The 288358-nt window shown below is 38.8% G+C and overlaps 1 protein-coding gene and 2 pseudogenes across 2 annotated transcripts; 1 reads left to right on the top strand and 2 right to left on the bottom strand.

Annotated features, from left to right (window-relative positions):
• The first annotated feature begins 13884 nt into the window (after nt 1-13884).
• LOC121478019 lies at nt 13885-27414 on the top strand (annotated as a pseudogene).
• A 5603-nt stretch (nt 27415-33017) lies between these two features.
• MAN1A1 (mannosidase alpha class 1A member 1) lies at nt 33018-202423 on the bottom strand. Of its 2 annotated transcripts, none has more exons than XM_041745529.1 (13): nt 202310-202423; nt 200554-201390; nt 160909-161005; nt 158275-158390; nt 138087-138167; nt 99915-100009; nt 59609-59732; nt 57585-57678; nt 50570-50685; nt 45389-45608; nt 44497-44669; nt 35268-35383; nt 33018-34866 (listed from the first exon to the last, which is right to left on the bottom strand). In XM_041745529.1, exons 1-13 carry the CDS (start codon nt 202406-202408, stop codon nt 34740-34742), a joined length of 2295 nt encoding a protein of 764 aa, XP_041601463.1. In that variant the 5' UTR covers nt 202409-202423; the 3' UTR covers nt 33018-34739. The 2 variants fall into 2 exon arrangements, with proteins under 2 accessions (XP_041601463.1, XP_041601462.1); XM_041745528.1 differs by lacking the exon at nt 202310-202423 and adding an exon at nt 201537-201862.
• A 6087-nt stretch (nt 202424-208510) lies between these two features.
• Nucleotides 208511-220030, bottom strand: LOC121478024 (annotated as a pseudogene).
• Nucleotides 220031-288358: the final 68328 nt, after the last annotated feature.

Genomic DNA, 288358 nt, shown 5'->3' on the forward strand with positions numbered 1-288358 from the left:
ACACAAGAGAATAGTGTGCCGTCTGCCCGCGACCTGCCCCCAGTGGAGGCATTCAGAGAAGGGAGGTCACCTGCCTTCCTGCGGCGGGTCTGGAAGCCCACGCTCTGACGGTGGCCGCCTTTGGCCTTCACACCAGCACGCACTCCGGCCGGCACTGTTACTCCAAGCTGTTCGAGGCGGCTTGGCTCAGGTAGTTAGCATCTGCCCCTGAGACTTGGAGAGCCACGTGCTTCTCTCAAAAGACTTGAGGAAGACAAGTTAGTCTTACTTGTTAGTAGAAGAGCGATTTTAACTGCCTCACTTCCTGAGTTTGCTGGCTTGTGGTGAAGACGAGAGCCACGAGGGGCCCTCTCAGGGCCTATTCCTTTCACCTCCGATCCCCTGCTCCTTGGTAGCAGAGCTCTGGCCCACAGGGTAAGAGACAGCTTCGGCTCCCTGCTTCCTGGACGGGAGCTGAGCACTGAGCTGCTCCGGGCTCTGGGCCGTGGGCCCTGGCCTGCAGGGGTGCGTCCTCAGCACTCTGGGCGAGGGGTACGTGGCCATTTTATTTGCATCTTCCCTTGTTTTTGTGTTGCTGACACACAGGTATAGTCTCACTTGATGTTTACAACCCATTCTACTGAGATTTTCAGGGGTGCAAAACTGAACTGAGAGTTTCAGGAGTGCAAAGGGGCTCCACAGATACATAGCATCATACTGTTATATGAGTGTGCTGTTTACTCTCCATCTGGTCCTTTAGATCAACTCTGTCTTTCTCTGCTGACCTCTAAAAATGACACACATGCCCAGTGCTCCCCGTGCTTTCTGGCCTCCATTTGGGTTCAGCCCCTGGGAGACCCTGGCAGGGGACAGGAGGTGCCCATGGTAGTATGGCCTCTCCTCCCTCCCTGTAGCTTATGGCTGCATTCTGCTGGTGAGGCCACAGTTTCTGTGGGCATACAGTGGGGTGGCCCCTCGTGGCTTTGGCTTTCCCAGAGTTCCAGCAGTGCCTCCTCCTGCCAAATGACAAAATGAAAACAATTTAGTAATGAGTCTGAGGTCCTTTATTCAAGGAAAAACAGCTCATGGACTAGGGGAGCAATCTTCCAAAGGATTCTGGGCCAGGGTGAGTTTTATAGGGTGTTAGAAGTGGCAGCATAGAAATAGGGCAGGATTGACTGGGGCTGCATATCTGACCTTATTTAGAAAGATCAAGGAACAAGGAAATAAATGTAGAGTCCAGAGTTGGCTTGGAGTTGGGGATTGGCTGACTGGATAGACTGGGTTTCTGGTCCAGTGGAACATTTACAGCAACACTAAAGTTCCATTTGCTGACAGAGCACCCTGGGCAGGAGTGGCTCCATCTTGGGCCTAGAAATTTACTTCCACACTCCTTTTGCCCTTTAGGCTTTGAGGTGTAACAACTAACTGCTGGTGTTAGGCCCTGGGTGTTTCCTTATCTTTTGGTGACTCTTTAATTCTTATCCACACCTCTGTCAGTAGCTCTACTACTAAACTCTTCAATTACTCTTGTGAGCGCCATCGGAGTCCTGCTGAGACGCTGACTGATATATAGTGAATGCCAGGAGAAAAAAAAATATTATCACAGAGATCCAAGGGGCTGGGATAGGATAGGTAATATAAAAAAAAAATACAAATCAAGAGTTGATTGATATACTGAGGTTCTGTGACTCACTGACTGGAATTTTTAATGTGAAAGGCCCAACGGTTCTACCGACTTGATTCTGCGGCTTTTTATTTTTGGTAGTCTTAGCATCTTTTCAGAGTTCTGCCCTCTGTATATTCTGACCATGATTCCTGCCCATGATTCTTGACCATAAGTGTGAATGTTTTGGGGACCAGCTACTAGGAGGAGCTACACACAGGTGACCTAGTCCAAAAAGATAATATTAATAGCAAATAATGATGACAGCGAGAGAGACAGCTAACATTTATTGTGTATTATCATATGCTGGGAATTGTGTTCAGTCTTTTATGGAGCATCTCATGGAATCGCCACAACAGCTCCATGAAGCAAACACCCACATTTACAGATGAGGAAACCAAACTTAGAGAAGCTAAACACCTGCTTTAGATTTTATGTTTACATTGCAAACCCAGGCAACCTGATACAAGAGCCAGGGCTGTTACTGGATGGTTTTCCCCAAATGCGGCTCTTGTACAGGTGACACAGGAGACAATTTGGGGGCAGTGTATGGGTTACGAGTTTGATTTGATTAATTATGTACTTACATTTAGGATTACCTTCTATTTATGACAAGTGATACTGGTTTCCCCTTTTCAAAACTGGTGTAGTTTCCCTTTCCAAATAATGAAAAGAGAAAAACTACATAAATTCAAATAAAAAATATTAAGGAATTATGTAGGCTGAGGTTGAGTAGGGCCAAGATTCTGACTCAAGCTTGGGGAACACTGTATCGCTCCACACCAGGCCCTCGGTGAGGTCCAAGCGTCGACATAGAAGTAGACTCTGCTAGACGCTAAAAAATTAAACATCTATTCATCTGCTCCCAAATGCCTTTCCTGATTAACGTACCCACATTTTGCCTATTTCTAGAGACTGAATACAGCTTTGGTTTTAAGGTTTCTATGCCACCAATTGGCGCATGTAGAGTTGACAATGAAGGCAATGAGAGCATAACATGGGAGTTGTGTTGGTTCGTGTGTAACTTCTTAGCTGAGGGAGGCTGTACAAGTGGGAGTAGCGTTATGATCAGTAACAGGAGAAGAATAGTCCTCAGCTCCCCTGTTGCATAGATGGAGCTCTTCTTGCTCCACTTGAATTACATGAGTGCCTATGATTGGGCTCCCCGGCCTTGCATTCGCAGGACCCCAGCCCTCTCCAAGTCACGGCCACTGCATTTCTTGGAAATCAAATACAGTTTCTCACCAGATAGGGTAAAGTCCCCAAACCTTAATTAGAGGCACTAAGACACCTTGTAAGACGATGGCAGTCTCAGATTCATGTTTCTTACCTCCCCCGGATGCCCCCCAAATGTGCCACCTTACTGCTATCACCACCATCGCCACCACTACTACCACTGCCTCTACTGCGACTGCTGCCACCATTACCCCCCGCCCCTCCAATCACTACCACTACTTCCCCTTCCTCCTGAAGCTCAAGTCTCATCCAAGTTCCTCATCCAATCCTGACTCAGACCACATATTAGTGGCTACATAATAGTGGCAGGAGGGAGGTATTCAGCATGAGCCCATCTGTACTGTTGGTCTGAGCCATTATATACCCCAGTACCCACCGCTAGGCTTCAACTAGTTTTATCCCCTGGAAGACTTGATTCTGACGGGGGGCAGGGTAGGGTGAGGTTTTGGGTTTTTTTTTTTTTTTTTTCCCTTCCAATTCCAAGTCCTCATTACCTGGCTCTAGAGGAGGCCTCCAGCATGGATTTTTTCCTCCTTGGCTGATTGTTGGGTCATAGCCCTTCAGAGCTGAGAGACTGAATTATAGGAACAGGCCAGACTGCATATAAAAATCTGCAACAACCTGCCCAGGAAACCAATCCCCGTATCTACAATAAACAATGCAGAAAGCCAGTCTGCTCTAAGTCAGACTTCCAGAAAGCCAGGCTGCTATCTCTAGTGACAATCCAGGAAGCTGCACAATACCTTCTGGAACCATTGGCCCCAGACAGTCAGGACTTGATTGATAACTGAGAGCTTCCCTAATTTTTGTCCTTGTTTTTAACTTACAACCAACCATAGGAAGCCAAATATGTGCCCCTAAGCAGTCATATAGGATGTTCCACTTCTAGTTAGCCTCCCTACAGCTTCCCTGGACCAACAGCTTCCAATCGGGGCACTCCTGAAGTCCTCACTTTTTTTCCACTCTAAAACCTTGCGCCCTCTGTCTGGAGTCTCTACCAGAAGGAAGTCATGATGGCTGACTCCCTTGCTATAGCCAGCTCAGAACACATGGCCTTTGCTTTTCTTATTTAGTTGGTCTTTATTTCCACAGAGCCCAATACGCTTACCCTGTAGTGCTCTGACTGATGATGAGGCTCCAGACCCTAGACAAGATTCCCATCTTGTGGACAAGATTCCTATCCTTTTCTGTGGAGAAGAGTGTGGCCAGGGAAGTGCGTCAGCATTAGTACTTTTGTGCGGAAGGGCCCAGGCAGGGCTTGGCTGGACTCCTTATAACATATGTGGGGTGCTGGCTTCTTTTAAGAGCAAGACTATACCTGGGGTTTAGCTCTGGTTCTTTATGTCCCAGGTCTACCCACTCCCTGAGGGTTGGGGCCTAGCCTCACTCTTACCAATTCCTCCTTCTTAAGGATTAAAGCCTGTCTTAGGAACCCACGATCACTAGAGTGGTCCTAAGCCCCAATGATTGCATTTACTCTCTGCCAGCTGTCTGTCTTTAGGGCCGAGTTGGGCTGCTCAGATTCTCCTTGTCCCTCTCCTGCTCTGCCCCCCAGGGATCCTCAAAGCCCTTACTTTCACCCTCTGCCACCGCGCACACTTACCGCTGCCTGTATCAGATGTGGGGCTAGCCAGCTCTATTCTCACAAGCTGCCCAACACAATCCTATCTGAATCATTCAGTCTCCCTGCCAGGCTTAGCTCTGGCCAAATTTTGTAACAGGTTGAGAAGTGACCACAGGATGGCACTCTGAAGCTGCTCTCAGCTAGCCAGCAAACTACAAAGTCTCCAGGGAAGCCGGATCTGTATTTTTCTGTTTTTGTGAATGTCAGAAAAACTGAAAAATGATAATGATCAACAACCTCCAGAAATCTTAATATGATTTTGCCGGGAAATCTTCCTAATCAATGGCCACTGGTGTTTGACACTTGCCAAACATGAGTCAACTAGCCTTCTTCTGCACGCATCCCCACCGCCCAGGGTACCCACACCTTCTATCCTAAATAACTTGCCAGTTGCTATGAACCCAAAAATACACACACACAGATTTAAGAAAGATTAAAATGTCTTACCTAAGCATGAGTGAAATGATTTCTCCTTTTGTTTGGGTCTATCATTATGCTAAGTAAATAGAAGCCTTTTCCCTTTCCCATATACATAGCTGGGCAAATCACATGCACGAATGAAAACTGCCCACATCTAGAAAAATCCCTCAGCTGCCCTGGCTGATTAGTCATTACACATTTACATAGCACAGACAAGGTTGCCCAGGTAATCACACAAACATTTGGTATTTTCCTACACCTTCCCAGATGATTCAAATTCTTAGGAATTGAGGTTTGTTTTGTGCATGCTTTTAAAAACAGCAGTGGTGAGGTTTTCTTGGACTTCTTTTTTCATGTGACAAATGATAGCCTGATACTCTCTGAGCTCCGTGTGAAAGACAACAAAGCACAGTGGGGAGACAGACATCTTTAGGGTCAAGGTGGGGAGGAAGGGGGAGCTGAATCCTGGCTCAACCCTTACTTTATCTGTGACCTTGGCCAAACGTTCTCAATTTCTTTTGCCTTTAATACCTTTAATATGCTTATCTATGAACTGAAGGAAGGAGTTTTTGACTTCTAAAGTTGTTTGGAGGGATTAAATAACGTGAGTGTGCACAGTAGGTGCTCACATTGGTAGCCGGTATTCCTCTGTGTAGACTGGATGATCACAGAGTATAACCTATGGTGGAACAACGGAAAGGTTAGGAAAGTTCCTGGTGCTTCTTCGGAAACCCCATGTGGTGATTAAGAGCATGGTCTTTTGAGTCAAACTGTCTGGATTCAAACCCTTGTTTTGCCACTTTTGTAGCAGACGAATTCAGGAAAGGTAAGATAAGCTTTCCAAGCCTCAGCATCCTAGTTCGTGATGGTGATAACCGTATTCCCTGCCTCAACACTGAGAAAACGCAGGTGTTAAGGGTGAGATTTTGTCCCCCCCCTCAAAAAGATGTTGAGGTCCTGATCACCAGTACCCAACCAAGGCACTTTAGTTAGTTAGCAACAGGCTCTTTGCAGATGGTCAAGTTAGCATGAGGTCCTGGGGGGCGGGGGGTGGCTAAGCCCATGCAACACGTGTCCTCGTAGAAGAGGAGATTTGGACACAGAGAGACACTTACACAGGGAGCACACGATACGGAGGTGAAGGCAGAGATTGGGTTGTGCATGTACAAGCCAAGGGATGCCAAGATTGCCAACAAGGCAGCAGGAGCTACAAAACAGATTCCCCTCAAAGACCTCTGAAGCAACCAATCCTGCCCACACCTTGATTTCAGACTTCTGGCCTCCCCAACTGGGAGACAATACATTGTTTTCGTTAAGCCCCCCAGTTCGTGGCACATATGGCAGCCCCAAGAAACTAGCACCTGGAAGCCCGAACCCAGCATGTGGCACCTGGGAGGCGCCCACACATGGGAGATATTACTGTTGCTGTTGGCCAGTGAGACCTCTCCCCCTTACTTACTAACATCAGGTCCTTTGCACACGAATAGTCCCAGCTGGTTTCTCCTGCCTGGTTACTAGAACCTACATCTTATTGTGATGCATAAATACAGCAGCAAGGAATACACACAAAGGCAGATTTCAATCAAGCTGTTGTGTAGAGTTTTAAAAAATTTGAACACTTGGAGCCGAGCATCACTAAGCAGAAAGCCCGCTGTATGAAGAAGGGTTGTGCTAGGTAAGGGTGCGACCAAACAACTTCTGTAATTAAATTGCAAGGTGTACCGGCAGGTGTCATGCCTGTGGCTAGCAAGGGACAGCTAGCAGTACGGAGGGAAGGAGGTGCCACCCCATCTTCAGGGAGCCAAGGTTCACCTCATGAAAAACACAAGATTCCTAGCATGGCTCCTTGGTGGCAGCTTTATTTTACACTTGTCCTGTGACAGCACAAAGAAGGCAGTTTTATTCTCTCATTTCTTGATAGGACCTGTCGCACTGGTGACAGGTGGGCAGAAATATTGACCCATCTGGCCTGTGACTTGATTTTGGATCTTGGCATCCGGACCGGCTCTAAAACCAGCTACAGCTCAGAGAAGCTCACGCAGCTTCTGACTCCCAGAAGGTGTTCAGTAATCACTATGTGTTGTCAGACTAAAAATGAATGGCAAAAATTAAATATGTATTCTCTGAACACTTGATTCTGGGCCTTAAAGATCATTCCGGGCCTTTGGACAGCCCCACAGGAAAATATGCTTTAGAAGTTTGAGGTAGAAAGCACTGGTGGTCTTACTTTCTGGAGAAATTAAAATGGCAAGCATTCCCTTCCTCTCATACATGCTGTGTACAAACAATCCCTAGAAATGAACTGTCTGGAGTATTTTATTTCTTAATTAATCCAGTTTTGCTATTTGGTATAAATAGAATGATGTTCAGGCTGAATGAAAGAACAGGAAAGTTTAGGGGATACAATCCAAGAAGGAGTTTCAACTCCCTCCACATCTGCTGCTCTATTTTGCTTTAAATTAGATTTTAAAATTAATTTAATTTTTCATTTGAAGTGGCTCAGCTTTATCTCACCCCTCTCTCTTTTCTTCCAGCAGCTGGTTCTCCTGTCTGTGTCCCTGGTACCTCTCTTGGAGACCAAATACTACTTTCTACATTACCTGATAATTCTTTTTCCATTATATATATAGAAATATAATTATATATAATATATAATTTATATATTATTATTCTATTTCCATTATATATATAACATCTATATATATAATTATAATATATATATATATATATTTTTTTTTTTTTTACCTAGCTAGACAGGTAATGTTTCGGCAAGAAGAGCATGACATCGGTTGACAGGACTAGGCTTATTGGTATATGAAAAAGATAAGCTTTCCTCCATTGATTTAGAAATTCTACTCTGTGATTCACGTCCTTCTGAAAGCACCACCCTTTTTCTACATGCAAATACTTAAGTTACACAATACACAGCCCAGCATAGTAGGGCTTCATTCTACCTTCATTCTTCATCTGCAAAACTGAGACACAGCTTGGGGCTAACTGTTGCACAAGGCCATTGTTGAGAATCAAATTTTCATGTATTTATTAATAGTCAGTGACCCGCCACACAAGATTTTTATCTGCTGACCACAGAAGCCATATACGAAAATAATGATTAAATAAAATTAGGGAATCAGGAACAAGAAAATTATACACAATAGCAGAACATAAAGAGTAAGTCAGGAAAAACGTGTAGGTGCTGGGGCTGGGTGGGTGGACTATATGGTTTCTGTAATTAAGCTTTGAATATGACTCTGAGATTCTTAAAAGTTCAAGGGTTGAAGGTCAGTTACATATTTTTTGTTTCTTTTTTTTTTTTCATGATCAGAGAGAAGAATGAGGCCTCTAAGAGATGACGTGTAGAACCTGAATGTCCTTGGCTCCCCCAGCATGTGGGTACAATGAACTGACATTTTCATTCATATACTTTCCTCTGCCTTCTGACCCCCACTTGTCAATCTTAGCACCTTATCTTTCACCCACTACTCTCCTCCATTTCCCTATCTCTCCATATTTCCTGCAGCCCTCCTCCCAAACAGCAACATCAGCAACCTGCCTATAGACACTCATTTGTGCAAACAGACCTGGGTGGGGGTGGTCACCCATCTCCCACTAATTAGATGAAGCGAGATTTGGGAATACCATTTAGGCTCTCCTCTGGAGAGTGTAGGATTGCATCCGTGGGTCCCTACTACATTTAGAAGCCGTTTAAAAGGTGGAAAGGATAGAGACTGAAGACAAATGTGGCCTCTTTTCCCCAGCTTTGCCTTGGCTCTAAGCTTTTTTGTCATTGTGAAACCAAGGTTTCCTTAGTGTTCTTAACAAATACAGGTGGCTGTCCTGGTCCACTCAGGCTGCTAACAGATTGGGCGCCTTGTAAGTGACTCGCATTTATTTCTCATGGTCCTAGAGGCTGGGAAGTCCAAGGTCCAGGCGCTGGCAGATCTGGTGTCTGGTGCGGACCCGTTTCCTGGGTCACAGACTGCCGTCCTGCTGTGTCCTCCTGTGGCAGAAGGAACGAGGAAGCTCTCTGGGGTCTCTTAAAAGGGCACTAGTCCCATTCAGGAAGTGTCGACCGTCAAGAGCTAAGCACCCCTCAAAGCCCCACCTCCAAACACCATCACAGAGATTTCAACACACGAATCTGGGGGGACACACTCAGTCTACAGCTGTTGCAGACTCCTCTGCTAAGCAGCCGGGTGGATGTACACCTGGATGACTCAGACATTTTTTGTTTTCAATTAGAAATGGAGGGGATGCCTGGGTGGCTCAGTGGTTGAGCATCTGCGTTCAGCTCAGGGCGTGATCTTGGAGACCCGGGATCGAGTCCCATGTCGGGCTCCCTGCGAGAAGCCTGCTTCTCCCTCTGCCTGTGTCTCTGCCTCTCTCTCTGTGTCTCTCATGAATAAATAAATAAAATCTTTTTTTTTAAACTATTCTTTTTTTTAAATTTTTATTTATTTATTTTTGATAGTCACACACACACAGAGAGAGAGAGAGAGAGAGAGAGAGAGAAGCAGAGACATAGGCAGAGGGAGAAGCAGGCTCCATGCACCGGGAGCCTGACGTGGGATTCGATCCTGGGTCTCCAGGATCACACCCTGGGCCAAAGGCAGGCGCCAAACCGCTGTGCCACCCAGGGATCCCAAATAAATAAAATCTTTAAAAAAATGGACTTTTTAAAAGTTGCCTATTTTGAATACAGCTTAAATTCCTTGAGTAGGAAGGATAATGCAATTAGGGAGCCAACCCAAGACAAGAGAAAGAAACTGTGAGTTTACCTGCTTTTGGGCTGAGGACTGGGCTCCTGCCCAATAGCCTGCTACGGTTTCCTCCCTCCTTCCTTCGCAGACCTCCTCAGCTGCCCCTCCCACCCCATGTCAGCAGAGTATTAACCCTCATCTAGGCATCACCATCTTTTATTAACTTGTCCCTCCCTCTTTCGGGGTTCTGCAGCTGCTTGAGGGAAGGGATTTTTGTCTTTTATCTCAGTATCACCACCAATTCCTAGCAGATTCTTGTTCTGAAAGGGCAGAAAATCCAATTTGTTATTTTCTGCACCTCCTGCTCCATCTCTAATAAATATTGGTTTTAGGAATAAATAAGTTAACCAGCAAATTGTAGGCACCGGATACGTATTTGTTCAATTAGTGAACTGTACGTGGAAATTAAATTTTATTTTTATACAATTGGAGAATTAACAATCTTGAGAAACATTAAATATATACCGTGTGAAGTGATTGCCTTAGCACTTAAAATCTCTAGTTCTGCCTTTAGATTTTTCTGATTATACAAGTGATGCATGTCCTTTGAAGAAAATCTGGAAAACACAGTAGAAAATAAAAACGAAATTATGTACTGGTAATGCAGTCCTACTCCTACCGCACATGCAATTTTTATCTGCTTTTTACTTAATCACGAATATTTTCCCACATCATTAAATCTTTTGGGTTAACATCCTTTTTAATAGCAATGCAATATTCTGACTTATTGATGTGCCTTAATTTTATTAGCGATTTCTCTTATTAGTTCTAATGTAGGTTGGTTTTGATTCTTCACTATTATAAGTAATACTGCAGTGAAAACTGAATATACATTTCCGCCCATGTTTCTGATCGTGTGCTTAGAAGAGATTTCCAAAAACTTTTGTTTTCTCCCAAGCTGTTCAGGGCAGCATACTGGTACATTTTGCCTTTCATCGGTGACCCTGGGTAAAGGTAAACATGGTTACCAGGTATTAGTTTGTCAATTGTCCTTTTTGGAAGATAGGGACTCAATCATTTCTACTACTCTAGCTGTGACCTCTTGGGTGGCACTGTTTTCTCAGCCAGGCTTGCAATGCGTCCCCCCCACCCCCTGTCCCGCAGGATGGTCTGGGTGCTCTGGACATTTCTTTGACAACCAAAAAAGGGTTTTGAGAAGGGAGATTGATGAGGTCCATTCAGGAGTGTGCTCTTTAGGTGGAAAGAATAAAAGGTAAGTGCATTTTTATGATAGCTTTTAGTCATCCCGAACACCCATCGACCTAACCAACCCCCGAGTTTATGCCCCTGGTAACCCTCTGAAGAGTCCTCCGAACTCACACAAACTCAAGGACATGCTGAGTCTATAAACACAGCCGCCGGCAGTGGATCATCCTTTCCTCTTTCTGCCTAAAATAGCTCATTAGAGGAGGAGATGTGTATACTGTAGCCCAGGACCTTACCTAATGAATGCCAGCTTCCGTGGCAGGAGGGACAGCTTATCTGGACTTTCCAGAGGCAGTTCTTTCCTGGCTGGGACCTAAGTGGCTACAGTAGATTTTAAATCAGGCCGAATGGAAATTATAAGGCCAAAGACACAGAACTGCTGCTGGTCCCGAGTCTCCACCAGGGAGGCTCCTGTGTAAATCCCTGCTGCTCCTGTCCCATGACCTCCAGCTGCAACGGGGGTGGCGGCTCAGTGGTCTGCGTCACAAGCTGTGGCTAATGGCTCAGGATGGCCCCCATCACGGTCATGTGGCTCAGAAGAGGGTCAACAGGGTCAGGATGCCAAGGGCACACTCTGCCTTTAGAGGTTTAGTGAGTTCAGTTCTCTGAGAGGTTGGCTGGTCCAGAAGAAAGGAATTTTTTTTTTTCTGGTTGAGGAGGTTTCTTTCTTTTCTTTCTTTCTCTCTCTCTCTCTCTTTCTTTCTTTCTCTTTCTTTTTCTTTCATTCTTTCTTTCTTTCTTTCTTCCTTTCTTTCTTTTTTTCTTTCTTTTTTAATCTATAAATTTATTTTTTATTGGTGTTCAATTTGCCAACATACAGAATAACACCCAGTGCTCATCCCGTCAAGTGCCCCCCTCACTGTCCATCACCCAGTCACCCCCACCCCCCGCCCTCCTCCCCTTCCACCACCCCTAGTTCGTTTCCCAGCGTTAGGAGTCTCTCATGTTCTGTCTCCCTTTCTGATATTTCCCACTCATTTTTTCTCCTTTCCCCTTTATTCCCTTTCACTATTTTTTATGTTCTCCAAATGAATGAGACCATATAATGTTTGTCCTTCTGCGATTGACTTACTTCACTCAGCATAATACCTTCCAATTCTAAGCAAATGGTGGGTATTTGTCGTTTCTAATGGCTGAGGAATATTCCATTGTATACATAAACCACATCTTCTTTATCCATTCATCTTTCAATGGACACCGAGGCTCCTTCCACAGTTTGGCTTTTGTGGACATTGCTGCTAGAAACATCGGGGTGCAGGTGTCCCAGCGTTTCACTGCATCTGTACCTTTGGGGTAAATCCCCAGCAGTGCAATTGCTGGGTCGTAGGGCAGATCTATTTTTAACTCTTTGAGGAACCTCCACACAGTTTTCCAGAGTGGCTGCACCAGTTCACATTCCCACCAACAGTGTAAGAGGGTTCCCTTTTCTCCGCATCCTCTCCAACATTTGTGGTTTCCTGCCTTGTTAATTTTCCCCATTCTCACTGGTGTGAGGTGGGATCTCATCGTGGTTTTGATTTGTATTTCCCTGATGGCAAGTGATGCAGAGCATTTTCTCATGTGCTTGTTGGCCATGTCTATGTCTTCCTCTGTGAGATTTCTCTTCATGTCTTTTGCCCATTTCATGATTGGATTGTTTGTTTCTTTGCTGTTGAGTTTAATAAGTTCTTTATAGATCTTGGAAACTAGCCCTTTATCTGATAGGTCATTTGCAAATATCTTCTCCCATTCTGTAGGTTGTCTTTGAGTTTTGTTGACTGTATCCTTTGCTGTGCAAAAGCTTCTTATCTTGATGAAGTCCCAATAGTTCATTTTAGCTTTTGTTTCTTTTGCCTTCGTGGATGTATCTTGCAAGAAGTTACTGTGGCTGAGTTCAAAAAGGGTGTTGCCTGTGTTCTCCTCTAGGATTTTGATGGAATCTTGTCTCACATTAAGATCTGAAGAAAGGAAATCTTTAGGAAGTCAAAGGAACTGGAGCCGTGGGCTGGGAAGCTGCATATCCCAGGCTGAGATGAGCCGGGAGCCAAGGTCAGGGTAGGAAGGGCGCGCGGGGGTGGGGAGGTGGGGGGGTGGGGGGCGCTGCTCACCGCCCCCCTTCACAGCCAACTCGTGGTTCATTCTGCTACTCGGAGATTTTTTTCGTTTTAAAGCAAACAACAACATCCCCCTCCCCCTTTTCTGGAAGCAAATGACGGGCAGGGTTAAAGCAGACATTTGCTAATTAATAGCATGAACTTTAAATAAATGATACACACACTTAACTGTAGCCCAAACACCGCGGTTTAAAAAATCATCACATCACAGGGCCAAGAGCCCTCGCCACTGGATTGTGACAAGGCTGCTCCGTGCGGCCAACACCGCGGGGCGGCGCCAGGTGACCTCGCAGCATCGCGGCGCGGCGCGAGGCCCACGCTCCTGTGCGGGGCGGAGGGGCCAGGGTGGCGCTGCCCCACCCGCGGCCGCCCCGGCCTCCCTCCCGGGCTGGCGCCAAGGGGGCGGGGCTGGGACCCGGGGGGGGGGGGGCGGGGGCTGGGGCTGGGACCCCGCTGCCCTTCCCCTCCCCAGATGGGAGCTCAGCCTGGGGGGGCTGCAGGTCCAGGTCTCCCGAGGCCTCAGCGCCCCCCCACCCCGCCCCGCGGCCCTCAGTCAGCTCCGCGCAGGGGCCCCGAGCCGCCTCCACCAGGGCGGGAGCCCAGGCCGCTCTTCCAGAGCCTCAGTCCCTGCGCCAGGCGGACATGCGCAGGTGCGGGGTGGGGGGGGGGTAGGGGGGATGGAAGTGTGGATGGGGGGTGAGGTGGAGGTGTGGATGGGGGCTGGAGGTGTGGATGGGGGGTGGAGGTGTGGATGGGGGTGGAGGTGTGGATGAGGATGGAGGTGTGGATGGGGGGTGGAGGTGTGGATGGGGGGTGGAGGTGTGGATGGGGGGTGGAGGTGTGGATGGGGGGTGGAGGTGTGGATGAGGATGGAGGTGTGGATGGGGGGTGGAGGTGTGGATGGGGGGTGGAGGTGTGGATGGGGCTGGCGGTGTGGATGGGGGTGGAGGTGTGGATGAGGATGGAGGTGTGGATGGGGGTGGAGGTGTGGATGAGGGTGAGGGTGTGGATGGGGTGGAGGTGGGAGGTGGGGGATGGAGGTGTGGATGGGGGTGGAGGTGTGGATGAGGATGGAGGTGTGGATGGGGGTGGAGGTGTGGATGGGGGTGGAGGTGTGGATGGGGGTGGAGGTGTGGATGAGGGTGGAGGTGTGGATGGGGGTGGAGGTGGGAGGTGGGGGATGGGGGTGTGGAGGTGGGGATGGGGTGTGTGGGGGTGGGATGTGGGGGTGGAGGTGGGGGATGGGGGCGTGGAGGTGGGGTGGAGGGGGTGGAGGTGGGGATGGGGTGTGTGGGGGTGGGGGAGTGGACGTGGGGTGGGGGGTGGAGGTGGAGATGGGGGGATGGAGGGGGGCAGCTCCACGGACCACCCCCCGGGAGAAGGACAGAAGGACAGAAGGAGGGAGATCCCTGGGTGGCTCAGTGGTGTAGCGCCCCCTTCAGCCCAGGACGTGATCCAGGAGGCCCGGGACCGAGTCCTACGTCGGGCTCCCGGCATGGAGCCTGCTTCTCCCTCTGCCTGTGTCTCTGCCTCTCTCTCTCTCTCTCTCTCTCATTCTCTCTGTGTCTCTCATGAATGAATAAATACAATCTTTTTTTTAAAAAAAGGAGAGCCTCCTCCCTGGTGCCCGCCGGCTGGGCCCTGGAGCGTGGGACCCGCTGGCTGGGGGAGGCCTGCAGCTCTCTGCCACCAGAGCAGCCCAGCTCGGGACATCTGCAATGACCCTGGGCTTCTTCCTGGAAAATTCTAAACTTTTCCCCTCGCTCTCAACAGCCTGGCTGAGTCTCGCCCCACCCAGCTTATGCAACTTGTTTTTGACTTGTCTTCAACCTCCCGTCTTGGGGCCGGTTGCCCTGTTGGCCTTAGTCTTGAATTTCTCATCTTCCCTAGAATCTTCCAGGCCCCTGGCGCCCTCCCTTTCTGGCCACTGGGGGCGCCTTTCGTGCCTTCATTCCCTGTCTCCCAAGGCTCACCCTGCTCTCCAGGGCAGTTTTCTTTCCCCCAACTCGTTCAAAAATGCACTGAGCTCAGAGTCGCTGTCTAGGCCTTCCCTTGAAGCCTCTCTTGATAAAGATAGGCAAGGGTGGCGCTTTCCCTGGGGTTTAGGAATTGGGCCTTCTCCCTGGGACCCAACACTTTAAGCTGCAACCTGCTGTAGAACAGAGAGGGACCAGGCAGCTGGTTCTGGGATGGGGAAGAGGAATGGGGGGGTGGGGGGTGGGCTGCTGGGTGACAACCTGGAGGAACAACTCCGGGAACTCATTTACATGCAAGTGGAACAGATCCCGGGATGGCCACTAGGGCTCTTGCTCCTTCTTGTCATCCCTCGTTTTCTCTTCTCCATCCAGGTGGAGGGTAGGCCTGGAAAGGAAAGCACAGTATATGGCCTGAGGGGAAGGGATCCACCCCACCTTACTGTGCGGGGCTCCCCCCTTGGGTGGGGAGGTCTGTGCGAATGAGTGAGATCCAGCTTTTGGAAATCTGGCTGCTGTAGACGCCCATCGAAGCATCTGCACCTCTAGAGTAGGAGGAGACTTCTTCCTCTTGGTGTCAGCATCTCACTTCCTCACTGCCCATAAGAGAGGTAGGAGAAGCCCTAGCCAAGGTGCCTGCAACTTGCTGCTCCTCCCCCCGAGGACCCCCAGAGAGAGGTAGCACTCCAGCTTCCCTGGTGCTAAGCATCCTCTCCTGGGAGGGCCTCCAGCTGCTCTCTGTCCCCTCTCCAGTGTGCCTCCCCCCTTCCCAAGAACCTGCTGGTCCACGTGCACCTCAGGCCCCCTCTGGTTTCTCACTCATGCCCTCCCACACTTCACTCTTGCCCTGTCTCCTTATTGTTTCTTGACCTTCCATGGCCCATCCTCTTGCCCTGCTATATCTTTATTTCTTTGAAGATTTACTTATTTATTAGAGAAAGAGAGGGAGAGGGAGAGGCAGAGAGAGAGAATTTTCAAGCCCTGATTCAGGGCTCTACTCCCACAACCCTGGGATCACGACCTGAGCTGAAATCAAGAGTCAGATGCTTAGCCACCTGAGGCACCCAGGCATCTGGCCCATCGTACCATAAGTCCTTTGCTCTAGCCAGTCCCTCTGCCCGGGTCACCCTTTCCCTGGATAACCCAAAAAGCTCCTTGGCTAATTCTTCATATACTTCACCCCTTTGTTTCAATCTCTGGTTTTCAGTGAGGTCCACCCTGACCACCTGATCTTCATACTGTAACACGTACAGCCATGTACTACCCCCACACTCCTGTTTGTGTTACCCTGTTCCACTTTTACACTTAGAAATAGAAGTTCTCATCTTCTAATGTTCAATAGTTACCTTGTTTATGAAGTTTATTGTCTCCTGCTGGAATGTAAGCTTCCCAGGAACAAGAAGCTTCATCTGTTCGTCTACTGATGTCTACAAAGCACCTGGAATAATGACTGGCACGTGGTAGGCACTCAACCAACAGCTGAAGAATCAACCAAAGAAAGGCCACCCCAGCCTCGATCTAGCAAGAGGCAGTCCTGGATCTGAACTTCAAAACTGGTCATCTTGCTTTCCTATCTTAGGACCCGTGGCCTGTGCTGGTGGAGAGCACATTACTGGCTGCTCAAGAGATGCCTGTTAATTAGATTTTCCCATCAGACTGCGCCCACAGACCTGTCTGTGAACACAGGGCTTTGCTTTGTCTTTCCTGGGTGACAGGTTTGCTGGCAGCACACGTGTTCTGATGAAGTGGCATGCTCCTGGTCACAGGGCACCGAGCTCTGTGGTCCTTGGCAGTGTCCTGAATGGGCTTTCTGGAAACAACACAAGCTGTTGGGCCCACGCTGAGTGCTCAAGAAACATGCTTGAGATCTCTCCAAGTCAGACACCTGTCAAATCCCGAATTGGCTTCTGGCCTTGCTTGACGGATTTGCTCTCTAGGAAATGATGGAGGGAAACAGCTGGAGCTTGTAAGGCACGAGCTGGAGGTGCCAGGGCAGGACAGAACTGGAGAGGGTGTCAGGAACAGCCAGGGGAGCAGGGGCACCAGGCTTTATCTGGTTGGCTGTTCTCTGGGCAGAAATGCAGCTGAGCCCCTGAGGATTGGGTTGCTTTGGGGGCTTTGTCTTTTTTGCTTTTAATTAGGCTCTAGGGATCTAGGGATGGCTTTACTATGAACAAACTGTAATGGGACGGCAGCACTGGGCCAATCCTTCACCAGTTGCCTTACAACAGATCCTCTCCTGAACTTGCATTCACCTGATACCTTGACTTGTTATGCTTGTGGTTCTGGTTTCTGTTTTTTTTTTTTTTTCTTTTTGTTCCTGTTATTATTATGTTGGTATTAAGGACAACTTTTATCATAATCTCAATAGCTTGGTAATAGAAAGTTACACATTGTATGGATTCTGGGTGAAAGGAAACATTTATATTTATTCTCATACTTAGTGGCTCAGTATTAGTGTTTCCAGGAGAGCCTGCAATTAATGTTTTAATGAACACCCCTACTGCTCGGGAATCCCATTCTGGAACATATTATTCCAGTCAGAGAGCAGCCAGTTAGGCTGGTATTTGGTCAACAATAAGCATTTCTTTCCCACAAAAGAGAGTAATGGGATTAATTTAGCATTTCCTAGCTTGTGGCATCTATTTTGACATAAATCTCTATATAGAGATCGATTGCACATATAACCATAAAACAGAGTAGTTGGGGAAATATTATGATGAAGAAAATTGGAACACAAGCACAAATCAGGCCTCGGCCTGTGACGTACAGGAAACCAATGCATGTTCTCGGGAACAGCACTTAGAAAATGGACTTAATGAAAATAAATCACTTCTATATAATTTCCTATTGCAAGAAGTTGACATCTGCAGCTATCTCAGTATTTGGAATGACCACGGCATTGTTTTAATTAATTCTGGGTGCTTCTGGCTGATTCAGTTTTGTCCCCAGTGGATATACATTTTCTTCTCAGGATTTGCTTTGCAACAGACCTTTTCAAAGTATGTTTCAGGATCCAGATTGTCATTTTTTGATCACCTAACAAATGAAGAAAGCACTTCTTCTATCGCACCCTGGTGACTTGAGAGACTATACTTGGTTTTCCGAAGTTTATCAGGATGCACTTTGCCCCTGGCTGAACTTACCTGGTCTAGCAGAAAATACCTAGAGCACCACACATAGTAGCAACTTCCTTTCTCACATGTGCATTTTTTCCTCGGTATTCTAATCACAGCTCCCAAATGGATTAAAAAAAACCCCAAATAAACCACTCACCTTCTTCATCATATGTTAACAGGGATCATGGAAGAAAAATGAGCAATGTTAGCAGAATTCTCCAGATACAAAGAGTTCAAAGAACCTACATTTGGAGAGCGCTTGGATTAACTGGCCCGACTATGTTTACTTGGTGACTCCAGCATCTATCTAGAATAGTGGTTTCCAACATTTTTCATTTTCTTTCCCCTTTGAGGGTCTGATTAAAATTTTGGATCCTCATCTCCGAAAAATGAGCATAAACTCACAGGCCCTATCCATGGACCCCTAGGTCAACAATTGCTCATCTCACACCATACCAGCAGCTTCTTGTGGTTATGCTCTTTGATGTGCACTCTGGAAATGTGCCAAAATGTGCTGTTTACATTGAAACATGTATACATACTATATATATATATATATATGAATGACATTTTCTCCTTTAGAATGATTAAATAAAATAATGTATGTGAAAGTATGCCATAAAAAGCCAAATAGGAGAATGTTGATATTATTATTATTTTTTGCATTGGGTATTTAAAAATTCAGGACTAAAGCTGTTGGTTGATGTTGCAGCAAATAATTTATTTTATGGAAACTATTCTAAAATACGACCTTTCCATTCTCATAATCCAAATGCCTCATTATTCTTATTTCATTTTAGCGCTCCATTTAAAAAACTGCAGCATGCCTACTTTCCATCATTTGTGGGATGGGTACTTTTGGGTGCATACCATATGTAAGGCCCTTTGTATTCTGTAAAAACACTACTTCTCTGCAGTACTCTGATGGGCCTGCAACTTACTGTAAGTCCAATAAAAGTCTTGCCAAAAGCAATTAAATCCTGACCTGAATTAGTAATTTTATTAATTACATCTTTAAGCAAGCTAATTACTTCTTTGTTTAACTGATTTCTTATTATAAACTGATTATAGACTATTAATGTTCATTAACATACCACATTAGATTTCACATCTCCTGTACCGTAAACTGGAAATAAAACCAAAGTCGACACTTTGCTAGGATCGGTTTTAAGGATGTCTGTTGCAATCACCTTCTCATTCAGCCTTTGGAAGCAGATAAGCACTCAATAACAGTTTATGAGTATGCGAATTCTTTTCTCTCTCTCTGCCTTTAGCAGTAATATACAACTCTGATATAGAGAGCCCTCAGGAGTGTTGTCTAAATGAAATCCTTAGTGTTGGGCAGAAAATAACTTATGAAAGGAATAACTTTGTCCCAGCATATGGTTTATGGATAGTGAGACTTTTGCTTAACATTTGGGGAGGAGGAGTAAGGAATGGAGAAACTGGGAATTAGAGAAACAGACTGTCTGAGGGAAGAGTAGGGAGAGAAACAATGTCTCTTCCCAATTTTGAAAAAATAGCATCTTAACTCAGTAGAATCACATTTGAACTAGTGCATTCATGCAAAATCTTTGATAAAGAAAGACCTTTGAGTATACACACATTTGTTGAAGGCCTGAAAGAATGAGTGCCATCTATTGATATGGATTGAATTCAGAGAAAAAAATAACAAAAATTATATTCATGCTATTTTAGTCCATTCAGGCTGCTGTAACAAAGTACCATAGACTGGGTGGCTGATAAGCACTTATTTCTCACAGTTTTGGAGACTGAGAGACATTATTATTATTATTATTATTATTATTATTAATTATTATTATTAATTTATTGTGCCAGAAGATTTGGAATCGTGTGAGGACCTGATTCCTGGTTCATAGTTTATTTGCTGTGTCCTAATGTGGTGGAAGGAGTGAGGGAGCTCTCTGGGTTCTCTTCCATATGGGAACTAGTCCCATTTATGATGACTCCATGCTCGTGACCTATCCCTCCAAATACCATCACACTGAGAATTTGTTTTCAACATGTGAATCTTGGAGGAACACATTTAGTCTACAACACATACTCATTTGTTAGGTACTTATTGTATCCTATGAGCTAGTGTCAAGGATGAGTAGGTATCATTATAATATTTTTCTATAAAAAGGAAAACATTACTTACACATTGTCTTCCAGCCAATGAATTTTGGACTTTGAAATTGTTCCAATTTGCCTCCTAATACTGCAAATTTGTTTCAACCAATCTCCTAAATTGGATATTTTGGTTGTTTCAACTTTTACAAATAACACAGAGTAGCAACAATTGGCTGAAAATACATTAGCAAAATAATAATAATAATAATAATAATAATAATAATAATAAAATAAAAAGAAAAGCTCCAGTCCTGATTCTGGGGGAAAAAAAAAGCTTAATTCGCAACTCACAGACCATTGCAAAACAACCCCATTCTGCAACAAAATAATCAGATTTGACAACAGAGACTGGAGTTACTAATTTTTGACCAAATTATAGTGCAAACTAGACTTATATTTGCCCAATTTGTAAAGTTAAATTGCTTTCGACAGGTTGTTTTGATCTAAATCACTAGTTGAGAGAGTTAGACTGGCAACAAATACTTCCAATATAATATAATATAATAAATACAACCATTTAGACTTGTACAAGGTTCTATCAGAACAAAAAGGAGCAAGACAGAAAAAGGTTCAGAGGTAACACTTGAACTGGGCTTGGAAAAGAAGGCATTGCCATCTAAACCAAGTGAAGAATGCAGAACAGAATGCTCCAAAATGTCTTTTAAGTACTTTTTTTCTTTAATTACAGGATTCTATACTGGTGAGAATTATTAAACTAATAGAGTCAGTGTCTTAAAAAAAATCTAAGTTCTCTCTCTTGCACGATCATTTAGCTTTCATCATTTTTATGCTCCACTAAGTAGGATATAAAACTAGCCTGATGTATTTGGGTTGGCAGATAAAGGCTTAAAAAAGTGCTACTATCAGTCATATGAAAATTTGGAGTTAAGATCAATTGTGATCCAGAGCAGGGTGGCCAAAGTTTAATCACTGACTTCTTAGACAATCATTTTGATGGCCATGCTTTCTGCAGGTTTTATTTTAAGTCAATCTGCCCTTCTATTATTCTCTGGGAACAAATGCTTCATGGATTCCTTCCCTGGGTCTATTCTTTGGCTGAAAGTGCTTGTTAAACTTTTTTTGAACTTTCATGGATGGGCAGATGTGGCTTCTAGCTAGCAAATTGACTACTGAGATACGAAGACTCAAAAATACGTCCAATATTTTCGCTGTGTAGCTCAGGGAGGGTAGCTGGGTGCATAGATCATTGCAATCAAAGCTCTCAATCTATTAGTTTCTAGCAGCTGGTAGTCTTGTTTTGTTTTTGTTTTTGTTTAGAGAGGCCAGGGGAGAGAGAGTGAGAGAGGGAATTTTAAGCAGGTTCCACGCCCAGCATGGAGCCTGACACAGGGCTCTCCATCTCACAACCCTGAGATGATGACCCGAGCCAAAATCAAGAATTGGAGGCTTAACCCACTGAGCCACCCAGGTGTCTTATCTATAAGCTGGTAGTCTTAAGGCTTGTTTTTTCTATGAAGACCCCTTAATCTAAGCAGAGATCCCAAATGGTGAGTCTAGTTCTAGTCACCTTTGTCAGACATTTACTTGTTTCTCTCAACCATCCTCAGCTTGGCTTCACATTTCAGCGAACTACATTTCCCAGATTCTCTTGACCAGTGAAGGCATTGGTAGAGACTGGAAGGTAGGAGGCGGGGAGAAGCCAGGGTATCTCTTCCATTCACTGTGTTTCTAGTGGTGCCTCTAAGCAGTTGCTAAATCACCTTCATGATTCTAACTCCTGTTTCCTTTTACAGTTTCAGGTCCTGCTAGAAACTCCTCCATTGTGGATCTAGCTCTTGTTTTGACCATTTCTGATCTTTGATGACATCACCTCCACCTTGCGCCTTTCTATTTCCTGCCCAAGATAGTGGCATCCTGCCATTGCTAATTCCTGACTTGAAATCACAATTCACCATCCCATTTGGCTTCTCAGCTCTCCTATTACTTATGCAAGTAATTCCCTGTGTTAAATTTCTTCTTTTTTGAGACAAGAGTGGTTTCTGTTTTCCTAGCTGATTCACCACTTGTAATGATTATAAAGATAACAACCATAAAAGAACACTGGAGGAACTCTCACTTTACACTCATCTCTTGACAATGTCATGCGGGCTCCTGAGGCTTCTACCTAGGAATTTTGGTATCTTAACCATCAGAATCACAGAAAATGGAAGGTCTCCCTCCCCCCTTTGGAGGTGTGGGGCACATTAGTAATTTAACCTCAAGCCTTAGGGCAGTTCCTAGTGTGAAGTGGGGAGTGGTGAGAGCCACTCACCAAGTGACTTCTGCCCTATTTTGGCACTTGATCTTGGATTTTTCTCATTGTCAAATGGATTTTTTTTTCCTTCTGCTTCTAGCTTTTTACAGAAATATCATGGGCAAAAATGTAACATATATTTGCAGGGTGGGGGAGGGGCACACATGTCTCATTTTCCCCTTCACACCTTTTACTCCAAAATAGAATGAAACACTTATTTTAGAGAGTATTCAAGATTCATTTTAAACAGAATATCCTCTACAGTTAATCAATAGATAAAGACTCTGGAGAAGTCTTTGCTCCTGCCTGGACGTGCTGAAACTCCTATTTAAAGATTGAGCTGTGTACAGGAGCCAAGAATGCTTTTTGGTTTGGCAGCTTTTATCTGATCTTTGGGAGAGGTTAAAAGCCCAGCTATACAATGTGGAAATTTTGAAACTTCTCCTTAATGTAATCATCATTGTATGAAGGAGGCCAGAGGAAAAAAACAATCTATCCTATACCTTTTTAAAGTGGCAAAATAAATCCAAAGTTCTGTTAAAGTCATTTTACTTATTTACCTTCTAATCATGGTTTTGACATATGGTTTTTATCCAGCGTTTAAAGAGATCCTGCATATTGATTTATGATAGTGACAACAGTCACGTTCAGATTTTCAGGGATCAGTTAATCTCTCTAAGATCCTTTGTTTTTCTCCCTCTCTGTTATTTGCTCATTTATATTAACACCTCCCCTAGAAGTGAGAGACAAGAAGATAAGGTGAATGAGGGTGATAATTCTAATCAGTTAGTCACTGTTAGAATGGTTGATGAAAGACCAGCTTGGGAAAAGGAAGCTGAACTTGTTAGAAAAAAAAATAATCATATAATTATTAACGGATGTACTTCAGACTTAGAATCCTTCATCCTATTATTAGAGAGGGCTACAAAAAGGCTGTAGACACTAGAGAGGGAGATCTTTATCATTGACCTCACTGCTAGTGCCCTTCGAGTGTTTCACTGACCTGAGGAAGCCAGCCCCAGGTGTGTGGGCATGCCATGGAGCAGCCTTTACCTATGATGACTGAAACGACAAACAGCCCCTTACCTCCAAAACAAACTAAACAAGCCAAACCCTAATGGAGTTGAGACTATGTGATGTGTCTGTTCATTTTAATGATGGTGAGTATTTCAGAAGCAATTAGAATGGAGGAACACAGCTTGGACTCTTATGGATTTTGCCTGAGACAACTGGTATAATATGAACATACTAAAAGATGAGAAAGTGTCCTATTTTGGGTGAGTTTGCTTTTGCAAGTACAATGATGCAAATTTTCTAATGACAGCTTATAATTAGGTATCTCACAGTTAAGGTAAACACTAGATTATCCACTAAAAATAGGGTCTGCATTCAACTTTGAGTTAGTAGGGCCCAGCAGGAGCTGTGTTCTGTTGGAGGCAAAACTTAAGATGAAAAATTACGTTGATATATTTTTTAACAGAAGTTAAAAAAACTTTTATCCATTTTTTAACAATTTTTTCACTCTTTATCAAACGCTTTCTTAGTGTTTCCTACGTGCAGGATGGATGGTGGCAGTTGGGTTAGAAACAAATATATGCCAAATGCCATATTAAGTCCTGCATTTGTATTAATGAATAACGCCTGTTATCTTCCTTTTTTAAGCTTCATTAATTTTTTGTGCATATTTGACTTTTTTTTTTTCTAGTCTTTAGCTCCATGAAAACAAGAAGCAACTCTAACTTGCTCCCTGCTGAATCCCTAGGACCTAGGATAGTGTCTGAAACATTCTTGGTGCTTACTATTTGTGGAATGAATAAGTGAAAACATAGAATGCCACTATAGTATGATGCACGTGAATAGAAGTGTGGCAAGAGTGTGGCATGCCAGGAGAGGCAAAGGGAACTTTGAGTACTTTCTTAAGCAGAATCTGGATGCCTCTATTTAAAAGCTAACAGTCTTGGGGCACCTGGGTGGCTCATTTGGCTAGGTGTTCCCCTCTTGATTTTCGGCTCAGGTTGTGATCTCTGGGTTGTGAGACTGAGCCTTGTGTTGGGCCTGGTGCTGGGTGTGGAGCCTGTTTAAAATTCTCTCTCTCTTTCTTAAAAAAAGCCGAGGGGCCTGGGTGGCTCCGTCAGTTAAGTATCTGACACTTGGTTTTGGCTTAGGTCATGATCTCAGGGTTGTGGGATCAAGCTTGGAGGGGGGGCAGGGAGGTCTGCTTGAAGATTCTCTCCCTCTGTCCCTTCCCTGATATGCTCTGTTTCTCTCTAAAATAAATAAATAAATCTTAAAAAAAAAAAAAGAAAGTTAACAGTCTTATGTTCTTGTGGTGGGGAGTACCAGAAGAAGAGGGGAGGGTACTCACATAATGTCCCCAGTGCTGTAGAAACTAAGGCCTACGTTTCTTAGAAACTAAGTCCTTTCTTTCTCTTTCTTTCTTCCTTCTCCTTCTTCTCTCACTCCTTCTCTCTTTTTTGGGGTAGGGTGAGCAGAAAAATCAATTCTTAATCAAAACCAGTATGCATTTTTCTTTGGATGTGATTAATTTGAAGTCACTATAAGTGATTTTCAAACATATAAGCTGATTTTGGGAGCAATACTGGTTCTTTCAGAAGAATTATTTCAGCAATCCTTCCTAGTTCATAAAATTGAGTTTGCTGGTTTTCAAAGCCTCTCTGGAATGAAAATAAAACTATAGTTCTGTTTAAAACGAGTTCTTAAGTTGTAGCCACTGTTTTATTTTTTAGGGATTATTGAATACATCAATGACACAATTGATATGATGTTTTTACCAGTGCAACAATCATGCAGGGTGATCTCTATTTCTTTTCTTCTATAAATGCTAAAAGAACACCTCTTGTTCTTCAATAAGAAAATAAGTGGAAAAGTCTTCAATTAGTGCATGATACGGGTGAAGAAAGAGCTGGATATTTATCTTCTCATGTCAGAAAGTAAGTGCTAAACTCTGACTTTGGAAAATGAGCAAAAACATGTGTTTGACACAGTCTGATTGAAGAATGGCATCCAAAAAAAGCTAGGGTAGTTGGAAACAACAGGCAAAATAATAGCAAATGTGTTGTCATAACAAAACAAGCTGGAGGCTTCCCAAGGGAGAAGAGAGATGATTCTTTCATAGGATGTAAGAGCTGAAAACGGGCTGAAACTTACGAAGGCATAATCCTGCCAAGCATAGAGCCAAAAACTGTACACATATTAGCTGTTTTAATTCTTAGGAGGTAGGTACTGTTACTCCCATTTTGTAGATGAAGAAACTGACGTTTGGAAGCTTGTATTTGGGTGCAGTGGTCTCCAGTCTATACATGGAAGGTTCCTACTGTTTCCTGTTCCAGCATTCACAACAGACATCATTCAGGGCATAACCTAGTTGCAACACATGGGCGAATCACTCCTCTTACTTTATAGATGAGGAACTTGAGTTGTAAAGACTTTGATGCTTGTTCCAAATCACACAGGAAGTTAATAGCAGAGCTAAGTTTGGAATTCAGTGGTCTTGATTCCTAGTGAAGTCAACTTCCTATTGCATCTACTTTCTTTCTTTTTAAAAGATTTTACTTATTTGACAGAGAGAGAGAGAGAGAGAGAAAGACAGAAAACAAGCTGGGAGAGCAACAGGCAGAGGGAGAAGCAGGCTCCCCACCGAGCAAGGACCCCAATGCAGGGCTCGATCCCAGGATCCCGGGATCATGCCCTGAGCCAAAGGCACACGCCCAACTGACTTAGCCACCCGGACGCCTCTCTGCCCTTTCTGTACTGCATTGCATAAAGAAAAGAGACTAGAAGGACCTAATTTGTTAAATGGCAGAAATTAAAATGTGTATAATTTTGCAGCTCTGGTTAAGACCATGTAAGACACAAAGTTATCAGTTTGGCAATAACAAGACAGAAGAGTAACGTGAATAGGGGTAAAATTTTCTTAGGGCGATTTACTCAGGGGGTTCAAGTGCGGAGTGGCACATAGCAGGAGGGTAGACGGCCTGGCGAAGGCCAGGGCTGAGGGCGGCAGTGGGGGAAAGGGGGGCCCAACCTCTGAAATCGGCTGCCTTTCCCCCAGGCTCCAGCATTTCAGAAATTCAGAACAAGCAACAGACACTTAATGTTCATGCAGTGGAAGCAGCAGCATAAGGAAAAGGTGGCGATTAAGAAAAAGCTTTAAAAAAAGAAGCTCTTGGTGATAAGGCTCCACCGAAGCCTACCCCAAAGGCCACGGGCAACCAGCGAGTGTACGATGAGACCATGGTAGATCCCAATGCTGAAGGCGTTGCTTCTGATGAAGCCACAGAAGAATTTGCATCTTCCTCCAACAAACTCCTCCCAAGATTCTCATGACAACATCAGATAGACCTCCTGGGAGAACAGTACGACTGTGAACAGCTCTCCACAGTTCACCAAACTCACACGTTTATTACCCAAGAGGACTGGCTTTGAAAAAAATTACTCCACAGTGCATTTCAAGAGATTTCACAGATCTGATAGCTATTAATGAAGATCGTAAAACACCAAATGGGTTAATTTGAGTCACTTGCCAAGTGGCCCAACTGCTCATTTGGCCCAAACTGCTCGTTTGCGTAAAGAAATTAAGAGAAGAGGCAAGGACCCTACAGAACCCATGCCTGAAATAATTTTGAATGACTTTACGACAAGGCTGGGTCATTCTATTGGACGTATGTTTGCATCACTCTTTCCCCATAATCCTCAATGTATTGGGAGGCAAGTTGCCACATTCCATAATCAATGGGACTATATATTCTTCAGATTTCATAGGTGCATATTCAAGAGTGAAAAGAAAGTGGGAATTCAGGAACTTGGACCCTGTTTTACCTTAAAATTAAGATCTCTTCAGAAAGGAACCTTTGATTCTAAATATGGAGAATATGAATGGGTCCATAAGCCCTGGGAAATGGATACCAGTAGAAGAAAATGCCATTTATAAAATACTGGAGGAATAGTATTGAATTGTGCTAAACAGGTCTACTTTGGATGTATGACAATGACAGAAGAACCTTTTCAAAATGTCATTTACTGGCTCCATAAACCTTTTCATGTCTGGACCAAGTAACAAGTGCCATGAATTACCATTCACTGTTTATGTAGCACATACAAATAAAAGTCATTTTGGTGAGTTTAGAAAAAAAAAATAGCAGAATGGTGATGAGATTGTGCACAAAGAAGGAAGAGCATTGTTTTTCTGTTGCCAAATAGAGGCCTTGGGTTACAACAAGCCAAAATGGTCATGTCCATGAATTGGGACCAAGAGCACTGTACTGTGCCTGCCTAAAGTTGTTACAGTGGTCTCCCATCCTGCTTCTAAGAGGGGATTCCAAGCCATGAGCCTCTACTATCCACAAAGAACTCCAAAAGAGTTGCAAAGTCAGGAACAAAGTTCCAATGATTCTGTGAAGGAGGATCATTCACTTGTTCCTCCTGAGAGAGTTAAAAAAGCAAAGCAAAACAGAACTCTCCGGTGCCAGTCGTTTTGGAAAACGGTGTTTGAAAGCAGTACATTTTATAGCCCTATTTGCAGAATTATGAATTAATATGTGCTCATAGCCTAAGGCCAAAATACTCCAGTATGTGGAGTTTTTTAAAAAAACTATACATCTATTACGGTTTTCTAAGGTTTCATGGTAATTTGCATTCTCTGGGGAATTAAATGGATCTGTGACACAAATTTACATTAATTTATTCAGCAAGTAATGGCATGTTTTAGGAGGTTCAAAGTGATCATAGTAATGGTGAGCCAACAAATCTGGTGATTAGCATTGCAACGAATGCAAAAACACTAGGGACCAGGGGGATAGAAACGAAGGTGCTCTTTGGAGGTCGTTTCCAAGAACATCTTGTATGTTTACTTGACACACAGCCAAACTAGGAGTTCTGTGTATTTTGTGCAAGTGACAGTTGTGTTCAAACTCAACCAGATCAGAAGAAACCATTTGAAATGACTTTAGAAGCAGCTTTTGGGGAAGAGGCAAAGGAAACAGTCACTGAATGAAACAGCAGGGAATGAAGTGAATACTTTTTGAGAGTCCCTCAGTAGGAAGAATTAGGTTTGAAAATCCAATGTGAATCTGTTTCTCAAACCTTAGGTGTATGGCTTCTTGTTCAGAAATGCTTTTGGAAAAGGACATGTCTCTGTTTCCAAAGTGATCCAAAATATGTTTCTTTCAAGTTGTTGTGCTTAAATCTTGAAGTAGAAACCAAATACGCTTGTCATGACTTGCTAATTTATTCATGATTTCTTCTGCTAGTTTTGGGACTTCCACCTACCTATAACTTACAATTGTGGTTTCCAACTTTAGCACGCATGGGAAGAACAAAAAGAGCTAGCCCAACATGGATCTTCCGGGGTCCCACCACAATTCTGACTTACTAAATTTGGGTAAGGCTGGAAAATCTGCATTTCAATAGGACTTGCAAGAGCCTCTGATATAGGTGGATAGCTATGCCTGGAGAAAGAGCCTTACACCAATTTTCAAGGGTGAGCTCTGAATTTACACGTTTATTTTGGAGTGGCTGGATGGAAACAATGTATGCTCTCATATATTGTTCTTTTTTTTTTTTATTAGCATAAATCTTACCAAATCCCTGTCTGGAAGCACAGGGCAGGACAGAAAATAGTTTTTGTCCTTGGAAAAAATCCCCCAGTTTTCTCATATTTAAAATAAGAGAGTTAGACTAAATGCTGTCTAGACTCCTATGTAGTTCTGATATTTTATATGCATATCTGATGCTTAGCAAATATTTCCTGAAGATTATGACTCATGTGTTGGCCAGTATAGAATGAATGAGCCAGGAAAAAAAAATCAGTCTTTGGGCCATTAAATCAGTTAAAAGATTAAGTAAGATACCCCTTCCCATCCTCACATTTCAGCCACAAGTTAGGGAGCTGGAATAGTCATTAGATACATGAATTCTATGCTCAAATGAGAAAAGATTTATCTACTTTTCATAAAATTTTTAGCAGTTGTCTACATATAATTATCAGAAATTAGATGTATTGACTGCCAAGCTGCCATTTCTGTGTGGATGGTTGATGATTAGTATAAATAAGAATCATGTTTAGAATATCTTTTAATAATTCTGTCAGCAATGAGTAGACATTATTTATGTTGCAAATAACTAAATTCAGAAGGTTCCCATTTGAGTAGCTATATGTTAAGTGAAAAGCCAACTCCTTTACTTGATGCTGCAGAAATAGTTTTCTCAGGAGACAGGGACTATGAGATTAAATCATAGAAACAATAGTAGGCTATTCAAATCCTAACACTGAAAAACTCTGTATTAGAAAACTGGCTTACATTTTTCTGGTAGGTTACACAGGGCCTTACATGATACACGTGGTTTAAAAAACTCTGTTGGTTTAGAGTTGAATCTAGCCACGAACACAAAGTTGCTCCATATTTCCTTAAAACGACTATAGGTAGCAATAAAAAAAATGCCCATCCTTATAGTTATTAAAAACAACAGCAAGTTATATAATACTGATACCTAATATTTTTTAAAAAATTACTGCTTATTAAAAAATATTTGCAAATAGCCACAGCAAAACTTATGAATATAAGGTTCATTCATTCAGTCACCCATTCACCAGATACTTTGCTATGTGCCACCAAGTGGCTACTCGAGACACTGTGGTGAGGAGCAGAGCCAAAGTAACTTTCTGTTCTCGGGGGAGAGGGGGTTGGTTTTAAGGGGGTAGGCAGACAATAAGCAAATCAGGAAATAAATATGTAACCCACACCTTGAGAAAGAGCCTGAGACCAATTTTTGAGGGTGACCTCTTAAATGCTAAGTAGAAAATAAAAAGAGCAAGGAAGGTGATGGGGAATTTTATATTAATTTGCCAAGGAAGCCACTCTGATAAGGTGATAACTGAGCAGAGACCTGAATGAAGTGAAGAATGTGGCACAAAAACATTGGGGAAAGAGATGGACCCGGGGGGGTGTTTGCTAAGTGAAGTCAGACAGATAAAGACAAACACCATCTGATTACACTTCTACGTGGAATCTAAAAAATAAAGCAAATGAACAGAGACAGAGCAGGGACAGATCCCTAAACCCAGAACAAACTGGTGGTTGCTAGAGGGGAGGAGGGTAGAGGGCTGACGGGTGACGGGAGTGGGAGCCACAGGCTTGCATTATGGAAGGAGTAAGTCACAGGGATGAAAGGTACAGCTTGGGGACTATGGTCAGTCAGGGGTATCGTACTAGCGTGACACGGTGACGGATGGTGGCTACGGTTGCGGCGAGCACAGTGTAAGTACACACTTGTCCAATCACTGTGTGATACACCTGAAACTTGTGCAACACTGTGTTAACTGTACTTCAATTTCAAATTAAAAACAAAGAAACCAAAAAACACGGGGGAAAGAGGTCTAGGCAGAGAGAACAGCAACCAGAATGTCTGAAACAGTCTAAAAAGTTCCAACATGAATTTGAAAAACCTAGGCTTTTACAGAAATATTGGAGGTTCTCCTGTAGCTGAAGTTCTGTCTTTTCTAAGCTTCTTTGATCACTCAGATCCTAGTGACCTCCTGCTCCCCTGGACTCTTTTTTTTTTTTTTTAAGATTTTATTTATTCATGAGAGACACAGAGAGAGGGAGAGAGACAGAGAGAGAGAGAGAGAGAGAGAGAGAGAGAGAGGCAGAGACACAGGCAGGGGGAGAAGCAGGCTCCGTGCAGGGAGCCCGATGTGGGACTCGATCCCGGGACTCCAGGGTCATGCCCTGGGCAGAAGGCAGGTGCTTAACTGCTAAGCCACCCAGGCGTCCCTCCGCTGGACTTCTATAGCAGAATTTTTTTTTTTTCTATAGCAGAATTTAACTGGTAACTAAACACTGTTTTGGTGGTGTGGTGAGTCTGATCTCCTTGACTGGACTGGGAACTTAAGAACATGGGAACTTAATACTTTATGCATTTCTGCCATCAACTCCCTGTTTCTAACCCATATGCCCTGGTGTTGAATATATATTGGACTCCTTTAAAAAAAAAAACAGATTTATTTATTTATTTGAGAGAGGGGGAGAGAGAATGGGGGGGAGGGGCAGAGGAGAGGGAGAGAATCTCCAGCAGACTGCCTGCTGAGGGCAGAGCCTGATGTGGGGCTCGATCCCAGGACCCTGAGATCATGACCTGAGCCGAAAACAAGAGTTGCACGCTTAATCAACTGAGCCACCCAGGTGCCCCTATGTTGGAATCTTAATAAGATATTTAATTAATCAGAAATGTATATGCAATTTTTTTTGCAATTTAAAGTTTTTAATGAGAAATGTATCTTTGTCCAGATCATCTGGGTGTGGTATGGAATCACTATTAGATTATTATTATTATGTTTTAAAAGATTTTATTTATTTACTCATGAGAGACACACAGAGAGAGAAAGAGAGGCAGACACACAGGCAGAGGGAGAAGCAGGCTTCCTGCAAGGAGTCTGACATGGGATTTGATCCCGGATCCCAGGATCATGCCCTGAGCCAAAGGCAGATGCTCAACTGCTGAGCCACCTAGGAGTCCCCACTATTAGGATTAATAATAATCACTATTATCTCAATTTGCAATTGTACGTTTTCACCCCTATATATGCAAAAGCTTATTTAAAAGGAGAAACAATAACAAATGAGGAGATATATTAAAAGGCTTTATTCACAATAGAGAAATTTTACAAATATAGTTTTTAAAAATTATGTGTCAATCTATTATGTTTCCCATAACATTAGAGATTTATATAAAGTTGGAAATGACAGAATAATTTATGTACAAATTAAAAACAACCAATGAGAAGAATGGGCGCTACACATGAAAGAGTCATGACAAACATCGAGTTCTGTAAATTTCATACAACTTATAGGTGTAATAGTAATTGTGCGCAGTATACCAAAAATATATGCAGAAACACAAAATGAAGTGCTATTTTAATTATCTGCCTTTCAGGATGTGAATACATATGTAAACTTAACTGCACAGTTTTGCTGAAAATGAATGAAAATGCCTACCTAAGGACTTCAGTCGTTTGAAATAATTAACACAAAATATAACTTTAATTAAATTACATCACCATAATAATAATAATCTCTTAATCATGTTTACATTTTTGGTGTTTTGGGATTTAGGTTAAAAACTCCAAGTTCTAGAATTGAAAAACTTTGTCCTTGCCATTGGCAGAGCAAAACACAGTACAATCATCTTGCCTATTTATATCAGGATACAAAAGGTACGTTATAGTGCAGTGTGTACACATAACCTGATTTCAAAGTATCTGCTGCAGAAATACATATCAGCTTTGTGCTCTTTCAAATCAAACTGAAAATTTAAAGAAAATAAATTAAATTGCCAGTCCAAGGACATTCACGTGAAAATTATCATTTAAATACATATGGCCCAATTTTTGCAATAATCTCACACACTGCTTTTAAGTTCTGGAAGAAAGGACTCTCAACAAACCATTTCATAAGGTGAGCTGAAGATATGAGTGGAAGGAGTTATTCTGGGTCACAGGAACTCATTAACATGGCAATAATGATGCACTAAAGGATCTTTTTCATTTACTAATTTTATTAATTTATTCTTTGACATAAAACAATGTACAGTATTGAAAAAAGAGCAGGTCACACAGGTGGTCCTTTCAGACAAAGGAAATCTTTTGAAACACTTTCAAAAGCTGAAACAGCTGAAAACAATGGAGTCTACTGAGATCTAAGAAAATAATTAAAAAACATTATGTTGAAGCATATGAAATTGCTGATACTGGGTAGTTTCTCTATTACAAGTGCAGCAATTTCATATACTTCAGCCCAGTTCATGGGGTTGCACTGAACCATCCGACCACTCTCGGTTGAAAATGCAGGTGCTCAAAGTCTCTGCTCCTCAGTATATGCATCATCATATTAGCCCTTTCCAGAAATATATATAAAATATGAACTAATATGAGAAAGCACAAGCTGCCACCAAACGTGTTGTAGGGAAAGCCACTCATATCTCAAAATGATGCTTATTCTTAATGAAGAATCATGTAATTATTTTGATCTGCTATATGACTGTGGGGGGATTAGGAATGTCCATTCCTGTATATTGCTTTTAAGCTGGGATCTCTGTGTTGAATTTAACCTGACAAAATGTACTATATTCTTACTTAGCCTAAAAGTTTATTAGATTTTCTTCAGTTGACCATGAATAGACACATTAGCAGAGCTTCTTTCAGAGTTAAATCCTGCTGTCATAAATTGAAATGAAATAGTTTACTACATTTGAGAAAGGGCTCTTTTCAAATCTGAAAAATCTGAACCAAATGTAATGCTTTTTTTTGAGAACAAGAAAAAAAACCTTAAAGGTGAAATACAAACTAAAAACCATGTTAAATACTCACCCTTTCTTTGGAGAGACTCAATTTCTTCATATACTCAGTTAAAAGCAAAAGCTAACACACTAAAAGTTATACTGTTGTCTTTCAAAAAATGTAATTCAGTAATAGCAGAGCTCTGCAGAACTCGAAAGCTCTACTCGTGTGGTAGGGGATGGAAGAAATTAACCAGGACATGATCCAGAAATGACACAGGGCATTTAAAGTAAAATTTGAGAACTAATTCACAAATTAGGAAACACTAATATAATTAACCAACAAAAATATACTGTGGTTCCAATGAAATGAGGTCAACACGAGATGATCCTTTTGGGATGACATTCTAATTTGAATTACAATGTGAGTGAAGATTTTAGAAGACATTCTATCAAATAATGATAGACCCGCATAAAGAGGCTGTCTGTCACAGTTATAAGATCTGTCTCTGGTGGATAGACAAACCAGATTAACATGAAATTGAAAAGGAAAAAGCTTTTTTTAATATTTAATTTATTATTATGGCTTTTTGCAACATGGCAAAACATTACAGCTTAAAGCAGACGTCATCTCCTCATAGAGGAGGAAAAAGTTTTGCAGTCAAATCAAAATTGTAACTAAGAGGTCACTGGTATACCATTCTGTTCAATTTAATAAAAATGATATACCTTCATGAACTCCAGAGATTACTTAAAAAAAGTAAAAACCTATGATCCACTGACTGAATAATAAAAGATATGATAAGGAATTTAGGTCCTTCTACGCCTATGATAATAAACATAAAAGACTGCAAAACAATTTTAGAACTTAGAATAATCACAGACCTATTGATAAAAATTCATCATGTGCCTGAATACCAGAAAAGGAATTATTAAGGTATGCAGTGAAGGGAATGGAGCACAGTAAAATATAAAAGATCTTTTTTATTTTGCATTGACTTCGACTTCCTTTTTATTCGTACAGAGTACAGGGAGAAGATGTGCCTCGGTATTGAAGATCCAGTGTTCCAGTGGAAGCAGATCATCATCAGAAAATATTAAGTACAAATATCTGGAGAGAAAAACATGAGTATATGAGGCCTGAGAGGCTGTGTCAGGCAGGGAAAGCATAAAGACACAGCAAAAACCGCATCAATGTCTCTGCACGTCTTACGGAGAATCACGGACGACAGTCAAGTATTGCAAAACCCCGAGGCGATATACTCACTAATGTGGAGTAAAGCAGCTGCTCTGTGCTTAGGGATGAGTGTGTGAAACCCCACAATGTAGCGCTAAGGCATCAGACTTGGGTAACGACTGGAAACCTACCCACAGTCACTGCCACACAGGTAGAGGGGGCATTCGGAAGGCGTCATACTTGCTACCGTTTGAATGTGTTCATGATAAAGACATCAACAAAGAAGATCGGACCAGGTGCCTCAGCCACGTACTTTTGGAATACGTTTTACTTACTTCAGTGTCTCTGCCAGGAAGAAACTCTGCTGTACATCGTCATAACTCTCGTGTCGGAGGTAAACATCCCTTAGGCCTGAATAGCCTCCGTTCACGCGGCAGTGATTTTCCAGGGCCTACCAAGGAAGAGGGGAGAAACGGTCACGTTGCAACAAACTGCTTGTCACCAGTTTTTATTATGAAATTGCCAGATGCAAATAAAATAAGGATTCAAATTGAATACATGTGGAAGGGTTTTAGGCGAACATTAAAAAAAAAAAAAAACCCCACAAAATGCAAAGGCATATAAAGTATAAAAAGTTAAAGGGTATATAGACTAGATATCTAATTAGAAACACTTCTACATTTAATTTTGAAATAATTTTTCAGTGATTTATTTTTTTTAAGCATTTCCTCTTGTGGTCCATAGTCGGGTTCATCATACTATGGATCACAGGCTTAACCCAGTTTGCTGTTAATTTTGTACATAAAGTGTTACTGAACCATAGCCATGCTCATCTGTTGACATATTGTCTGTGGCTAGTTTTTTTTTTTCCCATTACAACGGCAGAGAGGAGTACAGGCAAACCTCGAAGACATTGTGGGTTTGGCTCCAGGCCACTACACTAAGTGAATATTGTGATAAAGTGAGTCAAGTGTTTTTTTTTTCATTTCCCAGTGCATATGAAAGTTATGTTTCCACTGTACTAGAGTCTATTAAGTGTGTGGTAGCATCATTTCTGAAAAACAATGTACATACCTTAATTAAAAAACACTGTCGCTAAAAAAACGCTAAGCATCATCTGAGGGTTCAGTGGGCTTGTCCTCTTTTTGCTGGTGGAGGGTCTTTCTTTGATATTGGTGGCTGCTGCCCTTCTCAGGCTGCTGAAAGTTGGGGTGGCTGCGCAAATTCTCGAAATAAGGCAACAATGAAGTTTGCCAAGTCGGGATCGTATCTTTTACAAATGATTTCTCTGCAGCACACGGTGCTGAGTTGATGGAGGCTCTATCTGCAGTAGAGCCTCTTTCAAAATGGGAGCCCATCCTCCAAACCATGCTGCTGCGTTATCAACTAAGTTTATATAATGTTCTAAACTCTTGGCGGTCAACGATCTTCATCAGGAGTAGATTCCGTCCCAAGAAACTACTTTCTTTGCTCATCCATGAGAAGCAACTCTTCATCTGTTTGAGTTTTATCATGGGATTTGGCGATTCAGTCACATCTTTAGCTTCTGCTTCTAATTCTAGTTCCCTTGCTATTTTCCACTACCTCTGTGGGTACTTCCTCCCCTGAGGTCTTGAACCCCTCAAGTCACCCGTGAGGGTAGATAACTTCTTTCAAAGTCCTGTTTATGTTGATACTGTGACCTCTTCCAAAAATGATGAATATTCTTTTTTTTTTTTTTAAGATTTATTTATTTATTCATAAGAGACACAGGCAGAGGGAGAAGCAGGTTCCCCGCAGGGAGCCCGATGCAGGACTTGATCCTGGGTCCTGGGTTCGTGACCTGAGCTGAAGGCAGGTACCCAACTGCTGAGCCACCCAGGCATCCCAATGATGAATATTCTTAATAGTATCCAGAATGGTGAATTCTTACCAGGAGGTTTTCAATGGACTTTGCCCAGATCCATCAGAGGAATTACTAGCTGTGGCAGTTATAGCCTTAGGAAATGTATTTCTTAAATGCTTAAAGTCAAAATACTCCTTGATCTATGGGCTGCAGAATGGATGCTATCTTAGCAGGCATGAAAACAGAAATCTCATTGTATATCTCTGTCCGAGCTCTTGGGCTACCAGGTACACTGTCAAGGAGCGATAATATTGTGAAAGGGATCTTTTTTCCTGAGCAGTAGGTCTCAACAGCAGGCTTAAAATATTCAGTAAACCATGCTGGAGACACATGAGCTTTGTTGTTCCATTTATAGAGTATAGACAGAGTAGATTTAACATAATTATTAGAGCCCCTAGGATTTCTGAAATGGTAAGTGGGCACTGGCTTCAACTTCAAGTCACCAGCTGCATCAGCCCCTAACAAGGGAGTAAGCCTGTCCTTTGAAGCTTTGAAGCCAGGCACTTACTTCTCCTCTTCAGTTTTGAAAGTCCTAGACGGCATCTTCTTCCAATAGGAGGCCATTTCAACCACAATGAAAATCTGTTGTGTAGTGCAGCCACCTTCATTAACGATCTTGGCTAGGTCTTCTGGGTAACTTCCGGCAGCTTCTCCATCAGCACTTGCTGCTTCCCCTTGCCCTTTGATGTTACAGAGATGGCTTCTTTCTTAAGCCTCATGAAACATCTTTTGTTCTGCAGCTTCCTCACCTCTCCCAGCCTTTACGGAATTGAAGAGAGTTAGGGCCTTGCTCGGGGTTAGGCTGTGGCTTAAGGGAATGTTGTGCTTGGGCTGATCTTCTATCCAGGTCACTCAACTTTCTCCCTATCAGCATATTGCTTTCTTATCATTCCTGTGTTCACTGAGGTAGCACTTTTAATTTCCCTCAAGAAGTTTTTCCTTTGCACTTACAATGTGACTGTTTGGCAAAAGAGGCCTACCTCTTGGCCTTTCTTGGCTTCTGACCCGCCTTCCTCACTAAATTTAACCGTGTCTAGTTTTTGCTTTAAATTGGAAGATGTAGGACTCTTCCTTTCACCTGAACACTTAGAGGCCACTGTAGGGCTATTAACTGGCCTACTGCCAGTATTGTCATATCTCAGGAAATAGGAAGGCCCGAAGAGAGGGAGAGAGAGGAGTAGAGCCATCAGAACACACAACATTTATTGATAAAGTTCTCTGTCTTATAAAGGTGCAGTTTGTGGCACATCAAAACCGTTACAATAATAGCATCAAAGATCACTGATCATACATCACTGTAACAAATATAATAAGAATGAAAAACTCTTAAATATTGTGAGAATTACCAAAATGTGACACAGAGATAGGAAACAAGCTAATGCTGTTGGAAAAATGGTACCGATTAGACTTGCTAGGCACAGGGTTGTTACAAACCTTCAATTTGTAAAAAGCACAGTATTTGCAGAACATGATAAAATGCATGCTTGTGCTTGCATATGGCCTCCAAGCCTAGTTCTCTCTGGCTCTTATGGAAAAGTTTGCTGACCCCTGATTGATAGAGACTGTGAATGTCAACTGGGATTAAAAACCCAAGAACTTAGAAAGGGTACTGGATCAAAAACAGCTGCAACTGGACCCAGGTCATCTTATTTTGTAAACACCGATGGTGGAGTATTAATTAGTGATATTGGTGACAGGTAGCAAAGAAGAAAATGGATAGCAGTGAAAAAAAAAATGTGGCTCATATCTATTTCTAAAACATATTTTTCTTTTCTCTAGTTTGGGATGGAAGAAAATGGGAGGAATTCATTTCTTAACTGTCTGGAGAGAAATGATCCTACATTCCTGAAGTTCTCTGGCTCTAATGAGTATTTGAGAAAGAGATGGGTTGGGCAGTATGGGAATGAAAATTTGGGTAATAACCTATCAACTTGCAGGCTCCATGAACAAAGAAAATATCTCCTGATTTGGTATTTTTAAAAAGCCACTGGGAAAATAAGATCAACTGAAAAAAACTGCTTTGATTATAGTCTCTGCTGCATACAACAAACCAAGCAGGGGGAAAGCCTGCAGAAAGGAACTTTCAGGTTGTATTATTTTTTTCCTTCCTTCCTCTTTTGTAAGTTCTTTTTGATTAAAAAGTCAAATACCAGATACATTGGAGTAGGCCCAAGATTATTTGTAGAAAAAAAAAAAAACCAAACAGGATTTAGAAGAAATGGACAAGTTTGTTGTTATGGAACGTAATTAAATTCTACTTCCAGACAGTTCCTAAAGAAGATTTTAACAACAAAACTTTTAGATGTTTTTTTTTCCCCACCCTTGAAGTTCTTTGGTGATAAGTTAATGAGAGGACCAGTCATGATAAACTGCCACTCCTCTCTCCCACAGAAATTTCTACAAGCTCCTTCTTTCATTATAGGGAAAGAGTTGTTTTGTGGGGTGGACAGTGCCCAAACATTTTTCTTCTTTTCAGTTCATCCTCATTCTTCTCTTCCTAATGTGGTGAGCCACAGTTGTCCGGAACACATTCTAAAATCTCAGAAGAGGGGGCTGGATCCTGGCCCTGGACTCCCTAAGTGAGCCCATAGACGTTCCTGGACCCAGGCAGTGTCCCTTTGTTCAACATGGGGTTGTCGTGAGAATAAAAGAAGAAGAAGATACACTTCGCATAGTGACAGGGACCTTTTGGGGGTTTAGAGAAGCCTAGCTATTTTCATTTTATGAGGCTTTTGGCAAATTAAAAAAAAAAAAGGGAAATGCCAAAGAGGCTTTGTTTTTTTACTTTTTTTTTTTGTTTTGTTTTTTTTGTTTTTTTACTTTTTAAAAATTATTTATTTTATTTTTATTTTTTATTTTTTTTTTTACTTTTAAAAAATGAAAAACCTTCATGTTAAATCTAAATTTTAAAACTTTAGGGATATGAAGCTGGGGATAAGCAGCCCTCCTGGGCACCCATAACAGACCCTGACATTACTGATATTATAGTATCTCAACAGTGGAAGCAGCTATGTATTTATGTTGCATAGTCGGATCAGAACATCATTTTACTATACTCTGTTCTTGGGGTTCTCAGACTCTAGGCATCGGGACCACCTCAATTTTATGTAAATTCTTAAATTATTAGTGACCATGTGTGTCTGGGATGTACAAATAGCAGAGAAAAGAAAAATAGGAAAATATTTAGTTATCAGAGCTCCAAATAAAGGATGAAGGACAACCCAGATCCTAAGTGACTATATCTTTTTAGGGGAAAGAAAGGTAAGAGAATAGCAAGCAGCATGAGTTAAATCTTAAGTCCAAAAGGGATAGAAAAGCATTCTCTTATCTTTAGGTTAAACAGGTTAGATAAACAGCTGATCCATGGGGATTTCCAAGAGTGGATTCTAGGGAATAGTGCTAATAAGGCTGAATGGTTGAGTCTGATCTGAGCTCAAAGGTAGAACCTAGCAAAACAGACATATCAAAGAGCCTGGAGGGGGATCAAGCCTGGGGAGGGAGAAGCAGGGACTGGGAAGACAAATCACTTTTTTCAGGGCCAGAATGTCCATATGGAAAAGGTTAGATTTAGGAGATCAGAAAAAAAATGTCTGTGCAAAAGAAGGAAAAAAAAAATCCCTATATAAGACTTATCTGTGAACCAGGGGAGACATCATATAATCTATACACACAGATTTATAGACATTGTAAAATCTATATTTACCAACACATATAAATACATAAGCATAACTTATAGCAGAACCTCATCAGAATATTATACATAATTGGGAGGAATTCAATGAAGTTTTTATGACATCACTGAGAATAAGTAAAAGAACGGAGGTAAATGTTATTTCTGCTATGTAGATTCACAATCGCGTGAACATCTGTGATTAATGGACTATTGGTAACCTGTGGAGAAGCTTCTAGTACTGTATGCTGGATTGTATAGTTTGCTATCTTGTTCGACATTATTATTGTGTTCAGTGTTACTATTCAGAAATCTGGCTAAGACATGGAGAGCAGGTTTATCTAGTGTGTCGCTGGAAGAAGGCTGCAAAGGGAGTGCTTCAAGAGAAGATAGGAGGATGGCCGACAAATACTTTAGAAATAGCAAGCGTGGGTGAAAACAAGCATGGAAAAAAAGAGATGTCTTGATAAGAACTAATATAGTAGCTAGTATCATTTGACCACAATTTCAACATAAGCCAGGGGTTTTACAATCTACTAAGAAAACAAGAAACAAGTGGGACCACAGGCTGTGGGAAATAACACTCAGAAGACAGGTTATTGGGTCACACCACTCAGTCCTGGGAGACCACACATGTCACAAAGAGGTGGAGGGAAGTGATGGAGGAGGATGGAGCTGTGGACAGAACGTGCTGTCTTCAGATAACTGAGGAGCTGCAGTGTGAAAAGAGAAGGCATTCCCACCGCCCCCCCGTCCCCGACCCAGACCTCCAGAATGCAAAACACCCTAAATTCTGGTTTCTAAAGGGGTAACTTTCTAATTTCCAGCCAGTAAAAAATGGAATTACTTTATGTGTAGTATGTTCTTGTTAACTACAAAGTCCTTGACTCGATGAGGAATAGCCATGTGGCAAAGACCACAAGATCTGGGGCACCTGGGTGATTCAGCGGTTGAGCATCTGCTTTGGCTCAGGGCATGATCCTGAGGTCCTGGGATCGAGTCCCACATCAGGCTCTCCGAGGGGAGCCTGCTTCTCCCTCTGCCCGTGTCTCTGCCTCTATTTTGATGTCTCTCATGAATAAATAAATAAAATCTTAAAAAAAAAAAGATGACAAAATCTTTTCTATGAGTGGAAGGCTAGTCTATGTGATTTTTAAGATATACTCCTATGTTTTAGTTTGTGTTCCCCTAAAAACGGAGCATGACACAAGGGTCGGATGCAGGAACTTTTGAGGGGAGGTGATATCAGGAAGGGAATGAGTGGGCCAAGTGAAACAGGGAGGGGAGAAGAGCCAGGGAAATGCGCTGAGCCGTGGGCCACGAGGGCTCCCTCCCGCTGGAAACCCTCTGAGGAACCATGTAGAATGCATCTCAGAACTCTTCTTCAAAGGGGGAAGACTGAGAGGGTTGTTTATCAACTCTGAAATCTCGTTGGTTCAGGGTGGTCCCCTGGGGGCTTTAACCCTCCCACTTCCCAGAGCACAGCCAGCTTCCTGGGGAGAGGCTCAGAGCCAGGGCGGCTGTGAGACGCGGGGGAACTTGTGGGAGCTTTTGGGGAGCTTGCAGGGATGCTGCCCCTGCAGGCGGGGCTCAAACAAAGGAGGGCTGACTGGATGTCACACGAGGGAAAGAGCGCCACCACACTCTCTGTGTCTATGATTTTGCACTTTAAGAAAGGCAAGCGTGCCAGCACTCCTCCCTCCCCTAGACCTCAAGTTCTAGCAGAAATGCTAGTGGCAAAAAGTGAGGGCGGGGGGGGGGGGGGGGCAGGGGGTGCCTATGTTGTGCGCAGGGAGACCATCTTACATCATAGACGTTAACAATGGACAAAAATCCCAACCCCTAAAACCAAATTACCCCACGAACACGCTCCCCTGGAGAACCAAGCAAACCAAAGCTTCCCATCCACATGGCAATAGAGGTTTACTCATTTCCATGTTTTGTCAGTTCTCTGCCATTCATTTTTCACATTTTAACATCTTCAAAATTGGCGTGTCATAATTTACCCAGTAGTGTTGTATTTTCTTAGTGGGATATAAAATAATAATGTTTCTTATCAAGTACGTTGTTTCACATTGGATGAAATACATTATTCCTGATATTTTCAATTTAAACTGGTATTTCCAAAGTGACTATTAGCCTGAATTCTTTTGCTGGCCTATTGAAAAACAAAATAATTTCCTATTGCCAAAGCTTAGATGAACCTCAATTTTTATACATTTTTTTTCAGAGAAAAAAAACCCCTAAATTTAAAGAAATTGGAATTACCACTGACTAAACATAATTAGAAAACTTTGCAAGAAAAAAAAAGACAAAAAGGGGCCTACAGAATCGTTATTACTTAAAATGACTAATGACTGGTGATAAGACACACACTACGCGAAGGGAGTAATAAGCAAGATTCAACAACGGCTTCTAAGAGATTAGTTATAACTTAAACAAAGGCAATATGTTTGTTTTAGATTTCCCGAGAAAAGGTATTTCTAACGGTCAGGTTTTAAAGATGGCTAACTCTCTAACAGTGAGTGTAATTAAAGCGTTAGCTTCTTCTTATCCCCTCAATGCTCCACCACAACTCCTTCCAGAACGATAGCTCCTCAAATTATCATTGTTTGATGCATTTTGGAGGGCATGGCCCCTGGCACCAGCACAGAGAATTCACCAGATTAGTTTAGGAAGATGATAGGCCATGTTTTGTACATAGAGACCCAAGGGGTGACAAAGACAATTCAGACAGCACATTGGACAGACGGAAAGCGTAGAGATATCCAGGGAAAGCTGAGATCAGTGAATGAATATTGTTGCACAAAGTAGTTCTTCTATAGGTTCTTTCTAAAAGTTAGATCTAAGCTAATTTACTCTGTGGACGAATTTCATTCTAAAATGGAAATGGAAGTAGAAGACAGAAAACAGAAAATCTTACTCATGTGCCCTCAGGAAACCAAAACTTAAGGACTGATTTCCTGTACACGCTGGATTTATGGAAACCTAATAATACTGGGATGGTAAGGAGTTGGCTGGGGGTTGCCTTATATCAACCACTTGGGAAGTTTTACTTATGGTTTTCAGAGAAATGAATTAGAAATGACCTCGGTCGGGCTGTCTCACAAAGTAGTTCAACTGAGCTTTATTTGTATGACCGGACTTTGCTCAGGGAATTCCCAAAGCTGGTCTCCATTCGTTTTTTATTATAACAGACTCTAACTGAATTCTCTCTTCTTTACATTCCCTGTCCATAAGTACAGCCTACCTTGAATCCTCAACTGACTCACCTGAATTGCAATTCTTCTGCTGTTCCTGAATAAACCTTTTTTTTTTTTTTTTGGACAGTTTTGAGTTTGCCTCAGTTTGCCTTTTAATTTAGGTTGAAACTCTAAGTAGAAGCATATATTTTCTTTCTTTTTTTTTTTTTAGAAGCATATATTTTCATTTCAATGCCCAAAGACTATAACCCCCCACTCTGCCAAACAAAAACAAAACCACAGTGGCTTCTTGAAACAGACAACAGGCAGGGGTGATTATCCCCAAGTTGTCAGTAACTGTGGACTTAAGTGATCATCACTTCTATGGCTATGAGGATTTAATTTTATAATATGCCTTTCTAGATACCCCCTTCTTTATCAAAGTATTAATATTAATATCACTGTTACATAAAGCAAAGCTGAAGCCAGGGATATAGGATGACAACGGAAAGCACTCAGTCTTGAATTGGGAAGAAGTCTGATTAAAGCTTTAAGAACCAGGTGCCTGGGTGGCTCAGTCATTTGAGCAGCTGACTCTTGATTTCGGCTCCGGTCATGGTTGGAGTTGTGAGACTGAGCCCCTGCTGGACTCTGCAATGGGTGTGGAGCATGCTTAAGATTTTCTGTCCTTATCCTCACCCCCCTGCCACCCTCCAAAAAAGCTATAAAAATCATAGAAAGGTTGATATGCTGTATTTATAGAAATTACTGAACATTTTTTCCTACAACATTTATATATAAGAAATATAAGCAGATTAAAACATCACCTCTACGGCTTCCCAGGCCCATTTCCTGTACTTTGGATCATGAGTCAGTCGCCACATGTACATGTACGTCTCAACAACCTCTGGCCGTAGGATGTAGTATTTTTCATTTTGCCTTGTTGCAATGGCTTCAACACCACCATCGAATCTGAAAGCTTCTGGTCCCAGTTTCATATCTAAAGGGCATGCAAGGATGACAAAGGTTATTGTCTTGGACACCCCTCAGTTCTACAACTCAAATTAAACTAGAAAGTACTTTACAACATTCAAGAGAGATGCCAAAACAATCATTTTAAGGAACAGTTATAAACATCATATAATAACTAATATTCAATATCCTTTTAAAATTCAGTCATCTGAGAGTCCTTTTTGGAAAATCACAATGATCTTTTATTTTCTTTCATTTAACCATTTACTGAGTGCCCCCCAGGTCGGTACCAGGCACAACACCTCTCATCAGTTAGCTGGAAAACCAGTTAGCTGGTTGAGAATTGTTAATCATTATGTCATGAAAGGTTATTTAAATTTCAACTCCTATTTTATGAGAAGGGAGCCAGACTCTTCATGGAGATACTGAAAAGCTTAATAATGCAATATTAAGTTTCTTTTGCACCTGGGACAGGCATTCTTACCCAATGTGATTTACCTAAAGCAGGATCAACAAATTCGACTGGCTTAATGCTTTATGGCTTCCATTTTTGTTGCTTGGTAAACCAAGGGTAGATATTTTTATGTAGAAAAACAGTGCTTCTTAAAGTAAAAAACAGACATTCATTTAACATATTTATCATGAGCTTCCAGTCTCATGAGGCACAGTGAACATTCTTCTGGTGGCAGAAGAACAGAATAAAAGGATATGGGAATAGATTGAAAATGAAGAATAATATGGACTCACATGTGCGATTGTAAGATTCGTAACAGGTCCGGGCAATTTCAGCCCCGAGCTGAAGGTAGTGTTGGGTTAGGCCTGCGGGAGCGTCATCGGCCCCTAGTGCAAACATGCCTCCAGCAAAGCAGGTCAGGTGGCCCATCTTGTGTTCCAAGAGGCCCCCCTTCCACTCCGCGATGTAAGTCAGGCCCGTACTAGACTTGCGGATCAAGTGAGTCTCGATTGCCTGTAAATAATACTTATTTTCAACATTTTTAAATCCACTTCCAAATTTATACTAAAAACATTCTCAACACTAAGAGAGGAAAAGGATAAAACCTCACTCCCAGTTTTGGGTTTGGCGTCATAAATCCCACTCACCTGCAATGTTATGTTACTGCTTTCTGTATTCTTCCTCTAGTCTATGCCTTATTAGTTTGGTTAGTTAGGACTATTGCTATCACGCCAGCCCAGTTGGTTTTGCCTGATTCCATGACCAAACATAGTCCTCATACCTCAAAAGCTGTCCCCTTCTCAAAGGTAGGCCACTGGTGTAGAGGTAACAGTTAATGCATTCTCATGTTCACAATGGACAACACAAAGCACAAGCTCTTCTGGGGATGAGGAATAGAGCATACTGGAGTATAAAATCCAGGCTGGTGGTATTACCCTTCCTTTGGTTCTCTTAGGCTCAGAGGGTAGTAAACTGAGTAGGAAAGATGTGCTGTTCTTGAAACAGATTGCTTGGCCTCAAATTCCAACTCCAATTCCAACTCAACTTGCTATCTATGGACTTAGTGGGTAATTTGCTTGCTGTATCCCTAAATCTCAGAATCCTCATCTATAAAATGGGAATAATAGTATTTATGGAGAAAACTCTGCAATATTTATTTTATGAAGCAGTCAGTAGTGTGCCTAGCACTTGATAAGGTTTATTTATCATCCCTCACATCTCCAGTGTGATAACATTTGAATTAAATTCTTCCCTAGGAGGGGCATCTGGGTGACTCAGTGGTTGAGCGTCTCCCTTTGGCTCAGGTCATGATGCCAGGGTCCTGGGATCCAGCCTGCTTCTCCCTCTGCCTATGTCTCTCCCCCTCTCTCTCTTTCTCTGTCTCTCTCATGAATAAATAAATATAATCTTAAAAAAAATTTCTCCCTAGGAATTCTAGTAAAAAGCACATTAGCATACAATGAAAAAAATTTTAAAAAGACACATGAAAAGATGCTAATCATCACTTATCATCAGGGAAATGCACAAAAAAACCTATAATGAGATATCACCTCACACCTGTCAGAATGCCTAAAAATAACACAAGAGACAACAGGGGGTGGTGAGGATGTGGAGAAAAAGGAACCCTCTTGCACTGTCAGTAGGAATGCAAACCAGTGCAGCGGTAGAAAACAATATGGAGGTTCCTCAAAAAGTTAAAAATAGAACTGCCTTAGGATCCAGCAAGCACACTACTGCATGTTTATCTGAAGAATACAAGAACACTAATTCAAAGGGATACGTGCACCCCTAACGTTTATAGCAGCATTATTTACAATAGCCAAGACATGGAAGCAGCCCTGGTGTCCACTGATTCATCAATAGATAAAGAAGATGTGGCAATAACGGAATATTATCCAGCCATAAAAAGGAATGAAATCTTGCCATTGCAATAACATGGATGGAAGTATAGAGAGTATAATGCCAAGCAAAATAAGTCAGAGAAAGACAAATAACATATGATTTCACTCATACGTAGAATTTAAAAGACAAAACAAATGAGGTACAGGGGTAAAAATGGGAGAGAGACAAATCAACAAACAAGCTCTTACTTATAGAGAACAAACTGATGTTTACCTGAGGGGAAGTAGGTGGATGAAATAGGTGATGGGGATGAAGGAGGGCACTTGTGATGAGCACCAGATGATGTGTGCACACTGTATGTTAACTAACTGGAGTTAAAATTAAAACTTAAAAAAAAAAGAATAAAGGTCTGAAAATTGGGGAGAAGTGATGTTTACAAAAATGAGTTGTAAAATATCTTTTGTTTTTGCCCTAGGACTGTTAATACTCTTTTACAATAGCTAGAAAACATAAAATAAGCCTTATATTTAAAAAGCAAAAATGAAGTGTAACTGTTTGGAATTATTAACTTCTAGTTACTGTCAGAGGAAAGGTTTTTTCCCTCCCAATGACTTCCTAGAAGAAAAAGAGCTATGTCTATACCTGTTACGCTATTATAAAAAAAAAAACTGAGTTTTTTTAGGATGCACATTTGGGACTCGTAGACACAGACAAAACTTGTGATAGAGAAGAATGAATGAAAATGAATATACAGATAATACCTTTACTACCTTTACTGGAAATAAACAAATGAAACAAGGTGGTAAGAAATAAATGAACACACTGCTGTGCTCAGTAACTGTGGTTAGCTAATTTTGTTGATGGACTTATTTTATTAATATTTCATTCTTATTTAATGCAACTGAACACCTTAACTATTTACACTTCTCATAGCACAAACTACAATAAAGTTCTTCAAGCAGATACCTGTTCACCACCCAAGAAATTATTCTTTCTACATGGCAAAAGTTACAGCTTTTGAGCATGGACTAGAGATGGATCCTGAATAAAGAACTGTATTATTTTTGGCATGATTCTGACCAAGCTGCTACCTCTTAAAATAAACTACAATGAAGTTCCAAGACCTTCAAAGTAATGTTTGTGTAACCGTGGGAAAATGTAAATAAATATAAAGGAGGAAAAAACAGTTGTTAGTGGTTCTAAAAAGAGGTGTTAAATCTACTGAGAATTGATTAGGTAAAAAGAATATCATGTATTTTGTGATTTTAGCCTTTCATATTTGAAAAAGAAAATTAGTTTGATGAAACTTTTAGAAACCTAAATGTCTAATACATCATGTACCCATTCACTCCGGTGGATTCTTTGTGTGGTCTCTAGAGAACACAAGAGCCAGTTGAAAGTTCAAAGTATTTTGTTATTAAAACAATCAAAGAAAATAGACCATGCTGGAATTAAATGCTTTCCAAAATCGACTTGAAGCTAAAACTGAAGAGCCATATCCCCAGTAACTCAACTGTCCAGGACAATAATATACAGTATCTTCTCTTATTAGTAAGAATTTTTTTTTTTTAAAGCAGAAAGAAACTTTGCTCTAAGACATGGTTACTTCTCAAATCAGAAATTTAATTGTTCTAGCTTTGCTTTCTAAGTTGAAAACACAATGGCTTGAAAATGTTTTCACTATTAAGAGAAGCAGGAAACATTTTCCTTCATTTATTCTTAATGGATTTTCCTGTCCATGGTTTGTCTAAATACAGTATGTGTGGGTATAGTTCTAGAAACTGGAGGAAAATATTTCATGGAACATTTTAAAGTTGCCTTTCCTAGAACATCAAGATCTTAGGGAGCCACTTTATGATTAGAATAATTGAAAGATCTGCCAGAATAGCAATGAAAAAAACGACACAGCAGAAACCATACTGTATGGAGAATTCCCTAGCTTCAAACTTGACACCTCATAGGAATGAAGAAAAAACAGACCTGGAAGAGGCCATGTGGACCATATTCTAGTTTGCTTTTTATGTTCATCGTGTGCCTTAATTAAGGCTGTGCTAAGTGAAAGCCAGCATACTAACTAAGGTGTCCTGGTTCCTATAGGTGGAGTAGTTAAGAGTCATACCTGTTGTGCTTAGTGATGCTTCTAATTGACCTTGGGAGGGAACCACAGTAATATTCAATCTGGCCAACCAGAACAAAGCAAGTTGCATTTGTATTTATTTAATTATTTATTTTAAAGATTTTATTTATTTGAGAGAGAGAGGCAGACTCTCTGCTGAGCAGGGGGCCGAATGTGGGGCTCGATCCCAGGACTCTGTGATCATGACTTGAGCTGAAGGCAGATGTTTAACCAACTGAGCCACCGAGGCGCCCCATATATTTAAATGAATAAACTGGACTATGTCTAAATTACTTTGACCGCCTCTCATGAAGACTAATTTTAGAACAGTGGCTACATTATTAGAGTTGCAAATTTCCACCCCGCCCCCCGTAAATTAATACTCTCGATTATAAAAAAATTCTAAATAGTCAATAAAAAGTCATTTTCCTGATTATTTAGCCACAATTTTAAAACATTATTTGTGATAATGTGGTTTATTGTGATGCCTTGTTAATAATTTTTAAGAAATATGAGTTCCCGTATAAAATGCTTAACAATCACAAAGGTTCTGCTACAAAAATTTGTTTCTGAAAAGTTGGGTGTGAGATCAAGTATTTTACATAAAATAACCTTCTTTTACTTTATTTACTTTCAAATTTTATTTTCATTTTTGATGGGGCTTACATTTGCTTGAGGCTTAGTTTACTCTTACACTGGTCACCTCATATATACTTTGCTAAACAGTTTCTAACTTATTTTTACTAACTTAATGAATGCAAAGAACATTTAAGTGTAATATGGAAATTGTTATTCACAAATAAATCCATAGTGATGAGGTAAAAAGAGACTAGTGTTGACACAAATTTTAGTTTGAATTTTGGTTCCATATTCAACCTTTCTGAGGTTCTGTTCTCTTATCTGTAAAACTAGGTAAATAGTATCTAAGCTATTGTGAGGAGACAAACACTTCATTTAAAGTATCTGCCTAACATACTTAGCTCACAGTAGACAATGCAACAAATATTTGTTCCCTCTCATTCTTCCTCCATTATAAAGGATCACAGGAAACTATTAGTTCAGATTTTTATTTGAGAGCATTGTCTATCTCTGGAGATAAGTTTACTTCAAATGGAGAGATAGCCATTAGGAATGTCTGTAATCTAGGACAGTGTTAACTTTGTCACTTTTCAGAATATAAATTTAGGGTTTTTTTTTTCCTCCCTATGGTTATAATTGTGACTCTAAGCATGGAATTCCTACTCCTTCAAAGAAAAATACCTCTTTTTCAGGTATGTGAATCATTACTGAGATGTGAACCACATAAAACACTTCAACTGCCCTGTTAGAACTAAACACATCAAGTGGGATTACTATTGTTATAATTATATTAGCAGACACTGAACTCAGCCTAACTGGAAATATTTTGTAACTCACTTATATAGTACTTTGTTTCCCAGAGTACTGATTAATATTGATTAATATTGCAAGTTGTATGTTAGTTTAATGGCAAAGATGATTTAAATATTGGGTTTACCTGAACAGCATCAAAATACATCTTCTTAGCTTCTAGATCTGTCTTGTCAGACATTAACCACGCCTTTAGCAAATATTCATAAAAGCTGTCTCCGAGCCCTCCAACTGATACATGATCTGCAAAGAGAGGAAAATGAATTTCAGAGTGATTGAGGCTTTAATTCAGATAATGCAGCAAAATCACATTAGCAACTAGGATGCAAAACCCTATGTCAACTGCAACTCAACATTACATTTAAATTCCAACAAATCTCTTGTTTTCAGAAAGATATTCTGAAATGAGCAGATGTGCTATTAAATAATGTGTTATACTCTAAATAATTACCAGGGTAGTTTTGTCACCACGGAGATAAAAAATATATAATCAACTGTAATTCCAAAAATCAGTTCTCTAGTTAAAACCACCAAATTAAAATGTTTCACAGTATATATTTATACAAGTTTTTAATTGCTTTAGCTCTCAATAACACAAACTACGTCAAATACTGTAAGTCTTAACAAACCTTAAAAAGAATTGGCTTGCAATAAAACAAGAAGCTCCTCAGCTTTTTATGATTACTATTATTATTTGATGAGTTTTCTAGTGTTATCAATCTGTAGGGTCAAGATCCTTTCAGGAGAGGCCAGGAAGAAAGAAGATGGGGCGGGACATATCCTTCCTAATACTCTATTCCTACAATCCTCCTCCACTGTTATTTATTATACCAGATCCATGACATATAGTGCCAACAACCTTAGAGTTTATAGGGTAGGCATCCTCATTAAAAGTGAAAAAAAAAAAAGAATGATGAGGGAGGCTAAAGGAGATCACAACACTGATAAGGGCCACCTGACACCATAGCCCACTCGGGATCTCACACTTGTAACTGCTTGCTCTCTACCATGTAACACTAAATGTATTCTTTTGCCTACTGCTTGAATCAATACTTCAATTTTTAAAGCACATCTACCTACGAAAGCAGAGACATAATCTATTTGAAATATCATCCCTAGAATTCATGGAGAATTTGAGCACTAATAAGACAGCTTGATTCTGGAAATCCGTATTTTAAGTTTCATAATTCAAAGTGAATTTCATGTATTTTTTTTTTTTTTTTTACAAATAAGGCTTTTGTTGACTCTGCCACATAAAAGTAAATCTGTTTTTATACAGCCATCAAGACAATTTTCTCCTGACACTTGCCCAACAACTCCACTCGGAGCTTTATGTGGGGCCTCTACATTGAACAAGTTAAAACTGAATTCATTCTCTTTTCCTTCTCAATCTTACCTTCTGCCGTTGGTCCCTGTCTCACTCACTAAGTGGCACCACCATCCTCCCAATTGTGCAAGTTAGACACTAGAGAGTTATTTTTTACTACTTTTCTCCCTGGCCCCCATATCCAATGAGCTACTGAACCCTACTAATTGTACCTCCTATACATCTCTTGAATCTATCCACTCCTGCGTCCTCACCAATCCAATCCTGGTGGAAGTTACTGTATCTCCTGTTTCTGAGTCTGCAGTGGCCAATTATCTGGCCTTCTGTACTCTGATATTGTGTAGCTATTTACATTTAATTAATTAAAATAAAATAAACACAATTCAGTTCCTTGGCCATACTAATGCTCAGGAGCTACAAGTGGCCCTTGGTTACTGCACTGACAGGGAAGATCTAGAACATTTCCATCATCACACAAAGTTCTAATGGCAATGCCACTGCAATCTATTCCCTCATTTATGCCAGAGCAACTCTTTTAACATGTGAACTGGATCCTCTGGAATTGGAAGCCTTTAATGGCAGAGACTCAAATCTTGGGTCTTTGGAGAGTGGGAGGCCCTGCGTGGTCTCCACCTTCCCTGTATCACTATCGGTTCTGATCTATTTGCTCTCTGTTCCCTTGTCATATGGCTCTTCTTTTGGTCCCTCAAAACCAGTAGGCTCCTTTCCACCACAGGAATTCTAAAGGCCTTGTTCTCTCTGCATGATATACATTCCCTGCCTCCTTTCCCTTTCATTTAGTAATTCTTACTCATACTTTATATCTAGGATTAAATGTTGCTTCCTCAAAGATGCTTTTCCTGACCCCCACTCACTGGGTTCCCTCATTATACACTTTGGGATAGCCCATGTCTACTATACTCTGCAATTTCCTAAAATGATAGAATTTTTTCTCTGTCTTCTCCAGAGGATTTGTCTGATCCTCTCCAGAGGATCACAATCTGGAAGGATCACAATCCAGGAGACCCATCATGTTTCCTGGTCCACATCAGCTCTTCCAAGTAGCCTGCATATAAGTAGGTACTCAGCAAATAATTGATGAACAAAGAAAAATCTCGTAAGTCAACCTTAAAAAGGACTATTCCCATTCAAGCGAGAAGGGCTATATTTTTAAGTAGTGAAATATGTGACTTTTATTATTGCAGAAAGTCCAGATGTACGGTTTTAATTTTAATGTAAAATTAGTGTTTTATAATTTTGATTCTTAAAACAGCAGTGCTTGAAGTGACCTTTGCAATTTCCTCAAGAAATTACCACAGAAACCTCTGACATTTACAAACTAAATACACTAAGTACTATCTCATCAATAACAAGCCCTGTTGTTATAAACATGATTGCAGGAGACAAATGCAAGTGAGCATGGTAAAGCAAATCACTGTCCGGTTACTGTCAAAACAACAAGGACTAAATGAAGTAATAGGAAATGATGGCCGTGATCCAGACATGCCCTTCAGAGTTAAGCAATGAGAATTGAACGCTAACAGCCAGAAGCAGCTTCATTTTCTTTCCCCTTGGGTTATGATTCTATAATGGATGGAAGAAGCAAGTTTGGGCATTTCCTTTAAAAAAGGAAAAGGGTTACATAATAATACATTTGGTTTAATTTATTTTGGTGAATGCAGGTTAATATTCTACATTTTTATTTCTTGCCTATAATTTTTCATATTTGGAAAGAATCAAAATAAAGGAACATGGAGGAGGAACAGGAGCAAGCCTTTTTGATAACTTAGCATATCACTCACTATGCTTCCTTATGGCTGAAGGACTATTTGTGTTGGCAACAGAATCCTGTGTAAATATTTAGTGGGTGTGGGAGAGAACATGCCTGATTTTATCAGCAGGAAGGGACCTCCTACTTCTACAAAGAACATATATGGTATTTTTATTCCCAAAGGTTCCAAAGGTAATGTGTATTGCAGTCACTCAAATATTATGCTCTTCTTTATAGAAGGCAGTTTACTCTTTCCTTCCCGAGAGGAATTCCTAATACTTAAGAGAGAAAACAAATAGCAAAAGAATCAAGACAAAAAGGATTAAAAACTCAGTATCTTTATTTTTTATTATTTTGTATATTTCATCTGAACCTAAACCTCTCAAAGCATTCCCCCAATGATGCTAGTGACACTATATGTATATTAATGTTGTTATATTAATCAAGGAAGAATGATAATTGTTCTGTCTATAGACACGGAGTCCCACATCTGGCTTCCACAGTTGCAAGATCTCTTTATATCATCAGTTACCAGGATCTGATGCTGCCTCTCAGCCACAACTGAGGAGCAGAGAATAAACAGAACCATTATTAAAAGCAGAGGAGGAAAGATAGATTGGATACAGAGTGCATGAATACTCACAAAATTCAAGTAAGTAAACACCTACTAGTGCAAGATACAGTGAGTAAGGTTAACAAATGTCACTAAGACAAATTCACTGGCCTCAAACATTCTGGATCCCTAGAAGATGGGGATGTATATGAATCATTTTGAAAAAGGTAAGGATAGGAAAGCACCCAAAGTATTGGGGCAAGGGAGGACGAGGGTGAGGAGAGGATGAATGGGTGCCAACCACCGTCTTGAAGAAGAGAGTCTTCCTAGAAGAAAGAGCAATTCAGCTGGACCTTGGCAGAGTCAGAAGAGAGGTAAAAGGGCTGAGGAAACAGCACAAACTAAGACCTAGATATGATCAATGGGCCTTAACTAAAGAATGAAAAAATAAGTGTCTCCCTTGTGGCTGGAACATAGGGTGGTGGTGGGGTTGAGGGTGGAGGAGCAGACATCATGATGAGAGTCATCAACCCTATTTGTTGGCCATCATAAAATTGGCCCATGTGCAATCCAAATAGAAAGGGCCCTCTGCACCAGGAAACATGGCCAAATACACAACATATTGGTAATCCAGAAGGCGAAACTGGATTTCCAGTTCCAGTATAATTGATACTTTTTTGTCCCTCTTCACAGTGACTTCTAAATCCTAAGTCACAAGAAGAAAACAGTCAATCACAGAGAATATTTTTCAATTTTTAAAGTCATTCATGAGAAGGAAAATGCTAAAAATGCCTGTCCTTTCAGAGAATCTTATCTGGTCCTTGTACTCAGAAAGCTACTATTTTCTCTCAAATACCCTAATAGTTCTCAAACTTTTAGTCTGAGCACCTTCTACACTCTTAAAAATGAATAAATGCCCCCAAATAACTTGTTTATGTAATATCTATAAGTATTTACCATATTGAAAATTAAATTTAAAATATTTAAATTGAATTAAAATATCTTATTAATTAAAAAAATAATACAAGCATTACGTTAACACATTTTTCATATAAACATGTTATATTTTATAAACTAAAAAGATTAGCTAAAAGACTGACACTGATTTACAGTTTTGCAAATCTTACATTTTTGCTGTACTCGAAGATACCTGGGTTTTCATATCTGTATATTCAATCCATTGATATATATCATTTTGGTGGAAATACATGAAGAAAATTCAGCCTCACACTGTTACACAGTTGGAAAGGCAAGTATTTAAAGAGCCTTTTCAGATAATTGTGGATGTTTTTTTCTGATACTAAAACAAAACTTGACAAATAGTTTTTTAAAGGTTACAATTTCTTAAAGGTTGGTTGTAATGTGGAATTAGAAATCACATCAATGAATTTGTTGTTACATTAGAATGAATACTGTTACATTAGAATCCATTGGTCCATCTTGCACTTTGCATGGATCTTTTTCCTCACATGATTTTGTAATAGCATGAAGTGGTCATTTGGAAAATACTGGTTCACTGAATTATACAGATCTTCCAAACGGTGACATAGTTCAGTACATAATATAAAAAACTGCATTTTTAAAAAGATTTTTATTTATTCATGAGAGAGAGAGAGAGAGAGAGAGAGGCAGAGAATAGATAGGAGGAGAAGCAGGCTCCCTGCAGAGAGCTCGATGTGGGACTCGATCCCGGGACTCCAGATCACGCCCTGAGCCGAAGGCAGACGCTCAACTGCTGAGCCACCCAGGGGTTCCTATAAATTGCATTTGTTAATATCACACTAATCTCAACAGAAAAGTTTTTCTAGAGAGGGTGGGAAGGGCAGAGGAAGAAGGAGAGAGACAGAGAAAGAGAAAGAGAGAGAGAGAGAGAGAGAGTCTTGAGTAGGCTCCATGACCAGTGTGGAGCTCGACATGGGACTCCACCTCATGCCCCAGAGATCATGACCTGAGCTGAAATCAAGAGTCAGATGCTTTAACCAACTGAGCTACTCAGGTGCCCTAGAAAAGTCTTTAAGTATTAGTTAAAGGCATTAAGGTCATGGTAGCATATATACATTTCTCAAAATTCTAATTTTCATTTAGAAATTAAAATTCTATCATTGGCAAAGATACTGTCAGTTTTCTTTGAATTGGCAGGCTTGTTTTTGAGAACATGTACCAATTACCCAAGTCTGAATCACCAAAGATGGTGTTCAGTTGTTCTTTCAAGCAAAAATGCTAATCCATGAAGCAGTATGTGAGTGGCTCAGCTTTTGACTCAATCACACAAGTGCTTTTCTATGAGGTAGACACTATTTCCTATTATACAGCAAAGAAGCATAATCAATGGTTGAGATCTACTAGACTCAATAAGTTTTTTCATTAAAAATATTCATAAGTGAAACTGGCATCTTTTTATTTCTTATTGTCAACGAAGAATACAATTATTAGTACTATCTGGCTCCCCTGCCACGGTTCTCACTGTGGCTTCAGTAGTTTTACCCACCACTGCTTTTGCAACAGAAGTGCAAACATCAACACAGCAAAAAGGCAGAAGTAAAAATAGCTTTGACCTTGTGGACTCCCTGAATGGTCTCAGGGTTATCCAGCGACCTGTAGACCACACTTGGCTAAATGGCAACAAACATAGATTTTAGCACAATTTTTTTCTATTAAATTATTCTTTACGAAAAGTACTTCTTCTAAAGCAACAGGGAGGCATGTTCATCTAAGAATGTAATGTTACATATAAAGAAAATACTCAAATTAGAATAAAATTGCAAGGCATTGCTAATATCCCCAGCACAGACAGGCACCTCACTTAATATTCTGGACTTGACTCTCCGTTGCTGGGTTAATCTACCACTGTTTTTCCAATCAACTTGAGAACATTTATTTCAACTACTCTGGATCTTCATATCCCTAAGGTCCCTAAGGGATCTGAAGTGAGGGCTCCTTGTATAATACTTTCTCCTAATCTGAAGATAATTCTCCTGGGAGGCAACCTTTATCTGGTGGCTTAAAATTAAGTCAAGAAAACATCCTGTTTGCTCTTTCAATTTCCTAACCCTTAAAGATTCAGGTTCCTCTCTCATCTTGGAGCCAAGAAGAGAAAATGCTATGAAGTAGAATGATCTAGTTACTCCGTGCAAAACTATGATAGCCAATAGCATAAAGGAACAATTTTCCCTTCTATCCACATGACCAGCTTGTTATGGGCTAACATCCCCAAACAACCTGACCAGATCTTCCCCTCTTGATTAAAAATTTAAATGTGCTTACATGTCATCATGCTCACAGTTATGCACGAAAAATAAACAATCAAGACCCATGGTAACATTTATAGTCTCTCTCACGACAGGCCTGTTTATTAAAGGAACCATGCCCACTTTCCTCTTCCTGAAACATTCCCCAAAACAATTTGTGCTTTTTTTGTGTTCCTTCTCTCTGTTACTAGAACAGTGCTGGGTACCATAAAGAGCTAAAACCATACTAATCTTTTGACTTACATTGACCCCACTGTCCACTACTGGGATTCAGATAGTTAGGATAAAGGCCTTGTGGTTTTTCCAGGTTGTTCAGTACTGTTCGAATATTCATTACCTACAACAGAAAATGAAATGTTACTATGAAAATCTACAAAACAATTTTGGTGCCATTCTCCACTCTTTCTCCATTACATTTCTCCATGTTAGGGAAGAAGATTGATTTAAAAGAATTAGAACTACGAGGGTTGCCACCAGCTTACAAGAATATTCGCAGTAAGTGAATATAGGTCACACGGATCTGCCACATGCTGCAGAAGGAAGTGGGGATCTATCAGTGGATAAACAAAGTCATTATCCTCTTGGAATTTACTTTCTAGTGGGAGGAGACAGATAATAAGCACATAAATATATCAGATGGTGATAAATGCTATGAAAAGGTTATAGAGAACAGTGGGACAAGTGATGTGAGGTTGTGAGGTTACATTCTTAGGGAGGTCAGGGGAGCCTGATGGGAGAGGTTTGAGCAGAAACTTAAAGAGGCAAAGGAATAACCATGTGGAAAGCTGGAGGAAGAGCAACCGGGGCAGAGGGAGGTGCAAGCAGAGGTGCCCTGAGAGAAGGTTTTGGCAAGACTGCTGCTGAGGCTAGAGGTAAGGAAGAAAAGGAGAAAATGTCAGAGAGGAGACAGATAGCCAGGGCCCACATCATGAAAGCCTCATGGGCCAAAATGAGGGCTTATTTTATTCCATATGTGATGGGAAGTCACTGAAGTTTTGTGTTTTTGCGGGATCGGTGTGACTTAAGGGGACAGGAGAGGAAGCAGGATTCAGGTGGGTACAGCAGAGTCCAGGCAAGAGACGGTGGGTCCCGGGAAAGGGTGGCAGCAGGGTAACAGGATAGAGCCAAAGCATTTCCTGATGGAGTCAACCTCAGGTTTACCAAAAAGAGAGGAACCAGGATGACCTCAAGATCTGTGGTCTGAGCTACTGGGTAAACTGAGGTGGAATTTATCAATATAGTGAAGACTACAGTAGAAAAAGGTCTGGGGGTTGAGTCTGAGGCATTTTGAGCAGCAGCTGTCATCAGACCTCTTAGTGGAAAGGTTGGATACAGAATGGGGGACAGGTTGGGACTGGAACGATAAATTTGGAGTCAACAGCACATAAATAGTATGTGGAACCATGACACTGAATGAAATCATGTCGAGACTGACCACAAAAAGAAGAGGCTCAAGTTTGAGTCCTGAGGCTTTGTGATATTTAGAGCTTGGGGCACTGGGGAAGAACCAACAAAGAAGGCTGCGAAGGAGCACTCCACTGAGGAAGGAGGCAAACCAGGGTAGTACCGTACGCCTGCAGCCCTGTGCAGCATCTCATGGAGAAGGAAGTGACCACATGCTTCAGATGCTGAGAGGGTGAGGACAATGAGAGCTGAGAATGATCACCGGACCTGGCAACACAAAGCTCACTGGTCACCGAGACAGGTGTGGTGGGCAGAAAAGCCTGGCTGGAAAGTGTTCAAGAGTGGGGGACACAAGAAGAGGGGGTAACAGAGACAATTCTCTCAGGGAATTTTGCTATGAAGAGGAACTGCAAGTGGGACAAAAGCTGAGAGCAGAGTGGTGGGCGGAATATAGATTTACTCACATATCTATGGGTTGTTTCTTGAAAATTAGAAACAGATTCAATTTGTATTATACTCGAATTTGTATGATACTTTGAGTTTAAAAAGTCTTTCACATGGTCCATACAACACTATATATTTTTAGATCAGGAAAAAAAATATCAGAGAGGGAAAGTGACTTGCTCGAGGTCTAGAGAATCAGATGTGTACGCCACACTGTCTCATGCTGAGTTAGACGGAGCCATGGAAAGACTGTGGGGTTACAGTTTGGTAAAATGAAATGCATGTAACAAAACTTCCTGAAGAACTCTATTAAACTTGGTTATTCTTTTCCATATCTAATATTACTAAATCTTCCAGGAGAGGATATTGTTTCTCATTAAGTACAGCATTGCAGTGCAAGGTGTATTGGGGGATCTCACCTTTTCGGCAAAGATGGGGTTTCCTGATAAGTGGCTCAGGTGGAGAAACTCCAAATGCAGAGTTCCAAATTCTGCCAAAATACTGCTGCCTCCTGAGGCCCAGGGCCAGTTCCTTCCAATTCCACTAAAGAAGAGAAGAGAGTGAAGAGTTATGGGTCAGAACAATTCCGATTTTTGCAGGTTTAAATAGAAGTGAAAGAGACCGGTTCCAAATAATGGCATCTCAGCTAATAGTCTACTCTGGTTATTAAAAAATGTCCAGCATTGTTGTCTTTGGCTACCGGTTTCAGGCTTTGACTCTTACCTATAAACTGAAAATCAGTGTTGACATAAGTCAGAAAAAAGTTTCTATGTGCTTGATGTTGATGAACAAATACTTTGGAAAGTACAGGTGCCATATAGAGAGGCACACCCATTCTAAATAGAATATAAAACACACATCTCCCCTGCCCCAAATCCCCCATAAAGCCCTCCAATATTTTAATTAATTTCAGCCTGAGAGTCCATGCACTGTTATAGACATTCATATTATATTTACAATTTTTCTTTGATATAAGATAAATTTCAAAGATTCCTTGGTTATATACTCATTCTCTCTGTCAAGCCTTCTCTCCACTTACTAGGCTTTCTTTTGTTTTCCTTCACACAATTTTCTAAGTATATTATCCAGGGCACTCACTTATCCTGTGACCCATTTAATCTATGTTCAAGAATTTTAACAGAACTATATGATTCAAATATGAAAGGGATCAAAAGGCATGAGTTGCAAAAATTATTGCCTCATCACAGAGAAATGGTTTTTAAAGAGTTGGTCTTACACGTCCACACACACAACTACACATAAAGTGGCTTTTGAGCCACGGTCATACTCTTGGGTTCAGTTTACTTTTGGAGAGCCATTTAAAACGTCAGGAATTAACGTGATAACTGAAATAAAGAATAAAGTCAAGGATCTGACTGGTAAGTTCCCTTGCAGAAAGCTGAAAACCAACATTTTGGTTTTATTTCAGATGCACATTTATTGCATTCCTCTCATTTGCCAGGGACCCTGCATGGCTCTGGGTTCCAAGGATGATTACAATGAACAAATCACTCTTTTCTTAAAGACTTATAGTGCAGTGTGAGAGAGTACCCTAAGCAGCGATAATTCCAATTAAATATGGTTAAGTGCCAAGATAAGTAAACATGTGAAAGGGTCTCTGAGCACCTAGGGCCAGGACATGTAATCCTACACGGTGGAGGGCACAGAAGGCTTCTGCAAGGAGCAGACTCCTGAGTTGATTGTTGAAGAATGAATATGAATTAGTGAGGGAAGAATGATGAGAGGGAGCATCTGGATATTGAGAGTACACAGAAGGGACAGCCAGGATCTAGAAGAACCTCCTGATACTGCTGAGTGGAGGGAAGCAGGGTGGCTGGAGAGAAGACTCTAAGGATCAATTGGGGGCAGGTCTTGGAGGCTTGTGGATTTCTCACTTTCTTCCCTTTCCAAGTTGGCTCTCTTTGAACACTGCTCTTGGTGTCCCTAGATTTTCTTCCCTGTTTGTTTTTTGCATTAGATCATTCACATCTCTTTTTAGCTGTCCTAACTTCTGCTCAGGAATGTGTAAGAAAAGGAAAACAACGAGGACAACTGGTCTCTAAAAATCTAGATTGGCCTCACTCTTCTTCTGTTGCTTTTGAGAGTAAAACCTAGATGTTTATCTTCAAACATAGATTTGTAGTAAATATAATAAAAAAGTAAACAGAAATAAAGGAGATTTGAAAATCACATATTCATTTGTCTTTAAAAATGTCTTATATTTCTTCCATTCTGGGAAGGTTAATCAGGATTTATTTTCATGGTTGGCTTAGATGAAAGGAATAGCCAATCATCCAAATAGGATGAACAACTACTTTCAAATTTTATTAACATATGGCAAGTGCACATGGTAATTGGTCATCAATTTGTTGTCAAGACACATTTCTTTTTGTTCCAACCATTCTCTCACTGACCAAAGTCAATAAACCTAATTAGGCAAAACTAAAAATTTCTATGTTCTAGAGAAGCTACTAAAATCAAAGTCACAATACCAAAGTAAGAGGGAATGACTTTGTCCTGGAAAAGGAAGAGGATGGTGTGCTAAGAACCCACCTAGTTTCCAGATCTTCAAAGACCAGTTCTTTTCAATTCAGGGTATGAGAGTGTGGTGGTACACTGAGATGAGAAACTCAAGTAATATAATGTACCAAAATAAAATTCAAATTACTTTTGTATTCATGCATTTGTTCCTTGCTATTAATGTGGTTAATTAAGAGAAAACCAGAGATACACTGGAAAAAATTTCAATATATTAAAAAATTAAGATTTAAAAGGGTTATATATGTATTCTTTCTTTCTCCTTTGGACCCATTCATATCAGAAGGAAAACAGCATACTTTTCTATCACTGTTTAATTACATAGGGAGCAAGAACAGTAAATGCACTAGCAAAGGATATATCCTGCTAACAGAAAGCTGAGTTGAGAATGCATGGTATGTTTATATGAAAGAACGGCTTTGGTTACCATTTTTGCAACCTACAGAATTAATGTATTTCAGTAAAAGTGTAAGATCGATAGTTGTGCTAGCTCTCAAACAGAAATGAGAGAAGGGTTCCAAGAAGTCAGAGAGGCCACTGTTATATCTAGATATTTAATAAGGTCATTATCCTTTTCTTAGGCAAAGCTGCAATGACTAGAGGTTAGTCTGGGGGAGGGCTTGGGGCACACGCCATAGGCCATGCCAGCTAAATTACGTGTGTATTAGGGGGAAATGGCTACCTGTTTGCATGGCACATGTGCAGTGAATCAGAACCAGTTTTGGACACTCATAGAATGATTCCTACAGTCTTTTTGTCTCTAAATTCTAAAAGTCTATTGAGGAACCCATATATTTGTGTCGCTCTAATTTCTAAACTGATACATTCAGACACTGGGCATCTGACATCAAAATGATGGTAAGTGAGTACAGAACAGAGTTCTGTTCCTTTGGTCTGGGGGTCAGGATGCCCTTGGCATCCCATGATACCAAATGCTAAAGGTTTCTAGACCTCTGGGTCAAGATCAATCTCATTTGAGAGAGTAGGGGATTTAAATCGTTTTCAACTTCAGTTCTGTTATCATGATATTTTAAAGGTAGTCATGGTGTTCTTTATTTTTTCTTTACCTATTTTACAAACACTAATACTTTAGAAAAATATTTTAAAAATAACAGTTCGTGTTCAGAAACCATTAGTTCCATCAGGCAGGCATAAAAGGGAAGAATATTTAAATATTCCCAATCTTGTTACAATGATTGCTTTTTAAGCCAAAATGATGAGTCAGCATATGGAAATGTATACACAAAAAGGCAATTAACGTGATTTGGGAAACTGCCAAGTGTGTGGTTCAAAGGATCCTGAAGCAGAACTTCAAACTTTTGTATCACTCTAATTTCACTTATTTCTGTTTCCTCCAATCCTCAGTTCTTCCATTTTAAATTGGAGTATTATTTAATACATATCTTTCAACTTTTAATTTAAATTTTCAGTATTCTACAAAGGTAATAATTCTTTGAAGATAAAACATCACAACAAAAAATAACTGATTTTGGCAAGTGCAACTAGAAACATGTCTTTAAAAGACTGAGTCACTATGATTCTTTTGAAAATGAAAAATACTATTTGGTTGCTTTAGAGAATATAACTTGAACGTAGTTCTTTAGCAGTAGTAATATACTTTCACATCCTACTACACTCAAAAACAAGAAGATATAATTATTTACTGACCTCATAGCTCTGATTAGCAATGGGCATTATGCTTTTTTTTTTTTTTTTTTTTTAAATTTATTTATGATAGTCACAGAGAGAGAGAGAGAGAGAGAGGCAGAGACACAGGCGGAGGGAGAAGCAGGCTCCATGCACGGGGAGCCTGATGTGGGATTCGATCCCGGGTCTCCAGGATCGCGCCCTGAGCCAAAGGCAGGCGCCAAACCGCTGCGCCACCCAGGGATCCCTGCTTTTTTTTTTCTTTTCCTAGGAATGGTTAGTAACACCAGAGAAAGGAATTACCTTACTAACATTGCTATTCTACTCATGTTTAAATCTCATGGGAGAGCTGCTACCTCCTCCTAGAGCTTCTAATAATCAAGTAGCTGGAAAGTTATTCAGGATTGATGGTATATTCCTTCAAAATAATCTTAAACCAAGGTACCCACAATGAAAGGTTATAGACGCTGTCCAGATACAATTTGGATCATTAAGAAATACGTCTGGCCAGTTAGCATAATCAAACACAACAAATAAAGAATTTACAGAACTGAAACAATTCTAAAAAATTGTCAGATGAATATATAAACAAAGCATTAAACAGTTATATAGTCTTGATTCGCTATGATTTTCAGTTTATTCTTTTTTGCTGCTTGCTTCTTTATGCAAAATGGGAAATGGGCCAATAAACAATTTTCTTGAGGATTCTTGTCTGAGTAATTTCTGAAGAGCTGATCAGTAAACAAACGCCTTTCAAGTTCAAAGTTCAAAACACAGGCTACTCCTTGGGGCTATGGAATTAACAAGTTTTGGGAGAAAAAAATTCCCCACATCCTGTATATTATGGTAAAACCTTACTGACATATGCAAATTAGGGGGCGCATAGGGATATTTAATTCAAAAGAGCAGATAATCCAATATTATTCCTTTTGGATTTTAGCACAAATTAGGAAAGAATAATTACAAAGTTCATGAACGACTGTTTCATTTTAACTGTATTTCCCAAGTGAGTTGATTTTGAGATTAAGCAATTTCAGCTTCACTTACTACCAATGCCTCCTTCCTGAACAGATTCACACAATGCTGATCTTTCAAGTTTGTAGTCTGAGACTTCAGTGAGAGTGGGACTAATAATTTCAGGGGCTGGCATTCTAGGACGAGTCAAGATTCTATTATAGCTCAACTATAGAAGATTCCATTGGGGAGGACTACTTCCCCAAGAGCCATCTACAGGGAAATGGTACTGAGGGGAGCCATTTGACTAATTCACAACCCATGGTTTACTGCTTCTGAACAGCAGCATGTGGGTTAAATCTCTAAAGAATTTCCACACTTAATTTTTTGAACCAATGGCTAAAATAATATTTTAAAATTAGCTACCTTGCTTCGCCTTATGGGTAGTTATTTTAGACAGAATTGAAACTAAATACTCATTATTTTAGTTATTCTGACAATACTGCAGTCCCTGTACTTAACTATCTACTAGGATTAGAGGAGAAGTTGGGGTTTGCAAAAATATAAATGGTGAGAAGCCCTCTCTAATTCCATAAATAATCTGCTCCACAGGTCCAAAGATGCTAAAATTCTGTTTTCCATCTGTCCTTTGGGTAAGATTTCCTTGCTAGCCATTATCAACAGACTGCAAATAAGTTGAGTGCAGTTTCTGCCTAGTTATTGGGCAAACTGGGATATCCTATTATTAAGTTTGGGGAACACTCTGAAGAGGCTAGTAGTACTGATTAGAAAGCATTAGAATGCATTTAAAATTTGTGGGCATGCACACACATTTACTCTATTGTATTAAGAAAAAAAAAAGGAATTATATTCTACATCTTCTTTTAAGCGTATATCATATTTTTCATGGACATTTCCCATACTGATCAATGTACATTGTTGTTGAGTGAAGATACTTGACTGAATGGATATTGAGGTGACCCTTGAACAATATAGGGGTTAAGGGTGTTGACTATGCTGTTGAAAATCCATGTATAACTTTTGATTCCTGTAACTTAAATACTAATAGTGTACTATTGACTGGAAGCCTTATCAATAACATAAACAACTAATACATATTTTGTGTGTTATATGTATTATATACTGTATTCTTATGATAAAGTAAGCTAGAGAAAAGAAAATGTCAAGAAAACCATTAGGAGGAGAAAATACATTTATAGTACTATACTGTATATACTGGAAAAAGCTCCACACATAATAGACCCACACAGTTCAAACCTATGTTGTTCAAGAGTCAACTGTATTCTATTTATTTAAATGTACATTTATTGATAGACATTGAAACCAATTTATTTTTCATTTACTCTTTGCCACTGTAAACAATTTGGGGGTAAGTCTACCTTTTTTTTTTTTTAAAGCTAACTAATTTTCATGCAAACATGTCTATATAGATTTCAACTGGAAGATGTTAATTTAATTGTCTAAACTGATAATGAGGATGGATTTGGGAATGTGTATTGGAGGCATAAATGTCTACTGTTTATAGAGCTATTTCTTAATGGTGTGGACCTATTATATCTTGCCACATTTGGTAGCCTCTAGAATCTTAGGATATCTGCATTTCATCTGCTATAAATCATTGCATTAAGTCCTTTAAAACTGAGGAAGGAGGAACCACAAACAAGCATTTATATCCAGACACTTTTCTAATAAACCTTAGGATGGAATAGGAGCATACTGTATTCCATCTTCAGAAATGGTAACTCATTGATATTAATTTGTCAGACATTTTAGACACAATTGTTTCATTACTTTAACATATATCATCACTCTAAGACATGACTTTAGACCTGAGATTACAGTGAAATTTGGCTATGTTTATCCATCTGACTTTCATTCTATGGGTCTATGGGTCCATGGGTCATCTATGGATCAAGATAAATGAAATCAGCACAGATTCCAGGCTTTTAATTCTTCAAATTCTGTTCTTCAGTCTCTTTCTGTAACCAGAATGGCCAGGATTGTTCCCTTCTAGATTCTAAGATCCTCACGGACAAAGATTCTGCTTTATACACTAAAAGTCTAATCCCAAAGTCTAAGTTGGTACTAAGAAACAAAAAGTGTTTAACACATGCTTCACTTAATAAAATTAAAAAAATAATGAAAGGTCTATGTCATTGGCTCCTACCCTTAAATTTATAGCTCAATAATATAATCCTTATATTTAGCATTACCATACACAAGCCTTTTTATAGCCAATCTAAGAAAAACTTCCTTTCTAGGCTGATAGTTTTCTATCACAAACTTGAATTATTCTGAAGTTGTGATTTCTAGTTGAGATATGGTGAAATGAGGAAAAGAAGAACAGGGTGGTTAACAATTACGAAGGCTAAATTTTATTCTATTTAAATGATCATCTTTGATTCCAATTTACTTCCTTCCTAGTTTTGTGATGTTAAGGTTTTCCTTTTTAAATAAAGTAATGATGCTAATAGGTAGGGTACTGTTTTGTTTTGCTTTTTTGATAAAATGAAAACATTGGTAATCTAAAGCCAGCCTCATAATAATTAGGGCAATTTTATGTGGCCCGTGAAAGCTAAAAGCCTGGCACCATTGGTCTTAAGACACAGCTGAAGCTATACAACAATTACTATTGGAAAGAGCAGTTCACTATCAATTATGCCAAAACTAATGTTAGTTTTTGGCAGAAATTCTGCGATATAAGAGGATAATATTAAATGATTTTGTTCAACAGGTTAAAACATAAGTACTCTGGGGGTACAACTTGCCAAAGTCCAGTAAGATTGAGCCAGTTAACCATAATTTATTCAGCGCTTTCCATGTGCCAGATACTGTGCAATGCAAACATCAAACACTATAGGAAACACACTAAAGTTTTTTTAGATGTCAAATATTTTATTGAACTCAATTAAGAAAGGAACTAGTAAGATAATAAAACAAAGAGCATTTGAGAAATTAGTTGTTTTAGGCAATGCTAGGAATACCTTTCTAGCCAGCTATAACACTAAATCATGTCCAACAGCATCACAAATTGTAACTTTTGGATTATCTTTTCCACCAGACAAATTATTCGCAACTCTATAAAATCTATATTTCATCAAAATTCCACAATTTAACATGTAACCTCACTAGTTCTAGGACCTTTAATCAACAGTATATAAGGATTTGAATTAAATCCAATTCCCTAGATAATCTTTTACTGTAACATGACTTGATAGCATACCCACCTTTTTGCCTTATTATCAAATTTCAGATAACTTTTCTCTGAAGGCATAGTATATATAAATAAGAGTTCTGGGGGTGATAATGATTTCATCTGGAATACAGGTTTAGAAAAGGAACATTGAAATAAAAATTCTGGGGCAGCCTGGGTGGCTCAGCGGTTTAGCGCCGCCTTCAGCCCAGGGCCTGATCCTGGAAACTGGGATCTAGTCCCACGTCGGGCTCCCTGCATGGAGCTGCTTCTCCCTCTGCCTGTGTCTCTGCCTCTCTCTCTCTCTCTCTCTCTCTCTCTCTCTGTCTCTCTCTCTGTATGTGTCTCTCATGAATAAATAAATAAAATAAAAAAAAAGAAACAAAAATCCTCAACTTACTAAAGAACCACCTGACTTTGGAGTTGAAATAATCAACGGGATTTTTCAGTGAGTATGTGTGGAGTACCTAGAGATTGCTGAAATCTTATCCTTGCAGCATCATACTGGTCAGGATGGCTTGCTCTGAAATTTTGGAGGGTTGGGATATCAACTGCAACTCAGTTAAATTTTTGTTTACACACCTGAGTAGAAGCAAAACAATTTTTGGAGAACCATTTCTGTTTTTCCTTTGGGCATTATTCAGAAGTCTTCAGCAAAGAAATCAAGTGGGTCTAATTAAATTTTTATGAAAGAATGTGGATTCATTCTGACTGGTATATGAAGTACATTGATATTTCATTACCAAGCTCCACAGATCCTCACTGTAGGTCTTTTCCAGATATTAAATTACTGGGGAGTAACTGGGAAAGATTCATTCCCTGATGCTTACTTCATAAATTAGTTATCACTACAGAGTGGGCAATAGATTGTTTTTAAAGTAAAAAAAAAAATTGCTTAATTAAGGAACCTGCAGTGGGAAAATGCAGCTAAATGCTGCAAATGCTATTCAAATTCCCAATGATGAATTAACAGGGAGAAAGTTCAAGAAAATAGATGATGTTCAGGTGATCAGGGCCAATAATTAGTGTGTTCTTTTAGGCTCCATTATGTAAATTCAGATGTTTCTTTGAACATGTAATGCAACTCTAACCAACCAAAAGAAATTCTGGTTGAGTAAACCACCTTATAATTTAAAATGGTAGTTTTTCTTGGTTTTGAATTTTTACGTAAGAAGTATCACACAAACAAAGATATGTGCATAGCTTGTAAGAACAAATAGATTCAGGGATTACTCTGAATGGATGCTGGAGAATAAAGCTATCCAACTACTTCATTCTCATTTTCCTGCCTTCTGCCTGCAACTTATGGTTTAGAGGCTGTGGAATACGGTGTTATGAAACAGTTTGGCAACTAAAGTCTTAAGAATATAAAGAAGAAAAAGTCATGACAAGGGAATGAAGAGGTCAGTGAGAATAGAGAGGAAGAGTACCAATGTTGAGGAAGACCCAGCAGTAGAGATAGGTATCCTTCTCAACAGAGCATGGGCCACTGCAGTTGAAATCAGCAACTCTTCTGTTTGGTCTTCGGTGACATCTTTACATAAATATAGTCAATGCTAAAGGATTGTCTGTGTATAATTAGCTATCTGTTGCCTTGTGACATCTTCTCTGTTATTTAACTTTTTATATGCTTTAGCTTATTTCCTTAACTGGAGAATAAGATGTAAAGGCAGAGATATAATTCTGTTTCTTTATTGCCACCCCCACTCCCAAGATAGTTACACAGGTATTATAATTTGATGATTGTTGCATTTATATGGCTCAGCAACAAATCCATTTCTAACATTACTGTAATCCATATGTTTTCTATAAAATTTGGTTATTACTCTAAGCAAGGTTTATAACTCATAAATTATTTTATATGTAGTCATACTTTTATGTTTAACTTTAACTTGCATGTTTATATGTTTGAGCAATTAAGATTCTTTATACTATAGAAAAAAGATACTGAAAAATATAACTGAACTAATTTTTATGAAGTGAGAATAATCAAAATGGACAGTTTACATAATCTGAACTTTGGGGTAGCCTTCTATTGTTGATATTAACATTTAGCAACGTTTTAAAATATTAAGTAAATGGTTCGAGGAACTTCAGTAGTAAAACTACCTATTATCTGGAAGAAATATTCAAAATGTAGGAGTATTGGCAGATATTAACTATAGCTTTTTAAAAATCTTTATTTAATGTGTTAGCTAGGTAAAATGCAAAAATGAAAATGTCAAAATAGTACTTTGAAATTGGAAGTGATAATCATCCATTTTACCTGTAAGAAAAAGGAAGAGAAAAAAAAAAAAAAAACCCTTTCTTTACCTCTGGCTAATGGACTCTGGTTTTACACTGCAGTGGGTCTGGTGCTGGCCCAGAAAATTTTGTGTAGTAATTCGGCCCCAAACACTGGTGTTCTTAAACTTATTGAAGATGGGGTTTGGTGATGTCATTAAAAGAATCTCTGAGAGCAGAGGAATCTGGGATGGAAAGGGAGAGGCTTCACTTAGGACAAATTAGTCTAAGCCTAAGCACGACCAAGTAAGACCAGACTTTCCAGATAGATCTGGTCTGAAATGAATTGTTGTGAAATAAAGCAATGAACTAGAAAGAGGATTCCAAGGTTTTATGGACTGAGGCCACTCTTGGTGCAAAATAAATCTCACAGCTTTGATCAGTGCTGTCTTGTTCCTTGAATGCCAATATAAGAACAATAACAACGTTCCTGGGCTCTGCCCACCCTCCATTCAAAATGAAAATGTTCCCTTGGGGAAAATGAACATTCTTGGAATTTAAGATTACCTACTTCAGTTAATAGTAGAATGCCAGTGTGAAAAATGGCATGATTATCCTGTAATGTGAAGCGCTAAGAAGAAAATAAAACAGTATGATGTGATGAATCTGACACAGAATTTCTTAAGATGGGCTCATTGGAAAGGCTAAGAGAAGATTTTCAAGCTGACAACAGCAAGATAAAATGAGCCCATCCATAAAGACCTGGGAGTGGCCCCTGAAAGTGCCCTAAGTTAGGCAGGACTCTGCAAGATATGCACACAGGAGGCTGGCTGTGTGGCTGAGGGACAGTCAGTGAGGGGACTCTAGTCGGGGACACTAGCAAGCTGATAAAGGCATCTGTAAGGCCAGGGCAAACGTTTGGATTTAAGTACAATGGAAAGTTCTCTAGGGTTTTACAGTAGAAGATGATGATATCTGATTTGCATTTTTAGAGTTCACACTGGACACCATGGGAAGAACAAATATGAGATGAGATCAAGACTGGAAGTAAGCAAGCAAACAGGTATTCAGACAAGAAACAGATGATTGTGGCCTGGACTAGGTGCTAATAGACGGGCAGATGAGGAGGGATTTGGGCTCTGTCTGGAGGTAAGAATTATCAGAAGAACTGATTTGGGGATGAGGGAAGACAGGAATCAAGGATGATTTTTAGTTTTCTTGGCTTTCGCAGCTGGGTGGGTACTGGTGCCATTTAAGAAGATGGGAAAGAGGCAGGAAAAGGCATGACAAAGAAAAGCAGGGGTTCTGTTTTTCTGATTTGGCTAGAGTAGCCATCGTTCATGATTACAAGGAAAAAGACAGATCTGATCATTTTAATTTTCCTTTTCCATAGCTTTTTAGAAAGATCAGTTTATTCTCTATGAGAAACTTTTCTTTTGCAATGGCTTTTCTGAAATTATTTTAAGGTTATGAAAATAACGCGAATTGCAAAAATGTGAAAAAAATACAAAAGATCATGCGATGTAAATGAATCTCTCTTCCTCCAGATCCTACTATTATTTCTGAATAAACATCATCAATAATTTACTGGACTCTCTCCTGAAACTTCCTAGTGCATGATTGCTAGATGAAATTTTTAAAAACATAAGCAGAAGTATACTCTACATGGTACTGTATCCTGTGTTTCATGAAAAAAGTAAAGTATTTAGTTGTTTTGCCTCATTCTAGTTGCACAGTATCCCAGTGTGTGTGTGGGGTACAGTGACTTAATCATTTTTTGGGTTTCAAGTTTTACTATTAAAAACAATGGTGCACATTCATGAGTTGGTTTCCAGAGTAAATCCTACAAGAGGAATTTCCAGGTGATAAAGTATGCATTTAAATTGAATAAACATCTCTCAATTACCTTCTAAAGGGTTTGCCTCAATTCATATTCCTTCCAATTATGTGTGAGAATATCCTAGCTGCTAACTCTGGGTATTTATCAAATTTTAAAACTTGGGGGCAGGGTGATGAGTGAAATAACTGAAGGGGATTAAGAGATACAAAGTCCCACTTACAAAATAAATAAGTCATAGAGACGAGAAGTACAGCCTAGGGAATGCAGTCAATAGGACTGTAAAAACATCGTTTGGTGACAGATAACTACATAGGCCAAGATGAGCACTGAGAAATGTATAGAATTGTTGAGTCATTATATTATACACCTAAAAGTAATATAACATTGCATGTTAGTTATACTTCAATAAACAAATAATATGTAACACATAAGTTTTTTAAAAACTTGGTAATCTGCTAGGTAAAAAATAACATCTCAATGCTATTTTAATTTGCATTTTTCTTTGTGAGCTTCTGATGTTCAATGGCCAATGCAGATCTTTTCTGGGAAGCATGTTTATGAACTTGTCTCATTTATGTATTGGTGTTATTGTCTCTCCCACTCTATTATTTTTCTATAAATTAAAAAAATACATGAAATTTGTACAAATTTAAAAATGAATTTTAAAAAGTGCATACTATTATGAGGGAAAATGAGTGGGAAAAATTAGAGAGGGTGACAAAACACGAGACTCCTAACTCTGGGAAACGAACAAGGGGTAGTGGAAGGGGAGGTGGGCGGGGTTTGGGGTGACTGGGTGACGGGTACTGAGGAGGGCACTTGATGGGATGAGCTCTGGGTGTTATACTATATGCTGGCAAACAGAACTTCAATAAAAAAAAAAGAAACAATGGAAACAGGCAGTGAGAAAAAGCTAATTTTATATTCCTACTCCCCTATAAGGTCTCCCACTTGCCAATCCTAGTTAGCCACTGTTCTCAATTACATGCATACAAACAAACATATAGGTATGTGCATATATCGAGGATTTGTTCTTTTCAGTAAGACAGGATTGCATTATGTACCTTACTTTGCAAGGCACTTGCCTCAATTAGTAGCTCATCACAGACATCTTTCTAGGATAATAATTTTTAACAGCTGCATAATAATATTCCATAAAATGGATAATCACATTTAATTAAATCAGTCCTCTATTGACAAACAGGTAGACCTCTCTAATTTTTAAATACTATAATCATGCTACATTAACCATACTTATAAGTAAAGCTCTTAGAAAGAGGTTTTTATACATTAAGAAAACTTGCCACCTTTTATCTATCATGTGTTTTGCAATTTTTTCCAAGTTACTGTCTTTTAATTTTAGCCATTTTTTTCTTTTTTTTTTCTTCTTTTTTTTTTTTGTGTGTGTGTCTACTAATTTTTATTTGGTAGGAATTTCCATTTTTTCCCCTATATATGTCCTGGGTTTCGTGCTCTATTTGGAAAGTATTCTCCCTTTACCCAAGAGTATGTTTTAAAAATTGTGAAAATCTGAGCAGTATCTTCTTTAAATGGATTTAACAGTGAAAATCACAGTATTATTTTATTTTAGTATTTTGTATTTCTAAACTATAAATATTTTTGTTTCAAATATCATTTATCACTTTAAAAAATTATATAGGCTCTCCTATTTAGTAGCTCAGTTCATTACAGCTAATGAATACCTGAGTATTCTAAACTTAAGTTCTCTCTTAGTATTTCTTTTTCTTTTTTTTTTTAAAGCTCTTATTTTCAAGTAACCTCTACACCCAGTATGGGAATTGAACTCTTAACCCTGAGATCTAGAGTTGCACGTTACTGACTCAGCCAGCCAGGCATTCCATTAGGATTTCTCTCTCTCTCTCTCTCTCTGTCTCTTTTTGATCTTACTGCAAAACTTTACTGATTTATTTCTTCCCTATAGAGATTTAGTAGTTTCATTAACATCTCCTAATTAAAAGAGGAGAAAAAAGATTGCATTTAGTCAACAATTGACAACACTTTGAAGAATTCTGACAACAGAGAGGCTATAGGTAAATGAAAGAATGGGCAAGATCATCTTTAAACATTATTTACGCATTTAGAGAATTTTGAGGTGTGACCTTGGGCAAGTCCCTTAAACTCTCTAAGGCAGCAATCTTTTGATCTTTAAAACAAAGTAATACTTGTACAACGAACCTCATGGGATTTTCACAGGATCAAATGGGATAATACACATGAAAATGCTTTGAAACTATAAAGAGGTTAGCCGAAGAAAGTATTTTTATCTTTGCATTAAGCAACTGACATTTAGCTAACCAAAAGAAATCTGGTTTGGGGTTTTTCTCTTCAATTTTAGAGATGTCTATTCAATAAAAATAAATTCACCAAATGTTCACTTGGAGATAGAAATTATAACACAAGTAATAATGAAACAACGTAAGGCTTTCCCAAGAGTTAAAAATATAACAAATTGCTACTGTTAACAGCCAACTTTCTTATAGCAATTTAATTGCTGTTCAACTATCAAATATGTAGCACTTCAAGAATCTCTTACATGTCTTACAAGTAGTCTAGAAAAAGGTAGTTTAAAAAATATTTCTAGTAGTAAGAGACAGCTGCACAGACCAATGACATTTAATATGCATTAATTAGGAAGAGTATAAAAATCCTGTCCAGTGACTTTTTTTTCCTGTCCACAGGTACAAAATCTTAATCTGTTCTGGACAGGTGCAGTATACCCTTTCTGCAAGGTAGCTAAATAATTAATTATGAGTCCTTAATGAATCATCATTTAAAAAATCCATCTACTTATGAATATTCATATGCATAGGAAATTAGCAAAGATTATTCTCTCAAATTATCTTCTTCCAAAACAGGACTTTTGCCACAAAACTCATTTAGGATGATTTTTAAAAGCCTACTACAGGAATCTTTCTTGGGCCAGACTTGCTCATAATGCAATTACCTTACTATAGATAATATGTAATGCTTATAAAGGATATTGTGATTTCCTTAGCTGCTGATCCAATCAACTGTGCATCAATGGGTTGTTAAACCCAAAGAAAGTTTAAAGCTTTATTCTAAAGGGTAAAGATTTGATAACTCAGGAAGTTTGAAGAGATGTGTAATATACATTTTAAAAAATTAATCTAAACTTTGGGTGCCTGGGTGGTTCAGTTGGTTAAGTGATTAATTGACTCTTGGTTTGGGCTCAGGTCATGATTTCTCAGTCATGAGATCCAGCCTGTGATGGGTTCCATCTCCCTGAGCATGAAGCCTATTTAAGATTCTCTCCTCTCCCACCACCCCGAGTACACTTGTGCAAAGACACATGTGTGTGCTCTCTCTCTCAGAAAAAAAACAAAAACAAAAACAAAAACTAATCTGAACTTTAATTAAAATTAGTTTCACATAATGTCTTGTTTGCAGGCAAAAAGGTTTAAATTTCATTTTTGTTAGAATTACCTATAAATAAATGAAGCAATGTAACCAATGTCAAAAATAATAGTTCTTCATAGACTTATTAGTATTTCATACTTTAAAAATACTCATGAGGGGGTGCCTGGGTGGCTCAGTCAGTTGGGTAACCAATTCTTGGTTTCAGCTCAGGTTGTGGTCTCATAGGTTATGAGCCCCACGTCAGGCTCTTGCTCAGTGAGGAGTCTGCTTGAGATTCTCTTTCTCTGCCCCTCTCCCTGTACATTCTGTCATAAACCAATCAATCAATCAATAATCAATCAATCATTAAAAAAATACCCTTTTGGTACCTCCTTTAAATGAGGCATGGCAGATAGGCAGTGTTTATATATAATGCACTTAATCCTTACAATAACCATGTGGGTAGTATTATCTGTTTACCAAAAGAAACTGAGATTCAGCAAGGGTCAGTGACTTGCCTAAGGTTTTCAGTTAAGGGACAGGGACAGGATAATTCCATAGGGTCTGATTATTTTTATAGTGTATGGGTCACTCATTTCATATACTATATCACGTTATTTTTCATGCTCCTATATATGTTAGGGGTTAACTAATTTCTGGATTCTAGGAGGCTAGGAGAGCAAAAAGAATTTATTAGCAGTGCACCTGAGATATTACCAGTCTTATTTGAAACAACATATTTTTTAAAAGAATAATATATATAGAATAAATTCAAAATATACTTTTTTCTTTAAGATAAAAATCCCCAGGGCAAACATGATACAAAGGGATAAAAAGAAAAATAATTCTGATATGTTGTAACTAAAACAAGTTCTGTTTTTTAATGCCCCAACAATAAACTCTAAATGTCCAGGTCAGTAGTAGTTACTAGAGCCACAAGCCCAACACTTTATCAAAATCAGAGTCTTCTGAACATAAAAAAAATTTCTAATTTTTAAGGATCAAATTCTTAAAGGCCATATTTTCTCTTTCTCAACATATATATTTTTATTGTACATAAAATATCTCAAAATATTAAAAAGCATAAAAATCAAGTTTACTCCAATTCCTGTCCTATCCTTTTTTTTCCTATTCTTTCTTTTTCACAGGTAACCACTATCATTTGTTTATTCTCATTCCAAAGATAATTTTTTATGTATACTACAAATATGAATAAATATCAAATAAACTCTTTTTACATAAATAGCAGACTAAACAGTGTTAAAACTATATTCTTGTTTCAGGTCTAGAATGTTCAGACTCATCTTTTAAAACCTTATTTCTAATAGAAAAATTAAAACATGTAAGATACAGCAAAAGTTCAGTAAGCATCTAGATTTACTCATATATTCACCACCTAGATTTAACTACTATTAATATTTATATTGCCATATTTACTTCACCTCTCTACTTGTAAGCATATTAGTATTCTTTTGGGGAATTATTATAATAAAATCATAGACATTAAGCTATTAAATATTTCAGCATTCATTTCTAAAAAGTAGAGATACTTTCTTATATGACCATAATATCCTATGATGCCAAAGGAAATTAATAATTTCTTCAAATCATCTACTGTCTACTGCTCAAGTTTCGCCAACTAACCTCAAAATGTGAAGAACCATTACTTTTTACAGAGCTCTTTTGGCTACAGTACTGCCAGCATAAGAGAAATATTATAGCTTTTATCTAATATGGAAAGTTTACAGTATTTATTTTTAAATTGTGGTGGTGTTGTCATCTTATTTGTATTAGTGCCTTTCACCTCTATCCAAAAGCAAAAACAAAGAAGAAATAACAACTGCCTAAATAAGCTTCATTTTGACATTTGCCTAGGAACCCCCCCCCTTTTTTTTTTTTTACCATGACTTGCCCTCCACAGTTTTACATGCACAGAATCGCCAGGATTCTCCCCTCATCTTATTATTCAAAAGGAAGGGAAATCAGTTGTGGTGATGGTTGCACAACTCTGTGAATACACTAAAACCACTGAGTTTTACACTGTAAGTGGGTAAATGGTATGGTATGTGAATTATATCTTAATAAAGCAGTTTTTTAAAAAAGAGGAGGGAGGGAACAAAAACTCATTCTAAAATGTGATCTAACGAAATTAGTTTCCTAAAGTAGAATTTAAAAGTTTTCTTTGTATTCTTGCTAATAAAATAAAAGCCCAATAATTAAATTAAATAAATGAAAGCTCCTACTCATTCTACTCTTTTGATTATGTAACCATACTACAATTCTGACTTTTGCTAATACAAGCACAGTATATGGAGACAAAAGGATAAATCAGAAATAACCTCTTTCTGCTTTATAAAAACCAGATAACTCTTTTAAGAAGCAAAAAGAAAAGTTACGTGACTTGAAGGGAAGTAAGTAATCTCATTTTACAGGTAGCACTGACAGCTAGTACAAGCATTCTGTAGGGAAGTTTGGCAAAATGGATCAAAAATATTAATAATAGTCACATAAGGTAATTTAAAAATTCCAATTCCAGAAATTCATCCTAAAGAAGTAATTATAAGTTTATCCCCAAGTATAAATATTTACATCCCCAAGTAAATACCTGGCTTGTGCATTCAAGTCCTATATATACTAGTCTAAGACTATAAAAACTACTTGGCTCTCTCTCTCTCTCTCTTTTTTTTTTAAAGATTTATTTATTTATGAGAGATACAGAGAGAGAGAGAGGCAGAGAAAGAAGCAGAGGGAGAAGCAGGCTCCCTGCAAGGAGCCCGATGTGGGACTCGATCCTGGATCCTAGAGGTAGATGTCCTGAGCCGAAGTAGATGTTCAACCGCTGAGCCACCTAGGCATCCCATTACTTGGCTCTCTAATAAGAGAAAGGGTGAAACCTTATGCCCACTTAGAAGATCCAATAGTATGCGGCCATTAAAAATCATATTGTAAGAAAGTGCTTAATAACATGAATAATTCTTTATAATATTTTTGTAAAAGTGGAGGGATTTGTGGCTTCCAGGAACGATGAAGGGTCTTGGTTGGCAAGCACTCCAGTAAGTTACATTTATAAAATCTGACTGCTCCCCACTTCTCTGTGATATGTATATTTAATGCAAGTGTTTTAAAGGCACTAGAGAGTGACCAAGAGCATGCACAAATTAAGCAGTGTTAAGCCCTGAAAGGCAGCAGTTGCAATGGGTTAGATTTGAGTTAGTCTCCGTTTTTCCTGATCTCACAAAATTGCAGGCTTACTTCAGACAGTTAAAGATTGGCAGAGCAGCTGACAATTTAGTGAGGGGAGGGAGATGGAGTGGGAGGAGTGGGAGAGGTCCTGGAAACTTCTGAGCCATAGAGGGATAGGACCAAAAATCTGGGTATAAGCTCTGTCCAAATCCTGGAGGATCACTAAATAAGGTACCGGTGGATCACCAGGAAACCAGCTGGCAGAAACCAGAAGAACCCTATGGGTGTACTGCTTTTTCTGATTCAGGTAGTCCTATATCCACGCCTAACTCATGAGGCAGAAAGCAAAAACCTAAATGATTTCATGTTGGAGAACAGAGCCCGATGATGGTTTACCATAAACTTTGCCTTGACTGAATGCTAAATTGCACAGGTATAGGGAAGGTCCCCAGAAGGCCAGATTAAAAAGCCAGCAACAGCTGGAAACTGAAAAACTGAACAGAAATCTCAGCTGTTGCACACTGCAGGGGAGACAGTTTATGGTTTGAATTAAGAGAGCTCATAGCTTGCTAAGCAACAACAAAATAATTTTCAGAACATAACACATCAAGGTTGCTAAACATATCCACAGTATCTAGTTTTTAGTAAAAAATTACTAGATATGCAAAGAAACAGGAAAATGTGACCCTTACTCAGGAAGGGCAGTTAAAAGAAACTGACTCTAAGTGGGTCTAGATGCTGGATTTAGTAATGTCTTCAAAGCAACTATTCAAATACATTCAAAAAATTAAAGGGAAACTTGCCAAAGAAATGGGCTGAAGGAACAGCACATTTGAAGATACCAATAAAATGATCATATCTGAAGAACAGAGCAAAAATGGACTGAATATAAAAGAACAGAGCTTTGGAGACCAGTAGAGTAACATTTGGAAGTCAAAAATAATGTAACTGTAGTCCTAGAAAGAGAGAAGGAGAAAGGCAGAAAAAAATCTGAAGAAATAATAGCTGAAAACTTCCCAAATTTTGTGAAAAAATAGGAAGGTACTAGTCTTAAAAACTCAGTTAACCCAAGGAGGATAAATACAAGGAAAACTATTCCTCACTAGGTACATCAGAGTGAAACTTCTGCTAGCCAAAGACAATGAGAAAATTTTGAAAGCAGGCAGGAAATAAACAGCAAATTACATGCAAGGAAACAATGATAACACAAGGGCTGACTTCCTACAGAAACAATCAAGGCCACAATTTACAGGAATTACATATTCAAAATGCTGATAAAAAAAATCTGAAAATTAAAAATTCCACATCTGATTAAACCTTCCTCCAAAGATGAAAGGGAAACATATTTTTGGATGAGCAAAAAACTGACTTCAGTTGCTGTCAGAAGACCTGCAGTAAAAGAAATACTAGAAGAATCTACTCAGGTTGAAGGGAATGACTGTGGGTGGAAACTCAGATCTAGAGGAAAGAATTAAGGGCACTAGAAATGGCAAACTATGGGGGTAAATATAAAGCCTGTCTATGTCTGTCTATTTAGCTGTTTGCCTATTTATCTGAATTTTTTCTTTTCCAAAGGATAGGGAGGTCAAAGGAATGATACTTTTGAAAAGTACCTGTATTTTATCTGAAATGCAATATAAATTCTAAGTAGACTATAATCCCTAGAGCAAATCTATATGCATATCTAAATACATAAAATATATAGATATATATGTAACACCGTGTTGTATGCACACCTGAATCTAATATAACACTTCATGTTAACTAGATTAAAATTAAAAAGAAAATTCTGTAATAATACAGAAAAGGAGAAAAAGAGGACAGTAGGCAACATCAGCTCCGTATTTGCATCAGTTCCCCTTATCCTGATATCACACAGGGGTGAGGTACAGTGGCCTATGTAGACACTGCACAGGTAGCTGGTTTGCATTATAGTTGAGGAAACCTTAATCTTTTAAAGGAACTGCTGACAAAGTTGCCCAACTATTGCTCCAGAAGGGGATATTATCTTTATTACCCTGAACAGCAACAAGACAAAACAAAATACAAAACAAAGACATGTTAGATACTTTACCTTCTGATACTGTATAAAACATCTTTGAAAAGATAGGAAAAAAGTTGGTGAGTTTCAACAATTCTACCTCTAAGTATTAATCTAAGAGAAAGGAATACATAAGATGTTCACAGAAAGACTTGAACATGAACTTTCATAAGCAGCTTTATTCATGATCACCAAAAATCGAAAATAACACAAATGTTCATAAACAAGAGAATGGAAAAGTGATGGTACATCCATATGATGAAATACTACTCAGCAATAAAAAGAATAAACTAGGGATGCCTGGGTGGCTCAGCAGTTGAACATCTGCCTTTGGCTCAGGTGGTGATCCTGGAGTCCTGGGATCGAGACCTGCATCAGGGTCCCTGCATGGAGCCTGCTTGTCCCTCTGCCTATGTCTCTGCCTCTCTCACTCTCTCTCTCTGTGTCTCTTATGAATAAATAAATAAATATTTTTTAAAAGAATGAACTATTATACACAGGATAACATTAATGAGCCTCAAGCACCATGCTGTACAAAAGAAACCAGTCAGATAAAACCACATACTGTATGATTCCCTTTGAATAAAATTCTAGTAAGGGCCAAACTCACTTATAGTGACAGCAACATATCAGTGATTGCCTGGGGTCAGATGAAGGGGGGTGAATGATTGCAAGGGTCACATGGAAGTTTTGTGAGTGATGAAATGTTGCAGATCTTGATTATTTAACCACTGCTAAAATAATAGGTCTATGGTTAAATGGTCTATGTTTGTCAAAATTCGCTGAAATTTAACTTGAAAATTGATATATTTTTGCATGTAAATTATACCTCAATAAACTCAATGAAAGTAAAAAATGGCACAAAAGTGTATTTCATTGGTGTCTCTTTAAAAATGAGAATTAAGTCTTTACACTAGATTAAAATTCTATAATCAGAAAAAACTAAAACTTGTTTAAAATAATATTTACTAAAATGTATTCATTAAAATTATAAGAAAATTTGTCCTTATAGAGAAATACACCTGTAGTATTCATTGCTGTACACTTTTAAATCCTTAGAAAACCAAAATTTTTCTAGATATTGAAAATATGTATTGGAGTGAAAAAGGAGACTAGAAAAAGTGCTTGATTTTCTAGCGCTTCATTTAACATATTCAATAGAAATTTAGAAATTTAAGCAATGTTGGAATATCAAACTTATCAGACTTGTGAAAGTGACATAGTTTAGAGAGACCCTTGCAATACAGCTTTCTGGTAATTACTGATTCTTTCCCAGCATATTTCCTCCTTGATAACTTCATTGAAGAAAGTTTTATCTTTAGTTCAAGAGTGAAGAATTTGATTAATTTCATTTTAACCCTATAGCTGTTTCATGTGTTTACAATGAATACAAAGCTTTGGTCAAAAAAAAAAAGGTCACACTCCAAAAATATGATATTGTGATATTGACTTATGGTTTTCTTTATTATATAGCTGACCCTTGAACAACGTAGTGGTTAGGCATGCCAACCTCTCGTCACAGTTGAAAATCCTCATATAACTTTTGACTCCTCAAAAACTTAAACTGCTGACTGGAAGCCTTACTGATAACACAAAGAATTGGTTAACACATATTTTGTATATTTTTGTATTATATACTGTATTCTTACAATAAGGCAAAGCTAGAGAAAATGTTATAAAGAAACTCATAGAAAACATACTTACAGTACTGTATTTATCAAAAAAAGTCTACATAGAAGTGGACTTGCACAATTCTAATCTGTGTTGTTCAAGGGTCAACTGTATATTAATAGTTCTTAAACATTTTTAAATGATTCCTAGAACATATTTTTTTAATGAGAAAAGCCAACTAGTCTTGACATTCCAATATGCATCTTTGCCTTACCCTCACCCTTCTCTTTTCGGACACAGAATTTCCCATATGCCCTACTGCTTGGATGGGCCACTCTCTCCTCTAGATCTCATCTATACATCTGCTTGGTCTCAGTCTGAAATCCCTTTTTCAGGAGAGTTTTCTCTGACTCCCCTGAAATTTGGTATATTTTTGTGATCAATTAATGTCTGTTCCCATAGACTATAAATTCCACGAGAGTAAAATATTTGTTGATTTGTCTGTTTTTTACCAGTTTATCCTTTGCCCCTGGCACAGGGAGGTGTTTAGGAGGACGGTGGCTATCTGATGTTTGCTGACTAAATGAACAGGTTCCTTTAATAAATGAGCCGGTTTCCTCAGCTTCTCCTAATCAGAGCACTGGTCTAGCTTACCAACTAACCAACTACTTTCCCTGAACAGCTTCTCTGTGCCAGGGCTCATCTCAGTTTAATATAACTGTAGCAACTACAGTTATAGACATAAAATGTAAAACTGGACCTCAGGTAATAATTGCAAGAATGTATCTTGGACTACATGGTCTTTCCACTGATTATACCATCCCATGCTTGCTCTATACCTGAGCATGCTGTTTTTTTGTCTTGCCAAAGAATTACTGAAACTTTTTTCACCCTGTCATTAACCCTTGAAATTGCTTATCAAAATGCTAAGGAAAATATATTATGATTGGATAAAGTTCCCCAAGTGTTAGAACCATAATCCTGAATCTTTAAAAATCTTCACACAAAGGTATTTACCTAGATTTTAAAAGGCAAAGAGAAGAGCACTGCCCTGCTGGGCCACTGTCTGGGCAGCAGGTCAGGGATTAATGGCACATTAAGATTTGCCACATGGCACTGTGATAGTCCACTTTCAACATTCCAGAAACACTGGACTATAAAGATCATGTGTATATACTCTTAATCGGACTTACTTTCCCCCTCATCCTCTAATTACAATGCTTTCATATGAGAAAATTATGAAGAATGTTTCCCCAAATGCTATCTCTACTTTGAAAATCAGCCTACCTGAACAGAACATCCTCTTCCATCCCTTAGAGTATTGAAATGTAATTTAAATCTTTCTTACGATTCATATGTTTATAAGTCTTGTTTTCTTATCATGCCAGAATAAGAGACTCTAGACAGTATTTAGATAAATCACAGGACTTGGAACATCAGATTTTAAGGTTTAGGTTATGGGGAAGCCTTAGTCTCTTATCTAGCTATGTAAAACAGAAAAGAAAGCAAATAGTGAAATACCGATTTATAAAAAGACACATTATTTTCACTAAATAATTAACACATATTTACAGAATAGAGATTTACCAACAAAGTACTTTTTCCAGTTATACTGCAATGCACAGTTTTTTTTTGTTGTAGGGGAAAATAATTGATATACTTTTTTTTTTTTTAATATTTTCTTTATTCATTTGAGAGAGAGAGAGAGAGAGAGAGAGAGCACGCGCACAAGCAGGGGAAAGGGCAGAGGCAGAGGGAGAAGCAGACTCCCTGCTGAGCAGTGAGCCCGATTCAGGGCTCGATCCCAGGACCCTGTGATCATGACCTGAGCTGAAGGCAGATGCTTAGCCAACTGAGCCACCCAGGTGCCCTGATCATATTACTTTTTAATTCACTCAGAAGTTTTTATCTCCATGGATTCAACACTCAGTTACACAGAACTTTTTGAAATCCCACAACTTAATGGAATAGGTCTTATCTGTAGGAGTAAACAAAGTGCCAGAAGAACAAGGAAAGGAAGATGATTAAACTTGTCCAGGGTGGGGAAGGAACAAGGTAGAGTGAAAGAGATTGAAGAAATCTTTGAGAATAAGTAGTATAATTGGACCTTCAAAAGTAGCAGGTATTTTTTGGCAGTTAAAGGGTCTGCCTAGGCCAAGGGGCTCTATATACCTGAACACGGGGGTTTGAATGCACAGAGCCGATTTGAAGAAAACCACTAGAGCTTTGGTAAAGCTATTAAAGATTTGAGACTGGGGCACCTGGGTGACTCAGGCAGTTAAGTGTCTGCCTTCGGCTCACGTCATGATCCCAGAGTCCTGGGATCGAGTCCCACATCAGGCCTGCTCAGTAGGGAGTCTGCTTTTCTCTCTGACCCACCCCCCCCGCCCCACCATTCTCTTTCTCAAAAATAAATAAATGAAATCTTAAAAAAAAAAAAAAAGATTCTAGACTAAAGGGAGAATGTGTGGAGAGCAGAAGGATGATATGTTTTGAGATAACTCTCTCTATAAATCTCACAACTATATATCTATATAAATATAGTGGAATTGGAGGGGAGAGAAATTGGCAGCAGGGAGACTATTTCCAAAGCTACTGTTCTAGCTCAGAACAGAACCAAAGGGGGATCTAGGACTGGGTGATAAATGAGAATGGGAAAGAAGCTTGGCTGTGAGAGGTGTCAAAAATACTATGGAGATGAAATAGATAGGATCTGATGACAGACTAGCTGTCAGGGAGAAGTATTTAAAGACCTCAGGATGTTTGAATTGAGGTTACTGGTATAACAAAAGGTCTGGAAGGGAAACTCAATTGGGGATTAAAAATACTGCACATGACTTTTGACAAATGAAGTTGAGGAGCTATCTGGCACTCAGTAGGATTTTGGGATTAAATTCTGTAGTGAGGGCTGGGCTGGAGATCTGGATTAAAGGGTGGCTACTGCCTTTTAAAGTCTAGGAGGATTTTGGATGTGCTTGCATGTAAAGGGTTTGAAAGAGAGCCTCAGTTGTTGATTCACTCATATAGACCTACGCCTACCTTTGTGCAGACAGTGAAGACTAGAAGGCAGAAATGAAACAGCTCCTCCTTGTATAACTCTGTCATGGCGTCAGGATCACACCAAAATGTGTGCCTAGCACCCTTGCCTTGCTTTGTAGCCACAGCCTTTACAGATGGCTAAAGGTAACTATGTTTTTCAGCATTTTGGGGAGGCCTCTTCATCTATGCCCTAAAGAAGGACCTGGACACTTGCCGCTCATTTGTCCCTGCAAGAGCATTCCCAGCCTGGGAGGATTGAGATAAGGGAGGCCCCTCGATGAGCAACCAGGGAAGGACCGCAGATGCAGGGGAAGTAGGAAAGTTTCCTGGGAGTGGTGCTGGCTATGCCATGTCTTGAAGGGGATGGGAGAGAGGGGATCTTGTTCCAGCCAGAAATAATATAAATGCAAGGAGGAAAGAGAAACCATGACATAACTGAGAAATTATACAGCTTTGTACAACAGAAATACAGAGCATCTTTTTGCCTAAGTTTGATTTTTTTTTTTAAAGGTAATGAGTCACCATGAAAGAAGAAGACACAAGGAAGTGAGATGATAAAGTTTCCATGTAAAAAACACTTCCACAGTGCAGAACTTTGAAAGATGTCTTGGGAAACTGGCAGTAGGAAGATCCATTAAAGGTTATTGCAATGGTTGAAATGAGTGATGATAAGGGCCTGAGTGGAAGAGAAGGAAGACAGGACCAGAAATAAATTGAGAACAGAATTGAAGCGAAACATTATAGATGAAGAATTGGCAAGAAAGAAAAATGATGGAGGGGCCAGGGAGGAGAAGGGGCCCCAAAAGCAGCTCCTAGAAGAAGGACAGGGGGTACATTCAGGAGTATAAGTGATGTATGAAGGGGTGGGTATTGCCTTTTAAAATCTAGGGGGACTCTGGACCTGCCTGCATGAAAAGGGTTTCAAAGAGAGCCTCATATAGACCTACTAAGACTCTTATTGGGTCCAGTCTCCAATTTCGGCCATGTTATCACAAAGATGGGGAGAAAGGACAGAAGTAGAAGAAGAATCACTAAGGTGGCAGGAAGGAAGAAAAATTGGTTCTATCAAAAAAGGTTTTAAAGAATTCAGGTTCTTTATTCTAGAAGAGAAGATGAAGGGGAGATTTCCATAATCCCACCTTTTATACCCAGATAACAAAGATGCTATGCATATAATTTCCCATTGTTCACTCTTTAGAAAGGATTCTATTTCCTTATATTTCTTTTTATCTTTAGTGGAAGCGAGCTTAACATAAAATTCTTGTAGATATATCAAACCCTAGAATTACTGGTGAAATTCAGTTCTGGAAGGTATGGAGAATTCAATCAGACTCACTGAAAACTTTTTTAATAACCTGGAGGTGCTCGATGTTTATAGCAGCGATGTCCACAATAGCCAAACTGTGGAAGGAGCCTCGGTGTCCATCGAAAGATGAATTGATAAAGAAGATGTGGTCTATGTACATAATGGAATATTACTCAGCCATTAGAAATGACAAATTACCCGCCCCCATTTGCTTCGACATGTATGGAACTGGAGGGTATTATGCTGAGTGAAGTAAGTCAATCGGAGAAGGACAAACTCTATATGGTCTCATTCATTTGGGGAATATAAAAATTAGTGAAAGGGAATAAAGGAAAAGGAGAGAAAATGAGTGAAAATATCAGTGAGGGTGACAAAACATGAGAGACACCTAACTCTGGGAAATGAACAAGGGGTAGTAGAACAGGAGGTGGGTGGGGGGTTGGGGTGACTGGGTGACGGGCACTGAGGGGGGCACTTGGCAGGATAAGCACTGGGTGTTATGCTAAATGTTGGCAAATTGGACTCCAATAAAAAAATTAATCCCTTAAAAAAAAAACAACTTGGAGTTGTTTCATCATCATCAATAGAGTACAAACAGACAAGCACCATACTAGCCTATAGGGGCAGTAAAATACCTAGACATCTCCCTCTGTCTTTCTAGCAGGTACAAAGTAGATATATATGCTTTTTTTTTGATATATATGCTTTTAAATAAAAAAATATATATATATAGTTCAAATAGTTCCAAATGATTTCAAAAGGGAATTCAAATTACAGAATTGGATATTTATGTCTGCGCCAGATTAGATTCAATCAAATTAATGAAACTTTAAAAATACACATATATTTGGAACTTCATAGACTACAGAGAATGGCAGACACATAAGGCATTAATATGAGCTGTCTGGCTGCCTATAGCTTATACACTCATAATTCCTCTTGCTTCCCATCTCCTTCCCTTTACACCCTTTTCCTTTAGGATAAACATAAGAATAAATACATTTTGCAGCACCTTTTGTTTGAAAAGAGACCTAGGTTTTACTGTCTTTAGAAAAACTCAAAAAGTAAATCTATTATCTTTATAAATTCTATATAGAGCCAACACTTACTCTACAAATTCCAGTTTTTGAAATCTCATTTTCAAATATGAATATGAAATAATTACTCTTAGTCATAGGCCTCAGAAACTCAGATTAGCCAATTCTGTAACTTGAAACCCTTCGAATCTAGCAAAAACTTTGCATACTTGCACGAAATATGCTGTTCATTTAAAAAAATATCACACTTCCAGGATAGATGGATACCTGCAGCCATTTTAGTGTTTACCCAATCAATATTAAATATTAATGTCTTCAAGCACTTTCTGATATATTTCATATTAAAACCAATAATTCACCTTAGAAAATTTCTTGATCTAATTGATGATCTTTTCAGGCATGCCTCCGCAGCTGACCCATTTTAAAGTGGAGAAAATTAATACAAATAACAGAGAGTGTGCCACAAGATTATTTAGTCTTATAATATTTAGAGCTGGTTAAAAGTAATTTAGAACTTCCCTTGAAACCAATTTAAAAAATATTCTCAAGAGTAATCTAAACAGGATCAAAGTCCACTTAATATAACGAGACAATATGCCCATTATAAACTGCCAAGTGATAAGACATTGGTCTGGGCTTGACAAAGGTAAATGACATTTGGATATTTATTGTTTATGGCAGCAGCCTTTGAAGCAGAATGCAAGACTCTTAATTAGAGTGCAGGAAGAAACTATCAAAGCTGCTATTCCTAAATTTTTTATCTGGAAGGAAAAAAAGAAAGCTTTATCAAATTAAATATTCAGATATTCACGCTCCCCTCCCCTGGTGCTTATGTAAAAGGCTTCATACAAGATACTCCCACGATGCTCCTGTAGAGATTACACAGTGAGCAGAGGTCAGCAGGGGACCTCACATGTTCTACAGCTGTCAGTGACTTTTGATATGTTGTGGTTTATGAGCTATAGAATGTCATTGATACAGTTAATTTTAAAACCCAAGACCTTTCTCAGTAGAGTAATTGTGGTATTACAGTATTTTGTAAAGAGATGGACAGTGACCATGAAAATATTTTGCAACAGAGATTTTCTCATTGTCTTGAGGCAAAGTATTTAGTCAAGAGTTGCTATTTCAGAAAAAGAAAAGTGTCTTTATTTGCTGAATTTTTCTGGGACAAGTGGTTGTCTGTAGTATGCTACCCTACAAGTTAGGAGGAGAGAGAGGAGGAAGAGAAGAAACAGGAAGAAAACAACACACTTAATCTACAACTTGAAAAAAAATGTAACAGTTTAACATGGAAAAAGAATCTGAATTTGTAAAGAACTCTAAGGAAAGATCATTTAGAAACTGGACATTTATAAAAATATTTATGAAAGTGGATCATATTACAACTCATATCTGTATCGTGAGAATGAAAGTTTCTATTCTGCTTTAAAATCTAAAGGAAGAGTTCCAGAGGTTTTTCTATCTTTCTATTCGTTTGCAAGAACAAAGGATGGTATCAGGAAAGACTGACATTTTCTGATAGAATTACAAGAATATTCTTTGCATAATCAAAGGATGGGATTTAAAACAAACATCATGTTTAGGAAGGTCAGCCAGTACCACTCTTCTCTCACTAACACAACTTCGTAATCTTTTCTGGGCAGCATCAGAATCAAATTTTGAAATACGTAGTAACGCAGAATAAGACCTTTGACTACTACTTATTGTATCACAAGCCTTACACTAAAAAAAAAAAAAAAAAAAAAAAAGACCATACTGCTCTGATTAAAATTATTATTTATTCCTAATAAAATATTTCCTTTCCTCATCTGTTTCTTGTCCTTTACAAATATACTTTTGAGTGTTTTTAAATGCATAGCACGTATTAATACAGTGGTATATGTATATATAATTTACAAATAAAAGTGCATGTTCTAGAGTAAGTCCTCAAAAATACTTTACTGATAAGAGGGCAAAAAAACTTAAAAACCATGAGCTTATGGTCCTGATAGAATAGTGGGGTGCAAATTCCTTCGTGTGGCTAGCTACAGTAATTACATGTAAATCAGTGGCTAAAAGTGCTGCCTTTGTACAGTGTTAACATAAAATTTTCAAGACCCACAATTTTAATGCCTCACAATTAATGAAATCACCACAATTTTAGTCCTTATTGCATTTAGTTTATTCCAATAGTTTAAAAATAACCCTTCTTCAGCTGGGCAGTTCAATTGTGTACTTTTTTTCCCTTTGTCTTTCCAGATAAGGAAAATTGTTATGAAGATCCGACAATGCTTCCCTTGAGGAAGCCTATGAGTTATAAACTGAGCACATGGGAGGCTTGTTAGAATCACAGGTGTGTGTATACCTATCACACACATATACACATACATGCGTGCGTGTGTGCACACTTCTTTACATGAAAATCCCCTCTTTTGTGAAGTCTAATTTTAACACAGGTGGTAGGGATGGACGGTATGGAGAGCTGCCATGATGATTTCAGGATCCTGAAATTCCAGTGTCTTTTGGATCTAAAAGACCGCAGGCTTTTTGAATTTCAGGGTTCTGTCACAGACATTACCCCAATAAAATGGATACAATTTATTAGTCCCACTTCAACAAATGAGAAAACCAAAGAAGAGAAAGAAGAGATGTGATCATGTTAATTTTTAATAGAATTATATCTGTAAAACACAGCATCTTAAACGCATGGTTTGATGTGTTTTGAGAAATATTTATGTTTGTCATACTGTTTTTAAGGTAGTGAAAGCAGGACTTATATTCTTGTTCTTCCTGCTGCCATTTTCTTTAACATAATCAGCAAAGTGATAGAAATTGGCACTGTCAGATATTAAAAAATTATGGCAAATCTGTAATTCATAATTCATTTATTTCCCAAAGCCCATTTGCAGAGTGTCTATGAGGTATAAAAAGGCACTATGCTGACAGCTCTTTGGGACCAAGAGTGGGACAGGACATTCTGTAGTCTGAGGAGAGAGGGCACCAACCTCCAGGTCACAGGCATAGAAAAACAGAGATGAGAGAACCCAAAATGTGTTTGAATCATTTTGTCCATGGCATACAGAAGATCTCTTATAAAATATGTTTTAAGAGTTTAGCAAGTAGATTCACTGACCTTTGAAATAAATGTAGTCATACTTAAAAAGAAAGAAACACACAACAAATCCAAGGGATTTGTACGATGTACTCACACACAGTTATTAAGAATGATACCCACCTTTAAAATGGTTTATGTAACTTTTATTGTACTTCCAGAGGGTAGGATAGATTTATGTTCAAATTTTGCAAAAGTTTTCACTGATAGGACCATTATAGTAATTGCACTGGATCTGTTTATTAATTTGTCACAATTAAGTCAATAAGAGCTTTACTAATGTCCTATTACTTGATTAGTTTTGAAAGTGATTATCTTAAGAACTCGACTTAATTGGAAGCCTCTCAATTTACAAGGTACATTAAACTCTCAGTAGCATCTTAAGATTATTCAACATATGCAGGTCAATTACCAGTAATCACTGTTTTGTACAAATGTTCCATAAAAACTATAGCATGACATGACAAAGAGGGGAGGTAAGATCTAATTAATAATGCTAAACTTCAATTGACATTTCCAGGATAAAAGGGCAACATGAGCATTCATATAAAGTCTTCCCAAAACTAGGTCTGTTACTAAAAATCAAATGAAGGAAAGCCAGCAGATCTCTACCTTAGAGATGAAGATAGTTTGTCATGATTGCTAAATCACCAAATTGCATTGCCTGTACTCATGCCCAGCTGCACATTAATTTCCAAATTAGTAAATTACAATTAATTCTTATTATTGCTCCATCACTTTTCTTTTTCTAGTTAATAAAAGACTGTAATCAATTATTGTTCATCCCATTTTTAGAACAGATCAACTACAACTATTACTGCATGAGCAGGAAACATGGAGTGGTTAATGTACTCACAGAGATTATAAAGCCTTTAAAAACTATTGGCTGTAGTATAAATACTTTATATTGATCTTCCAATTCCCAAAGATTCAAAGTAGTTCATTGAATATTTATAGTGATTAACAATAATAAGGGCTGAGAAAGTGCTTTGATACCTAGGCTGATTTCCAAACATCTAATCAAACGATTTCATAAACTTTTAGATTAAACTTTATTAATCAGATATTTGAAAGGTTTGCCCCACACTAAAAACATGAGCCTGGTCTTGAGATTAATCACAGGAAAAATTGATTGCTGCTTCATTAAAAACCCAGGATAGCAAGCTCCTTGAAAAGATTATTCCACTGCTGACCTGTAAAGTCATTGTATGAATTATGTGTTCTGACTTGTTCCTAATTTAAGTCCTGGACACCGAATACATTTCAAATTGCCAAGTCTGATTTGCCACCGATTGTGTGAATATAGCAAACAAAGCCGAATCTGTAAAATACTAGTTCTGCGCCTTTGAAAAACTTGAGATGAAAGCCACTGAGTTTGTTGCATTCAAATAACTATAATTGTCCTTAAAATTGCCCTGGTGAGTTAACTGCTTAAACAGTGGGAATGCTGTGGGGAAAGCAGTGGTCATATTTAACAACTAGTCTCATGGATTTTGTATTAAGGATCTATCTGCCAAAAACTGAAAAGTGAGGAAGGCCTCTTAACAGACTTCCCACATACCACAAGTCATTTTTAAAGAGATTTAAGGAGCCCTCTTGGGATAGATTGTCTTTCAATTGCCTACACATCACCTTTGATAAATTTCTGCACTTTAATTACTCATATGCTGTAATTTAACCTTAACTGTAGGTCCTTAAGGAAATACAGAAAAAAAAATTTTCAGCATCTAATCCATGGTTGAATAGAACATTAGCCGCTTTACTCCATTCACATGTCAATTTTCTCCCATTCCCTACCAGAAGCACAACTGAAGTGATCTGTGGCAGATGGGCATTCATGAAGCAAGAGGGTGGGGTGGTGTAGAGAAGTAATGAGGACTGTGAAAGCCTGTGTTCAAAGACAGATGTAGATGTGGTCTGCTTCCTCCTCCAGGGAATAAAAGACATGGAAAATCTCATTTACCTGGGTATTAACTTCAATTACAGCCAGGGGAGTGGGAAGAAATGGAACAGTTCAGGCACCTTTAGGTTCTTCAAATTCTTACTGCCTCACAATGACTAAGAAATAGCAAAGCATCCTTTGTTCAGAACTGCTTGTCTCTTAAGTCTCAAAAAAGGAGGATATACACAAAGGACATTTAAATTAAGCACTGCTACCTTTATTGTCCACTTGGAATAAATAAAAGCCTTTAGTTTGGTCAAGCTACTGAGTGCCTGGTATAGATGTAGTGATATGAAGCTTGGTGAGAGAATTAAATGATTCAGAAGAAGCCTAGGTTCCCGCCCCCCCCCCCCCCCCCTCCTCTGGGAAGATGATCACAGCCTCTTTGGCTCTGGAACGCCCTCAGGTACAGGGGCAGGTCACCAGCTGCTTAAAATAAAGTTGCTTTGCCTGAGCCATGGCATGACTTTACAGAAATGATTCTCCTTTCTAAATTACCCCGAAGTCCTTAATTAAAAATGCCTTTTTTCCTCCCTCTATGCTAAAATGCACCAACATTTGCTTTCTAGTCTTATAGGTTTAAAAAAAAATTAAGAGTACATGGGAAAAAGGAACATGTAAATTCTTTTTGGGTAATTGTCTGGAATTAGCGGCTTTTCAGAAGCAGCAACAAACTGCTTAGAGTTAAGTGAAAGTGTTGGGTAATAACAAAAGTAAACTAGTCATAGAAACAGAAACCCCCACACTCCTCACCGCCCCCCCCAAAAGATGTTTGGAATTGGGGGCTTCACTGAGCAGCTCTGAGATTTAAGAATCTAAATAGCTCTGATGGCTCATTTCTTATATTATAATGGTTCTTAAAGTGTGGTTGAAGCATTCGCTTCTGCATTGGCTGGGATCCCATGAGGAATGCAAATTATTGAGCCTTTACCAAAAACCTGTCCACAGAAACTCTGTGGGTGGAGTCCAGCTATATGTGTTTTTAAGAAACCCTCTAGGCAATTCTTACATACTCTAAAATTTGAGAACTATTGTTCTATTAACGCTGGATATTTTCAAACCAATTTTCTAATATTTCTATATTTCAATGTTAAATTGACCATCAATGGACAGAGAAGTGTTTTCAAAGTTAAGTGAGAAGAGGAATGAAGCTGGAATCCTCAGGATATACATACACACTAGACTTAAAGCAGTGATTCTCAACCCCAGCGGAATATTGGAATGGCTGAGGAAGGCTTGAAAAATGCCAGGACCTCATTCCAAGCCAAATGAAACAGACTGGTAGAGAGGGAGGCAGCAATAATATATACTTTTAAATGCCCTAGTTATTCTCAAGCACTGGAAAGGCTGAGAATCATTGATAGAAGGTAACCACAGCAGTTGGGCTCTCAACACAAGTTGGGCAGCTTAAGAATTAGGAAAGAGGGCTGTGTGGATGTTTACAGCCAGAATACATATATATATTTTCACAGACAAGGTTTGTGCCATATTAATAGAATACTAATTAATATGTGGGACTTGTGAAAAGAACATTGCATTTTATTGCCTCACACTCTTCTTAAATCTTATGGATGGAGCAGTTCTTATTTCTAGAGGAGATAATTCACCAATAAGTACAATTTTAGAAAAATGAGTTTTGGTCCTACAGGCGAATTCCAAAATTATCTAAAAAAATAGTAAGTCCTTAAGGAAATACAGTATGGAGCTACCAGAATCCTGTATGTACTACATGGAGACATTCTCTCCATACTCCCAGCTGGTTCTACCAATACCATCTCTCTTCCTGACCTGGAAAATGGGACTTGAGAATGGGTTAGAAAGATTGAATGGCTATCATACTGTCTTAAAGAGGCATCAAAACCAAATTAGTTTTAGCTATATATTATCATATGTGTGTGTGTGTGAGTGTGTATATAATGATATATAATTTTATAATGAAATAATTTTATAATGAAAACTGAGAACAAGACCATAAATTAATAATAATTTCAATTTACCTTTATTTCTTATCACTTTAAAATGATAAATCTCTTCTTGCAATTAATTCATTAGATTTTCACGAAAGCTTTATGAGGTCATCAGAATAAGTATGATTATTGCCATTATTTTAATTTAATTTATGAGAAGACAAACTCAGTTTAATGAATAATCCAAGACCAAGAGCTATATCGACAATATTAATAAATAGCAGCTTTGACTATGGTACTAATATTCTAATGTCTCCTATTAATAACTTTGTACATGTCAGTATTAAAACCTTAAGATATGGTTACTACTATTTCCAAAAAAGTACAAATGGCCAAAAGAATTAAAATAGATAAAAGAGGGAAGTCCAATTTAATAAAACATTCATTCAGAAAAAATAAAGACACAGAGGAGGTTAGCTTAAGATGCTTAGAAAGACCAGAATTCTTTCTTTCCTAAAGTTGGCTGGACTCCTCTTTGAATTCTTAACAGATCCGTAAAACATATAAATAAAAGAGAATAAGACACAACTCTGATTTTACACTCAGGCTGTATCACTTCTGCAGAACCTTTTTTAGCATAATTGCTATTTTGCTTCAGAATATTAGCAAATCCTTAAATATAAGTTTGTCATACTCATGCTAAAAATGTGTTTCTTGATTTTTTAAAAAATATTATTCTTATGATGTTAAAGTATGAAACCGTATTCTGCTTTTATAAATTTAGTAATGTGGACATCCATGTTTCAACTGTCCAAAATAAAACACAGGGAGATGTATAGAAAATATTTTAAAAGATATTTGGTCTAGTTAGACCGTCTTTCATAGTCTGTGTCGATTAAAACCAACTACAATCAATATTTAAGCACTTTACACCACCAAAATAGAATGCAATAAAGGGGCTACCACCTTTTGTTACAATATACATGGTACACGTGCATCACACAGGATAATCTCTTTCACTATTAGAAAACATTAAGCTATGTACTATTCTTAATTAAGGTCCCATTTCAGTTAAAGTAAAGCAATTTGCAATTTAATTATAATAATAATACAAATTGCAATGTAACTAATGATAGAGTATGCATTTGTGTTGGTAATTAGAGTAGTCAGTAAATAAGGCTTTACAAAGCAGGAAATAAAAACAGGTGAGAGACTTCTGTTCATTCATCACCTTGCTGCCTAATGAGAGCTGGAAAGGAGATCAGTCATTTCCCAGCACATTCCTTGATGTGCGCCACAAAAGCGCACACTGTAGACATTCCACCAACCTAATATAACCACCAGGCAAGTGTTGCGAGTGTCAGTTTTTAGAAAAATCCACCAAGAGAGAAACAAGTGATAAAATAGTATATAGCTAAAACTAACTCATTTATCAAGAAAGACAGAATAATTATTAGGAATGCCTAGACTGCATGCCCTGTGATAGAAATGAATAATGGGAACATTAGCTATATTATTTTAAATTAAGAACACACTGGAGAAAACCCCCAAATTTAATAAGTTTACTCTACCTACACTTGACTTACACCTAGGAATATGGAAATGGTGGAATGCCTGATTTCACAAACCACAGAGGCGATTTTTCTTCTGTAGGGTAGAGGAAAAGAATGCAGAGGGCCTCCTGTTCACAGTAATAATAAAATCAGACGTCAAATTTTGACATTTTTCACATTAGAGAAATTGAGTTCTACCAAAAATCTAATCTACTGAAAAGGCAACGCTTTCCTTTTAGCAGAGGTGCGATATAACTCCTGTATCTTCATTCTACTATCGTACTGGTAAAGCCAGTATGTTGGTCCAAACAGGTCCTGTGTATAATAACACTAGGTATCTGTTCAAATTACCACTAAGTCACAATTCCGATTAACTTTACAACTTAAATATAGCAGCTCTGAAACTAAGAATTATTACAGATGTAGCAAAAGAGATAATTACTTTTTTTTTTTTTCTGAACAGATTTTGGGACAGAATTCCTAAGGTAGAATATGAGTAAATAATTTAGAAGTTCTGCTCTTCTCAGTTTGTACAAATGCTGAAATTCAATTTGGCTTATTGGTGTTTTGGCTCCAAATGCATCAACCTCCCCAATTCAAACTAACTGCTTGCTTTAAATTCAACTCAGTGAGGACTTAGTATCTCTCCTTGGCACAATCTTACGTTTGTCAATTACATGAGTGTATAATATAGTAACATATAAAATATATATTGTGCTTTACCAACCAGGCTCTGAATACCCTGAGGGAAAGACTATGTCTGTTATCTTTTTAAATAAAGCGAAGAGAAACAGGAAAATCTTCCCAGGACCTAGCATGGAAACTTCATCACAGCAGCGACTAAAATAAATGTTTATTTCTTACAAAGAGAAGGTAAAGACACCAATTATCTTCAGGCAATGATGTGAATACTAGAGGGATGAGAATGGATAACACCAACATGTTCACATTTTTTTTGTTAACATATAGGTGTTGGCAAAGGGCAGCATCTGTATTTTCAGAATTGAGAGGGAAGACGACTATGATATTACAGACAGTATATTCTATACCTCTCCCATTTTAATTATTGCCCAAATTCTCAAAGCCAGTCAACAGTGAGTATGTAGCTCTTCTAAAAAGCATCCTCAAGCACTTTTTTCTTGTGGGCATCATTCCACAGACACTCCCTTATTCTGAGAAGATAATTAAGAAAATCTGCTTTTGCCAGACATATTTTTTTCTCCTCTCTTTTGAAAATTCTACTGGTGACAGTCTTTAAAAAACTAGAAAAGAAGTTCCCTGCCAGCTGTCCTTTATCCTCTAGCCCATACTGTAAAAATATAGATATTCAGAGGAAACAGCATATATGTACAGGCTGACAGGAACAGCACATCCTGAAATGTAGTTATTGCAGATAAATATGAAACTCTGTCTTCTTCTCCTAGAGGATATTCTCTAAGATGATAAATAAACCTCACAGCTGGAAGGAGAATGGATTCAATGAGTACACTTGATTGGGCAAAGGGATACAAGGCATTTTAGTGTATTAATCGTACTATTAATTTTGCCATGGCTTATTCTCTGCATTTGGGTAAGTTACCGCTATTTCATAAATGGGATTGAGAATAGATAAAATGTATGATCAAAAAATTCATACAGATCGCCAGGAGAATTTAAGTGTTCCCATCAACTGTCAAAGGGTCACCTAATTTCCTCTTGTTTGACATGAAAATATTAGAGAATACATAAATAAAATGGCACATTCATTTTTACCATATATAATTATCCTGTAATCTCCGAAATTAAAAAAATCTAATGTAAGATACTGTAAATTCAAAATAACCTTTTATTAAAAAAGCATAATGCCCCAGTTAATGAATTTCTAAGAGGTATAGATATGAAAGTCAACAGAGGATTAATAGTTTTTAGAAGTATTTCTTCATGTACTGAAAAATGTCTCCATATTTTTCTACACTGAGGATAGATTTAACTGAAGTAAAATCATCTTGGCTATTAGAAATAAACACTAAGTAAAATTAAATAGGCTTTAAAATAATCTAATTTCTTATGCTTTTTTTTAAAAGAGGCTAGAACTAACTGAATGATATCAGCACCCTACAATAATTGGCTGAACTTCTGCAAAGATGTAGATGCACACCTCTCTCTGCTAGTTTTAGTTGGGACTTACTTAATTTCAATACTTTCCAGGAAGCATTATGAACTAGCTCCACAGAATCTTAGAGTAGAAGGTTGGAGTGATCATTCACTCCAGAATTTTAAGCTTGGGGTTCTTAGGTTCTAGGTGGGCTCCAATGGTACTGTTTGCTTTTGGAAATTATGTAAAAATATGTGTACTCAGGAATGTGCATTTTATGAGGAGAGAGCCATGTTTCATCTGAATTTCAAAGGGGCCTATAAGCCTGTAAAGGTTCACAAAACAACTACCGAAGTAGGCCTAACTTCCGTTTACAAATAATCCTGGAGGGTTGAAATGACTGCTCAAAAGACACCTGGACCTAGAACCAGGTCTCCTGATAACCATTGAAATCAACGTATTATTATTCTCATATCATTTTTTTCAGAGGGTAAATAGGACAAAAAAAGTGTTAAATGTGCAGTGTTTTTGTAACCAGGTCTTATTTCAGGGAGCAGATTAGTTTCTAGGTCAGAATACTATCTATAAATACAAAGTCCAAAGATATGGAAGGTTATTATAGGTGATCTATATGAGCTAAATAAAAAACTCATGGTCCTCCAAACAAACACCATCCTGCCTCCAGGCCAAGCATATACCCCTTCTTGCTTTAAGTCCCTGTAGCAGATGCTATGATCTTAAGGTGACAGAGAAAACCGTAAGACCCCTAAAGGGATAAATGGATCCTGAGACATCACAATATATAATAGAGTACATGGCCTAGCTGTGTGTTCTCTCCCTGTCTCACTGCTCTACAATACCCCAGCCCCAAACACACACACACTTACACACACAGGCGAGAGCACACACACACTTATACACAGGTACAGGGTGATTTCAAGGCACAGATACATAACACACAAATGAAAACAAAGCATGACATTTAACTGATTTATTAACCAAATAATTAATTTCATGATTTTTTAAGATTAATTTTAGGAAAGTCACTAAAAGAAATAATTAAGAATAAACGTGCATTAATCCTGCCAAACCACCCTGTATATCCTCTTGGTGTTTCTAAACCAAGGAAGCCCTTTCGTTTGTGCCTATGCATCAATGTGTGTATAAACGTCTAAGCACATATTTTATCTCTACCATTAACAGACAGTATGATGTTGGGCAAGTTACTTAATTTCTCTGCAACACAAGTTCCTTATTAGTTTCCGTTAGTAAAATGGAGATAACAACAGTATGGACCTTATTGGGTTATTGTGGGATTGAATGTCGCAATACATGCCCAGAGCCTAAAACAAAGCTTCATATTTCATGATGATAAAATAGCTATAGTTATCATCATTATCACCATCACCACAAAGAGTTACATAAGCAATTAATTACTTATGGGGAAGAAGGAGTTAAGAAGGAAGTTTAAGATAAAACTGTTGATTGTCAAAATGTTGAAGCTATTGTGAAAATTCAAACTACTCCTTGGGAAAGTACCAGAAAGTCCGTTTAATCCCGGTTTTCTCAGAGCAAAATTCCCATGGACTTAGCATAACAAGATTCTCCACCCAAGCATGAGCAGGTCTGGCTAATCTGGGTCGGCAGGGCAGTTCCCTTCTCTCCTTTACAGATGTGGGCAGGGTAGCCCCAGGTGCTCCCCTTTTGTCACCCCTTACAGGGGAGATCTGATCAGTCCAAGGCTCTAAGCTCTGCAATTACTCTGCCAGAGGCCTAACTGAAGTAAGTGCTCTTAGGAACTGGATGGACTCTTTGGAAGTGAAATGCTTTGGTGACAATTTTAAAGATAAAGGGATGCTCTTCATATCTATAGAGAAACGAAATGTACTATCACCATGAAATAACGAAGATCTCAAATCATGTTTGGCTTGGATGACCCTGTTAGGGTCATGCCATCTCGTGACAGGGACCCCCGTAAGGCCAAGGAGCACTGGAAAACTAATAGCTTCCACTCACAGATGGATGCCAAGACTGCCAGTGGTATCAGTCATTGACATCATACAAGTAATTATCCATTCAGTTAAATCACGGTATTGCATGTTCCAAATTAAAAAAATATATGTTGTTAAAATGAAGAGTTTTACCTTTTTATATTCAGCAATGCCCAAGGTATTCCAGATGGAGTATGAAATGCAGGTAACAATTTCACCCCAAGTTCCACTGCTTTCTTTCGAAATATCTGAAAAGTTAAACAATTACATAAGCTACTGTTGTAAGCAAAACAAAAAGTGCTCTACTATCACCGCACATTTAGCACTTTTCTACTTTAAAATTTTCTTTATGTGAAAAAATACAAGTTTCTCAAATTAACAGAATTACCTAGCAAAGCAAGAATGGTCCAAGGGCCATCATGCTGTGGGGAATTTATTACTAATCTTGGTTGTACAATTAGAATCATGTTGGGAGACCTGAATAATGCTGATGTCTGGGCTGCACTCCTGAGGTTCTAAATTCTATAGTTTGAGGCTTCCAGATCAGAATTATTTCTAAAAGCACCATGGGTGATGTCCCGTGATTCTAAAACACAAGCCAGGGGGAGAACCACTGCTGTTGGAGGGTAAGTCCTGGGCTGAAAATTGGGAGACCTGGACCTGTTCTAGCTTCACTTATTTACCAGGGCACGGAGAAAGGAGAAGTTTTTTAAAAAAGACATATTATTGCAAGTGACCTTTATGTTTTAACTTCCTCTGATGTTAAGAGTAGGTGAAATGGATGATACAAAGTTAAATTAGGTACAAATTCTGCCCAGAATGTATAAGGAAGATAATATATGCACACAAATATCTAGAATATAGATAAAATGAGAACTGGTGATAAAATAATCTGGGAGTTCAGATGAGCTCAGTAAGGCTGCACGGTGGAGATAGTATTTGGATGAACACTGTCTGCAGCACGTAAGGGGGGGCAGTGATACTAGAGATTAGAAAGTGGAGGAGGCACCCCCGTAGGCATCAGGATAAACATAGCCACAGGCAAGTGGGGGCATGGAGTAGAAATGGAATAGGTCAGCTTGCCCAACCCAAAAAGGGAGCATACAGGTAACAAGGTTGGACATACACTGCATGGGCCCAAATCATGGAGGGTCCTAAATACAAGGCTAAGAATTTTACTCTGTTAAAATGGGAAAATATTGAAAGTTTTTAAGCAGCCACTTCACTTGAGCAGATTGTGCTTCAAGAAGAGTAATTAGATGACATCCATTCACAGTCTCATTAAAGGAAGACCTGCTCCAGCTTTCCCCAGGACAGCTGAGGCAGCTAGCAGGTGCCTTACCCTTCTTATACTGGAGGGCTGGGAACTATTTTCTTCTGCCTTTTCCTTAAACAATGGAGATGTCAGAAAGGCTGGGGGAACCCGGAAAAGCATGGAAAATGGGAACAAAGTCCTCTCCCAGGCAATGGGAAAGCATTCTTTAAACCCAGTGTCAAAGAAGTCTTGTGTATCTTCTCCAGAGGGAAGGGTTCCAGTCCATAACTCCTGCTCTAAGACCTGAATCTCTCCAGAGAGAAATGCAGGCCCTTGGGCTCCCGGACTGAATATACTCTAGTAATGCCCATGTTGATGCTATTTCAGAAACCCTACTCTTTTGCAATCTCTCATTTATTAATGAAAATTAAGAAAGCAATGATTTTTAATACAAATTTTTGATTGACAATTCGGATAAACTATCTTTCCTGGTATAAAAATAAGGACACAGACATTTACAGTATAGAGAAAGCACTAGAAAATTCCCCCACTCTCTTTAAAGTGGACAATTTTCCCATTTCAACAGCTAACAGTATATGGAGAGAGAGGAGAAAGAAAAAATAGACCAGAAGCTCTATTCTTCCTTTTCTCTGCCTTACCCTAGAGAATTCCATGTTCTTGTGTGCTGAAAGGGATTATCCAATCACTGTCCAGCCATCTGTTGACTTCCTAGTTTCCACTTTTTAAACTGTTAATTAATTAACTCCTTTTCAAGAAACTTACATAAGATGGAAGTCAAACGATGCAATTAAAACACCATCGTGGATATTATAACCATATGGCGTGGGAGGTTAAGGATGCAGGCTTTGAAAACACAATGCTTGTGTTTGAATTTCAGTTCCAACTTCTTCAAATTGTGTAATCTTGGATAAATTGCTTAACCCTCCGTGCCAAGCTTTCTCATCTATAAAGTAGGGATAACAATAGCGTTTGCTATTTTAAAGGTTCTGGGGAGGAACGTGTTTTTATGTTGAAAGACCTTAGGACACGCAGTAATCACATTAAAAGGTTCCTTATATCATTATCGCGATAATGATAATGGCATTTCCCTAAGAACTTTCCCTATTTTGCTGCCTGAAATTCTTGCGTTGGCTTTTATCCCACTGCTGTTTGGTACCTTCTACTCAGGCTGTTTGTGTACTGTGACCCCATAACGCATACCCTTATCATAAGCACTCATTCTCAAGAGTTAAGTCCTCAGTTCTCATCACCTGTTTGCATTTCTTAATTTGACTTTCCACATTAGCTCTAGTTCTGTACTTCTACTTGTGATGTGTGCTCACATCACAATCTGGGTATCTTGCTGTCTTCTGAAACTTAACATGTCCAAAGTGACACTTAACATTCCAGGCAAACTTCTCCAGTTCCATCAATGACACTGGTCAGCCAGTCCCTGGGGCTCAGGAGAGCAGGCATATTGACTATTGATTTATCGCTCTTTAGGCATCATGTGTCAGTGTTCATTTCCCCAAAAAGTCTCATATATAGCTCATTCCCTTTCTATGATATGAGCATGGTCCACATTTTCATCACTGGGTACCATGAAATGGCAGGATAAAAAAAGAAGGTCCTCTTCCTACCTAGTCTCCCATCCTCCAGGATTTTCCCTCCTGTCCCTATTAACCTGTATCTATATCACCAAATTTCTCTTTTTATGATTTTTTTTGTTCAAGAAACAATCATTATTATTCCCTCTTGTCTAAAACATCAGGATAAAATAGGTTCACTAACTTTTCAATGACTTCTATGAATCAGACCAATCTATTATCTTTTATTCTCTCAACTACCACTCTGGCTCCAGCTTGAGTCTTCATGGTCTCAAGCTCATTGAAGTTCAGTCCTGTTTAGTTATCTTTTTTGAAAAAAAATGATTTTCCTCCCAGCTTTATTGGGATATAACTGACATGTAACATTATGATCTGATTCATGTATATACTATGAAATGATTACCACATTAAGCTTAGTTAACATCTCTTTCTGGGGATCCCTGGGTGGCGCAGCGGTTTGGTGCCTGCCTTTGGCCCAGGGCGCGATCCTGGAGACCCGGGATCGAATCCCACATCGGGCTCCCGGTGCATGGAGCCTGCTTCTCCCTCTGCCTGTGTCTCTGCCTCTCTCTCTCTCTCTCTGTGACTATCATGAATAAATAAATTTAAAAAAAAACACAAACAAAAAAAAACACATCTCTTTCTGCATACTTTTTAAAAAAATTTTTGGTGGCGCCACCTTAGTACACTTATATGTATAGTTCTCAGCCTGAAACACCCTCTTCTGCCTCCTGTTGGCCAATCCAAATTCACCCATACCTCAAGGCCCAGGCCAACTCCCAACTCCAGGCCAAAATCTTTGCCTTCTGTGATCTCCTTACATTGACAACTGGCATCACACAATGTAGCCTCTAATTACAGAAAGCAAGATACAGATCTCTAAATGCTTGTGTGACTGCCTGTACACCCAGGTAATTTTCTTTTCTTTCTAGAAGTAGAGAAAAAGACTTCCATTTCTCCTTCATTGCCTATTATACATATCCAACTCAGGTTAGGCCTCCCCTCCACACCCCATGAGGCCATTTTGTATTTAAATTTATTGCTGTCACCACAGTATTCCGAGTAGTGTATAGTAGGATCTTTATATTTTCAGTTAATAGATAGGGAACAGTGACCCTTCTATCTTGAGGCTCCCTAGACTGCCTTTGCAGGTTCCCTAGCTCTCTGAATGCCTAGTTCAATCTTAGCCTCAGGAATCTGCTTTTGTGTCCCCTTTTATGAGAGGTCTTCTTAACCCCACATAAAATTAGCCATTCTCATTGCCTATTCATCATACCATCTTATATATTTCTGTTCCTCTATTTATCATATCCCTAATTAGCTTACTGTTTATTGTTTGGCAATCCCACTAGATGTAAGCTTCACGAGGGCATTGACTGTCTTCTTTGTTGCTATATACATATATCGAGTATCTAGGAAAGTAGCTGGTACTCATTAAATGTTCATTTAATAAATGAATGAATCAATCCAATATTAATAAATATACAGGGCACTGTAATGAGAAACCACTGATATTTTAGTGCTTGCAAAAGACTGCATCCTATTCTATTAGTTTCTAATGCAGGCAAGTAATTAATTATGTCAAATACTGTGGAGTCGCAACCTTGGGCACAACAGCAAAAGAGTTTTGGGTGAAATCATTAACATGATGATACTTTAAATGAAATCATATGTGAGCCTGAGTCGATCCCAATTCTTAATGTTTGATATCTCCTCCTGAGACATGAAGAGAGGAGACAGGAATCTAGATTCTCAAAGAGAACATCCTTCTACGTAATAAAATTCCTAATTAGCTTGTAAAGTTAATCCTGTTAAAAGAAAAGGAGGAGAGTCACAAATCATTCTAAAGAACAGTGAAGTTTTAACTAGCACATTCTAGACAATGTGCTGAAAGGCAAATCATCACAAAAAGCACACTTCAATGGTACTTCAGTGCTCCTTCCAATGGCACCGGCAAGATGAAGGTAATACTAGACCTGAGTAATACTTGGATACTAGGATTGGATCTGCTATTGTTTCAAAGTGAGACCTGGGGGCATCACTTAACTTTTCTGGTTCTCAGTTTCCCCAGTGAAATGGAAGATGGGGGCTGGTAATTTTTATTTTTGATTTATAGACAAACTAGTACGCAGAAGTCACAAAGCTAGTACTAAAATGGAACTGGCAAAACCCCCAAAACTATTATCCTTTTTATAAAGATAGGAAATGTTAATTTGCAACTAAATTCTTTTTTTTTAATTTTTATTTATTTATTTATGATAGTCACACAGAGAGAGAGAGAGGCAGAGACACAGGCAGAGGGAGAAGCAGGCTCCATGCACCGGGAGCCCGACGTGGGGTTCGATCCTGGGTCTCCAGGATCGCGCCCTGGGCCAAAGGCAGGCGCTAAACCGCTGTGCCACCCAGGGATCCCTGCCACTAAATTCTTAGTCAATCTTGGTTTCCAGGGTTTACTAGTGTTTATGTTTGGTGGGGAGGATTTTATAATGAGAGCAAGAAGAAAAATGACAGTTAATAAAATGCAATCCATGCTGATAACAGAAGATATTTTTTTTAAATGACCATTAAAATTAAAGTTTTCATGCAACTTGCACCAATCAATTTGATATGAGCAGACATCTTATGACCCAAAAGAAATCTTCAAAAAGATCCTGCATCATAGAGATTCTGATTATATCCATAGCAAAAAAATCAAAAATAATATGATTTGCTGAAAGAAGGGTGGTAAAATATGAGGTGGTAAAATATGATGACATAGCTTCTAAAATAATCTCTCAAGCACGTAGCTAACAAATAGGTTTAAATAATAATAAAAAAAAACTTTTATGGTCTCAACTTAAGAATTTCAAGATAACAGCACCAAAACTATATCTTTTCATTATATTTAAGGAACATCATCACAGCCTTATTGCTGTTTTTGATCAATGTTTAAAAAACTTCAGCTTTTAGAATCTATCAAATAAGAACATTTCTCTTTTTTCTTTACCCTCACAGATAGGATTAGACAAGGCTGTAAACAAGATGTATGGCTTTTTTTTTTTTTTTTTTTTGCCTTTCTAGTTTGCAGATCCCTGAAGAACTGTACAGAAATATTTACATGCCAAAGAGTAAGGAAAGAGGAAATGGATAAGAACAGACGGCTCTGGCTCTGGAAGAACTCGTTTCAGTTCAGACATGCTTCAGTTTGAAGCACACAATCAATATCAAAGCCTTTCTTCAAATGCTTATGCTGAAAACTTCACTGTTAAAAGATCAAATAATAATTCCCCATTAGTATAAGCAGCATTTACCTATTACTCATTTTCACTACATAAAGCTTTCAGCACAAGATGCCATAGATATGATAAAATATCTTTGGCTGAAAATAACTGAAATAACCTATATTGTTAGCTGAGTTGATTAACACACATTATATGGGCCAGATTTAATCATTCAACCAATAAGTACTTATTGAGCTACTACTCTGGCTTTTTAATTTAGAGTGGAACTACTAAAGGTTTAAATATTTGAATAAAGATACATAAGAATGGTTAATTCAGCAGAAATTTAGAGCTGGCAGGGAAATCAGAAGTCATCTAGTTCGATAATCTTGAACTGACGCTTACAGAGGCCCTAGTCCCCTAATTAAATGCTCTGATGTGGGATACTTCCATAATAGCTGTAGACAAGGGAATGTCAGCTTCATGCTACCCCAGAGACGAGTAATTCTTCTGATCCAGAAAAACTCTCCTCTGTGAGTCTCTTGTATGTATGTGTGCACGCCTCTTTCACTGCCTTTTTCTAATCTTTGCATTCTCACTGTAACGAATGAAAACCCCAAACTGAAGTTTTTCTAAATAATAAGAATTTTGTTTTATTTGTTGAATTGAATTATGAACTTCATTTTTTGAATTTATAAATTAGATGAATGCTTTTGTCAATTGTTTTGTTTTTCTTCTCTATGACTCAGTATAATTCAATTTTTAGTCTTTAGGCAATTAGATGAAGAGAGTAATCTTCATTTTCCTGAAAAATAAAGCACCAAGAGCTCTCAACTGGATTATTCAAAATAAAAAGGTTATGCATGCTAATCTGCTAGTAACCATGAGTTACAATGAAGAAGCATCAATGTAACTGTACCTTAGACTGGATTTTCTACTGTATGGAAGCACAGAGTTTAAGTGAAAGGAAAAAAAACTTCCAGTAAGTATAATTTTAAAATATGGATATAGAATACCCTTGTGAAGAGGCATTTTTGGCTTAGCCAGCTTGTCAAAAATATTTATTCTTATGAAAAAATTAACAGTGAATTTTTTTTTAAAGTTTGCTTTTATAGTATCCCCTAGTCAAAATGAATAAATGTTGATAAATGAATTAATAAAATCGCATCTTGTTACTGATTTTTTTCCTGAGGGCTCCAATTTCATTCCCTAGCTCCTGAAGAGGAAAGATATTATAAAGTTCAGACAGCAAGAGGAAAACTGAGGAGGAATACAAGGGAGAATTTTAGGCTGTTGTTTAAAGTAGACATTGCCAGTATCCATGTGGGCAGAAACCACTGCCACCTACCTACTCCTGGAATTGGTTCTGTGTTTTCCCTGAACATATGGCAGAGTCAAGTGGCCCGGTAAGAGGTAAGAGGCCCACTGAAGAGGCAATCAGGAGACCTGGGTTTTAGTTCAGGATCTGCTACTTTTCAGTTTTGTCACAGTGAAGATGAATCATTTCACTTCTCTAATTTTCTGTTATGCACAACGAGGGCAGTAGACAAGATACTCTCTGAGGTACTTTTCTGCTCCACAGAAACGGATTTTAAGACTTAAGAAGCACTTACTACATGTTTCCCAATGTAATAAAGGCTATAAGAGAGACACACAAGAAAAGAAAAGATTCTTGGTCTCAAGGAACTTACAACCAGGAAGGCAAGCCAGGTGTATGAAACTATAGACACATAAAATGCACACCATAAAACAATAATATGAACATCTAGGTAGAGGCTACACTGATACAGGCTGTAACTATGGGAATAAAACATAGCAAGAAATTGAGTTAGGTCCCGCAGGTGAGGTAAGATTGGAGACGTGGCACTTATGTGGGTGCAGGTGGGTGTGTATTGGGGGTAGGTAAGTACCTGTTTGTACACAGCCTGTGTCATTGTGGTGGACAGATCAAGCAGAAGGGGAGAGGAAGGAACCTGACAGAGAACAGGGTAGAGAGCTAGATGAAGGGGACCTAGAAAATGGTGGATGAAGTCACAGAGGTTCATTACTCTTGCAGGGACAAGAAGTTAAAGTGTTGGTTAGAAGAGCATATCACTGGGTCAAGGAAGTCCCAACGCTCATCACTTCAGTGCCTCCCATTTACAAGTGGAAGAATTTCTGAATCAGGGTCCTGAGGAATGCGGCAGGGAGAAAGGCAGGAATTCTCACTGGTTATGGAAAAAAATTTTCTGAGTTGTAAGGGGCAAAGATACATAAATGACAACACCAAGAAACATTATGCTGGCAGTGTGATAGAGGAAAGATCCTGAGAAATAATTCAGGTCCTTTACAAAACTGTTTTTCAAAAACAAAACAAAACCAAACAAAAACAAAACACAAACACAAAACAAACCCAACCCAAAACCCCCAAAAAACCTGCTTCTCAAGAAGAAAGTATATTTAGTGTGCAGGTAAGGGGGACAGTACAGGGGCTGGAGAAAGTAAACAGGATGACGACAGAAAGTGTCCCTCTCATAACATTCATTCAACATGGAAGTTCTAACAACTGTGGCACGTAAGTATACCAGCACCCTGTTACCTTAGATGTTCTAACTTATGAAACATCGATGAATAATAAGTGACAGCATAATAGTTCAAGCCTTGACAGTGCTCAAAGATGGGCTGTTGAGCTGCTCGTTCTATCTCAATTTAGGTTTAAAAAATGGGCAATTCACCAACATGAAGTGTTGAAAAACGTGCAGTATATTGCTAATAATATTTCATATTAGTTAAGTGTGCCACATACTGCCTGAACACACATTTCACATCAAAAAGAAAATACTCTTTTTGAGAAAACATAGTGCCTGCTAAGGAGACAGGAAATGAGAAAAGTATTGTACCCTATCTAGCTGTGATTTCTAACAGAATTTGTGGAATCCATAACGGGTGTTAATATGTGCTACCATAGTGTTCAAACAGGGACTGTTCTTTCCCAAACCATTTGAATATCACAAACCATTAGAAATATACAAAATCTCGGTTTGGTAACCTTTGCCCAATAGAAAGATAAGAAAATGACAGCCTTGTCTCTCCAAATATATTGTAATTCCTTGGCATTTTTTAGTTCTGAGACATTCTACGATAGGAATTTTTCCAGATACCAAATCTCACTTCTAAAACACATCAAAATATTTATAGTTTATAACCTTTGTATTTGTACTGGTTTTAAACACATGTTTATCTGTTCTTTTGATTTAGCGAAATGTGCAGGGAGATCCTGTCTTGCTGACTCAGCATCTGCATCACATGCAGACACGGGGTTGGGATGAAGAGATCCAGGTCCCTGCCATCTGCTGACAGAGCAGTAGATCTTGAGCACTCACTTAACCCACTCTGTGCCTCAGTTTCTAAATATGTGAACAGGGAATAATTTTCCCAAATCACAAGATGATTAAGTGTGATTAAATGCACACATGCTTCTTAAAAAGCAATGATAGTTACTATCATCATTGCTCTTTGCGATAAGACGGTGGTTCCCTTAGGAATAATTGAAGGATATTAGGCTTCTTTTGTCCATACACTAAATGGTCCAAAAACTGCTGAGCTTTTATGTCTGCTTTCTATAGCCATACTGCTTCCTTCTGTGATTGGCTATCCGTGCATTACAGTGAACACTCCTCAACGTTGCAGTATATTTGTTCTCCTTCTAAACTGCCGACTAATTTTGTAAACAGTTGTCTGTACCAGAGCCCGAGGATAAGTCAAATGTCTCTTCCATGCTTATCTTACGGTGAAGGGTATGAGCTTCAGGAAATGTGCCCTTTTTTGTGTCAGGTGATTGAATTTGTACTATTATCTCTATAGGTATGAAAAAGCAGTGATTTAGGACATTATTTAGTAGTAATAGTTTACAAATTTGCAAAGTGAACTAAATACCTACATCTACAAAGGTTTTGTTTGCTTATTATTATTTTTTTTTTAATGCAGAGTGTAAGCTACTCCTTTTTCCTTCTAAGTAAATGTAAACCCATCTGGTTCTACATCTAATCCCATTAATCTGGTGGTTTTGATTTCTGTATAACCCTCTTTTATCCTATAAAGGACACTTCTAAATTGCTTTCGGGCACATAGTTCAAAATTAACTATGTCAGCTGATGGATGAACATTTTAAGTTACCAAATGGTGATGGTGAACAAAAAATTCAGCAGCAGTGCTACTTTTGTTTTACGTTTGTGCCTCCCTGAGCAAGTGGATTTAACTTCTGAGCCTCAGCTGCCTCATCTGCAAAATGGGAAACTGTATCTTTGCATCTGAGAAGTTCCTGCTCATCTCCCATTCTTTTAAACCAAACATCCAAATTAAATTTTTCTTTTTTATTATACAGTGAATATATTCTCATTATTGAAAAATCATAGACAAACAGAAAAAAGAGAGTCCCATTAATCCTACCTACCTACGTATAATGATGGTTAACATCTTAAGTGTCTATCCTTCTAAATGGGATTGTTTTTGAAAACTGGCATTTTTCCATATATAATATTTTGTAATGTTTTAAATCCATCCACAGCAGCTTAATCTACATCAAACACTGCATCAGAAGTCAGCAAACATTTTCTGTAGAGGGTCAGATAGTTAAGTGTCAGATATATATTCTCTTGCTCTCTCTCTTGGGTTTTGATTTTTCTTCTTTTCTAATCCTTTAAAATGTAAAAACCATTCTTAGCTCTGGTAGTAAAAAAAAGGTCTCAGATGAATTTGGCCAGAGTGCTGTAATTTGCTGATCCCTGTTTTATATAAATGCATACATTCTTGTAACATTTTTCTTTAAAAAAGCTACATAGTATTCCAGTGTATAGATACACGAGAACTTAGCCAGACTCCTGTTACTTGACACTTAGGTTTCCATTGTCTTGATATTATAAACAGCAGTAGCATGAACATCTCTGTACATGTTTATTTGTATAAATAACAACTTTGTTTATTTGTATAAATAACTGTACATGTCTAGTTCCTCAGGGTTTAAGTGACTGAAAGCAGTATTTCTGCTCAGAAGGCATTCACTTATTCATTCACTCACTAACAAGAGAGGTAGAATCAGATCAGCCACAGACAAAACATAAATGAATGGGTGTGTCTGCAGTTTGCCATCCCTGTATTATGTTCACTTTACATATTTTTCATTTACAGTAAGACGTCTTAAAATATTTTCGTATCTCCTATTTCATGACAACACTACATATTTTAATAGACCAGTGTTCTATTCTTATACTACCATCAATAATTCAATTCTTGTATTAATAACAATCATTATCAGGATATCAAAATGTTATACTATTCATTATTTTCCTACTAGAAGAGCTTAAAAAATAACAAACTGAAATGATCTTGGAAGCATTTCCTCTTTACAACACAAACATAATAACTAATAGGAAACATAATTTATCTTGTCCATTGTGGCCACTCTTGTACTATCCAAAGCTATTTAAAAGCTATTACATACACACACGCAAACACACACACACACACACACTTCAACACAGTGGAAACTTTCCAAGTTAGGAACGTTCAGAAAGAGACCTCTTCTATAATTCTGACCTTTAAAAAATGTCAATTCATTTATTCAACAAATATTTATTGAGTACCTATGTAGTACACGCGGAGTTGCACGAGGCACTTGGAATACATAAGTAAATAAGACAGCTGTGGTCAATGACTCATAATAACACTTGTTTTTGAAGTGTGACTCTGGAAAAATGTCCAGAGTAGAGTGATATTTGGTGATACAGAGTAGTATTTGATGAAGGATCAAGTAATAACTTCCATTTCTTCTCCAAAAAGAAAATAAAGAAGAAACAAATATTGCTGTGAGTACTGCACAAGACAGTAGACAAATTCTTGCCATCAGCCTAACCACATAAAATCAGTAAAAGCATCAGAGTTATGTAGAAAGACAACTGTATACTTTCTGCTGAGAAAGTTCTCATTTACGTGTTTTTGAAGACTTTTAATTCAGGTGGTTTTTTTTTTTTTATATCTATGTACATATATACATCTTTTCTTCTGTGCCTGGTCAACATCTTGAAGGTTATCATTCAAATGGGAATCACCCTTAGTAAGCTAAGGAACTGATTAGATCTGTTCAGAAGAACTAGCTTTAATGGAAAGATTGAGATAGTAGCACTGTGTGTTTAAAAAAATAAAACCCACAAGGAAAGACAAGTTCTATATGATACCATTGTATGTGGAATCTATAAAGGCTGAACTCATAGAAACAGCAGAATGGAGGTTGATCTGGGGGCTACGAGGGAAAAGGGGTGCGGAAAATGAGATGCTGGTCAAAGGGTACATGCATACTTTCAGTTATAAGATGAATAAGTTCTGGCTACCTAACATACAGCACGGTGACTCTAGTTAACAACAGTGTATTATATACTTGAAAGCTGCTAAGAGTAGATCTCAAATGTTCTCCCCACAACAAAGAAATGGAAACTATGTGAGGTGATGGAGGTGCTAACTAATGCTACTGCAGTACTCATTTCACAATAAATAGGTACATTGAATCATCATGCTGTAAATCTTACTTACACACTATTGTAAGTCAGTTATACCTCAGTAAAGCTGAGGGGGAGGCAGACAGTAGGACTCACAGTTCTGAGGTGAAGCAAAGTGGAGAAAACATGGCATTTAAGGATAAAAAAGGAGTCCAACAGAAGTGATAGAAGATGCCTGGCAGTCCTAAGTCCAGTCTAAGGACCAAGCAGCAGACCCACAGAATCAAGGTGAAAAAGAAATGGAGTCAAGCTCTTCTAATATAAAACAAGGGTGATGCCCTGGATAAAAACTTGGTACGAATGCTGAAAATTTCATCTGTTAACAAAATAGAGAGTGGAGTACTGTAACTTTGACCCTAATTTAAAGGACTACAAGGCACTACTGTTGAGGATAAATAACAGAGATCCATGGGAAGTAGCAACTATCTTGTTTTTAGGGACTGTGACAGAAGAATAAAAACAAAAATTCTGACAAATTCCAACCTGGATCTTGGACTTCTGATGAAATAAGATTTCAAAAGGCTTTAAAAATCTTCATTAAATATTAGAGAGTAATGACAGAAATTCGTGCACACATTCTTCTGGGATTATGAGAGGGCTCTTCTATTTGCTTTATTTAACTATAGAGTTTTACTTCATATAAATGAAACCCCAAATAACTTATGCTCCATTTGATACGTTTGTTAGATTTTAGGAAAGGAGCTTCATCAGGATTCCCAAAAGAGGAAATGTTTCCCTCAATATACTTGATGTCATAAATTAGGACAGGCTTTCCTAAACAATGGTGACAGCCAAATCTGGATGTCTATTTTCTTAGTTATTTTATTACTTTATTTTTTTAAAGAATCCTCTTGATTGCAAGCGATTTCATGGTATGAGGTCAGTGGTTCTCAAAGTGTGGATGGATTTCAGGCAAGCAGCATCAGCATCACTTGGGGACTTGCAGGAAGTGCAAATACCAGATTCCCATCCAGAATACAGAATCAGAAACACTCAGAGGGGGGTCCATAAATCTGTATTTAATAAGCCTTCCTGGGGCTTTGGATATACGCTAGTTTGAAAAGCACTGAATGTAAGTGGACTCAGGTAATTCAATAAGAATGAGAAATAAATTGATTGGAAACAAAACTTTCATCCAAATATTTATATAACACCACAGGTATTACACGGTTTCTGCAATGAACCAAGCGAAAATCTTTAATAATCTTTAAGTTTAGCAAATTGCACAAGAGATATTAAGCCACATGACCCTGAATTCACAGTTTAACAGCTAACTCTCCATTTGCTGTTTGCCTGATATTAAGAGCAAATGGGACAGCCAATTCCTAAATGAATGGCAGTCATCACTGCATAATTTCAGTATATGCACTTGCCGCAGTGGTTTAGGAGCTTACTTTAGTGTTAGTCATGTCTCTAAGTCACTTAATAGCATTAGAATGGAAAGATATGGTCAAATTTATGAGGCTGAGAACAAACCTCCTGTGAGTACTTTATACCACATTGAGAATCTAATTACTGGTTCACAACACAGCATTTATCAGTTTTTCTCCCTTCATACAGACTCGGTTGCAAATCAGCACACAATAGTATTCAGTTTTGAAGGGACATTTATATGTAAAGTAGCTCTTGTATCTATTTGTGGTAGTTCACAGGTAAAATAACCCTGTTTTAGCAGAGGACTGATCACACAAGGTTGAAAACCTAAAAGAACCACAATTATTTTTGACAGTGAGAGCTATGGCAATGTTAGATCAGGAATAATGTAATTGAGAAACATTTGTAAAATGAGGCGTGTCTTATGTTAATGGTGGGAAGAAGATGTATGTACAGCTTTCTTAAGATGTATTTTGGACTTCTTTTCATTAAAGTTCTTAACAAGGAAATCAGCAGGAAAGAAGTGGAAACTAGTGGATGTTTGTAAATATTTCTTGATGTCTAGATCCCTCAGGAAACTTGAAAAATTTAAATACATAAACCTTTAAAAAAGTTTCCCGGGCCTTTCCAAACTCTTTGGGCAGGATAACCTTCATTTATCAATGACTGATTAGAATTCCAAATTGGGAGGGGAGGTGGTAAAATTAACATATTAGTTTTGTGCTCATTGAATAAGTTTTACACTTAAAAAAATCCCGAAGAAGACTTTCCACTAAGGAATGCAAATGTATTTAAATAAAGTAATCACACAACTAATTACAATCACAGTACATATATGCATTTCCGGAAAGTGAACCACAAATCAAGTATTTTGAGGCAACTCCTTTTCTCCCCGTGAGTTTCCTTTTTTCCTTCCCTCCTTTCTTTTCTTTTTTTTTTTTTTTTTTTCCAGAAGACCAATTTTACTTTTACCCATTTATAGTAATATTTGCAGTGTTAGAATGTACTTAATATATAATTAAGTAAATCAAACAAGGAACCCAAAAGAAACTGGTCTTGAGTTATTCACAGCACACATTAGAAAATTTGAGAACACACATTAACAAAAAAAAAACCACTGGCAAGCTCAAACGCAAGTTTATATGCTGAGTATTTTTAAAGGGTTTAAAAAGCATGCTCAGTTAGCATACAGCCTTTTCTCACTTATGTAACAGATGCATTTCTATCTGCTTGTGTACAGCAAAAGGTTAGAACCTTAATCAACTTACTTTTGATATTAGAAATGTGCTATTTCAGAAATGTATTCCTTGGAATTTTCTTCACTGCTCCTACCACTGACTCTTCAAATAGGCAAAGTACAGAGGGTCTCATCCCTTGAAACCGTTTTTAAACATGGTTAAAATGAAAGATAGGTAGAAACCCAGCAATTCCTGTACAGCGCCTGGACTTAGTCTTAAATGTAGGAGTTGAATGTACAACGGAAAACTATTTCTTCCTTCTTTGCTTTCTTGCCTTCCTCCCTCTTTACTCAACATCTTTCTCTTTTATAGGTCTTGCAATAATGCACCCTTTTACCGTGAACTGATAAAATTTCAAGACATAAAGAATATAAAGAGATTTCACTCCAAGTTATCTCTAACATGCTAACTATGCTAAACGTGAATAATCATACATAAACCATAAGATCTGAACATCCTTTGTTTCTATTACTGTCCACACTAGGATGATGACCTCTGTGAAAACTGCATAAATGATTTGAGCCAACTAGTAATAGCTGATGCTTATATAGGATTCAATATATTCCAGTGACTTTTCTGCATGTCTACATCTAAGTCATTTAAACCTTTAAACAAACGTCTTAGGTAGGAAAGGTTATCATCCCTCAATACGTTCACACAAAGCTAGAAAAAGGTAGAGCTGGGATTTGAATGCCCAAATCTGGTGCCAGAGTCCATGGTCTTGACCATCATTACTAGATGTTACTGAAACCAAGTTTCAGAATAACTGACCAAATGTAACATGTGTTATGACAATGAATTAATGAAAAGACTGCTTAGTGTTCTCTATACATGTTAGTCATAGTGCATACTATTGAGTAGACAGTTGCTTGAAATGACTTGGACATTTACTACTATCACACCCAAAAGTGGTAAATAAAAAACTGTTTCAAGTTCCTTGGGTGACTCGTTTTAAAGAGTAAAAAAATGAATGCTGTTTATCAAAACACTGCTTCAACCAGCACTTTAAGACATGTAGAATATTTACATACACTTTATCTTTGAACTCTGCTTGTTTTATGTCTGAAATATAACCTATAATTTATATGGGTCAAGTTAATTCAAATATATTAAACATTCTTTTAGAGAGAGAAAGAGACCCAAAATAGATCTCAAGATCTCAAATTGATTCCACCAAGCATAAATATCTTTCTGGGCAATTGTTTGTTATTAATTTATTTAAAAACTTAAATTCTAGAGACACACAGAGATTCAGACACCCCCTACATACATACAAACATACAAAATGTATAGTCTAGTGTAATATCCTAAGACATATATCCTAGTAATTACCATCCAGGTCAAGAGACAGGATTTTTCCAGCCCTACTAGAGGCCTTCCATGTGTTCTATCTCAGTCACTGCTCCTTCCTTCTCTCCAAAAATAACCACATCCTGGTATGTACTCTCTTCTATTTCTTTATCAACCAAGTGGTTCATCCTTAGACTTAAAAAAACTACAATTTTTAAACCTTAACTTTTATTTTTATTTATACATTTTTAAAGATTTATTTATTTGAGGGAGGGAGGGAGGGAGGGAGGAGAGAGAGAGAGAGAGAGAGAGAGAGAGAGAGAAAGAGAGCATGCAAGTGAGAGCAAGCATGATGGGAATGGTACAGAGGGAGAGAGAATCCCCAAGCAGATGCCCCACGGAACATGGAGGGCTCAAACCCAGGACCCCAAGATCATGACCTGAGCCAAAATCCAGAGCTGGCAGCCCAACCAACTGAGCTACCCAGGTGTTCCTTAAGCCTCTTTTAAAGCACAGACTCTCCCTTTTCCCCTTTCTTTTCCTTCAAATTTATCTGGACAAATTTGAGTTATTTGAACAATAGGAACCACATTATGCACACACATGTGTAGTATAGTTCAACATTCTTTTCTTCATATTTTTGACAAATTAAAAGCTGGATCCAGAGACCTGATCCCTTTGGTAAGACTCAAGGTGATATATTCTTTTATCAGGAGGCACATATGTGGTTTGCTCTCCTTTTGAGAACTTAGAAGCTATTGATCATCATGGCCTACATCCATTAATCCTCAGGGGTTGTAAAAAAATGGGTGATTTTCTACTTTGATCATTTTATTTTCATTTAACAGAAATAATTTTATTAAGAGACACTGTTTATCTACTACTTGGTTACCAGTAACACAGTTCATACAGAAAGGGGAAGATAAACGCTTTCTTTTCCTTTATCGATTTTCAAGGTCAAAAGTTGTCTCTGTCATTGTTTTGAAGGTGACCAGCTATTTTTGTTTTTTAATATCATTATGAACTTATCCATTTAAACATACTAAATGGGTTTTAATCTGTTACATTTCTAATTTTTACTAAAATAAAATTCTCATATTTGCTGGTGGAAGCCTCTTTTAAGTTGGCTGCTGAGTCCTTTTGACATTACTTTGTAGTCCTCGCTATCTGGTTTAATGAGATGTTTCAAGCTAGTCTTGCACATTTTCTATTTTAGCCATTTCTGCAAGAAGCACTGGCTAGTAAGAAATAGGAATTTAAGACCTAGTCTGGGTGCTGGGAATGCTCATGACCACTGAATTCATCATTGTTTTTAGGCTTCTTCATGCCTAAAAGATGTGGTTATACAGATAGACATATACCCACATAAATGCATATTTATGTATGCTTAAGACAAAATAGCTCATAGGTTCATACTAATATTTCCAATTAAAATTCAGAACTACAATGTTTTTAACACTTTTATCATACAATCTGCCCATTTAGAGTGTACGTTTCAGTGGTTTTAGTATAGTCACACTAAATTGATTCCCCACAATAAATTTTAGAACATTTTTATCACCCCTAATAAAGAAACACCATATCCATTAGCAGTCACTCCCCATTTCCCCCCAGCCTCTTCAGTCCTAGGCAATCTCTAATCTACTTTCTGTCTCTACAGATTTGCCTATTTAGGACATTTCATAAAAATGGAATCATACGATGTGGTATTTTGGTTGACTCAAGCTTGTTCTTCAGTGAATTTATTAGGAAAGACTCCTGGAAACAATATTCTCTAATTTCTTGCATGCTGATAAGAGTTTGCCTGTATCCTCTGCACCTGAAAGTCCGTTTTACAAAATATAAAAGCCTCGTTTCTCATTTTTGTTACAGCTGCCAGAGTTCCCTTTGAGTTTCTATCTGTTAATAATGGAAAGCAATCTGCATTCAAATTTCGGGTTGGGAAGGAGTTAAGACTGTAACTATTCCATAAGAATCTGTGCGTGCTCCTAATTGTCTGTGTTGATAGCAGTTTATTGTTTTCTTTGTAGTGCTTCTCTGCTTTTTAGCATTTCTTTTCCACAGAACACAAGGTTTTTCCAGGGCATGAAGATGTCCAACTTTGCTGCTGCTTTTTCATTCCCAGGGATTTACATACTTGGGCTGCCTAAGCATTGTACAACACAAAGCCTAAGTACATTACACCAGAAGCAGTCACTGTACACTCGAGAATGAGTTAAGAAGATCTGAGATATGGGGAGAAAATTTCTCCCACCACAGCCCTCTTTCAACTTACAACATTCTGTAAACTTGAAAATAAATGTATCATAGTTTTAGAACACTGGATTTACAGGATGCTTAAAAGACATTATACATTTATTTGAAATCAATGAAAAAATTTGAAAGTCATAAAAGGGCTTGCTCAAGGTAAAGTCAACATGCAAACAAGATTCCAGATTCTAAAAACAAGGTTCTTTCCATTCCTAAGAGCTACTTCTTAAGTTTATTAGATGGACAACTCCATACAATGAATATTTCAAGTAGCCCATTTACAAATTGTTTAATCAAAATTTGGCAATTTCTCTTACAAATACACTTTTAAGTAGTGAGAGGCTCAGGATCGCTATAGAAAAGTCTACTTCCATTATAGCATCTTAGACAAGTAAATAGCCCATAACTGGAAGGAAAGGCAGAGTTTTCAGGTGAGTAGAGAATCCAGAAAGAAAAGACATTGTTGGCTTTTTATCACATCTATAGATACCTCAAATATTTTTAAAAGTCATATTTCAAAAATTTAGAAACTTCTAATACTTGTACGCCCATAATTAAGCTCTATCAATTCATATCATATAGTCATAAAATCACAATTGTTTTAGACTTTAAAAAATAAAGCAAAATAGTTCAAGTCTTAAAAATATGGTTGCTAATTACCTTGGGTTTCCATCATAAAGTGAATCTAGATTTTGATTTGAGAAGCCTCTGAGTGTCTGGTAGACTGCTCCCCTCTTTATAGTCACCTCCTTTATCTCTCAGACAAGGTTTTCTTTTTTTCCCTGGCTTATTACTCAACAGCTTTTCTCTTTCTTCTTCCTCAAACAAGCATGCACTGCTTTTGAAGTTTCTTAAGGGATATTTACTGCTATAACAACAGGAGAAAGGCTTTCTGCTATGTCTTCCCTAATACCTTTTTGCAATTAGATCCTGTAGAGAAAAAGTCACAGACTGTGCCAAGTGCCTCAGTGTTTCTAGATTTCTATGTTAGTAATGAATATAAACTTTATTACTCTATACACTTAACAAAAATAATTCTACTCTTTTGCTTTTTAAATGGTTGATGGAAAATGCAGAGAAATTTCTCATTCACATATATTTTTTTAGAATATGAGATACTCTATATAGTATTTTGTATCACACATTAGGTTGATTTATGTGTGTGTGTATGTAACAAAAAAGTCTTGTTACTGTAATTAGCCCTTGTCTTTTTAAACTGCTCTTGGTAATTCAAAGATGAGGGAGCTGGATCTGAGACTGCAAGAGTTTATGACCAATCTGTTTACTTAAGCTTTGTGTCACCTCTATCTCTGTGTGAACTGAGGACAATATTAACATTGAATTGATGTTGTTGTAAATAAACCACCATCTGAAATGGAAATCTATAAATTGACTATAAAGAGCGAAATTCAATTATCACTGAGTAAAGTCATTTTCTTTATGAAACAGATGTCAGAAAGAGAAAAAGGTGACTTTCAAGACTCTACAGGCTAGATTCTTGTAAAAAAAAAAGTCAAAAAAATTTAAATTTTAAAAGAGTCTAGAACAACTGAATCCTGAGTATGTTTAGGAGCAAAAATTTGGTAATGAGTTTATTTTCCCAACTCTATTGTAATTTTTCTTTAATGCTTTTCTGATTGTAAGATTATTACTAACTAGTTTCTCATCAGAAATCTGATAAGTATAGAAAAACAAAAGGGCAGAGGAAAAATCATATACCAATCAGAAGAAAATCCTATTTATATTTAAGAAGTTTCTTACGTAATTATTGTTTTCCATAGCTGAAATCATATTATACATTAAATTTTATATTTTGCTTTATTGATATCAATAACTGTCCATGTCACTAAAAAAGTGAGCAAGAATAAATCTTAATGGCTGCACAGTATGCAGTTGTGTGGGCATTTCACGATCTATTCCATCATTCTCTTTTTAAAGATGTCTCCTCCTATTCAATGAGTACATAAAACATATCTCTTAGCTGCTTTAGACATAATAAGATTATGTTTTGGATTATTTCCTTTGGATAGATTCCCCAATGTGGAATAACTGAAGCTAAATAAATATCTTTATTAAGGATCTCCTTATATGCATATACTTGATAGCTTTTCAGAGCAATTATATCAAATTACATTCGTTTCAGCCTGAGTGAATTGTTGCTCTACTCTCACCAAACTGGGTATTAACAGAGTCTTTCGTTTTTTGTTAATCTGATAGTAAGGGGTGGGGGCAGGGGAGTTGATGTGTTGGTATTTTACATTGAGTATTTATAAATTAAGTTATTATTCTGTATCTGTCTGAACATGGAAGAAAAACCTGAAGTAAAACTAGCGGGAAGGGCAACACCAGACAGCAGAGAAGTGAGACTGGCATTACCTAGAAGTGTGAGGACTGCTCATTTATCTGCATGCTAATTAAACTCTATTATTTGAGAGGTGGCACCAGGAAATCCCTAAACACCTAGGAAAAACTAGCAGAATGCTAGGTCATGGGATGTAAACTTAGTTAATCCTTAGGGGCCTCCAGTTTTGAGTCCTGTCTTTTGATCATAGTTAATAGAATTAAAGGAAAACATTCCATTAAATGCTGGTTCACTGCAAATCTTTAACGATTATGATAAGTAGGTATGTTAATCATTTTTGGCAGTCACTTTTCTGATATATGACAATAAATCTGAGTTTTCCTTCCTCTCTTTGTTTAGTGAATACAATAGAAAAAGCAAATAGGCAATAGAATTCCAAATTTTTATTCATAGTCAGGAGAAATTTATTCAAGTGCTGTCAACATATGGCAGATTTACCAGCTATTTTTAAATCCTTTTTGGAATTCTCTAATTACATAAAAGCATTCCAATTGTATTGGTAAACCTTCACAATTTATGTCTGTTAATAAAACCAAAATATTTTAGTTTCATTTGAAAAGATAAGGTACTATTTTTCTCCTTTTTCAGAAAGGTTTTTTCAGAAAATAGGATTCAAACATTGAAAATACTATTCCTTTTTCTAAATTATGTATATCTACATTATTCAGTGTTCTCAAATAAATACTAACATCCTCAGTATGTGCCTTACTTATAAAGAAAAAGTGAATGTATACCTTACTCATTACAGTGTCACAATGAAATATAAATTTTATCATCATTCTGAATTGTATCTGATACTAATTCAGAGTAAAAAGAGATTGATGCTAAAATCACATAGATATTTTTTATATATTAAGATATATATATTTTTATATATTATAAATTTTACTTAAAAATATGTTTTTATATATTACATATTTTATATTTATATATTAAGGTATATATAATAATATATATTATTATATATTATATATGAAGGTTTCTGCTTCATGTATTCACTGGACAATGAGAAGCATTTTACTCTACTAATGAGGAAGGTGAGGGAATGTAAACATGGAGATGGAAAATAAGAATGTGATTAAAGAACTATTTGGAAAAAAATTCAAGAACGTTGTCTCTAGGAAAATGACATGAATGCAATGAATAAATCATTTCAAACACAATTTGAATAAAAATCTGTTATAGTCTCACAGGTGTTATGAATGTAACAAGTGCTATAAATCTATCACATGATTTAGTTTTCATACTTCAATTTTTTTTTGTTGTTCAGGAAGTGAAAGATTTCACAGGTAATAGAAGATGGTTGCTAGCTCATTATATGAAGTTTAGATGTTGAGAAGATGAGCCAAGTGAATAAGGAAAAAAGATTGTGGTACTAACTCTGGTAACTCTGGTTTGGGAATACTATGTGGGCAGAATCATGGAGCAGACAGTAGGATCTAATCCCAGTTCCAACAGCTCCTGTGGGACTCAGGAATCAGGTGCTCACAGCTTCAGTGTATCCGCAACACAGAGATTATGTAATTTCTCCGGTATTGATACTGGCACATGATAATCAGTCAAAAAACAGTCTTATTACCACCATTATCATCACCACCACTGCCGCCCTCCTCCTCTTCCTCTTCATCCCAAAGTTAAGAGAAGAATCTATTATCACTCAACTCTCATGTTCCTCTGGAATGTTCTTTTCTCCAAATCTTCAGTGGTGTCACTTAGGTCCTGGTTCTAATTCAACCTAAGGGACATCTCATCTTCCCACTCCTCTATCACTTTTTACCCCACAATTGTCTTGTATTTTCTTCATAGTACTTATTGCTATCTGAAATTATCCTGTGAACTGACTTATCATATTATCTCACTATCATGTACATTTCATGCAAGCTGAGACTCTGTTGAATTTGCTCATTGCTGAATCCTCCAGAGACAGGAACATGACCTGGCACATAAAAGATGCTCAAAATAATCATAGATGGCATGTAATATTTGCTGAATAAAGGTGTGAATCATAAATGTGTCAATAGTTGCGTGCCTGATGAGATGATAGAGCTTTAAGGTCCACTACAACCCAGGTAATTCTGGGTTAGTATTCTTCTAAGCCTAGTCAGAAAGCATTAGATGGTCATAAAGTTTAGATAGCAGAAATGCAAAATGAATGCTACAGTTATCTGAAATAGTTAAACCTAAACTGAGTAATAAGCATACTTTCTAGTTAAACAAAGGAAGTCTGTGATAGAAGACTAAAGTAAGAAGTCCCTATTTAATAATTAATACAACATGTTAGCTGTAAGAATTGAGACACAGAAGTTAACAGTGATTACAAATTAGAACTGTGACTATCAAAAACTTAAAAAAAATCTATTAAAATAAGATCAAACAAGTAAATGCCTCAACCATATGGAACTTAAGAGACAAACGTGACAATCCACTGTGCTTATCTGGTCTAGCCCTAACCTTCCACCTAATTGTTGACAAATCGAATTTAAATAAAAAATAAATAAATAAAATTAAAAAAAAGAAAAAAAGTGCTTAGAATAGTGAGCTGTGAAAAAATTCTTGTGGTCTATTCCTTTACCATTAAAGCTCTTGGATTTCCACATTTTGCAGGACCCTGGAATTAACCACTATTTGTACTGCTTTAGAGGAATTGTATACCTCAAATTAAAATAAAGATCAATTATTAAGTTAAATACATTACCCTCAAGCCTTACATTTATTTTATCATCAATGTAAAATAATTTACATTATTTTATAAGATGTACTTTTTTTTTTTTTTTTTTTTATGATAGTCACAGAGAGAGAGAGAGAGAGGCAGAGACACAGGCTGAGGAAGAAGCAGGCTCCATGCACTGGGAGCCTGATGTGGGATTCGATCCCGGGTCTCCAGGATCGCGCCCTGGGCCAAAGGCAGGCGCCAAACCGTTGCGCCACCCAGGGATCCCTATAAGATGTACTTATAAGATGAACTGTTTGCTTTCAAACGTACAATTAATGGTAGCATATTCAGGTATATCAGCAAATCTCTTAGAAGCACTTCATAATGTATTAGAAATGGATTCAGTTACTACAATGGTTAACCCTAGGATTTGCCAACATTTCTAAACTGTTTTAAAGGGAAAAATTAAAAAAAAATATGTAAACTGTAAATCTACATCATAAGAAGGTAACATAAGAAAGCTTTATACATGAAATCTTTAGAGGACTTAAAGGTGGCACATGGAAAATATGGCCATCCACGAACCTGAAAATTGGTTCTAACCAGACAGTAAATATTCTAGGACCTTGGCCTGGACTTTCCAGTCTCCAGAATTTGGAGAAATAAATGTTTGTTGTTTGTAAGCCATCTGTCTATGCTATTCAGTTGTAGCAGCCCAAATGGACTAGAATAATAATACCTAAATCCTAAAGCATAACAATTTTGCCAAAGCAAATTTTTGGAAATCAAACAGTTTCATACAGTAGGTAAGACATAATTCTTAAAGAAAATCCAAAATAAATTCACATCAGCATGATCAAATTTACTACATTTATCACAGATAAAATCTAGTTGTAGTTTAAAAGAAACTGCTCTGCCATAGGTATAGAGATGCATTAAATCTAATTAGCTAATATGTGTTGTTGACATGTCTAATGTCAACTGTAATCATCTGTACTAACTTCTAGAGTCATGAATGTTTGTCCAACAATCTTATATGTAAATTTCATATTATGTGAATAATTCCTTTTTGTTTAAACAGCAACCTGTGTTCAGTACATATTTTCACACACATTTATGAATAGAATGTAAACATTATACCTAATCAAATTTAAAAATAAGTTCACTGATACTTGGCACTTTTCTTAAAAAGACTAATTTTTACATTGTAGTTTTTTTTCAATTAAAATATATTACACAGTCAGCCATGCAGACAGATTCTGGTAAATCCCTCCTTAACTACTTAGTCGCCTGATGTTATCCTGATCATGACATCATTCAAAGCTCTTGTTTTTAAAATATCTTATCCATGAATAGACATTCTCCAAAGACCTACACATGGCCAACAGACACATGAAAAAATGCTCAACATCACTCAGCATCAGGGAAACACAAATCAAAACCACAATGAGATACCACCTCACACCAGTCAGAATGGCTAAAATTAATAACTCAGCACATGACAGATGTTGGCAAGGATTCAGAGAAAGGGGAACCCCCTTACACTGTTGGTGGGAATGCAGACAGGTACAGCTACTCTGGAAAACAGTACGGAGGATCCTCACAAAGTTAAAAATAGAGCTACCTTACAACTCACCAATTGCACTACTAGGTATTTACCCAAAGGATACAAACACAGTGATCCAAAGGGGCACCTGCAACCCCAATGTTTGCAGCAGCAATGTCCACAAGAGCCAAACTATGGAAAAAGCCCAGATGTCCTTTGACAGATGGATGGATAAAGAAGATGTGGTGCATATATACAATGGGATATTATTCAGCCATCAAAAAAATGAAATCTTACCTTTTTCCATGACATGGATGGAACTATTGTGCTAAGTGAAATAAGCCCATTAGAGAAAGACAATTATCATATGATTTCACTCATATGTAGAAGAAACAAGACAGAGGATCATAGGGGAAGGGAGGGAAGAATAAAATCAGACAAAATCAGAGAGGGAGCCAAACCACAAGACTCTTCACTATGGAAAACAAACTGAGGGTCACTGGAGGGGAGGTAGGCAGGGGGATGGGGTAGTTAGTTGGGTGATGAGCATTAGAGAGGGCACTTGATGTAACGAGCATGGGGCGTTATATACAACTGATGAATCACTAAACTCTATCTCTGAAACTAATAATACACTATATGTTAATCAAATTTAAATAATTAAAAAAATCAGAAAGTCCAACCTTTTATTCATATATCCCACTGTACAGCCTTTATTTCCAGAGTTTTCAGCCACCTGTAAATGAATGCTACCACTCTTGTGCTACTTTAACTAAACTTTAGGCCATTTAACCAGTCCCATTTTCTCTCCATACTCATCTGCTGTTCTTCACACTTACACTCGTTTTGGACATCATGGCCTGTAATTCCAACAATATTTTTGCCAGTATCTCCAATTCCATGCATTCCTTTGTCTCTGTCACATCTAGCTAGCAAAACACAACTACCACCAACCACCTACCTTCTCCATACTTGCATATGAACTCCTGAGCAATATACACCTAGGAGGACCGATACCACCATATCACGGTCACCAACCTAGATCTGGCCAGAAACTCTACCATGTTTCTCCAGTCAACCTTTTCTAGAATGATAATTCTATATTATACACACTCATCTCAATGTCTGTTTGCTCTCTGAGTCCTGGCAGATGTCCTTGTCTTCTACTTCTTCATACAGCTAACAGGGGTCATCAGATGATAATTATTTCACATCTCCACCACCAAATCTACCAAGTCAGTGACGTGCCAATTTTCTCCTCCACTCTCATTCTGCAATGGAGGAAGGATCCCTTCCTGAGGCCATCTGTCTTCTGAATCCCATCTTCCTCCACCTTTTATTTTTTTTATTTTTTTATTTTTTATGATAGACACAGACAGAGAGGCAGAGACACAGGAGGAGGGAGAAGCAGGCTCCATGCCGGGAGCCTGATGTGGGACTCGATCCCGGGTCTCCAGGATTGCACCCTGGGCCAAAGGCAGGCGCCAAACCGCTGAGCCACCCAGGGATCCCCCTTTCTCCACCTTCTTAAAGACCTTCTTGTCAATCAAAAACAATTTACATTCTCTGCTATTACTCAAATCAAAAGTATTCTTGGTAAAGTCACCTGACCTCTGTTTTGCAATGTCCCGAAGATACTTTTCAGTCTTTCTAACAACTTGCCTTAGCAGAAGCCCTTGACACAGCTGAATACTTCTTAGTTTTTCAAAATGTTGTTTTCTTTCGGCTAATCACATTCTATTGGTTTTCCTCTAACTTCTGGGACCACCACATCTCGGTCTTCTTTTCTAGTCCCCTCTTCTCCCTAATGCTGACATGTTAAGGCTCTCTTTTCTCTGTATGTTATATACTCTGGGGAACCCCTTTCCCTTCCACTCCTTCAATTATCATTTAGCTATTGATGACTCATGAGTTCAGGCTATAGCCTACTACATCTATGTTGTATGTCTGACATCCCTAATTTCTAGCTGTTTAGCCAGAATGCCTGAATTTGAAGCCCAGCTCCGCCACTCTGCATGCCCTTGGTGAAGTTCCCTAATAATCTGCTGTTTCTTCCTCCATCAAATAAGGATAAAAATACCTATTCTTATTTTATAGGGTTGTTGTGAAATCTAAATGAATTATGGTTTGTCAGCGGAGACTGTCTTCCTTTTGTTTGTTGTTTCTGCAGCATCAAGTGCAGTGGCTCAAAGCAGGTATTCCATAAACATCTGCTGATTCACTAAATAAGTGAACTTAGCAGATGGCAAATTATCACAATTCTGAGGAATTTTCTACTAGCCCTATCAAATTTTAAATTCCTTGCGATAGCTACCGCTTGGTATCCTTCTGGTGGACACCACAATTTCAAAGAAAAAGAACACATAGGAATATTCCTGGAAAAATACAGCTTGTTTAAAACAGACACACCTAGCATTAGAAATCCATGTCAATAGGATTCAGGCAGTAAAAAATGATTTTGGAGTATTGGTTTTAACAGACATTGTAAATTATGAAATGATTCAACGTAAATCTAAATCTATTACCTCATCTCTTTCATTAGACTTTTGTAAAATGAGAAATGACTGGCCTGGGGAAGCACTTAAATCAAAGAGAAAGTGGTTGAAAGAGAAGCACTAGGTCCTCAATATCTGATCAACACAATTGGGTGCTGCCAAGAAAGCAGCGATTAACTCCCACATCAGACAACAGCAATGGTGGTAACAGTCATTACTTTTGTACAGGGTAGTTTATGTCTGTCAACTTTACTGTTTAAAATTTGGAAAGTTATGGGAGAAGTCTAGAATAGAAAGTATTTCTTGTCTATTTTTTTAAAATTGTATTATTTATTCATGAGAGACACAGAAAAAGAGGCAGAGACACAGGGAGAGGGAGAAGCAGGTTCCTCACACAGAGTCTGATGTGGGATTTGTTCCCAGGACCCCGGGATCACTCCCTGAGCCAAAGGCAGATGCTCAACCACTCAGCCATCTAGGTGTCCCTAGAATAGAAGGTATTTCTTGGAGAAGCAGATGTTAGCAGACAAGTGCTAGAGGAGTAGCCTTTTACTTGAAAAGTTACTGAAAACGATTATACCAAGGCACAACACTCCACTTACTATCTTGGTGCCATAGGAAGAAAGTCTTTTCCTAATGCTATAGATGGATTCCAGTTTGGAGATCCTTGGAAAATTTTGTCTCGTTTCACAAATTCCTATCTACTGCAATTCCTGGTGGTTGGGAAGGCTATACATTTTAATCCAAGTCAGTGGCCACGGTGGCAGTCATTAACATTGTCCACTAAATTTTTCTCTCAGGGATAGGGTGGTACAATGAATCCCCTCCCCCAACTTTTAAATTATAGCAGCCATGTGTCTTGCTCTAGCCAGTGAGATGTGGGTTCAAGTAATAGGTGTCTTTGTGACATAGGCATTATAAGCCAGTGTGCATTTTCTAGATTCTCTTTTACTACCTCCACCCTCCAACTCTCTGACTCCCATCTTGACAAATGGAAATGGTTCAGATGGCAGCCACTCCATCAGTCTGGGCCCTGGATGGACGATCATGAGAAGCAGTCATGGGCAGAGCACATAGAATGTACAGAGCATATTGTCCTAAATCACCGAGATTTTGAAGTTGTCACTTCATCACCTAGGTCAACACTTACCGATGTGAATCTGTTGTTTGCTTACTATGTGCAAGGCACTGTGCTAAACTAAAAGGGACACAAATATTTCATTAGGAAACAAGTTAGGGGTGCCTGGCTGGCTCAGTTGGTAGAACATGCAACTTTTGATCGCGGGGTTGTGAGTTCAAGCCCCCCACTGGAGGTAGAGTTTACTTAAAAAAAAAAAAAGAAAGAAATGAAAAAGTTACTTTTCTGACTTTCCTTTTCTTTTGCGTGCCAAGCACTCTTATTTGGTTTATAATCAGATAGAAATCAGAACAGCTTCTGCTATTATACATTAGCATGAAAAAGTTTTAGAAATAGAATTATTAGCAAACTGTAGAACTGCTTTTGTGAATTGTAGAGATAAAGTTCTTACAGCTGATAAAACTTCCGTGTCTTTGAAAACAATTATAAATACAGGATAGATTTTTATAAACAGAGAAACACATATTGCAAACTTGGATTAAGGAGCAGATACGATTTAGTAATTCACTCTAGGACAAAAAAATGTAGTCATTTCATTTGACTAAAATATATATTATTTATAATCAATTCCATATATTCCTAGATCTTTTAAAGTACAAATTAAACTTCTAATGGCACATTCAATGAGAGGCAGTTGGAACTCATTAACCATGGAAATCTAATAAGCAAAATTACTATAATCTAGTATCACTTTGAACCTTTCAAATGAAAATATTTATTCTGTATATCATATTTCTTTCTTTTATAAAAATTTAAATGATAAATGCTAAATAGTAAATTTAATACCTAAGGTATACGGAAGGATCAATCTAAATTTCTAAGAAATCAGGGTCAAACACATTAGTAGAAAACAACATAAGGAGACAATCAATACCAGTTAGTAAATATGATTAAAATTGCTCTGTATGGCATAAGTGTATCATTAAATGGCTAATAAAGTTTTAGCTGAATAGTTTCCTCATATTGAAGCAAATATACATTGAATATTCCCTTTCCCATTTACCTTTTATAATTTCATCTTAGGTTTACAATTTCACAAAGTGCTCTAATGTCAATTCTATTTAAAAGTCCACTACAGGGGCACCTCGGTGGCTCAGTCTGTTGAGCAGCCAACTCTTGATTTTGGCTCAGGTCATGATCTTAGGGTCCTGAGATCAGAGCCCAGTACTGGATGTGGAGCCTGAATAAGATTCTCTCTCTCCCTCTCCCTTGGGCCCTCCTATCCTCTAAAAAAACAAAACAAAACAAAACAAAACCCTCCCCAAACATCAACAAAAAACCACTATAAATGACCAATAATATTTGGTAATTAATTAAATTTTGATGTAGTCTCTAGCTCACTGGCTTTCAAAACTTTCACAGAACCAGCATTTTTAGAATAGATTCTAAAAAGTAAGATGTGGGGCACCTGGTGGCTCAGTGGTTAAGCGTCTGCCTTTGCCTCAGATTATGATCCTGGGGTCCTGGGATCGAGTCCTACATCAGTTTTCCTTCAGGGAGCCTGCTTCCCCCTCTGCCTGTGTCTCTGCCCACCCCCTCTGTCTCATGAATAAATAAATAAAATCTTAAAAAAAATAAAAAGGAAGAAGTTTTGCCAGTTAGTGGGAGGGGTTAAGGCAGGGAGTGGGGTGGAGGTTTAAAAAGTTTACACAGGATCTTCCAGGCCATTTGCTTGTTTGTGTTATCAATGTTACAGATTTTGCTTTAAAGGAAGAATTTTCTGTTGGGGTCTTAAAAAACTAAGGTCACAGAAAGCCTAATAAAGGTTTAGTCACAAACACTAAATATTTCTAGTGTTAGGCATACAGTGCTAACTAAGCAAAGGGCTCTAAAAACAGTAGAGGCTGAATCCTTATTTTTGAGTTGTACAGATTCTACTGGGGAAAGAAGTATGAAGAAGGCCGTCAACAATGCAGAGTGACAGCATATGCAGAGAATGCAGGGAAGGAAGTCCCTGACTGCCTCCTCATAGGACTGGAGCCAGGCTTAGCTCTGGAAGGCCTCACTGCAGGGTGCTACCTAGGTGGGGGCAGGGAGGAGCAGCATGAAAGCCACTCTAGGGGAAGTGAATGTGGCTATAGAATCCACACATATGTGCTTGCAGTATTTTAGGGGAAAAAAGGCACACTGTAGTTAGAGAGGAAGGTGTGTGAGAGGCACGGTGAACAAATCCAGAAAGAAGAAGCAAGAGTCTGGACTAAAATGGCCTTCTCCATGGGTCAAATCCAGAAGACTCAATCTAGAAAGGCACAGGGACCAGTGGCGGTTTGCAAGAAGGGCTGTGTGGCCCAATTACAAGCTTCCTTTGTGTTCAGGTGCTGAACTCGCTGAAGGGCTGAGACACTGGAGATAGGGTTGGGTCAGCTGTGCTCTGAGCCAGTTTGCTGCCCTATTATCCTATTGCAGCAAAAGCAAAACTTACAAACCAAAACGCAAACCAAACCTTTTTTTCTTATGGGTCCCTTCACGTTTCCCAGTTTGGGTTGATGAGAATTACCTTTCCTCACTAGAAGCTAAAATCCACAGGGCAGGGATTTGAGGGGCTCTGGTTCTCAGGTATGTCTCAAGGCAAAGAACGGTGTCCAGCATGTGGCAGGAGTGTAACCAGCATCACTGAAGAGCTCTGTGACTTCTCTGAGGTTGTGACTCACTGTTGTGTGTGCACGGCTGCCCAATCTCACCTCCAGGACAACGTGCTGCTCTGCCCGAGGGCACACCCCCCCGAGGGGGTTTCCTGCTCACTGAGCCCCTCTAACTCACTTCAGCTGATACATTCTTCCCGTTACCATGTCCTTTCCCAGACAAATATCAGTAAGAATATTGATGAGGGGCGCCTGGACGGCCCAGTTGGTGAAGCATTAGACTCTTGATCTTGGATCAGTGGGAAGTCTGTTTGAGGTTCCCTCTCTCCTTCTCCCTTTTCTCCTCCCCTTCCCTCTCTCTCTCTCTTAAAAAAAATGAGAGAGAGAGAGAATATTGATGAAAAGGAGGGACAAAAAGCTTTGTAAACCTAGCCCTTTCCTCATTTTACAATGTATTTAATGCTTATTTTTATTATTTCCCTTTCTTCTTGAATCTTTTCTTCTAATTAATATAGATTTAGTTAACCATATAGTATTTTCATAATATAGACATTTAAAATGATGTATTTCTCTAATAACTTTGGCTACTTTCTATAGAGTTTTTTAAAAGATTTATTTATTTATTCATGGAGGGGGGGCGCACAGACATAGGCAGAGGAAGAAGCAGGCTCCATGCAGGGAGCTTGATGTGGGACTTGATCCTAGCACCCCAGGATCACGACCTGAGCCAAATGCAGATGCTCAATCCCTGAGCCACCCAGGTGCCCCTTTCCACAGATTTTAAATATAAATAAATGCTTATATTTTAGTTGTTTGTTGAATATCCTATTTTAATATTATAGATTCACTCCCTGATACAATTATTTAAGAGGTTATTTTAAAAATTTCATGTGGTCTCACCATTTAAAATATGTGTATCTTTTATATCCAATGTTATATTTTGATTGTGGCATTATACATAAATTTTACTAAAAAAAATTTCATTGTCTGTAACATATAATAAATATTGGTCAAGAATTTGGTTACCTAATTTTTCTATTATGCCATTATTTCAAGCCTCCATTTTAACTGCATTACTCAAAAAAAAAAAAAAAAATGAGTGGGGGCATGGGTGTATGGACAGAGAGAGAATCTTAAGCAGATTCCATGCTGAGCTTGACATGGGGCTTGATTCCATGACCCTGAGATCATGACCGGAGCTGAAATCAGGAGTTAGCTGCTTAGCCAGATGAGCCACCCAGATGCCCCAAATGTTTTTGTTGTTGTTTTTTTTTCTGAGACAGTACTTGCACACCACAGTGAGGGGGTTTGGGGGAAGAGTAAAAGGAGAGGGAGGGAAAGAATCTTAAGCAGGTTCCATGCCCAGCGTGGAACCAGAAGAGGGCTCAATCTCACAACCCTGAGATCATGACCTGAGCTGAAGTCAAGAGTCCTACGCTTAACCAACTGAGCCACTCAGGTGCCCCTGGGCTTAATAATATATTGCTCTTAGGGTATTATGATCACACTTTTTTTCAATTTTTTTTTCTTGTGTGTTTTGCAATTATGCCCTCTATTGATATCTTTGCTTCCTAGACTCAAATCAACTTTATTAGAGACCATAATTAAACTACTATCCAGAGAAGAGGAGAAATCTAAGCCTGATTTTTACAATTTAGGCAGGATTTGGGGACAGGGGTATTAATCTATTTCTGGTGGATCTTTTTTTTTTCCTATTTATAATAGTTATACATTTTATGGAAAATTTAGTATGTATAGAGTGGTATTATATGTGGGTCATTTTATGTTATTCACTTTTTAGCGTTTGTAAAAAAGGAAAACCAAATTACCATTAATTCTCTACCCTTTTTTGGTCTGGCTGCTAGGAAACCCATAGACAAATTTCTGCCCAGAGCCTAGTATACCAGCTGTTTGTTAATTTTACCTGTGATTTTAATATTCTCTATCAATCAGAGAAAGACAAATACCATATGATTTCACTCATATGTGGAATTTAAAAAAAAAAAAGAAAAGGAAAAAAATAAGAGAGAGACAAAGCAAGAAACAGACTCTAAATTCTAAGGAACAAAGTGATAGTTATCAGAGGAGAGATGGTGTTTCATCCATGATGAAGTAGGTGATGGGGAATTAAGGAGTGCACTTATGATGAGCACTGAGGGATGCTATATTGTACACCTGAAACTAATATAACGCTGTATGTTAACTACATGGAATTAAAAATTAAAAACATATAGTCTGACTTTATTCTCTGTTTTTAACAGCTCTGTGTATATTATGCACATTTCTTGTAAGAAACCCCAAATATCTGGATCCTATTATGAGAAAATGGTAGATCTTTCCACCAGTAAACTCATATTTCTAATCTTATTTCTCTCTTCCCTACTCCACAATCCTATCCCCTCCCTATACATTTTCTTCCTTGACGTTCCTAAACTTAGTGGCATTAGCTACTTCTCTTTGCAGGAAGTCCTTTAGCGATCTTTTGTATTGGTGTTTGGAGCAGTGGATTTCTTTTGGTGAATTTGGGGAGAAATATTTTTTGCTCCCTTTGCAATGAAGGATGTCCTGGTGGAGTAAACTGATCTAATATAAGAATCCACTATGTGTGTTTCCCCAGTGTTAGATCAGATGTCTTGATACCTTTTTTCATTGAAAGCTAGTTCTTCCATCATTTTAGCATTCAGGAGTTGATGTTTTGTTTTTCTAGTTCACATACATAAAACACACTAAGTCAAATATCTCCTCTGAGGAGTAAATATCTTAGTAGTTCCAAATGTTCTCTCTTAATTTACAGAATAAAGTAGTTTTGCAAATCAGGAAAAGTTTTGTCAAGCATATCATTAAATTATCAATTTCCATATGGCTTGTCTATTTCCTCTGATACCTTTACTCACCATAGTGACATTGTATTGTTGGTTTTGTTTGTTTTTTGGCTTCCAAACATTTATTCTTCTCACCCTTCTAATAAGGCCTCAATTTCCTGTTCAGGAATTATCTATACTTGGTCCTCAAAGGATACTGAATTCAAATCCTATAGAAGACTTCTATCATATCCTCTCTTTCATTCCTCACATGTAAATAAAACTGCCAACTGATCTCTATCTTCTGGGCCTTTGTGTCCTGACAAGGGTAGGAAAAAAATAGGGCATGTTTATTAATTCTAGGATGTCCCAGTGTGACTGTTGAGCCACCTCTGTGGCCACTCAAAACTTACTTCCAACTTGTTTTTCAGCTCTCACTATGAGTCTGTGGCACCATTAAATCCTGTTCAATTCACTTTCTGCTCAATAAAGCCATTGGTTACTACTGTACAACAAATAATATGTAGTATATTCATACATGCTCCTTTCCACATATATCTTCCCTTGCAATGTCTTGTTTTTCATTTGCCAATTTTTTTTCTTTTTTTTTTCATTTGCCAATTTTCAATATCATTTTTGCTTAGGTTACTCCCATTGTACAGTGAGGTTTCTCAAAATTTGTTCTAGGAAACAGTATTGTAACTCAAAGTTAGCAAATGTTATATTAAGGAAAAGGAAGGAAGGTTACAGTTAAGGAAATATGGAAAACCCAGGGATAAATAAAATTCAATTAGTTTCTTTTTCTGTACATTGTGAATTTCTAAGAATATAAGATGTAGCTTTTTCTGAACTTATTTTTAGTATGCATACAGAACCAGACTTATCCTGACATATCTAAAGAAACTAGTGCTCTGTAGAACATATTTTGGGTAATAATATCCTAGATGCTGCTATTTACTGTCTCCAATGAGGACTTTAGTTTCCCTTGAGTTTATAATAGAGCAATACTATCTCTTTTATCTATATTTAATACTAATTCCTATTTAGTATGCATCTTATCTCTATCCTAAACGTTTGTAATTCTTGTGATTGTTTGCATTTCTTATACGAACTGAAAATCTTGTAGTTTGACTGTTTTTAATGGCACTACAAAACGTTTTAAGTGAGCTAGGGTGTGTTAGAATTTTTTGAATATGTCCCTATAGTCAAAGTACTTATCAATGGGTATGCCATGTTCCCATCATAATTTTGGTAGGTTTTAGAGTTCTGCTGGCATTCTTGATTACTATCTAATTGTAATTTAGAAGCATGTAACATAAGCCAGTGGTACTTCCTCTTCTGTTTTTGCAATATAAATTTAAGAATTTTGAGCTTATATCAATGTGGGGCTATATGGTTCTGATGGTGATTTATATGATGTTCTCAAATTACTCCTGAGCCTCAGCAATGAAATGAGCATCTCAAATTATGGTGATTTAGTAGGCCCTCTATGAGATACTTTAGGAAGACAAACTTGCCTAGACTATCTTAGTAAATACCTTGATTTACATAAAAATGTATGATATAGAACTTTACCAACAATCTGAAACCAACTAACTCATAATTTGGCCATGTTGATTTCTTTCTATTAAGAAATAACATGTTCAATTTTTTTCATTTAGATATGGAGACAAGTAGCTCAAGTACAGACTTAGGGGTAAAATGTTTTTTCTTGACCACATTCCTGATAGCCAACTCCCCCAAGTACATAGGTCAAATGAAATTGTCAGTGATGAGGTGGCTAAGAAAGGAAATGATGTTAAAGCAGTCATCTACTAATCACTTCTCAGCCAGCAATCCCACTTTAGAGAATAAATATTTATCAGCTGATTATGGCTACATTATCCAAAATACAGGAACACTGGAAATAACTACTCAACATTTAGGGACTGGCTATACAAATATTATGCTGAGATGATGAACCCTTATGAACCAAAAGTGTATTTTACAGAAACAGAAAAGTATGTAAGAAGGGAACTACCATAAGTAATTTTTATAAAATTACAATATAGAAAATCTAGATGTAATAAAAACAATGTTTTGAATGGGGGTGAGGACAAAGCAAATACACGAAAAGAAAACTTTCAGTGGAGGTTTTCTTTGTAGTACTTTGTTTACTAAAGTTAGCTAAGTATGGAGTAAAAAAGTACCTTTACAAGATCTGTGGCAAATGATTTTATCTGTGGGCAAAATATCTATGGATATCATATTTATATAACATATTTAACTATAGATTTATAATAAGCATGCACACACATAAAACACATGTGTATATAAATAAGACATTACTACAAGTGAAAAAAATCCTAATTAAATATGATGCATATTTAAAAGAAATGTGTTGTTTATCTTTGTATATTTGACTATCCTAATTGAGCCCAGATATAAAAGGATGAAGATTTTTTTTTTAAAGATTTTATTTATTTATTCATGAGAGACACAGAGAGAGGCAGAGACACAGGCAGAGGGAGGAGCAGGCTCCCTCTGGGGAGCTTGATGTGGGACTCGATCCCAGGACCTCAGGATCAACACCTGAACCAAAGGCAGACGCTCAACTACTGAGCCACTCAGGTGCCCAAAAGGATGCAGTTCTTATTTTCTTCAAATTGTCTCACCTTCATATAAATGATGAAAAAAGTTAAAAACCAAGTTCATCCTAAGTATTCACGTCAAAAACAATGAGAACACCAGGCACTGGATACTCCAAGACAAATATTCTAAAAGCAGGAACTTGCTAACTAAAACAACATTAATTTTCCGTAAGACTTTTTCAAAATATGTATGCCCTGGCTTAAAGCTTGGAACATCCTAAAGCAAACTGAACAAATGAAGTTATGCGGGCCTGGAGAAAGGGAAGAAGAGGACTGATGCTGAGAAGGTGACAGAGTCCATAATGAGGAAAAGAATTTAACACTTAAGCAGGACGGATAGAGGGGAATACAGAGCCATTTATATACTTTAAAAATATCTATGGTGGAATAAAATCTAAAGACAGAACGTGAAGATTGTGCAGGCTGTTTTGTTATGGCTCAGATAGTGCCCGGGAGACAGCAACCAAGTAAAGCAGCTTTTCTCATTAAACATTTATTGCTCTGCTTAAATCTGTTTTGAAGGAGCATAGAAATACATGAAATACTACCCTAGGTAAGATCCGCTCCTCCCCAGCCAGAATGCTGAGGCTCACACAAATCTGACTGACATGCAATTGAAATATGTGACTGTTTTTCCTTGACGTCAGCTTTTAATACTGTCAACATTAAAGGCAAAGTCCATTCCAACAACTCTTAGTGGACACTTAGGATATTTATAAAGTTGTCCAAAACCTTTCAAGAAAATAGCATCTGTGCTCTTTAGAAGCATGATACAAAAATCTTTTCTTAATCTATCAATAAAAGGCAGCTGAATTAAAAATTCCTGCTTTCCTCAGAGCAGATAATGAACTAAGCCTCACTCTAGGAAGAGCTCCAAAGTACTTTACACAGGGACACCGGCCTATAGGACTTCTCACTGGAAGGCTGAGTACCTCAGTTACCCCTTCAATTTCTTAAATATTGTAATTTTTAGATCTTACCTGTCAGGTAAGGTCACATCTTACCTGTCAAACTTTCTTCACCTTCAAAAAAGTTTTTGTTAAGCTAACATTATGCAAACGTTAACATAATTTTTAAAGAAAAACAATTCATCCACAAGCCTGCCACTGCACTAAACCTCTTTAATTTGTCCACAGGCATATCCCATTTATAGGTATAGTCACATCACACCTAACAGAATGGAGCCAGGCTTTTTAAAACACATTGCTTACCATATCCTCAGAACATGTTGTGCCCACCTTTCCCAGCATGCTCGTTTAATTAGTATATATTAAATGAGATTCAGTGTATGCTAGAGGACCATCAAAATATGAAAACAGATACCACAAAAAGCACATTTTACCCCCAAAATGTAATTTTATAGTTTCACCTTACCTCTTCTCCAGATAGATAGTAGGCTGAGAGTAGTCCACCCACAAAGCGTATGTTTACTTCAAAGACAGAAACTTCAGCATTCTGTGGAAACAAAGGAGATTCATACATAAATGATAGTACACAATTGAGAAAAATGCCATCACGATGAAGTCCAATAAATATTTAAATTTTGCTCTATCTTATATGCTTGCCCAGAGCAATTTATATACAAGAGGAAAAAGTTCTGTCTTTTAACAGTGTCAAAATATATGTAAACAGATGAAATAATTTTGACTTTCTTAAAGTAACAATTATAAAATATTTATAAAATTATTTCCTCCCTCTGTACAACAACAGATCCTGGATTTAGCATTCTCTATTTGTGCAGACACCAACAAGGCTAGGACATTTTATTTTTCTATTCTGTGTTTTGCTTTTATTTTATTCTTTTGCCTGCTTTTCCTTCCTGAAAGGCCATGCAGACTCTTTGTACTTTGGTTGGTAGTTGAACATTCTAGCATTCTTCTCACATCATGTTAAAGTAGCATACAGCTAGAATGCAAATATAATTTGAAGTTAGAGAGACCTGGGTTCCAGGTGCTGGCTCCCACATTCCTGCCTGTGGCCTAAGATGGTCACATCTTTCTGAGAAGAAATTTCATCTTCATAAAGGAGTTTGCTTTTATTATTCACCGTGTGCCAGATCCTGTACTAATGTTTACATGGACTATGTCCTTCAATCCTCACATCAACTCTGTGAAATAATTCCTGGTTTAATGTCTATTGTACAAATAGAGACACTGAGACTTATGGTAGTTACTGTGAGTAGTTGAATCAGAATTTGACCAGAGTGCTCTGATTCCTGACCCATGGCTCTGTTATCCTGACTCCTATATCACCTCACAGAAAAATGCATCATCTCTTTATTAATGGTCATATCATTGTGGCATATAATTAGTAGTTACTACCAGTACTTGTGTCATCTTATACTTGACTACTAAATGGATCTGTCTGTCCCACGTGCTGTTACTAGACAATTTAACAGAGCCAACCTACAATAGGTGTAAGATACAAGTTAGTGTCTTTTCATGTTGAATAGCCTCCTGAGTAGATGTTCACTTTTGCATAAGGTCATATCATTCACAGATAACCATGGGCACTAACAGCAAACTATACTCTATGGAGTCAATATCTGGCAGATGAGCTTAGTTAAAATTACTCATGATATTATTTCCTTTACCAAATATTTAACACATAACTACTATGTGCCAGGCACTGGCGTAGGCTCTAGGCTGATGGTAATGAAGACTGACATGGTCCTCAAACTCATGGAATCTATACTTCAGTGAGAGGAAATAATTCCAGAGAATTATTCCTTCCATATATTTTCATTAATTCCCACTCTCTCTAAACAAGTTATAAGGATCTAACAAAGCTAGGCAACTGCTTAAGTTAAAAATTTTTTCAAAAGCTTTCCTGCAAGGGAAGATTATAAAACAACTTAGAAGAGAGAATTACAGGGTGGCTGGGTGGCTCAGTTGGTTAAAGTGGGCAGTTCATTTTCAGCTTAGGTCATGATCTTAGGATCTTTGGATTGAGCCCCATGTAAGGCTATGTGCTTAGCAGGGAGTCTGCTTGAGGATTCTCTCCCTCTCCCTCCCCCTCTGTCTCTCTGCACTCTGCTCATACACATCCTCTCTTCTCAAGTAAATAAATCTGTTTTTTAATTTAATTTAATTTAATTTTTTTAAGGAGAGAATTACTGAGCCAGAGCTACACAAAAGCATAATATAAGACTCCTTGGTGAGTTTAACAGTATTTTATAATCTGCAATATGCATCTGATATAATTTGACTAAAATCACTCTATATAGGTGGAATTTATCAATGAGGTGTACCATTCTGAATGAGCACTGTATAAATATTGGTAAAAGCTTTTTTATTCCACAAAATTGCTCATAAGGAAAAGGAAAAAGGAAGGTAATTCATTAATTTATTTTGGTTCACATAGCTGTATTTCTTATGTCTAAAGGTAGCAATGTCTTATAATAAAATCTAATGGATTTAAACCCTCAAATCATATCACTCTATTTTTACTTGTATTTTTCAGTTTTAAAAACTGAGAACAGTCCTCTATATTTCTGCCTACTAAAGCCTGTTAAGGTGATTTTTATATTCTTATTCTGGCCATGGGCACACTAGATATGCATTCTCTTCCTCCTATGAAAATTTTTGATAATCAGGACCTTTATATAGACATCTGATAAAAATTATTGCAAGGCAGAAGACTGAGTCATGTCAGATATCATCAGAACTGTATCTTCAGCTAGATATCAATCACCTATTGGGTACAGCTGTTCAATCAGCTGTCGATCTAACAATGTATTCTAGAACCTAAATTCTGTTTATCCTTCTCTGTCTGTAAAATATTGAGAGATGACCTTGCCAAGTACCATGCTCCAGGTCAGTTGCTTTGCTTTTTGAATTTCATGGATGTAGCAGTCTGGTGAGCCTGTCCACGAAGCAAATCTGGCTTGCTGGTGAACTCATACAGCTATCCAGTGTTTGCTATGTCCTTGTCTTCTAAAATCTTGCTCTGGAATGTCATATCACCATTAGTAATACTCAAGAGTCATCACATTTTCCTCCTTTTGAAAACTGGAATGATATTAGAATTCTCAACATATTATTTTTTCTATGTCTTTTTATCAAAGTTAAATCTAAATTATTTATAAACCTTAGCTTGAGAGATCTTTCAACATTCCTGGCTGTTTTATGTTATAGGGCAGAAGACTGAGGTTTAGACACTTTTGGTCACTCTTTACAGATCCTTAAATGAAAAGGACCAAAAAAATGAAAATTATCCCACCGGAGCAAATTGGTATTCTACATTGGCAACAGACCATAAAAACACTACCCTAGAGTCAGAAAGACCTGGGATTGAAGGCTGCTTCTGGAACTAGCTGAGTGTGAGATCCCAGACAAGTCACTTACTCTCTTCGAGTCTCTGTTTTCTCATTTGTAAAAAGGGACAAGGCATTCTTTACAAGGCACTATGAGTCTGCGAATGTAAAGCACTGCGCATGGCACTCGGCACAGTATGCTCAGTTGACAGCAGCCACCATTACCCACTGCACAGTAACTCAGCTTAGTTACTTTATTTCCTCAGGGGTTACTGGAAAATCAGAAACTCTAGAATCCTAATATTCTAAATTTCAGAATGCAAACTGACACATCTTCTCTAACCCTCATGGGAGTACTATTTCTCAATGGCTAAAACTCTTCTTTTGAAATATAACCAAACTTCCTTTTGGGTTTGATATACTTTATAGGATACCTGGATTTTCAAAAGGGAATTTCTATAATCATGGTCTTAGGCTATTTTTATAAATTTCTGATTATGATTTCCATTAAAATAATTTTGTTAAATTTAAGTGAATATATTCATGTCATTAATATTCATGCAGTGGCTTTTAAGATTTTCAACAACTTTTCCTGTGACTTAACCTAAAGACAGAGGGGTTAGGGCAGGGAAAGGATAGTATGTCATGAAGGGGAGCCCCAAACAGCCTTTAACACTAAAATATTTTGTGATTTTTTTCTAACAATTAATGTGAATTTTGAAGTTTTCTTAATCTGTGTTTATTTTAAAACAAAATTTAATTCCTTAAATCTTTAAGTAAGTTTATATTACAAGAATATGCTCCATGTATTCTATAGCTGCTAGTGCACTGTCAATATGTGAGTCCCAGTTTGAGAAGATTCAGGCTTCTGGCTAAATTGCATACACCTATTAGTTAAAATCACAAGTGATAAACAAGTGGAAGCTGAAAATTTGCCTGAAGGCCTAACCACAAAAAATCTGGACTGGAGAAACTGTTCTTTCATTTTGACTTTCCACCACCAACAGCCTTGAATCAAAGGATACACTTAACCGCATTCATGTGTAAATTTAATAAAATATATGGTATAAATAAGGACACATCTAGACTCAAGGAGTAACAAATCATGGAAAAATTAGGCCTCAGTACTCTAATCTCTTATATTGTCTTGGGTGTCTTAGACTTATAATAATAACTTTATTCTTGAATATTTCTGGCCTTTGGTTCACTACATATATATGAACTGTGAGATGAACTGTCAGCCTGTCTTCTTTCTTTCTCTCTCTCTCTCTTTTTCTTTTTTAAAGATTTGAGAGAGTGACAGACTGCGAGAAGGAGGGAGGGGAGAGAGAATCTGAAGCAGACTCCAAGCTGAGCCCAGAGCCCAATGCAGGGCTTGATCCCACGACTCTGAGATCATGACCTGAGTAGAAACCAGGAGTCATCAGATGCTTAACTGACTAAGCCACCCAGGCACCCCAGGGTAAGACTTTTCAAAGCCATTGATTGATTAAAGATCAGTTAGCTGCCTATACAACTTGTCTATTTTCAAGCTTAGAAGGTATCTTTATAAATAGTATTTCAAAGTACATGCTGTATTAATATTTTGGGGATTAAAAGTATAAACTCCTGCGAGGAGGGGCAAGATGGCGGAAGAGTAGGGTCCCCAAATCACCTGTCCCCACCAAATTACCTAGAAAACCTTCAAATTATCCTGAAAATCTATGAATTCGGCCTGAGATTTAAAGAGAGACCAGCTGGAACGCTACAGTGAGAAGAGTTCGCGCTTCTATCAAGGTAGGAAGACGGGGAAAAAGAAATAAAGAAACAGAAGGCCTCCAAGGGGGAGGGGCCCCCGAGGAGCCGGGCTGAGGCCGGGGCGAGTGTCCCCAGGACAGGAGAGCCCCGTCCCGGAGGAGCAGGAGCTGCACCAATCTTCCCGGGCGGAAAGGCCTTGCAGGGAGTTGGAGCAGGTCCCAGGAGGGCGGGGAGGCCCTCGGGCTCCCTGGGACACTAACAGGCACCTGCGCCCCGGGGAGAGCGCGCCGAGCTCCCTAAGGGCTGCAGCGCGCAAGGCGGGACCGGGAGCAGCTCAGAGGGGCTCGGGCAGAGGAAGAGGCTCCGTGCGGAGGGGGCTGCGTGGCCGGGAGCGGATCGGAGGTGGCTCCGGCAGAGGAAGAGGCTCCGGGAGCGTGAATCCAACAGCGCAGGCCCGGGAGGGCCCAGGAGAGCAAAGATGCTCCTACCCCAAGCTAAGCAGATCAGCGGCCCCGCCCCGGAGCCTCCAGGCCCTGCAGACTGAGAGCTCCGGAGTTACTGCTGGGGCTGACTCCAGGGCTCCAGAGCTGGCCCCGCAACTGGGGTTGTTCCTCCTGGGGCCTCACAGGGGTAAACAACCCCCACTGAGCCCTGTACCAGGCAGGAGGCAGAGCAGCTCCCCCAAGTGCTAACACCTGAAAATCAGCACAGCAGGCCCCTCCCCCAGAAGACCAGCTAGACGGACAAGTTCCAGAGGAAGTCAAGGGACTTAAAGTATACAGAATCAGAAGATACTCCCCCGTGTTTTTGTTTTGTTTTGTTTTGCTTTTTGATTTCTGCTTGCTTCCCCCACCCTTTTTGTTCCTTTCTTTCTTTTTCTTTCTTTTTCTCTTCCTCTTTTCTTTTTTCTTTTTCTCTTTTCTTTCTTTCACTCTCTCCTCTCTTTTTCTCCTTATCCCAATACAACTTGCTTTTGGCCACTCTGCACTGAGCAAAATGACTAGAAGGAAAACCTCACTCAAAAGAAAGAATCAGAAACAGTCCTCTCTCCCACAGAGTTACAAAATCTGGATTACAATTCAATGTCAGAAAGCCAATTCAGAAGCACTATTATACAGCTACTGGTGGCTCTAGAAAAAAGCATAAAGGACTCAAGAAACTTCATGACTGCAGAATTTAGAACTAATCAGGCAGAAATTAAAAATCAATCGAATGAGATGCAATCCAAAACTAGAAGTCCTAACGAGGGTTAACGAGGTGGAAGAACGAGTGAGTGACACAGAAGACAAATTGATGGCAAAGAGGGAAACTGAGGAAAAAAGAGACAAACAATTAAAAGACCATGAAGATAGATTAAGGGAAATAAACGACAGCCTGAGGAAGAAAAACCTACGTTTAATTGGGGTTCCTGAGGGCGCCAAAAGGGACAGAGGGCCAGAATATGTATTTGAACAAATCCTAGCTGAAAACTTTCCTAATATGGGAAGGGAACAGGCATTCAGATTCAGGAAATGGAGAGATCCACCCCCCCTCTAAAATCAATAAAAACCATTCAACACCTCGACATTTAATACTGAAGCTTGCAAATTCCAAAGACAAAAAGGATCCAAAGATCCTTAGAGCAGCAAGAGACAAGAAATCCCTGACTTCTATGGGGAGGAGTATTAGGGTAACAGCAGACCTCTCCACAGAGACCTGGCAGGCCAGAAAGGGCTGGCAGGATATATTCAGGGTCCTAAATGAGAAGAACATGCAACCAAGAATACTTTATCCAGCAAGGCTCTCATTCAAAATGGAAGGAGAGATAAAGAGCTTCCAAGACAGGCATGAACTGAAAGAATACGTGACCTCCAAACCGGCTCTGCAAGAATTTTAAGGGGGACTCCTTTTTTTTTTTTGGTTAGCATAATTTTTTATTAATGCAGGAGGATGACAGAGATCTATATTAGTAGCCAACTGTGTTTAAGGAGTATGGGTCTATTATAATTTATTGTAGAATCATCATTGTTTTCAAATTAAAGGATATCAGAATTTTATTTTATTTTAACTTCTTTTATTTCTTTTTTTTTGACCAAAATTCCTAACTTCAAATAGCCCCTTTATTTTTTTTTTAATTAATTTTTATTGGTGTTCAATTTACCAACATACAGAAAAACACCCAGTGCTCATCCCGTCAAGTGTCCACCTCAGTGCCCGTCACCCATTCCCCTCCAACACCCGCCCTCCTCCCCTTCCACCACCCCTAGTCTGTTTCCCCGAGTTAGGAGTCTTTATGTTCTGTCTCCCTTCCTGATATTTCCCAACATTTCTTTTCCCTTCCTTTATATTCTAAGGGGGACTCTTAAAATTCCCCTTTAAGAAGAAGTCAGTGGAACCATCCACAAAAACAAGGACTGAATAGATATCATGATGACACTAAACTCATACCTTTCAATAGTAACTCTGAACGTGAACGGGCTTAATGACCCCATCAAAAGGCGCACGTTGTCAGACTGGATAAAAAAGCAGGACCCATCTATTTGCTGTCTTCAAGAGACTCATTTTAGACAGAAGGACACCTACAGCCTGAAAATAAAAGGTTGGAGAACCATTTACCATTCGAATGGTCCTCAAAAGAAAGCAGGGGTAGCCATCCTTATATCAGATAAACTAAAATTTACCCCGAAGACTGTAGTGAGAGATGAAGAGGGACACTATCTCATACTTAAAGGATCTATCCAACAAGAGGACTTAACAATCCTCAATATATATGCCCCGAATGTGGGAGCTGCCAAATATTTAAACCAATTAATAACCAAACTGAAGAAATACTTAGATAATAATACACTTATACTTTGTGACTTCAATCTAGCTCTTTCTATACTCGATGGGTCTTCTAAGCACAACATTTCCAAAGAAACAAGAGCTTTAAATGATATACTGGACCAGATGGATTTCACCGATATCTACAGAACTTTACATCCAAACTCAACTGAATACACATTCGTCTTCGAATGGAACTTTCTCCAGAATAGACCACATACTGGGTCACAAATCGGGTCTGAACCAATACCAAAAGATTGGGATTGTCCCCTGCATATTCTCAGACCATAATGCCTTGAAATTAGAACTAAATCATAACAAGAAGTTTGGAAGGACCTGAAACACGTGGAGGTTAAGGACCATCCTGCTAAAAGATGAAGGAGTCAACAAGGAAATTAAGGAAGAATTAAAAAGATTCACGGAAACTAATGAGAATGAAGATACAACCGTTCAAAATCTTTGGGATGCAGCAAAAGCAGTCCTGAGGGGGAAATACATCGCAACACAAGCATCCATTCAAAAACTGGAAAGAACTCAAATACAAAAGCTAACCTTACACATAAAGGAGCTAGAGAAAAAACAGCAAATAGATCCGACACCCAGCAGAAGAAGAGAGTTAATAAAGATTTTAGCAGAACTCAACGAAATCGAGACCAGAAGAACTGTGGAACAGATCAACAGAACCAGGAGTTGGTTCTTTGAAAGAATTAATAAGATAGATAAACCATGAGCTAGCCTTATTAAAAAGAAGAGAGAGAAGACTCAAATTAATAAAATCATGAATGAGAAAGGAGAGATCACTACCAACACCAAGGAAATACAAACGATTTTAAATTTTTTTTTTTTTTTTTTTTTTTTTTTATTTATGATAGTCACAGAGAAAGAGAGAGAGAGAGGCAGAGACACAGGCTGAGGAAGAAGCAGGCTCCATGCACCGGGAGCCTGATGTGGGATTCGATCCCGGGTCTCCAGGATCGCGCCCTGGGCCAAAGGCAGGCGCCAAACCGTTGCGCCACCCAGGGATCCCACAAACGATTTTAAAAACATATTATGAACGCCAATAAATTAGGCGATCTAGAAGAAATGGACACGTTCTTGGAAAGCCACAAACTACCAAACCTGGAACAGGAAGAAATAGAAAACCTGAACAGGCCAATAACCAGGGAGGAGATTGAAGCAGTCATCAAAAACCTCCCAAGACACAAAAGTCCAGGGCCAGATGGCTTCCCAGGGGAATTCTATCAAACGTTTAAAGAAGAAACCATACCTATTCTACTAAAGCTGTTTGGAAAGATAGAAAGAGATGGAGTACTTCCAAATTCGTTCTATGAGGCCAGCATCACCTTAATTCCGAAACCAGACAAAGACCCCACCAAAAAGGAGAATTACAGACCAATATCCCTGATGAACATGGATGCAAAAATTCTCAACAAGATACTAGCCAATAGGATCCAACAACACATTAAGAAAATTATTTTCCACGACCAAGTAGGATTTATCCCCGGGACACAAGGCTGGTTCAACATTCGTAAAACAATCAATGTGATTCATAATATGAGCAAGAGAAAAACCAAGAACCATATGATCCTCTCATTAGATGCAGAGAAAGCATTTGACAAAATACAGCATCCATTCCTGATCAAAACTCTTCAGAGTGTAGGGATAGAGGGAACATTCCTCAACATCTTAAAAGCCATCTACGAAAAGCCCATAGCAAATATCATTCTCAATGGGAAAGCACTGGGAGCCTTTCCCCCAAGATCAGGAACAAGACAGGGATGTCCACTCTTACCACTGCTATTCAACATAATACTGGAAGTCCTAGCCTCAGCAATCAGACAACAAAAAGACATTAAAGGCATTCAAATGGGCAAAGAAGAAGTCAAACTCTCCCTCTTCGCTGATGACATGATACTCTACATAGAAAACCCAAAAGCCTCCACCCCAAGATTGCTACAGCTCATATAGCAATTTGGTAGCGTGGCAGGATACAAAATCAATGCCCAGAAATCAATGGCATTTCTATACACTAACAATGAGACTGAAGAAAGAGAAATTAAGGAGTCAATCCCATTTACAATTGCACCCAAAAGCATAAGATAACTAGGAATAAACCTAACCAAAGAGGTAAAGGATCTATACCCTAAAAACTATAGAACACTTCTGAAAGAAATTGAGGAAGACACAAAGAGATGGAAAAATATTCCATGCTCATGGATTGGCAGAATTAATATTGTGAAAAGGTCAATGTTACCCAGGGCAATTTACACATTTAATGCAATCCCTATCAAAATACCATGGACTTTCTTCAGAGAGTTAGAAAAAATTATGTTAAGATTTGTGTGGAATCAGAAAAGACCCCGAATAGCCAGGGGAATTTTACAAAAGAAAACCATATCTGGGGGCATCACAATGCCAGATTTCAGGTTGTACTACAAAGCTGTGGTCATCAAGACAGTGTGGTACTGGCACTAAAACAGACACATAGATCAATGGAACAGAATAGAGAACCCAGAAGTGGACCCTCAACTTTATGGTCAACTAATATTCAATAAAGGAGGAAAGACTATCCACTGGAAGAAAGACGGTCTCTTCAATAAATGGTGCTCGAAAAATTGGACATCCACATGCAGAAGAATGAAACTAGACCACTCTCTTTCACCATACACAGAGATAAACTCAAAATGGATGAAAGATCTAAATGTGAGACAAGATTCCATCAAAATCCTAGAGGAGAACACAGGCAACACCCTTTTTGAATTCAGCCACAGTAACTTCTTGCAAGATACATCCACGAAGCCAAAAGAAACAAAAGCAAAAATGAACTATTGGGACTTCATCAAGATAAGAAGCTTTTGCACAGCAAAGGATACAGTCAACAAAACTCAAAGACAACCTACAGAATGGGAGAAGATATTTGCAAATGACATATCAGATAAAGGGCTAGTTTCCAAGATGTATAAAGAACTTCTTAAACTCAACACCGAAGAAACAAACAATCCAATCATGAAATGGGCAAAAGACATGAAGAGAAACCTCAGAGGAAGACGTAGATGTGGCCAACATGCACATGAGAAAATGCTCTGCATCACTTGCCATCAGGGAAATACACATCAAAACCACAATGAGATACCACTTCACACCAGTGAGAATGGGCAAAATTAACAAGGCAGGAAACCACAAATGTTGGAGAGGATGCAGAGAAAAGGGAACCCTCTTACACTGTTGGTGGGAACGTGAACTGGTGCAGCCACTCTGGAAAACTGTGTGGAGGTTCCTCAAAGAGTTAAAAATAGACCTGCCCTACGACCCAGCAATTGCACTGTTGGGGATTTACCCCAAAGATACAGACGCAATGAAACGCCGGGACACCTGCATCCCGATGTTTATAGCAGCAATGGCCACAATAGCCAAACTGTGGAAGGAGCCTCGGTGTCCATCGAAAGATGAATGGATAAAGAAGATGTGGTTTATGTATACAATGAAATATTACTCAGCCATTAGAAATGAGAAATACCCACCATTTGCTTCAACGTGGATGGAACTGGAGGGTATTATGCTGAGTGAAATAAGTCAATCGGAGAAGGACAAACATTATATGTTCTCATTCATTTGGGGAATATAAATAATAGTGAAAGGGAATACAAGGGAAGGGAGAAGAAATGTGCGGGAAATATCAGAAAGGGAGACAGAACATAAAGACTCCTAACTCTGGGAAACGAACTAGGGGTGGTAGAAGGGGAGGAGGGCAGGGGGTGGGAGTGAATGGCTGACAAGCACTGGGGGTTATTCTGTATGTTGGTAAATTGAACACCAATAAAAATAAATTTAAAAAAAATAAAGAAAAGTATAAACTCCTTTTAACAGATTAAATTGCGGTATTAAACAATGTAAACTAGTGTAACATATGTCCTAGAAACTTTTAGTTTCATATTTAAGTAATATGATATACATGTGAAAGTGAACAAAGTGCAAGTTCTTTAGGCCACAAAGATAGGCAAACAACCATCTTCTCTATGTGAATAGATTGGTTTTACTATGCAGACCCAGAAGAGCCCTCAAATAGCAGTCCAATCTATCACTAATTACTGTCAGAGAGAACAACTCAGTATCCTTTTAAAGTCAAAACCCAAATCATCATCCTTGGCAGGCTCTGATTAGCATTCAGATAGAAAATACTGAATAACTCTATTCAACAAGATAATTAACTTATCTGTACCCATGAGGATATAATGCTGCTCTAAAACAGACTAAGGTAAATGCTAAGGCAAAAGTCACTTCTTTCATGGTCTATGGCATAGAACTCTGGACCTTAGTCAAGTACTCATTCATGCATTTGAGAAGATACAAAATTGTTTTTTGAGGTCAATTTATTTACATCTTTCTAACAGGGAACCTTATAGCTTATTTTCTGGAAAGTAGGATGACATTCTGTCTGGATAAAAGAACAACCTGGAAAAAAAAAAAAAGAACAATCTGGGTCATTAAACTGTTGGTGGGAATATAAACTGGTGCAGCCACCATGGAAAACAGTATGGGTGTGCCTCAAAAAACCAAAATACCATATGAGCTAGTAATTCCACTTTTGGGTATTTACTTAAAGAAAAATGAAAACACTAATTCAAAAAGATATATGGTATGCGTGCATACACACACACAAATACTACTCAGCAAGGAAAAAGGATAAAGTCTTGCCATTTGTGACAAGATGGATGGACCTAGAGGTTATTATACTAAGTAAAACAAGTCAGATGAATACCATAAATCTTTACAAATATCATATGATTTCATTTATATGTGGAATCTAAAAGACAAAACAAATGAACAAAAACAAACATATTCATAAATACAGATAACCGTCCGGTCATTGCTACAGGTGAGGAGGTGGGGATAATAGATGAAGATGATTAAGAAGTACAAACTTCCAGCTATAAAATAAGTCACAGGAATGAAAAGTACAGAATAGGAAATATTCAATTAGTCAATACTATTGTAAGAACACTGTATGGTGACAGAGGGCGACTATACTTATTGTCATCAGCATTACATAGTGAATAGAATTGTGAAATCACTATGTTGTACACTTGAAACTAATATAACATTGTATGTCAACTGTATCTGATATCTTTTTTAATATTTTATTTATTATTCGAGAGAGAGAGAGAGAGAGAGAGAGAGAGAGGCAGAGACACAGGCAGAGGGAGAAGCAGGCTCCATGCAGGGAGCCTGATGTGGGACTTGATCCCGGGACTCCAGGATCACATCCTGGGCCAAAGGCAGGTGCTAAACCCCTGGGCCACCCAGGGATCCCCTTGTATCTGATTTCTAAAGCATACAGTATTCATTACAATCAAAAGTACAATCCAGGTGCTTGCTCAAGACCACCATTCTCAATGTGTTCCTAGGTAAGTGTCTGGAACAGGCTAATCATTCTCAAAGCTCGGCCTCTCAGACAAAGGTCTCACTTGACCTCAATGAAGAAAAGTGCTTTTTAATAGTAATTTTAACATAAATTTGGCTTTCACTGAGGTTTTATACAAGAAATTATCCTCTGGAGAAAATTTCTACATATTCTATAAAATTCATACTGAAGACAGTTTTCAACATTTCCCATGTGAGGGTGTAGGGGATCAATACTTCTTTGAGGTGACAGTAAAGAATAGGAAGCTCAGAACTGAATTTAAAAATGCCCAGAGATGAAACTCTTGAGCATTTGTCCTTGCTTTAATGATTTTCCTGTACCAGGAGCTATCACAAATCCCTTCTGAAAGAAGGCTAGGTAAAAACAGGTAGATCAACTGTACTTGAACTCCAGATTATTTCTAACTATTTCAAATATGGCACAGTACAGTTACCTGTACACCCTGTCAGCCTGTCTTCTAGCTGAGTCTAGCACAGTCTATTGGGAAGTGGGGCAAGAGAGCTTAACTTCTCATTCATTTAATTAGAATTTATTGAATACCTATGGAAAAATGCACTTTAATGAGTGCTGTGATATTAAGAATATATGCCTAACCTTGGAGGACTCATTCTCTGGCTGCCTATATATTTCTCAATTCTTCGTATTTCCTCTCCAATAAAAAAGGGTCACTGAGTTGGGCAGCCCTTGTTCACTCACGGCTTTTACTTGCTGCATGATTTGGGGCAGGTTAATTAATCGCCTCTTCATCTATAAAAACAGGGAAAATACCACTTACTCTGTATGGTTGTCACAAACACTAAATGAGATAACCTATTGGAAAAAATCACCTAGCATAATACTTGGCATGTCTCACACTCTTTAGATGGTATTTTCCTTTTTCCGTCACTTCTTCCTAAGAAAACCTGGTTCTAGCTAAGTATTCTATTTTTCCTTCTAGACTATAAGCTCCATGAGGGTAAGTAACTGATCCTCCTTAAAGGGTATTTGGTGAATAGTAGATGAATGAAGTAATGAATAATAACGAGCAATCAAGAATCTGTTTTACATTCTTTGTTTTAGGATTACTTTGAATTAAAACCAGAAAACTCATCCATTGGAGTCTACCCTTAGAGGTCTGCCCAGACCTATGTGCCTCCAGATACTTGAATGGAATACAAAGCTCCACCTAGGAGGCCCATGCTCCTACATATTATCCCAGTGATTTATTTTAAGTCTGTTATTAAAGCCATTTGAACTTTGTGCTACCAAGTATGCAAATTGAATCAACTTGCTATGCCTTAATTAAATGAATTTTAATGACTGTATAAACCAATAAAAAACATTTACTTTATACCTTTAAGTGATACAAATTGAATATTTCACATACAAACAAATTTATTCTTGACTGAAAGATTGGTTTATACTCAGGAGCACCACAGGATACACCAATGCTCAATATCAGTGTTTCTGTTTCCTTCTTCTTTTTTTCCCTTGTAATAAATTTGGATACATTAACTTTTTTGCAATACCCTCACATTGTCAATTATAATGCTTTCTCAGGAAAAAGTGTGAATTTAAAAACAAGCAATAATTTATCTATGCTGGAATAACATTACATTTTATCCATAAAAATAAAACACATTTTCTCTCTTTGCTTAAGCTTTTCCAGTTTCTTTACCCTTCAGATAAATGGGAAAAGTTTGTTTTCAGAAAGAAAAGCGTGTAATTGTTGATAGTCACCCGAATGTCTGGGTAACCTGAGTCATTAGAAAGCACATTCTCATATAAGACATTAAAACCAACTACAAAACTGTAAGCTGAAGAAGATTATAAAATAATGATTCAGAGAGTAAAACAGTATAAGTTCCCTAAATTTTATTTACTAATTTTATTTTATTTTTATTTTTTATTTTTATTTATTATTATTATTTTTTAAATCATGTGCCCCTGCAATGCCCTGCCCTTGATCTGGTGGGCCTGTTTGCATCTTCTAGAAATCAACATCGTGTGTGTGTGTGTGTGTGTGTGTGTGTGTGTGTGTGTGTCTGTGTGTGTATGTGTGTATAGTTTGCCATTTCAACCATTTTTCATTTTTATTTTTTTTAATTTTTATTTATTTATGATAGTCACAGAGAGAGAGAGAAAGGCAGAGACACAGGCAGAGGGAGAAGCAGGCTCCATGCACCGGGAGCCTGATGTGGGATTCAATCCCGGGTCTCCAGGATCGCGCCCTGGGCCAAAGGCAGGCGCTAAACCGCTGCGCCACCCAGGGTTCCCTATTTACTAATTTTAATGTAAGAAGTACTATCACTTGGCTGCTATTGACAAACTTTTTTTTGATAAACTGTCTTTTAAAGGAAAATATGACAATGCCCAAAGAGAGAACTATAATAAACGTTTGAAAACCTCTCACATTCGCAATAGTATAAACAACAGAAATTTGAGACCCATGGCTATGATTTTTAAAGTATATTTTGAAAGATACAGACCAAGATTATCAATAACAGTTCTAACATGGTACTTACTTTTCACAAGTCTGTCAATTAATAGGATAAAATCTTATTAAAAAACAAAAATATAATTTTAAAAAAAATATTAAAGGTCAGTAGCTTAGCAATCACTTAACAATAGTCCAATTGCTTTATGTTACAAGTAAGGAAACAAAAAATTTGGCTCTTCTCCACAGTCTGATGCCCCCTATTAGATTCCTTCCCTTTGCTTCCGCACAGTCCCCACGGTCCATAGAACACATTCATGTCACCTGGTAGTGGTCTGAGGTCAGCCAACTGCTTTCTGTTATCTTGTCTGTTAGCTTGAGAGGCCTTTGTACTTAGTTCTTTTAAATAAATGATTCTTAGGTTTCTCAGACTACTGCCAGTCATGAAAGCAAAGAATTGTGGCATTATTTGGGAAGGTCTAGGGAAGCAATTCTTTAATTATCAGATACTATTCAGGTCTAGTAGCACTAACATCTACTTTCCTGTCTTCAATCATTCAATTTTAGATAAATGAGTTCAGTAAAGATGTAGGATACAAATTAATATACAGAAATCTGTTGTAATTCTATACATTAACAAAGCAGCAGCAGAAAGAGAAATTAAGAAAACAATCCCACTTACAACAGCACCAAAAATAATAAAATGCCTAGGAATAAACCTAACCAAGGAGGAGTACTCTGAAAACTAAAACAATGATGAAAGAAACTAAAGGTGACACAAATGGAACAATATTCCATGATCATGGATTAGAAGAGCCAATACTGCTAAAATATCCATACTACCCAAAACAATCTATAGATTTAATACAATCTCTATCAAAATATCATCATTTTTCACAGAACTAGCACAAATAATCCTAAAATTTGTATGAAAACACAAAGGCCCCCAAATAGCCAAAGTAATCTTGAAAAACAACAAAGCTGGTGGCATAACAATTCCAGATTTCAAGATATACTACACAAAGCTGTAGTAATCAAAACAGTCCGGTACTGACACAGAAACAGACATGTAGATCAATAGAACAGAATGGAGAATCCAGAAATAAACACACATTTATTTGGGCAATTAATCTATGACAAGGCAAGAATATACAATGGGGAAAAGACAGCCTCTTCAACACGTGGTGTTGGGAAAAGTGGACAGGCACATCCAAAAGAATCAAACTAGACCACGTTCTTGAACCATACACAAAAATAAACTTAAACTGGATTAAAGACCTAAATGTGAGATCTGAAACCAAAAAATTCCTAGAAGAAAACACAGGGAGTAATTCCCTTGACACGGTAGAAACATTCCCTCAGGAGAAGGAAACAAAAGCAAAGTGAAAGGATTGGGACTATACAAAGTAAAAAGCTTTTGCACAGCAAAGGAACCATCAACAAAACAAAAAAGCAATCTACTGAATGGGAAAAGACATTTGCAATTGATATTTCTGATAAGGGGTTACCATCCAAAATATACAAAAAATTTTAGCATTTAAGACCAAAAAAGAAATCTGATTAAAAAATGGGCAGAGGACCTGAATAGACATTTTTCCAAAAAAAAAAAACATACAGCTGACCAACAGACACATGAAAAGATGTTCAACATCACTGATCATCAGGGAAATGCAAATTAAAATCACGTGGGATATCACCTTACACCTGTCAGAATGTCACAACACACAAGAAATAACAAGTGGTGGCAAAGATGTGGAGAATAGGGAAGACTTGTGGGAATCCAAATTGATGCAGCTACAGTGGAAAATAGTAGGAAGCTTCCTCTAAAACTCAAAAAGAGAAATACCATTTGATCCAATAATTCCACTCCTGGGTATTTATCCAAAGAAAATGGTAACACTGATTTGAAAAGATACATGTACCCTTATGTTTATTGTAGCATGATTTACAATATCCAAGATATGGAAACAACCCAAGTGTCCATCAACAGATGAATGGATGAAGATGTGAGATATATATTTGGAATATGACTCAGCCATGAAAAAATGAAATCTCGCCATTTGCAACAATATGGATGGACCTAGAGAGTAAAATGCTAAGTGAAATAAATTAGTCAGAGGAGGACAAATACCATATGATCTCACTCATATATGGAAATTTTAGAAACAAAACAAAAAAGAAACTGAGAGGAAAAATCCCCCTAAACTAGATTCTTAAATACAGGGAACTGGTGTTAACACAAGGGTCTGTGTGTGTGTGTGTATGTGTGGTGTGTGTGTGTGTGTGTGTGTGTGTGTGAAATAGTAAAGGGGATTAAGAGTATTTTTACCTTGATGAGCACTGAATAATATATAGAATTGTTGAATCACTATGTTGTATACCCAAAACTAACTATGTTAATTGTACTTGAATTAGAGAAATAAACAAAGAAAAAAATACTGGGTAACAGCAGGAAAAAACAATACTTGATTTTGGAAGGATTCAGTTCCTATTCTCCAAACCTTTCTTGAGAGGGTTGCAGGAAGGGAACACACTATCCATTTTCTCTCCCATAGATAGCTCAAGACAAGCCCTATTAAAAGGTGGGTAGCTGAATTTATAAATAACAAGGTGGGACAGTAATGCTAGTAAGAGACAACAAACCCTCAAAAAGAAACAGAATTTCCTTTTTCACTGCTTTAATTTTTCATACTCCATTAATAATATTAGAGCTACCACAAGTCATTCCAATCAAATAGCTGTAGAACCTTGAGCAAATCACCAGCTCCCTGGGTCTGTTTTCTCATTTTTAAAATGAAAGAGCTGAACACATTGATCTCCAAGGTCCCTTTATATTGGCATATGTCTTCTTTATATTCTCAATTCAATTATAAGGCAGATTAAACATAGACTTATCTAATTGTTCTTTAAGGCAGTGATCTCCAAAATGGGGCATATAAGGCAATTAATAAGAGGGTTGGGACAAAATATTTGAAGTTTTAATTTACATAGGTTTTTAATGCAGAGTTAGGAAAAAGATTTAGTTTTACTAATCTTTAACACTCTGCCATTGGTATCCTCACTGGGTCTGTGGGAGAATAAGAGCTCCACAAAGTGGAGATGTTGACAGGGAAACAATCTTTCTTTGCCCATTGTCAACACAGAGCATGTCGCTTGGGCCTGGTTATGGGGATTTACAGATAATTATTGCATGAATACCAGATGGACAAGAGGTCTGCTATGCTTTCTGCAGAACAATCTCAGATTAAAAATAATACCAATAATGCCAAATGAGTGAATGACTAAAAAAAGCTGGGCCAACACTCCTCTTAAAACAAATGCTTTGTCAACCTCATCATGTGAGGTAAAATAGTGACTATGGAATGAAATTAGCTCTGACATGGTGGTGTCCTCCCAAATAAAAATTATCAAGAAGGACTGGAAGTGTCCATTCTCCTTAATTCTGAACTTTTTCCTTGGTGTATAATAATGGGTTTCGAAGAATTTGTTAAGAATGAGAGTATGCATACAAGATTTTTTAAAGGACTTCAAATTCATATTGACAAAACTTTATTCAGATAAGGGCATACAACGAACAAAGCTGGAAACTGTACTTGTGCAAGAGGAGACAGAGCTGCTGTTGGATGTACGTTGAGAGTTTAGCCGAGCATCTCTATGGTATTGCTGCCTCAGCGTTCAGGCGGCCTGTGGGGGACCTCAAGCAATGCCAGCCTCTCATGCAAGCGCATGCCCTGGATAACAGCCCGCAGAGGCACAAGCAAATGCAAGTTATTGATATGACTCCCCCAGTCGTCCTTGTGATCAACAGTCTCCCTCAGTTCCCAGGGCTTGTGCACTCCTCAGAAAAGACCCCTTTTTTTTGTTTGTGGAGCTTACCAAACCCTAGCTCTTTTTTGGTTTGCATTGACCAAATTGGCTTTAGCCTAGGACCCCAAAGGACTATATACACTCTAATAAAGGCATGTGCCCCAGGTCCTGTCTATCTGTCCTCTGCCTTGACCTCCCCGTTGTGGCCCCTAGAGGCCTGCTGTGCAACTCCTCAGGACCTGTGAGTAATAAATTTCTCTGTTTTAATTTCTCTTGTGGTCTTTGTTGAACTGCAGAGCTCACTCATCTGGCACCCTGTGCTCTGATTAACAAAAGTTAATTTAACAAAATCAAAACAATGTGCCAGGGCCTTTGAGATGGTGATGTGCGCCAAGGACAATGTTTACCACCTGGACTGCTTTGCATGTCAGCTTTGTAATCAAAGATTTTGTGTTGGAGACAAATTTTTCCCAAAGAATAACATGATCCTCTGCCAGACGGACTATGAAGGTTTAATGAAAGAAGGTTATGCATCCCAGGTCCGCTGATGTATCAACATCACCCAATTAAGAATACAAAGCAGTACATTCTTTTATCTTTTTTGCTCCACATGTATGTAAGAATTGACTCAGGATCCGACTGAATAGCGTAGAAATAGGAAAGCAGGATGGTTATATGGAATAAAAGGCATACAGACTGCATCTGTATGTAGTGAAATTGCCCCAGTGCCAACAAGCACGGAGCCACACAGATCTGTGTTGGCCTCACTGAGGCTCTGACACGCAACTAGCTGTGATCTGGATGAGTCTCTAAAGTTCTAATTTCTAAACTGTACAGGTATGAAAATAATGCCCATCTCACAGGATGGTTGTGAGACTTGAACATGAATGTTTGACACATGTAGGTCTCCATAAATTTTCATTTCCTTTTCTTTACATTTTAATTTGCCAAAAAACAAAGACATGTACTTGTGTAGTAACGGAGGGCAAGAATATAGTATGGTACTATTTAAAATTGCATTGTTTCTGCTAGGTCATGTAACACCATCATTTGCCCCACAACAGAATTTGTCCATGTTAAGCTGAGATTTAAGAACTGAATTGACAACTTTTGTTTAACTCACCACATTAAAATCTAGATTTTCTTCAACCCATGATTTTGCCTCTTCAAATTCATCTTTCATTTCCATTATAAAAAGAGTATCCAGGGCATCTACTATTGTTGCTCCTTTAATACTACCTGAAAATATCAGAAAAATAACTATTAAAATATTTGACAGATACATACAAGCAAATTGACCAAACCTGGAGAGAGAGAGGGAGAGGGAGAGGATAATACTGAATTTATTAATAAAAGGTAATATTGAACACAATCTAAAATTCCTATCACGAAAGAAAATTTTAAAGCTGCATTAAAACCCAACTAATCATTATCACAGGGTATGGATTGATACACTAATCTTTAAAGTTTCTTCTGAGTTGTAGAAAATAATCTCTCAGAGTTTCATTTGTGACTGCATTCTCTAGCAAGAAAAAAGTAGATCCGAAACAGAGGAGCAACACACATATTAATTTTAATGTAATCACATAAAAGTACACCTGTGCAAAACTTTTAAATATAATTAAATCTAAAATTATGATAGCTCTAATAAGTGATTATTGAAAAATGGAATTTCACCCCCTCTTTGAAGGCCTGACTGATCCTAACCTCCCCTCCCACCCACCCAGCCCATCTCGACTCGATGATTCATTTCCTCTGAACTCCCTTGACATGAAGGCTTTATGTTGGTCTTGCACTCATCACTTTCTGCCTTCCATTTATAATTATTTGTGTACATCTCTTTTAGTCTATAAACTTCCTCAGAATGGAGAAGTCATGTCTTTTTTTTTTTTTAATTGGAGTTCAATTTGCCAACATATAGCACGACACCCAGTCAGTGCTCATCCCAAGTGCCCCCCTCAGTGCCCATCACCCAGTCACCCCAACCCCCCGCCCACCTCCCCTTCCACTACCCCCTTGTTCATTTCCCAGAGTTAGGTCTCTCATGTTTTGTCACCCTCACTGATATTTTCACTCATTGAGAAGTCCTGTCTTCTTCATCTGCACATTCCATATTAAGAGACTTATTAGGTTTCAATGCTTCATAATAATTTAAAATAAATCATCACTGTATTAACAGAGAACCAAATAATCTCTTCGATAAACATTATGACAAATTTACACAAAACTGATTTATCGATGTGAGCAACTTTCATAGGGATAAAAACAAAAACAGAACTAGATGTTAAAAGTCATAGTAAACAATGAAAAAAATAAAGTCCTCTGAGTCAGCATGAAGTTTCTGAATTTGTCTTCAATTCCTGCAATTCATCATCCCTGCTGATAACTGTGTCGTGAAAGCACGACTTTATAAAAACACCTGAAATCGCTTCTACTGCCACTACTCCAAGTTTGTTAGGCTCTCTTCATCTCTAAACTGTTTCACTGTAATAGGCCAACCAGCCTTTCTGCCCCTCTTCCAGCTCTCCCTCACTGCTCTCACAATTCCTTTCTCCCTACCTGAGTTCCTGCTTCATATGAGTATCTGAACTTCAGATGAATATCTCCTGAGCCCTCTAATGATTTGACAACTATTTACACACAAGTCTTCTGTACGAGGCCAGGAACTCTGCAAAGACTTGTACTGCGGTGATTAAACCAGTGCTAGAAGGAGAGCCCACCACATGGAAGATCCTGAATAAATGGAGAGAAGCATAGTGTGGTGATTAGGACCATGGACTCTGACCTTAACCACATCTGGGTCTGGCCCCAGCATGGCTAGTTAGTACGTGGCTAATACGTGGCAAGCTGTTCTGAGCTGCCTTTTTCTCATCTATAAAATGCCTATGATAATGAGGTTAAGTGAGATGTCGGAAAAATGGCACTTGGCATGTCATGAGTGTCAGCTGACACTGTTGCTTGTATGATTTGATACTATTTAACACCTTCAGTTACAGTATAAAAAGTCACATTTTCTATGGGGAATTAAGAAGTGTCAGAATAAGACTCTATTCCCTTAATCCTGGGACTTATGGGCAAAATTGTGTAGGTTAAAGAAGAATCCAGTGAAATGAGAAGGGCACTCACTGGGTACCTCTGTGACCCAAGGAATCCAACTTTTCTGTTACCTAGCTTCCTCACCTCCACAGTGAGAATGTTATTAACATCCACAGTACCAATCACCAAGGGATGCTGGGAGGACCAAAAACAATAAAGCATGCCAAAGTAGACAAATGAAAGTTCAAATAACTGACGTAATCTATTTGCACTTTCTCTTCCATGGTACAAACAGGAGAAACCTAGAGCTACTGTTGGGAGTCACCAAGATACAGTGAAGATCACCATGGCAGGCTGCCTTGGCCAGCTAATCAATAAAGACACAACTTTTACCTGATAGGAAGCAGTTAATGCAGTGAACCAAATGCTCCTCTGCTGGGTATCACCCCAGGAGCTAACAATCATGATGCTGAACCTATGTCCATTAAATGAGAATCTTTGGAAGTGTGCCTCAGGCATCACTTTTTCAAGGTAGGTAAGTGATTCTAACATACGGTGCTCAGTCTGAAGGACATACTATGCACAGTCCTCGCAGATAACTTCCATCAGGTATGCAAGTTTCCTACATGGACTGGAGGGGCACTCAAATGTCACCTCCCACAGGTTCTGTCAACTGGAGAAAAATTACTGTCACTAAGAAACCAAAGCACATTCTACTCACCAAACAAACTGCTAGAATGGCCTTCTTTTGATATAGGTTTCAGTTCATTTAATCCCCAGGCATAACGTTTATAATTATTCCAAGCATGTTTCATCATCTGAGAAAAGAAATGAAAACAGGATTATAATTTGAATTTAAGAGGTTTTTGCTACAAAACAGATCATATATTGAAGACCTAAAGGTTAAAGCCTTAAAATTCACTGCTTAGTTAAAAGGATGATTAATTAAAAGGGTGACAATGATATGAATAAACTGGCACACACATGTGCCCCCCCCACACACACACGTTGCCCCTTTATATTTACAAATTGAGATTTCTTGTTTAAAAGAGCACATACTATTTTCAAGTCAGTTCCCAGTAACAGATATTTGGATTATTCTAAAAAGGATGAACCATTCTTACATTTATCTATTTCAATCTCATGAAAGATTTATCTGCAAAGAGTCTATATTTAAGGTACTGGTTTTTTCACAAGGTTCTTTGTATTTTGTCAACCTCATAATATACAGACAAATATTCAGGGTTATCACTTTAAACACTTTGATGTATTTTGACCAAGTCTACGTGGAGAAGCGTAGAGGACTTAAGTAAAACTCTATGATTATATCTAAATTTGGGGAAACTTCAGCTTGTTTTAATATAATCAATCCTGAATTATATACATGTGTATATATGTGAAGCTGATCCCGTATACTTCCATTCTAGGCAACTTGTACCAGGAAGGTTTTTAAAGACCAAACTTCTCTGCCATTAATTGTATAAATTATTTTCAATTAATTTTAACAAAATTTATATATAATGAAAACCAAATTAATTTCTCTTGGCTTACAGATAAAGTTCTGACTTATTGTGCTAAAACATTAACTCTAGTAGTAAGTGAATGATTTTTAAGGGGAGAAATTGTTCTAAGAGCCTGTCAAAATAGTTGTATAATCACTGTATAACAGTTGTTGAATTTTTTTTATGACTCAAAGAATATAATTATTTTTGTATCCCTTTTTTAAAGAGGGCAGGAGACTCTTCACATGTCTCATTCATGCTGCTATTCCCAATCTATTAGCAACATCACCAAAATATGAACATAATCTGAAAATGTCCTAATCTGGCTCCATATTTTAAAATACCTTAAAAAAGCATCAGCTAAAGTTACAAATACAAGGGTTGTTTATTTCTAAAAATCTTCAGTGAGATCAATATAATTTTCTTAAATCTTCATATTTCCCTGAACACAATAATAAACATCTTTCTTTAGCCAATTTGAATATTATCTTCACTATTACTATGAATAATAACTACAAAAATCTGTACAATTTGCTGTATACTCTGCTACATGCTCTACATTCAGTATCATACTCAATTCTTATTACAACTCTATGAAATGTTGTATTACTATTGTTTGGTAGATAAACTGAGGCTTGGAAGTTAAAACCCGAGGAACTTTAGTCAGGGTCCTGCTATTTCTTCACAGCTGAAGAGCCAGGGTTCATCCCTGTGTTGGCCTAACTCCAAAGCCATGGCATTAACCAACATGTTGCATCATCTTCCTTTAATGAGTCAGCAACAGAATCTTCCTTTGATGAATCAGATGTTTGATCTTCCCCCCAGTCCACAGAACATGGACAAGATAGCATTTTCAAGATTTTCTCTTTATAATTTTATTGGAAAGTATAATAGATTTAAGGATAAAATAACCTGACTTATAACTCCTATAATACCCCTGATTAGTCACATATCACGGATGAGTCATAGTTTTTACGGGATTTTCTTTATCTGAAAAAAAGTGGGGTAATTCCTCATGGGGTGTATGTAAGGATTATATGAACATAGACTATGACTGCACTTAGTGTACTGCTTCCACATGGTGGGTAATCACATGTTTATTGAATTTGAACCTATGCTGAAACCAATTAAATTCACATCACAGAAAAAGAAACTGATGAGCTTGTGAAAAGACTAGGGATAGGAAATCCACAAAAACACCTTGAGATTACATCTGAGTTTGATTTGGTTTTCCTGTTAATGGACTACATTTGGTAAACTTCATTCCTGTAAATTTCCAAAGACACTTTATAAATTCAAAAGCTTTTGAAATATACCTGACACAAGAACAATAACAATAAAATTTTATGATGATGTGTTTTAGCCCTAAGTCTGAGTGGAAACCAGTGTCATATACTATTAATGACTCAAAGATGGCATAAATCTCTCCCACAGAAGACTGCTGCTTTATCAAACATTATCATTTATACCATGTACTACTAGTACAGAACTTCCTTGAGTTGCCTCTGTAGTATATATTAACTTTTTTCATCTTTTTTTTCCCCAAGGGAAAATCTGGCACTAATTGCTTGGCTTCCTACATTTTAAAAGTTGCTGTGGCACATTTCACAAAATGGGTTCCTCATCCCATGATATTTCTAGGGGTTAGAGAGAGAAAAGAAAAAGAAAACCATGTGGTCAAAATACCTTGAATGGAGCATAAAGAGTGGTTTCTCCAGGAACTTGTCAAAAGAACAGCCATGTTGTTAACTGATTCCAGTGGTCGATGACCTCCGGAAATGATTTACCAAGTTAAAGCCAAACAGAAGACGTAATGTGTATGTGTGTGTAGAGTAACAGTGAGAATGAACTCACAAGTTATATGTAAGCTCAGCTTTGTAACTAAGATTTATGACTTTACAAATATCTGAAAACACTGAAATGATACTAGCTTCTGATTTTACAGTATTAAGCCACTAGCCAGCTATGGGACCATAGGGATGGAGGTATTTAATGTCTTTAGACTCAGTGTGCTTATGAGGTGACAGGCTACAAAGGTCACTTTCAAAGTTCAACTACTAACAAAGAAGTCCATGGATAGGATTAATCTCCATCTTCACACGCTCCTTAATTTTGTTTTGTAGTATTTCATCAATTTAATTAGAGTTGTAGAGCCTGACATCCCAAGTAGAAGAATTAAAATAGCCCTAAACAACCAGAGGTTGATTAGGACTTCAAACACAGTTGTGAAACCCTCGTGTGAAAAAAGCAAAAAACAAAAAAACTCTGAAAGCATAAGAAAGATTTGTATTTTCCTGAATGCCTATGTTTGTATCAGTGAGAGGTATAGCTAACACAGTGTGAATGGAAACAAAGAGAAGAAAATGATACAAAACTCTAAAATAGCAATCCATTATATTCACCCAGAGAAACTTAAATTAAAACACAAAATATCCCCAAAATAGCATTATTTCTCCTTGACTCTATACTCAAAGATTCCTCCACTAGCACTTTCTTTTCAATTGGCATCAAGCTAAGTAATTAGGCAGTCATTTATTGAGTGTCTGCTACACTATGAATAAGATACCGAAGGATTAAAAAGAAAGTGTACATGACTCTATCATGCTTATAAACTCATAGTGTATGGAAGCTTAACATTGTCTGTTCTTACATACTCATAAATATTTATATATATAGCAGAATAAAAAAACTAATGTTGTGCCCAACTCTACTATTGTACCTAATGATTTGCTTTCAATTTTATGTCCTGACCTGATCAAGGATGGGAGAAGCCACAAATAAACAAAATATGCTTGAATTTCCCCAGGTATGTATAGAGTTCATAACCTACATTTTTGTTGCCTTAGAGAGTTTTTTTTTTTTTTTTAAGATTTTACTTATTTATTTTAGAGAGAGAGAGACACCATGAGCAGGAGGGGCAGAGGGTGAAGGGGGGAGGGAAGGAGGGGGGAAAAGAGAGAGAGAAAGAGAAGAGAATCTCAAGCAGATTCCATGATGAACATGGAACCTGATGTGAGGCTTGATTCCAAGACCTTGAAATCATGACTTAAGCTGAAACCAAGAGTCGGATGCCTAACCGACTGTGCCACCCAGATACCTCCCCCTTACAAATATTTTTATTTGCTGATGCTTTAATTATATGATCTTAGGTTATTCACGATACATTAAAAAGCTTTTTGAAAATCTGTTTTTGCCAGACAGATCTTATGAAGGCTTGAACTTTCTTTGCCCCTTTAAAAAAAGGCTACAAGCTCAAGTCCCACTTGTAGCCCCATTCTGTGTGGACTTACACAAGATTTTCATCATTTTATACAGTCTGATCAGAGCAAGTCCCTGGCACCTGTGGACTGATCTAGGGCCTGGTGTCTGACCCAAAGGTAGACAACTAAGAGCCAGCCAGTAGCCCTGAAGATGAGGTGTCTGGATGTGAAGCTCTGTCTACTGGATGGACCAACCCAATCCTCTACCTATGGAAGTGTAACAGAGATATTCGCAAAGGATCCAGAGGCCAGAGTGAGGTAGAAGCAGAGAAGTACAAACACACAAAGAGAACTCCAGAAGGCGGTAGCAGCCTGGGATATTAAAACCACAGGGTCTTATCTTATCAATGGTCAACAGATGCTGGGTAAGGTTTCACAGAGTATGTAAAGCAGGCAGGCTCTAAATGGCTAAAATGCTGATTTAAAAAAAATAATTGGATGTGTAAAAATTTGAATTTAGTATCAGTGGGCTATTGATACTAATATCAATACTAATATAACAATATATAACAACATTCTGGCCTATGACACTAGCAACTCAAGGGCCAAAAGACAGAGGCCACTTTTGGCTTGTCAATAGCTTGACAGCTGGCACTAAGAGGAAGAAACTATAGTTCAGTGACATTCACACTCCCCCCTGTTCTAGAGATGAAGGGCTGTGTGTGTGTCTGGTTCAGGTGAGATCTAGGGTGTGAGGTCAATCCACCTCCCCATTCAAGAAGAAACAGATAGCCTTAGCTCTTAGAACTATACTTAGTTGATGCTTTGAAAAAATATGAATTTTAAAAGCCAGACAGTAGATTCTATCAAACTTTGCCTGAAATGATTTGTTTGTCCCATGAAAGTACCTCCCAGAACTTTCAGATAAAATCTCAAGAACACTTTTAGGATCACTATATCCATCTTCCGTTTTTTTAATCTTTGGTGAACTGGGAAGTGGCAGACAGGAAAAATAAAAAGTGATTTCAGGGAATCAGGTTGCAGCTTCTCCAAAACCTCAATTATGCACAGGAGAAGAATTTCTAGATGTGTGAACACAAGGCGACAATCTAGGCACGCCGCCTTCTTATCTGAAGCTGCACCACTTTGGAAGGAAGGCTGAGAGAAGTGGAAGGAGTGTCAGGCCAGGGAGAGACCCGGGGCTGGGGACAGCTGTCGGAGGGAGCAAAGCCAGCAGCTTCCCTGGGGATGACCGAGCCCTGCGGCCTGGCTCTCCTCTCCTACACTCTTAGTTTTCTCATCTTTAAAAAACAACAATCAACTGTAACAAAGGTGCACGATGTTAACAGTGGGTTGTGTAGGTGCTGGGCTGTGTAGGCGCCGGGGTAAATGGGAACGCTCTGTACTTTCCCCTCTATTTTGCTATGAACTTAAAACTGCTCTAAACAAACAAAAGTATATATTTAAAGAAGAGTAACATCACCGTCCTCACGGGATGGTCATGCGATCCAATCAGAGTACGCGCCTGGCCAGGGAAGACATCCAATGAATACTGCGGGCCTCCATGCACCCTACCTCCTCACTGCCCTCCTGGGCCCAAGGATTAAGCAGCAGAGATAAGAGAGAAGAGCCTGAGAAAAAGGAGGACACTTAGCTACACTCAGAGCAGGCAAGGCAATTCAGGGAGAAGTGAATTAGCAGGAGAGAAAAGGAAAGAGGCCAATGTCACCCAAAGGTGACAACGCAGAGCTTGGTGTGACCGCATCCACCGAGACTGCAGGCCCGGAGTCTACCCCGATTACAGCGTCTAGCATCCTCTCACTAATAGGGATCAAGACAGACCTGGGGACGATGCTCCTCCTGACGCAGTTCCTCGTGGAGCAAGGCCCCGAGCCCAGCACCCTGCTCTTTCTCAGGGCCGAGAACCAAGGAAAACCTGCCCAGCAGTGACAGTTCCCAATTTTACCCCAGATCGAATTAAAACATTCATTCAGGAGCCTTGCTCAATTTATCTCCTTCAAATGCTGAAATAGATGAGTTCTCTGTCCCTTCCTCCAAGGCTGCTAAGGTGTTCTGTTTCCAAGATCCTTTTTCCTAATGTTACAATGCCAACTGCTACTTTTTGAGCACCTACTGGTGGCACGATGTGAATTATAAATGAGGACAGAGTAGGATGCCAGATTTGGGGAATAAAAAGACTCCGTGTGACATGTGTAAAATATGTTTATCTGACGTGCAAATTCTAACACAGTCCTGTATTTCAGCTAGCCCCCCTAGGACACAAGGACAGAACACGTTCAGTGCCTGCTTCCCTGTCCAGGGCCAGCTCCCTGGCTTGTGTCCTGCTCTGCCTTGGGCCTGAAAGAGGGATGAAAACTCCAGAGCCAGACAGAAACAGAATGGCCAGGTCCAGAGCAACTGGAAATGACAGGGCATATGGTAAAACAAGAGTGGAGGTTCTGACTAATGCCATTTATGAAAAATACTAAGCTTGTGTTTAAGGTTTTTGAGCCAGGTTTTCCAGAGTGCTGGGGGAAAAAAAAAAGTCTGCTAGCTAAGGAAAAAAAAATAGATCTGTGAGCCACAGATAGCCCACAGACCAGCAGTCTGCAACGCAATCCCCGGTTTATAGGTACATGTCTAGACCTGACCACTCTGTGTTTAGATCTGTGGGCACATCGCTTACCCACATGCACTCAGCAGGCAGGGCTTGGCCCACCTCTGCCACAGGCTGCCCTCACTGCCTGCTCTTGGGCTGTCCTGGCCCTACCATCAGTGCTGTCTCTTGGCCAAGAATTAGTGGAATCAGCAAGGTCCTCCAGACCGGAAATGTAAAAAGCATTGTGCACACACTTCTCAGTAATTCTCTTCTGTTGGATTTCACATTTTAGGATGCATTTAGAATTTTCAATGCTCTGTTTTATAAATCAAACTGCAGGCGTTGAAAAGGAGAAAGTGACTGAACGGTGTCAATCATCTACCACAAGTCACCGTAAGGGGAACTTGATAACAATTTACCACATACTGATGCCTCACAACACCTCTATGAGGTATTATTACTCCATTTTACAGATGAGAAAGCTGAGGCCAGGCATAGTGCAGAGGAAGAGCAAGGCTGCAAACTCACTGGTTCTGATTCTTGCCACTATAAGAGAGCCCCCACTTTTCTTTTCTTTTTTTTTTTTTTTTTTTTGCTGCTAGTCACTTTTTAAAAGATTTTATTTATTTATGCATGGGGAGGGGAGAGGGTGGGAGAGAATCTCAAGCAGATTCCTTGGAGCCAGATGTGGGCTCCATCTCACAGCCCTGAGATCATGACCTGAGCTGAAACCAGGAGGCGCATGCTTAACCATGGAGCCACTTAGGTGCCCTCGCTTCTTGTCAACCTTAAGATAGTCAACCCCAGTCTCCGAGCCTTCCCACCATTCTGTGTACACAGGGCGGCCCTATCATGGGCTCCAAGGAGACAGCCAGGCCTGGCACCACATCATGGCACTCACCACACAAGCTTGTGAGACAGCTCAAGGGAAACAGCTTGCAGCACTGCCTCCCCCTGCCTGCTTTGCATCCTTCATGGCCTTCCTTCCCCTCCACTTCAGCGCTCCCACCAGCTCTAGCTCCAGCTCCTCACCTCCTGGCCCTGGAGGCTACCTGTGCAGGGAAGATGGTGGCCCTGCTCATCCCTGGATTTATTGAGAACCGTGGGTCCCCCTCCTTCACCCCCAGCTGCTGTCTTCAGCTGTGCCAGGTCCTGAGCTTTATCACCCCCACATGGGCCACCTTTGGCCAGTTTTTCTTTCCTCCTCACCACTACTCTTTTTTTCTTGTCCCTGTGTGAGCAATTTGTTTGTTACCAGGTACTTGAAGCTGCCTCTTAACCACTGAGTGGCCACGTATGTGTGCATGACTTCTTCAGTCAGATGTCCTGAATTCTTCCACAGTCAATTTTAGTATACCTTTTTTTTTTTTTTAAGAAGTAGGAAATACACAAAGGAGTAATTATTTAAGGTTATTGTATGAACCCAATGGGCCACTAAGCATTAATTCCCCAGTGAATTGAAAGAGTGGTTAGCAGTAGCAATATCTTTGGAAAAAGCATGAGAATGCCTGATCAAGCCAGTTTTAAAAAATGAGGATTCTAGTTAATATCCACTTGTGAGGACAGACTGTCCTGTTTTTAAGAAGTATCTTATTCCCTAAGAGGGAGCCAGTTTTTCTAGATCCAGCTCAAGGAACTGGATCATATGCTATTTAATGCTTCTCTTTCCTTTGTGTCCAAATTCTGACATTACTTCTAAAACTTCTGTGCTGTTACCAAGTGGAAGAGGGTACAGGGCAAAAAACAAACATACAAACAAAAACCTCCAAACCAAGACAACCACCCCCAAACTTGACTAAAATGTTCAAATACATATCTCTAAAATAATTCTAAAGAACAGTAACTTAGCATCTCAAAAGTGAGAGGTTAAAAAAAGGTCTGTTGATGTGTGAGTGCCTAGCACATCCTTTTTGGGGAAGAAGTACTATTACTGAGAATGTTTTATACATTGACAAGCTCTGCAGTAGCTGAGAATCTATCACTTGCAGTTATTTCCTCATCAAAAGAGCCTTGTAGTTAATAACTATGGTTCTTTTTATATAGAAACTGTCACTCGAGTTCAAAGGTTCAATCTCCAGGTTTTGAGTCTTTCTGATGGTTTTTAATTGACCTAAAACTGCATTCATTAGATTATCCTGCTAAGATCTCTGTGGTCCCCAGGCAATGGGCTGGTAAGGCTTTTCCAAACTGGGAAGCATCAGCATCTACAGATCTTTGCTAGCAATTCAGACAAACTGGTATCCCTTGTTGGGATATCATGAAACTCTCTTTATTCTAAGAAGGAGATCTAAAACTATTTTTCTATAGAAAACAAATTCTATTCTTATGGAGGGTCTCATCTGAAAAGATTTCTTTAATGTTTAATATTTGTAATAAAAAAGTAAGTCCAAACATTCTTTTAACTCATGCATGTCATTCCACAGCCTCAAATTTTCACTACATTTATCTTTCTGCACTGGTGACACAATGGTTTTTTTTAGAACTGAAATATGCTCTCTTGAAGGGATTTGTTTACAGATTTGTCAAGTTGGTAAAGACAGATAACTTTTTAAATATTCCTTTTTAAAACTTTACAAATACTGTGAGTTAGGAAATGAGAAATGAAAAAAAAATTAGCTTGAAATGTATGTATAAAAATGGGCCAAAAATCAGATATTTAAAAAACTATATTATTTTATCACTGTTTTTTTAAGTAAACAAACTAGCCCTAGATAATCAAACCCTATTCTGCTGCAGTTAGCCAAAGGGTCCCAGGGCACAAGTGTTTCTTTTTTTCTCTCTCTTTTGTGTGTATATTCTTTAAAGTAGGCTTTATTTTTTAGAGCAGTTTTAGGTTCACAGTGAGACTGAGCAGAAGTACAGAGATTTCCCATATACCCCCTGCCTGAACACCATACGACCACTTCCACTATCAATATCATGTGCCAGCAGGGTACATTTGTTAGATCAACGAACCTATATGATGCATCATAATCACCCAAGTCCACAATTTACATTAGGGTTCACTGTTGCTGTACATTTTCCATGGGTTTTGACAAAGATATAATGACCTGTTTTCACCACTGTAGTATAATATAGAAGAGTTTCACTGATGTAAAAGCCATCTGTGCTCCAGCTATTCATTCCTAGCCCCACCGCACTCCTGAAACCAATGGTCTTTTTACTGTCTCCCCAGTTTTGCCTTGTCTAGAATTTTCATATAGTTAGAAGTATATACTACATAGCCTTTTCATATTGGTTTCTTTTACTTAGTAAATATGCATTTGAGGCTCCTCTGTGTCTGAATTTGCATGGCTTCATAACTCATTTCATTTTAGAGTGAATAATATTCCATTGTCTGGATGTACCACAGTTTATTTACCCATTCACCTTCTGAAGGATATCTTGATTGCTTCCAAGTTTTGGTAATTATGAATAAAGTTGCTAACAAAAAGGAAGTGGCAGGACACAACTGCTTTCTTTTCAAATTAAAACCAGTTAAGGGGGGGGGGCACCTGGGTGGTTCAGTGGTTGAGCTTCTTTCTGCCTTTGGCTCAGGGAGTGACCCAAGCGTTTGGAGATCAAGATCCACATCAGGCTCCCCTGCAGGGACCTGCTTCTCCCTCTGCCTATGTCTTTGCCTATCTCTCTGATTCTCTCATGAACAAATAAATAAAATAAATTAAATTAAAACAAACAAACAACCAGTTAAGGGTACCTGGGTGGCTCAGTAGGTTAACCGTCTGCCTTCAGCTTGGGTCATGATCTCAGGGTCCTGGAATCAAGCCTTGCATCGGGCTCCCTAATTAGCAGGCAGTCTGCTCCTCTCTCTGCCCCTTTCCCTGGCTTGTGTGCTCTCTCTCTCTCTCAAATAAATAGATGAAATATTTTTAAAAAATTAAACCAGTTAAAGGATTATAAATTGTAATTTTATAAGTTATTATTTGAAGGTAGAATGTATTAGTTATAAATGTCACACAGTATAGGAAAATAATTTTTAAACCTTCTGAAATGATTACCCTTAAAATTGCCCATTATTAGTGAGTAGTTGGGATGCCCATGATCATTCTAGAATCTATGATTTTATATGATTCTTAAAGTAATCCTTTTGTATACCAGAGGTAACAGTTTTAGACATTATCTGGGCATAGCAATAATCAAAATGTTGCATTAAAAGGTGGTATTCTAAAAATTACTTGTGAAAAGCAATATTTATGTATACTGAATACCAGAAATGATGGTTCCTGAGTATAATCTTGGAGTAACAGCCAGTAATTCTACAAGGCTTACAGTCCATAATTGGTGTATCATATAAGGCACTTTCTTATCATCTTTAATAATAGAGCCAGCATTTACTGAACATTCACGTGCCAGGAATATGTAAAGCATTTACATATTCTCAGTCCCTCACAACAACCCTGCAAAGGAAGGCAGTCTTCCCCACTGAGATTCCCATTGCACAGATGAAGAAATCAAGAGGTTATGCAATTTTCTTAGGGTCAGACCTCTAGGCAAGCAGTGGAGGTTGGCTCTAAATTCAGGTGGACTCTGAAGCCTATGACACACTGTCTTGTACACTGTCCTGAAGTTAACATATGACCTCTGCAATCTGGGGGGATTTGCCTTCCAAATAAGCTTCCCAAAAAACTATTAACTCATGTGTTACTGATACATATCTTTGTATGTTTTCCATTACCTATTTAAATATTCTAGGGAAAATAAACTTTTTAATAGCAAGACTTTCAGAAACATGACATGCAAAACCACCTTCTAATTTTTCTTTTTTGAAAACCTTCCGGGGACAGAGGAGAAACATTATGTTGGTAGATTAAGGAATTGAAATGAAAATGAGATCATTTCTTGCTTCTAGTGCCCTATAGGATAAAGATATCTAATATATACTGAGAAAGAATTTTGCTTTACATTAATTTTAACCTAAAAGTTCCTTCCTTTAAAAGATGTTAGTTCATCTCTACTTGGATATCCTACAGTGTTAGCTCATAATTTTATTCTTAGTTTCACAGTTGATAACATTTTATCACCAATAAAACACCCTAATAATTTTGTTTTGTGAGCACTGAAAAAAGACATATTACTCAATATGAGTTTAAATGTCAATAGCACACTATAAATTGCCCCTAAATTGGCAGCATCAGATTTCTCACTAAACACCTGCATTAAAAAAAAGTACAGGGATATTGATCATTTTTCAATGCTCTTTCTACTACACATTCATTTACACTTTCACTATGTTACTAAGGTTATCACTAAAGATGGAAAACAATTACCTTGGACTATATGTGATATGATTTTTAAGGTAAGCATTAACATTTAATATGCTTGTATCATTACCACCCTATAAACTAAGATTCTCTATGGACTGAAGATCACCTGAGATGTTTTATATGTGACAAGTATTTCCTAGACTTGAAAACGCATTACTCTAACCACTCTGTTAGAGCTTTGAAAATCTGATAAAGCCTGATTTTTTTTTTCAAATGGTAGAAAAAGATAATCATCATTCATTCTGTTGCTGGATGGCAAGTGCCCAGCATTAAATATATGCCAAATTCAGTGACCTGTTAAAGCAGACTGCATTACGTAGTATTAGCTTTGGGTACAAATGACTTCCAATTTTCTTCAGATATTTTACAGCTTAAAAATCAGGCAAAATGCCTTCATAAATTTAAGGAGAAGGAAAAAAAAGATGCCAAGTTTGTCAGCAGAAGTCAAATTATTTTACTACTCAAAAAGATGACACAAAACAATAAAAATGGGAAAAATGATTATCTATTCAATCTACTTCTGATAATATAGGTTGATTTAACCCATACCCAAATCTCCTCTCATTTGTCTCCAGAACATGAGATATAAAAGCCAAATGTATGCTTTCCTAGCTTCTCTGCAGCCAGAGGTGGCTATGTGACAAAGTTCTGGCCAATGAGACATTTGCCAACATATGCTGGTAGCTCTGCTTACCCTCTCCTTTCTGCCTTGAATGGGGCATGATGTGGGTTAGATGAGCTGTCAGAGTGGGTATTCTGCTACGATAAATGAGGGTAAACTCAGGGAGCACTGCAGAGGCATCATCCTGATGGAGTGGACAACCACAATTGGGCCTGCCCCCCAATTATATTTTAAGTTCAAACTCAGGTTATTTTGCTAAGCATGGAAAGGAGGATCATCTTCATCAGGGAAAGGAGAGGTGACACTGAGTCTGTCAGTCACCTTGCCTAAGCACCCTGGGGCTCTGCCGATGTGAGGGAGGGGAAATGAGCCTATCACCTTTGAGAAGATGGCCAAAAACTTTTTTTTTTTCTGTCTAGACAGAAAAAATGGACCCAATGATGAACTGAGGAAAGGAGCAGAGTTTGGGAACACAAACTCATATTAACTGGATAACTGAATTAATTTTTACTTTGGGACTTGAGTGTGTGTGTATGTGAGTGCATGTGCATTTAATGTTTGGTCAAAAAAGATGTGCCCCAAACCATAATAACACAGACTCTTAACTATATAGAACAAAGTGAGGATCCTGGAGGAGAGGTGGGCAGGGGGATGGGCTAAGCTGGTGATGGGTACTAGGGAGGGTGCTTGCTGTGATGACTATTTGGTGTTATATGTAAGTGATGAATCACTAAATTCTACCCCTGAAACTAATATTACACTGTATGTTAACTAATTGAAATTTAAATAAAAACTTGAAATTAAAAAGGAAATACTAAGATTATTGTTGCTTAACTCATAGACTATCAACCACCAATGAATTTAACATTTGTCCCTATCTAAAGGTGTTTTTTTGAGTGTTCAAATCAAAATTGGACTTATACCATACTCCCAATGAAGGGAAATAGGAAGTTTTTCTTTGGATTACTTATTTTCATAGTATTGTTTGGTAGCTAATATTGCTCTAAATTGCTGCATAATAATAAATTGTAGGACTTATCACAGAAATTATGGTAGCTGACTCCTCTGTCCAAGCTTTAAATGGCTGATGTGTTGCAGGGATTATGGGGAGGGACATGAATGGTTAACAAAAGAAGAGGTATGTAATCAGGGTTCCTAGATTCACCTAGAACACAGTAACTTTATGGAAGAATTTAAGTTTCCTTCCTCCACCTTGCTTGAAAAAAGTAAAATACTTCTTCAGAGTGGGTTAAAGTATTCAAGAAAACATTGTTATTGAAGAAGAGGACTATGTTATATTTTTGGGTGAAAATCTCAAATGTTAGTTAAGATATCCTCTATAATATAATTTATCCACAGCACTGCTAAAAACTGAACTACTCTAATATGTGCATCCCATTCTTATGAGCTATATTACATAGCTTAAGCTATCTGAAAAGGCCTCTGGTTAAAAGAATATGCAGAAAGCTATTTTTATTTAATACTATGCTTCAAGTTAGTTAAACTAATAACACTAGTTGAAAAGTTTGTTATAAGCTTTTATGGAGCTACATAGCTGAGTTACAATTTTTTTTCTCAAATGTAAAATTTCTCTCCTTTAAATATGCGTATATATATATTTATATGTAAAAGAATATATTTCCTCCTATGTCTTATTACAACTACCTCAAATCTTGTTTTAAAAGGTCAGTATACTTGTGATCTTCAACTATCAATTTCCATATGAAACTGACCCTCTTATACTATGTATTTTCTTCTCATTTGTTTGAACAATATTAGAATTCCATATCCTTCGTTTATGGAAACGAGACTGTTGTTCCAAATAGAGAAGTATGCCCTTCTACACTTGACAGAAAATACCTTCCAAGTACTGAATATAAAATACTGTCCTTGGCTTAGGACTCTTTAACTTGATTTAAAATATCCTTGTTTGGGGATCCCTGGGTGGCGCAGCGGTTTGGCGCCTGCCTTTGGCCCAGGGCGTGATCCTGGAGACCCGGGATCGAGTCCCACGTCGGGCTCCTGGTGCATGGAGTCTGCCTGTGTCTCTGGCTCTGTCTCTGGCTCTGTCTCTCCTTCTATCTCTCAAGAATAAATAAATAAATAAAAAATCTTTTAAAAAAAAATAAATAAAATAAAATAAAATAAAATATCCTTGTTTAAAATGCTCCTCAGAACTAGGAGGATAGTTTGCCTGCTCCCAGGATGCCCTGTCAGGATTTACGAGGAATCTGTCCATCCTACCCACTTCCTTAGTCCTGTCTTAGAAAAAGGATGCCCTTCCAGCAAGTAATTACTCACCTTTGAATTTTCTGACAAAGATCTGAGGTCCTGGAATCTAGTGGATCAAATGCATAGCCTGCAAATATTTATACATGTTTGCCCAGGAAACAGGCTGGGCAAAGGTGAGGGTGTTAGAGTAGCCTCAGCCCTCCGTCACACTGGCCCGCTCCTGTAGAACATGCTCTCACAACAGGAAGCAGACCAAACGTTTGCCAGGCAGGTAGAGAGAAAATTCCAGAACAAATTCAATTAGCAGTGGGGTGCAACTGCCTGCCTGTTCCATATTGGACTCTACGGGCCCCAATTCCAACTCCATTCCCACATGTTCCTTGGTGCCTCGCTGAACCATTCATTCCTTCCCCAAACAGCTGAGCATCTACAGCTACATGACCCACACTACCTTCAATTCCTGTACACCAGGGGCTAACCTTTGCACAGCTGTATATCTCTAAGTCTTCATGAGTGCTTCCAAGTACTTCAGTTCTGGTTCTACTTTTGCTTCTTCTCTCTCTGACTTGGATCTCTGGGTACCAGGCTTTGTTCAGCTTCTACCCATGACTACCATGATACACCATGTTGGTATTCTGTGAAACCCAAACTCACACCTCAACTCTATTCTCAGGATTACTGGTAACTTAGCTCTTGAAGAAGAGCTGCCTTTCTAGCATGGTCTCTAGCCTTTGGTTAGCTACTGGCCTAGTACATCAAACAAATTGCTAGTATACATGCTTACATGTACGTATACTTCCACAAGGCAAGAAACGCAGTGCTGTGATGTTTGATACTGAGCTAATCCCACTTACAAGCTTTTTTTTTTTTTTTTACACCATAACCTATATAGATGCTGATTCCTTAGAATTCAAGGTACCCTCTCCTAAATCAAGTAATTCTTGGCTAGAGAAACTTAGGCATTCCTCCATGTTTTTCTGAGAGTTTTCCCAAAATGTCTTCAACACAAGGCTCTAAACATTGAAGTGGCAATATAAGATTTGGATAACGGTCATTTCAAAATTGAAGGAAAGCATTAACTACTTTTCAACTATATTAGCTTGATCTTTAGCATGGTGCTCAAGGGCATAACCAAGTCCAGAGCGAGGTGGCTGCTGACAGATAAGGTTCTCTATTCTAACAGCCTGAGATCAGAGGAAACAAGCTGGACTTTGTCCAAAGCCTTGAAGGATGCCAATTACACTTAATCCCTCTTAATCATGAAGTCTGTGAAGAAGTAGTTATCACTGTTGCACCACTTCTAGAAAGTGTCACAAAACAAACCATGAAGTTTAACAGAAGACCACATTTAAAAAAATGTAATTCTGTTGTAAACCGCTTTTCCCAGTTTCTGGCCAGGATGACAAAGTATGGCAGATACATAGTATGTATGGAAAATGTTTTGTTTGCTCCTTTTAAGTGAAGTGCCTGGGGGTTTCTCTTCGTAGATTCGAAGTTGTAATATAACGACCCAAAGGATAGAGCGATTGTCATCCTCACTTCGGTAAAAACTTTCCTTTTGCTGACATTTATATAAACCAAGAATTTGTTAGCTACTACAAGAAAAATGTATTTCTATTATAATATGATCACAATTATATATTTTGCCAATACTTAGCAACTGTATCATGTAACATGAAATCAGTTATCAAGTATTTTTGAGCACCTAATTGATGCCCAGCATGTCAGTTTCCTCCTGCTTTAATCCATAATAATTCACATTTGCAGGCTGTTGCTGGGTTTGTGTCTTGTGGTTATGTTTCTCCAGGTAGACAACAGAGTGGAAAGCGTGGGAATGCACCCGGATTCTTTCCTTTCCTTCCCAGGATGTCAGGCTAACCAGCTCTCTGTACCCAGTGGTAATGTAGGTGTTGATGACTGACCCAATCATCAGGAGAAATTGTGGGATAGTGAGGAAAGACAACTCAAATAGCTCAACTTGGAGACCCGGTATCGAGTCCCACATCGGGCTCCCTGCAGCCTGCTTCTCCCTCTGCCTGTGTCTCTGCCTCTCTTTCTCTCTGTGTCTCTCTTGAGTAAATAAATAAAATCTTAAAAAAAAAAAAAAAAGAAATAGCTCAACTTGAGGTGGAGGTGACGGGGTGGTGAAAGGAAAAGATTAGTTGGAGAATATTCTAAGTTGGTAGTTACATATAAGAAGGGGATGGGAGGGGGGAATCCCTGGGTGGCTCAGCAGTTTGGCGCCTGCCTTTGACCCAGGGTGCGATCCTGGAGTCCCAGGATCTAGTCCCACGTCGGGCTCCCTGCATGGAGTCTGCTTCTCCCTCTGCCTGTGTCTCTGCCTCTCTCTCTCTTTCTCTCTCTCTATATATATATATATACATATATATATATATATATCATGAATAAATAAATAAAATCTTTGAAAAAAAAAGAAGGGGATGGGAGGGATTGAAAACAGCACGCACACAAACCTTACATAAGAGAAATAAAAATGACACGGGCAAAAACATTTCAGGGCTTCCAAACCCTACACTATAATGTAGGTAAATTCAAAACAGGTAACTACAATGGGTACTTATCTCGACTATTACTGTGTTTCAATGTACACAGCAACAGGAAGTCCCCAGATTCAAGTAATTTCTTTCCTATGATCTCCAGAAGAAAGCTCACTGGAAAACTAGGAAATTAAGAAAATTAAAAATTCCACTCAATTTTTCACAGTAACAGAGTATTTCTAATCCCTAATTATGTATTCTATAATTGTGTTACATACGAACATAAACAAATAGATACACAAAAGTTTGTTCAACATCAGAAAATGTTTTTTCTTTTTATTTTATGGTAAAACTCAAGAGCCCCATGGCTGTCAGGCATGAGTATCTTTGGTGTTAAAAGTCACTAAGGAAACATGATTATCTTATTAAGTTGTTCCTAAAAGTAGAAAAGGCCACTGGTTTAAAACACAATTTCTCAACCTCAGCACTACTGACATTTTAGGTGGATAATTCTTTGTTGTAGGGGCTATCCTGTCTGCTGAGGGATGTTTACCAGTATCCCTAGTTTCTACCCATTAGATGCCCTGTAGCACACATCCTCAGATGTGATAGCCAATGTCTCCAGACATTGCCAAATGTCCAGGGGTGGGGGGCGGTGGGGGCAAAATAGCCCCAGGAGAGAAACAAACAGTTCCATTAGAATAATAATCCTAATACTTTTATAGCATTATGTACTAGGCACAATTCAATTTAAGCCTCAATGATAACCCTTATGATAACTCTATTTTAGACCCCATTTTACAGATGAGGAAATGGAGGTACAGAGGTTCAATTACTTGCCCAAGGCCAATGGACACATAAACGGCAGAGAGGGAAGTCAAACACAAGGGATCTGTCTCCAGAGTATATGCTCCTAACTTCTACATGATACTTGCTATGACAAAGGCAGAATAAATACATAACAGAATTCTTTTTTATTCAAGATTTTCAGTAGTCTTATAACACTGGTCATCTGATATATCCCTAGTGAATTCAGAAGAGTCCTTGGTAAGGCAGGAACCATAATGAGATTAAAATACAATACTTTATCAAAAGTACTTAGTAAGGCCTCAAAAAAAAAAAAGTTCTAAGAATAATGAATAGAATATTCTTATTTATCCCTACTCTTTACATGTGGATATGTCTTTGGCTTCTCTTCCCTATTTACCAGCATATAGCAATTAGAACCGGTCATACAAAGAAACTACTATAAAACCTGGCTGCTTCTGCTTTGGGTTACCCCTCCCGGTAACCTCAAGCAGAGAGCACTGCCTGGGGTACAGCTTGGCTGACTGCAAACCACAGCAACAGGCCACACAATCTGCCAATGGCTGCTGAGTAGTCTAGTAGATGGGCTGTGTGGGGGCCTCACAGATGGCACCACACATGGTATCCACATAGAGTAAGTAGAAACCCCCACTCCCCACCCCCCCAAGATGTCCACTTCCTAATCTCTGGACCTGTGAAATGTAATTTTGCAAAGCAAAAGGAGAGTTTGCAGATGTAATGAAAGTCACACCTAATTATCTAAGGATAATTAAAGTAACCTTAAAACACAAAGGTAAACCTGGATTATCTAGGTGGAGCCAATCTATAGGCATCTGAGGCCTTGGAAACAGAGGATGTTCTTTAGCTGGAGGCAGACTCAAGATGCAGGAGAAGAGAAAGTCAGAGATTTGGCTAAGTGGCCCTCAGTGTGCCACTGTCAGTCTGAAAATGAAGAGGCGATGGGAACATGAACACAGGCAGCCTTGAGGAGCTGAGAGGCTCCTAGCTGACAGCCAGCAAGGAGATCAGGACCTCAGCCCTGAATTTTGCCACCAACCTCAATGAACCTCTAAGTGGATTCTTCTCCAGAGCCTTCGGAGAAGAGCCCAGGCCACCTTCATGTTGGCCTTATGAAACCCAGAGCAGAGAAAGCAAACAAGCCCACTCAATCTGACCTACAGAGTGCTGAGACATTAATTTCTATTGTTTTAAGCTTAGGGTTTGTGATAATTTGTTCCAGCAGCTACAGAAAACCAACACAGCACACAACACGCACGAACAAGGAGGAACAGTAACTCACCCACTGCCACACCATGAATCACCAAGTGGTAGACAAGGGTTTAGAAACCCAGTCTTTCAACCTCCAAACTATTTCTTTAAGTAATAAATATCTGCACCATCCTGGAAGCAGATGGTTTTACATCCGTTTACTCACTGGCTCCTCACAACAGCCATGAAAGCAGTTTACAGATGAGGAAGGCATTGTGTACTTACATTGGGTTGCATTGTTAATGAGTGACAAAGCCATAAGCTCTTTTATCTCTTTGCCTTTGCATGTTCTGCCTTTAACAGTAAAAATGTAATAAATATAGAGAATTACACAAAGCAAGGCACAGAAGTACAGAAAGACAAATGATTGTCTGCTGAAGGGAAACAGGTAAGAATTTGTGGGACTAATAAGATTTGTTGGGTCTGGATGAACAGGTAGGATTTCCAAAGATGAATGCTAAGATGTGATTTTTGGTGGGGGACCATGGAATCAAATTCTGGTGTGCCTGTTTCTGTGTTTTAATTAGTGACCATTAAGGTAAAAGTGTTTGAGCATTATCTCATTATGAAGCAACAGGGAGAGGTTGTTAAATAGAGAACATTCTGGGTAGGAACATTTGATTAATGGACTAGATTTTTGCAGGTAAGTTTTTGTCATAGTTAACAGAACAACATGAAAGTGCTGGTGAATTGTCATCTCAAGGACACAGAATTTTCTGTAGTGAATATATAGCAGAGCCCCAGACAATCTGCCTCTAACATGGGGTCCTATGACAAAAACACTTCCAAGAAGATAAATGCAGCTAGATGCAGCAGAGATGGAGGGAGACCTCTGTGCAGCCAGGCAACCCTGTCTTCTCCAACATTCAGGAGGCTCCATGTCATGGCTATATTGGTACTAAAAATCAATACTCTACCCCTTGGCCACAGCTGATTAGACACCTAACTACAGCCAGGTCAGAGTCTCCATTCTGGGAATTTGGAATTGAGTCTCTGAGACACTTTTTGGAATATTAATACTTAAACTCATTGGCCATGTAAACTAAAGGACTGAGCCATAAAGAGCTTGTTTGTAGAGGACAGAATAAAACAGATATGTCTATAGATCAAAGATCAAGTTGCCCAAGATAAAACCTGGAGGAATAGCAGTCTTGGTTCCAGGTGGCTTCCAGATGCCTCCTCATTCTGGGCCCTGTGATGTCTTGCTGCATTTTTTGAATTGGGTCCATGAGATATCTTCTCTTTATAATAAATATCCCTCTCCACTTATTTTAACCTGAATTGACTGGATTTATAGTCTTACAAATGATCCTTTCATCAAATTCTCAAAAAAAAAAAAAAAAAAAAAAAAAAAGGACTTGGGGCCATAGGTCTTTTCTTTGTTCCAAACACTTGGGAAAACCCCAAGACTAGGTCATTCTACTTGTCTGCCTTCTTCAACTATGTTGGAGTGGCTGCATCCTGCTAAAGAAGATCAAACAACCGAGCAGATGGGGCCATCAGAGCTCCTCAGCTGCCAGCCCCAACTGTGTGTTGGGCAGTGCCCAGCAAGCTGTCTCTTTCTCTATTCAACCCTCTCATTGCCTCTAGTCATCTTGCACCTACCACCCCATCCTCTGGTCCCAACCACAGTGGCCTTCTTGAAAGAACTGTCTCTGTACCTCCTTACCTCCCCTGCCATACAGATTCCTCTACAAACATGCCACTGAACCTGCTCCAGTCAGGGGTTGATTTCTGCCTGCTTGTTACCAAATCCAAAGGCCAATTCTTGGTCCTTACTTTGTTTCTCAGTATCATTTGACACTGCTGAGACATACAACTTAAATTGTTAAATATCTAGAAAAGCCCCAGGGTGCTGCCATGCTCTGCTAGTTTTTTCTGTCTGTGCTTCTGATATCTTTGCCTGTTATCTCTTACTCTGTCCATCCCTTAAATGTTGATGCTTCTCAGGCTTTAGGGCCTGGACTCTTATAATAGGATATTCCATCCCTGAGGGAGCTTATCTACTTCCCTGGCCTAATGGTCTTTTTTTTTTTTTTTTTTTTTTTAAGATTTTACTTATTTATTCATGAGAGATAGAGAGAGAGGTAGAGACATAGGCAGAGGGAGAAGCAGGCTCCATGCAGGGAGCCTGATGTGGGACTCAATCCTAGGACTCTGAGATCATGGCCCGGGCAGAAGGCAGGCGCTAAACCACTGAGCCACCCAGGCATCCCAGGCCTAATGGTCTTAAGGTCAGTATCTCTAGTTCAGTCCTGTCTTTTCAGTTTTTAGCATGTATTTCCAACCGCCTGTGAGAGACCTTCTACACTTAGACATCTTTCTCATTTAATGCAAAACCCCCAAACCAAATCCATCACACCTTTCCCCTCTTCTACTTTGCCTGGGTAACCCCCCGCCCCAAACTTATCCCATCAAAACGGAGGAATCCAAGCACTAATTCCTCATCCCACCTCCTTATAGGTATTCACAAAGTTCTGTAATGTTATCTTTTAAATATCTCAAGGATCTGTTCACTTTGGCTCTCCCCACCACCCTTATGTTAAATAAGCCATCACTGCCTCTCACCTGGATTACTGCAAAGGCCAATATGTGCCTGATTTCAATCTTATCCAAAAATGCAAATTTGATATTATTTCCCCAATATTAACCCCTCTTATTGCTCCCAATGATCTCAAGATAAAATCCGAATACCCTGTGAGATCCATTCTTTGCTTTAATTCTCTGGTTCATTTCTTAACACTTGCTTCTCAACTGCATTTTGCTGGGTCAGATTTTGGCTTACCTTCAGGGCTTTCACACATGCCATTCCCTATTCCTACCCTTCTACTCATACTTTACCACTTTTAGAAAGAATTCTTGACACCCCTAAGTCTTAGCTAACTGTCCCTATCACATTCTCCCACTATACCCCACAGCTCCCCTACTAAAACTCATTACACTGCTTTTTTACTCCTTTCTTTCCTATCTCTTTGGATTCCACACTGGCAGTGGTTACACGTCTTGCTCATTATTTTCTCTCTAGTGCTTTGTACAGGGTGGTACTCCTAAATCTTTCTGGAAAGAGCACTGCTGGAAATGTTTTTTACTTTGGCTTTTTATAGAAAAATAATATTAAAGTTATTTTTTTTCAAAACATTTAGACATTGCTCCATTTGCATACACTTCAGAAAGAGTTACACTGTCCAGTATATCATCACTTAGGACCAAGTAAACTTGCTTTGTTGTTACTGCTACACAGAATCTGAGTGCCAGGTCAGTAACAACGCTTACTTTGACTCACAAATCTTTTCTGGTAATATACCTCATTAGGAATTTAAAGTTAATATTTCACTTGTGTTTACTATGGCCATACTTTATGAAATGTCTTCCTTAAGAATTAAATAACTGCAAGAATATTTATTCTAGGATAAATAAGATATGGTATGCATACACAATGGAATATTACTCAGCCATCAGAAAGGATGAATACCCACCATTTGCTTTGATGTGGATGGAACTGGAGGGTATTATGCTGAGTGAAATAAGTCAATCGGAGAAGGACAATTATCATATGGTTTCACTCATATGTGGAATATAAGAAATAGTGAAAGGGACTAAAAGGCAAGGAGGGAAACTGAGTGGGAGGAAAAATCAGAGAGGAAGACAAACCATGAGAGACTCCTAACTCTGGGCAACAAACAAAGGGTTGTGGAAGGGGAGGTGGGTGAGGGAATGGGGTGACTGGGTGATGGGCTCTGAGAAGAGCACTTGATGGGATGAGCACTTGGTGTTATACTATATTTTGGCAAGCAGAATTTAAATAAAAAATTTAAAAAGAATATTTATTCTAAAATTTAAGAGTCGTAGTTGCCCTAAGACTAAGGGGTGAAAAGCAAGCACATTTAGACTTTCTTTCAGAGACTGTCCTCTTTCTCTCCATCTTGACTTAAACAATTTTCCAGAACTTCCAATTATTTTCATTAATGCTTTAAGTATTATTTTAGATAATTATATACACACATACATAATCAGTGTATATTAAATATAAACATATCATTAAAGTGTATACACATACATTAATATAAACTAATAAACCTTAATAATAAACATGTGCTTAATGGTGAACACAGTATTATTAAGAGAAGCTTTTCCAAACAAACTTATCATGGATTTTACTTTCAGAGTAAGTAGAAAAACACACCAAAACAAGAACTAAAAACCAAAATGAAAACAAACAAAAACAAAAACCCAGCATGTTGTCTGCCACAAATTGAGATGGAATATCATCAGCCCTCATGCTCCTGACTCCCCTTTTCCTTCTCAGGCAAAGGAGAGGGGCTTTGTGACACCCAGTTCTTTAGTCAAAATAGGAAAGATCCTCCAGGATGCCAAGGCAAGGGGCAGTGGGTGCATTTGCTGGAAGTGAATGCAGTCGTGGGAGGAGGATGTGTGCCAGGGCTTGTCAGACCCAATGTCAAATCCCAGGTGAGGTACACAGGACCTTTAGAACCCCAGGCAACTTGGATGACCCTGCCTGGCCTCAATTTCCTATGTGTAAAATGGGGAAAATAATACCGAATTCACAGGCCTCTTCTGAGAATTAAGTGAGTTTATGTAAAGTGGTTAGCATAGTGCCTAACAAGAAACAAACACTCAACAGTGGTATGCGGTAATTACTTTCATATTTTTCACCACTCTAGAATTAAAATTACAGATAAAAGAGACAAAATCTATGCAAATATAAGATTGTAAAAATCTAGTTATTGGTTGTTTTAATTATATATAGATCAAGCTACACGGAAAATCACTTAAAGAGACTATTCTCAGAACAAGAAGAATAACATGTATTCCACTAGGAGAAAGAAAGAAGCATATTATAGAGTATACTGGATTCCCAGTATAACTGGGAAGCAGTATTTTTTATTAAATGTGTGGTCTTAACTGCTCCCGCTATTTTAAACCTAGGGTAGAAGATAAAATTATCAGGTATTGTTATTGTTGTTGTTCTCCAGCAAACTAACAGCTGAAGTTCAAGAGTCAATTAAAGAATAAATAAGTTTATTTTTTTTTAATATTCAAGCAAAAATCTGTTTCAGGGAGAGGTATTTAACTGGCCTCTTTTTTTTTTTTTAAGATTTTATTTATTTATTTATTTACTTATTTACTTATTTATTTATTTATGACACAGAGAGACAGAAAGAGAGGCAGAGACATAGGCAGGGGGAGAAGCTGGCTCCATGCAGGGAGCCCGATGTGGGACTCGATTCCGGGACTCCAGGACCATGCCCTGGGCTGAAGGTGGTGCTAAACTGCTGAGCCACCCGGGCTGCCCTAACTGGGCTCTTATATAAGGATGGAAAACTCTAGGAAGCATTATATACACACATTCTCTTTTATGACCACTCACGTGCTCCGTGCCCCTGGGATTTGTGAAGACAGCGTACTCCAGAGTGCCCTATGGGAGCAGTGTCTCACCTGGAGATGGAGGAAGAACCTTCCCTCCCTGCCAGTTTAGTTTACCACCTTCAGATCAGCTCTTGAAAGTGCTGTCGGCAAAAATCCCCCAGTGCCTTGGAAAGTCCCAACAGCTCTATGGTGATGCCTGAGATTTCAAATCAATCAAAGGCATTCCTTCCTGAGCTAGCCTTCCAGCAATTCTGCAGAGAGCCAAAGGCCCACAGATATGCTAACCAATCATGTAACCAGTTCTCTCCCTTAGGAATTCTAAAACCTAGCAGCAAGGGCCCCACAGGTCAGGGAAAAGGTGATCTGTCTGTGCACTGGTGCTAATGTCTGGAGTTCACTGCTCAAGCTACCAGGAAAGCCGAGAGTGTTCTTAGTTCCTGCTGATAAGCATGGTCACTTCTTGATGATTAAGGGGACTAGTGTAACATACAGTCCCACTCCTGCTCCTCTTCTGCTATCTACCTTTGGGTCATTCGCTCCACCTCTCTGTGAGAGAAAACACAAAAAGGATGGAAGACGATTAACAGCATGGGTAAAAAATATGAAAAAAAAAAGACAGTGAAATTAAGACAGCTAAAACTAATACTTGATCACCTGTGGCATGTTTGGCTACAAAAACCCTAAACCTCTATTTCCACATCAAAGCCAAAGTAGAAGAATTAAGTCAAAGCTTTTACTTATTGAGAACACATATATCCAGATTGGTTTTCCTCGTGAGAGATCTATAGTCAGTTAGCTCAAACCTGGTATTACAGTTTGTTGAACTTCTGGTCCTCAAAGTCCCTTTCGAAATGCCTAAATTTTAGTGACTTTTACGTTAGGAAAACCTGGAGTGTAATTCTCCAGATAACAGGTGGGTGGAGACCTACAGCCACAGAAGCAACTACACAGAATCCCAAATTTACAGGCATATTCTATTGGAACTCCATTAAAGAAGCATTAAGAAAGAAACAGATGAACAGCATCTCCCCCAAGGGCAACTGTTTTTAAACCTCTGTATTTTAGTTCGTCACACTATGCTATATCTTGGAATAGGATTCTTTCCTACTTATGAAATGACTGTCTAAAAAAAAAAAAAAAAAAAAAGAAATGACTGTCTATTCGATTTCAATTTTAGAAACATGGACAAGATTTGGAAAATACAGGTATCTTTTGATTTTAACTATTCGTATTTTCCTGACCACCAATGGCAAGCAGATTTAAAATTCTAAGACTAAAAAAATAGATTGGGAGGGGCAAAAAAGAAAGAGCTAGAAAAAAAGGAGACTAAAACATACTTGTGACCAGCAAAGGATACCTTTACTTCTCCACATCCATCAGTTTTTATTAAATAAATCCTATTCTGAAATCTCACATGAAAAAACTTAAAAATTAAAAATACCGTAGGTCAAAAGCTTTCTATTCTTTTAGGTTGAATCATAAGAACTTAAGACTAAATTCAGCCAAAATGTTCTTCAGAAAGTCTTTAGGAATATAATGTTCCAATAAAAAGAAGTAAACTTTTAGAACATTGGTTGATGTTCTGTTTCCAAATCTAATCCTCCAGGCATAAACTACAAAGTTAATAAAGAGCAGATTAAAACCAACCAAGAACAAATTATTAATTCCGTTTTCCATTTCACTCTTCAATTCTTGTTTTAAATGCACCAGGAATCTCTGCTGCAGACGTAGTTAAAGCTGCAGCAGCTCTAATAATCAACGGATCTTATCACAAAGGGTGTAGATACTTCCCAAATGAAAGCACCATATGCCTAATTATTGAGCTAAATTTATACACGTAGCTATCTCTGAATGAAACATGTTCAGCCTTTCGGCTCACAAAATATTTCTTTCCATGCCCTTAAGGTATTTCTCCAGATTTTATTCTTCTCCTTTTTTCCCTCTCCCTCAAGCTGAGCATTGTGTGACACACAGGCCAGGGAAGCCAGAGGCAAGCTGGACACTGATGAATGGTCACTCTCTCTATGATCTTCTCAAGGATGAGCATCACTTCTACGAGATAACAATTGAAACAAGGCAAAAGAATGCTTACTTTCCTGCCACAGGAAGTGGGAATTTTGGCAACAACAACTGAGTAGGAGGTAAGAGCAGAAAATACAAGCTAGTATTGGTTAATGCAACAATACTGCAGCCAAAGCTTCCTTTTCTTTCCTGGAAATGACTTCTCAAATGACTCAGTTACTTATCGACAACCCCTTTCTCAACAAAAGTTGAAGCTGGTTACTCCAACCAATCCCTAGTTACTGATAAATAAATACTACTTATCGAATAATGAATGCTATGTGCCAGGCATCGCGCTGAGAGATTCATACGTATTTTCTACTTCAATTCTCACAACGACTCTGCACAAAGAGAAATGTTAGCCCCACTTGACAGGCGAGGAAAGGGAGGCTCAGAGGGTTTATACTCTGCCAACGGTACTTCATAGTCTGACTACAATTCTGGTGAGGTACTTTTAAATCGTTTCTCAACTTGGTTACATTTAAAACAAATTGGGATGCCTGGGTGGCTCAGTGGTTGGGTGTCTGCCTTTGACTCAGGTCATCCGGGGGTCCTGGGATCGAGTCCCCACATCAGGCTTCTTATGGGAGCCTGCCTGTCTCTTTGGGTCTCTCATGAATAAATAAATAAAATCTTTAAAAAAAAAAAGACAAATTGCCTTTCATTGTTATATTCTGGGCTGTGAACCTATGGGATAGAAAAAGGTGTCTCCACACTTTGGGTGTCTAACATTTAGTTGGAAGATAACATACATGACCATGAAGTTAGCAACCGACAGGGCAAAGATGGACATAACAAATGCCATGGAAATTTGGAGAAGGGAGAGATCAGTAAATGCTGGGAATGTGAGAAAGGGCTCCATGGACATGGATACTGAGCAGGTAAGAGGACATTCCAAATGATAGGAATAAAATAAACAAGGCGAAGCCCTTAATTAGGTGTGTTTTCGAGATGGTAACTCTGAAAGTTTAGCAAAAGCAGTTTGGGTTTAGTATAACCAAATCTAAAGTCCCTCCTAATTTAAGAGCCATGACTCAAGAGGCAAACTGAGGCAGATTTATAGAAGACCATGAATGCCAGCCTAAGGAATGGAGACTTCATTCTGGAGCAATGTTTTTCACACTTCAGTCACTGGACCAGCCATATCAGTTACCGGGACTGTTAAAAATACAAATTCTGGGGCCCACTCAGATCTGCTGAATCAGAAACTGTGGGGGCGGAGCAATCCATGTGCGTTAACTTGTCCTCCAAGGGATTCTGAAACTGGCTGAAGTTTGAAACACTACTCCATAGGAAATGGAGGCCCACTAAAACCTCTGAGACAGGGGCTTTGAGAGAAGTGATATTTTTGAAAAATTAATCTAATAGTGATCTACAGAATGAATCGGAAAAGGCACCATTTACAAATTCATAAAATTCAGAGCTTCTACCAATTATTTATATGAGACAGCCCTTCTCAGGAGCTACAAGATATTTAATTGGGAAACAGAAGACCAAGATTCTTTCTCAATATATCACACTTACAGAAAAAATTTCTATTAAATTCTAATTTCTTGAGTAGAAAATAACCCTTAACCTATTACTTTTCATTTCCGTGTGGTACTGTAAACATTACTTATAAAAACAACATTGTCTCAAAAATATTTGCTGGGGGGTGGGGGTGGGGGAAGCCAAACTAACTTTAATTAGGTATCTCCCATATAAAATTGAAGCCTAAGAAAAATGACAACTCTTTTCAAATGTAGTCCACAACTCTACATAATAATAAACAGAAATGAATGAGAACTCTACCTGATTTCAAAATCAGATACCTAAGAAAGGAAATAGTGTAAATAAGAAGCAGGCTAACTTTTAAACAAAACAAACTTTCATATTCAATTAACTGTTGACTTTCAAAGGAATATTCAATTGTCTACATTTATTCCAGCAATGTTACAACTGCCTGAAAGATTCTCTTATGAACAACCTGTACAGCCAGTTTCTGAGTCACATTAGAAAATGAATAGTTTTTCATTTTATAAATCACCGTGAAAACAACTATAAAATGGGAAAAGATGCTTCCTACATTGATTAATCTCTATTCACTAGATCTGGTTCTGAATGACTTTTGACTGTTATGAAATATCAGGCTTTCCCTCAAAAGACAATGGCTTATAGCCTATGAGGATACATGGAAGGGGCTCCAAAGAGGAGTGGACACCATTTTTCGATTATGTGATTATACAAAGTGGGGATATGTTTGTCACACATAACCTGTGTAATAACTCCTCTTGGTATATTTGCTTAAATAAGCATATTCATTCATCAAATATTTACGGAGTCCTATTCTCGTTAAAGCCCAGGGTTAGCTGACCTGTTGGGTACATAAAGGGGAAGCTCTTTACCTGCTCTCAGCATGGTAATCCTGGAACAGATTCAGGACTATGAAGAGTCAATATCACAGAGATTCTACACTCTTGGAGGGAGAGAAAACAAGTATGTCTAACTTATGCTATGGCTTTATCTTATCACTGATAGAACACTTCATAATCATAATTTTTATTCACCCTAACTGCTAAAGCAGCTTAAAGTGGTAGTTAATAAATCAGCTTCATTTTTTATGCTTCTCAAATTGCCCAACCCAACCAGCTTTCTTTTTGTGGTGGTGTTTTTGAGCTACTGAGTTCTTCACCACACATTCTAATAACCCCTGGGAGGCATAAATAATGAGGGTTAAACAAAATGCTTAATGAGTAAATGTACACAATGTATTAAATAAACACCAATTACTACATAAAGTTCTTTTTACATTTAATAAGAATGTCTTAAAAATTGCTGACTCAGACTAATAACTCCTGAACACACAGTATGGACTGTTGAAGCATTTCTAATTATGAGATGAAAACCTGTAGTTGACTAGATGCATTATAACATTCAACACTGCTAGTTGACTCCAAAAATAACATGTCTCAGAGAACAGCATCCTAAATATTCTAAAATTACTATCATCTCAAGCCACAATTTATAAAAATAATATAGTACATTTATGTCAATCGTTATTCACCGTGTTAACACAGTCTCAAAGCCAAATTTAAACAGTTCTGGCATTTGGCAGACTTTTATGAATTAACCAAGGTCAGAATAAAAATACATTTTGAAACGTGTAGTTCCTCACTATCTTAATGCATGACTAAAAACACATTATTTGAAGGAGTAGGAAAAAAAAAGCCCATATCTCATAAACAAATTATGCTATTCTTTTATTCTCAAAATACCTTAAACAAAATGTATATTTATCATATTTAAAACACTAAAGGCCTCTAACATATGATATATAACATAATTTTTGTTCTGTAAGAATTCAGCTTTGTAAGACTTGCCATTTTCTGGCATCACTAAAATCACTTCTAAAATTCTATTTGGACCATTTCTCATCTTCAACTATGATCTTAAAATATTAGGAAACCATCCTAGTGAATTCTAAAAAAAAAAAAAGGAAGGATCCCATCCTCCTTCCCCAGATCTTCAGAGAGACCAATACTTTCCTCAGATATCTGATGCAAAAGCCCATCTATAACCTAACAATGAGGATGAGTTGATGGGAGCTGGGCTGGGTCTTAGCTGAGGAAAAGTGGACTGTTCGAAGTTGCTTTGTAAGTACTCCTATTAATAAAGGGTACTTTTTATCATAAGTGTCCAACCCAGGGAAGAAGCAAATTTTGTTGTTATAAGCTTTTTAAAAATAAAATGCTTAAAATAATATAAATAATAAATAAATAAATATAAATAAATAAATAAATAACCTTACAAGACCTTGCCTCCTTTGGGAGCCCATATCCGACTAACCTGATAATTGTTAGAGCCACCTTCTCCAATGGACACCCCACTCCTTAGGCTTCCACGCTTTGCCTTTTCCCCAAATCCTGCCCCTTTAATAACTTCCTTGTTGTATCCAACTCATAATAAGGAAGTCAACCAACACAGAAAAAATGTTGCTCAAAGAAAGGTAAATTAAATATACAAAATTCATCACCTATGAAATTTGCAAAGATTCAAAAGACTACATTCACTATATTCCAAGTGGAAGTATAAATTGGTTTTGGAAACCAATTATACTCAAAATACACTATGATCCTTTTACTCATTCATTTCCTCTTTTAGGAATTTAAGAGGACATCCTACTTACAGGGGTAGGGGCAATGAAAAATGAGACGGACACCTAATGGACCAAGGGTGTTTATCTCAGCATATTTTTATGAAAACAAAAAAACCCGGAAATTATCTAGATGTGCAGGTCAAAGGGAATGGTTAAATAAACTATGATGCATCTATTTCATATATTATCATAAAATGACACTTCAAAGAAAATGGAAAAAAAAACCCCACGTATATAAAGTGTGGTTATAACCGTAGGGGGAAAAAAGCCTTTTGGGGCAGAGTAGTGTTGGTATTACCTATGACTAACTGGTAGGAATGCGAAGGATATATTTTTCCTTTTTCTATTCCTGTGTACTTTCAAAATATTTTTTCCTAAGCCAGCATTGGTTTGTAATGAAATAAGGCAATGAAAGACACTTCCTCCTTCTAGAAACCTATTCTCACCCTTGCTATGACAAATTCCAAAGTATAATAATTTCTGCTGGGCAACTTGAATGATATACTTTTAACAGCAGCCTTTAAGAAGCAATACATCAACAAAAGGGAGGCACTGGTGGCGAAATTTCAGGCAGCTGGGAATGAGATTTTTGTGACTGGGAACACACCCCTGTGCTTCCTTAATCATTCTACAGGGCTGTCCTTTTGCATTAGGCCCGGAGAGAGATACAGTGAGGAAACCACCATTTTAGCAGTGCCAGCACATATTCTTGTGAAAGGGGAGCTAGGGTCAGACAATCATGCCCAAACATGAGCTCAGGAAAGCTGGACATGGCCACCCCCGCATGGACCACGAGCCCTCACCTCCTATCCATGGGCCATCTTGGTCCCTTAGAAGAATCAATTGCTCCTCACAGGACTTTTTTTTTTTTCTTTTTTTAAGATTTTATTTATTCATGGGAGACACAGAGAGAGAGAGAGAGAGAGAGAGGCAGAGACACAGGCAGAGGGAGAAGCAGGCTCCATGCAGGGAGCCCGATGTGGGACTCCATCCCGGTACCAGGGATCACGTCTGAGCCAAAGGCAGCCGCTCAACCACTGAGCCACCCAGGTGTCCCTCATAGGACTTTGAAAAGACCATTCAGTGAGAAAGGACTGGTAGATGGAGATTCCCGCAGGAGCGCATGGCCTTTGCACGGTCTGAGTTCACTCTCCACCACATTCACAGGCCTGTGAATGTGCCCCATGGCCACACCCTTCCTCATAACCCGTAGCCTCAGCAAACAGGCAGCAAAAACGCTGTGAGCGCACGCTGCGCCGTTCTTAGACTGCCCCTGTGCAGGCTGGCGTCCTTCCTCGGGTTCTCACCTCTCTCTTCCATGCTTCCTCTCACACCCAGCGCCCTCACAGTAAGGACTGAGGACGGGACAATACACACACAGGGGGGGCCGCCACACAAAAGCATGAAGAAGTGCAAATAAGAGTTACTATAATAAGGCCTGCACTTGCTAAAGCGAAGGCTACAGTGGGAGAGTGATGGGAAGGCAGGGGGGCAGTTTCGGGCCTGGCCCTTTGATGAGCTTAATAACCAGGGAGACAAATGGACTGACAGGAAAGAGGAAGTGAGCGAGGCGCTCTAGTTACAAAAGACAAGTGAATACAAAGGATGGCGAGCTTTTTAATTTTATTATCTCTGTTCTGGATTATCTGCAGGACTGCTGGGCTCTAATGTACCTAAAGCAACTGCCAGGCATTCAGGATGGAAAGGAGGGCTGTCTGCGCCTTTTAAATGCTCTTAAACCTTAATCTCATTTCGTTTCCTTTCAAGTACCTAATGATCACAGAAGTCTTGATCAGGGCCCCGTGGGGGAAGGGGGGTCACTGCTCTCTCAGGCAGTCCTCACCTAGAGGAGACATTCCTCTCTCTCTCGGATGGTTGGCCTGCCACTCAGGGCTGAGGAGGGAGGGAGGGCCAGGCCAGCCAGCCTCCAAAACATATGTTCTCATTAGAGTCAAAAAATCACAGGCGGAGTGCGGCCTTCAGGCTAAGAGGTAGTTCCCATTCTGACGTGGCCGGTGCACTGGGGGAAATCTCAGGAAGTCACAGCTCGCTGGGGCCCGTCTCTCACGTGGAAAATGAGTACTGGGCTTCAGGATCTCAGAGGTCTTTCTGGGCTGGAAACCCTAATAAATCTCCATTCACGGCTCTCAAAGATGGGCAACATCTTTGAGTTACAAAGTACAACTGACATACGTGACTTTTGATTCTTAGGTGATCGACTGAGCTCTGAGTACAGCATTGATCATAATTAAGTAAACTTCTGTCAAGTCTGAAATAATTTTCTTCTCACTTCTTAAAAACATTCCTCCAGGGATAAAACCGGTTAAAATGCACTTTACTCAACTTCTCTTTCTATTTCGGGGAGCGGTTTCAATGTCCAAGGAGGTAAGTCAAGAACTGGGATTAGTCTGAGAAGGTAGCACTTTAGGGACAAGAACCTCTGACTATCAGAGAGACAAATTATCAAATCCTTGAAGTGGAGAAGCTGAAGAGGTATATCTTTTTCAAGGTATCTACATTTTTTTTGGAATTGGGAAGGAATCCGAGAAAATCAGAGTTGACAGTGACACAATAAAATCATAGCTGTCTGGAAAGATCATCTTGATGAACTGGAAATGTATCCTTTTAAGCACCAAACGGAATTGGAACTGTTTTTGGTAACTTTTTGAAAATTCATTATCCACTTCCTGATTTACCAAAGGTTATAAAACAAAGTAATCTTAGGTTGATGGCTTTAGGTAGTGACTAATAACAGTAATAACAGCAAGTAGCATTTATCCTACATTCAGGGCCTGCCTGATACCATTCTAAGTGCTCCATTGTGGACGGATCACATTCAAGCCTTTGGATCCAACAAAAACGGGTGCCCATTACCGTATTTATTTTACAAATGAGAAAACTGAAGCTCTGAAAGATTCAATTGCAACTTGCCTAAGGTCACAAAGCTTGTAAATTGAAGAGATTCAGGTCCTGGTCACCTGCCTCCAGACCAGCCCTTCTCACACCACACTACACCACGGTGCTGCAAGCAAGTGGATGAGGCCCAAACAGTCAAGGGCATCCCAAGACTCTCTAGGACCTACTTGGGAGACCTGTGCTCCTACTATGAAGAGCCCATAGCTTGTTATAAATTTTAAACGTATGTCTACTTTTTAAAAAATATAGTCCTCCAGGCTAGCTGTCAATTCCTCTGTCATAAACACGCAATGTCAAAAGACTATGAACGTTTATGGTTTAGAAGAGCTCCCCACATGCTGTCACACTCCTCTTCCCTAAGCTCTCTTCTCTTCTTCCCTTTTGCTTCCCCACCTCTTTTTGTAAAGAATGTCCAACTGAATGATTGCAAATGCCTCTGCTTCTTGCCGAGATCTTTATAAACGAAAAAAAATGTCATATCAAACTTTTCCTGGGTGGCTTCAAAAAGAAGAGGTCTTCTAAATCATGCCACTAATGAGATTTTAAAATGAATGACTGGAGTTAATATAACTTAACTAATATAAGGTCAGATAATACTGCAGAGTTGTGTTCTGTACTCATTCTACATTGGAGTCTGCAAATAATGAATATGGCCAGTCCATTTATATACTTCTGTGGCATTTTATTTAGGAGGCAAGCCATGTTAAGATTGTGAGCAACAGGGATCCCTGGGTGGCGCAGCGGTTTGGCGCCTGCCTTTGGCCCAGGGCGCGATCCTGGAGACCCGGGATCGAATCCCACGTCAGGCTCCCGGTGCATGGAGCCTGCTTCTCCCTCTGCCTGTGTCTCTGCCTCTCTCTCTCTCTCTCTCTCTATCATGAATAAATAAATAAAATCTTTAAAAAAAAAAAAAGATTGTGAGCAACACTCACCAAGGATTGGGCTTCCATCCTCAACTCAACTCTAATGTGATTTCCAGAATAATCTCTGCCTCAGTTGCATCTCCTGTAAAATGAGCAAGCTGAACTATCTCTAAGGACGCATACAGTTACAATACTTTATGACTTAGAGTATACATTAACTCTTAAAATTCAGAGGGTTATAATTTTCATGGAATATGGTTGGTAACAGAAAAAATCTGTATAGATTGTGTAAAGGATTTTTAAACATGTTTGGGAGGGAGGGTTAAGGGGGTGTTGATTAAAGGTAGTTCAATTATGTAACACTAAACAAGACACTAGGCTAAGAACTGAAAAAAAAGTCATGACTTAATTTTGCCAAAGAAAGAATCTCTTCCTTAAACTACCAAATATTGATTACTCCCTTACCATTTTTGTTTACCATTTTGGTCTGCTTAGGGGAAAAGCATTTCGTAGTATCTCTGGAATCCATGGGGTAGATGATCCTGTTTTGACCAATCAGAACTTATCTTTGACAAACACATACATTTTTATGGTTTTGTAGGTTATAAAGAACTTAACAGGTCACGGGTTCTCTATTGGACTTTGGAGTAGAAGCAGGTTCCAGCATAGTTCTGACCTACCCACGTATATTTATTTCTCTCTCATCACTCACTGATCTGCTGATATTCCTCCCCTCTGACCCTGAGACACATACTTTAAACTCTATTGAAGAATTTGTGCTACTACAGCTTTATAGAATAATTCAATATAGATATTGAATATTTTCTACTGAATTCCAACAAACTCAGATTTCATACAAAGGCACTTACTCTACATGTGAAATACTAAGATAAATTTCTCAGGATGGTTTATTTATCAGCTCCCCTAAAAAATACAGAAGCATTGACTTGAAAATGTATTTTTTTTTTACCACTTTTCACACCTTAACTAGGTTCTAAGGCCTATGAATCTTAAGTTACCTGATAAGAGGGAGAGAGAATATTCCCCTCAAATTATCAATAGCTTAGAACAAATTAAGTTGAACGTAATTGATCATCCATTAACAATCTTTTCATGCTTTCATGTATTAAAGTTCAACAGTCAGCATCTATTCTAGCACTCACACTGTTGAAATCTTAACTTATTCCTTTACTCACTAAAGAGGAAAAATTTTTAGAAATACTCGACCTACATGCTCTGGGTAAAGACCTAAGAGCGGGGGAAATCTTGCATTTGCCTATTGTCAACGTCAGGTATGTTTCAGAGTAGGATGAGCAGAACAGGTAAGGTAACCCAGGGGTATTTAAGTTCCTCTGGAGCCAGATCTTCAAATTCTGGCTTTTATTATTTTGCAAATATGATTTTCCATGCCAGAACTACCCATACAAATAAATTGGAAAGTTTTCAAAATAAAAATGTGTGTCATGGTAGTTTATTCCTAACCTTAAATAAAAGGGTTAATCACCAATGGTTGACATAAATGACAGACTCAAGAACAACGTAAGGCTAGTGTAAGGCATAAAAATATATTTTAACCTTTAGCCATCGATACGAACAGAACATTTTCTTTAAACTTATGATCATATAAATAGGTCCGGAATAAGAAACTAAAGAATGCTTTGAGAAACCTAAAGACAACCATGACCTCCATGGCTGACCAAGTCTAAAGCCTTACCCGAGAGACCCAAAGCTGACTGTCAGCCCTTTCACTCCTACCCCATTTAGGTTGGTAAGAGATTCCAGCTTGAGGAGGGAGGAATCGCTTCTGACAACCTGTCTTCAGCCCCTATGACTCCCCATAATTCCAGGAGATGAAAACCAAAATTATTCACCCTCTAAATTAATATTATGGCTCTAAATGCTAAAGGACAGCGCCAAGTTCTTTGTACAGGCTCCAAACAAAACAAAACACAAAACACACACAAAAAAAGTAAAAAGCTTCCTGATTTTAAAAAAGGGTTAAGATAGAAGAGAAACTAGACTATTCTTTTAAAAGTTTCATCGTGCTATTTTAACTTCTGTCCTTCATTATTTTTAACACTGCTTTTTAATGCTAAAGATAACCTGAATACAGTTTTAAAAAGATTAAACTTGTGAAAACAAAAATTCAGGGAAATTCCGGAGTTGATTTATTTACAAGTTTTTATGGGGGCGGGGGATTCTTGATTTCAATTTTAAGTTTTACATCAAAGATTTACCATCCATCAAATTAGTACTGGAAAGCACGTAATACCTTTTTGTGAAAGGAGCTAGGTAATATCCTATTTGAAATTATGACTGTCTTCTCTAGGCACAAATTTATTAAAAATTTACCAAAGTACCAGTAACACAATTGTGTTGGCAATATAAAAATAGTATTAGCTGTCTTTAAACCAAATTTACAAAATAAATGTTTGGCTCAAATATCATAGTCTAAGCTCTCAACATGTTAGACTTGCCCATACTTTCTAAATTTTAGGTATAAAACTGTTAGTACATTCAAGTGTGATAGAGAACCTAAGTATATAGAGAGAAGTAGAAAATACAGGAATAATAAAGATCAAAAACAAGGCAAAGACCCACTGGTCCATGACAAAAAGTCCATGGTGGTACCAGAAACTAAATATAAAAGTGTGAAGTTAAAAGTGCTGTGCTCTAGTCACAATAGGTAACCACTCTTTCCTTTCTAAAACTGAGCATTTTCAGCACAGTTTAGAGTAGCAGGAGTTAGTTACTTTTTTTTTTTTTTTTGGTTTACAAAGGAACACATCTGCCTGAACTAATCTGATGAAAAACCATAATCCATTTCTTCCCATTAGCTTTTGACTAAATACTGAAGCTAATTAATGCTAGCTTTTTTGGGTTCTCACGGCAACATGGAATTTTAAAGAACACATTTAGTTCCACCACTTTATGCAAGACTGGGCAGTTTCAAAACATCTAAGTGCTAAGATGTTAGCACCACACAGATACAGAAGGCTACATAAATTTTCTTTACACGGCTAATTAAGACCTTTTGATTTACGGAGACAGATAACACGGATCTAATAGGGGCAGATAGGCATACTGTGAATGTGCTGTCCTGAATTCCCAATGCTTCTGCTCTAAATGCACTTTTAATCACTATTGGTTGGTACCGATAGCTTTTCAACATCCTTGCATCTTTAGTATTTAAAATAATTTCCTTGGACAACTGTAATCTGCCCTAACTGGCAGCTTCATAGGAATTTAGAGGCATGAAATGTGTCAATGACACTGTTTTAAACGTAAGGAAAACATGAACATAGAGATTTGGGGTTAATTTACCTATGGGTTCTGTTTGGATCTTTTTAAGGAGGATGGGAGATGAAGAGGTGAGGGAAACTGGTGAGAAACTGAGCTTTTTATCCACTTTCCTGGTTTGGTATCCCTGACAGGATTTCATGGAGAAGGGAATCTCCTAGACAGAGTTGTCTGAGGGCATAAAATCCACTCCTCCAAGTCTGGGCTTCTATGCCTTGAGGGAGGGTCTCAACGCAGAAAAGCTGATGGGCTGGAAGGAAGCTATCTGCACAGGAGGATGAAGGCACCTCTGTGGGTCTAGGGCAAACTGAAAGGGACCCAAATCCACTTTAAGTTGCTCAATTACAGCTTAACCAAATTCATCTGGTCTTATACTAGACTCACAAATCCTCTAACAATCAAGCTGCCTCCATTCTGCAGCTACTCAAGCTAAACACCTCTTCGCCAACTCAAAATTCTGTTTACTCTCTGAAAAAGGGAGGAGAACGCTTCCTCTTCTGATTACCTACCCAATGGCAAAACACAAAATGTATTTTCACGGAGACTCCGAATTTTTTTAAATGCCAAAATACTACTTCCACTTTATAATGCATTTCAGAAATCGGAAGCAAGAGGACTTGGGAAGAAGTGCTTCTTAAAACGTTTCCTACAGCTCTTGAATCGTGTTAAAAATCCAGGCTGGCAGAGTTTCACACAGGACACTAGCTGTGGAAGGAAGCTTGTCCACAAAGAGCCTTGGGGACTGGTGACAGGTGACAGGGAGGAAGTTCTGGCTTCAAGTCCTGACTTGGTCACTAACTGATTCTGGAGCTTTGGGCTCCTCAAATGTCATCTTTAAACTGACACTCTTAAATGACCTCCCAGGTCCCCCTCAGCTTTAAGCCGGGGAAGGTGCCCCTTGTAAATTACAAGGTGCTCCAGGTGCCACCTTGTAAATTACAAGCACTAAATGATGGAGGGCTTATCAAAGTCCACGTTTGTCTTGGATTAAAGTTCGTCATCTCTGTGCCGCGTGGAGGCCAACCTGTTGCATCCCATAAAATACTCTCTTTTTTTTTTTTTTTTTTCCTGACTACACGAGAAATGCAAGAGACAGGAGGTCTGGCTTTCTGAATTTTTCATTTTTTAAGAATGCCAACAACAGTGTGCCCCCTTCTGATAGGAAGTTCTCAAGTTTCACCTCTCTAATGTGTAAGCGCACACAGGATGTCACCTGGCAGGATGAGGCCACGTGACCCAAGGCCGGGGCGTGCTGGCTCGCTGTTAGCACCTTTCTATCCTGCGTGATTAATGCTTTGCCTTTGCGCTCAACCTTCCCTTTCCAGGCGCGTCCAAGCCTTCCGAGGGGGCGGTTTGGGACCGTCAGTGCCAACGTCCTCAGGGGCGATTCCGCGCGCAGCGGCCCGCGAAGGCGGAGGGAGGCAGCGCAGCGCCTCACCTGCCCACGTACTTACTACCTGCTCTCGCGGTTCACGCTTACCAGGGCACGCAGGTTAAAGCACGCGGGTCCGACCTCAGCTCGGAACTGGCCACATCTACTATGATAGTGGGCGGGGCGGGGCGGGGGGAGAGGAAGGAGCCTTCGCCGCTGCACCTGGAGGAAGCGCAACACCTACCTCCGCGTCCCCAGACACCGCAACGTTAGTCTTTGGAGTTGCAAGGGTTTGCCTTTCCCTCCGCAAAGGCGGGTTTGCGGCCCGCGGCACTCACCTCCCGGATCTTTGCCCTCTTGTCGCGGACGGCGGCGTCGGCCGGCTCCCGGGCCACCGCCCCGACCGGGGGCACGAAGTCCAGCGGCGGCAGCCGCCGCGCCAGCGCCTTGTCGCGCAGCTGGTCCTGGGCCACCTTCTCCTTCTCCAGCAGGATGTCCCTCTGGATCTCCTCGGGCAGCTTCTGCAGGGTCTCCTTGGCTTCCCGGAGAGCCCGCTCGTGGTTCTCGCGGATCCGGGCCAAGTTGTCCTCCAGGGCGGCCGCGGGGTCCCCGTCGCCGCGCCGGGCTCGCCCCTCCGCCCCCGCGTCCTCGGCGCGCGCCCCGGGCCCGGGCTTGCGGTCGGCGGCCGGCGGCAGGGCGGGGCTGGAGTGGAACAGGACCCCGCTCAGCAGCTTGGACGAGTCCGGCAGGAAGAAGATCGCCCCGAAGCAGAGCGTGATGAAGGCGCTGAACACCAGCAGCAGCACGAACTTCTCCGTCAGGCGGAAGGCGGCGGGGCCCGAGCCCTTCCTGCCGCCGCCGCCGCCGCCGAGCCCGCCGCCGAGCCCGCCGCCGAGCCCCCCGCCCAGGCCGCCGCCCGCGGGGCCGCTGAAGAGCGGCAGCAGCCCGCCCACCGGCATCCCCGCAGCCGCCGGGGCGCCCGCGCCGCTCAGCAGCCAAACTTCGGCGCCGCGCGGCGTCAGCGGCCGCGGGGCTGCGTCCTGCGCATCCAGGCCGCCCGAGCCCCCGGGCCGCGCCGCAGGTACGCCCCGGGGGAGCGGCTCTTCTCCGGGTCCGCGCCCAGGGGCAGCTCCTCCGGCGAGCAGGCAGGCGCGGCACACGGCCGGCCGCGGCCCCTGCGGGGACACAAACGGAGAAATGTCATCGCGAGCGGGGCCCGTAAAGTTTCCCGCGGGTCCCCGCCCTCCCGCGGCCGCGCCGGCCGCGCCGCCGGGACAGCTCCCCGGGGCACGGCTCTCCCGGCCCCGCCCCCCGAGCTCACTCTTGGACTTGGGGTGAAGTTTCCGCGCCCCGCGGCGCCCCGCGGCGCCCCGCGGCGCGGGGGTGTCCTGCGCGCACCTGGAGCCGCGCCTCCGCGGGAGAGCAGCGCGCCTCCGGGGCAGGAGGGGCGCACGCGGGGCCCGGGGAGGGGAGGCTGCTCAGCTCCGCCCGCCCCGCATGTCGGAGCTGGGGACCGGCTCGGCCGCGGCTTCCCGGGCAGCCCCGCCGGCCGCTGCGCCCGGGCTAGCGCGCCGACCCGCGGGCGAGTGGCAGCGAGCCGGGCCGCACGCCGCCCTCCGCCGCCGCCCCGCGCGCACTGGGAGCGCCGCCGGCCGCCGGGCGTCGGGAGACGGGGGCGGTGACGCGGCCGGAGAGTGACGGCGCGGCCCGGCCAATCGCGCGCCGCTCGGGGGCCCGCGGGGGCGGGGCCGAGGCGGGGAGGGGGCCGCGCGGGGGGGGCGGGGGCGGGGAGCTGACGGGAAGCGCAGCCCCCGCGGGGCCCCGGCGGGCGCGGGGGGGCGGGGAGGCCGTGCAGGCGCGCGGGGCCCGGCGAGGCTGGCGGTGCTGCAGCGTGTCCCGCGCGGCCCGCGACCCCGGGGCAAGGGGGGCTCGTTGGGCTTGGCTGGCCGCGGAGGCGCCCTCCCCGCACCCGCACCCGCACCCGCACCCCCTCCCACCCCTCCCCACCCCTCCCCACCCCCGGGGGCCCGCGGGAGCCTCCGGCGCCGGGTCGCTCCGAACGTGTGTCTTCTCCCGCGCCTTCCCGCCTGTTACCCAGGGCGGGGGTTCCCCGGGGGCCCGGCAGCGGTCCGAGCAAAAGTCCCCCGTCGAGAAGCTGCGAGGCGAGAGCATCTGAGCTCTCCGGGCTGACATCCTTTTATGCCCTAAGATACTCATCGTTCTGTGGTTGCTTAGGATGCTTCCTCTGCATCCTCTCCCCACCCACTTGAAGGAAAAAAAAAAAAGTTGTGTACCTCCCCCACCCACTCCCACTTTCAAAATTCACTTATCTCCTAGAGGTTGGTCAAATTTTCCATTTGAAGGAGGCAGCTTTATGCCCACAGCTTCGAGTGATACATTTGAACCCTGTGCTGAAATGAAGTCTTTGGGTGTGATTACTTCCAGGGAAGTAAGGACCCGGTCCAACAGAGATGGTTTTCAAGACAGCATTATTTTCCAAAATGTGTTTGTGATTTTTTTTTTTCCCCCGTTACTCTGCGAAAGAAGGGTTATCAGGAAAAAGTTGACTACTGACTTCTCGTTTCTGAAAGCTGGTCTGTTAGAAGTCTTCTATGCCTCCTCCTCCTCCTCCTCCTCCTCCTCCTCCTCCTCCTCCCCCCCCCCCCCCCCAACCTTCTCTGGAAACGTTGATTTTTAGCTCTGTGTCTGCTTGCCATTTTTAAAACAAAGGAAGCAGCTGGCAGTTTCCAGGACGGTGCCTCCGGTACAGTTGTTTCAGGTGTAGACTGTGCGAGAAGATGCAACATTAAATCAGAAGTCATTATTACAGTTTTCACTTAAATCGTCATTGTTTGCTGTGCATCTGTTTTGTGTAAGAGGACTTACACCTCCAACGTTTCTGGTAAAGGGAGATTGTTTGAGGAGACTGGTCTTAGGGCTCGGTTATTCTGATAACTGCTATGAAATTCTCTGCCCAGAAGAGTGCAGCATATCCAAGCAGGGTAACAAAGTTTAGAAGGACCAAAAAGGAAAACGATTTTTAAAAAATTAAATGGTAATTTTTTTTTTCCCCAAACTACATTTGCAAGTTGTGGATAGGCTGAAAAGTCTGAATCGGTGTGAAATAATAGTGTTAACTTTCAACAGCTTTAAAATTCAGTTACCTCATGGCTAGTTAGGTAATAATTAGGGTTAATGCCCTAAAAGGTAATCCCTTTATGATCATCTTTCCCCTAATGACTTATTACTTTAATTATTATGTTTTAGGAATGGAATTATTTCTTACACCCACAGAAATATTTTACAACTTTAATTTAAAAATAGTATACTAGTATTCCAGAAAGGCAATAAAAACTACTTTTAAGCCAATGTTAAAAGGGTGATGAAAGGGGCGGGGGGTATAGACCTAGCTCTACTTCCGGCACTCTTGAATTTTGATACCAGACCAGTGTGGACATTTAACCCAACATCTGTAGTGGAAATATTAAAAATCTAGCATATAGTCTTAAAGACAATTTTTTCCCCTAAAAACTTCAAATTGGATTTATCTATAGTTTTTACATCTTTTAAAGTAACTGCTGTTTCTTTCTGCTCCTATTTATGAAGGTTACTTTAAGATTACTTTATTAATACTTATGTTTCTTATAAAACAGAGATTTAATGTGAGTGAAGCCTGGCTTTAATGATTTGTTAAACAAGAGAATAGCATGGGTGGCTGATTATAGGATATATTTTACATGGGGACAGTCGTCTGTGTTAGGTAGGATGAGAAATATGTGGGAGTGCTCATATATGGACTACAGCAAATTAAAAATAATAATAATAATAATAATAATAAGAGAAAAGGTATTTAAAGAGACATACCAACTAAATTAACCATGTAAAAACTTTTAAAATAACCACACAAAATCCTGTATATTCATGGTAGAGGAGGAATACCGGATGGCCAATAAATTAGAAATTGCATTTTGTTGAAGTGAAATCTGACACTTTGCCCTGATTTTAATACCATAAGCTCTTCTCGTTCCACAGATGGGAAAATGATGTTTTATATCTTGAGATAAAGCAAAAGTACAGGTGACCATTCTGGTCCCCAAATAATAAACCTTGACTGTGTCCCATAAATCCATACTCACCCACCACATCTACTTGAAGATATGTCATGATCTTTGTGAATACGATGATGGTGACAGAGCTGCTGTTTTTTCATTACGAATAATCCAATGCAAATTTAGCAACTTTAGTAGTTCTGTGTGGTTTTTCTGTTTAAATACTTGCTGTGTCTTCTAAGTTGGCCAGCTAGTCCTGACATATGACTTCCTTGCACCTTTTGCAAGTTTGCCTGCAAACCTAATTCTTACTTTTTTCTTTTCCAATGCTTACATCTCTGTATCTTTTTTTCAGAATTTGTGAATTTTTGTGTTTCAAGATAAAATCTTTAGAGTCAACTAAGTTTTTTAAAGCTGGTTTTGGTTAGAGATATCCAACCAAAAATTCCCAAGTCATTTGGTTGCTTGGACTTCTGTGCTTTTAAAATAATATTTCATTTATCTTTTATATTAACATGCTGAAAATTAAATATATTAATAATTAGATGAGATCGGGTGCGTTCAGGGTGGTATGGCCATAGACTAAATACAATATTAATTATAAACAGAGTTACGGGGGCGGGGGAAGTGACAGTGTTTTTATAAAAAGTACGGTGAATGAATATTTTTATAAAGTTGTAAATTCCAAAAAATTAAAGTGCAAAAATATTTCTTAATAGGAAGTTTCTAGAAGGTCTTAGGTAGAAGTTTTCAGAAGAATACTTTTGAGAATTTTTCTTTTACTTTAAAATAAAGACTAGTATAACAAAAGAAACACACTTAACATACACGTGTAACTACTGAAATTGCCCGAAGCATCAGATTTCTGATAACATTTTCCTGTTGCTGATTTTCTAATTGTCTTCAAATTTCAGATCAGAATAGGTTTTGGCCTTTATTTTAAAAAAATGTAAAAAAAAAATTAAAAGAAATGTAATATGTAAAAAAAAAAAAATAGTTCTCCCCCCCCCCCCCATTGGGCAACTCTGAATTTTACATGAAGTTTATTAAGATAGGAATTAACCAAAGTTACTAAATAAACTATCAGTAATATTTGTGGTCCTTTCAGGAGCTACAGTTACATCTCTGGTTCTTTTCTCCCATTCCTCAATTTACTTTGGAACTGGCTGTATAATAGATTATTTTTATAGGACTCCAATCATCTTTGTGTATGTGTGGGAGGGGGCGGTAAGAGGCTGAATCAATGAGACCCCTCTGTCCCTACATGTCCCTGTTAAAACATTTGTTTTTGTTTTAAACACTCATTTCATAAATATGAGCAGTCCCCAACTTAAAAACATTGTGTTCCACTGAGTATTTGTACATTAGCTCTTTGGAACTTTCAGAGTGCTCCTCTCCATAGAAACAAAGTTATAAATGGTGCTTTTGGGTTGTAGTCTACTCTACAAAGATCTAATACTCTAGGGAATAAAAAAATGTTGGAAAAACACTGTTGCAATGCTAGTAGTAATCAAAGTAGCATTAAATTAGAAAGTGTTTTATTTATCTTGAATGTTGGAGCCTAAGGACAAACATTTATTTGAAAGAAAAGGAGATAGAATGATTATTTCAGAAAGATTCTAAACCTGCTTTCAAGGTCAGAAAGGTTCATGGAAATTCTTAGGTATAGTTTTCCTTCATTACATAAAGCTTTCTTTTGGTTTCAAGTCTATCACTAGAATTACTTTTAGGATGTTATTGCTTTGTTTTGCTTTGACTTGATTAACAAAAGGACTAAAAGAGAGAAGTACAAGGAGAGATTTTTCTGAGTGAAGTGGGCAAAAGTTTGAATGAGAGAGTGATTTATTATAGAGGACATGCATGTCCTTGGCTGTGTGACCATGGGTGATAAGTCACTGACCTTCTACATCTCCCATTCTTCATCTGTAGCATTGCTATGGCTCTTAGATTAAATGATATAACTGATGTGTCTGGCACAATAGGCATTCGAGAAATTTAATTCAATTTTTCTCCTTTCCTAAAAAGGGACTTAGTGTCTGGTGTAGTCAAAGAACCGTGTCTAGAGGATTCTTAAAAGGAAGAACCAGAAAAGTGTGGTAAGCAAGAAATTTAGGATTATGTGGTTCTTCACATGGTTGTCACTTACCAACTTCTTTACTCTGTTTAAGTAAAATCCATGAGAAAAGTCAGAGGAACAGCCTCAGATTTGGTAGGCAGAGAGTCCTACAAGTGTCTCCAATCTTTATATAAATAGGACCCAAAAGTTTGCCAACTAACCGACTTGATAGTCCTTTAAGCCTTTAGAAAATGTGAACGATGGCAAAGTCTCAAACTGAGAAGAATGATATTACTGCTCAGTGCTCGAAGAATCAGGAAACCAAGGATTCAGGGCAAAAAGAGCCCTTGTATATAAAAACCTTTGAATTTTATGACTTGAGGAGAGTATATTATTTCAACTGAGTGAAAGGAAAGGAAAAAGTTTTTCTTTCTATGGCCAGAGAAAAGTATAAAATGTTTCCGCAGTTTTAAATTCATTAGATACATTTTAAAAGAAATCTCTTTTTCTTAAAACAAAACCCCCTCTTCATTCATTCTCTGTCGCTTAAAAGATCATACAGTGTTCCAGAAAGACCAAGTAAACTCCAGAAGAGAAAAGTCACAACACATTATTCTGCCCAACTGAAATTTTTTTCATGAAATAAAATGAAATGAAACCACATGTGCTTGTTCCTGTTTTGGAGAAATGATCTACAACTATGACACAACAGCACTTGGCTTCCCAATCTCATTGCAAAATAATTGTGCTGTTTGCACTACATATTCGGACTTGCACATTGTCCTTCCAGGCAGAACTTTGTCTTAGGCCTGGGTTTCTGTAAATGGTTAGGAATTCAGCTATGGTTCTTTGTCCACTGAGCTTATTTTTCAAGTTCACTTGGAGCATTCTGCAATAGGTAAATTCACTGGGGGCTAAGGTTAAAGCAGATCTATGTTGCAGATTGTTCCTGAACAAATTGTATCTGCTGAATTTTTTAACCAGTAGTCTATTTGTTTAGTACAATGAATACTGGTCTGGACTGTGGGAAAGAGAGGGACATTTTGAAATTAACATAGGAAAAGTGAAGGGAAGAATTCCAAACTAATGACCCACAAATCTGGTGGATTTAATGGTCTGGAACTGGCAGGTAGGGTTTCTACAAATTACTAAACTTAAAATGTGTTGAGTTTGAGATACTTAATCTAGCTCTTAGATTATAAATAGTTTTTCAACATCCACTGAGATTGTTAGGTTTCCAGTTTCTCCTACATATGAAATGTGTATAATTTATTTCACTATTATGATGCTATCATAGCTTGAACAGTAATGAACAAGAAATGAAATATCAAGTGCCTAAACTTGTCATCCATTTTATATTCTTTATTTTTTCCAGTTTCAACAAATACCGATTTATAGGTAATCTGTTTCATTTAGAACCTCATCCAGTGCCTTCCCCAATCCCACTTCAAATATTTCAAAGCAAATGATAGTTGACCATTTTGCTCATATTTCTTAAAAATGTAACCATCATCATCAAACCAAAGATTAACTCCTTAAGGGATCCTTGGGTGGTGCAGCGGTTTAGCGCCTGCCTTTGGCCCAGGGCGCGATCCTGGAGACCTGGGATCGAGTCCCACGTCGGGCTCCCAGTGAATGGAGCCTGCTTCTCCCTTTGCCTGTGTGTCTGCCTCTCTCTCTCTCTCTGTGTGTGACTATCATAAATGAATTAAAAAAAAAAAAAAAGATTAACTCCTTAAAATAAAAAAAAAAAATCCAGTTGGTTCACTTTAAATCAAGTTCTCTCCATATATTCTAGGTGGTTGCTCTTTTTCTTAATTTCTTTAAATCTTTAAACACACCTTACTTTGAAGGCAAAGCCTGCACCTTATTGATGGATTGAATGTGTGGTGTGTAAAAGAAATCAAGGTTGAATGTTGTTATTTTGCCTGAGAAATTGGAAGGTTGGAGTTCCCATCAAGTGAGATGGGGAAAACTGCAGGAAGTGGGGTGGTGGGGGGGGGCGGGTGGAGAGGGGAACCACTGCTAAATTACTGTAGTATGGTAACATATTTTAAAAATGACACATGGAATTAGGAGATTATGGAAAGGGTGTCAGTTTCTAAAAATATCAAGGGCTAGCGTTTGGGAATAAATGGCTGAGGGAGGGTAGAGACTAAGATTGAGAGGATCTTGGACACAACAACCACGTTTATCATGAACATAAATTAACCTTACTAAGGCTTATCACTTTGTTCCACTCCTCAGCTGTTTTTCACAGAAAGCTACTGGTATATAGACAAGTGACCCAGGCACACTGACCTCACAAATATTCAAGTCCATGCCTCTGCAAAGTTAGATACCTTCAAAATCAGCCCCAAAAGCTCTACATCCAATGATGAACGGCCACATGGTATTGCCTGTTGCTGGTACCATATTTCTCTTGCTGAAATACCCTTAATATTCCATCAAAAAAAAAAAAAAACCCAAACAAATTAAAAGAATTTCTCTCATGAAGTTTTACTGGAAAAAAAAAACAAACAAAACAAAACTCCTGTTCTATTATTTCTGTTACTGTTCTTGGCACACTACAAATGACTTCTGAATGGCTGACTTTCCAAATTGGAAAGAATATTGGTTTAAGAAAAAGCCCCAAATCAATCCAGCTGTTATTGCATCTTTAAAATATCACAAATAAGTCTGAAAAATCATCTGGCATGTTGCTGTTTCTCTGGCTGGACAACTTAGATCTTATTCATCAGCCTGCTGAATTGTTCTTTTTTCAGAAACTTAGACACCATCCCCAAATTTTCTTATGTCCTTGTTTTTAACTATTGGCTTGCTGAATCAAGGCAACTGAATTTGAATTTTTTTTTAAATTTTTATTTATTTATGATAGTCACAGAGAGAGAGAGAGAGGCAGAGACACAGGCAGAGGGAGAAGCAGGCTCCATGCACTGGGAGCCCGATGTGGGATTCGATCCCGGGTCTCCAGGATCGCGCCCTGGGCCAAAGGCAGGCGCCAAACCGCTGCGCCACCCAGGGATCCCAAGGCAACTGAATTTGATACAAGTTCAGTGTCATTTCCTTCAAGCATTAACTCATCTTTCTGGGCTTAAGATATTGAACAAGCAACACCTGGCCTCATCCGAACCCTGTGGATGTATTTTTCATGCAAGAAATTTTGGATTTCAACAAGAGAACCACTCTCCTGAATAACAGTGTTGATGGGGAAGTGAGTGCACACAGACCTCATCTTATAATGGAAGGCCAGTGTAACACCCTTGACCATATTTTGCATATGACTACAGATAGTGGGAACAGCATCTAGTTCTTTTGTATTTCCCACCATTGGTCAACTTAGTCTCTTCTTTATCTTTCCAAGGAGACTGAGTCTACATTGATGTGATTGAAGTCCTCTTGCAGAGTTCTTCTGGGGCCCTTCACAATAACAGTGCGTCCCTTCAGAGTGATGTCAACATCTTCTGGAATGTCAACAGTCTAATTGCTGAGAATGGACTTTATTCTTGCAGTAGATGTGGCAAAGAGAGCCCATTTTATATTCTTAAAATCGAAATTCACATATATCCCTATCAAGAAATTAATTTCAATATTCTTAAAAGTAAGTAGCCATTATAAGGAATTTAGTTTACTTAAGTAATCCTAGAGCTAATTTCTTTTATTCCATGGGAGTTCATAAGGTAGAATAAATGACTATAAGAAGAAAGTTAGGAAATAAATGTAAATTTGTGAAACTTTTCAATTAACTAATAGGCTATATATAATGTTCCCTTAAGTACCTTTTATTAAGTGTGTGTAGCATCATCATTTCCCTCTCCTTGCAAAAGTGTTTTAAGTTCACATACACAGCTGGTGGGAATGTAAAATGGTGCGGCTGCTTTGGAAAATAGTCTGGCAGTTTTTTAAAAGGGTAAATATAGAGTTACCAAATGAACCAGCAATTCAGTGCTAAGTATATACCCAAGAGAAATGAAAATATCTGTGTACATAAAAATCTGTCCATGACTGTTCATAATAGCACTATTCATCACACAAAGCAGCATTATTTATAACAGCCTATGGTGCAAACGACATAAATGTCTATCAACTGATAAAATATGGTACATCCATACAATGAAATATGATTTAGCAATAAAAAGGCATGAACTACTGACCCAAACCGCAACATGGAAGAACCTTGAAAACTTTATGCTAAGTTAAAGATTGCAGTCACAAAAGACCACATATGCTATGGTCCCATTTAAAGAAATGTCTAGAATAGCTAATCCATAGGAACAGAAAGTAAATTAGTGATTGTCTTGAACTGGGGTCCTACGGGAAATCTCTCACCCACTAAAGGGTGAAAGAAATCTCTCACTAATGGGAGATGAAAAAAATGTTCTAAGATTAATTGTCATGACAGTTGCATGGCTCTGTGAATATGTTAAAAAATACTGAATTGTACACTCCCAATGAGTGATTTTTATGGTATGGATTTTATAGTATGTGAATTATATTTGAATAAAACAACTAAAAAAATAATGTTTTCCTTTCAGAGCAAGTTTATAAGAAATCTTTTTTTCAAGAGCCACGGAATACCTTAAGCAAAAATAAATAAAAATAACAAAGTTGACATCATATTAAATAGTACTATTAAATATTTAAGCTTAAAAATTAGCAAGTAGAGTGTATAAAGTCAGGAAACATTTTCAAGACCACAAGGAAAATGCTACAATTCCTCAGCTTTAGAAATACATACTTTTATTGAGTAGTCAAACCAAGGGAATGTTTTTAACTTATGAATCACTTCTATACTCCACACTCTTTCCTATTAAGTAAAACATAGACAAGTAATAGTTTTCATATTTTTTGATGTGTGGAAAATTACTATTAAGTTAACTGTACCTCACAGCACTGTAGTGACCAAAATGTTTCCAGGAGAATTGAGAATTTAAGCTGCTCAGAGTAGGCAGCTTAAACTAAGCAAAATGATGCAGGGGCACAGGAGTTAGATTAAGAATCAGAAGACCTATTTTTAAAACTAGCTCTCATTTCTGTGGATTATTCAAACATTTAGCCTCAATTTCTTCTGTAAAATCATGGGGACTCCTAATTGAAAGGGTTGTTGTGAAGATCAAATTATATATCATATGCATATCAGAAAATGTTCTACAACTATAACATATTATAACAACTATTAATAATCAATAGTATTAATCATTATATCATATATTTAAATATTTTTCATGATTAATTCAATATTAACTTATATTAAATTCAATAAAATACTATGTGTGTATTAAAATAATATTGAGTATTAATATAATAGTATTATTTACTAATATTAATTATTATTAAGTACTTGGAGATCCTATGATCAGAATTCTAATACAAGAATCACTGGGAAGATGAGAGACATAGAATTTGTATTTATTCTATCTATTAACAGTCAGATCTGTCATCAGCAATATCTTTGGCTGAAAAATATTTTGAAGAACTGACTATTCTATTTTGTAAAGAAATTATGGATATTTAATAGACCTAGTATCAAATTCATAGTAGAATCAATATATGGCTCTTCTGTGTTCAGTTAATCCTACCAAAATAAAAACCAGTATGCTGTATGCCTTCAAGAAATAGTAAATATCAGGACATCCTGAGAAATTTTAAATTTTTCTGCTTTCTTATAGTATTCATACTCCCATTAAACTTAAATTATTTCCCTCTTAAATTGATTCTGCCTTTAATATTTTTACAATTTTATATTCTTATCACAAATATAAAACATTTACTATAGAAAACTTAGGAGATATGGACCAACAAAAGAAGAAAAACCAAAAATTTTTACTTAACAGTGTGCTCATGTCTCATAAAGCAGCAGAGTGTGCCCTTTCAGTATGTTCCAATAAACTTTTTTTTTTCTTCTGGTTTTCTTCCCTTCTCCTCCGTCTTGCCCTTAAAAACTATTTGTAGTGAGTAATACCCCTCTTTCCCACTTGACCTTGAAAGCAGATGTGTAATGCATTTGCTAAAGCTCTAAATTTTCTTACTTAACATGAAAACAATGGAAGAGGTTTTATCACTGATTCTCTCTTTCTATTCACTACAGTTTTCTGTTTATGCTGACCACCTATTTCTCTACTTCCTCTTGATGCCAAATCATTAAAATGTGGTAACTTCTATTTTAGTGCAGAGACATGTTTTTTGCAAAAATTTGGGGAGAAATTAAGGAAAAAGGAAACCAATTCTTCCCTCCTCACAATCATATTTAATATATCTTATATCTTCCTTGTCATTAGAAAACATACATCTAAAGGCAAAAGAAAAAAGAAAAAAAATAAAGGCAAAAGAATTTTTAACACATCAATGTAAAACAGTTAAACAATTTCTTTTTCAAGCTACAGAAATATGGCATGTAGAAAGAATTATCTGAACTGGTCAAAGAGCACTTTTCTTAGCATTAGCTGTTCTCCATACTGCTTCAGCTCTTTTTCTGCAGGTTCAGGTTACCCAAACCCGGTTTGATTGATTAAAAGATGTAGCTACTTTTCAGTTTTGGTTATGAATTGCTTTCCTCTTTGGGAGTTTTTAGTTCAATTTAAAATAGGATTGTTGGCTTTTTTTTTTTTTTTTGGCTATTGTTGTTTTGTTTTGCCTTACCCCTCACATGGTATGTACAGTTAAAAGAAATTGGCTTATTGGTTCTCTCTACCTCTCAAAATAGACTTTGTTGTGGTTAATTTCCTTCTTCAGTGTTACTGGTCTTTCTAAAAAACAAAGGTTTAATTCTGGGCACTGCTCTACAACAGCCTTTCAAGACATTTTAGTGACCAATCTTAAGTAAAAACAGAGTCCTTTGTCATTTCATGAGTGCCATGCTGTTTATGCATTACCTGTAGCAAAATAAGGGACTTGAAAATTTGAAATGCAAATGTAAAATTGCAGCAGCTTTCAGATCAAGTTCAGGAGAAACTGAACACAGAAACAATGTGTTGAAATTGGGATACAAAGTAAATGGAACTCATTATTTTTATTTATTCTCATGTCCTTAATTTAACACAGGAAGAAGTGATGATGTAAAACTGTTTTTGAAATAAATGTGTATGTGTGTGTGTGTGTGTGTGTGTGCGCGCGCGCACGCGCGTGTGTGTGCAGGCACACATGTCTGTCTATCTATGGATGTCAGAGGTGTTTAGGCCAAAATCATTTCTAGCTTTTAAACTTATTACAACATTCTTCTTTTTTTAAAGATTTTATTTATTTGAGAGAGAAAGAGAATGAGTGGAAGGAAGGGCAGAGGGAGAGAGAGAAGCAGACTCCCACTGAGCAGGGAGCCCACAAATGTGGGGCTCCATCCCAGGACCCTGAGATCATTACCTCAGCCAAAGGCAGATGCTTAACTAACTGAGCGACCTGGGCCCCCCTACAACATTCTTCTTTAAAAAGATAATTTCTTCATTTGCCCTTTGCCCCCCCAACCTGCTTCGATTCTGTAATTCATAATTTCAATAAATATTTTGCCAATATCCTATAAACCTTTTGTCCTTCTGTCTTTTTGTCACATTTCTCTGGCAAAAACCTCAATCCCTGGGAAACACAAATCTCTACCTTTTCAGTGCCTGTGCCCCAGCTGCCAGGCCTTGGTAGAAAAAGTACAATATGGTGGACTGATTGCACCGATCCGTATACAACTTCAACTGGGCCTGGAGACTGCCCTTTGAGCCTCCTGAATCTACTTGGTCAATTTACTATCCCACCCAACACAACACTTTCAGACCTTTTCCATTTTCTTCTACTCTCTCTAGCCCAGTAATTCCCAACTGGGAGTGATTTTGTCCCCCAACCCCAGCCCCTAGGGGATATTTGTCAATATCTGAAGACAGTTTTGATTGTCATAGCTGGAAGGACAGGGGTGGGGTAGTGCTGCTCAACATCTAATAACACACAGGAAAGACCCACATAATACAGAATTATCTGGTCCAAAATGTCAATAATGTTGAGGCTAAAAAACTCAACTCTAGCACCTTCATGCTCAGCAGATGCTATTCTTCCTTTACAGAGAAAATAGCAGCCAACTTTTGAGCACTCTCTCATCTTTTCTATTTCAAACACAAAATATACATTTCTGCACAGGGTCTCCCATCTCCTTCCAACAGAGGGACTATCTCCTCCTGGCTGAGACTAACCCACCCCCTGTGCTTTGGACTTGAAAGCCTCTTACTTTCTCCATAACATTATACTACGTATTATTCATTTTCTCTTGTGTATATTCAATCTTGCTTTCTACATGCTTCCTTTTTGATTTTTTTTTAAATTTTTATTTATTTATGATGGTCACACACACACACACACACACAGAGGCAGAGACATAGGCAGAGGGAGAAGCAGGCTCCATGCACTGGGAGCCCGACGTGGGATTTGATCCCGGGTCTCCAGGATCGCGCCCTGGGCCAAAGGCAGGCGCCAAACTGCTGCGCCACCCAGGGATCCCCTCCTTTTTGATTTTAAATGCAATAAAGTTTCTTCAACTATAAAGACCAAAAAAAAAAAAAAAAATCCACAAAAACCCTCCCTCCCCTCCCTTCAGGTATTACTCTGTCCTTCTCTCTCTTTGCAGCCACATTTCTTCAAGTAGTTGTTAATGACACCAGCTGTCTACAGTTCCTCACCTCCCACTCATTGCTCAACCTACTCCAGTCTGGCTTCTAGGCTCCTCACTCCATGAAAACAAGCTCTAATGAAGGTCACCAGTGTCCTCCACATCCTAAAGTCCTGAGATCATTTAAAATTTTCATTTGAATTCACATCTCAGGAGCATTCAACAATGCTTTTTGAAACATCCTTCCCTTGATTTCTGTGACACAACAATCTCTTGGTTTTCAACACCTCTGATCAATTCTTTTGTTTCTTGCTTATTCATCCTTTTCTTGACCTTTAAATGTAGGCATCTCCTTAAGGCTCAGTGCTGGAATTCCACATCTTCTTTATCTTCACTCTCTTTCTACCTACTGTCATTCAGAACCATTGCTTCATTTAACATACATATGCAAGATACATAGTTTTAAAGATTTTACTTATTTACTTGAGAGAGAGAGAAAGAGAAAGAGAGAGAGAGAGCATGCGCAGGGGTGGGGGTTAGGGCAGAGGAAGAGGGAGAAGCAGGCTGAGCAGGGAGCCTGACACAGGGCTCAATCCCAGGACACTGAGACCATTACCTGAGCCAAAGGCAGACACTGAGCTGAGCCACTCGGGCAACCCAATGTATAAGATATTTTTAAATTAATACGTCTGGTCTGGGCCTCTTACAGTTTTAGATCTGTCGATCTAGTTACCTGCTTCTTTTTTTCATATGTCTCAAACATTTCAATCTCAACATATCTCTAATTGACATCTGCCTCTTTTCTTAGACTCTTCTCCTTCCAACATTGCCTTTCCAGGTCCTGGGAAGAGGAAATTTTCTACCTTCCATAATTGAACCTAAAAGAGTTTGATCCTCATCCTCTTCCATGTCGAGACAGCCAGTTCATAGCATATAGCCTTTCCTATTGCCTCTTTGCCTCTCAAGTAACTGATTCTGGCCAAATTATTCCTCCTAAAAGATGTTTATGATCCTCTGTGGTACTAGGAGTTCCAGAATGACAAGGTTCTTGTTGGTTTCTGAAGCCTGATTAGTCAGAAAAGTAGGGATTGCTTTTGAAGACAAGGGTACTTACTTGGGAGGGGTCTTTCCTTATGCCCTCATCCAAATTCTTTTGATACCACTTGTTCACTATATTATTTGCATGTCAGAACTAGATAGATGGACATTAAGCTCTGACATTAAGCTGGGAGTGATGAAAGTCTGACTTTGGCCTAGGTTTTGCCAGAGATGAAAGGTTCTTTCAGTCAGAACTAGAATAGTCATTTCTAGAACAGTCACCAGATGTTCCCAGGTTTTAGTTCATACCATGAGCCAAATATTTAGGTATTTGAATTTATCTCTTTTTTAAAGATTTCTGATGCTATTTTAAAAAAAACCTAACTTCTACCAATAGTCACTGACTTGGTCAAATCCTTCACTGGTAGTGGCAACAATGTCCCCCCAGATTTTATCCCTATTGGGTACCAGAGGGCAAGTGACTAAAGATGATAATTTAATTACCTTTTGGTCATTGTATACCATGAGCTTTCAGATTATCTTCCGATAACATCAAGGGTGCTTTCATACAGTGGTGCCTGGGTGGCTGAGTTGGTTAAACATCTACCTTTGGCTCAGGTCATGATCCCTGAGTGCTGAAATTGAGCCCCACATTGGGCTCTCTGCTCAGTGAGGAGCTTGCTTCTCCCTCTCCCTCCCACTCATGCTCTCTCTTGCTATCTCTGTCATTATTTCTGTCTCTCTCTCTCTCTCTCTCTCTCTGTCTCAAATAAATAAATAATAAAATCTTAAAAAAAAAAAAAGAGGCTTTCATGCTTTTCTATAATACTCTATTTCCTGGTTCTAAATTCTTTAGTTTTATAAGATGCTTCTGATTGCAAATAATAGAAAGCATTACTGGTCTCCTTCAGCTAATAACAAAAGGGGAAGGGAGGGCTTTGTTAGAAAGATACAAAGAGTTTATGGAATCAACATGTGACATTATTCCCTTAAATGAGGCAGTTATGCTGCTAGAGGGAATTAGAATTATTTGCAGACTTGTATTCAGAGTTAGAACACAGAAAGCCCCAGGATACCAATTATAAAAGTGAAATCCAGAAAGAGAAGGCTTAGACATCAAAATATTAGAGGACATTACCAACTCACATCAGCAATAATTTGGAGAATATATATAATAAGATAATTTAAATGTATATGACCAAAAATGGACAATTTTAAATTAGGCTGAATGTAGTTATTGATACAAGTTCACTTTTAGGAGATTCCTAATTCCTGATACTGTATGATGGAAAGAAGCTGGTCTGGGTAACACTAAACTAGACTTAAAAATGAACTTGAGATGTCAGAAATGTCTTAGAATAATGTAGAGAAAATAATTCAAATAATTGGGAGATTGGAATGCTGGATTCGATTTATCATAGGTGTCCTGTTCAACTATCCATTAAATACATTCCTCAATCAATCCTAGAGGACATTCCATTTACTAGGTTTTGAGACATCCATTGGCATATCACAAAAGGGGTGTAGAGGTTATCCTTTAGAGGCTATGGGAGTAGCTAAAATAGAAATGGGTTTTCTGATTTCAGTAGAAACAGTAAGTCCCGAAGGTGGTAGAAGCCAGATAGGACACTCACCACTGGAGGAATGATGCCTGTTACTATAATGGCATCAGGGTCTAAAATGGGGGTGACTACGGGAATCTTTGCCAGTTGAATAATTGATCACAGAATCCTCGGTGTTTAAATAGAAGAACAGTCCCTTAAGATCATATTTTATTTCTCCAGCCAAAATCTACTGGTTTGGTGAAGAGTTCTTCTCTCTATACTACTCTATACTACAGTATAATATATATGGATTATCAGTGATGGTTAGTCCTAAAATTTAGCTTTCGGGGTAAAGAATATATATCACAATGGAACTAGAGGGGGGGAAGAGACATTATCTGGAGTTCTCCAGATAGACTGCTACCTTGGAGTGTAAATTTGAAAATGGAACACATAAATGAAGATGGGATGAGGGTTTATATTTGGTTATGGTGGCATGATTCTTGCAGTGTCCGGGGTATTCTGGCCAGATGATTCTTGTCAAAAGCCACTTCTTCTTATCACTGATTCTTGGTCTTCTGGACCTGGTTTGATTCCTATCTGGCTTCTGGGTCTTGTGCTCCAGCAGCCTTTGATTTGGTTGAGTTCATCACAGCATCTCTTCTCCATTTTCTTGCACTTAGTCAGAGTTCACTTATATAACTTGCATATGTTAGTTGTATCTTAACAGACACAGCACTTAAATGCTCAGTGAATGGCAGCATCATTTATCCAGTTGAACAAGTCAAAAATCCAGGGTACATCCTTGATAATCCCTCTCTCTCTCCCCCACATCTAATCTACCACTAAATGTTATTGATTTTCCTTCTGAAATATCCCTCGAGTCTATCCACTTCTCTCCAGCTTTATCACTATCACCATCAACACCTTAGCCTGAGTCACCATTATATCTCACTGAGACCACAACAATCTATTTTGTCTACCTGCACTTTTCCCCATTTTTTTCCAAATGTAAAATCTGATCCTGCACCTGGGTGGTTCAGTCAGTTGGGTGTCTAAACTTTTAATTTAGACACCCAACTGACTGGGGTCATGATCTTGGGGTCTGTGCAATCAAGGCCCGTGTTGGCTCTATGCTCAGAGCAGAGTCTGTTTCATATTCTGTTTCTCCTCCTCTCTCTCTGCCCCTCCACCTGCTTGCACATACCCCCCCAAAATAAATTAAATATTTAAATATTAAAATTTGATCATGTTGCACACTGCCCCACTACCCAGCTAAATCCTCTTTCTTTTAGTCCCCTGAGAATATGCCTTGCTGCTTCCTACCTCCAGGCCTCTGCATATGCTGTTCCCTCCCTCTGGAACTGCCTTCTTCCCCTATTCCCTTCACATAGTTAACTCCTATTCATCCTTCACACCTCATCATATCTCCCTCCTGATTGCTGACTTAGTCTGCTCAGGCTGCTATGACAAAATTTCACAGACTGGATGGCTTAAACACAGACATTTACCTCTCACAATTCTGGAGACTGGGAAGTCCAAGATCAAGGTGTTGGCTGATTCATTTCCTGGAGAGGGCCCTCTTCCTAGCTTTCAGATAGCTGAATTTTCATCATGTTCTTACATGGTTTTTCTTGTTGCACATACCTGTAGGTGGGGGGGAAATCTCTTCCTCTGACTCCAAATCCTATTAGATTAAGGCCCCTTTCTTAAGACTTCATTTAATCTTAAGCACCTCTGAAAAACCCTATCTCCAAATATAGTCACATTGACTAACTTCAACAAATGAATTTGGGGGACACAATTTAGTCCACAGCATTCTTCCCCTGGTACCCCCCAAATTCATATCCTTATTATATGCAAAACATATTTATTCCATCCCAACAGCCCTTAAAGTCTTAACTCATTCCAGCATCAACTCCAAATTCTAAAGTCTCACCTAAATATCATCTAAATCAGATATGGGTGAGACGTGAGGTATGATTCATCCTGTGGCAAAATTCTTCTCTCTCACTGTGAACCTGTGAAACCAGACAAGTTATGTCCTTCCAAAGTATGGCGACAGGAGAAGCATAGGATAGACATTCTCATTCCAAAAAGTAGAAAAAGAAGGAAGGAATCCCAAGCAAGTCCAAAACCTCACAGGGCAAATTTTATTAGATCTTAAATCTTGAGAATAATCCTCTCTAGTTTGATGCCCTGCCTCCTGGACCCTAATCAGGGGTCACATCTTCATATTGGGCAGAGGCCATCTGACTTATTGAAATTGAGTTAGTGACCCTGACGATCTCTGAATCTCCATTAGGGCCATTTTTCTCTTTTCTTGAAGGATAAAGCATGTTTATAGCCAAATAGCTCAAGGGTTGCATCCTTATAGAATTCCAGAAGTATGATAGCCTTCCTTCATTCTATTCTACTTTGTTCTTTTGGTCCAAACTGGCAGTATCTCTGCTGGCATAATCCCATCTCTATTCCTGGCTTCTGCTGAGATGACTGATTAAATCCATGAGCCACATCTATGATCTCTTTATCAAGTGGCTGCTCAGCCATACCCTTAGCATTCTCTTCAGAACAAGCCTTTTCATTCTTTTGCAATGTGAGTAGGTTTAGAATATTTCAAATCTACAAGTTCTTGTTCCTATATATTTAACACTTCCTTCTTCAATTCATCTCTCTCTGCTGGAATTTTATTAAAGCAGTAAGGAGGAGCCAAGCTGTACCTTCAAGACTCTGCTTAGAAATCTCCTCCACTAATGTCCAATTTTACTGCTCAAAAGTTCTACCTTTCACAAGACACTAGAACATAATTCAGCCAAATTCTTTGCCACTCTATAAGAAGGATCACCTTTCTTCCAGTTTCTAGTAATCTGTTCCTCATTTCCCTCTGAGACCTCTGCAGTCTAGGTGGAGGAGGGTTTGAGAATTTGCATGTCTAACTTTGAGCATCACTATTATAAACTATGAAAATGCTTCTTAAACTTTAAGCTGCATGCAAATCCCAGGTTATCTTGCTAAATGTCAATTCTATTTCTATAGGTCTGGGCAAGGTTGAGGATTTTGCAGTCCTAACATAATACCAGACCAGTTGCAAACTGCCTCCAGGTGGATTATGTTTGCATCATTTGGAAGCTTGTTAAGAAAATCTCCATTTGGTCACCAGGCCTCCAAATCTGAATCTGCATTTCATTATGCATGTTAACATGATTTGTGTCAATTAATATTTGAGAACCGCTGCTCTAGGTGCTTATATCATCAGGGAATTTAGGGACATGGATATGGAGGATATGCTAGGTTTGAGTCACAAAAAACTTGTAAATAGATATTTTGTCCATGACAGATGGTGTTAGCTAGATAGACCATTTACTTTTAATACTGTTACAGTTTAGAAGCCACTTTGAAAATATGTTACTACTTTTGATCTTGACAGCAGCATTGTCATGTGTAAAGCAAGTATTCCTATTCCCACTTTATAGTTGAGAAACTAAAAATTAGTATAGATAAATCACTTACTTAAAGTTACACAGCTAATACATGACAGGTCCTTAGTTTGAACCAAGTACTTTGCTCCAAGTCTGGTGTTTGTTTTCCATTAAATGACATTTCCAGATCTTTCTATTTATTAAAAAATATGGATTTGGAAATTTAATAGGGAATTGCTCTTTCCAATCAAATCATTTCATATGATTTGTTAGCCTGCTCCTTCAAATTCTCTAAAAAACAGCTTTCACCGTGTCATCACGATGCTCTTCTAAGATGTTCTTTTCTGTATATTTTACTTTTTTTTTTTTGACATTTGGAACATGGCTGGAAGTCAGGAAATAAAGAGAGCTCTGCACAGCCAAGGTGGGAACAACAAAATCAAAATGCCAAAATTGACACAATTTACTCATAGATAAATAGTCTTTCACAGAGAGAAGTTCCTGGAGCCTACCCTGAGAGTTGGAACACTCTGGAACAGGTCCTAGAAGTATGGAAATTTCTTTCTTTCCTCCACTGCTTCCAGAATCTAAAGCATATAAAAAGCAGCGTTTGAAAGAGGAAGAGTTTCCTATCATAGGCAAATGAAATGACAGAGGTTAAAAAAATCTTGGGCCTCTTGCAACTCAAAGGAGACAGTAGCCATTAAAGAAGAAGGAGAAAGAAGAGAGGGGGAGGAGAGGGAAGAGAAAGAAAGGAGGAGAGAAAGAGTGGGAGGAGAAGGAGGGTGTAGGGGAGAGGGGAGGAGGAGAAAGAACACCGAAGTTCAGCAGTACATAGTTCTATGCACCACAGTAGGCCATGCAGGCATCATTACTTTACATTAGAGTGGAATTTCATTTTCAAACAGTGATGATTGTGCATCATTTAAGAAAAGGTTAAGTTATATTTAGACTACTTTGTTGAATAAAGCAATAAGATATGCAATGCAATTCAGAAAAAATTTCTATAAAGAGATTTAAGAGAGCAAATCTTCAATACTTCAGAGTGACACAGCCTCTTAAGAGTTCCTAATAGATGAGATTTCATTTCATTTTGTTTCTTTTGTCTCCCTTTCTATTTTTTAGTGTTTTAAAGTATGGAAAAGACATATCCACTAATATTTCACTTACCTGAATTTGACTATATGTATGTAGGACAAGAGAGAGGGAGAGGGAGAGGGAGAGGGAGAGGGAGAAGGAGAGGGAGAGAGAGAGAGAGAGAGAGAGAGAGAGAGAGAGAGAGAGAGAGAGAGAGAGAAAGGAAAGAAAAGGAGGAAAAAAGATCTGGGTGGGATTTCCATCAGCCATCCCACTCAGTGAGCACATATTTTGGCAGGAGTCAGGGAGGGAAGACAGGCTTATGCTGTAACTTCAATCTCAGTTACTTTCAGAGCTTTTATTATGCCAGTATCTTGCTTTGTGATTATAGTGTCTGAAGGCATGTATGTTTTTGTGCCCCAATGCTAACAAAATATTTTATCTGTTGAACAACTGAGAAAACATTAAACTCTTCAAATGCTGGAGTAAAACTTGATTGTATTGTACTTATTGAGAGGTTCTGTATTGGGCTCCAGTGTTTAATGTCAAATAAAAAAAAACAGATTTGGATTAATAAGGACTTAATTTGAAAGGATTATTGTTGAGTTGGGGAAGGCAAGCATCTCAAGAGTGAGAAAAAAAATGGTTGGTTTTATTTTTTAAAGAGGAATGGGCTGGAAAGAATTAGGGGGAGAGAAGTGGATGAGAGGCATGATCTGATGGTAGTTCAGAGAATGCTTTACCTTGAGACCAGCCTGTTTGAGGAATGTTGTCTGTTGGCTCAGGATGAGAGTGAGCCCAAGTTCAGGAAACTTGGGAAAGAAGAAGGGTTTAACCAAAATTTAAGAAACATTTGTTCAGGGGCCCCTGAGTGGCTCAGTCCATTAAGCGACTGCCTTCAGCTCAAGTCATGATCCCAGGGTCCTTGGATAGAGCTCCTATATCAGGATCTCTGATCAGCAGGGGAACCTACTTTTCCCTGTCTCTCTGCCTCTCCCCTCCACTCATGCACTCTTTCCCTCAAATAAATAAATAAAATATTAAAAATAAAAAAGAAGCATCTGTTCACATTGATCAGTGGGGATGAGCAGTTCTGCTGATCATTTATGAAACAAAGAATGGGAATTTGGGGGGACATTGTCTGGTTTCACTCCAGGTAACTGGGGGCCACCTATAATTTTTATTTAAGTCATGTGGGGAAGGGTCCTTCTTTACCCTTCCATTTCCTGGAATACAAAGGAACAGGTGATTTCTTAACCTTTGCTGTTTTCCAGAAGCACAGAGCTCAGTTAAATTCAATTTTGTCACTAACATATGAATATTACAAAATATACTGATTTTTAGGGGGTAATTTAAGGAGTTTCCCAAGGTAATTTTAATTATGTACCATAATCAGGTGGCAACTGCAGTTTCTAACTACTGCTTAAGATGACTTTTTTTTTTAAAGGTTTTATTTATTTATTCATGAGAGATACAGAGAGAGAGGCAGAGACATAGGCAGAAGGAGAAGCAGACTCCTCGCAGGGAGCCCAATATGGGACTCAACCCCAGGACTCCAGGACCACACCCTGAGCTGAAGGCAGACGCTCAACTGCTGAGCCACCCAGGCGTCCCTAAGATGACTTTTATAACCACATATGTAAGTTTGAAATTTCAGTTCCTCGTATTTCAAAATCTCTAAAGAAATGCACTTTTATAAATCTAGGTAAAATACCAAGTCATGTCATTTCCTCAGTGAGTCCTTTCTTGATCCAGATCAAATTTAGTTTAAGAGCCAGTTATTTGCTTGTATTTCTTATTGATATTCATCACATTTGTAAGACATGCACTTAATACTTTTATTTCATGATAATTTAGAACAGGGGGAACAGGGAACTTGCCTGTGTTGTTTAATACTGTTTCAGTACCTGGTCTATTTTAGATGCTCAGTACATTCTTGTTAGATCAATGAAAAATGTTTCTATTAATCTCACACTGTAGAATAAACTGAGGAAATAATAGAATTATTGTTCTACCTAAAAAGTTGCTTTATTCTATTGTCCTCCATTGTATATTGTATATTGTTTTGACTGACAATTCCTTGTAATTTAAGTTTGTAGAAATTGGAAGGAGTGTCTTGAGAATCATTTTATAATATCTGCATAAGATAGGTTTATCTACATGGATTGCCATCACTTATTAATCAACGATACCTAATATTTATTATTGCCTATTATATGCTAAATTCTTTACATAAATTCTTTAAATTCTTTACATCTTTAATTTTCAAAATAATCTCATGAGTAAACTGGTTTGTATAGGAATAGTTCTAGACTATTTCTGTATAAACAAAAACGGGTCATCAAAATATCTAACTCCTCTTATAATCATGAATATTTCTGGAACATAGAGAAAATGGATTCCAATGTAAAACTGGTATCTTTATGTCATGTCTTGTAGTTATTTTGCATAACACTTCTGAAATATATAAATTATGAAAACATAATGTGGTAAAAGGAGTTTGGGAGATAATTCTTGCTTATGGAACCCTACCCCAAATTTACTACATAGTATTTTATAATGGTTTGTTGTCTGGTTATAAGTATGGATATTTTTGTGGGTGAAAAAAACATAAAATAGGAAGCTATTTGCATTAGACACAATTTATACAGCATAAACTCATCTCTGTATGTCATAGAAAATGATGACTGAGAATGGTGTAAGCCAAAAAATATTAAGTATAAAGCATAAGTTAGGGACTAATAATATAACTCTAAATAATATTCCTTTGTGTTAGCAGGGGACGTAGAGCACAGAAAAGATGGGTGTAGATGCCATATTACAGAAGATGTTGGTGCTGGGTCCTTCAGCTGGGTCATCACTTAATTCATAGCCGGTTGAGTGGATAAAATAATTGAACAAGCCTCTCAAGCATGAATCAGCTCTACAAACTTTATCCACATCCAAAATCCTTGGACTCAAATCTGTTTGAAGCTGTCAGGTTATGATGGTGGGGGGTGGGTAGGTTGGCAGCTCCCTCCTTCTTCCAAGGAGGTTTGGCACTTCATCCCCCTCACCCTACCCTCCCTCCTTCCTAGTGCCCCTGTATACTCAATAAACGTGTAGGGTTTGGAGGAGATGAGGGGGCAATTAAGAAGAAACAAGGCTCTCTTGTCCTTTGTTCTTTACCCTCTACTGCCCTGAGGTACTTAATTATAGCTTTGAAATTAAAAGCTAGCTTATTTGGATTAATAGAAAAGGAACTGCATGTTCAAGATTGCCAAACTTATGTATTATTCTTGAATTCTTTCCAGAATCCAGCCTACTCTAAATCCTCTTTTTCCTAATTTGTTTGATATAAGATAATAATGGTTATCAGAATCAACTCCGGCAGTTGTTGAAGGGCAATTTTTTTCTAAGCCAATTCTATGTGTCAGGCACCACTTTCAAAGCACTGGGGATAGGTGGATGAACACAACAAAATTCTTATCTTTGTGGAACCTAATTCTAATGATGGAGATAAGAGATAATCAACAAAAACATAATATGACTTCAAGTAGCATTATGTGCTCTGAAAAGAAATAAAGTAATTATAAAGCATAAGAAATGAAGTGTGTGTGTGTGTGTGTGTGTGTGTGTGTGTGTGTGTGTGTCCTTTCTGATGAGGTGATATTGGAGGAGATTTATTCCATGGAATGAGAGAGCAGGACAAGTGATAAATTGGGGAAAGCTCCAGATAAATGGTAGAGCAACTATAAAAGCTTTGAGAGTAGCATGTACTTGGCAGGGGGCCAGTGTGACTGAAGAAGACTTAAGGTACGAGTAAGAGGAGAAATTAAATCTGAAAGGTAGCCTGGGACCAGATCATGTAGAATCCAATATGTCATGGGTTAGAATTTTGGGTTTTATATTAAATGTGATTGGAATCCATTGAAGAGTTTTTGTGGAAGAGTGACATAATCAGATTTATACTTGTAAAGGAAGTCCTTCTGGCAGAAGAAAAATTATACCAGATAGAAGCTTGGATCTATGCAAAGAAGTGAAGAGCCACGGAAATGATATCTATATGGCTACATATAAAATATTTGATTTTTTTAATATTGAAAACTTTGAAAAAGTTCACTTAAGCAAATATAACAAAATATTTTTTGGAGCTTATGATTTATATAGAAGAAAAAATACATCAACAACAGCATTAAAACAGGGATAGGAAAAATGGAAGTATGCTGTTATAAGATTATTATACTATCTGTGAAGTGGCAAAATAGTAGTTGAAGGTAAACTGATAACTTAAAAATGTACACGATAAGCCATGAACAATAACTAAAATAAAAAACCACCAAATTATAGCTAATAGGCAACAACGGAAATAAAATAGAACCACAAAAAAAAAACACAATTAATTCAGAAGATAAAGAGGAGAAAGGGAACAAGCAACATACGTGAAAAATAGAAAATGAAGAGCAATAAGGTATATCAAAACCCAACCGTATCAATAATCATCAAATATAAATGGTCTAAATATTCCAATTTTTAATTGGATATAATCTTCCTTTTAGGAAGAGGTTGGGCAGCCCAGGTGGCTCAGTGGTTTAGCACTGCCTTTAACCCGGGCATGATACTGGAGACCCAGGATTGAGTCCTATGTCGGGGTCCCTGCATGGAGCCTGCTTCTCCCTCTGCCTGTGTCTCTGCCTCTCTCTCTCTCTCTGTGTCTCTCATGAATAGATAAATAAAAAAAAACTTTAAAAAAAAATAAAAGGAAGAGGTTGCCATATAAAAAAGCAAGACCCAATTACATGTGGCTTATAAAAAACCCATTTTAAATATAAAGACACAAATAGGTTACACAGAAAAGGATGGGAAAAGATAAATTATGCTAGGACTAATCAAAAGAAAGCTAGGATGATTATATTAATTCAGATAGATTTCAAAGCAAGAAATAACAAGAAGAATAAAGAACTGCTAATTCATCAAGAGGACATAACAATCCTCAATGTTTATGTATCTAGTGACAAAACTTCAAAATACGTAAAGCAAAAACTGGTAGTATGGCAACAAAAAATAGACAAATCCACAATTATATTCAGAGATATTTTAACTCCTCTTTCATCAACTGATAGAGATAGAGAATTAGAACGACTAGAACAGTACTGTCAATCAACTTGACCTAATTGACATACATATAACATTCCAGTAGATAACAGCACACACATTTTCAAGTATACAGAGAAAATTTTCTAAGATTGGCCACATTCTGCACCACAGAACAAGTAAATTAAAAAAATGTAAAAGAAATCAAATCATACAAAGTATGTTTTCTGACCACGGTAGAATTAAGTTAGAAGTAAAAACAAAAAGACACTAGGAAAACCCCTAAACATTTGGAAAAAAAAATACTCTTCTATATAACATATAGATCAAAGGAGAAATAAAAAAAGAAAATAGAATATTTTGAACTGAATGAAAACTAAAATATCAAAACAATTGTGGAATGTAGCTATTCCACTAATTAGAAGGAAATTTCTAACATAAAATATTTGTATTAGACAAAAGAAAGGTTTTGGGTCAAGGGCCTCAGCTAACAGTAAATGAAACATAAAGTATAAGAAAGAAAATAATAAAGATTAGAGAGGCAATCAATGAATTAGAAAATAGAGTCAGTAGAGAAAATCAATGGTATTACAAGCTAATTTTTGAGATCAGTAAAATTGATAAACCTCCAGCTAGATTGGCCAAGGTAATGATAGAAAATATAAACCCCAGGAATGTGAGAATTGATATCACTACAGATTTTACAGATAGAACTTTTAACAATACAGTTGACCATTTAGATGAAATGTGTAAATTCCTCAAAAAATACAAACTACCAAAATTCACTCAAGAAAAAATAGATAACCTCAATACCCCTAAATTTGATATAAAAATGGACTTGCAATTTAAAACTTACCATAAGGAAAATTCCTCGCCCAGATGTCTTTACTGATGAATTATACATTTAAGGAAGGCATAATATAAATTCTACACAGATTGTTTTAGAAAATCAGAGGGAAAGGAATAGTTCCTATCTTATTCTATGAGGCTAATATTCTGAACCAAAAGCAGGCAAAAGTGTTGCAAGGCAAGAAAATTATAGATTAATATCCATCATGAACAGAGATGAAAATATTCTTAGGAAAAATTTAGCCAATTGATCATATAGTATATAAAAATGACAATGCATCATGGCCAAGTGATATTTATCCCAGGAGAGCAAGGTTTAAGGCAACCTTAACATTTAAAAATTAAAGAAGGAAATTCAATATATTAACACACTGTTTTAGTCATCTTGTACTTCTGTAACAAAATACCATAGATTGGGTGGCTTACACAACAGAAATTTATTTCTCACAGTTCCAGAGGTTAGGAAGTTCAAGATCATGCTGCCAGCCAATTTTGCTTCCAGCTTGAAGATGGCCACTTTCTCTGTGTCCTTATGTGGCAAAAAAAAGAGAGGTCTTGTATGTCTTCCTTTTCTTACAAGGGGACCAGTCCTATCAGATTAGGGCTCCACTCTTAAGAGCTCTTTTAACCTCTATCACCTCCTTACAGGCTCTAACTCCAACTGCAGTCACATTGGGGGAGGTAGGGCTCTGACATATAAATTTTGGGGGACACAAACACAGACTAAAAAGGAAAAAACTATATAGTTATCCTAATTGATGCAGAAAAGCAATTCACAAAATTCAACATCCATTCCTGATAAAAAGATCTCAGCAACCTGGGAAAGAAAAGGGATGTCCTCAAAGTGATAAAGGGCATCCATAAAACACTTAGCTAACATCATACATAATGATGAAATACTGCTTGCCTTCCCCTAACAGCTCAAGGAATTGTGCTTACCAATCATTTTTATTCAACATTCTCCTAGAGTTCTAATCAGACAATAAGGCAAGAAAGACAAGAGTATCTAGATTGGAAACGAAGAAGAATAACTGTCTTTCTTCATAGATAATATGATCATCTTGTACAAAAAAATTCTATAAAGTCTACAAAAAAGATACTGAGAGTAATAAGTGAGCTTAGCAGGATTGTAGAATACAAGATTGGTGTACAAATCAATGTATTTCTACATATCAGGAATGAACAATCAGAAATTGACATTAAACAATGCCATTGATAATAGCATCAAAAAAAAGTGAATTACTTAGGGATAAATCTGGAGAGATGAAGGAATTACAAAAGGGATGAGGAAACTTCTGGGAGAAATGGTTTTTGTTCATTATCTTTATTGTGGTGATGTCTTTAGTGCATGTTAAAACTTATCAAACTTCATTTTAATTAGTGCAGTTTATTATATGTTAATCATACTTCAATATAGTGATTAAAAATATAATTAAATAAAGCTGTGATAAATGTACTTTTGGTTTGTTTGGGGGTAAAATAAGTTGTTCTACCTGAGTATTATATAGTAGCAGAGTTACATATTTAATAATTTTTGCACTGAAGTGTTAAAACATGAGCTATTACTTCCTTTTACATCTATCCATGTCTGTTTTGTTGCATGCATTTCTCCTTTTGAAGATTATTTTACTTTTCGATTTTGGTTTGAAATAATCTAATAGGTCAGCTGAATAAATTACAATACATTTATTCCATGTACTATCACACAATTCTTAAAAAGAATTAATTAGGACTATAAGTTATAGACCTGTAAGAATATACATACTGTAATGTTGCAAAAGAAGAAAATTCAAGGGTAATATAATAGAATCCCATTTTCTGTAAAAACAAACAACAAACCCCTATGTATAAGTTAGTTTATATATTTATATTCAGGGAGAAGAATGTGGAAAGACGCCAGCAGTCAGCATACATTACTGTTGATGGAAATGAAAAAGTCTATTTTTTTCATCATTTCACTGGTTATAATGAGTGACCATTACTTCTATAAGAACAATAAATTATAAAATTAAAAGAAACATTTGATAATTTTTCTGTCATGGTACCTATGGATTTTCAGGTAAATCTGCATGAATTATTACTTATCAATTATTGTTTTAAACCATTTAACATGAATTGTAGTACAATTTTCTGATCAAATATTATACTTTAATAAATATACTTTTGCATTTCTAATATAGTGCACTATTTTAAAATTTTTAAAATTATGACTGTGAAGCCTGTGAGGTATATATATAGAAATTAATTTTTAGAGATCTTTAAAGGTGCTGTCTCAAAGTCTGATTTTGAAACTATTTAACTAGTTTATTAGGCTGGTGTTATTTTAAATTAGCATAATGTCTTTAGTAGAACAGAGCTATCATTTTCCTTTTATATATGCTTATTTATCAGTTCACAAATATGTACAACTTTTATCTTTTTTTTTGAGAAAGAGAGAGAGGTGGGGGTACGGGCAGAGCGAGGGGGAGATAGAGAATCTTAAGCAGGCGCCACACCCAGCATGGAGCCCTAGGCAGGACTCGATCTCACAACCCTGAGATCATGACCTGATACAAAATCAAGAGTCAGATACTTAACCAACTGAGCCACACAAGTGCCTCTAACTTTTATGTTCTTTTTTTTTTTAAAGATCTTATTTATTAATTTGAGAGAGAGAGAGGCACAGAGAGAGAGAAAGCATGAAGGTGGGGAGGAGCAGAGGGAGAAGAAGAAGCAGACTCTCCTCTGAGCATGGAGCCAGACTTGGGGCCCAAATCCCAAGACCCTAAGATTATAACCTGAGCCTAAGTCAGATGCTTGACTGACTGAGCCACCCAGGTACTCAAACTTTTATGATTTTTAATATAATTTGTGGATCCACTAGGGATAATATTATGTTCAAAGACATTTTGAAAGTCACTAACTACTAGGAGGATTTGCGGTTGTTGTTGTTTATTTTTTTTTTAAAGATTTTATCTATTTATTTAAGAGAAAGAGATGGAGAAGCAGACTTGACATGGGGCTTGATCTCAGGACCCTGAGATGAAGGTAGACTCTAAACCTTCTGAGCCACCCAGGTGCCCCTACAAGGAGGGTTTTAATAAAAGTGATTTGAGACTGAGCGGGTTTAAGTCATTTCTTCAACTTCTCTTTATTGTAGTTGGTTTGTAAATTTATAATTCTTACTCTATCCCAAATAAGGGGACAGATTTCAATTTATAAACCTCTGCATATTATAGATCTTATAGCTCACAGAAGGGTAAGAAGGTAGCAAGTGGTGTGGAGCAGGTCCCTAGACTAGCACTCAGAAAACCTCGATTCTGTTCTAGGTATGTGACTAGGTTTAGTCATTTCATTTCATTTTCTTCTTTTGTATTCAGATATTAACTCTTCTTTAAGGTTCTTTCTGCTCAGACTGGGGACCAACTAAGGCATTCTGATTACCAGACATGTCCTCTTTGCCTGCAATAGTCTCTTCTGGCCCTAGCTCTTGAGAGGAGGCCAAGGTCTGTTTTCTGGAGTGAACTGATCTTTAGCTTGGCTCCCAAAGTGAGCCAGGCACCGTCCGATGCTAATCGTATGTGACTGCAACTTCAAGAGGCTGGTTGTAATGTTAGAAATGCACAGATTTAGGAGGACAGGTACTGATTAATTCTAATTGTTTTATTTATATACATACACAACAATGTATTTATATATATACATGACCACAAAATGTAATCCAGGTTTCTTCCAATATTATAATTTTATTGATTAATATAGATATGAACAGAAGAATTAACACAAGATAAATAGGATGTCTAAAAATAGAGGCATCTGCACATTCAGTTCCTTTTTTTTTTTTTTTAATTGTTGTATGCATAGCCTTCAGTTTTAGCTAACCATGAAAAACAAGGTGATAATCTCACCCATCCATTCATAGAGCTGTGACAAATACTTCAGGACAATGCTGCCACCCACATTGCATTGTGCTTAGGAGTAAAGTGGTAGGATGAATATAGAAATTGAACTTTAACAAACAGCTTCACACAAATCATTTGAATTCAGCTTGCTCTTATTCAATCTTTTTACAAGAAATAATAATGTTGAAAAGGAGTTTCTACTCATACCTTGAAAAAAAAGGAGGCATTAATAGATAAATCCATAAAGAAAAAAAAGAAATGAAACATATGGAAAAATGTTCAATTTTTGAATAATCAAAGAAAAGCCAGTGCATCAAGTAATACATATCAAAATCTTTGAACAGGCCAATAACCAGGGAGGAAATTGAAGCAGTCATCAAAAACCTCCCAAGACACAAAAGTCCAGGGCTAGATGGCTTCCCTGGGGAATTCTATCAAACGTTTAAAGAAGAAACCATACCTATTCTCCTAAAGCTGTTTGGAAAGACAGAAAGAGATGGAGTACTTCCAAACTCATTCTATGAGGCCAGCATCACCTTAATTCTAAAACCAGACAAAGACCCCACCAAAAAGGAGAATTATAGACCAATATCCATGATGAAAACAGATGCAAAAATTCTCAACAAGGTACTAGCCAATAGGATCCAACAGTACATTAAGAAGAGTATTCACCACGACCCGGATGCAAGGCTGGTTCAACGCTTGTAAAGCAATCAATGTGATTGATCATATCAGCAAGAGAAAAACCAAGAACCATATGATCCTCTCAATAGATGCAGAGAAAGCATTTGACAAAATACAGCACCCATTCCTGACCAAAACTCTTCAGAGTGTAAGGATAGAGGGCATCTTAAAAGTCATCTATGAAAAACTCACAGCAAATATCATTCTCAATGGGGAAACACTTGGAGCCTTTCCTCTAAGGTCAGGAACAAGACAGGGATGTCCACTCTCACCACTGCTATTCAACATAGTACTGGAAGTCCTAGCCTCAGCAATCAGACAACAAAAAGACATTAAAGGCATTCAAATTGGCAAAGAAGTCAAACTCTCCCTCTTTGCAGATGACATGATACTGTACGTAGAAAACCCAAAAGCCTCCACCCCAAGATTGCTAGAACTCATACAGCAATTTGGCAGTGTGGCAGGATACAAAATCAATGCCCAGAAGTCAGTGGCATTTCTAAACACTAACAATGAGACTGAAGAAAGAGAAATTAAGGAGTCAATCCCATTTACAATTGCACCCAAAAGCATAAGATACCTAGGAATAAACCTAACCAAAGAGGTAAAGGATCTATACCCTAAAAACTACAGAAGACTTCTGAAAGAAATCGAGGAAGACACAAAGAGATGGAAAAATATTCCATGCTCATGGATTGGAAGAATTAATATTGTGAAAATGTCAATGTTACCCAGGGCAATTTACACATATAATGCAATCCCTATCAAAATACCATGGACTTTCTTCAGAGAGTTGGAACAGATCATCTTAAGATTTGTGTGGAATCAGAAAAGACCCCGAATAGCCAGGGGAATATTAAAAAAGAAAAGCATAGCTGGGGGCATCACAATGCCAGATTTCAGGTTGTACTACAAAGCTGTGATAATCAAGACAGTGTGGTACTGGCACAAAAATAGACACATAGATCAATGGAACAGAATAGAGAATCCAGAAGTGGGTCTCAACTTTATAGTCAACTAATACTCAACAAAGCCGGAAAGACTATCCACTGGTAAAAGGACAATCTCTTCAATAAACGGTGCTGGGAAAATTGGACAACCACATGCAAAAGAATGAAACTGGACCATTCTCTTACACCATACACAAAGATAAACTGAAAATGGATGAAAGATCTAAATGTGAGACAAGATTCCATCAAAATCCTAGAGGAGAACACAGGCAACACCCTTTTTGAACTTGGCCACAGCAACTTCTTGCAAGATACATCCATGAAGGCAAGAGAAGCAAAAGCAAAAATGAATTGTTGGGACTTCATCAAGATAAGAAGCTTTTGCACAGCAAAGGATACAGTGAACAAAACTAAAAGACAACCTACAGAATGGGAGAAGATATTTGCAAATGACGTATCAGATAAAGGGCTAGTTTCCAAGATCTATAAAGAACTTATGAAACTCAACAGCAAAGAAACAAACAATCCAATCATGAAATGGGCAAAAGACATGAACAGAAATCTCACAGAGAAAAAAAAAAAAAAGAAATCTCACAGAGGAAGACATAGACATGGCCAACAAGCGCATGAGGAAATGCTCCGCATCACTTGCCATCAGGGAAATACAAATCAAAACCACAGTGAGATCCCACCTCACACCAGTGAGAATGGGGAAAATTAACAAGGCAGGAAACCACAAATGTTGGAGAGGATGTGGAGAAAGGGGAACCCTCTTACACTGTTGGTGGGAATGTAAACTGGTGCAGCCACTCTGGAAAACAGCGTGGAGGTCCCTAAAAGAGTTAAAAATAGATCTGCCCTATGACCCAGCAATTGCACTGCTGGGGATTGACCCCAAAGGTACAGACGCAGTGAAACGCCAGGAAACCTGCACCCCAATGTTCAATGAGTGATGATAAGGGCCTAGTGGAAGAGAAGGAAGACAGGACCAGAAATAAATTGAGAACAGAATTGAAGCGAAACATTATAGATGAAGAATTGGCAAGAAAGAAAAATGATGGAGGGGCCAGGGAGGAGAAGGGGCCCCAAAAGCAGCTCCTGGAAGAAGGACAGGGGGTACATTCAGGAGTATAAGTGATGTATGAAGGGGTGGGTATTGCCTTTTAAAATCTAGGGGGACTCTGGACCTGCCTGCATGAAAAGGGTTTCAAAGAGAGCCTCATATAGACCTACTAAGACTCTTATTGGGTCCAGTCTCCAATTTCGGCCATGTTATCACAAAGATGGGGAGAAAGGACAGAAGTAGAAGAATCACTAAGGTGGCAGGAAGGAAGAAAAATTGGTTCTGTCAAAAAAGGTTTGAAAGAATTCAGGTTCTTTATTCTAGAAGAGAAGATAAAGGGGAGATTTCCATAATCCCACCTTTTATATCCAGATAACAAAGATGCTATGCATATAATTTCCCATTGTTAACTCTTCAGAAAGGATTCTATTTGCTTATATTTCTCTTTATCTTCAGTGGAAGTGAGCTTAACATAAAATTCTTGTAGATATATCAAACCCTAGAATTACTGGTGAAATTCAATTCTGGAAGGTATGGAGAATTCAACCAGACTCACTGAAAACTTTTTTAATAACCTGGAGGTGCTCGATGTTTATAGCAGCGATGTCCACAATAGCCAAACTGTGGAAGGAGCCTCGGTGTCCATGGAAAGATGAATGGATAAAGAAGCTGTGGTCTATGTATACAATGGAATATTCCTCAGCCATTAGAAATGACAAATACCCACCATTTGCTTCATCGTGGATAGACCTGGAGGGTATTATGCTGAGTGAAATAAGTCAATTGGAGAAGGACAAACATTATATGGTCTCATTCATTTGGGGAATATAAAAATTAGTGGAAGGGAATAAAGGAAAAGGAGAGAAAATGAGTGAAAATATCAGTGAGAGTGACAAAACATGAGAGACTCCTAACTCTGGGAAATGAACAAGGGATAGTGGAAGGGGAGGTGGGCGGGGGATGGGGTGACTGGGTGTTGGGCAATGAGGGGGCACTTGGCGGGATGAGCACTGGGTGTTATGCTAAATGTTGGCAAATTGAACTCCAATAAAAAATTTTTTTTAAAGTCTTTAAAAATGTTCATATCTTTTTATCTTGTTCATTGTTTTTTATCTCTCATTGCTTTATGAGAGATTCCCATTTTGTATTATTTATGGTCATAAAAAATGGAAACCAAAGCCCAACAGTAGAAGAATGATATGTAAACTACAATACTTTTGTTCTGTGTAACATAAATTCGTTGTAAACTATATTTACAAAGGCTGTGAAATAACATGGGAAAATGTTCTTTAATTCATATTATGTGAGTGAATGAAAACTTAGCGCTCAATAACTTGACTGACATTCCAAAAAATACTGGAGTACCTATATATTTTTAAATCTTAAAAAAAATCCATGAACTAGAATTTAAGGAAAATAAGATCAGGAACCCAGGAAAGTGGGCAAAGAATTGAAGCCAGGGTGTTTGTATAATCTGGTGAACTTGGACTTTAATCTGCATTTTGGGGTAGTAATCTTGGACTGTGGCTCTGAAACCAGGAAAAAATGTTCAGGACCTATCCATGATGTGACGTTAAACACAAAAGCATCTCCCTTAAGCAGGGGCAATGAAGGGCTGCCTCTGGGTGGGGGTCCTATAATAGGGACATTTGGGGACAATACAAACTGAAAAAGTTTGCATCCAACAGAGTTTAACTAAAGGATACCTGAAACATTTTATTTCGGTCAGAAAACAAATAGAAGATTTGAGATGCAAGAAAAAAAATAAAAGCAGAGAAAATGGTGAATAAGAGAGTAAATCTAAGCCTCTAAAACCATATTTGATTGTATTAAAAAAACTAAAAATTTAAGTAAAAATTTAAAGATAGAAATAAAATGCTAGATAGTAATAGCATATAAATTAGGAGGGGATTAAATGGAATTGAAGTACACTATGACTCTTGTATTGTTTTAATGGAAAGAAAAGATTAACTTTAAATGTAGCTAAGCTAACTATGCATATTAAAATTTCTAGAGTAATTATCATAGAATGTATACATAATTTTCAAATTAATAGTATGATAAAACATTATGCAATCTAAGGTAAGACAAAAAAGGAAAACAGAAAAGATAGGATAAATCTTAAAATTTGGGGGTAGAAGGAAATTCAAGTATCCTTAGATAAATACTCCCATTAAGAAGTCAAAGATTATTAGTCTGGATTATGAAGAAAACAAAGTAAAATTGAGATATAGGCTGCTTACAAGAGACATACTAAAAGCATGATAATAATAAAAAGAAAAGCTCAAAAGTAAAAAAAGAAAGGGTGCCTGGGAGGCTCAGTCTGTCAGGCATCTGCTTTCAGATCAGGTCATGATCCTAGGTCCTGGGATAGAGTTCAGAGGGCTGGCTCCCTGCTCAGCTGGGAGTCAGCTTCTTTCTCTCCCTCTGCCCCTCCCCTCTGCTCATGTGCTCTCTCTCTTTCTCTCAACATAAATAAATTAAAAAAATATTTTAAAAAAGTTAAAGAAGAGAAACATACTTTGGGCAAAACCAAACCAAAAGAAACCTAGTATAGCTTTATTATTTTTATCAGACAAAGTAGATTTTTAAGTCAAAAAAGCATAAAAATAAAAGAGATTTTAATATACCTGTTTCAGTGACTGACAAATATAGCAAAAAAAGAGTAAGATATAGAAGAGTTGAATAATGGATTTATAATCAAGTGATCAAGGTGTCTCACAACTAAATCATCAATTTTTTAAACACACATGAAATATTTAAAAAATTGACTACATACTGGGCCCCAAAGTAAGTGTCAAAAATTTTTAACAATTGGCATTTCGTAGACCATATTATTTGACCACAGTATAATTACTTTAGAGAATGCTAATAAAAAGCTTACTGACAAATAAAAAATCCTTTAGATAGGAAACTAAGAAACCTATTTCTAAATAACTCATATACTAAAGGAGAAATCATAAAGAAAATCAGAAAATATGTAGAATTGAATAATAACAAAAGCACTGTCTATAAAAACTTATGGGAGTGGCTACAGCATTACTGGAGGAAAATACATAGCCTTAAGGACTTTTATTAGAAAGGCTAAAAGCTACTGAGTTATGCATTTATATCAAGATGAAGTTAGCAAAAGAACTAAGTAAACCCCAAGAAAGAAGGAAATGTATAATGAAAATAATAGAAATCATGAAGTCCCAGGGCACTGGGTGGCTCAGTTGCTTAAGTGTCTGCCTTCCGCTCAGGTCATGATCCCAGAGTTCTGGGATGGAGCCCTGCCTTGAGCTCTCTACTCAGTGAGGAGTCTGCTTCTCCCTCTGCCTCTCACCCTGCTCGTGTCCTTGTTCTCTCTCTGTCAAATAAATAATAAAATCTTAAAACAAAAAAAGAAATTAGTGGAGTATCAAACAAACATTCCTAAGAAAGGATCAACAAAGATGAAAATTGGATATTTGTTAGCCTAATCAAATTGATAAACTTATGGCAAGTATGATCAGAAAAAAAAAAGGGAAAAAGGCAAATAAATAATATTAGAAATAAAAAGGGGGACATAACTTCAGGGCCCCAGGAATTAACATGATGAGGACATTTTGAACATCCTACTATATTGAAAATTTAAAAAGATGAACACATTTCTAGAAAAATGTCACCTATCAAATTGACTCAAGAGGATATAGAAAAGCTGGGTACCCATGGCCAGTACAGCTGGAGCTGGTGCACTAGGTCCATGTGCTAAATCTACCCTGAGGTCAGTTTTGTGCAGTCTGCAACATTTTTAAAAGTTGTAAAAAAATAAAAATAAAGGAAAAAGTAAAAAAGAATATGTGACAAAAGAGGACCCGTATAAGAATATTCATAGCAGCATTGTTCACAGTAGCAAAAACCAGCCCACCTCAACTCCATCAATGCTAGAATGAATAATATAGACTGGGCATTACTTGGGTGATGGAATGCTATCCAGCAGTGAGAATGAATTAGAATAACATGTCCCAACATGGGTGAATCTCAGAAAGAAAGGATTGAGGGAAAACAAGCCACAAAAGAATACATGGAATATGAGTTCATGAAATAGATTTCAAAATTGAGGCAAAATTGAGCAATATTGTCTACTGATAATTACCATATGGCAAAACTATCAAGAACAGTAAGGAATGAGGAACACCATAGTCACATAATTGAGGAGGAATGGTGGAGAGATGTGATTGGAGACCATTATCTAGGGACTTCTAGAGAAATGGTAGAGGTGCAATACTGTTTGCTTGGCATATTGCTACTCCGATTTTAAAAACATAAAGCAGAGAAGGCTAGAATTATACCAAAATGTTACCAGTTGTCCTTGAAGGGTGACTTTCTATCTGATTTCTGTCCATTTGAATGTGAAATGAAGGAAGCAAAAGCAGCATCAGTGACTTTATTTCCTGTTTTAGTCGATTAACCTAATTTGGATCACAAAGATTTCCTCACGCTTTATCATTATTTGTTAACAATATGGATTTTTTTTTCCGCCTTCTATTTCAACTTAAAAAAAGAGTATGCTGTATTTATAATGATAAACTTTAAAAATAAACTATAATTTTTTTTCCTTTTTAAAAGGTAGAACAAACTATCAAAAAGACTTTCAGATCATCCTGATTTATTATCATCAGCAATAAAAAAAAAATCACTTTCTCTGTTGCAAGCATGATGGCAACATCATCCTTAAAATCACACAACCTGGCAGGCAGATCTGATCTGCTGCATGCTCGGGTCAGAGGCCAGTTTAGGATGTGGATGTGGCTGCCCAACAGTGGGGCAGCTGTTGGCATCTGCACCAGTGGGAAAGCCTTGGCTTAGATGCACATTTTAAGGTTGCTGGGACCCCCTACCAACCTTGGCTTCTGCAAGTGGTGCGTCTGTGATAGGGAACTACAATCTGAGAGTCCAGGAAGCCTCGAACTGCTGTCTCTTCAGTACTTAGTACACAGGACAAGATGAGAATGGAATGATACCTCCTGTCCTCCTGTCCTGGGAATCTGTGAATCCTGTGAGTTCTGACAACAAAATATAATTTGATGAACTGGAGGAGGAGAAGGTCCTGCATACACGCCTGTAGAGAGCTTACTTCTTGTCCTGTCTAAAGAGAAGAGTGGATATGGAAAGCTCTGTAGATTTTCACTAACTTAAACATGTTCATTTTACTCTACATTCTTATTTCTCTTATAATAATGGATTTGTTTTTCATTAGTAGTAAACTTGGTCTACAGGATAGAGGGAAAATTTTGGAATTTCCTATTTTATTGGAAAATGAAGATGATAAAAAAGAAAAGTAAAAAATGAAGATTGTGGATTGATGAATGTAAGCAGAGTGAATTTAAGTTTAAAGTTTTAGGCATAGATTTACATTTTCAAATAAAAAAATAACGTGAAATGTTTTTTGTCATCATTTACAGCGTATTTACTAAACCCATTTGCTTTGCTTTATCTAGTAGATCTTCTCTGAAAATTGGGCAAAATTTTTAGTTGAGCCAGCTGGTTGTTTGGTAAGCTTGCTAAAGACCTGACTAGCAGTTACATTTTCCTGACTTATTTGTTCTTGTAAAAGACACCAGAGAGACAAGGTTTGCTACTTTTCCTCTGTAGAGAGGACAAATGCACTAGAAAGACGACAGTTTCTCAAATAAACTACTTGCACAGTGAGATTTCTTAAACACATAAACAAAACATAAAGCCTGAGCCATAATTTTTGTTGGGCTGCATAAATCTGAAGCTGGAGTGGAAATAAAACCTATGCTTCCCAAACCAGGTTTTGAGGAAGATTCTTCTTTTGAGCTGACTTGCTAGTGGTGACCTTTGCTCTCTGAGCCTATACCACTTGAAGGGATAGAACAAAAGTCTTTTCCATGCTCTAAGCCATCTAAAGTTGTAAGGTCAGGGATTAGAAATGGAAAAATATGGTGGCCACAATGGAGAATATAACTGATATCTGAAAACCCTCTAATTCTTTCCCTTCCTTTCTGCCATGTGGCCTTGGCTAGGTCACCCTGGGGGCTTTGTGCAGAATTGGGGCAACGGGTAATTGTCCTAGGCCACACACAGACGTGACCTAGATTTGCTTGATTTAAAAATGGACACAGCAGAAAATTTCTCCAGGATAAAAAAAGATTGGGACTGGGAAAGAAAGGAGAAAGAATAGATCAACAGGGACTAGTGTTTTGGGGGGTATTATTTCGGGGAATTTGGGAGTTAAGGGTGAAGAGAAGCACTTTTCATGCTACGTGAAGCCTTGGGAGAAGGAGAGAGAGGGTTCATTTGAAGTTTTGCTGGATATTATAAATGTAATGACTCTTAGGCATTTTTGAAAGACTACAGTAAAGGTTTTAATTACTTTTCATTTGTCTTTGGAAGTTGGGTAGGTTGACCTCTCAAATGGGACACTGTACAGAAACCGTCCTTGAAGGACGTGGCGTGAAGATACCCCAGCTCTCTTGCAGCTGTAATCCCTATGTCTGCCCTCAAGGGAGTTGGTATATGCACCTATTTGCTCTGCTAATCCCTAAATTTAGGGGGAACTGAGGTGGGAGTAGGAAGGTGAGAAGGAAGGAATGTAGGAGAGAGAAGTAGACTTTTTTTTTTCTTAGATTTTATTTATTTATTTGACAGAGAGAAAGAGAAGGTACAAGCAGGGTGAGCAGCAGGCAGAGGGAGAAACAGCCTCCGTGCTGGGCAGGGAGCCGGGTGAGGGGCTGGATCCCAGGACCCTGGGATCATGACCAGAGCCCAAGGCAGGTGCTCAAAAGACTGAGCCACTCAGCGCCCGAGAAGTAGCCTTTGGTTTTTGATCTCTGTCTACCCTGTTAGCCGTGTCCTTATGTCCTTGATTCCCGAGCATAGCGAAGAGGCAAGAAATTATTTGTTTTCCTTTAATTAACACACAGCTGATGAGTTTTTTTTTTTTTTTTTTTTTTGATGAGATGTTTGTAACGTCAGAGAAATAGATTCAGCTGAGAAAAGCAGCAGCATTTCAAGTGGCAGGAGGTGAGAAGCACCTGGGAGAGGGAAGCCGCCTGGGACTCTCGCCTTCGGTCTATACCTCCATGTGACACTGAGGCTGGTCGGGAATAATGGAAAAATAATAATGGAAAAGGGAGCATCGGGATCCCTGGGTGGCGCCACGGTTTGGTGCCTGCCTTTGGCCCAGGGCACGATCCTGGAGACCCGGGATCGAATCCCACGTCGGGCTCCCCGTGCATGGAGGCTGCTTCTCTCTCTGCCTGTGTCTCTGCCTCTCTCTCTCTCTCTGTGTGACTATCATAAATAAATAAAAATTAAAAAAAAAAAACTCCTCTAAAAAACAAAAGGGAAAAGGGAGCACGTGTGATGTCTAGGCGGCTGGCCTTATGCTGTGAGCTGTGTTCTGGGATGTTAGAGTCAAGCATTCTTATTTCACATCCCTTCCTCTCAGACTGTTCTCCTCTCCACTTTTCTCTGGGTCTATCCCTTCATTTCATTTCTTTTCTTTTTTAGATTTTATGTATTTATTCATGAGAGACACAGAGAGAGAGGCAGAGACAGGCAGAGGGAGAAGCAGGCTCCCTGCAGGGAGCCCAATGTGGGACTCGATCCCGGGGACCCCAGGATCATGACCTGAGCCAAAGGCTCAACCGCTGAGCCCCCCACGTGCCCCCACTTCATTTCTTTGCTCACATTTTCTGTGGTGTTTTTCTTCTTTGACTTTCTCATCCCTGCTCACACACACTTCTCTTTCCTCCTCCTTCGTCACTTGTTCACTCTTGTTCACGCTCTCCTGTCCCCCGGAGCCCACCCGTGCCACTGTGCTTCGCCTCCTGATATTCATCAAGATTGGTATTTATCAAGCTCTGGTTTGTGCTATTTGAAAATGGAGAGAGCAGAGTGTCTGATTCCCTCAGTACGCCTTCACTTAGTGGTTTGGGCCCAGCCCAGCATCCACACCCACTGCTCCTTACTGGGCTGAGGGTACCCATCCTGTGGGGCAGGACTGGGTGCTCTGAGTGTCTGGCCAATGATTGCTCCTTCCAAGGAAAGTTATTACAGGTGATGTCTCATGAATTTCCCAGCAGCTGATTGGACAAAGGAGTGATCTGCAGGCACCATCCATGCACACGTCAGTGGCCTTGAGTGAGCCTGGCCAAGAGAACCCTGTCCAGCAAGAATGCTCTTTCTGGATGCTTTCTGACCCACGCACTAGCTAGCTCTCTCTGGACAGGGCTTGGATGTAGGTTAGAAGGGTAGGTGGAAGTAGTTTAGAGCACATGTGTACCCAGACAAGAGAAAGCAGGAGCCCTGGAGCATAGAGGCTAATAGGAGAAGATAGAAAGTCACAGATCAGAGGGAAAAATGCTGTGGAGGCCGAGACAGAGAAGCTGGGAGAGGTCACAACTAAAGGTGGGTGCTAAGTGAGGGAGCAGGGGCTCTGGCTTTTGAGAAGTTCAGCTGCTTCTCTGGCCAGGAGGCCTCGCGCCATAAGCTGTCAAGGATGAAGCAACCAAATAGGCTTTTCCCCTAAAACTCTAAAGAACTGACTGCGCGTATTATTTAATTTAATCTTAACAATTCCAAAAAGTTATTCCCATTTTATTGGTGAGACAGAAATTCAGAAAAATTAAGTGGCTTGATGGTGATCTTTTGAAAAAAACCCCAAGTGCCTCCTTCTAATGAAATTCTTCCTTCTCCTGAAGAGCAGTGAGGTGGGGTTTTTGAAGTTTATGTTCAAGTAGAAAAACACGAGATTTTTTTTTCTATTGCAATTCTTTTTTTCTGTCCACAATCTAGCATAACTCTAATGCTTTGTTCTCTCCTCTCTTCCATCTGCCACTTCCTCTCTTTTCATCTAATTAACTTGTATCACACGCAGGCTCTTTCAACCATGTACTTTTTTTGATGTCCATATTTAAAAGACTTGCTTTGATAAAACCCAATTGGAGTGTTTTCTTTTGACACAATGTATAGAACAAAATAATCTGGAAATGCTCAATCAGACCACACCTGGTTTGACTTAATTAACAGTGTAGCAGGGATTATGTACAGTGCGTGACCTGGAAAATTTAATTCCCCAATTCAGAACCAAGAGCATGATATAGCCTTTGAGGTCCATTTTGGTGTAATATATTCATTTATAATGCTTGAGGTTTTCTTTCTTTTAAACTCAGGACATCAGAAAACAAAAGAAACTATTTGAGAACTCAGTACAATATATATAACAGAGAAGGTCTAATTTAATTATTATTTTCTCCTCAAGATAGGCAGATTTTTTTCTATCATCTATCTATCTATCTATCTATCTATCTATCCATCTATCTATCATCTATCTATCTATATCTATCATCTATCTCCCTCCCTCTCCCCTCCCTCCCTCTCTCCCTCCATTCCCCTCCACCTTCCTTGTCCTAGGACTGAAGGCCAATTCTGAGTACTAGACAGGCCCTCTTTGTTCTCCTTTGGTCCTCACAAGCTTTGCACCGTTGACATAGAATTTTACTTTTCCTGTGGACCCTTCCCCCTATTGATTGGTTTAGTATGATGACTTGCTACCATCCCTCAAATAAACTGTCTGCTGTCATTGCTGCTACTTCCTGTTCTGAGCTCCTGGGCTGTGTGTTGCAAGCCCTGTGTGGTCTTGGTTTCTCTCAGGCTGGTTTTGTGCTGAGCTATGTAACCTAAGTATGCACGTTCTCTTTGGCCTCTTGAGCTCAGAAAGCAAGTCTGAGGCCTCCTTGATTCGGTTGCCAGCCACTACCATTTTAGCTCAGACTCTTCTGTGGTGTTTTACTGTGACCTGCATCCAGCAATGCACATGGACTCTCCTCTTACCATAAAGAGAGGAGCCGTTACCCTGTGCCTGGGCTTTGGGTGGGGAGGAACCGCCTCTAGGCAGAAGGCCTCTGGACAGACAGTTCTTCAGGAAACGTGGGCATCCTGGTCCATAGTAACTTTCTGCTTTCTCCCCCTTTCCACATGGACCCCAGAGGATAGAAACCATGCTGAGGCTCATGGCCAGGGCTGTGTACAGCTGGAGAGAAGCTTCCCAGAAATCCTCTGTGTCTGTTTATACTGCATAATGGTCTCATTGATGAGATAGAATTAGAGAAGAGCTATTAAAGAGAATAATGAAAATAAACAGATGTGGTCCCTAACGGGGCTATGACATTTGGCTCTTTCTTGAATTTCCCCCCACACTGGATTTTAAAAGGTATCTTTCCATTCTAGAAGGTCCTAAGCTATCATTTCTTAAAGATTTTTGAGAAAGAAAAGCCATTTTGGCCTGTCTCTTCTGAGTAAGGCCTGGTTTTGGTGCAGTGCGAGTAGTTTCTGTTCCAGTTTCTAAGGGCTCTGGAGACATTACGTTTAGACTTCACCTGGGACAGTGTTTGTAAACCCCCCTACAGGGAGGGCCAGCTTCATGGGGATGCAGCCCATGTAGTTACATGGGCCCTTCTACATCTTTAGAAGGGCCTACCTCTGGGTTTAACCCTCTGCTGTTGCCATCTTGAAATTTCTAATTATTTTTGAACAAGGGGCTCATATTTTCATTCTGCCTTGGGCTCCACAAATTATGTACCTGGATCTCCTCCCTAGACTGTTTGCCTCAGAATTACGTGGTATATGCATGTAAATCAGATTCCTACTGTATGAGGCCCACTAGGACTAAGACCTCTGAATCAGCATTTAAAAAAATATCCAATTAATACTTTCACAAAGTTTGCAAAGCCAGAGAACCACTGGGAGAGGGTCAAGGTATCAGGTTCTTGGGCAGCTTTGCTTGTTGAAAGATTTAAAACAGAATTCTTGGCTTTTATTTCAATAGGGGGGAAAAAAGAAGCATTCATAATTAAAAATATTTTATGTAAAATATATTAGTCAGTTTTGTCTTATTGCCAAGTTAATTATTTGGAAATATGCCTAAATTGTGGATTTAAGGATTCTCACGTTCTTTGTTCAATCTAGCATTATTTATGTTTATTTTTATTCATCTCCCATTAAGTCAGAGCAATGCATCCCCTATTTGTTAACTAATTAGACCCACTACAGGGAGTAATATTGCCCTGATAATGGTTTCAAAAATTTCTTCCAATCCCCTCACCACCCTGACAAATGAGGAAAGGTGGAGTCCTTATCCATGACTTGTAAGTTTTTGAGAAGTGCTAGTTGACAGTCTTGCAGGCATATATATTTAGTTTTTATTCCAGACTAATTCTAAAACAGGAAACAGCTTCAGCCTGCCAGACAACTTGACCAACACATGATAAACTGGCTCGAAGTCCAGGCCCTGGATTGAGGGTGATAGGACTGTTGTCTTTTTGTGGATCTTTTTGGGACTGCAAACATGAAGATAATTAGTGTTTGTTGTGCTAAGATTGTAGCATTAAATATTTAATCTAGGCTAATTCACCATAGAGCTATTGGAAAGAGACAGCTTTTCATTACAGTACACAGAACACATTTTTAGCCAGTGCTCTAGTGACGAAAAGTCTACCTGACACCAGAAAGCCCCTGACTCATCTGATTGCAGTGCTGTTTGAGGTCTAGGCTTGAAATTTCATTCTTTCCAGCCAATGCAAGCTCAAACTGTGACTACGAAGTATTTTTCTAATCCATATTCCTAGACACTTGCTGAGTCAATAGACAGTTTTCACTGACTCCCTGTGTATATAAAAGTAACATTTATTACGTTTTTTCCTTCTTATGAAAATAAGAGAGTTTCATGGAGAAAACTTAGAGGGAAAAAAAAAGCCATGTGTTTTTGGACAAACATTTGATGACTTTTGAAGTTACATTTTCCTGAATCCATTTTGATTAATATTTAGATTTATGATAGATGGCTTTCATCTTTGATTCAAACATATGAATAATAATTTTTGGAAGTTGATTACCAAGACTGTTAATTGAGGCACTTTACCATTGTTGATTTTCTCTCATTGTATGAGGTTAGACTTAAAATGAAAATGTTTTAGGATGGAGGTCATTCTTTTTAGGAATAGACTCTTTTAAACCTGAACTTTATTTTTTATTTTATTTTATTTTTTTAAGATTTTATTTATTTATTCATGAGAGATACAGAGAGAGACAGAGACATAGGCAGAGGAGGGAGAAGCAGGCTCCCTGCGGGGAGCCCGATGTGGAACTCACCCTGGGACTCCAGGATCATGTCCTGAGCCGTGAAGGCAGATGCTCAACCGCTGAGCCACCCAGGCGTCCCTAAACCTGAACTTTATACTGTCTTTTGATCAGTAAATTCTTTAAAGAGGATTGAGAAAATAAGTCATAACCCTGTAAATCAGACCCCAAAGACAAATGTGATGAATGACTTTTTTGGGAGCTTCGCATGTTTCTGTGTTTCCCTCCTGATTGATTTGCTTTCAAGTTCAGGGTGGTGGGCAGCCTCTCAGTCCTGCTGTTCGCAAAGAGCCTCTTCCTAAATGCTAGCCTCATTCAAACCTCTCCCAGAATGGCATTCAGGCAGATGCTTTGCCAGGACACAGGCCAGAGAAACAAATTGAACCGTACTAATTATCCTGATTGACAAAGTGCATCAAACAACTGGACACAAGCCTAAGAGCTACAAACAAACAAAACTACACAAATATCTGAGATGTACTTTTTGTTTTTGACGTTATGGCCCAGTTTAATGGCTTATGGATGTGGTTATTTATAACTTTGGGCCCTTTTTTCTGTAAAACGTCTGCCTGATTCCTGGTGATTAAAGAATAAATATAAAGTTCTATTAAGCAGATTTTATGCAGTTTATAGTTATTTGGTTAAAATAAAAGGTAAACACTAGCACCATCTGGGAGAGAGATTTGTGTACTCAGGTTCATCGCAGTATTATTTACCATAGCCAAGAGGTAGAAGTAACCCAAATGTCTATCAAGGGATGGAAGATAAAGGAAATGTGATATATGCATTAAATCGAATATGATTCAGTCTTAAAGAAGAAGGAAGTTGTGTTACATGATATAAAATGGGTGAACATGAAGGACATCATGCTAAGTGAAATGATCCTGTCACAAAAAGACAGATAATATGTGGTTCCTATGTACATGTGATATCTAGTCATAGAAATGGAGTAGAGTGGTGGTTGCCAGGGGCTGGGATGGAGGAGGGGTGTGTGAAAGAGGTCGTCAGTGGGTAGAGTTTCAGTCTGCAAGAAGAAAAAGTTCTAGCGATCTGTTGTACAATAGTGTGAATACTCTTAACACTGCTGAACTGGACACTTAAAAATGATTAAAATGTTAAATTTTTAATATTGTTTTTTTAAACCACAATTAAATTAAAAAAATTTTTAAAGTAAAAACTATATGATGGCTGATTAGTGCAATTAGTTAGAGCAGGCAATAAAGTTTGACCCTGGCCTTAAAGAATTTCAATCCAAAACTTAAACAGTTATTTGTCTTTCTCTGGGCCAGTTAGCTTTCCCTCTGTTGTATGTCTTGATACTACATGGGTTAGAGTGTAGAGTTTGGTCACCTGTTTTCTGGATGTTTACCCAATGTTTCAAGCACTGCTGCTGGGCTGAACGTTTAAACGGTATTACCTTTTTGACAGCTTTATAAACCTAAACGATAGCCTGTTTGCTAAACACTTCACAATTAGTGCTATATAATATGCCAAAAGCACAGCTATTTAATTTTCCTGAGTGTAAATATTGAGAAAACTCACAACAAAACTCCCCATTCTCCTCTCATTTCTGTTTTAAAATTTTTCAAATAATTGTTTTGACACTTAAAAAAAGTATCTTACATTTATAAATAATAAAAATTAGGGCATTAAAAGGGAATGTTAGTTGAAATTAGCTATTTTACTTACACTGTGCATTAGTATTTAATAGGTAAAGTTCACCAATGGATCGCCCATTTTATAAGGACAAATTCATTTTCTGTTACCAGACACTGCAATATCGTTAGGGGATTGTTTGTGTAGGCTTTCTGTTCCCCAACCTAGTACAGTTCTTACAAAGACTAGAAAGAGGCAGTGGGTTAAATGTTTAAAAATATTTGCTAATGACTAATCCTTGCCTGTTTTCAAATGAAAATGGTTTGAATTCAAGTTGATATAGTCCAATTACAGAAGTGCTTTGGAGGGGTAACACCAAATTAGTCTATCTAACGGCAAGCTTACATGGCACAGCTATATTATTTTGCACCAGTATTACTCTGATTGACTGTTCTTTTGTCATTCTCAGTGGCCATTTGTCTTTTATAGGAATGAAACAGATTTTTTAAAAAAATGTATTGAGCCAGTTTATTACTTTGAGAAATGCCCAGCTCAATCTTTGTAGGTGATATTAATTTACAGTTCATTGCATTTACATTCCCAATGAATTATTGGGAGACTTCCACCAAAAGTTTTGCTCAGATCTAGATCATTACTTTTGGCTTAGGAATGTGACTCCATAAGAATTCAACTATTAACCACATATGAAATACAGGGTTTTTTTTTTCCCTTAAAATATCACTCATGTAGCATATTTCAATGACCTCAGTTATGTATCATCGATCTGCAATCCAAGCTAAACTACTGCTGTGTCTAAATCACTGTGTCATTTATTTTATTTTATTCTTCCCTTTCAGATAATCAAAATGCAATTAAAGTAGAATTAAAACAGAATGACAGGATAAGAGAAAAAATTACAAGTGCAAGTATATTATAATATAGCTCTTTGTTAAGGATTTAGGTATATTGCAGTTACACTGTATTTCCTTCCTGCAAAAACTGAATATACAGTTTTCCTATTACCATAGACTTAGGGCCGTCTCCCACCACCAAGTAGTATTAGAAGGGAATTCCACTGTCTTGGAGAAGAATGGAATTTACAGTAAATGTAAACAATATTTTTTTATGTTTGCTCCAATAGTGGTGCAATTTGCCTCAAAGAAAGACTATTGCTGGTTGTATAGAGTATCCTAATAGTGCCAGTGCCACTTACTGGCAGGAAATAAGGACTCAAATGAAATTCAGGTACAAGAGTTAGGGAACGAAAATATGCAGAAGAATAGTTTTTAACTCTTTCCTTTTGACAATTTTGTGTGTGTGTGTATGTGAAATTATTGTTTTTCACACATTGCTATTTGCACATCCATAGTATTTTTCAGCTATTTCAGGTCTTTAACATTCTTCCCTGGGCCAGATCCCATGGCTTCCCCATTGCTCCCAGCAAGTGATTTTCTTATTTCCTGAGTCACAGAGAGTCTAGTGGGGGCAACTTCCTCAACTTCTTAATTTCTTTCTTCATCCCCTTCTACTAAGATAGCTCTGTCTAGACCAGGACATAACTTACTCCCTCCATTTTAGAGGAATTGCTTTTAAAATTTTTCCAGAAATTTAATCTCCATTTGTTCCCTCAGTCCCATTCCTCTATGTGCACTCAAATATCTTGTACACTGAGTTTCTCCCTTTTCTCCTCCTCAGCCTGAAAAGACACTGAAGTCTCAGTATCAAACCAAACAAAGGAAAAACATTCACCCCACCCTCTCCTCCAAATCCTCTATTTCCTCTATCTACTAGCTTATTTTTCAAATTAATGTATAGCTGAAATTTTCTCAAGAAATTTCTTCTTCTTCTTTTTTTTTTTTTTGCAGCTGAATTCATTGCAATTCACTTTCTAAGTCATCAGGGTCCTCACTGCTAAATTTAAGACATTTCTGTCTTTTTCTTACTTCACTGCTCCTTCATGTTCAGCATTATTGTCCATTTTGTCTATGAAACATTCTCATCTTGTTTTCCATTCTACTAAACGTTCATGGTTTTCAGGATATCTTTCTGGCATCTTTCTTTGTTTATCTGTCCTCTAAACACTGGTACTCCCTAGTAGTCTATGCACAGACCTGTTTGCTTCTTAATCTACACACGTTCTATGAAAAGCCTTCTCGACTTTGCTGCCTTCAGCTGTGACCTGCATGCTGATGAATCTCAAACCCACATCACATCCTCGATTTCTCTTCTGGACTTTTGCCCTTGACTGTGTCACAGGCACCTCAAATCTAACTTGGTCAAAAATGGAGTCTCCTCTGAATTTGGTTCCCATCTGTGTGCTCTCCTGTTTAATGGACCAGCAGATATCTAGTCACCCAAGATAAACTGGGACACAGCCTAGGTTTTACCTTCTCCTTTTGTGTCGTGGCTTATTAGTGGCAGAGTCTTGTCAATTTTATGCTTTTAGAATCTTCTGAATTCATCCCCTTTTCTGCTCACTGGATGAATTTTCACCATTTTCCTCCTTAGGTAGAGACAGTCACCTTACTACTCTTTCTAAATCCAGTCCTGATGTCATAAAAATCCATTCTTCATCTTAAAACATAGTCATTTTTCCAATATACAAATCAGGTCATGTCATTCTCACTTTAACATCTTTTTAAATATGTTATTTATTTGAGAGAGAGAGAGAGCGCACACATGCACAAGTGAGAGGGAAGAGAGGCTCACAGGGAGAGAGAGGAGGCTCCCTGCTGAGCAAAGAGCCCATATGGAGCTCAATCCCAGTGAACCCCAAGATCATGACCCAAGCCACTGAGCAGATGCCACTGAGCCACCCAGGCACCCCACACATTAACATCTTCAATAGTTCTTTAATACCTGTAGAAAAAAAAATCCTGACTTATTAGGAAAGTAAAGAGGTTCCTTTATTTGGCTCCTGACTCTGAATTCACCTCTTAAAACACTCTGCCATTTATTTCTTGCAACCTTCACTCAAATCATGTTCAACTTCCTGTTTGTGAAAGGGCCAAGTGTCCTTCCACCTCTTTGGATCTTTGTGAATCCTTTTACTGCTGTTTGGTACATCTTTCCTGTTCCTTTGACATGCATGTATCTTTCAGAACCCAGACGGGACATGGACTCCTCAGAGAAAATTTCCAGCAGTGCAGTTGCCTCTCTTGTGAGCTATTTTAAATCCTGTGCTTAGCTCATAGCACTTTTTCATTTATATTGAAATTATTTTCCTCTTCAAGCTCCTGGAGGTCAGGGACCTTTATCTCTGATATCTCAGTGGCTGGAAACACAGTAAGTGATAGAGTTGGTGCTCAATAAATGGAAAAAGAATAAATGAAGATGGAAAGAAAATTAGCTGTTTTGTTAGAGCCAAATAAAGAACTCAGATCTTGTTCTAGCTTATATTGAGATTTGAGAGAGCCACTCAATTTTGTTATCTAGGAGATAGAATCTATTGTGATGATGATTTCCAGTTTTCCTTCTGAAAGGTTTTGACAATAGATTTTCCTAAGAATAGAATTTTAGAATCAGAATGTGCTTAAAAAAAAAAAAGAATGTGCTTTAAAAATTTAGACTGTGTCTACTAGCACACACACTTCAGGTTTTATAATGTCCAATAATATACAAGTGTATAAATATTATTAAAAGACAAGATGCAAGATTCTCTGATAATTACTCTTGAAACCATACTTGCTTATTAAAGCATTTTGAGGGGGTGTATTGCATGTAAAAGCGAGCAAAATAATCTTTGTAACTACATAGTTTCAAAATCCAAAGGAAGAAAGTTCCCTCTTTTTATTTTTAGTTTTCTGAAATTCCTTAAGTTTATCAACCACAAGCAAGTTTTCATTGATGTCCTAATCTTAATATTGTCTCTCCTTTGTCAAATGTAATGGTTAAAAGAGAAACCAATTCAGTCCCTCAAATGTTTTGTCTACTTAACCTAAGACAAGGGTTTGACTTTTGCCTCTATTACTTGGAATCACGAGTAAATCAGCCAGTAATTTTGATATTGTGCAATTTTTTAAGGGCTAAAAACGTATTGTTAGGTGTTGCAGTTGTATGTATTCACACATCTGTTCTTTAGAAATTATTAGATCTCTGTGGAATGGTTAAAAAAATTCTTATAATTCAAAGTAAATCTGAATAGTCGAATAGACTGATATGCCTAATGATAATTTGATCTAAAAAGTGAAAAAAGTAAACAACAAAAATATAAGTAGCCACCACAAAACCCACAAATCCTTCTAAAATCCCCCACCCAAATGTGTCTCTTGCTTTTGAGAATTTCCACCGGTAACCCTATCCTACCTGCTGATGTAGGATGCTAGCCTCTTATAAATTCCTTTTCCCAAGAGTTTCTAGAAGTCCTGACCTATACACACACACACACACACACACACACACACACACACACACACTCATCAGTTCCTAAGTAGCCTCATCCTCACTGCTCCACCTCAGCTGCCCCAAGATTTGTCTTCTTTAAACCAGTTTGGGGGAGACATCCTTTCTTTATTTTGATGTAAGACTCTGTTAGAAAGTTGCTAAATTACCACTGCCTGTGTCCCAATGTTCAATGAGGCTTTTAGGGCAGCCAGCTCTTAGACCATAGGAGACGGGATTAGAAAAAAATTCCATTTTGCCTGTTGTCCTTGTTATATGGGTTATCACTCAAAATGCAAGCCTCTCCATGTATCAATAGACTCAGCAACAGAGGACTCACATCTTACTTGGGGGTTGGGTTATAAAGGTAGTGTTTAAGGCAAAACCAGAATTACTTTTGAAAATCCTTTAAATTATCCCCACAGAATTGTACAGTTTTGCGGTTTTGAGGATATAGTTCCATATGGCAATTTTTTGAGAACCACTGAGGTAGACTAAAGGAATGAACAAAGGGGAAAAATACAGGCAAGTGTATCTGACTTGTCTCCTTCAAGGTAATCATTACATCCCTGGTGGTAAACAGGTGGAGGTTTCTGAAGTGTTCCAGTTTATTTGCTGACGAATCCACTCTGTTTCAATATTGGGCCTTTACAACCTTAATACGTATCTGGTTTGATTTGTGGTGGTAAGGATTGAAGGAGATAATACACATGAATGTACCTAGTTCAGGCTCTGGCATATAGTAAATGCTCAAAAAAATATTTGTTGGAATCAAGGCTAAATCTTGCTTGGTCAGATCAATGTATACACTGTTCTTTGGAAACAGGCCACCTGTTTCCTGTTTTTTTCCAAGTTGCTTTTCCTCTGTGAGCAGCTGTCACATTTATGGGCATTGGTCTTATGACCCCTACATGGAGGGTTAAGATCTAAAGTCAGCCTGAGATCAGTGTGTGTGTGTGTGTGTGTGTGTGTGTGTGTCTGTGTGTCTGTGTGTGTGAGATGAGTCCCCACTGGACTCTTAGCCCCACCACCCTCCTCTGCAGGGTTCTAGTCCAGCTCAGCCCAACACTTCCCATTACCCTCACTCTTGCTCCATGCTTTCAAACTCCTCTTTCTTGAATAGCAAACTCTTCAATATTTGTAGCTTTTTCTTTCTTCTCTTCTTTTCCTTGCCTAACTCCCAGCTGGGAACTCTGAGTCAGGATTTTTATTATATTGTATTGTATTTTTTAAATTGGAGTAAAATTAACATTATACTATTTTATACATTTTATTAGTTTCAGGTATACAACATACTGCTTTAACAATTCTGTATGTTACAGTACATTACTCACAGGAAATTCTCTAACTTTGATGTAGTCTTTGTTTGTTTGCTTCATGCTCCATGTTCTCGAAGGCCAGAAGTTGGCTCAGTGTCCTCTTTGCTTCTCAATGTTGCTTTTAGGCCACTACTCCTTCCCATTAAAACCCTACTCTAGGGACACCTGGGTGGGTCAGTGGTTGAGAGTCTGCCTTTGGCTCAGGTCCTGATCCCGGGGTCCTGGGATCAAGTCCCATATCAGTCTCCCCATGGGAGTCTGCTTCTCCCTCTGCCTATGTCTCTGCCTCTCTCTCTCTCTCTCTCTCCCTGTGTTTCTCATGAATAAATAAAAATCTTAAAAAAGAAAATGAAACCCTACTCTTTTGAGGCCAACCTTTTCCCTCTCATCTAACCCTGTCAGTTAACATTTATTGAACACTTCCTTTGAGCCAGGGAGTGTAATAATCATGCCTAGATTATTTACCTGAAAACCCACAATAATCCCATTTAATAATTCCATTTTGGTAGAAGCTATCATTATCCTACCATCATGAGGCTTTTAGGGGCCAAGAAACTTGTTCTCATCTGTATAATGCACATCTAAGAGTGCCTAATTCACTGGATTACTGTGAGATATCAGTATTTATAAGGTGCTCAGTAAATAACCGTGCAGGTGTTTTCCGTTATTTTGTTGCCCGAGGGGGCTCTGTGAAAAAGTGGGGGAACAGGGATTCAGATCCTCAAAGTCTTACTCCAGAACACACATCCATAGTCATTAGGCATGGCCTGGTGACTTCTACTGACCTCTCCTCATCCAATGATGATATCTTTGGGTCACAGCCTTTAAAGCCAGATCTACTTCAGTTCCCCTGGGCTTTTTCATAGTGCAAGGGCTTGCTCCCATTTCCTCTGTCTCCTCTGTTGCAACTCCTAGCAGGGAATCAGATCCAGAACACATTGAGAGGCTGGTCTCTTACAAGAAGGGCATTTCCTCTGTAGCAGTAGGAAGGGAGGCAAAAAAGGAACTGATGTAGGGGTGGTTTTATGGATCTGACAATAGGACGTTGAAAGAGTTTCCATCCTGTTATCTGTATTTTCTTGATAAAATAAGAAAGGAGGTCATCAGTGAGAGTGAGGTGGAAATTTGGTGACACTTTGCTCTGTCAAACTAGAGGTTGGGCTTCTCACAGAGACACACCTAATGTTCACTCTTAAGATGCTTCCCCAGGTGACCACAATATCTTAGTGGCTAGATGACAGACGTCAAGTGTGCAAATAACTTTGACCTAGATACTTAGGATTTCAGAACACTAGAGATAAGATCTCTGGCATCTAATTCTTCACATTACCTTGGCCACCCACTGCCACAACACATCCTGTTTCTCACTTCCTCAGCAGTCACTACTAGTGTATTTCACTATCCCACCACACCCTGGGTGCCCCTTTGGGGCATCCTTACTGAGACACCTACTCCATAAATGCCACGACAGTTTTATTATTTATCAATGAGCCTTCACTTCTTTTTTTTTTCTCGCCCATTTTAGTTTTCTCAGTTGAAATCACAACCGTGTCCTTGTAGAGACTCAACTCCTTACTCAGCTCTCTGCCCCCCAGGCTCACTTGGCAGAAGTTAGGCACTGGTTGAGCACAGCTATCTTCCTCCTTTCTTCCTACATGTGAGCAATTGTGGGTGGCTGGAGACAGATCAATAGCCAGGCCACTTAATTTTTATTTTTTATTTTTTTCAATTTTTAAGTTTCTTTTTAAAGCTTTTATTTTATACTCCCCCGCCCCCCTTACTTCACATCTTGTACACCCTTTCTTTTCCCTCACTCTCACAGAGGACCTCATTTCTTACTTCGTTAAGGAAACAGAGATAACAAGATGGGAACTCCTCCAACTTCCCATTGTCAGACCCATAAAACCACCCCAGCATTAGTTTCTTCCTTTCGTCCCTTCTTACTAATACAGAGAAAATGTCCCTTCTATTGTTAGGGACCAGTCGGGTCCGATTCCCTCTTCCTGATGCTATTTTCTGAATAGCTAATTCCCTCTCAGTGATGTTCCACGATGGAACCCTCCCACAGCTGCACAAACCCTTGCGATTTCTAGAAAGCGTAGATCTGAAGGGGACCGCTCTCTGCAATCCTTATCTCTGCTTCCACATCCCACATCCCCCGTATCCCCGCCCATCAGGATGCTGCTGCTCACCATCTCCACTTCTCCACTGAAATTGCTTTTTCTAAGATCACCAACGAGTTCCACGCTGTCAAACCCAATGAATGCTATCCATTCTTGAGTTGACTCACTCACATGATGGCTCTGTTGTTTTTATTCAGATTGCATCTCCTTAGAGAGACCTGCTCTGATGACTCCCTTCCCCCATAACGGTGCCAGTACATCACTCGGCTTTATTGTCTTCATAGCATTTATTATCCAAATTGATCATGTTCATTTATTTGTTCATTTGTTGACTGTGCATCTCATGTCCTCACCTAGAACAGTGCCTGGCACATCACAAATGCTCAATGAGGATTTGTTGAGTGATAGACACAATGCCGTGCTTAGAATCTTCTCTTCCCTCTAACAACTAAGCTTTTGTTAACTGGATGAAGTTTGTCTGACTACTCTCTCTAATATTGGGGGAGCTGTCTTGCCCCTAAAAAGAGAGTTCCTGGTGGGACGCCTCATTCCAGAACAGGTCTGAAGCCATGTGGGACCAGCTTCATTTGGGGTCTGTGCTTTCCATTTTTCTCCTCCTCCTTCTCTTCCCACACACCCATACCACTCTGGCCATGCATTTCTAGTCTCTCATTTTTCTTTTTCAATAAGATCCTCAGTTTTAAAATCTCCTTCTTCCTAAACACTAATTACAGGTTGCTGTGTTGGTGGCGATTGGTGGGCATCTTCGAGCCAGTTTGGAAATGTTACAGTCCCACACTTGCCCTGTACGTCTGGAAACACTTCCCTGTTTGGGACCAGCTAGATAGGTCTCAGAACTTGTCTCTAGTCTTCTGAAATCCTAAGTGTCTCTGTCAAAATTATTTGCAGACTGGACATTTTTTGTGTAGCTACTATGTAGCAATTGTGGTCACCGGGTAAAGCATACTGGTAATGAAAACTAGAAGGAAAGTCCAACCTTTAGGTTTTACAAGGATAGGTTGGGCCAATGCAACAGGGGAAAGCCTCACCAGTGCAAAAAAATATGCAGTTAAAAAGTCACTGACTTCCAGCCAGTGTTATTCTCCTTTCTCTTATTGTTGAACAAATATAAAAACAAAATGAAGCCCACAGAGGTATTATTGAGTAACATTTTGAATTTTAATTTTATCATATATTTTCTTTAAGTGGTCATAAATTCCTTTGAGTCAAGATTTAATGATAATAAAAATATTGCCATATACCCACAGGTATAACCATCTCCTTGAGATCTGGACTCAGCATGGATGTGTGCTAGAAACACAAGTCCCAGGAGGCAATCAAGTGCTATTGGCTATTCCAATTTTAGCTCCTACTTTAAGCATCCCCAATAAAGGAGCCATATCCAGGGCTCCTTTAATTTACCACCCAAACCGGAATACTATTAATAATTATGCTGGAGGGATGCCTGGGTGGCTCAGAGGTTGAGCGTCTACCTTTGGCTCAGGGCATGATCCCAGAGTCCAGGATCTCCCTCTGCCTATGTCTCTGCCTCTCTCTGTGTGTCTCTCATGAATAAATAAATAAAATATTAAAAAATAATTATGCTGGGATAACATGAACAAACCAGGGCTGTCCTGAGCAAATGGAAACATGTAGTCATTCCAACCGTAAGCTCCTATGATGACTGTGGACCAGTCCAGTCCCTGTGAGCCAAATGGAGGCCTTGGCTCCTGCAGCTGTAAGTCATTGCTGCCCTAGGTCCACAGGCTTAAAGGTGTACAGGCACTGTTACTCATGGATTTGGGACTTACTTGTTACAAGTGCATTTAAACAATCCAAGTTTGTGGTGACACTGACAATATCCTTTCTGGTGTTTCCTCCCCTACCTCTTGTAAAAAAAAAAAAAAAAAAAAAGCAGGCCCTTGTTACATAGTTTTGAGAAAGAAGGAACTGAGAGAGAGATTTCTATGAACTAACTTCCCTCTCACCAGCCTAACCACTGTGTAATTCAACACAGGCTGCCATGGCAAGTAAAATCGAATCCTTTTCAGAGAGCATCATACTTGCAATGTACTTGCAGTTTCTAGCAGAAGCAAAACATGTGTGTGTGTGTGTGTGTATATGATATATATGTTTATATATATGTGTTGTATATATATATATATATGTTTCTAGCACACACATATATATATGAAACGCATGAAAAAATAAATCTCTTAGAGAAAGGTTATTATATCCATGCCAAAAGCAAACCAATTATGACTTTGTTAATTCTATATTCCAACACAATTTTTAAAAGGCAGGGGCACTGGGATGCTCTCCCTCCTTTAGGGTGACCCCTATGAGCTGACACTGGCTATTCTCCTTTAACTGAGGCTCTGAGGCTGGCCCCGGGAAAGGGCACCAGCACTGTTCTCCGGGTTGGCTTTAAGTTGTGAGCAGTCAACCCATGAAAGAAAAGCTATGACTACTGAGACTATAATGCATTGTTTGGAATTAAAGAAACTCTTTTCCTCCGTGGCTCACAGAATTTAGCTCCTCATCTCACATAGGCCTTCCGCATATATGAAGTCCCAGACTCCAGAGGTGGGTTGCCTTGGAAAGTCACCAATTCCCATCTCCCTTTCAGTTAGTGTCAGCCTCATGCTGAGCCGAGAGCGAGCATCTCCAAACAGTGAGCTCATTACCTCCCGTTGGACAGTCCTGACTGTTAAAAGGTGTCTTCCCTTCATTGAATTGCAATCTGTCATCCCAAGTGACCAAGTGTTCTTGTTTGCCCAGCAATGTCTTGGTTGGAACTGAAAATTGTGTCCTGGAGGACCCTGCAGTCCTGAGCAAACCAGGACGGTTGGTCACTCCATCTTTAGTTGCCATCTGTTGGCCCTATGCTCCATCTTGGGCTATGCAAAGATGTGCTATTATTTCCTTCGGAGGATATTCATTTTGACACATTTCAGGTACATTTCTCTTGCTCCAAAAAATCTCAGCTGGCAGAGCTCTAAATACTGTATTTTCCACATGATCTCCTCAGAATGTGTTATCCTCTGTTGGGGGGGAGGAGCTTTTCATTTCTGTCCAAATGTTTCCCTAGAAGAGAGGAATCCTCCTTTCCTCTCCATGCAGGGCTGAGGAACAGGATAGGGGGGCGACGGGTGGGAGCACTTCTGTTGTTTCTCTACCCACTTTTCCTCCTTCCCCATTCTTACTTCTAGGCGGTGAGCACACTGAAGCAGGACTGAGCTTGTCTTCTAGAGGCAGCTAAAAAACGCCTTTATTTTGCTTTAATTTTCAAGTTCCCTGCTTTCTGGGTGAGTAGGTCGGGTCAGGCATGCTCTGTAAAACATGGCTGTTTTTAGGTTAGAGTGGATGAGAGGGAAGAGACATCACCCTTTCCTCCCATTTATCTAGAGAGCCCAATACTTGTTATAACAAGTAATTAGTCTAATTCTTTGGTTTCTCCTTGGGCTTAATTCCTCACATCTTGTCTTCATCCTTTGCAACAGGGCTGAAAAAGAGGAGCAAATCCTTGAATTTAAAACCCCATTAAGCTAGAATTTAAGGCATGACACCCAGAAATGAGTATAACAATGTACATATTACAATTTCTTTGTCACAGACATAACACGTCTTTAATCCAGCCTAGAATCACAAGTTATTTTACTGACTTCATTCTAGATTCCTAGTTTTCTTAATGATGACTGAAATCCCTGATAAGGAACCCATTTGTTCCCATGCTTCTGCCCTGGTTGTTTATACCAAAGTCCAAAAGCTTGACAACCTCTCTACCTGCCATTCACCTTGAAATCACTGTTGTGAGCCCCCTGCCCCACAGTACTCCAGAGCAACTGCTGTCATTAAGGTTACTGACAACACTAGGGGACGATGTTCTTTATCCATGATCTTGTCACTTGTCCTGGGCGACCTCCTTCAACCCAAGGGCCTTTATCTACCACTTAGATGTTCATGATTCTCAAATCTATACCCACAGCCCAGACCTCTTTCCTTAACTCTATGTTCAGATAACCCAAATGCCTGGAAGATGGCTCTATCTGGACTGGATGTCCTATCTGCACTTCAAATTCAACATCCAGCATAATCTTCCAAGCCAGAAACCTGAGTACTGTTCTTAATTCCAATATCTTTCTTTCTCTCTCTCTCTCTTTTTTTTTTTTTTGCCTTCAATTTATGCTGCTACTCTTGCTCCCCAAATATCATTTTACATCCTTGTCCTGCTCTTCGGTCTCATTGTCACTAGCTTACCGTGCCCTTTCTCACTGGTATTACTTCAATAGCTTCCAAACTGCCCTCTCTGCCTCCAGTCCTACCCACCCTCCTTCACACTGTTGCCAGAGTAACCATGCTAAAAGGGAAATCATATCATGTCACGTGCCTGCTTTGAAAAATCCTTGAATGAGCTCTCCTATTCTTCAAATAAAGATCAGACTTTCAGTGTAATGCAGAATGTCCTTCATGGCTTGTCTTCTGACCAGGCGTTTGCCCCATTTCCTGTGCCCTCTCCAGCTCTGGCCCTCATTCCTGTTCAGCCACAAACAAGTTCCTGAGTAAATTATGCTGCTCCACGCTGCAGTGCTATTTCCACACAGTAGTCCCCCTGCCTGGAATGCCATTCCTCCCTTTCCCCCAACCAGCCCCAGCCCACTTGTCCTTCCGGATCATAACAGGGGTCACGTTCTCTAGAAGTCTTTCTGGACCCTATTTTCCTCCATTATCAGCCAGTTTCATTGTTGATGCTCCTGCTGCAATCTAACTAAAATTCATGCCTGAGTGAACGGTCAATACTCCACTGAAATGGCACAAAAGAAGGTCTATGGGGGGAGTATATAATTTTCTATAGAAAGTTCCTCTTTTTGCACCATTGTATCTGCACCACTAACAAAAACACATGAATGGTCAATGTCTCAAAGCTGCATACTATAGAATGCAGTGGATATAATATATCCTGGAACATTTTCAAAGTAGGAGTTGCCAATTGCCTGTCACAATCATAGAGAGTTCTAAGTTTGTTCAAGAAACATCTGGTTTGGCGAAACTGAGCAACAGAGCTTCCCAGTGAAACTGCCAAGGTCCTAAGTAACCACATGAATGATTTGTTAGATGGAATTATTAAATATAAACTAATTGAGCCAGGGAATAGCTGCCAAAAATAATGATTTTTACCTTCAGAATTATTGGTCATAACCAATTCTTTCTAACAATCAGTAGACAGCTGAGCCAATTAATTGTCTATTGTTGCCGTTAGTTCATGATAAAACTATGTCCTCAGCACTGAGGACGGATATTTTTCTCTCTTTAGTGAAGAATGTGCTTCAAAGCATCCTAAAGAGGTTTTATTTTATTCAAGCACATGTTTAAGAAAAATTCAGAATATGATTTGACCATATAGGGACCTTCCTACAGATCTACAGTCTCATGCTGGTGCTAAAGAGATTTTATATAAGAATTGCCAGCTTGGGGACGTACAGCTTAACCTGTAACTGCTTCTGGCCTGCAGAATTAAAGGCCAAAGACAGTCAACAATCTTTCATTTGTGCTAAAATAATGGCTCATGTGGCCAATACTGTGTTTTACTTTTGTCTTGACAAATGTCTTCACGAGACGATTAGAGAGTAACAGGTCCTTCGGTGAGAGAGGGGATGCTGCAGATTCTCAGCTCTGCTCATCCTCTTTAAGTGTAAGAGATAGAATTAAACCATCACTAGGGTGATACGGAGTATCTAAGAACAAATGTGGTTGGTTGTAGTTGTGGAGAATTAAGAATTGTTTATTTTTGCAAGTGAGATAATAATATTTCACACTTAGCCAGTGAGTATCATGCCTAGACTTAATAAAGATCAACACATAAGTTCTCGAGATTTGGAAACAATCAGTGAGAAAAGAAGAATTCATTTCTTAAACATGGATTATAAAACAGAAAAACAATTCTTGGTATTCAATGGGATCTGGACTTCTGCAGGCTTTATCAGATCCATACCACAGATGAATTCATCCCCAAATTACACCTAAATGTTTATATCAGATCCTTACCACAGGTGAATTCACCCATTAATTATATCTAAATGTTTAATGTTAAATTAATAAATGTCAAAAAAAGTTGTGTTAGAGTATTTAATTATAACCATTCTTGCCAAAGAATATTTTATGAAAAAATAAAATGCTTAAGTGAAAAGTTTAACAAAAGTCTATGCAGTTCGATCTTAATAAAAAAAAGTGCTTATGGAGTGTGTGGGTGGCTCAGTTGGTTAAACATCCGACTCTTGATCTTAGCTCAGGTCATGATCTCAATGTTGTGAGATTGAACCCTGCATCAGGCCCCGTGCTCAGAGCAGAGTCTCCCTGAGAGTCTCTCTTTCCCCCTCTCTCTGCCACTGTCCCTGCTCTCTCTCTCTCTCAAATAAATACATAAAATCCTTTTAAAAACCTGCATAGATATATCTATAGAAACATTGGAGGAATAGTCACAAAAATTTTTAAATTTATTTTGAAGAATTAAAATGAGGGGAAATGTTTAAAACAACCTGACCACACTTCAAAATTCATCCTGAGGAGTATGGTAAGCAGGTTATGGACAAACTGTACTAAAGACCTCCAAGGGTGAGCATACCAATGGCATGTCCTTGGTCTTCTCAGGTGGAATATCAGTCTTTCCGACTGGTTTTAATGAGAAGTTTTCTACATGAGTTGGGACAGCTGATCCTAGATGAATGGCACAGGGGAGACAGCTCCCCTCTGCCACACTGATCCTGGTAGAGCGTGGTACATTGTGGATAATCAGGCTGCACAAAGCAGTTTTCAACTGTACCGTGATTGTTTATCTGTATTCTCTGCTGTACAGTTGTGCTCATTATTTCTAGATGAGCATGTTTGGAGAAGCGCAGAGCTTCTGGCTCCTACAGAGAAGCCCCCATGCAGAAATGTGTGCCATTTCCACTAAACAGAGAACACTGGGACTGGTTTTGGGAGGTGAAGTATGTTTTTTTTTTTTTCCCCTTGTTGCTCTCCCTGTCATATGGTAAGTGGACATGTGGGAGAAAGGACGGCCACCCCTGTTGTCACTGCATGTGTGTGCATAAGGATGTTCACCTGTGTGTGTTGGTGCCTGGTAGGTGTGTTCACAGTATGAAGAGGATGAAGGTGGTTTGGTCTATAGGATCAAAAGGCTTGATCAGCGTGGATGAGTCTTGCCCACCATGATCCCATTTAATAAGGGCAAAGGGAGGCCTTTTCAATCAGATGATGGGCTCATTTGAACTTCTTTTGTCTCTAGAAGTCTTGGCAGCACAGATAGCAGAGCTGGCCTAGGGCTAAGTCCTGATAATCCTGAGTGAACAAAGGAGTGGGATGGGGAGTGTGTGTGTGCATTTGGATTCTACTGTGGGAATCCCTTGCTAACAAGCCTGAAGTAGGAAACCGACTAGGGATTCTAGTCCAGCATCCTTCTTAGATATGCACGAGGGGAAGACGTTGGGAAACACACATTCAGCTGGCAGAAAGTTCCTTTCCTTTGCCCACTCAGACATGGTTGGAGAGCCGTCTCTACAGAACAGTACTTATGGCACTCTAGGCTGCCGCTTTGAAGCTTTGCCTCATTTCAGCTATTCAGAGAGGAGCCGATTTTTATAAGAACAGAAAATGTATTTTTGAGGCCAAGCTCTCCTTTTTCTCCTTTAAGGTTTCTTGAAAAGACTTAAGAAGGTTAAACAGTTACTATGTGGCCGTACAGTGAAAGTCATAACACTGTTTAGAGTAAATAAGAGAGTCTTTATGAAAACACCATGATGCATATACAGTGGTTTCTGCATGAATCAAATTGTATGCTTTCACAACATAATTGATATTCTTAGGTGGGATGGTGGCTTGGTCCCGTCAGAATGCTGAATGGACTGGTGCCAGCCCATAAGGGATAATGATTAAATCAGAAGAAATGACACCAGCAGAGGAGTACAAATAATCCATATTAAAATACCGACACAAAGTTGGGCTTGGGAATTATTTATAACCTTGAAATTCAAAAGGAATTGCTAGGGTGCACATATAAGCACATATGCATGATTTATCTCAGCATCTATTGGAAACTTTGCTTTTTTCACTGGTTTAGGAAAACAGTAATTCTTAGGTGGAATTGTGTATCTCTGTTGGGAAGATTATGATAATTTGCCTGGTCTTGGAAATAGTATGAATAAACAAAGAGCACGATTCACAAATAGGGGCCCTCTCTCTCCCCTTTTACTTTTTCTTAGCATATATTTTTAAAAAGTAGCTATTTCAGAAAATAAAATGGATACAATTTATTGCAAGAGAATCTTTCTTTTTGAGTTTACAGTTCCTACGGGAAGAAATGCAAAAATCCTCAGCTATTGGAAAGCACTGGAGTATGATGGCAGAGCTTAAATAATATCCAGCGTTGAGTTGGGGGGGGGGGGTGTTGCTATGTCCCTTGTGTGCCATGGTAAGAACAAATATACAAATACTTACATGACATTGGGCTGTCTTCCTCTAAATGTTTTTGTTTTGTCGTGTGAAATGAAAAAACAACAACAACACATAACTCATAAAAAATCACATTTCTCCATTTCATTTCAAACATAAGTTTTGTTCCAGAGACATATTCAAAGTGGAGAATAGGACAAAATATGTTTTATGTTCCCATTCATCTTTAAAATAGCCTCTCGACACTGTTAACTTGCGACTGGACAATTACTTGGCACATAACCCATGCAGACACCAACCTTGACAGAATTAGAGGAAATCCTACTCCAAGGATGAAGTGTTCTTGAACAATTCATTGGAAGCATTAGGTACAAATGCACTCTTCCTACACCTCATGCACACCACCCTTCTTGCTTGTCCATTTTCATGGGTTATAAATGGTTTTGTTTGTGTCATGTTTCCTGTTTTATTTCCACAATTATCCCTTTCCCAAAACTGAGATCAGTTAAACAGATTGAGAGGCATTCCTCACACGCGTAATTCAGGTCTCCACAGAGAATTTTTTTTTGTGTTTTTAGAGGGTGCTTACATGGCATTAACAATAACCTACATCATTCTTCAAATGTCTTAAACTCTCTAGAAAAAAAGCCTTTATTTAGCTGCCTTGTCTCTTCTTGCTGAAGAAAATAAATCCTCTGAGCATGGATTATTGATATAAAGAACAGCACTGATTCCAGACCAATGCTGGGCCTTACCATAGGCTCAGTGATTACTGAGTGAATGACTTGCTACTGGGGACACTGTTAGGTGCCATGGTGATCCTTTAGGGAGCAGATAGAAACACCCTTCTCAACACACACACACACACACACACACACACACACACACACTCTTTATAAACATGTAAAGAATTGGGCATACAATCCTTAACATGTCCTGGCAAACATGATGCCCTTAACTTCTCCTTTCCAACTTTCTGCCTAAGAAAACATACACACAAGTTCTCATACCATGTCCCTGTAGCACTGTGTCCAGGACATTTGGGGGCCGAGGCTCCGAAACTCACCCTCTTGGTCTTATCTGTTCTCATTCTTTTAGACTTCAACTTCTAAAGATCCCATTTTACTGTCTGGCCTTGGCCTTGATGCTTTAGACCTTCCCTTGCTTCCCAGAATGACCCCATGTGATACTGTGATTTATAATAAGTATGTATTTGGTGTTTATCCCTATTTCTGGCACAGAGCTCCTAAAGCTGTTGGAGTTTCCTAAGTGAAGAGAGCTCGATAGCGTCAGAATTGTGTTGAACTGCAGGACACCCAGCTGGTGTTCAAGAATTGCAAGAAAACCCACACACATTGGACCTGGTCAGAATCATACCATATTGAGGATGCTTGCTCCTCCTTGCTCATATGTCTTGCCTCCATGGGAAACCTATGCATTTGCTTGGCATCAGAGCTTACTTTTCTGTGTTCCTTATTCAGCAGCCAACTAATTGCTCCACTCCTATAACCAGCCACAGTCCCCAAAGGATTGTGCCCAGGGTCAGAGCTAGGTAAAGGGTGTCAGTAGAGAAAATATTTTTTTTTCTTCTCTCCCTTTTTCAGTCATGGCCATGGATATCTGTGAGCATTCTGTGAGTATCTGAAGGGAAAGAGACTGAGAGAAAGGAGCTTTCTTGCCCATTTACCTAGGACCCATCTTAAGTCTTCTTTACTTTCACTCTATAAAGTAGAACACTCCGCACGATATCCTGCATTTATCTTTTATTATCACCCACTCCAATGTAGCCTCTGTGTGTCAGTGACAATTGGAGAAAGATTGAACAAAGTTGCTGCTCCCCATTTGCCTTCTATGGCCTTACCTCATGCTTGGCTTTCTCAACAACGAGCAAATGGCCACCAAATTATCATCCTTAAGGGGAGGGAACATCAGGAGAGGAACTTGGGAAAGCCCATGCATTCACAGCAACGATGTTCCCTGGAGTGTTCTCCCTTTGCCACATCTTCTGGTGGTTTATATGGTGCCCATCATGCTCCTCTGAGAGGCACAGAAGGTTGGAGTTCAGTCAGGCAAACCAGCACAGAAAGTGCTCAGAGTCCTTACAGAAGTGGGGCTCAAAGATTCACAATATTTCAAAATTGCGAAGAATTAGTTATTGAGATTCTATTGCCACAAAGATTATTGAGTGAAAGTTTCTTGCTGTGTTATAATAAGCAGAAATCTTTTGAATGTATTGGGCAGACTACAACATAAGTGATGAGAACGGGGTCACGGCTCTGAGAGAAATCTTAGCTCGGAATTGGAGAATTGTTAAATTATTATACAGTTCAGATAAGTTTGGAATCCATTCATTTTTGCAGTACAAAAACCAAAAAAAAAAAAAAAAAAGCAAAAAAAAAAAAAAAAAAAAAAAAAACCAAAAAACCCCATTAATGTCTTCCTAAAGATTCCCACTAGTAACAGTTTTAACCAAGGTGAAAATATATTTAATTGTGTCATCTAAGGTTTCAGATTAATTTTGCTGAGGGAAGACCTTTCCAAAGAGTAATAGTTTGTTTGAAGCTTTTAGATAATTCAAAATGTATTTTATTATAATTTTAAAGGGGTTGTCTTTTTTTTTTTTTTTGACCTTACCCATGGCATAGAAGACATTAGCATTCCCGTGCAGCCTTAGTAATGCTTAGTTTTTCGTGTGATCGGCATACTTTTACATAATGCGGGTTCATTCTCTCATCTCTATTAGTAGGGATTGCTTAGCATGTTGAAACTGCAATTATGAATTGATGTAACATGGACAGAGGATAGACCCTGGCCAAGTGGCTTGACTTGGCACAGAAGCATAATCTCCACTTTGGTGTTTGCCCTTTAAATCACTTCTAATCACTGTGTGCACACCCCTGCTGGTCCATTAAACAAGAAAACAAACTCAAATTGTTGAAAACACTGATGTTTGATTGACTCACTCTGAATTTTTTTTTTAACTTTTTTTAATTTATTTATGATAGTCACAGAGAGAGAGAGAGAGAGAGAGAGAGAGAGGCAGAGACACAGGCAGAGGGAGAAGCAGGCTCCATGCACCGGGAGCCTGATGTGGGATTCGATCCCGGGTCTCCAGGATCGCGCCCTAGGCCAAAGGCAGGCGCCAAACCGCTGCGCCACCCAGGGATCCCACTCACTCTGAATTTCTTGAGCATTCACTATATGCCAGGGCTATCCTAGGCCCCAAGGGCAGAAGAATAAAATTAAACAGATGAGTTGCTGCACTCATGAACCTGTAAAACAACAGGTTGAATCAAAGCCAGGATCAAAATAAACCCATAGGTTTGCTCCAAGTATTTTTCTACTTGTCTCTCTTTTTTTTTTTTTAATGAACTCTTGGCTCCATACCCAAATGTTGGCTCTAACCGTTTGGCATTTGGGCACAACACCATGTTTAATGCTCTTTACGCTTCCCTCCAGACATTTGGGATCTTTGCATACCTTAGGTCCTTCAGTTTTGCTCTTCCCTTTGACTTCTGCTTTCTTTATTGCTTCAAGCTGGGACTTAATGCTGGTGACCATGGCCCTAAGAAATCTACCCATTTTTATCTCCTCATGTTCTGGAAGTCATAGAGGCCAAGAAATCTTGTGGAGCTGCCTGCATGGTGATGGTTTCTGTGGTCATAGAGGCTGCTTGGAAGTGATGTGGATTGTTTTCACTTCTATGATCTCAGGTAAGGAATTATGTGGAAACTTTTTTGGAGATGGTAGCTGAAACCTCATCATGACAGATTTTCAAATATAATGAGACAATGATAATAAATTGGGAGAACAACATCTGAGAATACTTGACTTGCCCTCCTGACAGTTTCGTTTCTTAGAAGTGAAAAGGGGAACTGCTGCTCTGAACCAAGTTCTGATGAATAAAGAAAGATGAACTGCTGAGGTGGAAGTGACTGTGTTATGACACATGTACTAGCCAGAGGAGGAGAGAACCCTAACTTCTAGGGAGAGGTGGGTTTTTCAAAAAGCATAATCCCCAAATCTGAGACTCTGGAAGAGTCCAAGAGGCACAAGTGGCTATCAAAAAAACAAAAACAAAAACAAAAAGGAAAAAAAAAACCAATATGACAGTCTCTGTGAGAAATGATCCTTATGAGGGATAAAATTTAGTTATCCAAAGAAATAGGGAGGTCTGAGTGCATATTTCAAAAGAATGTGCTCCAAGCATCAGAACCACAGAACATCAATCCCGTTCTTGGAATCTGAAGTGAGTGCAAATAAATAGCTAGTAGTTGTCTTTCCTACTCGTCTTCGTTCTGTTTCTTGTTTGCTCTTTTGTTTCTTCCACCTTGTGGTTTCCTTCTGCCTGTGAATTTAACTCAGTGTTTAAATTAATCTCTCTCTCTCATTCCTGTAATTTCTTCTTTTGCATTTCTTGGATTTCAACCTACACTCACACAGATTCTCTTGCCACTCAAAGTCCTGGTGTGCTCCTCGTCCTATATTTTCACCTCCCTGCTTTCTTTTTCCCTTTTTTAGCCTCCTTCACACCTCCCCATCTCCCAGTTATGATGGCCTGAGAGCCTTCATCAAAAAACTATACCTTCAGTTGGGGTGGGGGCTAAAAAACCCATAAACTTTCCATAGTGATGCTTCTTTCCCTCCCACCCCCTTGGTTCCCAGCTGGCTTTTTTCTTTTTGACATTAGTAGCAGAATGCTTCCTTCAAAATTGGAAGGTAACTTCAACAGTGAATTCATTCACTGAACAAAGTACAGAGGGATCAGAGTCCCTTTAAGTAGCATCTTCTCAAGTGTTTGTTTACAGATCATTAAATACTTAACTTAGTGAGAAACTAAAAGCTGAAATGTTCCAAACCACTGCTGATTAAATAGCAATCTGGAATTAAGATAAGGCAAATCTAAAATTAAAACAACAACAAATTCGAAGAGTTCACGTTATCAGATAAGAAGCTGAAATACTTGACTCCCTGGTTCAACAGGAGACACCTGGCCAGCCCAGATCATGCTTTTTCTGCTTACTGAGATCTGATGTCAGTTTTTGTGTCCTTCTGATACTCGGGCTGCCTGTGTTACTGGAATCTCCCCAGGACAGAAGATAACTGCCCCATTCTCAGCCTGGCTCCCTACCCCCTTCCATCTCTACCCTGGTTTCCCTTGGTCAGAACACAAAAGACTGAAGGAAGGGATCACTGCCCAACATGAATTCCCTATAGTGACTGAAAGTGGAAGAATCAAATGAGCAGATCTAAAACTTATCATGATAAAAATGCTAAAGGTAATAGCAAAGGACATTTCAAACCATATTCCTAACTAAATGATCAGGATAGGATAAAGGTTTGATAGAGTAGGGATGGGTGGTATAAGGCTAAAGGATTAGCTACCCAGTAAACTTTGATTTTGACTTCTGTCTTTTCTACAAGGAGAATGGTCTTCAAAATAAAAACAGTAGAAAAAATACAGTTAAAAAGGAACAGAAACCCGAGATAAAGAAGCAATACTGAGAAAACACTTAGCTCCCTTAAAGGTGCTTGAGTCTCTGGGCAAAGTGCATTCTAGCAGAATTGAAGTACTTATGGTTATGATTATGAAACTATTGGTAGTTTTGGAGGATTTATGAAGGGAAGTATGCAAAGTCTGGGATGAGTAAATATTATTAATTATTAATAAGTAGAAAAGGTGGATTTCAGACTAGTTTAAAGGTGAATTTGAAATCAAGATTTAGAAGAAGTAATAACTCCTAGCAACAGTGTGGATTTTGGAAATAATTCATTTTCTTTTTCTTTTGTGAGTATTTAATTTCTTATTATGAAAGTTACTTGACAAAAAAAAAGAAAGTTACTTGACAATATGACATAATTCATTTTGTTGATTCATACATTCAATAAGTGAATACATTATTAAGCACTCACCTGGCTCTGAGGCCAGGTAGGGGAGGTCAGAGATAATCAGATGCCCAACTCTGACCTTAAGAACTCACAGTCTATCTGGGAACATAAGGAACCTAGAAGGAGGAGGATATCTGAGAAAGCACGATGAGTGTAGTCTTTGGGTTGTGCTGAATTTGAGGTCTTCAAGTTGGAACATCTAGTTGTCCTTTGGATGTGTCTGGAGGTCCAGAGAGCTGTTGTCTGGAGAGGTAGGTAGGTGGTAAGTAAAGCTGTGGTCTGAAGTAAGAAGAATTGAAGGTGAGTTGTAGAGGTCACTTGAAAGGCAGGTAGTGGCAGGGAGGGATCAGTTAAAGAGACCAAGATAGAACCAGCAGGAAGGTAAAAGGAACATCAAGAAAGGGGGTATGTGGAAGCCAAAAGGGGGCAACGAAAGAGTTGAAGAGAAATGTCCCAGAAGAAAGGCTACAGAGACTAGAAAAATGAGACAAGCAGAGCCCATCACTTTTGGAATTCGATCATTGATGACCTTAGCAAGGCCACTTCAGTAGAGTGGTGGGGACAGAAGCCAATTACAGCAATCTACAGAGTGATGAGATGTGAGAAAATGGTAATAGGCAATGGAGATTCTTATGGGCTTGCCTATAAAGGTTAGAGGGGGACATAGGGTAGAGGGAGGAACTTTTTTATGATGATAAACTAAATATAGCTTCCGTTTATTAGATATTTAGGCATTGTGCTGAGTTCTTTACCTACATTATCTCATTTAATCTGCATTATCATCTACAGAGGTGAGTATTATCATTCCCCGTTTCTAGATTAAGGTACTGAGGCTTAGGGATGTGACCTTAGTTTCTAGATTAAAGTACTGAGGCTTAGTTATATGACCTCAGTACACAGGAAGGGACACAACAGGGGTCAAACCTCAAATTTCCCTAGCTGTAAAGCCCTATTTTTACTCCATATGCTGACCAGTGGTTCTCAGACATTAGTGTGTGTGTGTGTGGATCACTTGGAGGGCTGGTTAAAACAGATTGCTTGGTCCTAGCCCCCAAATTTCTGATTCAGTAGGTCTGGAGTGGGGCCTGAGAATGTGCATGTCTAACTGGTTCACAGATGGTGCCGATGCTGCATGGTGCAAGGACCACACCACCTAAGAACCTGGAATGTAGAAATGCAAATTCTTGGACCCCAGAAACCTGTGATTTAACAAGACTTCCAGGAGATTCCGATGCCTGCTAAACTGTGAGAGCCACTGTGCTAGGCTAAGGAAGAGGTGGTACACAGGGTGGGGTGGGGGGTGGGGGTGGAAAACAAAGAGAGAAGAAAAATGATGTGTTAGAAGACTTAGAGGAGATTGGAAGTGCTGGAATTTGTTGTGGCAGAGGTAGGAGTGGCCTTTGGCAGAAGGTGTAGCTGCAACTTCAAGGTGGAAGGAGGTGGGAGGTGAGATGTGGGCAGAGGTAGTTGAGTGTGTGAGGTGGGGGAGTGGAAAGTCAAGGGCAGAGCTATGAGTTTCAGTGTTTCCAGCCTTTAGCAAGACATCTGACAGTACCTTTTTTGATGCTTTTGTACAAAGGTGAAGAAATGGGGGCTCGCTGATAGCCGGCTATCCCTTAGAGGAAGATTTTAGGGATGTGCCACAGGGTTCAGTCGAACTTATAATAAACCAGTGGCAAAGCATGGAAAGCGTACTCATCAAATCTGAAGATGACACGGAGCTGAGAGCAACAACTAATTACTTGGATGACAGAGTCGAGATTCAAAAAGATACTGACAGGCTGGACCGGTGGGCCAGAAGAAATGAGATGAAATTTAATAGGTATAAATATAACTTCCCGCACTTAAATTTAAAACCATATCAACCTTACCAGGACAGGGGAAGTTTCCAGAACCTGAGTCCAATAGCTCAAGCAGCTCAGTATTGTACTGGTTCCATAACAGAATCGTTGCCTTGTTTCTTATGCCAGATTCTTTCCTTGTAACTTGTCTCTGGTAACATGCCACTTCCTCTCATTTCCTGCTGCTGGGTGCACCCCAATACCACAGACATTAAATAACTGTAGAGATTTTTAATGAAGTTTCATTTTGAAGGAGAGCTTCAGTCTCGATTTATGTAACATCGCTCACAAAACTACGATTCTGCACTCACACTGCACTATAAAGTGTATGAAGTACTTTCATGTACTTTTTTCCCCCATTTGAATGTGATCATAATCCTGTAGATAGGTATTGCCATCTTCATTTCACAGCTGAGGAAATTGAAGCTCAAGATGGTGAGATGACTTGCCTAAAGCCACACAGCTTCTAATTGGTAAGAAGGAGATCAAAACCCAGGCCTTCTGATACCAGCTACCTCCTCACAGCTGCACCTGTTAATCAACTTGTAATGAAAACTTGAGTTGTCTTCCATGTATTAGCTTTTTCTAAATATATATTTTGGGAAAGCGTCAAAGAGATAATAATGGCTCCAGTCTACAAAACAAAAAGGATGGCAAGGCCTCGAGAAGGCAATTTTAAGAGTCATATATCAGAGTTGTTTTCATTATTATTATTAAAGCCCTAAGTAACCACTTTGCCATTGCAGCTAAGTCATGTAAACAGACAAGTGTTCTAAGGAAGTACAAGAAAGGCAACTCAGTCCAGTGTTGAGACACCATTCCCATTTCTGTCACCCCTATCTAAGCTCTCATTAGTTCACACGTGGATTTCTATACCCATCCTTGGCTGGTACACCTGGTTCAATTCTCATTTTAGCTGTAGTTTATCCAGCAGCACGCTGCCAGGGAGAACCTTCCAGAAACACTGCTTTTACTATTGCTACAAATAGTAGAACCAAGGGCCTTTATTGGCTTCCACATGTCAGATACATTGAGTTTCAACTATTTTCATGGTGTTCAGCGCCCTTCCTAATCTGATCATATCCTACCTGGCAAATGTATTCCTCATACAGACCAGTCTCCTTCCTCTGCTTTATCCCTGGTAGTCGCTCCTCAAGCTCTCTGAACCTGCCACATATAATTCACTTCTTCACATGCTTCCGCTATCAGCCCCGTATACTTGAGAGAATACTATTACGGTGCTTGATTTACCTAGAGAGAGCATTTGCTATGTAAAACAAGTAACCAGGGTGGAAAGAGAAGTTCTCAAGCATGAGCTGAAAAAATCTCCTTGGCAAGAGTCCAGAGTGGGAAATTGAAACCCACTCTAATAAGGAAATCTGACAAAGAAAGGATATTGTTTGAAATTTAGGAAAAAAATGGTGATTTTATAGAAATCATGGAGTTTCTTTTAGATTTGCAAGGGATACAAAGAGTCAATTGTTTTAAATGAGAAATATAGTGTGATGAAAAGAACATGGGACTTGGTGTTAAAATCTCATTTCTAACATTTATCAATTGGTTAACTTGGGTCAATTGTTTGCCCTCCCCAAGATTCATTTTCCTTATCTCTAGAGTAGAAATAATGATTCTTATGTATATACATGTAGTAGCTGAGAGGATTAATGAATGAAGCGGATTCCGTAAGTGTGTCCAAAATTTACTACACGGTGTCGTGCTAGTAAAGGGAACTGTGATAATACACAAGACATTTTAGTTTTGGATGAGGTTATAGTGTTTTCCTGGGAACCTAGATCCTGAGCACCCTAATATTGTCTTTTTCTGTAAGAAATACCTTTATAGGGGCACTTGGATGCCTCAGTTGGTTAAGCTTCTGCTTTGGCTCAGGTCATGATCCCAGGGTCATGGGATCAAGCCCCATGTTAGGTTCCCTGCTCAGTGGAGAGCTTGCTGCTTCTCCCTCTGCCCTTCCCTCCGATCGTTCTCTCTCTCTGTCCCACTCTCTCTCTCTCAAATAAATAAATAAAATCTTAAAAAAAAAAGAAATACCTGTACAAAATAAACAACCCAAGGAGTACACGCATAAGGCCACTGCTGTCACACTCAATATACAGGTCTTCCTAGGGGAGCCCTACGTCCTTCCTCTCAGGGACTGAGGAGGGATAAAGAATGAGGCACTTTCCTCAGTCTGGGCAAATCCTTCACCTCCTAAAGACATAGTGCATTCTGGGGGTTATTCTGTATGTTGGCAAATTGAACACCAATAAAAAATAAATTTATTATTAAAAAAAAAAGACATAATGCATTTTATGTCCAGTATATCCCTTCCTGGGCCCGTGTGCTGTGAAAGAGCAGGGTTGTGTGCATCTCCTTGCTTTGTGTAGAGAGCTTCTAGCTTCCTCAAATCACACTGATACTAACTTTCTCCACAGACCCAAATTATCTGGACTGGGAAGAGAAAAAAAAATGAGAGAAAACAAAAGGAGAGACAAAGGGAAATAAAGGAGATACATGGAAAGGGAGAGACAAGATTAGGAAGAGAAGGGGGGTGAGCTGTGGGGAGAAAAAAGGGAAAGGAAAAACCAGCATTTTTTCACCACTTCCTCCATTTTCTGCAGGCCACACACCAGCCCCAAAGTGCTGTTTCCCTGCAGTCAGCCTGCTGTCCAGAACAGACCCCACGGTGTGTGGAGACACCCTTTCAGCCCTTGGCCCCTGTCCACAGCCCCTAAGGGCAACATCCTGTTTTCCTGGCCCCTCCTCCCTCACTATCTTCCTGGGCAAGCTGCCTGAGCACCTGGCTGAGGGCCTCAGAGACGGGCCTCAGCTCCCAGAGACAGACTGAGAGCACATGGGCCAGAGGAGGAGGAAGGTGTTGGGTGGGGACGCAGTGTGCTCCTGGAGATATGGATACAATTGGATTTGATGAACTTTCTGTAGGACAACTAGGAGATGTCTAGTTGATGCTTAATTGTAGGTGATCTGCTGAACGAAACCTCCCCTTGAACCACTGGAGGGAGTGTGGACCTGCTGACACCTTGATTTCAGATTTCTGACCTCCAGAACTGGGAAAAGAATACACTTTTGTGGTTTTAAGCTATCACGCTTACGTTAACCTGGGACAGCAGCCACAGGGAGCTAATGCAGTGCCCAATCCATCTCGTTAGAGAGCCACCTCCCAGAGCAACCCAGATCAGATGCTTTCTTTCTCATACCTGAGTGTGAGCACTCTTCATGTATTTGGAGACTCACATAGAATGACCGAATTTGGAAATAAAAAGGAGATCTTAGAGATAGCCCAACCGCTTTGCACCTGAGGAAATTGAGGTCCTTTGCTTGAGGCTGACCAATAAGGTCTTGGCCAAGCAAAGGTGAGAACCAGGTTTCTACACTCTCATTTCAGTGCTCTCTGTCTTTGCCGCCATGCTGCCTCCTTGTAAGGGTGAAGGCTGTGTCTTACATCATTCCGTTCCATCAATTATGTATTGAGCACAGACCATGGACATTCTTGTAGGTACTACATGACAAAAAAGATCTCTTCCTTATATTTTAGCATGTGTGTGAGCATGTGTGTGTGTGTGTGTGTGTGTGGTGGGATGCAATGGCAGGAGAGAAAACACAGAATACAACCGGAAACACAATGCTTAAAATGTCATAAAGAAGCATCTAAGCCCGAAGCATACTTGCCTACGGAGTAGGTGCTCAGATCATTGTTTATTAATACTTATTGGTTTAAGTTCTCTCCTACCCCCAAATCCTGAGGAAACTCCAAGGTCTTTTGTAACTCTAGGAAGCCATATTCGCCAGCTCCAGGCTCCTAGCAACGCTTCCTTCATGCATGACTGTGGTTTCTCAAGAATGATCTCCTTCAAAGCAATATTTATATTACATCTTAAAAATGTAGTACTGGCATTTTAAAGTCCAAAGACAGATGTAGTCTCCTTGGACCCACCCATTATATCAACAATGATCAAATTCTCAATGTGGAAATCATGCCACACACATACTTAATAAAATAATGTTCTTAACAAGATTGCACATTCATTAGCAGCATTCTGCATCATATGTTCCTAGGCATTGCACTTGATTTTAAGGTTTTTTTTTTTTTTATAGTAGTTAAATATTCTCTCACATATTGTGGTGTATATCTTAATCACCCTTAAACTTCAATTATGCCTTCAGATATCTTGCTGACTGAATACACAATATTCCAGCTTTCTTAATACCACTTCCAACAAAATGATCTGTTAACCTACTTTTACTTATAATTAGCACATCTCACATTTTTTTAAATACCAGTTACATTAGTATACCTAACAATTTCATTTCAATCCCCTAAAAGGCCCTTAAAATTACTAAGACAGGGAACAGATAATATTTCTTATGTGTACAAATCATGGAACACCAGAAATGCTAGAGACATCAGGCTGGGGTTAAATGAATTTATACGCTTAAATGAAAATAGAATATCAACTTAGTTTCTGATCACCTGGATGGCTGCTGGCTTTTGGACAGTATTACACTTAAACATTTAACAGAGTTTTCGAATGTTCTACTAAAAAAAGTTTCTATCTGGTAGACTGTAAGCACCATGAGGACAAGGACTAAATAATGAATATTCATCTGTTGTAACTTCAGAGACATTACTTAACCTCTTTGTGTCTTGGTTTCCCAACCTGTAAAATTTGAATAACAATAGTACGTACTTCAGAGACATTCAGTAGAGGCAAAATGACATAAATATATAGAGGAGATAGAACATTGGCCCTTGGCATAGGCTCTTTATTGGAGTTCCTGCTGTGTTGCCCCATGACCAGGATATAGGAGGCACTTAATATTTGTAAGTGACTATAGACAGAGAGAAGCATCTGCAGAGGCCACACCCCCCAAAAGATGGCTCACACACACATTTACAAATATATTTATCTTAATGCAGCAGATGTATTTTTACCCAGTCCACTGCCTGGTTTTTAGACCCTCAGTAGATAGGGGACAGAATCAGGAAAATTTCACAAATTAACCTTGTAATCTCTTAACGACTTCCAGGGCCAAAGTGCCAAGGAAGTGAAGTTTACTGGTTACTCTCCTATCTGCTGATTTAGTGTTCCTCTGCATCTTTCAGGGACCCCCTTGGAGTCACGTAGAGAATGTCAGTGAGCTAGAATTAAAATAAAAATTGCTAGCTGTTATTGAGTATACCTAATGTGCCAGGTACTATATTGAGTATTTTGCTTGCTTTATCATATTTAACCTTCATAGCAAACAAAAGGGGGAAGTAGTATTACTTTCACTACCTTATAGAAGGAGAAACAGAGGTTACAGGGTGTGTGCAACCTGCCCAAATCATATAATTAAAAATTAGCAATGGATGGTCTTCAACCCACTCTGGACCACTGCAAGTCATGTTTTTATTTGCTGAGTATCCCGTACATGAATGGTTGCCCATGATCCTACTCTAGAGAAAGTTGGGATCTCTCCCAAATTTTCTTCCCAGGTTTAAAGATTCAGGAGCTGGTTGGGGGTTATTAGATACCCAGGGTTAGCTGTGAATGCATTTGTGATTACTGTCTTTGTTTCACTCAGTGTGGCTAACTGCTGTAAGAGAGAAAATGAGATGGACAAGTGCCCAAGAGAGTATTGGAATCAAATACCTTAATTTTTTAGTGTGTGATTAAATGCATTCTTAACACAGTGTACAAGATAGAGTGAGTACCTCAAGTTCAAGGAAATATAACAAATCTAGTGTGCAGAAAGTGGCCTTAAATCACTTTTAGAACAGCATTTCTGCTGCCTGTTCCTCTCCCAATCCAGGAAAACTGGCTATTTGGAGGAAAAGGAGAGAGAGGCACCAGGTGGGGTTTATGCACAGGACTGAAACAGGGCCAGTGGCAATATCATCACAGCAGGAAAAGTTGTAAAAACACAATCCTAAGGTTGGTCAAGGAAGAAAAGCTTGTAGCAGATGAGTACTCCTAATGAGAATGCCTAGAAAAGCTGGATTGAAATGGAAAAATCATCAGTATGGTCTAGGAAATGATAACAGTACTAATTGATGTTAGCTTCTTTTAACTCAAAATGCATATTATAATCTCTAGGGATAAAAGAAAATATATCTAAAACCCTAACAGAGGACAACAAATGGAATTGTAAAACAAATACTAGATTTGAAAAAAATTAAAAAAAAAGCAAAAAAATAAGAGAAAGGGAAGAAAAACAGATGGAAAATAAAAAACAAATGGGTATATGATAGTGATAAATTAGTTATAAAGTGCATCAGTAACTATAATAAAAGAAAAGGATCTAAGTTGCCCTATTAATAGATAAAAATCTTTAAAAAGACAGAAATTGTCAGATGTATATGAAAAAGAAAAAAACAAAGACTGTTATTTAGAAGAGATGTACCGGGATCCCTGGGTGGCGCAGCGATTTGGCGCCTGCCTTTGGCCCAGGGCGCGATCCTGGAGACCCGGAATCGAATCCCACGTCGGGCTCCCGGTGCATGGAGCCTGCTTCTCCCTCTGCCTGTGCCTCTGCCTCTCTCTCTCTCTCTCTCTCTCTCTCTGTGACTATCATAAATAAATAAAAATTTAAAAAAAAAATAGAAGAGATGTACCTTAGACATAGGGATGCACAAAGCCTGAAAATAAAAGAAGGCAAAAAGACATGGATATATTAGTTTGCTATTGCTGCTGTAGCAAATTACCAAAAACATGGTTTAAAATAGCAAAAATTTATTATGTTAGAGTTTTGGAGGCAAGAAGTCTGAAATGGACCTTATGGAGCTGAAACCAAAGCATCAGCAGGGCTGTGTTCTTTCTGGAGGCTCTAGGGGAGAATCTGTTTCTTGCCTTTTGCTGCTTCCAGAAGCCACCTGCGTTCCTTGCCTGTGGCACACTGCAGCAATCACATCACTCCAACCTTCGCTTCTATTATCACATTTCTTTCTTTGACACTAATTGACATATATGAAACACTGCCCTCAACAATGTAACCACACATACTATTTTCGAGTGTCTATGGATCGTTTAGCAAAACTGATCATACGATGTGTCACAAAATAAATCTCAACACATTTGAGTGAATTGCAATCATTGAGAGTGTAGTGTAGGATCACATTGTAATTAAGGTTGAAATCAATAATAAAAAAAATAACTTACAAAATCCCCAAATGTGTGGAAATAACCCATGGGTCAAGAAGGATGTAACAATGGCAGTTAGAAATATTTTGAATTGAATGATTCAAAAAAATATTTTGAACTGAAAAGATGGCATTTCAAGACTTGTGGGATATAAATAAACCTGTGCTAAGAAGTGAATTTATAGCCATATGTGCTTTATTATAAAAGAAATGCTGAAAATCAATGATCTAAGTACCCACCACAAAAATTAGAAGAAAAAAGGAAATTAAATCCAAAGAAAGCAGAAAGATTAAAATAATAAAAATAAAACCAGACATTAGTGAAATAAAATAAAGCAAATCACTAAAATCAGGATTTGGTTCTTTGAAAGACTAATAAAATTAACAGACCCAAGTAAGATTAATCAAGGTAAAAAGAGTACAAATTTCCAGAAGTCGGCATGAAAGAGAAGACATAAATAACTACATTTCATATAGATATTTAAAATATAGTTAGAAGACATTAAAACAATAATATATTATTACTATGTTTGATATACATATGAAATGGACAAATCCATTGAAATCCATACTTTCCCAAAAATTACACAAAAAGATACAAATATATAAATAGTTCTACATCTATTAGTAAATAAACGTCTTCCCAAAGAAGAAAAATCTCTGGATCCAGAGGCTTCACCAGTGAAGGTGTTGAAACATTTAAAGAAGAAATAACATCAGTTTTTAAAATCTCTTTCAGAGAACAGAATGAGGGAACACATTCCAACTTGTCTTATGAAGCTAGCATAACTTTGGTAACCAAAATGGAACAACAATATTATCAGAATAGAGGCCAATCTCTCTAAAAAATATAGATGCAAAAAAATTCTACAAAAAATACTAACAATTTGAACCAGTAATGTGAATAAAAGGATAACACATGATGATAAATTTGATTTATTCCAGGAATGCAAAGTGGTTTCACAGTAAAATAACCAAAAAAACCCCCACATAAATAGAATAATGAAAATAATCATACAATCATCTCACTAGATGCAATAAAGGTATTTGATTAAATTCAACAACCAATTATGATTATGAATAAAACTCTTAGGAATCTAAGTCTAGAGGGGAACTGCTTTAATCTGACACGTGATGTCTGCAAAACACATGTGGTACATTTCCTTAACTGTGGTGAAATATTGAAAATTCGCTTGAGACTGAATTAACGCAGAAATTATGTTATTGCCTCTTTCATTTAACATCGTACTGACATTTTTAGCCAAAGAAGCTAGTTTAGTTCAAATAAAACAAGGAAAAGTTATTGGGGCACCTTGGTGACTCAGGTAAGTATCGCCCTTCAGCTCCGGTCATGATCTTAGGGTCTTGGGATTGAGCCCTGGCTTTCTACTCAGCAGGGGAATCTGCTTCTCTCTCTCTCTCTCTGCCCCTTCCCCCTTGTGCTCTCAGCAGGGGAATCTGCTTCTCTCTCTCTCTCTGCCCCTTCTCTGCCCCTTGTGCTCTCTCTCTCTCAAATAGATAAGTAAAAACTTAAAAAAAGATAAAGGTATTACTACCTTTGGCTCAGGTCATACCTTTGGGGTCTTGGGATGGACCCCGCGTCAGATCCCCTGACCATAGGGAGTCTGCTTCTCCCTGTCCTTCTGCTGTTCCCCCTTCTTGTGCTCTTTCTTCCTGTCTCAAATAAATAAATAAATAAAATCTTTAAAAAAAATCCAACTTAGATGAAAAAGTAAATTTAACTAAGTTTCTAGATAAAAAGTAAATATACAAATTCAATTGTATTTCTCTACATAAGCAATGAAAAATTTGAATAAAGTATATAATTTATTTACATTAATACCAGAAAGCATCAGAAGCCTAGAATTAAATCTAATGAAAGATGCACAAAGACTTTATACACAAATATACAAAAACACTGAGATAAATGAAAGCAGACTTAAATGAAAAGTAATTCCATGTTCGTGATTAGAAGATTCAATATTGTACAGATGCTGCTTGTCTACAATTGATTGATAGATTAAATGAAAATCTAATCAAAATCCCATGAAATATTTTTTCTCAAAGTTAAGAAGTTGAACCCTGCTTCAACTTAATTATGTATGGAAATGAAGAGGTCCAAAAGTAGTTAAGGTAACACTGAAGAAGAACAAAGCTGGGAGACTTAATACTAGCAAACTTTAATATTTACTATGAGGTTACAGTAATTAAGGCAATTCTGTATTGTTTGGGGGATAAACAAGTAGATCAAATAGTGGAAGGTCCAGAAATAGACCTATCAATACAAGGTTACCGGATATATGACAATGTTGACATAGTAGTGAAGAGAGAAAAGAAAGTTTAATAAATGGAATGGTTAAATTGAATATCCATTTGGAAAAAAGAGAATCTGACTCTTACCTAATGTCACACACAAAGATAAAATCCAGATGGATTGTAAATCTAAGTGTAAAAGGTAAAAGAGTAGAGCTCATAGGAGATAACAAAGGAGAGTATACTTATGGCTTTGGAGTAGGCAGAGTTCTTAAAAAGGACACAAAAGGCATTACCCATAAAGGGAAAGATTGGAATTCATTAAAATAAACAGCTCCTCAGAAAAACACACAGTTAAGAAAGTGAAAGGCCAGCCACTGTGAGAGCATATATTTGGAATACGTATATTTAACAAAGGTCTCACATCCTCTGTATAAAACAACTAATAAATTAATAAGAAAATGATGTGCAACTTAATTTAAAAATGTGCCTAGACTTAGCATGAATTTGAAAACAGAATATCCAAATGGCCAATCGACAATGGGAAAATAAATTGTAGAATATTAGTAAAATGTAAAAGTATATAAAAAAAGAGAAATTACTTTCTGGAATTACTGCTAAATACACAGTCCTGATGCATTTCATAAGCAGACAAAATAAAGTGTGAACTATATGAGTCCATTTATATAAAGTTCAAAACCAGGGCACCTGGATGGCTCAGTGGGGAGCGTCTGCCTTCAGCTCAGGGCATGACCCCGGGGTCCTGGGATCGAATCCCTCATCAGGCTCTCCACCTGCTTCTCTCCCTACCTTTGTCTCTGCCTCTCTCTGTCTCTCATGATTAAATAAATAAAATCTTTAAAAAAAAAAAGTTCAAAACCAGGCAAAAATTATTGATGGTACCTGATGTCAGAGTAGTAGTTACCCTCAGAGAGGCACACTGGTTGGGGGAGCATAGGCTGGAGTCTGAGGTGCTGCTAATACTGTACTTCTTGATCTGAGTGATAGTTACACATAGGTTTTCACTTGGTGAAAACTGAGCTGGATGCATATAATTTGTTTCTTTTGGGGCAGGGGGCTGTTTCTTTTTTTTCTTTTTTCTATGCATACGTTACATGACAACAAAAAGAAAACTTAAAAAAAGCTAAAACGAAGCCATATAATACTCTCATGCAAAGCTGAACTTAGACAAATCTTGATAATATGTACTTGGGATGATATAGGTAATTTGAATATTGTCTAAATATTGGATGACATTACAATGTTTATTCGTCATTTGAGGTGTGATGGTATTGGGGTCTTTAAGGAGAACATTTTAATTTCTCTCAGAGGTAAGCTGAAGTGATTGTGAATGAAGGGCCATGATGTTGGCAGCGTACTTTCAAATGGTTCAGTAAAACAAATAGATACGCATATATAAATATATACTTAGGTATTTCAGTACACACACCAATAAAGCAAATATGGTAAAATGTTAACAAAAATATTAAACACGGTTCAATTTAGGCAGTGCCGATACTTATGATTAATATACCAATCTTTCGACTATTTTGTATGTTTAAAAATATTTATCATAATAAATTTTGGGAGGGGATCCTAAAGCATCAGTTAGTGCTTAGCCCCATGTGCCTGGTGGGCTTGGAGTCCTGTGCAAGTGCAATGGTTATGCCAGGCCAGAATGATGCGTACTGTTGATTTTGTGTCCTCTCAATCTTTCTAGCTCATTTTGCACTCCCTGGAGTCAGGAGGCAAGGCCCAGGACAGCTGCTGCCTTACTTGGCCACTCAGGCTACCAGATGTCAGGCGTCCCTTCCTGGCTTCATACTCAGCAGCCTCTCCGTTTTCTCGTCCTTCTCTCCTTGGGCACTGCCTCCCTTCCCTCCAATCCCTGCTCATGGCACCACACAGTCCAACTCCATAGTGGTGGAACGAGGAGAAGAGAAACAAGGAAATCGAATAACTGTATCACCCCAAGATGCTGGAGGAGACTCTAACTGAGCAGAATGATGACAGTTCCTCTGTAGCCAGCACCACAGCAAGAGCCGGGCTCTCCAAACACTCTGCATGCAAATATTTTCAAATTGCCCTGTTAAAGAAAAGAGGACACCAGGCAGCCATTCATCGCCCAGATGTATTAGATCAGAGCAATGAGAGTGGGAAAGGTCAGATACTTCTGTAGAGGAGAGAAGATCCCTATTCCTTATAAAGGGCAGAATGGAGATTATTCGGACAGGGAGACAGGTAGCAGCAGGCTGCTTCTGGAAAATTAATGGAGCACTGCAAGGTGCATGTGTACAAAATCCTGGCACTTGTGAGAGTGGGATGGAAAAAGGAGGAAAGGCTTCAGAACGGCTGTTTTGTAAAATGCAGGCTAGAGGTGCCCCCTGCAAGTACATGGTTGTTTACCGGTCCTGGTGCCCCGTATGTACACTGTTGAGAAACAGCAATCAAGAAAGTTAGTCCGACAAAAACAACATTTTGATGCCTGCCCCTCACTTGGTGTTGACAATTTCAAGATGGGCCCTGACGCCAGAATGCCTGGACTTGTAATTCTGGCTCCACTGCTCACTTGCGGATGATGTGACCTTGGGCAAGTCACTGGCCCTTATGTGTCTCCATTTTCTTATTTACAAAACGAGGGTATTATCAGCACGTACTTCATGTGCTGCTTTTACTGTTAAATTAGTTAATATGTGTTAAATGCTTAGAATGCTCCCTGGAACAGACCAAGTGCCATCGTTTGTAGAGAATGGTGATGGTGATGGTGTTGATGAGGAGGAAGACAAGGAGAAGCAGGAGGAGAAGGAGCAGCAGGTGGAGGAGGACTCACAGGCATTATCTTCCCTTCAATCATCTTTTCTTACCTACTTCTACTTCTGAAACCATCCTTTCAGCCTTTAACCCCAAATCTGAGAATCACTGTTGACTTCCTATTTTCTCTAAAGATTTCCAGAGCTCCATCCATTAGTCGACACATTCTGTTGAGTTGACCTTCTTATGTTTATCATATCTCTCACCTCACCTCATCATTGAGGCCTTCACCCTGAGTTTGCTTCTAACCCGAGAAATTGCCAGTGACTTCTTGGTCTTACTGTCCTCCCCAGATCCCTCCCCTCCATTCTGTCTCTACAATGTCATTGACCCAAGTAATGTCAAAACCTGTTCAAAAACCTTTTTGTGGCTGCCCGCTGCCCGGCAACAGTCTTTGATCTAGAATTTGGGACCTTGGGAAATTCTGACCTGCATTTCTAGACTTCTTATTATTTAGTTTATAGATATGCACTAAAAGCTCCACTCAAGCTAGATTCTAACAGTTACCTGAAACATTCTCAGTTTCAGATGACGCTACTTTTAGCTCCAGGGTCCTGGGCAATTAACCAGAGTTTCAGTTTCCTCTTTTGTAAAATGGAGACAATAATAGACTGAAAGTGTGGTTGTGAAGATTAGAGGCGAACACACACGTAAAGGAGTTAGCACAGTGCGTACCGTGGAGTGAGGCCTCCGTAGATGCCAGACTGATGGTGATGATGAGTGCTATTGTTCGAGCGGTCCTTTTACACTTACCTTGCCTCTGTTTCCTTTTGACGAAACACTAGCTATCCTCCAAATCTTGCCTTTTCTCAAACCTGCCCATTTTATAGTGTTTTTTTCATTCCATCCAACCAGATACCTTCTTTCCCTCCTCCAAACTCTCATGCGCTCCCCTTTCTTTTGAACAAAGCTCTTTTCCTGCAGCCATAAACACTATCTCAAGAGCCACAGTGCAAATCCCCAAATAGACAATTAACCTCTTGAAGGTAAGGACCGACACTTTACTGCTTTACTTATCTTTGTGTCCCCTGCAGGATCCCCCATGATCAGAGGCAAGATCCTCAAATGCCCCTTTAATGGACAACTTAAGTGAATCGGTAAATTAATTAGTAAGCTTAATTGATAAACCCAGTGTGCTGGATTACTTGTCATAACTCCCAGAAATCCTGCCTTTTGATTTGATAGTCATAGGTGTTAGCTATTTCCTAAAGCCTCGAGCTTCTGTAGGGGGGAAAGCCCATCCTCAGGACAATTTGTAAAATTGTGGTATCCAAAACTCTTTGGAAAAAGCTTCACACTTTATATTTCCCTGCTGAAAAATAAAGATCAAAGTAGTCAAGAGGAGCTATCAGAACCGTGTTGATACTCCTTTACGCATATTGGGGGGTGGTGCAGGGATTGCACTTTTTTTTTTGGTGTTTAAGCTGGAAAGCTCTCAGTCTGATTCTTTTTTTCCACCCTCTTTCCCCAAAAGAAACTTGACTCAAGCTTACCTTTTTCTTCCCTTTTCTCTCCTGTACTCTGGTTTTCACGTGGGTGTGCAGTGTTGGTGGAAACGTTATTGCAACTTCCGGAGCTTCTCTGGTATAATCTGAAATCGGTCCCTCAACACACAGGGCAAGGCGAGGCAAAGGAAGAGTGGCCACTCCAGGTTGGCAAGGGTGGGGGGGTGGGGGGCAGGTTTCGGGAGCCGGGAGCTTTGGCGCGGCCTGCGCACCTGCACCTGGAAGGTTCTGGCCCGCAGGTGCAGAGAGCTCCTGGAGTTGCAGCTGCTCAGGAGAATCACCCAGAAGCTCCCTGGGTGACTAAACCTGCCCACCACTCCCACCCCACCCCACCCCACCCCCAGTCTGGGTGGCCTACTCCTTCTCCCATCTCTCCCCACCCTCTGTGGATGGGAGTCAGTTAGGGAACCAGAAGGGAACTGTAAGGAGTCCCATGGGGAGACTCCCTACGTTACATTCCCACATGTGGCCCCTGGAAAGTTTGAGCTGCGCAGAGCTGCAATTCCAGGTTTCAGAGGAAAAGCAACAGCCTTCCTCAAGCCAAAGCAGGGACTGTTTTCTTCAGTGGGCTGTTAAGCCCGGACACTGGCTTCCCTGGAACACCCTTGGCCAAAACCAGACTGCTTAGGCAAGGTTCTGAAAAACCAAAAAGGTGAGATAATGCAGGATATAATTTGTTCTAGGATTTATGTTTTTAATGATACTCTCCTATAGGTAGTCTATATCTAAGAATGCTTGCCCCGCAAGCTGGGTAAATGAGGACAAATCTGGCTTAGCCTAAGGAAATGATTACAGATTTGTGGGCTGGTGATTAGAAAGCTCTTCATGCTTGGACCCGTGGCTTGCTTAGGTACCATCTAGTGCAAAAAGGCCGGGTCACAGCACCTCTTGCCTGGAGCTGCCCTACACACCTGCTTGAAAATCGCTGACTTACGCAGGTAATAGACTCCCTTTTAAAGACATCTCTCTAATGTATTTACTTTCCAGACAACCAAATACCAGGCTGCTAACAGATGAGTTGTTTGTACTTTAAAAGTTTACTGTTCCAGTTTAGGGCATTCTTGATGGCATTTTATATTCTCTTTGCTGTGCAGTCAGCTGATTCATGCTGTATTCTGAAGGTTATGAGTCTCCATGTGATGTTAAGAACTATACGTCTGAACCATTAAAGAAGTGTATAAAATGCAGTGTTGCTCAGTGGAAGTATATGAACCAGAAGTATTTCATTTTATGCCATGGCTCTAGCTATATTTGTAGCTTTTGAGCACAGATAGTTCTACTTTCTTTTACTTTGGAGTTATAGCTGTCTTCCATGTTGGAAAACATAGAACAAGGTTGCGACCAGAAAAACTCTTTATATTTACTCTATGTTTTTAGTTTGACTTACAAATGCCATGATCTGCTGAGTAACTGGTTTCCTGCTAGATGCAAAGAGGGCCACCAAGTTGATTGAGGTAGAGTCCCTGCTCTTTCGGAACTTAAAAGTACACCCATAACTGAAAAGCATCATAGAATGGTTTTAGACATTATTTGAAAAGTATAAAGCATTAGAAAGATTCAAAAAAGGGAGAGAATATATTTGTCTGAAAAAACTGCATAAAAATCTTTTGAGTTGTGCAACTGAAAGATAAACAGATGGAGTTTGTTTGGAGTAAAGGAAATCCAGGAAAGGGAAAATTATGGATTAGGCCATATAATCTGGGAAAGTGTGGAGGTCTTTAAAGACCAGTGGGTAGAGATGGGGGTTTGTACAGGAAAAGAAGGGGCTGTGCCCCCCCTGAGATTCTTGCTCTCTTCTCCAGTATATTGTTCCTAGGGAGTGACTATCCAGCCAAAGGCAATGTTTCCCAGATTCTCTTGGAATAGAGGCAGATGTGATGGGTTATTTCCAGGCCTCACCTGCCAGTTAGATCTTGATTCTGAAGGTGACTCTGAATGCATCATGCTGTAGTTGGTAAGCTCCTGTCGGCTTGGATTCTGAATGAGTAGAGGAGAGCACTCCTTATCTTCCCTTTCCTACCTCAAGTGGAAACACTCGAGTGAATTTAGAGAGCAAGAAAAACAATCCTTCACTGTGTTTTAGGTTTTTTTTGAATTTTCCTAAGGAAGCTGGAGTTTATCTTATCTAATGTGGTAGTCAAAAGGGAAAAGTGGTCCTGGCCCATGTTTTTGAGAGACAGCGTGAAACAGGAGAAACAGCTCTCAGCTAAAAACATTGATTTCACTTATTCATTTATTTACTTATTCATTAATTCATTTCACATTTACCGGGCCTTTTATAACCTGTCAAATCTTGAACTAAATACTGGGAATGCTGTGATTAATAATGCATAGTTCATGGCCTTATGAAGCTTACAGTGGCGTGCAGGAGAATAAAAAAAAAAAAAAGAAACACAAACCCACTGAGCTGTAATGATCCACTGGAATGCCTTAGACCAGCAGGATCAGCA

The sequence above is a fragment of the Vulpes lagopus genome, chromosome 2 (genome assembly GCF_018345385.1).
Source record: "Vulpes lagopus strain Blue_001 chromosome 2, ASM1834538v1, whole genome shotgun sequence".
NCBI lineage: Eukaryota > Metazoa > Chordata > Mammalia > Carnivora > Canidae > Vulpes > Vulpes lagopus.

Coding starts and splice junctions, on each gene's coding strand:
- MAN1A1 (XM_041745529.1), bottom strand. CDS start 202,408: ATGTCAGCCCGGAGAGCTCAGATGCTCTCGCCTCGCAGCTTCTCGACG. Junction 158,391..160,908: donor CCATTCTAGCAGTTTGTTTG/GTGAGTAGAATG, acceptor TGATATTTTCAG/GTAGTATTAAAGGAGCAACA. Junction 50,686..57,584: donor TAGTGGACAGTGGGGTCAAT/GTAAGTCAAAAG, acceptor CTCTCTTTGCAG/ATCATGTATCAGTTGGAGGG.